The 253,081-nt window shown below is 39.5% G+C and overlaps 4 protein-coding genes and 6 long non-coding RNA genes across 14 annotated transcripts; 8 read left to right on the top strand and 2 right to left on the bottom strand.

The window, feature by feature from the left end:
• Positions 1-23,863: 23,863 nt before the first annotated feature.
• Positions 23,864-58,242, top strand: LOC124271362 (tumor necrosis factor receptor type 1-associated DEATH domain protein-like). 3 transcript variants are annotated; one of them, XR_006897020.1, is made up of 5 exons: positions 23,864-23,880; positions 33,729-33,923; positions 34,868-35,066; positions 49,735-49,809; positions 57,684-57,733. XR_006897020.1 is itself a non-coding variant. In XM_046706461.1 (5 exons), the coding sequence occupies exons 3-5, from the start codon at positions 35,054-35,056 to the stop codon at positions 57,893-57,895; spliced, it is 300 nt and encodes a 99-aa protein (XP_046562417.1). In that variant the 5' UTR covers positions 23,912-24,054; positions 33,729-33,923; positions 34,868-35,053; the 3' UTR covers positions 57,896-58,242. The 3 variants fall into 3 exon arrangements, 1 of the variants encoding a protein (XP_046562417.1); XM_046706461.1 differs by lacking the exon at positions 23,864-23,880 and adding an exon at positions 23,912-24,054 and having other exon boundaries at positions 57,684-58,242; XR_006897019.1 differs by lacking the exon at positions 23,864-23,880 and adding an exon at positions 24,067-24,308.
• Positions 29,315-30,423, top strand: LOC124271361. Its single transcript, XM_046706460.1, has 2 exons — positions 29,315-29,634; positions 30,174-30,423. Exons 1-2 carry the CDS (start codon positions 29,315-29,317, stop codon positions 30,421-30,423), a joined length of 570 nt encoding a protein of 189 aa, XP_046562416.1.
• On the top strand, positions 35,891-44,441 carry LOC124271368. Its single transcript, XR_006897025.1, has 2 exons — positions 35,891-36,045; positions 44,378-44,441. It is a non-coding gene; the product is annotated as an uncharacterized LOC124271368 (long non-coding RNA).
• Positions 58,243-59,811: 1,569 nt separating the features above from the next.
• LOC124271365 lies at positions 59,812-62,563 on the top strand. The gene is made up of 2 exons (XR_006897023.1): positions 59,812-61,505; positions 61,681-62,563. It is a non-coding gene; the product is annotated as an uncharacterized LOC124271365 (long non-coding RNA).
• A 5,426-nt stretch (positions 62,564-67,989) lies between these two features.
• LOC124271364 lies at positions 67,990-84,878 on the top strand. Its single transcript, XR_006897022.1, has 3 exons — positions 67,990-68,083; positions 84,645-84,698; positions 84,792-84,878. It is a non-coding gene; the product is annotated as an uncharacterized LOC124271364 (long non-coding RNA).
• Positions 77,407-79,760, top strand: LOC124271363. The gene is made up of 2 exons (XR_006897021.1): positions 77,407-78,476; positions 78,656-79,760. It is a non-coding gene; the product is annotated as an uncharacterized LOC124271363 (long non-coding RNA).
• A 3,565-nt stretch (positions 84,879-88,443) lies between the features above and the next one.
• Positions 88,444-177,156, bottom strand: LOC124271360 (pleckstrin homology domain-containing family G member 5-like). Of its 3 annotated transcripts, XM_046706457.1 has the most exons (20): positions 177,031-177,156; positions 175,059-175,191; positions 173,109-173,184; positions 170,540-170,722; positions 167,824-167,921; positions 166,219-166,367; positions 140,831-140,928; positions 137,690-137,848; positions 133,889-134,047; positions 101,792-101,950; positions 99,220-99,315; positions 97,423-97,473; positions 96,481-96,633; positions 94,450-94,560; positions 92,489-92,638; positions 91,575-91,712; positions 90,555-90,674; positions 90,050-90,182; positions 89,583-89,695; positions 88,444-89,131 (listed from the first exon to the last, which is right to left on the bottom strand). In XM_046706457.1, the coding sequence occupies exons 4-20, from the start codon at positions 170,675-170,677 to the stop codon at positions 88,544-88,546; spliced, it is 2,613 nt and encodes an 870-aa protein (XP_046562413.1). In that variant the 5' UTR covers positions 170,678-170,722; positions 173,109-173,184; positions 175,059-175,191; positions 177,031-177,156; the 3' UTR covers positions 88,444-88,543. The 3 variants fall into 3 exon arrangements, with proteins under 3 accessions (XP_046562413.1, XP_046562414.1, XP_046562415.1); XM_046706458.1 differs by lacking the exon at positions 137,690-137,848; XM_046706459.1 differs by lacking the exons at positions 166,219-166,367; positions 167,824-167,921; positions 170,540-170,722; ... (1 more) ...; positions 175,059-175,191; positions 177,031-177,156 and adding an exon at positions 157,412-157,478.
• On the top strand, positions 135,656-151,816 carry LOC124271367. The gene is made up of 3 exons (XR_006897024.1): positions 135,656-136,356; positions 140,025-140,027; positions 151,806-151,816. It is a non-coding gene; the product is annotated as an uncharacterized LOC124271367 (long non-coding RNA).
• Positions 170,692-201,758, bottom strand: LOC124271315. Its single transcript, XM_046706411.1, has 7 exons — positions 201,367-201,758; positions 191,339-194,159; positions 179,058-179,192; positions 177,031-177,160; positions 175,059-175,191; positions 173,109-173,184; positions 170,692-170,742 (listed from the first exon to the last, which is right to left on the bottom strand). Exons 2-7 carry the CDS (start codon positions 192,008-192,010, stop codon positions 170,692-170,694), a joined length of 1,197 nt encoding a protein of 398 aa, XP_046562367.1. The 5' UTR covers positions 192,011-194,159; positions 201,367-201,758.
• Positions 201,759-203,275: 1,517 nt separating this feature from the next.
• On the top strand, positions 203,276-222,574 carry LOC124271359. Its single transcript, XR_006897017.1, has 3 exons — positions 203,276-203,288; positions 204,648-204,650; positions 222,487-222,574. It is a non-coding gene; the product is annotated as an uncharacterized LOC124271359 (long non-coding RNA).
• The last annotated feature ends 30,507 nt before the right edge of the window (positions 222,575-253,081 follow it).

Below are 253,081 nucleotides of genomic sequence, written 5' to 3'. Positions count from 1 at the left end.
AGATCAGGAACACCTCAAACTGCCACTACGACAGAAAAGGCATCTCTCATGAAAAATGGGGATATTCTAATGAATGAACAGGGCATAAGAAAGATTTCTACACATTGTGTTCCACATCAGTGAGACTTAATCATCTTTGGCAGAGGTGCGTGGCCATTGGATAGGATAATGTTGAAGATAGTTAGCTACCAACTACATCATCGCATCCCATCATAGTTAGGCTCAGAACTTTTCAGTCACCCTTGCTCTTGGATTGAAGCTGCTGAATTTGTAACGTTTTAATGCATATCACAACTAGACACATCATCAGTAGAACATATTGTCTGTCAGTTACCTGCCTGGGCTGCATTTTGTATGGAAATAGAACAAAAGATGTCTAAAAATACAGCTTATTTGTATGTAAGTACCACGTCATCAGAGTTAGACCTTATGGTTTCAAGTATAAGGATATAAGTGAGGTGAAATTGGGTTTAACGTCGTGCGTGAGAATATTTCGCTCATATGACGACGTGCATGCCATGCCTGTGTGTGTGTGTGTGTGTGTGTGTGTGTGTGTGTGTGTGTGTGTGTGTGTGTGTGTGTGTGTCTGCTTGTACTAGCCCAGACTGAAGCTGGTTTTATAGTGCTAGCCCACTGAGATACCATGCCGCAGTGAAGCATGAATACCCCACTCACAGACATTATACTGACTCCGAGCTGACCAGTCCTTGTTCTACCCATTAATGCCGAGCGCAGGGAGGGACCAACAAGTACCATATTTTAACGTCCTTTTGGTATGACACGGTCGGGTATCCAACCCGCGACCTTCTGTTCTCCGGGCGGACGCTCTAACCACTACACCACGGAGGCTGTCCGATAGGGTAGAGATCATGCCTGTGTCCGGGTTCGATTCTATACATCTATAAGGCTATAAAAGGAATGTGTGATCAAATGAGTGAGTGAGTGTTGTTTTATGCCATTCAGCAGTGGTATGAGCAATGATCCATGCTGTAGTAATTAGTAATGTATACATTTGATTCAGATTTCATAATTAAAAGAACAGGTGGAGTTCTGTTCAAAGTGGATATGTTTGATCATTGCCTCAAGACCTGTTTCGTTTCACTTTGAAAGGAGAAGCTGAACAGTGTTATTTATGGGTAAAACTGGAGGCAAATAATTTCTATTAACATCTGGAACAGCTATTTTTTCATGAGAATCACTGGTGCTCTCTCCTCACCCCATATCTTGAGTGGATTCCCATGAAAAACTAAGTTTGTCAATTTATGTTAACTAATGTTGGTTTGAAAGTGATGATGTTGTCAAAACAAACAAACTATTCCCCCAACAGTAGATGTTGTCTTTTCTTAAAAACCAATGGCAAATACTCTGCATCAAATGAAGATCTTCATAGAAACAATACTGATATTTAAGACACAAGTATGACATTCAAGTTATTTTATAGGGTCAAAACCAGTCAGGCTTGTCTTTGTTTTATTCCCACCAACAGATGAATTACATCTCAAATCTCCTGAAGCAATTTAAGAATAAGATGAAAAGAATTTTATTCCAAGCTGTTATTACACTCCTATGCTTACAACAAGAATAATGGACAGATTGCAAGATACACTGGTCACAATGCAATATGACTATGACCTGGGCACTGTTACACTAAATAATAATGTAATTATTATTATTAATGTACTTAACAAGGGGTGGTAGGGTAACCTAGCGGTTAAAGCGTTCACTCGTCACGCTGATCACCCGGGTTTGATTCCCCACATCTGTACAATGTGTGAAACCCATTTCTGGTGTCCCCCAGCCATGATATTGCTGGAATATTGCTAAAAGCGGCATAAAACCAAACTCACTCACTCACTACTCCTGTACTTAACAAAGACCTACAACAACAATGATGTTACTTTCAGGCAAGTACTATGGGATAACAAATCTATCCGAGGAAAATATATAAACAGCCTGATTTATGATTTGTTTATTCACTATTTTAGCTTTTTATTTTTTTTAAAGTAAAGGATCTGTCTGAAATCTTATAATAAAAGAAACCGGTTTTATGTTTATCTATTTTCTTGTCTTCACAGTTTCATACTCATAAGTTTGAATCAAATCAATATGCTCTGTTAACTCACTCAGCAAGCTCTTGGCAAACACTATTGGTAAAGTAATATGCTGTTAAGAGTTTTTGTACATGTTAGAGGAACAGATAAGCTGCGTATCTGCGTAAATTACGCAAATGTTTATGTGAAAACTCAATTCCTATTAAGTCTGTTGCATACAAGTACGCTTGAAGGTTGGTAAATACTCAATAAATGTGATCTTACATGCGTACACACGAAAATGTCAAATCTTAGCTTGCGTACCGGTGGATAGATATAAAAATAACTGAGGTATACTGAGAGGTTCTATTTCCTTTTCAGGACATGAACTTGACAACTTGCAGTCTTTCTTATCGTTTCTTATCATTTTTCATATTACAGATCAAATGTAAATAACAAACACTAACATTTGAACTTTATTATATTTTTAAAATTAATGGAAAACGGCAAAATACCCAATTGAGTTGGAGTGAGGTGAGTACAATTTAATTAGTTACTCAAAGGAACATTAGGATACCCAACTGAGATGAACACAAGCGAGTACTTAACTCAATGACCCAAACAGTTATCTGTAGCTCTGACATGTGGTCGTTCCATGAGGAATAATTTGGACATTTAAGGATTATAAATCCCTCTAATAAGTTGCCCAGTTCTAATAGAGGCTTGGGCCCTATTACACAAAGTGATCTTAGCGAAGATCCTAAGTACAGGAGTTATGATCATCCGGATTCATAGCTCTAAGATTACTTCGAGTGGGCTCTGGTCTTTAGAGAAATGGTGCTTTAGCTACAATCACTAATGAATTGACATACAAATAAGTTCTAAGTTCTCAGTACCAATTTCATTAAAAAATGATAACCTTGGAATCTTGTAGAGCTCATAAGCTAAACTGGGATCCGTCTTTCTAAGGTTTTATTTACTCAGGAGAGTAGTAACACCAGTATTACATATCCGAGGCATATCAGAGACTGGGGCTGAGTGCTTTGTACACTGTTCATGTGTATTGGGGTGTGACGTTTGAGACTCTGGTGCTTATTAGATATACAAGGTACAGTATTTTTTCAGAAAACCTGTGTCCAAAATATTTTGTTTAATAAAGCATATTCTTGGCTCCCTCAGGAATATGGAATGGTCAGTTCCTGATACTCACTCCCACTCACTCACTCTCGATTTCAGTAAACGAGTCAAGGGGGGAATCTTACAATAGCAATTTTTCACATTTTTGAGTTGTAGAAATTTGTTGATAATTTCTGTGCAAAAAATTGAGGCTCTTATTAAAATCAGAAGTTAACAATTATTCAATTTGAGGTTGGTAGATCCATGAATCATTTGATATAATAGTAAGCACTCCTTTGTTTTTCCTAGTCATATGGTGTAAGTGAATTACGTACTACTGAAGTAGAGTTTTAGGGTTTTACAAGGCCACGACACTGCCACAGGGCCCACCTAGTGTATAACGTAACCATGGTAACCTTGCATGATATTACCTTCACTCTAAGTCTGTGTATAGAATTTAAAATACTGAGATGAATAAAAGGTATTTCTGCAGATATATTTATTTGTGTTGTTTGTGATGGATACAACTTGCCAGGGGAGCATTGTTGTCGTTACTGTGACCTCTACAATCCACGCTCAACAGCAGGCATTGGTAAAACAACTCCAGTTTAAAACAAAAAGTTTGACCTCACCTGAACAGTTCAGTACAGCATGACCTCCCCTGACAGTTCAGTACAACATGACCTCACCTGACAAGTTCAGTACAGCATGACCTTCCCTCACGAGTTCAGTACAGTATGACCTACCGGGTAACCTGACAAGTTCAGTACAGTATGACCTAACCTGGCAAGTTCAGTACAGCATGGCCTCCCCTGACAAGTTCAGTACAGCATGACCTCCCCTGACAAGTTCAGTACAGCATGGCCTCCCTGACCAGTTCAGTACAGCATGACCTCCCCTGACAAGTTCAGTACAGCATGACCTCCCCTGACCAGTTCAGTACAGCATGACCTCCCCTGACAAGTTCAGTACAGCATGACCTCACCTGACAAGTTCAGTACAGCATGACCTCACCTGACAAATTCAGTACAGCATGGCTTTCCCTGACCAGTTCAGTACATCATGACCTCCCCTGACAAGTTCAGTACAGCATGACCTCACCTGACGAGTTCAGTACAGCATGACCTTCCCTGACAAGTTCAGTACAGCATGGCTTCCCCTGACCAGTTCAGTACAGCATGACCTCACCTGACCAGTTCAGTACAGCATGACCTCACCTGACCAGTTCAGTACAGCGTGGCCTCCCCTGACAAATTCAGTACAGCATGACCTTTCCTGACCAGTTCAGTACAGCATGGCCTCCCTGACAAGTTCAGTACAGCATGGCCTCCCCTGACAAGTTCAGTACAGCATGACCTCCCCTGACAAGTTCAGTACAGCATGACCTCCCCTGACCAGTTCAGTACAGCATGACCTCCCCTGACCAGTTCAGTACAGCATGACCTCCCCTGACAAGTTCAGTACAGCATGACCTCACCTGACCAGTTCAGTACAGTATGACCTTTCCTGACGAGTTCAGTACAGCATGACCTCCCCTGACAAGTTCAGTACAGCATGACCTCCCCTGACAAGCTCAGTACAGCATGACCTCCCCTGACCAGTTCAGTACAGCATGACCTCCCCTGACCAGTTCAGTACAGTATGACCTTTCCTGATGAGTTCAGCACAGCATTGCCTCCCCTGACAAGTTCAGTACAGCATGACCTTACCTCACGAGTTCAGTACAGCATGACCTCACCTGACCAGTTCAGTACAGTATGACCTTACCTGACACGTTCAGTACAGCAGGACCTTACCTCATGAATTCAGTACAGTATGACCTCCCTGATGAGTTCAGTACAGCATGACCTAACTTGACCAGTTCAGTACAGCATGACCTAACCTGACCAGTTCAGTACAGCATGACCTCCCCCTGACAAGTTCAGTACAGCATGGGCTCCCCTGACAAGTTCAGTACAGCATGACCTCCCCTGACGAAGTTCTGTACAGCATGACCTCCCTGACAAGTTCAGTACAGCATGACCTCCCTGACGAGTTCAGTACAGCATTGCATCCCTCCCTGACAAGTTCAGTACAGCATGACCTCCTGACAAGTTCAGTACAGCATGACCTCCCTGACCAGTTCAGTACAGCATTGCCTCCCCTGACAAGTTCAGTACAGCATGACCTCCCCTGACCAGTTCAGTACAGCATGACCTTACCTCACGAGTTCAGTACAGCATGACCTCACGTGACCAGTTCAGTACAGCATGACCTCCCCTGACCAGTTCAGTACAGCATGACCTTACCTCACCAGTTCAGTACAGCATGATCTCCCCTGACCAGTTCAGTACAGCATGACCTTACCTCACGAGTTCAGTACAGCATGACCTCACCTGACAAGTTCAGTACAGCATGACCTCCCCTGACCAGTTCAGTACAGCATGACCTTACCTCACCAGTTCAGTACAGCATGACCTCCCCTGACCAGTTCAGTACAGCATGACCTTACCTGACCAGTTCAGTACAGCATGACCTAACCTGGCAATTTCAGTACAGCATGACCTCCCCTGACAAGTTCAGTACAGCATGACCTCCCCTGACCAGTTCAGTACAGCATGGCCTCCCCTGACAAGTTCAGTACAGCATGGCCTCCCCTGACAAGTTCAGTACAGCATGACCTCCCCTGACAAGTTCAGTACAGCATGACCTCCCCTGACCAGTTCAGTACAGCATGACCTCCCCTGACCAGTTCAGTACAGCATGACCTCCCCTGACTAGTTCAGTACAGCATGACCTCACCTGACCAGTTCAGTACAGTATGACCTTTCCTGACGAGTTCAGTACAGCATGACCTCCCCTGACAAGTTCAGTACAGCATGACCTCCCCTGACAAGCTCAGTACAGCATGACCTCCCCTGACCAGTTCAGTACAGCATGACCTCCCCTGACCAGTTCAGTACAGTATGACCTTTCCTGATGAGTTCAGCACAGCATTGCCTCCTGACAAGTTCAGTACAGCATGACCTTACCTCACGAGTTCAGTACAGCATGACCTCACCTGACCAGTTCAGTACAGTATGACCTTACCTGACACGTTCAGTACAGCAGGACCTTACCTCATGAATTCAGTACAGTATGACCTAACCTGATGAGTTCAGTACAGCATGACCTAACTTGACCAGTTCAGTACAGTATGACCTAACCTGACCAGTTCAGTACAGCATGACCTCCCCTGACCAGTTCAGTACAGCATGACCTAACTTGACCAGTTCAGTACAGTATGACCTAACCTGACCAGTTCAGTACAGCATGACCTCCCCTGACAAGTTCAGTACAGCATGGGCTCCCCTGACAAGTTCAGTACAGCATGACCTCCCCTGACAAGTTCAGTACAGCATGGCCTCCCCTGACAAGTTCAGTACAGCATGACCTTTCCTGACGAGTTCTGTACAGCATGACCTTCCCTGACAAGTTCAGTACAGTATGACCTTTCCTGACGAGTTCAGCACAGCATGACCTCCCCTGACTTGTTCAGTACAGCATGACCTCACCAGACCAGTTCAGTACAGTATGACCTTTCCTGACAAGTTCAGTACAGCATGACCTCCCCTGACAAGTTCAGTACAGCATGACCTCCCCTGACAAGTTCAGTACAGCATGGCCTCCCCTGACAAGTTCAGTACAGCATGACCTCCCCTGACCAGTTCAGTACAGCATGACCTCCCCTGACCAGTTCAGTACAGTATGACCTTTCCTGACGAGTTCAGCACAGCATGACCTCCCCTGACAAGTTCAGTACAGCATGACCTCACCTGACGAGTTCAGCATAGCATGACCTTCCCTGACCAGTTCAGTACAGCATTGCCTCCCCTCACAAGTTCAGTACAGCATGACCTACCTCATGAGTTCAGTACAGCATGACCTCACCTGACCAGTTCAGTACAGTATGACCTTACCTGACACGTTCAGTACAGCATGACCTCCCCTGACAAGTTCAGTACAGCATGACCTCCCCTGACAAGTTCAGTACAGCATGACCTCCCCTGACCAGTTCAGTACAGCATGAACTCCCCTGACAAGTTCAGTACAGCATGACCTCCCCTGACCAGTTCAGTACAGCATTGCATCCCCTGACAAGTTCAGTACAGCATGACCTCCCCTGACAAGTTCAGTACAGCATGACCTCCCCTGACAAGTTCAGTACAGCATGACCTCCCCTGACCAGTTCAGTACAGCATTGCCTCCCCTGACAAGTTCAGTACAGCATGACCTCCCCTGACCAGTTCAGTACAGCATGACCTTACCTCACGAGTTCAGTACAGCATGACCTCACGTGACCAGTTCAGTACAGCATGACCTCCCCTGACCAGTTCAGTACAGCATGACCTTACCTCACCAGTTCAGTACAGCATGACCTCCCCTGACCAGTTCAGTACAGCATGACCTTACCTCACGAGTTCAGTACAGCATGACCTCACCTGACAAGTTCAGTACAGCATGACCTCCCCTGACCAGTTCAGTACAGCATGACCTTACCTCACCAGTTCAGTACAGCATGACCTCCCCTGACCAGTTCAGTACAGCATGACCTTACCTGACCAGTTCAGTACAGCATGACCTAACCTGACAATTTCAGTACAGCATGACCTCCCCTGACAAGTTCAGTACAGCATGACCTCCCCTGACCAGTTCTGTACAGCATGGCCTCCTGACAAGTTCAGTACAGCATGGCCTCCCCTGACAAGTTCAGTACAGCATGACCTCCCCTGACAAGTTCAGTACAGCATGACCTCCCCTGACCAGTTCAGTACAGCATGACCTCCCCTGACCAGTTCAGTACAGCATGACCTCCCCTGACTAGTTCAGTACAGCATGACCTCACCTGACCAGTTCAGTACAGTATGACCTTTCCTGACGAGTTCAGTACAGCATGACCTCCCCTGACAAGTTCAGTACAGCATGACCTCCCCTGACAAGTTCAGTACAGCATGACCTCCCTGACCAGTTCAGTACAGCATGACCTCCCCTGACCAGTTCAGTACAGTATGACCTTTCCTGATGAGTTCAGCACAGCATTGCCTCCCCTGACAAGTTCAGTACAGCATGACCTTACCTCACGAGTTCAGTACAGCATGACCTCACCTGACCAGTTCAGTACAGTATGACCTTACCTGACACGTTCAGTACAGCAGGACCTTACCTCATGAATTCAGTACAGTATGACCTAACCTGATGAGTTCAGTACAGCATGACCTAACTTGACCAGTTCAGTACAGTATGACCTAACCTGACCAGTTCAGTACAGCATGACCTCCCCTGACAAGTTCAGTACAGCATGGGCTCCCCTGACAAGTTCAGTACAGCATGACCTTTTCTGACGAGTTCTGTACAGCATGACCTTCCCTGACAAGTTCAGTACAGTATGACCTTTCCTGAAGAGTTCTGTACAGCATGACCTCCCCTGACCAGTTCAGTACAGCATGACCTTACCTCACGAGTTCAGTACAGCATGACCTCACCTGACCAGTTCAGTACAGTATGACCTTTCCTGACGAGTTCAGCACAGCATGACCTCCCCTGACTAGTTCAGTACAGCATGACCTCACCTGACCAGTTCAGTACAGTATGACCTTTCCTGCCAAGTTCAGTACAGCATGACCTCCCCTGACAAGTTCAGTACAGCATGACCTCCCCTGACAAGTTCAGTACAGCATGGCCTCCCCTGACAAGTTCAGTACAGCATGACCTCCCCTGACCAGTTCAGTACAGCATGACCTCCCCTGACCAGTTCAGTACAGTATGACCTTTCCTGACGAGTTCAGCACAGCATGACCTCCCCTGACCAGTTCAGTACAGCATGACCTCCCCTGACCAGTTCAGTACAGCATGACCTCCCCTGACCAGTTCAGTACAGCATGACCTCCCCTGACTAGTTCAGTACAGCATGACCTCACCTGACCAGTTCAGTACAGTATGACCTTTCCTGACGAGTTCAGTACAGCATGACCTCCCCTGACAAGTTCAGTACAGCATGACCTCCCCTGACAAGCTCAGTACAGCATGACCTCCCCTGACCAGTTCAGGACAGCATGACCTCCCCTGACCAGTTCAGTACAGTATGACCTTTCATGATGAGTTCAGCACAGCATTGCCTCCCCTGACCAGTTCAGTACAGCATGACCTTACCTCACGAGTTCAGTACAGCATGACCTCACCTGACCAGTTCAGTACAGCATGACCTCCCCTGACAAGTTCAGTACAGCATGGCCTCCCCTGACAAGTTCAGTACAGCATGGGCTCCCCTGACAAGTTCAGTACAGCATGACCTTTCCTGACGAGTTCTGTACAGCATGACCTTCCCTGACAAGTTCAGTACAGTATGACCTTTCCTGAAGAGTTCAGCACAGCATGACCTCCCCTGACCAGTTCAGTACAGCATGACCTAACTTGACCAGTTCAGTACAGTATGACCTAACCTGACCAGTTCAGTACAGCATGACCTCCCCTGACAAGTTCAGTACAGCATGGGCTCCCCTGACAAGTTCAGTACAGCATGACCTCCCCTGACAAGTTCAGTACAGCATGGCCTCCCCTGACAAGTTCAGTACAGCATGACCTTTCCTGACGAGTTCTGTACAGCATGACCTTCCCTGACAAGTTCAGTACAGTATGACCTCCCCTGACTAGTTCAGTACAGCATGACCTCACCTGACCAGTTCAGTACAGTATGACCTTTCCTGACAAGTTCAGTACAGCATGACCTCCCTGACCAGTTCAGTACAGCATGACCTCCCTGACAAGTTCAGTACAGCATGGCCTCCCCTGACAAGTTCAGTACAGCATGACCTCCCCTGACCAGTTCAGTACAGCATGACCTCCTGACCAGTTCAGTACAGTATGACCTTTCCTGACGAGTTCAGCACAGCATGACCTCCCCTGACAAGTTCAGTACAGCATGACCTCACCTGACGAGTTCAGCACAGCATGACCTTCCTGACCAGTTCAGTACAGCATTGCCTCCCTGACAAGTTCAGTACAGCATGACCTTACCTCATGAGTTCAGTACAGCATGACCTCACCTGACCAGTTCAGTACAGTATGACCTTAGCTGACACGTTCAGTACAGCAGGACCTTACCTCACGAATTCAGTACAGTATGACCTAACCTGATGAGTTCAGTACAGCATGACCTAACTTGACCAGTTCAGTACAGTATGACCTAACCTGACTAGTTCAGTACAGCATGACCTCCCCTGAGAAGTTCAGTACAGCATGGGTCCCCTGACAAGTTCAGTACAGCATGACCTCCCCTGACAAGTTCAGTACAGCATGGCCTCCCCTGACAAGTTCAGTACAGCATGACCTCCCCTGACCAGTTCAGTACAGCATGACCTCCCCTGACCAGTTCAGTACAGTATGACCTTTCCTGATGAGTTCAGCACAGCATTGCCTCCCCTGACAAGTTCAGTACAGCATGACCTTACCTCACGAGTTCAGTACAGCATGACCTCACCTGACCAGTTCAGTACAGTATGACCTTACCTGACACGTTCAGTACAGCAGGACCTTACCTCACGAATTCAGTACAGTATGACCTAACCTGATGAGTTCAGTACAGCATGACCTCACCTGACCAGTTCAGTACAGCATGACCTCCCCTGACAAGTTCAGTACAGCATGGCCTCCCCTGACAAGTTCAGTACAGCATGGGCTCCCCTGACAAGTTCAGTACAGCATGACCTTTCCTGACGAAGTTCTGTACAGCATGACCTTCCCTGACAAGTTCAGTACAGTATGACCTTTCCTGAAGAGTTCAGCACAGCATGACCTCCCCTGACCAGTTCAGTACAGCATGACCTAACTTGACCAGTTCAGTACAGTATGACCTAACCTGACCAGTTCAGTACAGCATGACCTCCCCTGACAAGTTCAGTACAGCATGACCTCCCCTGACAAGTTCAGTACAGCATGGCCTCCCCTGACAAGTTCAGTACAGCATGACCTCCCCTGACCAGTTCAGTACAGCATGACCTCCCCTGACCAGTTCAGTACAGTATGACCTTTCCTGACGAGTTCAGCACAGCATGACCTCCCCTGACAAGTTCAGTACAGCATGACCTCACCTGACGAGTTCAGCACAGCATGACCTTCCCTGACCAGTTCAGTACAGCATTGCCTCCCCTGACAAGTTCAGTACAGCATGACCTTACCTCATGAGTTCAGTACAGCATGACCTCACCTGACCAGTTCAGTACAGTATGACCTTAGCTGACACGTTCAGTACAGCAGGACCTTACCTCACGAATTCAGTACAGTATGACCTAACCTGATGAGTTCAGTACAGCATGACCTAACTTGACCAGTTCAGTACAGTATGACCTAACCTGACTAGTTCAGTACAGCATGACCTCCCCTGAGAAGTTCAGTACAGCATGGGTCCCCTGACAAGTTCAGTACAGCATGACCTCCCCTGACAAGTTCAGTACAGCATGGCCTCCTGACAAGTTCAGTACAGCATGACCTTTCCTGACGAAGTTCTGTACAGCATGACCTTCCCTGACAAGTTCAGTACAGTATGACCTTTCCTGAAGAGTTCAGCACAGCATGACCTCCCCTGACCAGTTCAGTACAGCATGACCTCCCCTGACCAGTTCAGTACAGCATGACCTCCTGACTAGTTCAGTACAGCATGACCTCACCTGACCAGTTCAGTACAGTATGACCTTTCCTGACGAGTTCAGTACAGCATGACCTCCTGACAAGTTCAGTACAGCATGACCTCCCCTGACAAGCTCAGTACAGCATGACCTCCCCTGACCAGTTCAGTACAGCATGACCTCCCCTGACCAGTTCAGTACAGTATGACCTTTCCTGATGAGTTCAGCACAGCATTGCCTCCCCTGACAAGTTCAGTACAGCATGACCTTACCTCACGAGTTCAGTACAGCATGACCTCACCTGACCAGTTCAGTACAGTATGACCTTACCTGACACGTTCAGTACAGCAGGACCTTACCTCACGAATTCAGTACAGTATGACCTAACCTGATGAGTTCAGTACAGCATGACCTCACCTGACCAGTTCAGTACAGCATGACCTCCCCTGACAAGTTCAGTACAGCATGGCCTCCCCTGACAAGTTCAGTACAGCATGGGCTCCCCTGACAAGTTCAGTACAGCATGACCTTTCCTGACGAGTTCTGTACAGCATGACCTTCCCTGACATGTTCAGTACAGTATGACCTTTCCTGAAGAGTTCAGCACAGCATGACCTCCCCTGACCAGTTCAGTACAGCATGACCTAACTTGACCAGTTCAGTACAGTATGACCTAACCTGACCAGTTCAGTACAGCATGACCTCCCCTGACAAGTTCAGTACAGCATGGGCTCCCCTGACAAGTTCAGTACAGCATGACCTCCCCTGACAAGTTCAGTACAGCATGGCCTCCCCTGACAAGTTCAGTACAGCATGACCTTTCCTGACGAGTTCTGTACAGCATGACCTTCCCTGACAAGTTCAGTACAGTATGACCTCCCCTGACTAGTTCAGTACAGCATGACCTCCCCTGACCAGTTCAGTACAGCATGGCCTCCCCTGACAAGTTCAGTACAGCATGGCCTCCCCTGACAAGTTCAGTACAGCATGGCCTCCTGACAAGTTCAGTACAGCATGGCCTCCTGACAAGTTCAGTACAGCATGACCTCCCCTGACAAGTTCAGTACAGCATGACCTCCCCTGACCAGTTCAGTACAGCATGACCTCCCTGACCAGTTCAGTACAGCATGACCTCCCCTGACTAGTTCAGTACAGCATGACCTCACCTGACCAGTTCAGTACAGTATGACCTTTTCCTGACGAGTTCAGTACAGCATGACCTCCTGACAAGTTCAGTACAGCATGACCTCCCCTGACAAGCTCAGTACAGCATGACCTCCCCTGACCAGTTCAGTACAGCATGACCTCCCCTGACCAGTTCAGTACAGTATGACCTTTCCTGATGAGTTCAGCACAGCATTGCCTCCCCTGACAAGTTCAGTACAGCATGACCTTACCTCACGAGTTCAGTACAGCATGACCTCACCTGACCAGTTCAGTACAGTATGACCTTACCTGACACGTTCAGTACAGCAGGACCTTACCTCATGAATTCAGTACAGTATGACCTAACCTGATGAGTTCAGTACAGCATGACCTAACTTGACCAGTTCAGTACAGTATGACCTAACCTGACCAGTTCAGTACAGCATGACCTCCCCTGACCAGTTCAGTACAGCATGACCTAACTTGACCAGTTCAGTACAGTATGACCTAACCTGACCAGTTCAGTACAGCATGACCTCCCCTGACAAGTTCAGTACAGCATGGGCTCCCCTGACAAGTTCAGTACAGCATGACCTCCCCTGACAAGTTCAGTACAGCATGGCCTCCCCTGACAAGTTCAGTACAGCATGACCTTTCCTGACGAGTTCTGTACAGCATGACCTTCCCCTGACAAGTTCAGTACAGTATGACCTTTCCTGACGAAGTTCAGCACAGCATGACCTCCTGACTTGTTCAGTACAGCATGACCTCACCAGACCAGTTCAGTACAGTATGACCTTTCCTGACAAGTTCAGTACAGCATGACCTCCCTGACAAGTTCAGTACAGCATGACCTCCCCCTGACAAGTTCAGTACAGCATGGCCTCCCCTGACAAGTTCAGTACAGCATGACCTCCCCTGACCAGTTCAGTACAGCATGACCTCCCCTGACCAGTTCAGTACAGTATGACCTTTTCCTGACGAGTTTCAGCACAGCATGACCTCCCCTGACAAGTTCAGTACAGCATGACCTCACCTGACGAAGTTCAGCATAGCATGACCTTCCCCTGACCAGTTCAGTACAGCATTGCCTCCCTCACAAGTTCAGTACAGCATGACCTACCTCATGAGTTCAGTACAGCATGACCTCACCTGACCAGTTCAGTACAGTATGACCTTACCTGACACGTTCAGTACAGCAGGACCTTACCTCACGAATTCAGTACAGTATGACCTAACCTGATGAGTTCAGTACAGCATGACCTAACTTGACCAGTTCAGTACAGTATGACCTAACCTGACTAGTTCAGTACAGCATGACCTCCCCTGACGAGTTCTGTACAGCATGACCTCCCCTGACCAGTTCAGTACAGCATGAACTCCCCTGACAAGTTCAGTACAGCATGACCTCCCCTGACCAGTTCAGTACAGCATTGCATCCCCTGACAAGTTCAGTACAGCATGACCTCCCCTGACAAGTTCAGTACAGCATGACCTCCCCTGACAAGTTCAGTACAGCATGACCTCCCCTGACCAGTTCAGTACAGCATTGCCTCCCCTGACAAGTTCAGTACAGCATGACCTCTCCTGACCAGTTCAGTACAGCATGACCTTACCTCACGAGTTCAGTACAGCATGACCTCACGTGACCAGTTCAGTACAGCATGACCTCCCCTGACCAGTTCAGTACAGCATGACCTTACCTCACCAGTTCAGTACAGCATGACCTCCCCTGACCAGTTCAGTACAGCATGACCTTACCTCACGAGTTCAGTACAGCATGACCTCACCTGACAAGTTCAGTACAGCATGACCTCCCCTGACCAGTTCAGTACAGCATGACCTTACCTCACCAGTTCAGTACAGCATGACCTCCCCTGACCAGTTCAGTACAGCATGACCTTACCTGACCAGTTCAGTACAGCATGACCTAACCTGGCAATTTCAGTACAGCATGACCTCCCCTGACAAGTTCAGTACAGCATGACCTCCCCTGACCAGTTCTGTACAGCATGGCCTCCCCTGACAAGTTCAGTACAGCATGGCCTCCCCTGACAAGTTCAGTACAGCATGACCTCCCCTGACAAGTTCAGTACAGCATGACCTCCCCTGACCAGTTCAGTACAGCATGACCTCCCCTGACCAGTTCAGTACAGCATGACCTCCCCTGACTAGTTCAGTACAGCATGACCTCACCTGACCAGTTCAGTACAGTATGACCTTTCCTGACGAGTTCAGTACAGCATGACCTCCCTGACAAGTTCAGTACAGCATGACCTCCCTGACAAGCTCAGTACAGCATGACCTCCCCTGACCAGTTCAGTACAGCATGACCTCCCCTGACCAGTTCAGTACAGTATGACCTTTCCTGATGAGTTCAGCACAGCATTGCCTCCCCTGACAAGTTCAGTACAGCATGACCTTACCTCACGAGTTCAGTACAGCATGACCTCACCTGACCAGTTCAGTACAGTATGACCTTACCTGACACGTTCAGTACAGCAGGACCTTACCTCATGAATTCAGTACAGTATGACCTAACCTGATGAGTTCAGTACAGCATGACCTAACTTGACCAGTTCAGTACAGTATGACCTAACCTGACCAGTTCAGTACAGCATGACCTCCCCTGACAAGTTCAGTACAGCATGGGCTCCCCTGACAAGTTCAGTACAGCATGACCTTTTCTGACGAGTTCTGTACAGCATGACCTTCCCTGACAAGTTCAGTACAGTATGACCTTTCCTGAAGAGTTCTGTACAGCATGACCTCCCCTGACCAGTTCAGTACAGCATGACCTAACTTGACCAGTTCAGTACAGTATGACCTAACCTGACCAGTTCAGTACAGCATGACCTCCCCTGACCAGTTCAGTACAGTATGACCTTTCCTGACGAGTTCAGCACAGCATGACCTCCCCTGACTAGTTCAGTACAGCATGACCTCACCTGACCAGTTCAGTACAGTATGACCTTTCCTGCCAAGTTCAGTACAGCATGACCTCCCCTGACAAGTTCAGTACAGCATGACCTCCCCTGACAAGTTCAGTACAGCATGGCCTCCCCTGACAAGTTCAGTACAGCATGACCTCCCCTGACCAGTTCAGTACAGCATGACCTCCCTGACCAGTTCAGTACAGTATGACCTTTCCTGACGAGTTCAGCACAGCATGACCTCCCTGACCAGTTCAGTACAGCATGACCTCCCCTGACCAGTTCAGTACAGCATGACCTCCCCTGACCAGTTCAGTACAGCATGACCTCCCCTGACTAGTTCAGTACAGCATGACCTCACCTGACCAGTTCAGTACAGTATGACCTTTCCTGACGAGTTCAGTACAGCATGACCTCCCCTGACAAGTTCAGTACAGCATGACCTCCCCTGACAAGCTCAGTACAGCATGACCTCCCTGACCAGTTCAGGACAGCATGACCTCCCTGACCAGTTCAGTACAGTATGACCTTTTCATGATGAGTTCAGCACAGCATTGCCTCCCCTGACCAGTTCAGTACAGCATGACCTTACCTCACGAGTTCAGTACAGCATGACCTCACCTCACCAGTTCAGTACAGCATGACCTCCCCTGACAAGTTCAGTACAGCATGGCCTCCCCTGACAAGTTCAGTACAGCATGGGCTCCCCTGACAAGTTCAGTACAGCATGACCTTTCCTGACGAGTTCTGTACAGCATGACCTTCCCTGACAAGTTCAGTACAGTATGACCTTTCCTGAAGAGTTCAGCACAGCATGACCTCCCCTGACCAGTTCAGTACAGCATGACCTAACTTGACCAGTTCAGTACAGTATGACCTAACCTGACCAGTTCAGTACAGCATGACCTCCCTGACAAGTTCAGTACAGCATGGGCTCCCCTGACAAGTTCAGTACAGCATGACCTCCTGACAAGTTCAGTACAGCATGGCCTCCTGACAAGTTCAGTACAGCATGACCTTTCCTGACGAAGTTCTGTACAGCATGACCTTCCTGACAAGTTCAGTACAGTATGACCTCCCTGACTAGTTCAGTACAGCATGACCTCACCTGACCAGTTCAGTACAGTATGACCTTTCTGACAAGTTCAGTACAGCATGACCTCCCCTGACCAGTTCAGTACAGCATGACCTCCCCTGACAAGTTCAGTACAGCATGGCCTCCTGACAAGTTCAGTACAGCATGACCTCCCTGACCAGTTCAGTACAGCATGACCTCCCTGACCAGTTCAGTACAGTATGACCTTTCCTGACGAAGTTCAGCACAGCATGACCTCCCCTGACAAGTTCAGTACAGCATGACCTCACCTGACGAGGTTCAGCACAGCATGACCTTCCCTGACCAGTTCAGTACAGCATTGCCTCCCCTGACAAGTTCAGTACAGCATGACCTTACCTCATGAGTTCAGTACAGCATGACCTCACCTGACCAGTTCAGTACAGTATGACCTTAGCTGACACGTTCAGTACAGCAGGACCTTACCTCACGAATTCAGTACAGTATGACCTAACCTGATGAGTTCAGTACAGCATGACCTAACTTGACCAGTTCAGTACAGTATGACCTAACCTGACTAGTTCAGTACAGCATGACCTCCCCTGAGAAGTTCAGTACAGCATGGGTCCCCTGACAAGTTCAGTACAGCATGACCTCCCCTGACAAGTTCAGTACAGCATGGCCTCCCCTGACAAGTTCAGTACAGCATGACCTCCCCTGACCAGTTCAGTACAGCATGACCTCCCCTGACCAGTTCAGTACAGTATGACCTTTCCTGATGAGTTCAGCACAGCATTGCCTCCCCTGACAAGTTCAGTACAGCATGACCTTACCTCACGAGTTCAGTACAGCATGACCTCACCTGACCAGTTCAGTACAGTATGACCTTACCTGACACGTTCAGTACAGCAGGACCTTACCTCACGAATTCAGTACAGTATGACCTAACCTGATGAGTTCAGTACAGCATGACCTCACCTGACCAGTTCAGTACAGCATGACCTCCCCTGACAAGTTCAGTACAGCATGGCCTCCCCTGACAAGTTCAGTACAGCATGGGCTCCCCTGACAAGTTCAGTACAGCATGACCTTTCCTGACGAGTTCTGTACAGCATGACCTTCCCTGACAAGTTCAGTACAGTATGACCTTTCCTGAAGAGTTCAGCACAGCATGACCTCCCCTGACCAGTTCAGTACAGCATGACCTAACTTGACCAGTTCAGTACAGTATGACCTAACCTGACCAGTTCAGTACAGCATGACCTCCCCTGACAAGTTCAGTACAGCATGACCTCCCCTGACAAGTTCAGTACAGCATGGCCTCCCCTGACAAGTTCAGTACAGCATGACCTCCCCTGACCAGTTCAGTACAGCATGACCTCCCCTGACCAGTTCAGTACAGTATGACCTTTCCTGACGAGTTCAGCACAGCATGACCTCCCCTGACAAGTTCAGTACAGCATGACCTCACCTGACGAGTTCAGCACAGCATGACCTTCCCTGACCAGTTCAGTACAGCATTGCCTCCCCTGACAAGTTCAGTACAGCATGACCTTACCTCATGAGTTCAGTACAGCATGACCTCACCTGACCAGTTCAGTACAGTATGACCTTAGCTGACACGTTCAGTACAGCAGGACCTTACCTCACGAATTCAGTACAGTATGACCTAACCTGATGAGTTCAGTACAGCATGACCTAACTTGACCAGTTCAGTACAGTATGACCTAACCTGACTAGTTCAGTACAGCATGACCTCCCCTGAGAAGTTCAGTACAGCATGGGTCCCCTGACAAGTTCAGTACAGCATGACCTCCCCTGACAAGTTCAGTACAGCATGGCCTCCCCTGACAAGTTCAGTACAGCATGACCTTTCCTGACGAGTTCTGTACAGCATGACCTTCCCTGACAAGTTCAGTACAGTATGACCTTTCCTGAAGAGTTCAGCACAGCATGACCTCCCCTGACCAGTTCAGTACAGCATGACCTCCCCTGACCAGTTCAGTACAGCATGACCTCCCCTGACTAGTTCAGTACAGCATGACCTCACCTGACCAGTTCAGTACAGTATGACCTTTCCTGACGAGTTCAGTACAGCATGACCTCCCCTGACAAGTTCAGTACAGCATGACCTCCCCTGACAAGCTCAGTACAGCATGACCTCCCCTGACCAGTTCAGTACAGCATGACCTCCCCTGACCAGTTCAGTACAGTATGACCTTTCCTGATGAGTTCAGCACAGCATTGCCTCCCCTGACAAGTTCAGTACAGCATGACCTTACCTCACGAGTTCAGTACAGCATGACCTCACCTGACCAGTTCAGTACAGTATGACTTTACCTGACACGTTCAGTACAGCAGGACCTTACCTCACTTAATTCAGTACAGTATGACCTAACCTGATGAGTTCAGTACAGCATGACCTCACCTGACCAGTTCAGTACAGCATGACCTCCCCTGACAAGTTCAGTACAGCATGGCCTCCCCTGACAAGTTCAGTACAGCATGGGCTCCCCTGACAAGTTCAGTACAGCATGACCTTTCCTGACGAGTTCTGTACAGCATGACCTTCCCTGACATGTTCAGTACAGTATGACCTTTCCTGAAGAGTTCAGCACAGCATGACCTCCCCTGACCAGTTCAGTACAGCATGACCTAACTTGACCAGTTCAGTACAGTATGACCTAACCTGACCAGTTCAGTACAGCATGACCTCCCCTGACAAGTTCAGTACAGCATGGGCTCCCCTGACAAGTTCAGTACAGCATGACCTCCCCTGACAAGTTCAGTACAGCATGGCCTCCCCTGACAAGTTCAGTACAGCATGACCTTTCCTGACGAGTTCTGTACAGCATGACCTTCCCTGACAAGTTCAGTACAGTATGACCTCCCCTGACTAGTTCAGTACAGCATGACCTCACCTGACCAGTTCAGTACAGTATGACCTTTCCTGACAAGTTCAGTACAGCATGACCTCCCCTGACAAGTTCAGTACAGCATGACCTCCCCTGACAAGTTCAGTACAGCATGGCCTCCCCTGACAAGTTCAGTACAGCATGACCTCCCCTGACCAGTTCAGTACAGCATGACCTCCCCTGACCAGTTCAGTACAGCATGACCTTTCCTGACGAGTTCAGCACAGCATGACCTCCCCTGACAAGTTCAGTACAGCATGACCTCACCTGACGAGTTCAGCACAGCATGACCTTCCCTGACCAGTTCAGTACAGCATTGCCTCCCCTGACAAGTTCAGTACAGCATGACCTTACCTCATGAGGTCAGTACAGCATGACCTCACCTGACCAGTTCAGTACAGTATAACCTTAGCTGACACGTTCAGTACAGCAGGACCTTACCTCACGAATTCAGTACAGTATGACCTAACCTGATGAGTTCAGTACAGCATGACCTAACTTGACCAGTTCAGTACAGTATGACCTAACCTGACTAGTTCAGTACAGCATGACCTCCCCTGAGAAGTTCAGTACAGCATGGGTCCCCTGACAAGTTCAGTACAGCATGACCTCCCCTGACAAGTTCAGTACAGCATGGCCTCCCCTGACAAGTTCAGTACAGCATGACCTTTCCTGACGAGTTCTGTGTACAGCATGACCTTCCCTGACAAGTTCAGTACAGTATGACCTTTCCTGAAGAGTTCAGCACAGCATGACCTCCCCTGACCAGTTCAGTACAGCATGACCTCCCCTGACCAGTTCAGTACAGCATGACCTCCCCTGACTAGTTCAGTACAGCATGACCTCACCTGACAAGTTCAGTACAGTATGACCTTTCCTGACGAGTTCAGTACAGCATGACCTCCTGACAAGTTCAGTACAGCATGACCTCCCTGACAAGCTTCAGTACAGCATGACCTCCCCTGACCAGTTCAGTACAGCATGACCTCCCTGACCAGTTCAGTACAGTATGACCTTTCCTGATGAGTTCAGCACAGCATTGCCTCCTGACAAGTTCAGTACAGCATGACCTTACCTCACGAAGTTCAGTACAGCATGACCTCACCTGACCAGTTCAGTACAGTATGACCTTTACCTGACACTGCGTTCAGTACAGCAGGACCTTACCTCACGAATTCAGTACAGTATGACCTAACCTGATGAGTTCAGTACAGCATGACCTAACTTGACCAGTTCAGTACAGCATGACCTAACCTGACCAGTTCAGTACAGCATGACCTCCCCTGACAAGTTCAGTACAGCATGGGCTCCCCTGACAAGTTCAGTACAGCATGACCTTTCCTGACGAGTTCTGTACAGCATGACCTTCCCTGACAAGTTCAGTACAGTATGACCTTTCCTGAAGAGTTCAGCACAGCATGACCTCCCCTGACCAGTTCAGTACAGCATGACTTAACTTGACCAGTTCAGTACAGTATGACCTAACCTGACCAGTTCAGTACAGCATGACCTCCCCTGACAAGTTCAGTACAGCATGGGCTCCCCTGACAAGTTCAGTACAGCATGACCTCCCCTGACAAGTTCAGTACAGCATGGCCTCCCCTGACAAGTTCAGTACAGCATGACCTTTCCTGACGAGTTCTGTACAGCATGACCTTCCCTGACAAGTTTAGTACAGTATGACCTTTCCTGACGAGTTCAGCACAGCATGACCTCCCCTGACTAGTTCAGTACAGCATGACCTCACCTGACCAGTTCAGTACAGTATGACCTTTCCTGACAAGTTCAGTACAGCATGACCTCCCCTGACAAGTTCAGTACAGCATGACCTCCCCTGACAAGTTCAGTACAGCATGGCCTCCCCTGACAAGTTCAGTACAGCATGACCTCCCCTGACAAGTTCAGTACAGCATGACCTCCCCTGACCAGTTCAGTACAGTATGACCTTTCCTGACGAGTTCAGCACAGCATGACCTCCCCTGACCAGTTCAGTACAGCATGACCTCACCTGACGAGTTCAGCACAGCATGACCTTCCCTGACCAGTTCAGTACAGTATGACCTAACCTGACCAGTTCAGTACAGCATGACCTCCCCTGACAAGTTCAGTACAGCATGGGCTCCCCTGACAAGTTCAGTACAGCATGACCTTTCCTGACGAGTTCAGTACAGCATGACCTTCCCTGACAAGTTCAGTACAGTATGACCTTTCCTGAAGATTTCAGCACAGCATGACCTCCCCTGACCAGTTCAGTACAGCATGACCTAACTTGACCAGTTCAGTACAGTATGACCTAACCTGACCAGTTCAGTACAGCATGACCTCCCCTGACAAGTTCAGTACAGCATGGGCTCCCCTGACAAGTTCAGTACAGCATGACCTCCCCTGACAAGTTCAGTACAGCATGGCCTCCCCTGACAAGTTCAGTACAGCATGACCTCCCCTGACCAGTTCAGTACAGCATGACCTCACCTGACGAGTTCAGTACAGCATGACCCTTCCCTGATGAGTTCAGTACAGCATGACCTCCCCTGATGAGTTCAGTACAGCATGCCCTACCCTGACTAGTTCAGTACAGCATGACCTCCCCTCACCAGTTCAGTACAGCATGGCCTCCCCTGACAAGTTCAGTACAGCATGACCTCCCCTGACCAGTTCAGTACAGCATGACCTCACCTGGCAAGTTCAGTACAGCATGACCTCCCCTGACAAGTTCAGTACAGCATGGCCTTCCTGACGAGTTCAGTACAGCATGACCTCCCCTGACGAGTTCAGTACAGCATGACCTCCCCTGACCAGTTCAGTACAGCATGACCTCCCCTGACAAGTTCAGTATAGTATTGCCTAACCTGACGAGTTCAATACAGAATGGCCTCCCCTGACGAGTTCAGTACAGCATGGCCTCCCCTGACGAGTTCAGTACAGCATGACCTCCCCTGACAAGTTCAGTACAGCATGACCTCCCCTGACCAGTTCAGTACAGCATGACCTCCCCTGACAAGTTCAGTATAGTATTGGCTAACCTGGCGAGTTCAATACAGAATGGCCTTATCTGACAAATGTGAGATTGAAGGTTTCTATTTGATCATTAAAGAAACCAAAATGAAATGCTTTCCAGATAAGATAAATAAACAAAATAATTATTATTTGTTAAGCTCTTTAATTACTGATAAAATACTTGCCTCTCTGCTCCCTGTATTTACAAGGAATTTCACAGTGTGTGCACAGATTCTTACTTACCTTTGAAAATAAAAACAAAAATAAGTCAAATCTTACATGAAACTCCTTTCTCTTGAAACAAACTCATCTTGGTACCTTAATGGGAAATCTTGACTGTTACAATTTTGCATCAGTATGTCCATATCATTTTTGGTTATTTAAAACTGATTACAATTTGGATAATTTAATTATCAGGCACTCAAGTGATATATTCAACACATCAAAATTGAATGTATAAATATGAAATCTTGTGGACAATCATGATTAGATAAGTAAAAATGTTTACACAAAGCCACACAGTAATAACTGTTTGGTAAAATGTTGGTTTATTGTTGAAAATGGCTAATCGGGATACATTTTAGAAAGTCGGTTCATACCTTTGATTTATTCTGTGAATATAACTGCAATATTGTAGTGCACATGTTCTCGAAATCTTCAGTAACCTTAAATTAACGCTAAATTAATACATTGTGAAAAACCTCATCCCCACGTCAGTGAGTAATTCTGGGGATTCCCCCCGGATGTTTACTATTATTACCTCCCTTTATACAATAATGTTTTATTCAAAATACTGGGTTGCGATTAAGACGAGGCAGACTGACGAAGAACTGTTTTCTACGTGATGATAGGAGACTGACCTTGGTCTATAGATAATGTGCTCAATAAAACTCGTGAAAGAGACTTTGTTATCATTTGTCAGTATCCCAAACGCGAGTGGAGGTTTCAAATATTAAAACAGACTATAACAGTAACTCCCAAACGGTGGTTCCCCGCGGAAGTGAAGTTTTTCAGAAAACAAGCGTTTTCGGTAAAAATAATTCAGAAAAGGTGTTAATTTTATAACGTTTTTATACAGTGTCAATTTAGTTTATGAATATATTGTCATTTATTCATCTCACATGTTTGACCCCATTTGACCAGTTGGAAGTGCGGAAGTAGTTCTGGAGATTTCCGATAGGCGAGACGTGGGCGAGACTTGGCAACTTGGAAATTTTGAGGAAGGTATTTTCCCAATGTGTAATCAACTGATAATGTCACGTTTTGAAAACACACGGCTGCACACATAGCTGTTTTGGTCAAACACTTGGGGTCCTCCGTGATCAAGAAGTCAACAGTTTATTAACGTGGCTGTAATTTAGTTATTTTTGGCATTGAAAATCGTACTTTCGTTTTCAATCCCATCAAATGTGCCTGGTTAACAAATTTATTAATATTAAGTTAATATTTTAACATTGTTACGTCGTCGGTTGAAATAGGTAAGTATGTTTTACACTGTTCTACCACGTCTCATGTTATACTGAATTATACCATGGCATGTGATACAAACTAGGCGATAAATAAGAAAAATCTCTGTTTACATTTGTTGGTATTGTATTTGTAATGTGACATGTTACAACTTAAATGTATATTGCAAATATGTCCAATTTTAAAAAAAATAATTATCAGAGCACTCATCAATTTTTCAGCTATATGACTGTGTTTCTTTATTTTGTGTTGTTCGGTTCGTTCATGTTTATGTGGGTGATTCATCATTTGAGACAAATTGCCATATTTAAATGGGTTAGTTTTTCAGAAAACTAAAGGTTTTCAATATAAAAGTATGTGACCAGTTGATAACCATGATAACTGTACGATAAGTAGATAAAGTAGCCAAATATAGCACACATCTGACAAACCCAAAATTAGTAATAGTATCGCAACACTGTATATTTTCAGTGGTATTTGCTGTTTGTGCACACATGAAAACATCGTTTAGGGTAGTTTAAAACCAAAATTAAAATCAAGCGACATATAAAAAAATATGCAACATTATTTTGTGTTGTCCCATTGCAATGTTTCATTTTGTTTATTAAGCACATTACAATTATTTTAGATCCTTGAAGATCCGGATGAAAATTGGTCTTCAGCAACTCATGCTGTTGTAAGAGGGGATGGGATCGGTTGGTCAGACTCACAGACTCTGTTGTTGCATGTTTTTGTATCCCAATAATAATAATAGTGATATTAATAAATTAGATCTGTAAGGTCAATGACTGGGTTGTTCCAGACTCAAATATTTATAGACCACTGTCACCTTGGAAAGTCACCGACACAAATAGCCTACAAACAAGTACAGTGATAGTGAGGTTACTTCCTTTATTGGTCAGCAGCAGCGAGCTACATGCGGCGTTGGGGTAGCCTAGTGGTTAAAGTGTTCGCTCGTCATGCCGAAGACCCGGGTTCGATTCCCAACATTGGTACAATGTGTGAAGCCCATTTCTGGTGTGCCTCGCCATGATATTGCTGGTATATAGCTAAAAGCGGTGTGAAACCACAGAGATTGTTGTTTTGTAATTTAAAAAACACTTAGGTATTTTGAGGGTTAACAAGTCTGCTTATGGGAAAATGACATGACACTGGTATAAAAGTAGAAAGCAAAACTAACATTATTTTCATACATTGAACATAAGTAAATCTCACTTGAAAATCAGTTCAGCAGAGTTAGTTTTAAAGTTAAACTATTCTCAGTGGCAATTTTTTAAAACTGGTCCACTGCAGAGCATCTGATGTGATAAGAAAATATAAATGGAATATGAAGGTCCTGTAAGGAAAATAATTTTCAAATCTTACTGTACAGTACATCATTTCATTTTTTTACACGACCCTCATGTTTCTTATAAGAAACTTTAAAACTAATTATCAAGAATTTCCCTGTTCTAGAAGTCAGGGTAAATGTAAAACCTTGTTTTTGTCAGTTGAACGTGTTTATTTATAAAAGGTTTCATTACAAGAGTCATGTTGAGTTTGGAATTAAGGGACCGTTCAAAATTTATGGCTAGGGGAGTGATGAATTTTATGGAGAAGCATGTACTATGTGAATGACTGCCCCTAAAATTTGTTTACAAAGTAAATGACCCCTTGCATGTCATGTACAAAATCAATGTCGCGTCCCCTTGTACATGTGTACAAAATTGATTACCCCCCCTACCTCCCCAGAACAAGATGGGTGACCCCCACTCACTCACTCATAACATATAAACAGTCCCTTAGAGATAAGTAATATGTGTTTTCAGATTTGCTGGTGTTTTTTGAGAAACTTCTGCCTGAAACTTCATTTGAAAATGGCAGTTTTAAGTCAGGGATTTAAAATGTGGAAATGATTAATGTAAAATACAAAAGTTATCGGTTACAATATGTGGTATAGTCAGGTTAAGGGTGATCCATATAACAAGATGCTGTCACGGCTTGATCCGTCTTTTAGTGGAATAGACATGGATATCTGTGTCCTCGCTCTCCTCTCGTGGGCTCTACGCCCCCACATCTTGTAACATTATCTTTAATATTCAGTATTGTTTGCGGTGTGTGTGATCTCTCATTTCGTAAAATGGATGGTGTCACATACTTCTGTGATATATATATGTAATGACTCTGCGCTTGGTAGCGGCACGTCACTTGAGCTCTGAGCTATTTTGACAAACTACAGAAGTTTGAAGTTGGTTTGAAACATACAACTTTGCATGGACGTACATAAGGGATCAAAGATACACACTACCGAAGCAGATACTATTTTTCGATGAGGAAAATGTGGATTTTGTTGACTTTTCTATGTATTGTATGTACAAATATCGTAGATATTTCAACCCCTGTGTTATGTAACACCCAAGCCAGGAACCCAGCATTGCCAACACACAGGTCGAAGACAATGGAATCCAATCAGCAGTCAATCACCTACACAAGGGAACAGCTTATGTCATTCAGACCCAAGGGTAAAGTTGTCAGCATGCAATTCGATTACATAAATGATCTTCTCAACACTTTTCACATAAAGAGAAAATTTAAGAAAAGAGGCTGCAGGGCTGGGAGAAAAATTAAAAACCTTCACAAGGCAAGAGCTGTGAAACGTAAAAAGGTGCAAACTTAGACAATCTGTTGTCAATCAAACCGACCAACACAGACACTGTTTCCAAATGTAGCATCCCTCTAACATATTTCTGTGTCAACTGTCGCTCTGTCAAGAACAAAAGTCTGTCTATTGCTGATATGATAACATCCCATGACATTGATGTCTTGGCTGTAACTGAAACTTGGCTTGGTAGCACAGTTGATAGTCAGGTGATGTCCGAACTTGTTCCCAAAGGCTACTCTATACTGCATACCGGTATCCCCGCCATAGGCAAACGTGGTGGGGGTGTAGCTGTGGTGCACAGAAATCAACTGGTTGTAAATAAAACTACCTTTATACCTGATGATGAAACTTTCCCTCACTTTGAGCATATTGAATGCTCTATTAGGTACAATGTCATGCAGTTTATTCTGTGTGTGATATACCGCCCTCCACTTTCCAAGAAAACTGGCTTTAAGAACGACATATTCTTTGCAGAGTGGTCAACATATTTAGGTCATCTAGCATCGAACCCACAAGAAATTGTGATAAGCGGTGATCTTAACTTCCATCTCGATGATCCCTCAAACACGGATGCACGCAGTTTACTTGGAATACTTGATGCTCATGGCCTCATACAGCTTGTTCAAGGACCAACAATGCCGTGATGTTGCTGGAATATTGCTAAAAGCGGCGTAAAACCAAACTCAGTCAGTCAGTCAAGGACCAACACATGTTCATGGACATACGCTGGATGTGTTGATCACTAGAGAAGACAGTCGTGTGTTGAATGGTTCACCTTCAATAGTTCATCCATGTTTCACTGACAATAAAGGCAACACATCAGGAGATCACCAAGCTGTGCAGTGTTCTCTGAACTGTAGTAAACCAAAACCAACACAACATGAAGTTAGTTTCCGAAAATACAGTGCTATATCTGTGCCAGACTTCATAGATGACATTAAGGCATCATATGATCTGCAGCGCACTGACGGTACACTTGATGAGCTAGTCCGGGCCTACAACACTGGTTTTAAGTCTCTCATCAATAAACAAGCCCCTCTTCAGACAAAGCTAATTACACTCACACCACATGCACCGTGGTATACGGACGAACTCAGACAAGCCAAACATGCTCGTCAAAAAGCGGAGAGAAGATGGCGCAGGACCAAACTCTGCGTTCATCACCAGATCTTTAAATAACAATGTAGAATTGTGGGCAAACTTCTTATCAAGACTTAAAAAGACTTTTTAAGTGAGAAGATCAATGACAATTCCACAGATAACAGACAGCTGTTCAAACTTACCAAACAACTATTGGGGCAGAGCGGAGATATAACTCTACTCAGTAGTGTTTCTGAGGATTCATCAGCTAACAAGTTTAGTGACTTCTTTGCCACTAAGGTTGCTACAATCAGGAACGGCATCTCTTCCTCAAGTGAGGGTGCTACCATGAGATCAGTGATGGGAGCAGATGTGGAGTTCGATGGTGAACATCTGATAAATTTCACTCATACTTCTCAGGATGAAGTTCGAAAAATAATCATGAAAGCTCCAACAAAATCCTGCGAACTGGATCCACTCCCCATATCTTCTCAAGCAATGCATTGAATATGTTCTGCCTCTGTAACTGCAATCATCAACAAGTCATTGCTCACTTCACAGGTTCCTACCTGCTTCAAGAAAGCTTTAGTAAGACCACTGATCAAAAAGACAAAAATGGACAAGGAATCCATGAAGAACTATCGACCCGTATCGAACTTACCGCTCCTCTCCAAGATCCTGGAAAAAGTTGTTTCTTTCCGCCTGCAATGTCACCTAGAAGCTCAGCATCTCCAGGACAAGTTCCAATCAGCGTACCGTATTGGACATTCAACAGAAACAGCTTAGCTCCCCGTACACCATGATGCTGCTGAACCATTGGACAACAAATGTTCGGTGGCATTAGTAGTGCTCGACCAATCAGCAGCTTTTGATCTGATTGACCACAGCATATTGTTTGACCGACTACAGTTCAGCTATGGCATATCAGGAGGAGCTCTCTCATGGTTAAGATCATACATGTCAGTGCATCACAGTAGGTTCTGTGGTGTCAGAGGAAAAGCTTCTCAGCTTTGGAGTTCCTCAGGGATCTGTTTTAGGCCCGGTCCTATATTGTCTGTTCTCCAAACCACTCAGTGGATATGCAGATGACATGGAAGTCTACAAGGTCATACATCCTCAAGACAACAAGCTGCCAACACGCTGAAATTAAACCAGGACAAAACAGAATTGATTGTTTTCAAATCCAAAAACCAAATTCATGTTCACCGTGATCTGGAACTCCATGTTGGTGCCCACAACATCCACACCACTGATGAAGTGAAGAACCTTGGTGTTTATTTAGACAAATTCCTTAGTATGGAAAGACAAGTAAATGCTGTCTCTAGATCATGTTTCTACCAGATCAGAAACATCAGCAAGATTAGAAAATACATTGATGAAGAAACCTGTAAGAAGCTGGTCCATTCTCTGGTTACATCACGCCTGGACTATGGGAATGCACTATTTGCAGGAATACCCAAGTCTCTCATGCGCAGACTACAGAGAGTCCAGAATGCCTCTGTGAGACTCATCACCCGTTCCAGGAAATGGGAACACGTGACGGAAGCTCGCCAAGCCCTGCACTGGCTACCAGTACACCTCCGTTGTCAGTATAAAATATTAACTTACACCTTCACATTCTCTTCCCACAGAGGTTACTTGTCATATCTTCCTACGAACCTCTGTTCTAATACGGCCATATTTCCCGGTTCTCGTAAAATCCCCTAGCGGCAAAAGATCGCAAAACAAATTATCTCCCTTCTTTCTATCCAATCAGAACAGGTGTCACATCGACTTGGATTCAACTTGACTAACACAAGCAAATGTGGGGCCAAAAATATCCCCCATCTGCCGAGGATTTGTGTTGATGTTACAAACAAGACGTTTAATGGCTAGCTTGTCCGTTGTCAACGAGGGCGATGTCTGAGTTCTGTCTAGAAGAAACGTTTGTGCATCGCACAGGGGAAGAGGTTTAGTTTTCTCGAAGCATACGGAAATTACCGAGGCCTTGCGAATGATCACTTTTGAAACAATGTCGCTGATTGCACAACTAAATCTGATTGCCTCCAATCACCAGTCTTGAACCATTACACCATGAAAGGGCCATATTAGAACAGAGGTCACGTAGGAAGATATGACAGGAGTAATCTCTGTGGGAAGAGAATGACACTTTCAAGGCCCTGCATGGAACTGCTCCAGCATACCTACAGGTACTCATCACACCGTATAATCCGACTCGATCTCTACGGTCTGAGTCAGCCTCTCTTCTCACAGTACCTAGAAAACACACAGCTAGGTATGGAGAGAGGTGCTTCCACAAGACAGCAAGTACCCTATGGAATACTCTCCCAGTCGGTCTCAGAACAGAAACATCAATCACCAACTTCAAAAAGAACATTAAGACCTATCTGTTCAAGTGTGAATAGGCTCAATAGCCACCAATTTGACTGTTAAGCGCCTTAGAGTGATGTAGCTTCACGTCTAATAGGGCTCTATATAAATTTTATACATTATTATTATTATTATTATTATTATAACATACCTGTTGCATACACATGTTGCTTTTTAAACATTTAAAACACATAAGCGTTTCTCAAGTGTAAACAACATCACTAAGATACATATTGACCTCATGGCGAGGATATCTCTCTCAGTCCATAGACTGCCTAAGATCAAATATACCAGAACTTTTCCATGTAGTTGAACATATCTCTAACGTACCTGGATAGCATAATGTGCAAGAAGAACAAAATCAGTGGTGTTGAAGTACACTTAATATATCATTAAGCTGTATTGCAAAATATTTAACACTTTTTAAGTGTGTTAAAGAACAAATAAACTTTGTTTTTTTGTACTCTTTCAACTATTACATATGAATGATTTGTGGGTAGACTTATGCGGAACACCAAATTCATTCTTAAAAAACGTGTGGTTAATTAATACCGAGTGATTAAAAGTTGCCAAAAAGTCGCCTGCTTCACTGAACCACAGACAGGTTACGTAACTCTGTCGCCAGAGCACTTCAGTGACGTCATATCGGGAACGATTTTCAGTTAGTTGTATAGAAAGTGTGTAGCACACTCATCATTTTGATGATTTCTCGACATCAACGACGACATGCCGAATCGTTGCTTTGTCGTCAATTGCTCCTAGGGGTCGGGCGATGGTGTCACCATGCACAGATTTCCACAGGACCCCGCAGTTAGGTGCTAAATGGGTTATGTTTGTGAGTGCGGCTTGCGCGTTGGGAAGCCTGAAACGATATCTTACTTGTGTTCAGATCGCTTCATGGAAGTTAAAGAATCAAAACAACTTACTAGTTGCAGTAAAATATGTATATGATTGATGACCATAAAGATTTCCCATGACACAACTTGTAACATAACGATTTCTTCCTCGAAGCGAGGTTGTGGTCGTAACAATAATATTGTAAGTAGTATTATATTGACACCCACCGCTGCCATGAGAGAAATTGTTATGTTATAAGCTATGTCATGCAAAAATCGTATTGGCCATCAATCAAATACATATTTTACTACCAGTAGAAAGTAGTTTTGATTTTGTAACTCGGTGAAAACAAACCTAAATAGCATTTATCCTCAGACTTGCGGATGTTCGCGACAGGGCTGCCATTTTTGAAAATCGTAAAGTGACGGGCTAAAATCTGTTAGAATTAATGAGATTATGGTTTGTTTTCATCAAGTTAGAAAATCAAAACTACATTCTACTCGTAGTTAAATATGTATTGGAATCATAACCAAAAGGATTTTGCATGACACAACTTATAACATAACGATTTCTTCCACGGAAGCGAGGTGGGGGTCAAAGTCACAATACTGTGCGATAAATTTCTTGCTACATTCACATGGTTAATGTCCACTCACCAATATGTAGATACTAGTCAATGTGCGTCTTTATATTTGGTCTTATAATCCTAATTAGTTTATTATCATACTTGTATGCATTTTGAAACTAAGTAAAAAGCAGACGATCTGCTGATACTTATAGTGAATTTATAACAGAACTGTAATATCTAGACATTTTATAATTTGCCAATGTGAATCATAATTCGCACACACACCCTAGTGTATATTTGTCTGTCTCATTACACTTCTGTTGAATGCTACGACAAATGAATAAAAACAAAATGCAAATATTAAAATTAAAACAGATTAAAGTTATAGGAACACAGTCAGGCTATTACCTTGTTCGAGAAATGTATCCATCAATATCCACAAAAACGAGTGATATGCCATTCATCTGCAGCTGTTCCAACTGTTAACAGTTTAATATACGAAAAAGTGATAAATCTTTTCAGGTATTTCACATTGGTGTATAGTCTCATTGGTCACCCAAAATAGCACACCTGGCAACTAATTGCATAATGTCCGCCTTTCTTTAAAAACAGTAATTTAGTTAGCCAATAATGGGCAATCAATCAATGTATTGCCGGTTAATCCTTTGAAAGAAGGACGTTGTTTTTTCGCAAACACAGACACGACAGAGTGTATTCAGTATAGATTAGTAAATCTACATACACAAACACTACCTCTTGACAAATACGCTGTGTAAGATAAAAGTAATTAATCAAATCGGTTAATCCTTTGATCCTTTGATCGATGTTTATAATGTTGAGTATTTACTCCAGACACAAGAAATGTCAAATGGGAACCTTTGTCGGGTAATCTAAGTGTGTTACCACTAATTATACCTGTTATAAATTAAATAACTGACCATCAAGTGAATGATGACAAATAACGTGTAGGTTTATACCACCTAACACGGGTTACAGAATCGTCTATGAAAACAAGTTGTAACTCTGAAACTAGGCAAAGCAGGAGACAAAGTCGAATGACAGTAGATCGTGAGAACATATAGCTTTCATTTTTCACAACAGTTGTCACGATTTCAGGTTTATACAAACCTGTAAACAAGATAATTTACCCCCTGAAATGTAGATGAATTCTGCATCGGCTCTCATATCTATTCCTCATATGACATAACAGAGACGCACCGCTCTGATTGGTTGAAATTTCGTTAGCGGGTGAGAATTGTGCACTGTTGTCAAAAAGGTCGATTTAAGTTAATTAAAGATCGAAATGAGTAGTTTTAATGATGGGGTTTCATTTATAACGATGCCAATTAGTGATTTATGTATTTGTACCCCTAGAGTATATGTGATCTTTAAGCTAAGTATTCATGCATTGTGAAAAGTCTCCCAAATACCTCTTTTGCTCAAAGACACTTGGAAATAATGTGAAAATTTTATTTCCCCACTGTCAATCTATCTCTAATTGTGTAGATTGATGCTCATGCTGTTGATCACTGGATTGTCTGGTCCAGACTCAGTTATTTACAGACCGCTGCCATATCGCTGGAATATTGCTGAATGTGACATAAAACTACCTTACTAAGCTTACTCACTCTTTCACTCTGTCTCCCTCTCTCTCACTCCCACTGTCTAGGGGCGGTGGGGTAGCCTAGTGGTTGAAGCATTTGCTCGTCACGCCAAAGACCCAGGTTCGATTCCCCACATGGGTACATTATGTGAAGCCCATTTCTGGTGTCCCCCACCATGATATTGGTGGAATATTGCTAAAAGCGGCGTAAAACCATACTCAGTCACTCACTCTCACTTTCATTCTCCATTGGCCTAGCATTTTCTACTGGACATTTTCTTTTGGAACATTCCAATAAGCTGGTCTGTTATATTGACATCCTTTATTTGCAGCTGTTTTAAGACACAATGGCTGAAAAGCCGCCTCCTGAGCCAAATAAGTCTGTGGACCTGAGGGTAGCCAAGACCACCACTACCACCACCCCCACAGATACGACACCGAGACCGATGGCCTTATTATGACCGCGATGGCTAGCAACATTCAGCAAGGGATGCCACCCATAGCAGTTCAGCAGTTCAATCCATACAGTGAGTCAGGTTTCATTAATTTCACCACCCATGTATGGCAGATGGCACGGTTGCTTCACATCAGGACCTAATGATTGTGGGTTGGAATCCTGCTTTTGTCTTTGGTCTTTGGTTAGTCAGTGCTATACCTTAGTCTATGGTTCCTCGGGGGCAGTGTGGTAGCCCAGTGGTTAAAGCATTCGCTCATCACTACGAAGACCTGGGTTCGATTCCCTACATGGGTACAATGTGTGAAGCCCATTTCTGGTGTCCCCCGCCGTGATATTGCTGGAATATTGCTAAAAGCGGCAGAAAAGAAAATTCACTCACTCATTCTATGGTTCCTTCAAAATGGTATATGTCCATGACTTCTGTCTGCTTGAAACGATTACTTGTTGGTTGTTGTTTTTTTCCTTTAATGCCGCACTCACCAGCGAGCCTGACCATCCAATCCTGTTAGTCACCTCTTACGACAAGTAAGAATTGATCTTCAGCAACCCCTGCATATCGTAAGTGGCGACTAACTGGATCGGATGGTCAGGCTTGCTGACTTTGTGGACACATGTCATTGTATGACAACTGCATAGATCGATGCTCATAATGCTGATGACTGGATTGTCTGGTCGAGACTCGATTATTTACTGACTGCCGCCATATAGCTGGAATGTGGCGTTAAACAACAAACTAACCAAACAACTGTGCTGAGAAACTCTCAAAGCGTTTTTCACCAATCAGAGGATGCCAAATCGCTACTTGGTTTGCACTCATGCTTTTGGTTTGCGTTGGTAATGAGATACCTCTTTGGGTTTACCTCCTTCTCCAATATTCCAACAACTCCATATGTGCGACATCAGAAATAAACTTCAAATAGTGAATTTTTGTAAGGAAACAAACCTGAGACTGGCATCTGTTTTTAGGATAGATTTTCGTAAAGACATTGACCTTGAATATTTTACCTGTTCCAGTTCATCAATTTCGACAACAGCACTTTCACCATGGCAGTGCCAACATCTTCAACATCACGAACAGCCACAACGTCCAGATTGGTCGCACCAACATCATGAACTTCGGCCGGCAGCATATGCCAGGTTGCGACGATAATTTCCAGCAGTGAAGATGAAGAAGTGGACGCACTTGAAGATGAACGGATTATGGAATTGAGAAGTATGTAGGTTACAATGAAACTGAAATGTTCTGTGTTTCATATAAAATACACATGCATTAGACTGAATGATCCCTTATATACATAGAGATCAGTTGTCAGATCATAGTATCAGTGTGATTATAGCGTCTACAGAATGGGATGAAATGATAAGTTCTCAGATGATATAACATTGATACTGTCCTCTACATATAATATTGTCATCAACTACAAAATGAGAGATATTATTTCTAAGCTGATGGTATAAATGTGATATTTTCTTGCTCTACAGGATGGGTGAGACTGATCAGTAACATGATGCAGGGTTTTACGGGACACATGATTCTTGCGTATTGGATGCAAAAATCTGATGAATTACCCCCAAACAAAAATCCTGTGCGTCCTTGTGGACGCAATATAATTTTATTTTTTCTGGGAAAGAACTTTCTGAGTTTGTAATAATATCCCATATCAAAGTATAAACATTCTGTTTATAATAATCATTCTAATGACATTGAAAGTAACACTTGTTATAACATAATCATTATTAAATGTGCAATTTTATGCAAATTGATGCACTCCCAATTTTGGAAATGAACTTCCCCACAAATATGCCCTGAGTCCCCTGGACTGCCAGTTTTGAAGAGCTATGTAAAACCCTGATGATGATAGAAATGTGATATTTCTTGCTCTACAGGGTGTGAAAGATCAGTACTAAGATGATGGTATAATATGTGATATTTTCCTGCTCCACTAGGTGTGGGAGAACAGTACTAAGATGATGCTATATAAGTGATATTGTCCTACTCCACATGGTGTGGGAGAACAGTACTAAGATGATGGTATATACGTGATATTGTCCTACTCCACATGGTGTGAGACACCAGTACTAAGATGATGGTATATATGTGATATTGTCCTGCTTCACAGGGTGTGAGACACCAGTACTAAGATGATGCTATATAAGTGATATTGTCCTGCTTCACAGGGTGTGAGAGACCAGTACTAAGATGATGCTATATAAGTGATATTGTCCTACAGGGTCCAGTACTAAGATGGTGTGTCCCGCTTCACAGGGTAGAGACCAGTACTAAGATGATGGTATATAAGTGATATTGTCCTACTCCACAGGGTGTGAGACACCAGTACTAAGATGATGGTATATACGTGATATTGTCCTGCTTCACAGGGTGTGAGACACCAGTACTAAGATGATGCTATATAAGTGATATTGTCCTGCTTCACAGGGTATGAGAGACCAGTACTAAGATGATGCTATATACGTGATATTGTCCTGCTTCACAGGGTATGAGAGAACAGTACTAAGATGATGCTATATACGTGATATTGTCCTGCTCCACATGGTGTGGGAGAACAGTACTAAGAAGATGGTATATAAGTGATATTGTCCTGCTTTACTGGGTGTGAGAGATCAGTACTAAGATGATGGTATATATGTGATATTGTCCTGCTCCACAGGGTGTGAGACACCAGTACTAGGATGATGGTATATATGTGATATTGTCCTGCTCCACAGGGTGTGAGACACCAGTACTAAGATGATGGCATATATGTGATATTGTCCTGCTCCACAGGGTGTGAGAGACCAGTACTAAGATGATGGTATATACACCAGTACTAAGATGATGGGTATGTGATATTGTCCTGCTCCACAGGGTGTGAGACACCAGTACTAAGATGATGGTATATATGTGATATTGTCCTGCTCCACAGGGTGTGAGACACCAGTACTAAGATGATGGTATATATGTGATATTGTCCTGCTCCACAGGGTATGAGAGATCAGAACTAAGATGATGGTATATATGTGATATTGTCCTGCTTCACAGGGTGTGAGAGATCAGTACTAAGATGATGGTATATATGTGATATTGTCCTGCTCCACAGGGTGTGAGAGATCAGAACTAAGATGATGGCATATATGTGATATTGTCCTGCTTCACAGGGTGTGAGAGATCAGAACTAAGATGATGGCATATATGTGATATTGTCCTGCTCCACAGGGTATGAGAGACCAGTACTAAGATGATGGCATATATGTGATATTGTCCTGCTCCATGAGAGACCAGTACTAAGATGATGATATATGTGATATTGTCCTGCTTCACAGGGTATGAGAGTACTAAGATGATGGTATATATACACAGCGGGTATGATATTGTCCTGCTCCACAGGGTGTGAGAGATCAGTACTAAGATGATGGTATATATGTGATATTGTCCTGCTCCACAGGGTGTGAGAGATCAGTACTAAGATGATGGTATATATGTGATATTGTCCTGCTCCACAGGGTGTGAGAGATCAGTACTAAGATGATGGTATATATGTGATATTGTCCTGCTCCACAGGGTGAGACACCAGTACTAAGATGATGGTATATATGTGATATTGTCCTGCTCCACAGGGTGTGAGAGACCAGTACTAAGATGATGGTATATATGTGATATTGTCCTGCTCCACAGGGTGTGAGACACCAGTACTAAGATGATGGTATATATGATGATGGTATATATGATGGTATATATGTCCTGCTCCACAGGGTGTGAGAGACCAGTACTAAGATGATGGTATATATGTGATATTGTCCCTGCTCCACAGGGTGTGAAAGATCAGTACTGTAGATGATGGTATATTATGTGATATTGTCCTGCTCCACAGGGTATGAGAGACCAGTACTAAGATGATGGTATCAAGCAACATATATTACCTTCTCAGTAGAGCCGTCAAATTTTAAGGACCCAAAACAGCAATTATTTACCTGTAAGAAAGTTGTTTTGCTGGGCATCCATGGGTTACAGCCAAGATTAAACTGTTTATCCAGGGGTCAGAAAATCAACATGCACATGTTTCACGGCAATCAAGTTCAAACAAGCAACAGAAGACGGGACAAATTGTCAGTAGATCAGGCGCAAAATTTGCAATTAAACAACACTAGACAACATTATTTACCTTTTTAAGTTCAAAGTTGTTTTTGCTGGGCATTGTATTGTTTGCAGGGATTAAGATTACCGTGTGTATCTGAGCCAGAAATAGCAATCAGCTGTGCACATGTTTCCCGGCAATCAAGTTCAAACATGCACAATAATATAACGGGACAAATTCTGATGCAGTCATCAGTAAAATTTAATACAGAATACTATTATTTAACCCAAAGAAATATATCCTAGCATTGTGTAATTTTAATTACAGTTTTTATCTAAAAATTAATTATCAACACTAAGATTATAAGGACCCTCATGAATTTGAGCCGAAATAGCACATGGAATGCAGTAAAATACAAGCCATTTAAATTCACATTTTACCGATGTTACACAAGTCAATGGAAAACGGGAATCAGTTAATTGATTGATGTGATATTGTCCTGCTCACAGGTAAAAGACACCAGTACTAAGATGATGGCTATTTGATATTGTCCTGATCCACAGGGTGTGAGAGACCAGTACTAAGATGGTGGTATATATGTGATATTGCCCTGCTCCACAGGGTGTGAGAGACCAGTACTAAGATGATGGTATATATGTGATATTGCCCTGCTCCACAGGGTGTGAGAGACCTGGATCCGGTTGTATCATTGCTTCATTAACTAATGTCAACATTTAACCCTAATGATACATTAAATCCTTAATGCATCATTAGTTAATGGCAACATTAAAAACAGTTGTATCAAACACTTATTAGCGTATCATTATCTAATGATGTCCTGATTTAAATATTTTCATTAAATTAGGGGATTCCCCTAAGCGTTACTCTCGGTCGTCTGTCAAAATTGCATCTTTACAGCTAAACCTCGGAACCAAAACGAACATTTCAATTGCTGTGAAGAAACACATCTAAATAATTCTGAACGCCGAAGTGAGCTTTCCGCCATATTGAATAGGGTTTACAAAATCAAGTTTCGCTAAGGCCTGTCATATGACGCCTATTACATCACGTATATTTCATATTCAGTTGTGACAAATGCATCGCTGAATTCCTCATGCATTTTAGAATCAACTTACAAATGGTCTTTGTCACTAAAACTAAGTGTCCAGAAAAAAAACAAAAGCGTATTGGGTGTGGCTTAGACATTGTGCTCATAGCACAGCTTGCTAGAAAAAAAGTAAACAAAGCAAAATCAGATTTTTATACTGGGCAGCATTTTCTCAAGTTTTGGACATAAGTTTCTCTATTAAGTAGCATGCATTAGCTCAATAATTTTAGAATATACCACGGAAGAGTATAAGTAGCAAGAACTAGAAAATTAAAACAGATACAATACAAAAATTTGATATATTCATGTGCAGCGATACGCCATGCCAGACGCAAAATCATGGAGCACGACATAGGCAATTATCGGCATTTCTGACTTTTTCAATGAAAACAATAAAAATAAATAACCATACGCAGATAGTCAGAATGTTTCCGATTACTTACATCATACATTTATTGGCAAAGGTTCCCTCACAAAATCGTGGGCACATATATCCACAAAGCCGCCATTTTATGAGAAATCGGTCATCGGTAGTGATGTCATACGTCAACATTGTTGGCAATTTCTTTGAGGTGAAGGTCGGTTGAATAAGAATAAACACACTGTCCTGCGGATTACACTTTCACATGTTTCCGTTCACATATGGTTTCATGAAACTAATTTCACTATCAACATTTAGTATTTTAAACCTAATTAAAACTGACATAATAAATAAAAATGATTTATTTATTTCATGAAATGTATATATGCACACGTTTTTAAAGGATATGTCTTGTGCATTGAATTTGTTTATGCTGTGGTATAGACAAAACAATGGCGTATAATCATTGGCCAGGTGCGCGTTTGTCACAAATACTTTGAGTATTATTTTTTTTCGATAATTCCGTGAACAAAACATCACGAACATGTAGTGTCCTTATTCACAGAAATTCTCTCCAAGTGATCTGAGTTACAATGACTTAGTATTAAGCATAGCGGAGTGATGCCCCCTTATCTTTATAAGCGTATGACCTTTTTGTAGCCATTTGACGTCATAGGGGAAATTCCATTTTCAACACATATTGCGAGTCATTTTTAAGATTGAGTGTATAACGTTTAACATAGGCACACAAACTAATTTATAACATACCTATGTTGTTCAGGTATCAGGCAGAATTTTGTTCGCTCATACTTTCCTTAAAGGTCACATAAACCCTAGGGGGTACAAATACATAAATCACTAACTGGCATCGTTATAAATGAAACCCCGTCATTAAAACTACTCATTTCGACCTTTAATTGACTTAAATCGACCTTTTTGACAACAGTGCACAATTCTCACCCGCGAACGAAATTTCAACTAATCAGAGCGGCGCGCCTCTGTGACGTCATATGAGGAATAGCTTTGAGAGCCGATGCAGAATTCATCTACATTTTACGGGGTAAATTATCTTGTTTACAGGTTTGTATAAACCTGAAATCGTGACAATTGTTGTGGAAAATGAAAGCTATATGTTCTCACAATCTACTGTCATTTAAATTTGTCTCCTGCTTTGCCTAGTTTCCGAGTTACAACTTGTTTTCATAGACGATTCTGTCAAAATCAATTGGTGTCGTTAGGCCCTATTTGTATAATGACTGATCCAAATTGATCCCATTTCTGTGTTGTTTTACCTCGATATTTAATCATGTCATGTAAATATCTGTTTGTATTCTCAAAACAGTGTCGGCCCATAAGTTTTCACATGCAATACAGCAATTAATACTCCTTGTTGTAACCCGTGTTAGGTGGTATAAACCTACACATGTTATTTGTCATCATTCACTTGATGGTCAGTTAATGAATTTATAACAGGTATAATTAGTGGTAACACACTTAGATTACCGACAAAGGTTCCCATTTGGCATTTCTTGTATCTGGAGTAAATATTCAACATTATAAACATCGATCAAAGGATTAACCGATAACACGCTGATTGATTAATTACTTATATCTTACACAGCGGAATTGTCAAAAGGTAGTGTTTATGTATGTAGATTTACTAATCTACACTGAATACACTCTGTCGTGTGTCGGTGTCTGCGTAAAAACAACGTCCTTCTTTCAAAGGATTAACCGGCAATACATTGATTGATTGCCCATTATTGACTAACTAAATTACTGTTTTTAAAGAAAGGCGGACATTATGCAATTAGTTCCAGGTGTGCTATCTTGGGTGACCAATGAGACTATACACCAATACCTGAAAAGATTTATCACTTTTATTATATTAAACTGTTAAAAGACATCATTTGGAACAGTTTTGTGGATATTGATGGATACATTCCTCGAACAAGGTAATGGCCTGATATTGTTCCTATAACTTTAATCTGTTTTAATTTTAATATTTGCATTTTGTTTTTATTCATTTGTCGTAGCATTCAACAGAATCATTGTTTTCGCCGTGAAGTGTAATGAGAGACAGACAACATGCACTAGGGTGTGTGTGCGAATTATGATTCACATTGGCAAACTATAAAATGTCTAGATATTACAGTTCTGTTATAAATTCACTATAAGTATCAGCAGATCGTCTGCTTTTTATTTAGTTTCAAAATGCATACAAGTGTGATAATAAACTAATTAGGATTATAAGACCAAATATAAAGGCGCACATTGACTAGTATCTACATACTGGTGAGTGGACATTAACCATGGGAATGTAGCAAGAAATTTATCGCGCAGTATTGTGACTTGACCCCCACCTGCGGCTTCCGTGGAAGAAATCGTTATGTTATAAGTTGTGTCATGCAAAATCCTTTTGGTTATGATTCCAATACATATTTAACAAGCAGTAGAAAGTAGTCTTGATTTTCTAACTTGATGAAAACAAACTATAATCTCATTAATTCTAACAGATTTTTATTTTGAAAATGGCAGCGCCCTGTCGGAACATCCGCCAGTCTGAGGATAAATGCTATTTAGGTTTGTTTTCACCGAGTTACAAAATCAAAACTACTTTCTACTTGTAGTAAAATATGTATTTTATTGATAGCCAATAGGATTTTGCATGACATAAGCATATATCATAACAATTTCTCTCATGGCAGCGAGGTGGGTGTCAATATAATACTACTTACAATATTATTGTTACTTGACGACCACAACCCACTTCGAGGAAGAAATCGTTATGTTACAAGTTGTGTCATAGAAAATCTTTATGGTCATCAATCATATGCATATTTTACTACAACTAGTAAGTAGTTTTGATTCTTTAACTTCCGTGAAGGATCTGAACACAAGTAAGATATCGTTTCAGGCTTCCACAACGCTCGCCAGCACTCACAAACATAACCCATTTAGCACCTAACTTTCGCGGGGTCCTGTGGAAATCTGTGCATGGGGACACCATCGCCCGACCCTAGAGAGCAATTGACGACAAAGCAACGATTAGTCATGTAAAATTAAGTTCATGTCGAAAATCATCAAAATGATGGCGTGCTACACATTTTCTATACAACTAACTGAAAATGGTTCCTCATATGACGTCACTGCAGTGCTCTGGCGACAGAGTTCGTAACCTGTCTGTGGTTTCGTTGGCGGGCGAGAGTGAAGCGAAGGCTGACTTTTTGGCCACTTTTAATGCTCGGTATTAATTAACCACAAGTTTTTATAGAATAAATTTGGTGTTCCGCATAAGACTAACCACAAATCTTTCATATGTAATGGTTAAAAGAGTAACAAAAAACAAAGTTTAGTGGTTCTTTAAAGATTCCAAATTGAAAATATAGTAGCACAGTACTTTTATTGGTGCCTGATAAAAAGCAGATAAATTTACTGTTTTTAACGCACAACAAACTTAGGGGTAACATTTAGCAGTGTCTAGCTTTCAAACTGAGTTTATGCCATGAGATAGGACATTTAATACTCTACATTTCTGTGTAATTTTATAGCTGTAGGTAGATCCAGTGCTGCCCAAACGAAATTCTGGCGCAGTGTTCACTTTTCCAGGAAGTTTAATGACGCTCTAATGATACCCCAGGACCTTCATTAAGTTAATGACGCGCTAATGACAACACGACGTCATTAAAACCTAAGTACAACAGAATTTAATGATACATTAGTTAATGAACGTTTAATGGCATGTTAATGGTTCATTAAAGTTTGATACAACTGGTTCCAGTACTAAGATGATGGTATATATGTGATATTGTCCTGCTCCACAGGGTGTGAGACACCAGTACTAAGATGATGGTATATATGTGATATTGTCCTGCTCCACAGGGTATGAGACACCAGTACTAAGATGATGGCATATATGTGATATTGTCCTGCTCAACAGGGTGTGAGACATCAGTACTAAGATGATGGTATATATGTGATATTGTCCTGTTCCACAGGGTATGAGAGATCAGTACTAAGATGATGGTATTTATGTGATATTGTCCTGCTCCACAGGGTGTGAGACATCAGTACTAAGATGATGGTATATATGTGATATTGTCCTGTTCCACAGGGTATGAGAGATCAGTACTAAGATGATGGTATATATGTGATATTGTCCTGCTCCACAGGGTATGAGAGATCAGTACTAAGATGATGGTATATATGTGATATTGTCCTGCTCCACAGGGTGTGAGACACCAGTACTAAGATGATGGTATATATGTGATATTGTCCTGCTCCACAGGGTATGAGACATCAGTACTAAGATGATGGTATATATGTGATATTGTCCTACTCCACAGGGTGTGGGAGAACAGTACTAAGATGGTGGTATATATGTGATGTTGTCCTACTCCACTAGGTGACTAAGATGATGGTATATATGTGATATTGTCCTGCTCCACAGGGTATGAGAGATCAGTACTAAGATGATGGTATATGTGTGATATTGTCCTGCTCCACAGGGTATGAGAGATCAGTACTAAGATGATGGTATATATGTGATATTGTCCTGCTCCACAGGGTATGAGAGATCAGTACTAAGATGATGGTATATATGTGATATTGTCCTGCTCCACAGGGTATGAGAGATCAGTACTAAGATGATGGTATATATGTGATATTGTCCTGCTTCACAGGGTATGAGAGATCAGTACTAAGATGATGGTATATATGTGATATTGTCTTGCTCCACAGGGTATGAGAGTTCAGTACTAAGATGATGGTATATATGTGATATTGTCCTGCTCCACAGGGTGTGAGAGAACAGTACTATGATGGTGGTATATATGTGATGTTGCCCTACTTCACAGGGCATGAGAGATCAGTACTAAGATGATGGTATATATGATATTGTCCTGCTTCACAGGGTGTGAGAGAACAGTACTAAGATGGTGGTATATATGTGATGTTGTCCTACTCCACAGGGTATGAGAGAGCAGTACTAAGATGATGGTATATATGTGATATTGTCCTGCTCCACAGGGTATGGGAGAACAGTACTAAGATGATGGTATAAATGTATTATTGTCCTGTTCCACAGGGTATGAGAGACCAGTACTAAGTCGATGGTATATATGTGATATTGTCCTGCTCCACAGGGTATGAGACACCAGTACTAAGATGATGGTATATATGTGATATTGTCCTGCTCCACAGGGTATGAGACACCAGTACCACGATGATGGTATATATGTGATGTTGTCCTACTCCACTAGGTGACTAAGATGATGGTATATATGTGATATTGTCCTGCTCCACAGGGTATGAGACACCAGTACTAAGATGATGGTATATGTGTGATATTGTCCTGCTCCACAGTGTGTGAGAGAACAGTACTAAGATGGTGGTATATATGTGATGTTGTCCTATTCCACAGGGCTTGAGAGATCAGTACTAAGATGATGGTATATATGTGATATTGTCCTGCTCCACAGGGTATGAGAGATCAGTACTAAGATGATGGTATATGTGTGATTGTCCTGCTCCACAGGGTGTGAGAGAACAGTACTAAGATGGTGGTATATATGTGATGTTGTCCTACTCCACTAGGTAACTAAGATGATGGTATATATGTGATATTGTCCTGCTCCACAGGGTATGAGACACCAGTACTAAGATGATGGTATATATGTGATATTGTCCTGCTCCACAGGGTATGAGACACCAGTACTAAGATGATGGTATGTATGTGATGTTGTCCTGCTCCACAGGGTGTGAGAGAACAGTACTATGATGGTGGTATATATGTGATGTTGCCCTACTTCACAGGGCATGAGAGATCAGTACTAAGATGATGGTATATACGTGATATTGTCCTGCTTCACAGGGTGTGAGAGAACAGTACTAAGATGGTGGTATATATGTGATGTTGTCCTACTCCACAGGGTATGAGAGAGCAGTACTAAGATGATGGTATATATGTGATATTGTCCTGCTCCACAGGGTATGGGAGAAAAGTACTAAGATGATGGTATAAATGTATTATTGTCCTGTTCCACAGGGTATGAGAGACCAGTACTAAGTGGATGGTATATATGTGATATTGTCCTGCTCCACAGGGTATGAGACACCAGTACTAAGATGATGGTATATATGTGATATTGTCCTGCTCCACAGGGTATGAGACACCAGTACTAAGATGATGGTATATATGTGATGTTGTCCTACTCCACAGGGTATGAGAGATCAGTACTAAGATGATGGTATATGTGTGATATTGTCCTGCTCCACAGGGTGTGAAAGAACAGTACTAAGATGGTGGTATATTTGTGATGTTGTCCTACTCCACAGGGCATGAGAGATCAGTACTAAGATGATGGTATATATTTGATATTGTCCTGCTCCACAGGGTATGAGACACCAGTACTAAGATGATGGTATATATGTGATGTTGTCCTACTCCACTAGGTGACTAAGATGATGGTATATATGTGATATTGTCCTGCTCCACAGGGCATGAGAGATCAGTACTAAGATGATGGTATATATGTGATATTGTCCTGCTTCACAGGGTGTGAGAGAACAGTACTAAGATGGTGGTATATATGTGATATTGTCCTGCTCCACAGGGTATGAGACACCAGTACTAAGATGATGGTATATATGTGATGTTGTCCTACTCCACTAGGTGACTAAGATGATGGTATATATGTGATATTGTCCTGCTCCACAGGGCATGAGAGATCAGTACTAAGATGATGGTATATATGTGATATTGTCCTGCTTCACAGGGTGTGAGAGAACAGTACTAAGATGGTGGTATATATGTGATATTGTCCTGTGCCACAGGGTATGGGAGAACAGTACTAAGATGATGGTATAAATGTATTATTGTCCTGTTCCACAGGGTATGAGACACCAGTACTAAGATGATGGTATATATGTGATATTGTCCTGCTCCACAGGGTATGAGACACCAGTACTAAGATGGTGGTATATGTGTGATATTGTCCTGCTCCACAGGGTGTGAGAGAACAGTACTAAGATGGTGGTATATATGTGATGTTGTCCTACTCCACAGGGCATGAGAGATCAGAACTAAGATGATGGTATATATGTGATATTGTCCTGCTCCACAGGGTGTGAGAGAACAGTACTAAGATGATGGTATATATTTGATAATGTCCTGCTCCACAGGGTATGAGACACCAGTACTAAGATGATGGTATATATATGTGATGTTGTCCTACTCCACAGGGTATGAGAGAGCAGTACTAAGATGATGGTATATATGTGATATTGTCCTGCTCCACAGGGTATGGGAGAACAGTACTAAGATGATGGTATAAATGTATTATTGTCCTGTTGCACAGGGTATGAGAAGACCAGTACTAAGTTAGATGGTATATATGTGATATTGTCCTGCTCCACAGGGTTATGAGACACCAGTACTAAGATGATGGTATATATGTGATATTGTTCTGCTCCACAGGGTATGAGACACCAGTACTAAGATGATGGTATATATGTGATGTTGTCCTACTCCACAGGGTATGAGAGATCAGTACTAAGATGATGGTATATGTGTGATATTGTCCTGCTCCACAGGGTGTGAAAGAACAGTACTAAGATGGTGGTATATTTGTGATGTTGTCCTACTCCACTAGGTGACTTAGATGATGGTATATATGTGATATTGTCCTGCTCCACAGGGTATGAGAGATCAGTACTAAGATGATGGTATATGTGTGATATTGTCCTGCTCCACAGGGTGTGAGAGAACAGTACTAAGATGGTGGTATATATGTGATGTTGTCCTACTCCACAGGGCATGAGAGATCAGAACTAAGATGATGGTATATATGTGATATTGTCCTGCTCCACAGGGTGTGAGAGAACAGTACTAAGATGATGGTATATATTTGATATTGTCCTGCTCCACAGGGTATGAGACACCAGTACTAAGATGATGGTATATATGTGATGTTGTCCTACTCCACTAGGTGACTAAGATGATGGTATATATGTGATATTGTCCTGCTCCACAGGGCATGAGAGATCAGTACTAAGATGATGGTATATATGTGATATTGTCCTGCTTCACAGGGTGTGAGAGAACAGTACTAAGATGGTGGTATATATGTGATATTGTCCTGCTCCACAGGGTATGGGAGAACAGTACTAAGATGATGGTATAAATGTATTATTGTCCTGTTCCACAGGGTATGAGACACCAGTACTAAGATGATGGTATATATGTGATATTGTCCTGCTCCACAGGGTATGAGACACCAGTACTAAGATGGTGGTATATTTGTGATGTTGTCCTACTCCACTAGGTGACTTAGATGATGGTATAAATGTATTATTGTCCTGTTCCACAGGGTATGAGACACCAGTACTAAGATGATGGTATATGTGTGATATTGTCCTGCTCCACAGGGTGTGAGAGAACAGTACTAAGATGGTGGTATATATGTGATGTTGTCCTACTCCACAGGGCATGAGAGATCAGAACTAAGATGATGGTATATATGTGATATTGTCCTACTCCACAGGGCATGAGAGATCAGAACTAAGATGATGGTATATATGTGATGTTGTCCTACTCCACTAGGTGACTAAGATGATGGTATATATGTGATATTGTCCTGCTCCACAGGGCATGAGAGATCAGTACTAAGATGATGGTATATATGTGATATTGTCCTGCTTCACAGGGTGTGAGAAAACAGTACTAAGATGGTGGTATATATGTGATTTTGTCCTGCTCCACAGGGTATGGGAGAACAGTACTAAGATGATGGTATAAATGTATTATTGTCCTGTTCCACAGGGTATGAGACACCAGTACTAAGATGATGGTATATATGTGATATTGTCCTGCTCCACAGGGTATGAGACTCCAGTACTAAGATGATGGTATATATGTGATGTTGTCCTACTCCACTAGGTGACTAAGATGATGGTATATATGTGATATTGTCCTGCTCCACAGGGTATGAGACACCAGTACTAAGATGATGGTATATGTGTGATATTGTCCTGCTCCACATGGTGTGAGAGAACAGTACTAAGATGGTGGTATATATGTGATGTTGTCCTATTCCACAGGACTTGAGAGATCAGTACTAAGATGATGGTATATATGTGATATTGTCCTGCTCCACAGGGTATGAGAGATCAGTACTAAGATGATGGTATATGTGTGATATTGTCCTGCTCCACAGGGTGTGAGAGAACAGTACTAAGATGGTGGTATATATGTGATGTTGTCCTACTCCACTAGGTAACTAAGATGATGGTATATATGTGATATTGTCCTGCTCCACAGGGTATGAGACACCAGTACTAAGATGATGGTATATATGTGATATTGTCCTGCTCCACAGGGTATGAGACACCAGTACTAAGATGATGGTATGTATGTGATGTTGTCCTACTCCACTAGGTAACTAAGATGATGGTATATATGTGATATTGTACTGCTCCACAGGGTATGAGAGATCAGTACTAAGATGATGGTATATATGTGATATTGTCCTGCTCCACAGGGTGTGAGAGAACAGTACTATGATGGTGGTATATATGTGATGTTGCCCTACTTCACAGGGCATGAGAGATCAGTACTAAGATGATGGTATATATGTGATATTGTCCTGCTTCACAGGGTGTGAGAGAACAGTACTAAGATGGTGGTATATATGTGATGTTGTCCTACTCCACAGGGTATGAGAGAGCAGTACTAAGATGATGGTATATATGTGATATTGTCCTGCTCCACAGGGTATGGGAGAACAGTACTAAGATGATGGTATAAATGTATTATTGTCCTGTTCCACAGGGTATGAGAGACCAGTACTAAGTCGATGGTATATATGTGATATTGTCCTGCTCCACAGGGTATGAGACACCAGTACTAAGATGATGGTATATATGTGATATTGTCCTGCTCCACAGGGTATGAGACACCAGTACTAAGATGATGGTATATATGTGATGTTGTCCTACTCCACAGGGTATGAGAGATCAGTACTAAGATGATGGTATATGTGTGATATTGTCCTGCTCCACAGGGTGTGAAAGAACAGTACTAAGATGGTGGTATATATGTGATGTTATCCTACTCCACTAGGTGACTAAGATGATGGTATATATGTGATGTTGTCCTACTCCACAGGGCATGAGAGATCAGTACTAAGATGATGGTATATATGTGATATTGTCCTGCTCCACAGGGTATGGGAGAACAGTACTAAGATGATGGTATAAATGTATTATTGTCCTGTTCCACAGGGTATGAGAGACCAGTACTAAGTCGATGGTATAAATGTGATATTGTCCTACTCCACAGGGTGTGAGAGAGAGATCAGCAATGAGGAACTGCTAAATATTGCTCGTCACGTTGGCCTGGGATGGAGACGGCTTGGTAAGTCACAGATTATCGAGATGTAACTACACTCAGTCAAAGTCTGTTGTATCAAACACTGAACACGAGTTAAAAGCTTGGTCCAAAGTATTCCTTCTTGTGTCTTAATTTTACATTTGTGTGAAACCTCAGATAACTCAAACCAGTTACATAGATCCCTGTAGCTGTGACACAACAGTGTTTAACTGAAAATGCAATGATGTGTTCTTTTTAATACGATACCCAGGAAGAGCCGGGTTAAAACTTTCTTCAGCAGCCCATGCTTGTCATAAGAGGCGAGACCTGTGAAAGATCTTGGTTAGAATTGGTCTTCAGCAACTGATGCTTGTTGTGGGAGATCGACTAATGGGACCAGGTGATCAGGCTCATTGACTTGGTTGACACATGTCATCGTATCCCAGTTGCACCGATCGATGCTCATGATGTTGATCACTGGATTGTCTGGTCCATGTTCCGATGATCGAAAAAATTGAAAATCGATCGAAAGAAGGATTTAAAATGATTATCGATTGTAAAAACATAATTTTTCCTTATCCTGACTCATGCTTATTGCTTGTCTCCCTTTCCTTCCGAATGCTAGTGGAACACTTGAATCCCCTTTTGAAGCTCCCTTCAAAAAAGCGGACATAAAATCACTTACCAGGAGTCACCTCCCTTGCTAGGTTTTGGCGGGAAACGGCGCCACCCGTCTCCAATGCTCTTCACTCTCTCCTGATTCGCCCGAGTGGGTGGTTGTAAGAGCACCTGGTCCCCTATACGGCTTTATATCCTTTTATTATTTAGGCATTTCTTCTAAATTAGCTGTATAAGGCTTTAGTTAACATTTACCTACAATATTTTACGGAATTAATTCTCAAATTTCTCCGTTTTTGTCACGTTTTTACGTGATTATTCACATTGTTTACAATTGATGAAATCTTGTTCTGGTTGTAGGTATCGTTTGTCTGCTGTTGATCCGCATAACCTATGTCCTAATTGCAAGCCTATATGTTTATCTGACACTTGTTGTCAGTTGTGTCTTCATCTGTCTGATATTGCATTTTATAAATATTCATGTTATCTGTCTAGACGTGCCAAGGACAAGTCCAGACGAGAATTACACGACATGTCTAAGCCGGCTAAGCTTGCAGAGGACCGGCAGTTGGTGTCTGCGCAGATACACCATTCCAGTGGTCTACCGGGGTCGTCTACGGAGGAGGTTGCCGCCATAGACAACGCTGGCTCGAGGAAGAGGTCATCTACATCTGAGACACCTTCTTCACAGTCTAAGAAGACTAGGGCATCATCTTCCTAGAGGAAGAAGGCAGCTACAACGAAGACTTCGGCGAAGTCTCCACACGGGGCAAAGCAGAAGGCGAGGTCCTCTTCAGCTGAGATCGTCCCTCTGGAAGAAGTAGATGTCTACGATGAGCCGCCCATCTTCATCCCTGAGATCACATCTAAGAAGAAGACGAAGATGTCTTCTACAGTGACCACGCAGGACAACCTATCAACGGAGACGTTTGGCACGAAGGATCAACGCCCTTCGGAAGAAGCCTCATCCGTCTCAGATGCGTCGTCAGTACAACACACAACGCAGACTTTCAACCCAGGCATCTTTATGCAGCAGATGTTGGACCTGATGGAACAACGGTTTTCACGCGAGAGAGCTGCGATGAAGACGACGTCTGCGACGAACCAGAGTGAAGGTCAACTGAGCAGCACACCACGTCCGTTGGGAACCAACGTCCTGCAGAGCATACAGGAAGATTCCAGCTCGACTACAGCGTCCGCACGAATATCTGGCCGCCATACCAACGTGGAACCTGCACCAACTATGTTCGGCGGAAGGACTAGACGTTCGCCTAACCCACGTAGATCACCATCGACGTCAGATACGGACGTTCGTCACGAACCTGCACGCAAGCATGACTACAACGTCCGCAAGGTCTGGCAGTCCTACCAACGTAGAGCCTACACCAGTTACGTTCAGCGAACACTCAAGGACAAGACGTTCGCCGAACCCACGCAGATTGTCATCTACCTCAGATGCGGACATTCGTCACGAACCCGCACACAAGGGTTCGTTACCAAGGAGAAGAGAATCTACATCCGCGTGAAGGCACAGAGATTCGTCACAAGACTCCAACCCTCAACAGAGCTGTTCACCTACAACGCAGGTTCGCGCGAACGTATGGTTCGCCACGAAGCTCACCACGCAGGCCTCCATACAGATCACCACGCAGATCACCACATAGATCTTCATACAGATGGCCTTACAGATCTCCAGACACTAGGAAACATCAATCCTCAGAGCATGATACTGCTAAATCGGAAGATGACGGCATAATTATTTTTTCTTTTTTCCCACTCTGAAATCAAGTCATGGATGGCCAACGGTTTGGAATTTGCATCACCCTCTAAGGAGGCCAATGAAGCACTCTCGTACTTGATGTTGAATGATGATATAGACACACTCACGATTCCACCTATCGACCCTGTCTCACAGTTAGACACAGTAACCAGATGAACCTTCTTCGGCCTAGCCAGGTCAAGAGCTATCAACGAGACCCTCATCTAGATCATGCAGATATTCAGGCAGGTCTTCAGGCCGATCCTCAGGCAGATCTTCAGACTGATCTCCAGAAAGGATTCAGGGTCGTCAAAAAAGATATATCTACATCAGAAGAGGGTAGCGGGATTAACTGCACAAAAACTCTCCTCGACGCTGAGAACCTACACATTCATGAAGGTTAAAGATGCTTCTTAAAGGTCACATAAACCCTAGGGGGTACAAATACATAAATCACTAACTGGCATCGTTATAAATGAAACCCCGTCATTAAAACTACTCATTTCGACCTTTAATTGACTTAAATCGACCTTTTTGACAACAGTGCACAATTCTCACCCGCGAACGAAATTTCAACCAATCAGAGCGGCGCGCCTCTGTGACGTCATATGAGGAATAGCTTTGAGAGCCGATGCAGAATTCATCTACATTTTAGGGGTTAAATTATCTTGTTTTACAGGCTTGTATGAACCTGAAATCGCGATGACAACTGTTGTGGAAAATGAAAGCTATATGTTCTCACAATCTACTGTCATTTAATTTTGTCTCCTGCTTTGCCTAGTTTCCGAGTTACAACTTGTTTTCATAAACGATTCTGTCAAAATCGATTGGTGTCGTTAGGCCCTATTTGTATAATGACTGATCCAAATTGATCCCATTTCTGTGTTGTTTTACCTCGATATTTAATCATGTCATGTAAAATCTGTTTGTATTCTCAAAACAGTGTCGGCCCATAAGTTTTCACATGCAATACAGCAATTAATACTCCCTCGTTGTAACCCGTGTTAGGTGGTATAAACCTACACATGTTATTTGTCATCATTCACTTGATGGTCAGTTAATGAATTTATAACAGGTATAATTAGTGGTAACACACTTAGATTACCCGACAAAGGTTCCCATTTGGCATTTCTTGTGTCTGGAGTAAATATTCAACATTATAAACATCGATCAAAGGATTAACCGATAACACGCTGATTGATTAATTACTTTTATCTTACACAGCGGAATTGTCAAAAGGTAGTGTTTATGTATGTAGATTTACTAATTTATACTGAATACACTCTGTCGTGGTCGGTGTCTGGCGTAAAACAACGTCCTTCTTTCAAAGGATTAACCGGCAATACATTGATTGATTGCCCATTATTGGCTAACTAAATTACTGTTTTTAAAGAAAGGCGGACATTATGCAATTAGTTGCCAGGTGTGCTATCTTGGGTGACCAATTAGACTATACACCAATACCTGAAAAGATTTATCACTTTTTCAGATATTAAACTGTTAAAAGATACATCATTTGGAACAGTTTGTGGATATTGATGGATACATTCCTCGAACAAGGTAATGGCCTGATATTGTTCCTATAATTTTAATCTGTTTTAATTTTAATATTTGCATTTTGTTTTTATTCATTTGTCGTAGCATTCAACAGAATCATTGTTTTCGCCGTGAAGTGTAATGAGACAGACAACATGCACTAGGATGTGTGTGCTTAATTATGATTCACATTGGCAAACTATAAAATGTCTAGATATTACAGTTCTGTTATAAATTCACTATAAGTATCAGCAGATCGTCTGCTTTTTATTTAGTTTCAAAATGCATACAAGTATGATAATAAACTAATTAGGATTATAAGACCAAATATATAAAGACGCACACTGACTAGTATCTACATACTGGTGAGTGGACATTAACCATGGGAATGTAGCAAAGAAATTTATCAGCAGTATTGTGACTTCGACCCCACCTGCGCTTCCGTGGAAGAAATCGTTATGTTATAAGTTGTGTCATGCAAAATCCGTTTGGTTATGATTCCAATACATATTTAACTCTTCAGTAGAAAGTAGTCTTGATTTTCTAACTTGATGAAAACAAACTATAATCTCATTAATTCTAACAGATTTTTATTTTTAAAAATGGCGGCGCTCTGTCGGAACATCCGCCAGTCTGAGGATAAATGGTATTTAGGTTTGTTTTTCACGGAAAGTACAAAATCAAAACTACTTTTCTACTGGTAGTAAAATATGTATTTTATTGATGGCCAATAGGATTTTGCATGACATAAGCATATATCATAACAATTTCTCTCGTGGCAGCCAGGTGGGTGTCAATATAATACTACTTACAATATTATTGTTACTTCGACCACAACCTCACTTCGAGGAAGAAATCGTTATGTTACAAGTTGTGTCATAGAAAATCTTTATGGTCATCAATCGTATGCATATTTTACTACAACTAGTAAGTAGTTTTGATTCTTTAACTTCCCGTGAAGCGATCTGAACACAAGTAAGATATCGTTTCAGGCTTCCACAACGCTCAACCGCTCACAAACATAACCCATTTGCTTACACCTAACTGTGGGGTCCTGTGGAAATCTGTGCATGGGGACACCATCGCCGACCCTAGAACAATTGGCGACAAAGCAACGATTCGGCATGTAGTCGTTGATGTCGAGAAATCATCAAAATGATGAGCGTGCTACACATTTTCTATACAACTAACTGAAAATCGTTCCTCATATGACGTCACTGCAGTGCTCTGGCGACAGAGTTACGTAACCTGTCTGTGGTTTCGTTGTCGGGCGAGAGGGAAGCAGGCGACTTTTTGGCCACTTTTAATCGCTCGGTATTAATTAACCACAAGTTTTTAAAGAATACATTTGGTGTTCCGCATAAGACTAACCACAAATCTTTCATATGTAATGGTTAAAAGAGTAACAAAAAACAAAGTTTAGTGGTTCTTTAAGAATCCAGGAGGGACTCATGTCCATATACAGATCATTCACCTGCGTGCAGATCTTCAGGCAGTCACGTCGTCGCGGTTCAGAGCTAACAACTTGATAGATACTACCGGAGAATTTCAGCGCAGCCTTGGTAAGGCTATGAAGTTCCACAGTCAACATATCCTCGACGTCCAAGCCAGGGATTTCCCACTACTTCACACAGAACCCTTCATGAAGGCTCCAGAGATTGATGTGAACTGCAAGATCATCAACGGCTCCCGTTGTAGATCTTACACTGAAGTTGCAAGTATCAACTCTACAAACACCTTTGGGTATTCAACACAAAGGGGGTATTTTACGACGCTTCATTGAGACCGATGAATACAGTCTACAAGTAACAACGTTAAGCAAGTATGGAATTTCAGCTGATCATCTGTATAAGATGACGACTGCATTATCTTCAGGAATGAAGGAACAGTCACAGCAGCCAGGGAGTCAGTCTACCTACATCGGTATTACGCGGCGAAAGATTTCGCGCGTTTACCATTCAGCCCTCTATACACGTGGTCACTCGTGTAACTTCGGGAGGTTACGGACAAGGCCGAGTGTTGATGAAGAAATCAACGACTGCACAAGATTCTACAAGGATCTTTTTTCGGCGACACCAGTGACGTCACATTGCGGGAATCTGAAAGGAATCAAAATACTGCATTTTGATTGGTCCATGAGAGACAACGCCCTGCGCAGAAGTCTACATACCTAGTGGCTCTCAGCTTAGTTATCACTATGAAGACAGGCGTGAAACTGACGAAAGTGCCAGAGTTACTGGCCTTGCTACACTCTTTTAAACTGGAAGACAAACAAATGAAATTTAAAGCGCCGGCTTGGGATCTCAACGTGGTATTACGACATCTCACCAGTGATGTGTACGAACCACTAGAAAGAACTTCTTACGAATTTCTTACACAGAAAACGCTATTTCTGATCGCCTTGGCAACAGCGGCATGAATGTCAGAAATACATGCGCTGGACTTCGAACGGATACGTTTTGACACACGTCACAGGTGGGGTTGATTTCATAGCTAAGAATCAACTGCCAGGTCAACCGGACAGACAATTCCACATCCCAGCATTACCTACAATCCTTGGTCCACAGGATATACAAGATTTATCCTTATGTCCAGTCAGAGCGCTGAAAATATATCTACAAAAGTCTAAAACCAGGAGACGAAAATTCAAACGCCTTTTCATCCCCATATCGTCGGAGACACCCACAGAGATCTCACGTACTACGATATCAGTTTGGATGAGAGCAATCATACTACGAGCCTACAAGGCAGCAGGACTTGAGCCTCCTCGAGCCTCCAATCCATACACGGTTAGAGCACTGGCATCTACACTCGCTCTACATGGAAACTGCTCAATATCCACGATCATGGAAGGGTGTTTTTGGAAATCGGAGACAGTATTTGCTAACCACTTCCTCAGAGACATTGCTACCGAGGACGTCTCCGGTATCCACCAGTTTGGACCTCTGGTTGTAGCTCAACAACTGACGGTCCTCAAAGGCGCTGGAGGTTATCTCACCCTTTTATCGCATGTCATGCAAAGCTCGTACTCCAAGGAATAGAGCTTATAGTCCATGTACACATCTAGAACAGACTAGCATGAATATTGGACCCTGTACTTGTAAGGAATTACTGGTACACGGATAGGGTCACTACTCCACTTGATATGACCATCAAGAGTTGGAGTTATTTAAATCCACATGTACGGTTACAGAAGAGTTTTGATATATTGTGGTCCCCCCAAATTACCAAATTATTTCGACATATGGATCAACAGCAGCAGTGCCACTGAAAGTTCCCATGGGGGTATATAGGACGTAAATTCATCACTAAGGAATCCAGAGGTGGCTTGGCCCACCACCTATACCGTCGGATTCTACAAGCAATAAGCATGAGTCAGGATAAGGAAAAATATGTAATTTTCTGAATAAAATTGATATTTTATACTTATCCTGACTCATGAGGTAAGCCCTCCCAACCTCCCCTCAAGGCACTCTGGATTTCCCAGTAAATCAGTGTGTCGGGCTATAAAATATGGAGAGAGTGAAGAGCATGGGAGACGGGTGGCGCCATTTCCCGCCAAAACCTAGCAAGGGAGGTGACTCCTGGTAAGTGATTTTACGTCCGCTTTTTCGAAGGGAGCTTCAAAAGGGGATTCAAGTGTTCTAGCATTCGGAAGGAAAGGGAGACAAGCAATAAGCATGAGTCAGGATAAGTATAAAATATCAATTTTACTCAGAAAATTACATTTTTCAATTAATCGGAATTTTGTTGTTTTTGTATAACACCCAATGAACTAAACAACCATCAAATTTGCACATATTAAAATTGTAAACATGCACTTTAATTACGTAATTCCAGTGCACATTGTTGCATTGTAACCACTTTCATTGTTTAATTACAATTCCAGTGTCTTTCTTGTCTTCTCTGTCTGTCTGTCTGTCTGTCTGTCTGTTTATCTATCAAACAATCCGAGTTTGCTGTCATGACCTAGAGTCAGCCATGTAACCCTGTGTTTGTGTTCCAGTTCGGTTCATCGGCTTGCAGGACTACGATGTTGATGAGCTGTATGAGGAATACAGCTCGCGGGGGCTGGAGGAAGTCATATATCAGCTGTTGAGGCGCTGGCGGAGCGAGAATACCAACCCCACTGTAGCTGAGATGTTGTACCAAGTACAGCGCTCAGACATGTATCATCTGGCAGAGTATCTGAAGACTGATTCTGAGCTGGAAAAATAATGACCTTAGTGCCTGCAGGGAGGAATGTCTGACATCTTGTGTGGAGGAATGTCTGACGTCTTGTGTGTGGGAATGTGTGATGTCTTGTGTGAAGGAATGTCTGATGTCTTGTGTGAAGGTAAAAGTGTCTGATGTCTTGCGTGAACCGGTAAAAGTGTTCCTGTGAAGTACTGTGTACTGTTAGGATTGGTGGGGGTTAGGGGTTGATCCAAGATCAGTTTACATGGTGAAAGTGTGACCACGAACCCTGTATGACAGGGTCAGAGGATGGGTGTATCCATGTCCATGTACCCAGTTATAGGGCCTGAGGAAGGGGGGTGGGAGTGTATCCATGTGCCCTGTTACAGGGGACGGAGGAGGTGTATCCATGTGCCCTGGTGGGAGTGTATCCATGTATCCTGTTACAGGGCGGGAGGAAGGGTATCCTGTGGGAGGAGGAAGGGGTGGGAGTGTATCCATGTGCCCTGTTACAGGGCCAGAGGAAGGGGTGGGAGTGTATCCATGTATCCTGTTACAGGGACGGAGGAAGGGGTGGGAGTGTATCCATGTGCCCTGTTACAGGGCCAGAGGAAGGGGTGGGAGTGTATCCATGTATCCTGTTACAGGGACGGAGGAAGGGGTGGGAGTGTATCAATGTGCCCCATTACAAGGCCAGAGGAAGGGGTGGGAGTGTATCCATGTGCCCTGTTACAGGGCCGGAAGGAGAGGTGGGAGTGTATCCATGTATCCTGTTACAGATTTGGAGGGTGGGTTGGTTTGTATCCATTTTCAAACAAAACCAAATTTGTTTGATTACGTCGCTATTTTGCAACAATTTGGTGTATATGGTAAAGTATAATAAGTATAATTAATGATTTTTTCAGTGATTATGTATATTTACTGATTCTGTCTAACTTAAACTCGCTCTGTTCGAGGGGAATATGATAGATATCGTGAATGTTGGGTAGCAAATACAGTAACAAGTCAGCAACTAAGGCTGTAACGATTCACTCGCATATTCGATGAATCGAACCGTAACCCTTCATGAATTCAATTCGTTATTTGTGACCAGAACCAAATAATAACGAATATTTACGTTTTTTTTAAGGGAGCATGTTTTACTTGAACCCGTATGTCCTTTTCCAAAGTGAGATATGCAAGAATGGAACATGTACTAGCATTGCAGTAGCGCAAGTCATGTCAGTTTGCCAACTATTACATACCAAATTTGAGTGTCATGAGAATACTGGTTATTGCTGTGACAAATTAACACTGTCAACATGGGCGTTCCATATTGTACATCAATCACTTAACTACAATATTGTATTCGTGAATAATTATTCGTATTCGTTACCCAATATTCATGATACGTATCATATTGGCCACATAGTGTATTCGTTGCAGCCCTGTCAGCAACTGAAGTATTATTTATTACATTCAGTGAAACGGGAACAAAATATAGTTAGGACATGTTTTGATCATGTTGACAGTATTTATATATAACAGTGACCACATTTCTGTCAAATGTGTTGACTATCATCCTGTCTGGTTTGGATACCTGCTATTTTGTATATCTCGCTTTCATAATTAGGGAACTACTGTAAACATACTTATTTTCGTGTGGTGCAATTTTCGCGGAATTGACAGTTTAGACTACATCGCGCGGTCAATTAATCTCGCAATCAGTAATTGACGGAACTGCCAGCTGTCTCTTTGGCCGCCACTAATAGCAGTGAAAACAAACAGAGTGGCTTAACCTGTCAGGCGGCGTTTATTGCTTACTCACAGGAAATCCCTATCTGTGCGATATACTAGTACACAGTAATCCGTTTACTCACGGAAGGGTGTTACTCGCGGCGTATAAATTTTCTCTCTAAAATGTTTTGCGCGAAAAGTGCAAAAATAAAACCTGCACAAAATATAATACGTAATACAGTAATTCTAGTAAAAATACTCCTTTTAAAAAAATTAATGAAGATTCTCTTCCGGTGATCATAAATATTGAATTGAATTCATGAGTGGTGTGTTTTTGTGACATGGCTTTATTATTTACAAAGTTTGAGTTAGGCATTCAAAAGTATGTATACAGAACAGGGGAGATTATTCTATGGACGTACAGCTTTCTTATAATGCGTTAACACTGTTATCAGGCAACCGTATGAAAAAATAAGTTGTATATCCATGGAGATAACTTCAACTTTTGCACCATGGGTGAAATAGAGGAGTTTTATAATGAGTTCATTGTTTTGTTGCTCAATTGCCCATTGACTCCAGGGAACAAAACACGAGTAAAACCTGTTCCCTTGCTCTATCAATGTGCTACTTGACATGACCTGAAGTAATCTGATTTGATCTGACCTGATACCTGACCTGACATTTGACCCATAAGTATCAATAGCTTTTCCCGAGTATGCCTGGAGCAAATGTGAAGTATGTGCATTCATTACTTAAGTTGTTATGGGTGGTGGGGTAGCCTAGTGGTTAAAGTGCTTGCTCTTCATGCCGAAGACCCAGGTTCGATTCCCCGCATAGGTACAATGTGTGAAGCCCATTTATTGCGTCCACTGCTGTGATATTGCTGGAATATTTCTAAAAGAGGCGTAAAACTAAACTCACTCACTAAGTCGTAATGTTTTTATCAGGAGACAATATTGAGGCTGGATGTTTGGTACTGAAATGGGATGGAATGAAAGTAAAACAAGTTTATTACATATTTGTATGTAAACAACTAAAATTAATTGTTATGGTTAATTATTATGCATATTTTATGCAAAAAGCTTACCTGGAGCAGCTTTTGTTGGGTGTATTTTATTTTTTTAATGTAATGAAAACCATCTTAGTTTGAGGCCAGTGATATTAAATGTTATGTTTTGGTGCATTGTATTTTGGATGATGCTTCAGTATCAAATCTAGATGTTGTCTTGTGTTCATGTTTTATCTAATTTAATTCAGTTTTAAATATACCTTTGGCCTAATGTTTTATAGCTTTGTTTGTGATGGTTTATGGACCCAAGACCACTTACATGGATAGGCTCTGGCAAAAGGGGCAGTGGGGTAGCCTAGTGGTTGAAGCATTTTCTCTTCGCGCTGAAGACCCGGGTTTGATTCCCAACATGGGTACAAATGTGTGAAGCCCATTTCTGGTGTCCGCTGGCATGATATTTCTGGAATATTGCTAAAAGCAGCATTAAACCATACTCACTTAGCACTATACAAAAGTATCTTTTGTATGGTACTAAGACATAGGGTACAGTGATAGTATATATTGCTAAAAGCGGCGTAAAACTAACTAACTAACTCACTCAACTTCTCTTGCAACACTTGGCATTGGTATCTAGTTGTCGAATGAATGGTCAGAATGACTGTGTGACTACAGATGGTTTTGGGGCATCCAGTGGTCTGAGAGCTTGCAGTATCTATATCCACAATTGCAGCTGTTACATATGTCAATGTTTGAATGTGAAATTCACCCTGCTTGTAACCCTTGCTCTCACAATGAAGTGCATATATGACTGACATTGCTCACTTGGCTCAGGCGCTGCAGGTCTCTTTACAGAGTTATGTCCCTTTGGTACGCAAAAAAACTTTCAACATAGATTCCAATCCCAGTTAGACCCAGTCATGCTTCTAGGTATGTCGGGGCTGTGGGGTAGCCTAGTGGTTAAAGCGTTGGCTCGTCACGCTGAAGCCCCGGTTTGAATCCCCACATGGGTACATTGTGTGAAGCCAATTTCTGGTGTCCCCGGCCGCGTGATGTTGCTGGAATATTGCTAAAAGCTTTTCCCAAACTCAGTCAGTCAGTCTAGGTATGTCAGCATCATTCCTGTTTGTGGGTTTCACAAAATCTGCCACCGTGATATGTCTAAGACCTAACTGGATCAGGCTTTTCTTGTCAAGCCAAGACCCGGCTTGATTCCCCACATGGATGCAATGTGCCAAGTCCATTTCTGGTGTCCCGTCACGATATTGCTGTAATATTGCTAAAAGTGAGGCAAATTCTTACTCACTGTATGCAATCTCTTCAGAGCCCTTTACAAAGTTCAAACGTAAATCTTAGTCCATTTTAGTTTGTGTACATTACATCTCCGAAGACACTGTGATAGGAGTATATAACTTCCTTCTATCTCTTAAATCTTTGAAGGGCATCTAGAAGTGGAATGCAGAAGAAAAGAAGATTTATGGATGTCAATTTCTTTATTGTAGAATAGACGCGTTTCTGAGTGTATGCTTTATCCGGCCATCAGGTGAATGGTGACGAGCAGCATACACTCAAACGCCGTGGTTATTCATAATAAAGAAGTTGACATCCATAAATCTTTCTTTTCTTATACTGTCTCTTACTATTGGGTTTTAGCAACATCTAAACCAAATCTACTGCTTGGTCTCCAGCAATAATTCAACTTGCTCATAGTGTTCATACAATTTTAAGTGCCCCTCTACTTTCTCTTTATCTAATGTGGCGAATACAGTATGTGTATACCTCATTGTTTGAACTGATATGTGTTATTTCTTCAGGTGCATAAGTGTTAATGTACATAAAACAGTCAATATGTTTGTTTTGATCGAAAACTCCTTCATGCCCACAAGATCTTTTGCATTTTAAGGCACTTCAGGGTGTAATTATAGGCTTTGCATAACTTCAGTATTTGTGTATATGTATTCACAAAATATAATAATGCACATGTTGTTGATCACTGGATTGTCTGGTCCACACTCAGTTATTTACAGACAGCTGCCATATAGCTGGGTCCCATTCCTCAAAGCGATCGTAGAGCTACGATGATCGTAACTCCCATACTTTAACATAGACTTACGACTGTCGTAGCGCTACGATCGCTGTGAGGAACGGGGCCCTGGTGTATTGTTGAGTGTGGCGTTATACAACAAACCAACCAACCAAAACAAAATATATCTTTAAATAAACATAAGACCAGAGATGCCAACCTCTACGATTTATTCGTAGTCGCTACGAATTTTAGCCTCAGACTACGCCAATACGACTGCACTAGAAATTCTACAAAATTTGAAGAAAACTCATTAAAATTCGGATATATAGACAAAAACATACATTTTCGCCAAAAAGAGACAAGAAGAAATGTAATGCTGATAATTTGGAAACCTGCTGTTGGAGGCATGTGAAATTAAAGCTTCACTCTTGATAAGTGTCATATCATCTTTCTCAGAATCCATCATGATTTTAAGTATTTAGATGACTACTAATTTTATGGTCAAACTACTAATTTTGATCTTGGAAACTACTATTTGCAACACTTTGGGGTTGGCATCTCTGTAAGACCAAAGAAAAATATAAAGCAGAAGGAAGACTTTACCTGAAGATTGATCTGAAAATTTGTAGGAACACCTCGTTCGATTATGTTGTGAATATCTAGATAGATGTGCTGCTGTACAGAAGTGAACATCACCTCTTTACTTACCTATATCTACATATAATTTAACATTGTGTGAATTTTTTAACTGTATATGAATTACAATTTAGTTGTTGTCATAATTACCATTGTGAAGAAAACTGCTGTGTTTATGAAGTATAAAAGTGCTATCTTTGTACAGTTCTACTTCCAAGTGCTATTGATTCCTGGTAAAAATTCTGTGATGGAGTGATCACAAAGTGATTGTTTCAATTGTCTGAAGAAGTGATTTTGATGTCATAGCATTATTATGTCATCTATCATGAGTGAATTAGACACATTTATTATATTCTTAAGGGTGAAATACTGTAAATATTGGTAAAAATGGTATTTTCACTGAGTAGAATATATCCATTTTATGTAATGGATATAAAAAATGTCTGAAGCGGAAGACATTTCGTTAAAAAGGATAGTGCATATAAAAATATATGCACTTCTTGATTGATCTAGGGCAGTCAAATGCAGACAAACCTGATTTAGAAATACCTATCATAGAAAATGTCCATTATTCCAAATCAGACCAGAGGACATCATTGGAAAATATATGTGTCTAATTCTCTCATGACACATGCGATAATACGCAGTATTTGACAACATTAATAAAATATTCCATTTATTATATTTTGATCCTTGTTTATAAATGATCGAGACATCGAGTAAGTCTGCATTTTATTACGCAACCAAACTACAGTCCAGCCCTTGAGCAGAAAGTAGTTCCAGGCAAAAGTAATATTCTACTCGGTGAAATAACATGTTATCATATAGACACTTGTGTTTGGTGATCTTACGATGTCAGTGGGAGGTCTTTGTGAATTACTTTCAATGAATAGCATATACTGTTTTTTGCTTCTAACACTGACCAAGACCAAGGGACATCATAGTATAGGTTTTGTGCATTTGGAATACTTGCAAGTGATATTGAAGGTCAGATTCATTTCCAAGGTGATAACCCCAAGGGAATTCAGAATATAATAAGTAACATGTTATATTTGGGATTATGCTTTCTTAGTGAAGTAGATTCTAGAACTTCTGTTGGTTGATGCCTGTCCGGATTCAAACCCACATCCTTAGAGTCAGGCACCAAACCCAAGCCAGCCACCACCTTCTGCTCATCAGGTTAGGCCGGACTTGCGAGGTTGAATATCTCGACAACATTTAACCTTTTAATGTACCTTGTAATCAGATTGAATATGGAATATTTATGAATATTTTTGGTTACAGTGCGTCCAGAACAACAGTTAGCTTACCAAGACTTCTTAAATCGGTACAGTATACAGACTGCATTATCACAAGTTTATCAACTTTTGATACAGTTTTGTTGTAATTACTGGGTCTGTTATAATATAATAATTTTTATATACACACTTCTGTTTGTATTTGTTGTGTTGTTTGTTCTTTAAGGCTGCACTCCAGTTCTAATACTCACCCATAAGATCACCCGATGATAATACATCTTTACTAAACATTGTTAAATGGACATTTCTAACACACACATTCAAGCCCCAGATATGCATGTCAAGCTTTGGAGGGCTTCAGTATTGTATTCTCCTGAAGATTATTGCACCATTTCAGTTCAGTGTTTCTTGTTGGGAAATGATCCTTGTTTTAGCCCCCAGTGCCAAGATCTGAGTTGGCATCCTATGCTATGGCAAGATGTGGCATCAGACGGTCAGGCTCGCCGACTTGGTGGACACATGTCATCATATCCCCATTACACGATGATCATGCTGTTGATCACTGGGTTGTCTGGTCCAGACTCGATTATTTACAGACAGCTAGAATACTGCTGAGTGCCAGGCAGGGTAACACAAGTGGCAATGTCAGTTATCTCCCTTGTCTGAAGATATGTTGTATACATTTTGGGTCTGCTGAATCCTTTTGGTGTCCTCAATGCTCAAAACTATTCCTTGCATCCTCATGCTAAGAGTTACATCCCTTCCATCATTATGGTAAGAGTTATGCCCCTTGCATCCTGGTGTTAAAGCTTCAGCAACGACAAAGAAACTTTTGAGATTTCATATTTTATTTACTAACATTTTTTCTTGGGATACTAGTATATGTATATATATTTATATATATATAAATACAGAGGTTTGAATATCACATGGTTCATGGTAGGGACAGCGGACAATACAGTAATGTTTCAGTCTCAACACGCAACATCCCCAAGACCATGAACACCATCTACCACATCTCGGACCACACAATACCAGATTGACGAGTTACTTCTAACACCAGTTCTTACAACACAGAATAACCCCTGACAATGTTTCACTAAACATTATCATTTTAATAGCTCGGAGATGATTCTATGGATCATTTTACTTTCACATGCTAATGTAAGTGTTATTTTATCTTAATTAAGCATATACCAATGAATATATTGCAAATACTGATTTATGTTCTAGATCAACAGGCAATATTTTTGGTTCAGTTTTCTTCAAGTTACCATGCTCCATAAATTAATGGCAGTAAAAATGGTACAATTTTTTTGGGAAGTGGCCTATAAAAATATTATCACATGTATACTATATAAATATAAAACTTAGTTTTGTGTTGTTATTGCAATAATTGGTTGCTCGGCATATCCTTGGCTTCCAGGCACAGTTTCAAAAAATCTCTCCGCTATTACTCTTTCAACCCTATTGTAAGGAGTTATGATATCATAGCACAATCTTTTTGAAACAGGCTGAGATGCTCACACTATCCTACTCGCAAAACCCCAATAATGACAAAACATTTCTTCATGTCACAGAATATGTAGCCAATGAAATATAAAAAAATATTGCTTTCACCTTGTATATTTCTTAAAATGCTTTTTCGGTTTGACAATGATGAAAATAATGACCATGCAATGATCCATTCAAAAAACGAAGATTTGTAGTATATACTGCAGACTTAGAACTCAAGCTCAGAATTTCTAAGTTAGAATTTGAATACAAATCAGTATTGGCAAGACTGGGTATATATCTAAAACAGATGCTGTGGAAACTTGTAGTCATGTTACTTCTTCAGACAGATTTTACATGTAAAGTAAAGCCATTATTTTAACAGTAATGTTTTAACAAATCCGATACTCAGACTTTGGTGCTTTTCACACTGGCTCTAAGAGTAAACCAACAATGTATACTACTGAAGTTGTTCATATACTACCCATCAAAAGTTTAGACACTAGTGTAAATGTAGCCACTTACTTCAGTCAACTGTTCTAAACTAGATTTTGCAAAAATATTACATACGGTTTACATATGAACTGATGTATTTTAGAACATATTCGAAACGTTGCAAAGATTGTCATGATTTCAATAAATGATGAAACTCTGTGAAAATTGGTGACTTGTTAACAAAAGATTACACCAATTACGCAGCTGTTAACATGCACCATATTTGCACATGCTTTTCAGCAATTTGATGCCTAATTCATCTGCATAAGGTTTGGGGTTGGTTTCCCCCAAGTTAGAGGTGAAATTCATCTTTGGTGTAACTATATACATTGTATATATATACGTAACATATAGTGAGTGCTTTCAGTGAGTCTGAACTTTTGATGGGTAGTATATTACCAAAGTTAGAATTGCAGGTTAACTATCGTTATATCCAAGAATCTTGTATTCTGTAACTTCTTGTGTGTAGTATACATTAGCTAGTACTTCTACCAACACAAATTCCTTCTCGCTAAACATACAAACAAATATCGTATGTCACAGAAGAAAGGACCTATGTAAATCATTCGAGTTATCCAAAGTTCAACAGTCTCAAAATGACTAAAAACGGAATATGCAGTGCCACAGTTTCAATTTTCGACTGTATTCAACACATCAAAGTACGACATAATGGCGTTAAACTGTATTAGTACTGTGAACCAAGGAAGATCATCTTGAAAGTCAAAATGCCTTAGTAACAGTGAGAATGGTTTTATGCTCCTTTTACACGGACACATTCACAACACAGTATCGAAAGTAAAACTAAATTGTTATCAAATATTTTCAGCAGTATAAGAATGGATGTTATCTAGTATTAACACATCAGATGCTACACATGAACCTACATCGTAGAAGAGAAGTCGGTTTATTTAACAAATATCATTCTATTGTACAGTTTTGTACATTATTTCCCAATATGACATCCTCTGAAAAAGGATACCACAATGTAGACCCCCCTAAAATATATGTTTAAACATCAACTTAAGACTTGTATTGGTTGGTCCAAAGTAATGTCCTAGTCCTATGTATCTGCTGGTCTAATACGTCCCTATATGTCCTAGTCCAAAGTAATGTCCTAGTCATATGTATCAGCTGGTCTAATACGTCCCTATATGTCCTAGTCCAAAGTAATGTCCTAATCCTATTAATCGGCTGGTCTGATACGTCCCTATATGTCCTAGTCCTATGTACCGGCTGGTCTAATACGTCCCTATATGTCCTAGTCCTATGTACCGGCTGGTCTGATACGTCCTTATATGTCCTAGTCCTATGTACCGGCTGGTCTGATACATCCCTATATGTCCTAGTCCTATGTACCGGCTGGTCTAATACGTCCCTATATGTCCTAGTCCTATGTATCGGCTGGTCTGATACGTCCCTATATGTCCTAGTCCTATGTACCGGCTGGTCTGATAATGTCCCTATATGTCCTAGTCCTATGTATCGGCTGGTCTGATACGTCCCTATATGTCCTAGTCCTATGTACCGGCTGGTCTAATATCGCCCCTATATGTCCTAGTCCAAAGTAATGTCCTAGTCCTATGTATCGGGTTGGTCTAATACATCCCTATATGTCCTATGTAATGTGGTCCTAATGTTAGAATGTTGATGTCCTATTCCACATGTACAACCAACAGATGTTACAACATGAACAGCTACTTAAAACTCCTTGTGTCGTTTGTTTTGATCAGGGCTTCATTGCATTGTAGTGGCTGGGTTGTGTATTGAGGACATTGGATCCAAGAAATGGGAGCAATTTATTCTTAAGAAAGTTCGTACAAGTTAATGCTTGTTCAAAGACAAAAGCTAAATATTTCAAAACTGATAAAAAATCTGATGATCAAAATGACAAGAGTTTTCTCCCTTGTCTATTCATTCAAAATATTAGGTGATCATTAGTTTTGTTCTAACCTTGTGATTACTATTAACGGAAAGGTGAAAAATGATTCTGTGAATTTCCAGCACATTTCTATTGCAGAAAATATATTCTGTACAAAGTGTTTTTATTTCAGTTAATATGAAGTAAGGGAAATGAACAAAAAGTGTCAATACTGATCATGTTTTTGATGTTTTATGGCAAACATATGTATTGTCAGAGATATTATCAGAAAAAAAGATGACATTCACATATTTATAAGAAGTATTGCATCATGACCACAGTGCCATCTAATGTAAAATTGGACCACCAGATTTTTGGAAAATTCAGTTCTTTTTATCTCTGAAACAAGAATTAACATGTATGGACTCTTGGGTGAACAAAAAATTGTTCCCATATCTTGGACTATAGTATTTGCCACATCTTCATAGAGGCGAGGCAACACTGGTAGGGCAATCGTTGCAGCATCCTCCATCAAAGAACAGCAGGAGGCGGTGATCCAAAGGGCATTTGTATCGTGGAGTACAATGGAATACAATTCATACAACAGCTGCATGTACCTTGAGATGTACACAGATGCCTGGGCAGTGGGTGGTTTGCACAAACTGTTCACTATACAAAGATGTGTTCTTATGGAAATGTTAGGCTGTGCTTTAACCCAGGCAAAGGTGTTCTGACAGTACTCTATAGGGATAAATGGGAGGCCAATGGCAATCAGCTTTATTTCAGACTGACCTCACATTGCTGTGTTGCAGCATTAGACAACTGAGTGAGTTTAGTTTTTAAGCCGCTTTTTGCAATATTCCATCAATATCACAGCGTAGAACACCAGAAATAGGCTTCACACATTGTACCAATGTGGGGAATCAAACCTGGTCTTTTGTGTGACGAGACACTCCTTAACCACTAGGGTACCCAAGACCTAGTTAAGCTATTTGTGAGAGTGATGCTTGCTCCAGCAAGAGCAAGACCCAGTTTCCAAACATCTGGTGTCGTCACTGATTTTCACAGCCATTTTGCCTTTCAGACCCAATGGAATCTTTCAGTTGATAATATATCTGATTATTCTCATTTGTTAAATATATTTGTTAAAGCAACTGGACCTTCATATCCTAATAAAGTACTGCCTCTCATTATCTGTCTATTACATAAGGCAACACACCAATTATCCTTCTTATCAGGTGCTTATTCAAACAATATTAATCTTTTTGTATGGCTTGTCCTCTCATTCCAGGTATCATCTGAAAAACAGTCACGGCACATCCAACAATGGAGCCCAAACTATACACGCTGTCGAAATAAAGTAATCACACTCCATAATTTGATGTCCATTCTGGCAATCTATTTTAATCTGTCAATCCGCTTCACTTTACAATCACTGTCACTTCTCTGTTAGCTAAGCATCCATCTTGAATTCTGATTCACAGCTATGAGTTCTAACTGCTCCTAATGTGGCACTTTAGCGACCCAGTACACTGTACAGAGCACCCAATTAATCAGGATTGTAATGTCTCCCTGAAAACACATTTCTGGATTAACAATCCTTTGCACCAGAGTAATGCCCTTCAGATCTGGCCCCTCTCTGTTCATTTTGGTGTAGATGTCTTGAGATCATATTCCCAAGGATTCTGGAATCACAACATTCCTGCCACTGCCAGTCCCATATAGCTTTCTATTCTAGCCAGTACAGGTGTAATCCAGTATTCATTCCAGCTCATACCGGCTTTAATCCAGTAACCACTCTAGCTATTATCAGCATAATCCAGAATTCATTCCAGCTCATACCGGTTTAATCCAGTAATCACTAGCCATTTTCAGCATTATCCAGAATTCATTCCAGTTGTCATGGTTTCTCCCAGGTATTTCATAAATTCCGGATTATTAATACAACAGGAGATATAACCACTGTGGAGAAGTGAATAGCTCGTTACTCTCACTTACTGGGCTTTCCAGTATCATTCATCAGTACTGATACTGGTGGTGTGCAGTATTCGTCAGCTGTTTGTACCACTGTTTTACTTCACTGCTGTGTCCTTGACCTTAGCGATCACCTTCTCGGCCATTGTGATAACCATGTCCCTCATCGTATGACATGCTATGTTATACACTGAGCACTTTCTCTAGTTCTGTATACAGGATATATATACATATGTACAATGTTTCTGGCTATGTATATGTCTATGTACAAGGTCTACCTCGGACTGCTATACCTCCCTGAAAACAAACAGGGTGACAATGAGAGCATGATCATATAACAATATACGTAACTGTACTGTGATTAACACTGGATGTAAAAGGATGAGTTTCTAACACAGTCTCAACTTTGGAGGCCTTAGAACTCGACTTGAGTCATCTCAAATGCAGAATGAATACCATGATTGGACTTACAATATACAGCATAAATATATGGCAGTTAAGAATATATAATATATAAATAATACACAAATACATTGGAGGCAAGAAACTGATTGGAGTTGAAAAGACTTGATTGAAAATTACAAAATGGTCTTACGAGTAAAGATTATGACTGGAAAAAGAGCAAAGGGACCAAAAGGAGGTAAGAATCTGTACATATTGAACATTGATACCAGAACTAATAATATATAATCATACTAAAAAGATTTATGATGCATCGACATGGGAGTAAGACAAAATCACACTTACGATGCCTCAATGTTGGAGTTAGAAGATGAGACATCGTATGTGTAATCATATCGTGAGTTAAGATATAATTATACTTACGATGCCTCAACGTTGGAATAAAGACATGATTATACTTACGATGCCTCAACATTAGAGTTAAGAAGTAGGTGCATTTTCTTCATCCTGAGTATCTGAGCATGTGACAGCTTCTTCTTTGCTGCTGTCCACCATAGGTAGTTCCCACAGATGTAATCCCTCCTTCCTGGTCACTTTGTCTTCAGATCCTGCATTAGCCATAATGTCAGACGCCGACTTTTGACTTGAAGTTTTTGGTCTCTGGTGTAAGTTCCGCAGGCATGTCATCCCCGCTCTATACTCAACACATGGACACGCCATGATCACTTTCGTATGAATATATGTCTCCCTCACTGGATCTCACTTCTCTCCGGGTTCAAGCGTAACGAATCTCGGATGAACTAAAACCACTGGAGCTGGGAATGCTCCGTAGAATCTGACGGTGGAGCTGATCGCGAAGGATCCGCTTCTTCCAGACGCAAGTCTTTACACCCTAGTTCCTTCCTCAATTCTAAGTTCCAGGGAAAGTCTTTTATGTATACTATTATCCATCTTTGTTCTTCTGAAGCTCCTGAACAGAATCTACCGGTGGTAATGCGTTTCGCTTCACAAGAGCCTTCGCCCAGGCATTCCGCTTCTCTTTGCTGTCTTCTTCCTTAAGATCAAGCCGAGATTTGAATAGGCCCCGCCGCGAGAGAGAGTTAAGTGAGGAGAAGTGTAGGTCTTGGTGCCCATCCATGATGTTGGGCACGGAGAGACAAGACGACACCGCCTGTGCTTCTTCTTTGTGACTGGCGCATGTGTGTCTGGGGGGAGGAGGACGTAAGCTAACCTCGCTTGACTTTGGACTAGTGTGTGTTAACAATCGTACTCCAGAGACTCCTGCCCTTCCGACGCCCTGTAAGCTGACGCGGTGGTGAGATACCGCTTTAGCTTCTTTGGCGATGATGGTGATGCATAGTTTTTGTGTGGTGAGGGTTAGACAAATTTGCCCTCCCGCAGACTTCTATACTGCAGCAAAGGCCTGTGAGATGAGATCAGGTTTTGGGAGAGGGCTGAGAGGTGTGTAACTGACCTCCTCTTTGACCTGGCCCGACCTTTGGATACAGCAGACCTGCTGATCCTTTCATAAGTGTCTCAAGAATACTTTTCCTGAAAAACACAATTATCAGCATCAGTTTCAGATATTGAACAAAAATAATACTTTGCCTTCCTAATTTACACAAATGAATAAGGTTGAACCTGCAAATTTTGTTATCCAATGTGCAGTAGTTAAACTTTTGCAATAATCGATGGGATAAAAGGGTCGGTTGGTTTGTTGTTTAATGCCTAACTATTCCAGCTATATTACAGTGGTCTGTCTGGACCAGACAATCCAGTGATCTTAATCATGAGCATCATTCTACGAAATTGGGATACAACGACATGTGTCAACCAAGTCAGCGAGTCTGAACACAGGATCAAAAGGAGTAACGCTAGCAGGTTTTTCGCGCTGACATTTTTGCTTGGCCTTACTCAATGACCACCTCTCCATATCCAGGATTGTTGGAAGTCTCGCCTATTATCCCCATGGAGTAATCTGTCTGTACTGACCTGAGCTCGTTTGATGTGGTCCAACCAGACCTTGACCCCTGTCTGATCTCCATGGAAGGTGAAGGCTGAGATGGGCGTGTGGTACTCATTCAGATAGATAAGCAGGAAACTGCCTGTAACAATGACCTTGACCCTTAGAAACATGAACGCACTGATTTATGCCCTCCCTTACAGTTTCCTTTATACCTTCCTTTATGTTAGCAAGAACAATTTGTATATTTTAGCAGAATCCTTGATAGTCAGGTTGTAAATTATCATGAGGAATGATTGAAATCTTAAAAAAATCTGCATTATTTCCTGAAACTGAACTATAGAACCCTTATGTACAAATTTACAGGTTTAAAACCTTTTGAATTCAGAGGTTACAAAAGATTGAACCCTGTTACTCATAAAAAACTCAATATTTGATCCATTTAAAGTTTCAAGAAAGTAGATTTATTCTCATAATTTCTGTTTTCAAACCTTTTGTCCTTCAGATCCTGTACAATAATGCGATCTAGTCTCATGGGCTGCTTGGTGATCTTGAACTTGTCCATCCGCTTGTTAGCTCTTATACACTAACAGTAGATCGGGTGAACAGAAAACAGTCCACGATCCATCTGAAGGGCACAGGTCATATGTTGATTACATCAGTCTTAATCACAGTCATGGCAAACATTAAGCTGTCCAACTACCCTTTTTATAGTTTCAATGATTTTCTTCTCTTCATCAATGCCATGATGCAGGGAAAATGTCATAATAATAGTACTTTTGAGCAAATATTCCAGCAAAACTAGGCAGGGGACACCAAAAATGGGCTTCACACACATTGTACCCATGAGACAATCGAACCCGGCCTTCAGAATAACAAGTGAGCGCTTTAACCACTGGACTACCATACAGTGACAATAACTCCTTGACCTACAGGTAGTAGTGTAAGGAATATATTACACATGAAACATTACAGTATGAGCTAAGTCCATGTGTACTGACCCTAGCCTGAGCCTCCTTCATCTTGAGGGCTGGAGTGCATCAACAATGCTCGACTGTGCTATGCGCTTAAAGCCTGGCATTGGAGATGCAGGTCAAACGTTGGAGTTATAGCTCTGCACCAACTGGAAACATACATATTCATTGTTTACAAATATCTCAATAAATATCTTACCCATTTCTTTTTTGAGAATATTTATTTGAGTATGATTTTTAAGCCACTCTTTTAGTAATATGCCAGCAATATCACGGCAGGGGACAACGCCTGGGGTTCACACCATTGTACCCCATGTGGGGAATCAAACCTCGGTAAAGATTTTACAGCTGAGGCTACTAAAAGCCCTAAATTACATACAGATTCTATATCAAACAATGTTGGGAATCAAACATAGGCAGTTGCTGTGTCAACTGAACACATTGACCACAAATCCATTTCAAATGCCCTGAAATCTTTTTTCAGATAAATGTATACCATCATGTATTTTGTTTCTTTTACACAAGAAACCAAACAAGATACCACTAGAACCAAAATAGATGCTCAAAAGGATTAATTTTATATTTGTTTCTAAAATCTTTGTTGAAACATCATTTTAACAACTCAGGTAGTGAAACAAAACTGGGCAATCCTAAGCAGTCTTTAATCCATTGTTGATGTCCATTCAAGTTGCAAGACTTCTAAACGCTTCCCATAAACCAATCGGGTGTTGGAAAGAACTGCTTTTGGCTACCAGTTAGGGCCAGAATTGACTTTAAGATCCTCTGTCTGACATACAAGTTGCCTCCATGGTTTGGCTCCCTCCCTACTGTCTAGAACTCCTACATCCGTATGTCCCCTCGCGATGCAACTTGTGCTCAAACACACTAAATCGACTGGTCATCCCCATCCTGCAAGCTGAAATCCTTTGGACACCGGATCATTCCTTCTTTTACTCTAACTTGCATGCTTTGAGACTCTCTCCCAGAGTCCAGACTTAAAACCCACCTTTTCTCAGTATATTATGTATAACTTCATCTGTAAATACTCCAGTGCAAATATTCTGTAGCGCTTTGAGCATGCCTCAGGGTGTGGAAGGAGCGCATTATAAATCTGCATTTATTATTATTATTATTATTGAAGCCTACTGAAGCTCACCTTCACACATTCATCATTAGGAGCTTCCACTGCATCGTAAGGTTCAATCTCTTGGTCACAATGGCTTCCATCCTCTCTTTGTCCACCTGGTCCCTACATGCTTGTGTTGTGAGTCACAAACTAGATCCAATCTTACCCAATCTAGGGGTCACAACATACTGACGATGGGCTTCGCTGCATTTCTCCAATTGCATAACTTTCCTCATCCATAGAAACTGCTACAAAATAGGATAAATGTGCTGTATGTCAAAATGTCTTTAAGCGCTTCATTATAGTTTACACATAATAATAATTTCAAGTATGTTTTGGCACACCACATCACAAATACGTCAGTCAACAAGCCCTGGAAGTGATGTTTCGTAACTTGAACGAGGAAGGGGTGGGGAGTGTATCCATGTGCCCTGTTACAGGGACGGAGGAAGGAAGTGGGAGTGTATCCATGTATCCTGTTACATGGACGGAGGAAGGGGTGGGAGTGTATCCATGTATCCTGTTACAGGGACGGAGGAAGGAGGTGGGAGTGTATCCATGTATCCTGTTACAGGGACAGAGGAAGGGGGTGGGAGTGTATCCATGTGCCCTGTTACAGGGAGGTATCCATGTATCCTGAGGGAGGAAAGGGGGTGGGAGTGTATCCAATGTGCCCCATTACAGGGAGGAAGGAAAGGGTATCCATGTGCCCCTGGAGGACGTATCCATATGTGCCCCACATGTACCAGAGGAAGGGGTGGAGTGTATCCATGTGCCCTGTAACAGGGACGGAAGGAGAGGTGGGAGTGTATCCATGTATCCTGTTACAGATTTGGAGGGTGGGTTGGTTTGTATCCATTTTTCAAACAAAACCAAATTTGTTTGATTACGCCGCTTTTTTACATTAACAATTTGGTGTATATGTTAAAGCATAATAAGTATAGTTAATGATTTTTCAGTGATTATGTATATTTACTGATTCTGTCTAACTTAAACTCGCTCTGTTCGAGGGGAATATGATAGATATCGTGAATGTTGGGTAGCAAATACAGTAACAAGTCAGCAACTAAGGCTGTAACGATTCACTCGCATATTCGATGAATCGAACCGTAGCCCTTCATGAATTCAATTCATTATTTGTGGTCACCAAAACCGAATATTAACGAATATTTACGATTTTTTTAAGGGAGCATGTTTTACTTGAACCCGTATGTCCTTTTCCAAAGTGAGATATGCAAGAATGGAACATGTACTAGCATTGCAGTAGCGCAAGTCATGTTAGTTTGCCAACTATTACATACCAAATTTGAGTGTCATGAGATCACTGGTTATTGCTGTGACAAATTAACACTGTCAACATGGGCGTTCCATATTGTACATCAATCACTTAACTACAATATTGAATTCGTGAATAATTATTCGTATTCGTTGCCCAATATTCATGATACGTATCATATTGGCCACATAGTGTCTTCCTTGTAGCCCTATCAGCAACTGAAGAATTATTTATTACATTCAGTGAAACAGGAACAAAATATACTTTGGACATGTTTTAATCATGTTGACAGTATTTATATTTAACAGTGACCACATTTCTGTCAAATGTGTTGACTATCATCCTGTCTGGCTTGGATACCTGCTATTTTGTATATCTCGCTTTCATAATTAGGGAACTACTGTAAACGTACTTATTTTCGTGTGGTGCAATTTTCGCAGAATTGACAGTTTAGACTATATCGCGCGGTCAATTATTCGCGCAATCAGTAATTGCCGGAACTGCCAGCTGTCTCTTTGGCCGCCACTAATAGCAGTGAAAACAAACAGAGTGGCTTAACCTGTCAGGCGGCGTTTATTGCTTACTCACAGGAAATCCCTATCTGTGCGATATACTAGTACACAGTAATCCGTTTACTCACGGAAGAGTGTTACTCGCGGTGTATAAATTTTCGCGCTAAAATGTTTTGCGCGAAAAGCGCGAAAATAAAACCTGCACGAAATATAATACGTTTACAGTAATTCTAGTAAAAATACTCCTTTTAAAAAAATTAATGAAGATTCTCTTCCGGTGATCATAAATATTGAATTGAATTCATGAGTGGTGTGTTTTTGTGACATGGCTTTATTATTTACAAAGTTTGAGTTAGGCATTCAAAAGTATGTATACAGAACAGGGGAGATTATTCTATGGACGTACAGCTTTCTTATAATGCGTTAACACTGTTATCAGGCAACCGTATGAAAAAATAAGTTGTATATCCATGGAGATAACTTCAACTTTTGCACCATGGGTGAAATAGAGGAGTTTTATAATGAGTTCATTGTTTTGTTGCTCAATTGCCCATTGAGGCTGCTTTAATTAACTCCAGGAAACAAAACACGAGTAAAACCTGTTTCCCTTGCTCTATCAATGTGCTACTTGACATGACCTGAAGTAATCTGATTTGATCTGACCTGATACCTGACCTGACATTTGACCCATAAGTATCAATAGCTTTTCCCGAGTATGCCTGGAGCAAATGTGAAGTATGTGCATTCATTACTTAAGTTGTTATGGGTGGTGGGGTAGCCTAGTGGTTAAAGCGCTTGCTCTTCATGAAGACCCAGGTTCGATTCCCGCATAGGTACAATGTGAAGCCCATTTCTTGTGTCCACTGCTGTGATATTGCTGGAATATTGCTAAAAGAGGCGTAAAACTAAACTCACTCACTAAGTCGTAATGTTTTATCAGGAGACAATATTGAGGCTGGATGTTTGGTACTGAAATGGGATGGAATGAAAAGTAAAACAAGTTTATTACATATTTGTATGTAAACAACTAAAATTAATTGTTATGGTTAATTATTATGCATATTTTATGCAAAAAGCTTATCTGGAGCAGCTTTTGTTGGTGTATTTTTATTTTTTTAATGTAATGAAACCATCTTAGTTTGAGGCCAGTGATATTAAATGTTATGTTTTGGTGCATTGTATTTTGGATGATGCTTCAGTATCAAATCTAGATGTTGTCTTGTGTTCATGTTTTATCTAATTTAATTCAGTTTTAAATATACCTTTGGCCTAATGTTTTATAGCTTTGTTTGTGATGGTTTATGGACCCAAGACCACTTACATGGATAGGCTCTGGCAAAAGGGGCAGTGGGGTAGCCTAGTGGTTGAAGCATTTTCTCTTCGCGCTGAAGACCCGGGTTTGATTCCCAACATGGGTACAAATGTGTGAAGCCCATTTCTGGTGTCCGCTGGCATGATATTTCTGGAATATTGCTAAAAGCAGCATTAAACCATACTCACTTAGCACTATACAAAAGTATCTTTTGTATGGTACTAAGACATAGGGTACAGTGATAGTATATATTGCTAAAAGCGTAAAAACTAACTAACTAACTCACTCAACTTCTCTTGCAACACTTGGCATTGGTATCTAGTTGTCGAATGAATGGTCAGAATGACTGTGTGACTACAGATGGTTTTGGGGCATCCAGTGGTCTGAGAGCTTGCAGTATCTATATCCACAATTGCAGCTGTTACATATGTCAATGTTTGAATGTGAAATTCACCCTGCTTGTAACCCTTGCTCTCACAATGAAGTGCATATATGACTGACATTGCTCACTTGGCTCAGGCGCTGCAGGTCTCTTTACAGAGTTATGTCCCTTTGGTACGCAAAAAAACTTTCAACATAGATTCCAATCCCAGTTAGACCCAGTCATGCTTCTAGGTATGTCGGGGCTGTGGGGTAGCCTAGTGGTTAAAGCGTTGGCTCGTCACGCTGAAGCCCCGGTTTGAATCCCCACATGGGTACATTGTGTGAAGCCAATTTCTGGTGTCCCCCGGCCGTGATGTTGCTGGAATATTGCTAAAAGCGGCGTAAAACCCAAACTCAGTCAGTCAGTCTAGGTATGTCAGCATCATTCCTGTTTGTGGGTTTCACAAAATCTGCTACCGTATATGTCTAAGACCTAACTGGATCAGGCTTTTCTTGTCAAGCCGAAGACCCGGGCTTGATTCCCCACATGGATGCAATGTGCCAAGTCCATTTCTGGTGTCCCGTCACGATATTGCTGTAATATTGCTAAAAGTGAGGCAAATTCTTACTCACTGTATGCAATCTCTTCAGAGCCCTTTTACAAAGTTCAAACGTGTAAATCTTAGTCCATTTTAGTTTGTGTACATTACATCTCCGAAGACACTGGGATAGGAGTATATAACTTCCTTCTATCTCTTAAATCTTTGAAGGGCATCTAGAAGTGGAATGCAGAAGAAAAGAAAGATTTATGGATGTCAATTTCTTTATTATGAATAACACGACGTTTCTGAGTGTATGCTTTATCCGTCATCAGGTGAATGGTGACGGAGCAAGCATACACTCCGAAACGTCGTGTTATTCATAATAAAGAAGTTGACATCCATAAATCTTTCTTTTCTTATACTGTCTCTTACTATTGGGTTTTAGCAACATCTAAACCAAATCTACTGCTTGGTCTCCAGCAATAATTCAACTTGCTCATAGTGTTCATACAATTTTAAGTGCCCCTCTACTTTCTCTTTATCTAATGTGGCGAATACAGTATGTGTATACCTCATTGTTTGAACTGATATGTGTTATTTCTTCAGGTGCATAAGTGTTAATGTACATAAAACAGTCAATATGTTTGTTTTGATCGAAAACTCCTTCATGCCCACAAGATCTTTTGTATTTTAAGGCACTTCAGGGTGTAATTATAGGCTATGCATAACTTCAGAATTTGTGTATATGTATTCACAAATATAATAATGCACATGTTGTTGATCACTGGATTGTCTGGTCCACACTCAGTTATTTACAGACAGCTGCCATATAGCTGGGTCCCATTCCTCAAAGCGTCATCGAGAGCTACGATGATCGTGAACTCCCATACTTTAACATAGACTTACGACTGTCGTGAAGCCTACGATTGCTGTGAGGAACGGGCCCTGGTGTATTGTTGAGTGTGGCGTTATACAACAAACCAACCAACCAAAACAAAATATATTTTAAATAAACATAAGACCAGAGATGCCAAATCTCTACGATTTATTCAGTAGTCGCTCACTTAATTTTAGCCTCAGACTACTAATAACGACTGCACTAGAAATTCTACAAAATTTGAAGAAAACTCATTAAAATTCGGATATATAGACAAAAACATACATTTTCGCCAAAAAGAGACAAGAAGAAATGTAATGCTGATAATTTGGAAATCTGCTGTTGGAGGCATGTGAAATTAAAGCTTCACTCTTGATAAGTGTCATATCATCTTTCTCAGAATCCATCATGATTTTAAGTATTTAGATGACTACTAATTTTATGGTCAAACTACTAATTTTGATCTTGGAAACTACTATTTGCAACACTTTGGGGTTGGCATCTCTGTAAGACCAAAGAAAAATATAAAGCAGAAGGAAGACTTTTACCTGAAGATTGATCTGAAAATTTGTAGGAACACCTCGTTCGATTATGTTGTGAATATCTAGATAGATGTGCTGCTGTACAGAAGTGAACATCACCTCTTTACTTACCTATATCTACATATAATTTAACATTGTGTGAATTTTTTAACTGTATATGAATTACAATTTAGTTGTTGTCATAATTACCATTGTGAAGAAAACTGCTGTGTTTATGAAGTATAAAAGTGCTATCTTTGTACAGTTCTACTTCCAAGTGCTATTGATTCCTGGTAAAAATTCTGTGATGGAGTGATCACAAAGTGATTGTTTCAATTGTCTGAAGAAGTGATTTTGATGTCATAGCATTATTATGTCATCTATCATGAGTGAATTAGACACATTTATTATATTCTTAAGGGTGAAATACTGTAAATATTGGTAAAAATGGTATTTTCACTGAGTAGAATATATCCATTTTATGTAATGGATATAAAAATGTCTGAAGCGAAAAGACATTTCGGTAAAAGGATAGTGCATATAAAAATATATGCACTTCTTGATTGATCTAGGGCAGTCAAATGCAGACAAACCTGATTTAGAAATACCTATCATAGAAAATGACCAGAGGGACATCATTGGAAAATATATGTGTCTAATTCTCTCATGACACATGCGATAATACGCAGTATTTGACAACATTAATAAAATATTCCATTTATTATATTTTGATCCTTGTTTATAAATGATCGAGACATCGAGTAAGTCTGCATTTTATTACACAACCAAACTACAGTCCAGCCCTTGAGCAGAAAGTAGTTCCAGGCAAAAGTAATATTCTACTCGGTGAAATAACATGTTATCATATAGACACTTGTGTTTGGTGATCTTACGATGTCAGTGGGAGGTCTTTGTGAATTACTTTCAATGAATAGCATATACTGTTTTTTGCTTCTAACACTGACCAAGACCAAGGGACATCATAGTATAGGTTTTGTGCATTTGGAATACTTGCAAGTGATATTGAAGGTCAGATTCATTTCCAAGGTGATAACCCCAAGGGAATTCAGAATATAATAAGTAACATGTTATATTTGGGATTACGCTTTCTTAGTGAAGTAGATTCTAGAACTTCTGTTGGTTGATGCCTGTCCGGGATTCAAACCCACATCCTTAGAGTCAGGCACCAAACCCGCTCAGCCACCGCTCATCAGGTTAGGCGTCGGACTTGCGAGGAATATCTCGACAGCATTTAACCTTTAATGTACCTTGTAATCAGATTGAATATGGAATATTTATGAATATTTTTGGTTACAGTGTGTCCAGAACAACAGTTAGCTTACCAAGACTTCTTAAATCGGTACAGTATACAGACTGCATTATCACAAGTTTATCAACTTTTGATACAGTTTTGTTGTAATTACTGGGTCTGTTATAATATAATAATTTTTATATACACACTTCTGTTTGTATTTGTTGTGTTGTTTGTTCTTTAAGGCTGCACTCCAGTTCTAATACTCACCCATAAGATCACCCGATGATAATACATGTTTACTAAACAGTGTTAAATGGACATTTCTAACACACACATTCAAGCCCCAGATATGCATGTCAAGCTTTTGGAGGGCTTCAGTATTGTATTCAAGATTATTGCACCATTTCAGTTCAGTGTTTCTTGTTGGGAAATGATCCTTGTTTTAGCCCCCCAGTGCCGAAGATCTCAGTTGGCATCCTATGCTTGTGGCAAGATGTGGCACGATCAGACGGTCAGGCTCGCCGACTTGGTTGACACATGTCATCATATCCCCATTACATAGATCGTTGATCATGCTGTTGATCACTGGATTGTCTGGTCCAGACTCGATTATTTACAGACAGCTGAGTGTGGAGTTTAACAAGCAAACAAGCCCTCAGTGCTGAGTGCCAGGCAGGGTAACACAAGTGGCAATGTCAGTTATCTCCCTTGTCTGAAGATATGTTGTATACATTTTGGGTCTGCTGAATCCTTTTGGTGTCCTCAATGCTCAAAACTATTCCTTGCATCCTCATGCTAAGAGTTACATCCCTTCCATCATTATGGTAAGAGTTATGCCCCTTGCATCCTGGTGTTAAAGCTTCAGCAACGACAAAGAAACTTTTGAGATTTCATATTTTATTTACTAACATTTTTTCTTGGGATACTAGTATATGTATATATATTTATATATATATAAATACAGAGGTTTGAATATCACATGGTTCATGGTAGGGACAGCGGACAATACAGTAATGTTTCAGTCTCAACACGCCAACAACTTGCAACATCCCCAAGACCATGAACACCATCTACCACATCTCGGACCACACAATACCAGATTGACGAGTTACTTCTAACACCAGTGCTTACAACACAGAATAACCCCTGACAATGTTTCACTAAACATTATCATTTTAATAGCTCGGAGATGATTCTATGGATCATTTTACTTTCACATGCTAATGTAAGTGTTATTTTTATCTTAATTAAGCATATACCAATGAATATATTGCAAATACTGATTTATGTTCTAGATCAACAGGCAATATTTTTGGTTCAGTTTTCTTCAAGTTACCATGCTCCATAAATTAATGGCAGTAAAAATGGTACAATTTTTTTGGGAAGTGGCCTATAAAAATATTATCACATGTATACTATATAAACTTAGTTATTAATGTTGATATTGCAATAATTGGTTGCTCGGCATATCCTTGGCTTCCAGGCACAGTTTCAAAAAATCTCTCCGCTATTACTCTTTCAACCCTATTGTAAGGAGTTATGATATCATAGCACAATCTTTTTGAAACAGGCTGAGATGCTCACACTATCCTACTCGCAAAACCCCAATAATGACAAAACATTTCTTCATGTCACAGAATATGCCAATGAAATATAAAAAAATATTGCTTTCACCTTGTATATTTCTAAAAATGCTTTTTCGGTTTGACAATGATGAAAATAATGACCATGCAATGATCCATTCAAAAAACGAAGATTTGTAGTATATACTGCAGACTTAGAACTCAAGCTCAGAATTTCTAAGTTAGAATTTGAATACAAATCAGTATTGGCAAGACTGGGTATATATCTAAAACAGATGCTGTGGAAACTTGTAGTCATGTTACTTCTTCAGACAGATTTTACATGTAAAGTAAAGCCATTATTTTAACAGTTATGTTTTAACAAATCCGATACTCAGACTTTGGTGCTTTTCACACTGGCTCTAAGTGTAAACCAACAATGTATACTACTGAAGTTGTTCATATACTACCCATCAAAAGTTTAGACATACTAGTGTAAATGCAGCCACTTACTTCAGGCAACTGTTCTAAACTAGATTTTGCAAAAATATTACATACGGTTTACATATGAACATATTCAAAACGTTGAAAAGATTATTGTCATGATTTCAATAAATGATGAAACTCGGTGAAAATTGGTGACTTGTTAACAAAAGATTACACCAATTATGCAGCTGTTAACATGCACGATATTTGCACATGCTTTTCAGCAATTTGATACATAATTCATCTGGTTTGGAGTTGGTTTCCCCCAAGTTCGTGGAGAAATTCATCTTTGGTGTAACTATATACATTGTATATATATATACATAACATATAGTGAGTCTAAACTTTTGATGGGTAGTATATTACCAAAGTTAGAATTGCAGGTTAACTATCGTAATATCCAAGAATCTTGTATTCTGTAACTTCTTGTGTGTAGTATACATTAGCTAGTACTTCTACCAACACAAATTCCTTCTCGCTAAACATACAAACAAATATCGTATGTCACAGAAGAAAGGACCTATGTAAATCATTCGAGTTATCCAAAGTTCAACAGTCTCAAAATGACTAAAAACGGAATATGCAGTGCCAGTTTCAATTTTCGACTGTATTGAACACATCAAAGTACAACATAATGGCATTAAACTGTATTAGTACTGTGAACCAAGGAAGATCATCTTGAAAGTCACAATGCCTTGGTAACAGAGTGAGAATGGTTTTATGCTCCTTTTACACGGACACATTCACAACATAGTATCGAAAGTAAAACTAAATTGTTATCAAATATTTTCAGCAGTATAAGAATGGATGTTATCTAGTATTAGCACATCAGATGCTACACATGAACCTACATCGTAGAAGAGAAGTCGGTTTATTTAACAAATATCATTCTAACAGTTTACCACAATTTAGACCCCTGAAAATATATACCACAATGTAGACCACCCCCAAAAATATATGTTTAAACATCAACTGCTTCTAACATGTATTGGTTGGTCCAAAGTAATGTCCTAGTCCTATGTATCTGCTGGTCTAATATGTCCTATATGTCCTAGTCCAAAGTAATGTCCTAATCGGCTGGTCCTAATCCTATGTCCTAATCCTATGTATCGGCTGGTCTGATAATCCCTATATGTCCTAGTCCTATTGGTCTATATGTCCTAGTCTAATGTCCTAGTCCTATGTATCGGCTGGTCTAATACGTCCCTATATGTCCTAGTCCTATGTATCGGTGGTCTGATATGTCCTAGTCCTGATGTATGTCCCTATCGTCCCTATATGTCCTAGTCCTATGTATGGTCTAATACGTCCCTATATGTCCTAGTCCTATGTACCGGCTGGTCTGATACGTCCCTATATGTCCTAGTCCTATGTATCGGCTGGTCTGATACGTCCCTATATGTCCTAGTCCTATGTACCGGCTGGTCTAATACGTCCCTATATGTCCTAGTCCAAAGTAATGTCCTAGTCCTATGTATCAGTTGGTCTAATACATCCCTATATGTCCTATGTAATGTGGTCCTAATGTTAGAATGTTGATGTCCTATTCCACATGTACAACCAACAGATGTTACAACATGAACAGCTACGAAAATCCTTGTGTCGTTGTTTTGATCAGGGCTTCATTGCATTGTAGTGGCTGGGTTGTGTATTGAGGACATTGGAACCAAGAAATGGGAGCAATTTATTCTTAAGAAAAGTTCATACAAGTTAATGCTTGTTCAAAGACAAAAGCTAAATATTTCAAAACTGTTTGATAAAAAATCTGATGATCAAAATGACAAGAGTTTTCTCCCTTGTCTATTCATTTAAAATATGAGGTGATCTTTAGTTTTGTTCTAACCTTGTGATTACTTTTAACGGAACGGTGAAAAATGATTCTGTGAATTTCCAGCACATTTCTATTGCAGAAAATATATTCTGTACAAAGTGTTTTTATTTCAGTTAATATGAAGTAAGGGAAATGAACAAAAAGTGTCAATACTGATCATGTTTTTGATGTTTTATGGCAAACGTCTGTAATGAGATATTATCAGAAAGAAAGATGACACTGACATATTGATAAGAAGTATTGCATCATGACCACAGTGCCATCTAGTGTAAAATTGGACCATCAGATTTTTGGAACATTCAGTTCTTTTTATCTCTGAAACAAGAATTAACATGTATGGACTCTTGGGTGAACAAAAAATTGTTCCCATATCTTGGACTATAGTATTTGCCACATCTTCATAGAGGCGAGGCAACACTGGTAGGGCAATCGTTGCAGCATCCTCCATCAAAGAACAGCGGGAGGCGGTGATCCAAAGGGCATTTGTATCGTGGAGTACAACAATGGAATACAATTCATACAACAGCTGCATGTACCCAGATGCCTGGGCCGTGGGTGGTTTGCTCGAACTGTTCACTATACACAGATGTGTTCTGATGGAAATGTTTGGCTGTGCTTTAACCCAGGCAGAGGAGTCCTGACAGTACTCTATAGGGATAAATGGGAGACCAATAGCAATCAGCTTTATTTCAGACTGACCTCACAATGCAGTTTTCCGCTGTGTTGCAGCATTAGACAACTGAGTGAGTTTAATATCACAGCGTAGAACACCAGAAATAGGCTTCACACATTGTACCAATGTGGGGAATCAAACCCGGTCTTTTGTGTGACGAGCCACTCCTTAACCACTAGGGTACGCAAGACCTAGTTAAGCTATTTGTGAGAGTGACACTTGTTCCAGCAAGAGCAAGACCCAGTTTCCAAACATCTGGGGTCGTCACTGATTTTCACAGCCATTTTGCCTTTCAGACCCAATGGAATCTTTCAGCAGATAATATATCTGATTATTCTCATTTGTTAAATATATTTGTTAAAGCAACTGGACCTTCATATCCTAATAAAGTACTGCCTCTCATCATCTGTCTATTACATAAGGCAACACACCAATTATCCTACTGATCAGGTGCTTATTCAAACAATATTAATCTTTTTGTATGGCTTGTCCTCTCATTCCAGGTATCATCTGAAAAACAGTCACGGCACATCCAACAATGGAGCCCAAACTATACAGGCTGTCGAAATAAAGTAATCACACTCCATAATTTGAAGTCCATTCTGGCAATCTTCTGGCAAGGAACAAAAGCAATCTATTTTAATCTGTCAATCCGCTTCACTTTACAATCACTGTCACTTCTCTGTTAGCTAAGCATCCATCTTGAATTCTGATTCACAGTTCTAACTGCTCCTAATGTGGCACTTTAGCGACCCAGTACACTGTACAGAGCACCCAATTAATCAGGATTGTAATGTCTCCCTGAAAACACATTTCTGGATTAACAATCCTTTGCACCAGAGTAATGCCCTTCAGATCTGCCCTCTCTGTTCATTTTGGTGTAGATGTCTTGAGATCATATTCTCAAGGATTCTGGAATCACAACATTCCTGCCACTGCCAGTACAATATAGCTTTCATTCTAGCCAGTACAGGTGTAATCCAGTATTCATTCCAGCTCATACCGGTTTAATCCAGTAACCACTCTAGCTATTATCAGCATAATCCAGAATTCATTCCAGCTCATACCGGTTTAATCCAGTAATCACTAGCCATTTTCAGCATTATCCAGAATTCATTCCAGCTGTCACTGGTTTCTCCCAGGTATTTCATAAATTCCGGATTATTAATACAACAGGAGATATAGCGACTGTGGAGAAGTGAATTGCTTGTTACTCTCACTTAATACTGGGCTTTCCAGTATCATTCATCAGTACTGATACTGGTGGTGTGCAGTATTCATCAGCTGTTTGTACCACTGTTTGTACCACTGCTGTGTCCTTGACCTTAAGCGTATCACCTTCTCGTATAACCATGTCCCACGTGCGACATGCTATGTTATACACTGAGCACTTTCTCTAGTTCTGTATACAGGATATATATACATATGTACAATGTTTCTGGCTATGTATATGTCTATGTACAGGGTCTACCTCGGACTGCTATACCTCCCTGAAAACAAACAGGGTGACGATGAGAGCATGATCATATAACAATATACTTAACTGTAATGTGATTAACACTGCATGTAACAGCATGAGTTTCTAACAATGTCTCAACTTTGGAGGCCTTAGGACTCGACTTAAGTCATCTCAAATGCAGAATGAATACCATGATGGGACTTACAATATACAAAATAAATATATGGCAGTTAAGAATATATAATATATAAATAATACACAAATACACTGGAGGCAAGAAGCTGATTGGAGTTGAAAAGACTTGATTGAAAATTACAAATGGTCTTACGAGTAAAGATTATGACTGGAAAAAGAGCAAAGGGGCCAAAAGGAGGTAAGAATCTGTACATATTGAACATCGATGTATGAGGAAGTACATTACTTGTGACATTACTTATGACTCAAGATCTCTATACCAGAACTAATAATATATAATCATACTAATAAGATTTATGATGCATCGACATGGGAGTAAGACAAGATCACACTTACGATGCCTCAATGTTGGAGTTAGAAGATGAGACATCGTATGTGTAATCATATCGTGAGTTAAGATATAATTATACTTACATTGCCTCAACGTTGGAATAAAGACATGATTATACTTACGATGCCTCAACATTAGAGTTAAGAAGTAGGTGCATTTTCTTCATCCTGAGTATCTGAGCATGTGACAGCTTCTTCTTGCTGCTGTCCACCATAGGTAGTTCCACAGATGTAATCCCTCCTTCCTGGTCACTTGTCTTCAGATCCTGCATTAGCGCCATAATGTCAGACGTCGACTTTGACTTGAAGTTTTTGGTCTCTGGTGTAAGTTCCGCAGGCATGTCATCCCGCTCTATACTCAACATGGACACGTCATGATCACTCGTATGAATATATGTCTCCTCACTAATCTCACTTTCTGGGTTCAAATGTAACGACCCGGATGAACTAAAACCACTGGAGCTGGGAATGCTCCGTAGAGAATCTGACGTGTGGAGCTGATCGTGAAGGATCCGCTCTTCCAGACGCAAGTCTTTACACCCTAGTTCCTTCGACCCTAAGTTCCAGGAAAGTCTTTTATGTATACTATTATCCCGATCTTTGTTCTTCTGAAGCTCCTGAACAGAATCTACTGTGTAGTAACGTTTCTCTCGTTTCTCGAAACCCTTCGAGCATTCCGTTTCTCTTTGCTGTCTTCTTCCTTAAGATCGTCGAGATTTGAATCGTCCCGCGTAAGAGAGTTAAGTGAGGGAGAAGTCTGTAGGTCTTGGTGCCCATCCATGATGTTGGGCACGGAGAGACAAGACGACACCGGCCTGTGCTTCTTCTTTGTGACTGGCGATGTGTCGGGGAGGAGGACGTGGCTAACTCGCTTGACTTTGGACTAGTGTGGTTAACAATCGTACCCAGAGACCCTGCCCTTCCGACGTCCTGTAAGCTGACGTGTGGTGAGATACCATTTGGCTTCTTTGGCGATGATGGTGATGCATAGTTTTGTGTGGTGAGGTTGGGGACAAATTTGCCCTCGGCAGACTCTATACTGCCGCTGCGCTCCATTGAGATGAGATCGGGTTTTGGGAGAGGGCTGAGAGGTGTGTAACTGACCTCCTCTTTGACCTGGCCGACCTTGGATACGGCAGACTGCTGATCCTTCATAAGTGTCTCAGAATACTTTTCCTGAAAAACACAATTATCAGCATCAGTTTCAGATATTGAACAAAATAATACTTTGCCTTACTAATTTACACAAATGAAGAAGGTTGAACCTGCAAATTTTGTCATCCAATGTGCAGTAGTTAAAAACTTTTGCAATAATCGATGGGATAAAAGGGTCGGTTGGTTTGTTGTTTAATGCCTCACTATTCCAGCTATATGACGGTCTGTCTGGACCAGACAATCCAGTGATCTACATCATGAGCATCATTCTACGAAATTGGGATACAACGACATGTGTCAAGCAAGTCAGCAAGTCTGAAAACACGATCCCATTTGTCACAGGATCAAAAGGAGTAACGCTAGCATGCTTTTCGCGCTGACATTTTTGCTTGGCCTTACTCAATGACCACCTCTCCATATCCAGGATTGGTGGAAGTCTCGCCTATTATCCCCATAGAGTGTCTGTACTGACCTGAGCTCGTTTGATGTGGTCCAACCAGACCTTGACCCCTGTCTGATCTCCATGGAAGGTGAAGGCTGAGATGGGGGTGTGGTACTCATTCAGATAGATGAGCAGGAAACTCCCTGTAACAATGACCTTGACCTTAGAAACATGGAAGCACCGATTTATGCCCTCCCTTACAGTTTCCTTTATACCTTCCTTTATGTTAGCAAAAACAATTTTTATGTGTATTTTCATATTTTAGCAGAATCCTTGATAATCAGGTTGTAAATTATCATGAGGAATGATTGAAATCTTTAAAACATCAGCATTATTCCCTGAAACTGAAATATAGAACCCTCATGTACAAATTTACAGGTTTAAAACCTTTCTTGAATTCAGAGGTTACAAAGATTGAAACCTGTTACTTATAAAAACTCAATATTTGATCCATTTCAAGAAAGTAGATTTATTCTCATAATTTTCTGTTTTCAAACCTTTGTCCTTCAGATCCTGTACAATAATGCGATCTAGTCTCATGGGCGGCTTGGTGATCTTGAACTTGTCCATCCGTTTGTTAGCCTTACACACTAACAGTAGATCGGTGAACAGAAAACAGTCCACGTCCATCTGAAGGGCACAGGTCATGTTGATTTAATACATCAGTGGAATCACAGTCATGGCAAACGTTAAGCTGGCCAACTACCCCTTATTGTTTCAATGATTTTCTTTTCTTGATCAGCATGACATGATGCAGGGGAAAATGTAATAATAATTGTACTTTTAGCAATATTCCAGCAAAACCAGGCCGGGGACACCAAAAATGGGCTTCACACATTGTACCCATGAGGACACTCGAACCCAGGCCTTCAGAATAACAAGAGAACGCCTTAACCACTGGACTACCATACAGTGACAATAACTCCTTGACCTACAGGTAGTACTAAGGAATATATTACACATCGAAACATTACAGTATGAGCTAAGTCCATGTGTACTGACCCTAGCCTGAGCCTCCTTCATCTTGAGGGCGGAGTGCATCAACAATGCTCGACTGTGCTGTGCGCTAAAGCCTGGCATTGGAGATCGCAGGTCAAAGTTGGAGTTATAGCTCTGCACCAACTGAAACATACATATTCATTGTTTACAACATCTCAATAAACATCTTACCCATTTCTTTCTGAGAATATTTATTTGAGTATGATTTTAGGCCACTTTTAGTAATATGCCAGCAATATCACGGCAGGGCACAACGCCAGAAGTGGGGTTCACACATTGTACCCATGTGGGGAATCAAACCCGGTAAAAGATTTAACCTTGAGGCTACTAAAAAGCCCCAAATTACATACAGATTCTAGTATCAAACAATGTTGGGAATTAAACATAGGCAGTTGCTGTGTCAACTGAACACATTAACCACAAATCCATTCAAGTGCCCTGAAATCTTTTCAGATAAATGTATACCATCATATATTTTGTTTCTTTACACAAGAAAACCAAACTAGATACCACTAGAACCAAAATAGATGCTTCAAAAAGATTAATTTTATATTTGTTTCTTAAAATTGTTGTTGAAACATCATTTTAACAACTCAGGTAGTGAAACAAAACTGGGCAATCCTAAGCAGTCTTTAATCCATTGTTGATGTCCATTCAAGTTGCAAGACTTCTAAACGTTCCCATAAACCACCGGTGTTGAAAGAACTGCTTTGGCTACCAGTTAGGGCCAGAATTGACTTTAAGATCCTCTGTCTGACATACAAGTGCCTCCATGGTTTGGCTCCCTCCTACTTGTCTGAACTCCTACATCCGTATGTCCCCGCATGCAACTTGTGCTCAAACACACTAAATCGACTGGTCATCCCATCCTACAAACTGAAATCCTTTGGACACCGATCATTCTCTTACTCTGCACCTGTACTTTGGAACTCTCTCCCAGAGTCCAGACTTAAAACCCACCTTTTCTCAGTATATTATGTATAACTTCATCTGTAAATATTATTGAAGCCTACTGAAGCTCACCTTCACACATTCATCATTAGGAGCTTCCACTGCATCATAGGGTTCAATCTTGGTCACAATGGCTTCCATCCTCTCTTTGTCCACCTGGTCCCTCATACTTGTGTTGACGTGAGTCACAAACTCGTCCACCTTGCCAATCTAGTCACAACATACTGACATTAGACTTGCTGCATTTCTCAGTGCATAACTTTCTATCCATAGAAACTGCTACAAAATAGGGTAAATATGCTGCATGTCAAAATGTCTTTAAACTTTTCATTATAGTTTTACACATAATAATAATTACACATAATTCGCCAGTCTTTAACATGCCCTGTGTATGTTCAACTGATGTTCACACCATTTTCAATTTCCATAAATTTGTATGTAAGTGTATGTATTTACTCTATGAAGTAGAAAAAAGCATATATTTTATATAAATATATAACTACAAAGCATCAATCTCAATAAGTCGTTTGCTCTGGGATTTCTAATCCAATGGTAACTGACACACCAAACCACAGTATGCATTGTACCAGCTTTCTGTGTGAGAGCAACTGAAACCCAGTCTAAGAGTTTAACAGCAACATTCCCCAACAACATTCTTCTTGATAACAGTGGGTCTGGATCAACAGGTTTTCCGTCTCAACAGAATCCAATGTTTGACTGAGTTGTCAAACAAGAAATGATGCTGATAACATTGGAATGTGCAAGTGACAAAGGGCAAAAAGGCTACTTTCAAAGTTATTGAAAAGCCTACCATGGTGAAATTTCAATAAATACACAAGTACATCCCTGCACATTGGTGTAGCACAGTATGGCAGCCATTTTGTAAGGACAGTATATTTTTGAGTGATACATAAGAGTTGGTGATGGCACTGGTGGAGATCTTCCAGAGCAGAATATGGACTATACACAGATGTATTCAGACATACCATCTCAAGCAGATCCCTCCTCTGTCGCTCGTTTTCGGTCTTCCGAAGGATGGCCTGGAGTAGCAAGGAGTACTTGGTCAGCCTCTGCATGGGCTTGACCAGCAGGTCGGTCAGCTTCAGTCGGTTACATTTCTTCTGTGCCTCCGCCCACTACACAGACAAATGATGACTCAAGACAAGGAAGACAGACAATAACTCAGGGGTGGAAATAACTTTAAAATTGCTAGTGTACTCCGGTACAGTGGCACATGTACAATCATTTGCGCTGATACTTTTTCCACTATGCCGGCCATTTTTTCTTGTTGATTTTATAAATAAACAACATAATTAACATTGGAATATCAACTGGACATGGGTACAGTGTGATATACAAATTTGCTTGCCACAGAAAAACACTGGACTTTGGGTTATTTCCACCCCTGTAACTAAAACGTCTCTCCACAGATTTGCCAATTTCACAAATGAAAAACAAATCAAAATACTTGTTTTCTTTGTTGTCAAAGAAATAACTGACATGCCATATCTTGGTATGCATTTTAATCAGTTCTTTACAGAACAGCAATTTATGATTACCAACAACCCCAGAATACTTTTTTAACAAGTTACTAAAACAACAAATAGCAGTTGGAGTAACTGATTTCTTTTTTGTATGAAATGGATATTTTGCTTAACAAACAAAGCACTGATGCAAAATATTGAACATAACACAAACCACTAACATTAAAACGAAGCTCTCGTAAAATCTCAAATGTATGAAGTAATTTAATGACTTTAAAGAATTTTAGTTTTCATGTTATGATGTTCCATCAGATGTTTTGTCTTAGATCACAAAAAGATTTTTATAGATGAAAAAACAAAAATAACACTAAATGCTGCTCTTTGATTAACTGAGTTAAACAATCAACACATGACGCAGTTTAACCAACAGACACAGGTATTTCACATACCATCTATCAATCAAACCTTATGTAATAGATTGTGACATGTGTCACCATGAACGCATATATTCATGAGGCTCCACATGGGGTGTGACATTCAAGGTAAATTCATTGTACTATTTTAATTACCTACAAACAGAAATAAAGATCTATAGTGAAACGTGAAGCATGTATTTTAAAATTAGTACACCACACATTTTCCTTTCCCTATAGACACTCATACAAGACACATGAGTGAAGTTCATTACATATTTACTTGTCAGTTTGGGTGTACACAGAAACTGAGTAAAAGTGAGTTATTTGACAGACTGAAATCTATTTTATCAAGCCATAGAAACCTTCCATATTTTTAAGTATTTTATTTTCATCATTAATACAAACTATCTGTGGTGCTATTATTCACCTGCTGTTAGCACCTGGTTTTACAACTACACACTGTTTCATTATGTATCCTGAGATTATAATTTGATTACACTGACACAAGATAAAATTAGCAGTCCAATTAGCATACAAATTACACTCAAGTGCGGAGGATTTCTGTGCGACTGACATGAAAGATGGAGATCTGGCCACGGTCCTTAGCAGAACTCACCATAATAAAAATATACCCTGGATAATCGAAGATGGAACACAAGGAATATGACATGGCAACTACGATTTACATTTAGTCTTCAAATAAACACTATTCCATATTTTTTAAATGTAATTTATAATGTAATAAAAAAAGAGCCCTTTTTCTCGAAACGTTCGTAGCCCTAAGAATTCTTAACTTTGATTGTAGCCAATGTGTTAAGAACGGGCTAAAGAAGTTCATATGGCTACGAACGTAGAATAGCTAGCCGGGTATGCTAAATTTGAAATCTAAAGTAAGGAGTCCAAAGGTAACGAGGATATCTTGGCTTGCCAAGGCACTGAAGGCTTTTCCCTGATATTTCTTTTTCAGGGTTTGTATGAGAAACCTTAATCAACAGTTTGGGCAATCATCATCATCATCATCATCATCATCATCATCACAATACTTACCATGACAAAAACTTTAAAGAGGTCATTTTCGTTGTGCTTGGCCTTCATGTAGTCGACACAGGCCTTCTGCTCCATACAGTACTGGGTGTACGGCTGTAGCAACTTGCTGAACTGAAACCAGAGCCATGCTGAGTTAGTGAGTGAGTTGGGGGTTAACATCAACTTTCAAAACTCATGGACATTTACCACCTTGGTGGAACTGATGTTCATGTACTTGGTGCTGACAAACCAAAACCACAAGAGATTTGAACCCATGATCACTGGTTTCTCTGATGTCTTAGGTTGGTTGGTTGGTTGTTTAATGCAGCACTCAGCAATATTTCAGCTACAGTCTGTTAATACTTGTGTCTGGACCAGACAATCCAGTGATCAACAGCATGAGCATCAATGATGTCTAAGGGATGCAACTCTGCACAGTGCATTGTGATCAATGTTTTCTGCAAGTGAGGAACCTAGCTTAGACAAATCTGAGATTCAGCCAATGAATGCATGGAATTAGCATACAGCTAAGGGAGGCAACTCTGTACAGTGGCTGGACCAACTTTGACCACTAAAGGTTTTAAAGTGTTCATGTCTTACTGGGGGCGGTGGGGTAGTCTAGTGGTTAAAGCGTTGGCTTGTCACGCCGAAGACCCGGGTTCAAATCCCCACATGGGTACAATGAGTGAAGCCCATTTCTGGTGTCCCCAGCCGTGATATTGCTGAAATATTGCTAAAAGCGGCGTAAAACCAAACTCAGTCACACAGTCATGTCTTACTGAGCGACTGAGCAAAATTTTCACAGCTTTTAGCAATATCTCAAATTATCACAGCTTCACACATTGTACCCACAAGGCTATTCCAAGCACCTTACAAGAACCATATGAGGACATACGCCCCACATAAGACATACTGTTTTTCATCAGTAGTGACTTTTGTGTCTATTCCATGACGCCCAAAATGTTTTTCATGACCTTTACCTAATTGTGCATTCAAATCACAATCCAGTTCCTCAAAAACATGCCACTTTTTACAGCAACCCTCCCTGGAATATTCCAGCCCCACCCAACCCAGTCATAAATTACAGGTCGTATTTAAAGAGGCGTTGATGAATTAGACCTGAGAGAGCTGACAACTCGACACCTCAAGCCATCCAAGTGCTTGTCACATAGATGGAAAAATGTTTTTGCTTACGATCAAAGAAAATTATTTAATGACAAAATGCGCATTAAATTTACACTGAAGTTGAAGGTAATATATCATGAATGCTATCATACAACACTGCTATCCTCAAAACTCTTTGATAAAATCTGTGGTTGCACTCTGTTTACATTGGAACGTTCACAGAAATGTCGTCATTAATCTTCTGTAAACCTTTAGAAACTTTGATAATTGATTTTATTGTCACGTAAATGGAAAGTAATACAATGATTTGTGAGGGATTAGAATACGCTTCAAAACGAGTAGCTGACATACAAGGTTTGTGTCAGAGTAACATGATGAATATAGGACCATATATCTGTCTGTGATCACATGTATCAGTCTGTGATTGGGTATATCAATCAGTGTTTGGGTATATCAGTCTGTGAGTTGGTGCATCTGTTCACAGTTTAGTATATCTCTTCACAGTTGAGTATGTCTGCTCATGATTGGGTATGTCTGTTCACAGTTGAGTATATCTGTTCCTGATTGGGTATATCTGTTCCTGATTGGGTATATCTGTTCACAGTTGAGTGTGTCTGTTCATGAATGCGTATATATGTTCACAGTTGAGTATATCTGTTCACAGTTGGGTATATCTGTTCACAGTTGGGTATATCTGTTCATCATTGGGTATATCTGTTGGCCTCACTATGACCTCACTTATAATGATACATATCGAACCATGACCTCACTATTATGTTACAAAATGCACCATGACCTCACTATGATACAGAACATACCACGACTTCACTGATACAGAACATACCACAACGTCACTATCAACATACATATCATACTGAGACCATGATAAGTACTGTGACTTTGAGTGTACTCCAGGCTACTACTCACCTCCTTGGTGAAGCCAGGTTTGAGAAGGGCTGGGTTCAAGGGCTGTCGGGTCCGCCGTGACTCCTCCAGGACCTTCAGGAGATGCTGTTCCCACAGCTGCCGGTTGGCGGCCAGGAGGGCGTCGATGTTGTTGAACATTTTCTCTGTCTCGATCTGCAGAGAGTCAGTCATTGACTTTCATATGTCAACAGTTATGGTAACAGCTGCTATGAAAAGCAGCCATTTGCATTTTCGGTTGACAGATTTTCCTGAATAGTCCCATGGGCAATTGTCAGGAAGACATAGTATTATAAATGGACAATATTGATAAACTTACAAATTTATCTATTTGCCTGGTCGCCATCTTTGATGAATTACATAATAAAAGTAACGTATGTATACAAGTCATAACTAACGTTTACAATTACATTTCATCACATCCTTTGGCCACAAAGAGTGAGTGAGCTCAGTTTTACGCCGCTTTTAGCAATATTCCAGCAATATCACGGCAGGGGACATTAGAAATGGGCTTCACACATTATCCCCATATGGGGAATCAAACCCGGGTCTTTGGCGTGATGAGCGAACACTTTAACCACCAGGCTACCCCACAAACCCTGGCCACAAAGAAGAGTGAGCATTGTTTTATGCCTCTTTTGGCAGTATTATTGGAATATCTGGGTGACGAACACCAGAAACAGCTTCAAACACTGTACCCATGTAGGGAATCAAACCCAGGCCTTTGGCATGATGAATGAACGCTTTAACCTTTAGGCTATCACATATTAAGTCTTCTCTGATGTAAATAGCTTTGGACACAAAGTTACACACAGCAAACATTTATTTCTTTCTGTCGGTACGTAACCTGAAACTATAATAGCTGTATCACGGGAAAATATTCAGAAACAAATATTTTCAGTAAATTCTAAAAAATACAGATGTTTGTACAGGTGTGTTTCTTACCTCATTAAGAAGAGAGTCACTCTGGACATTGAGAAGGCAAGCTTGGAAGACCTGAAATCAACACAGAGGAGACTTACAATCAAATTCCACATAAACAACACATTGAGAAAAGCTCTCCAAATATTTTGGTGCCTTTTTGCAGCATTAGCTTAAAAGGTTATGATAGAAGAATAAACAATACAGTGCTAACATATCACACACATTCTGATACAATGAATCACACTCAAGAGAATGAGGTTTTGCAGCTTGATGCATGTGTAAGAGATGTGGACAGAAAGATGATATTACTTACACAACTTATTATGGACTATTAACAAATCCTTGGTTGAAAATTGAAGATTTTATAGTGAGAATTGTCAGACAAAATACAGGCTATGATGTTATGGAGGTTTAATATTTATAACAATGAGAATTATTTCAGTGTGAAATAGTTACAATTCTACATAAACATTCATATGTGAATAAATGAAAATTCTCATCAGGGTAGAAAATGAAATTTGATAATAAACAAAACAAATACGCAATCTTATTTTTGTATGCTACATTTATTACATTTGATAATGATACATTAACTGGGTGATGACAAATTCAACATGGCCACAAAGGTGGCCATTTTTCAGTCTTGATTTGAACTTTTATAACAGTTTCCAAAAACATCACAGACTTGAAACAGAACACGTTTCAAACTATCACAACAGATCATAACAACTTTAAATGAATGAGTGAGCTTGACCCAAATTTAAGTAATGTTCCAGCAGTATCACAGCTCAAGACACTAGAAAATAAACTTCAGACACTAAGCCCATACCAGGAATCAAACCAATGCTTTTGGCACAATCAACAAACACTTTATCCAAAAGGCCACCCTACTGGCCCAGGTCTGCTGATGAGATATCTCCATAACACAACATCACTAAATCTGCTTTAACACACAGCCATACAAAGGTTGGCAAGTGTAGGGAGTGTTAAGTGTATCGGATATAGATTCACTTTGATGGAAGCAGCAGCTCTGAAGCTGTAAACCTGATTTTGTGATGGAAGTTGTTGACAAAAGGTATATATAACCTTCACAAGTAGGTCTCCTACATTCCACTCTCTGTGAGGCGATATATTTACTATGGTTTATCATACGTGCTCTCATGCATAGGCACTGGGCCGTGTCACTACGACCTGAGGGTATGTACCTAACTGTAATGTCAGTTTCAAGGCAGCATGTAGCATATGGAACCATTGTATACTTTAAAATAGAATAATAACTTGGGACAGACATGCCAATATTTACATACATAGGTCAAATTGCTAAAAAATATGTGATAATATGTACACACATTTTTCAAGATTGACTTTTGGGTGTATTTATCAAAGAAAATCCACAAATTGCATAAGATCAATTATCACATATAATTATCTGAGAAATACGGACACCAGACCAATTTCATGGTGTTGGGAGGAGATTTTAGAAGGCTTTTTACAGCACTGATGGTTGCCAACTTATGTTACATTCATGAAACATAATTTGTCAGTGTTATAGTATATGTATATTTCCTTCTGCTAACGTTATAACATATTTCATCTGTTATGTTACATATGTTACACCAAAATTGTTCTTCTTACCATTATTTATTATTATAGGATATTTATATAGCACACATATCCATGCAACTAGGCGCTGTTTTAGTTTTTCCTGTCTTAATATTTCATCTTTTTACAATCATTATATTGTCCAAACACATCATATTCATAGCTCCCTGACACCATATCTTCATCTGTCTGTGTTATAACAACTATATATCTTACCTCTGTTATAACCCGGATCTGTGAGATGTAAGACAGCTCCGTCTGTAGGAGCTCCCAGATAGCTTCCTGCTGGTCATGTTGTCTTTTAGACAACTGCTGCAAATAGAAAATACAAAATATTAAATCAAACTACAAGAAACATTAACACTTTATGAAATTATTACAATTACATCCTGACACAAACAAAAGCTTCACAACTCATGCCACATCTTTGGTGGGGATTCTGGGTAAAACAGATACCCAGGAATATATGCAGGTCGGATGAGGAAACTAATGAACTGGGTTATCAGACATGCTGACTTGGTTAAATGCATGTCATCTCATCTAATTTTTCATAAATCAAATGTCTGGTCCTGCTTAGATTATGTATCTATGGCTAGAATATTGCGGCATAAAATAACTGACAAAACACACCAAAATTACTCTCTGAAAGTTTTTCCATACCTAAGTATCTGTCCTTGATTATTTCACAATCTGGTACCACCTGCATATGAAATGCTTCACACATTTGTTACAAATATCATTTTCCGACAATATACTGACATATTGGTAAGTCTGCTGAAGGGTGAGCCAAATAAAAGATAGAGATGTAGATACATATGCATATACATTTACTGTTTCTTCTTAAAATACTACCGCCTCCGTGGTGTAGTGGTTAGAGCGTCCGCCCGGAGAGCGGAAGGTCGCGGGTTCGATTCCCGACCGCGTCATACCAAAAGGGTACAACAAGGACTGGTCAGCTCGAGTCAGTATAATGTGTCTGAGTGGGGTATTCATGCTTCACTGCGGCATGGTATCTCAGTGGGCTAGCACTATAAAACCAGCTTCAGCCTGTGCTAGTACAAGCAGCCGCACATACACATACACATGCATGCACGTCGTCATATGAGCGAAATATTCTCAAGCACGACGTTAAACCCAATTTCACCTCACCTCTTAAAATATACTTGACTGTTTTTCAAGAACTTCTTTAAGTGGCATTTAGAAGCTGATATGATGAAGAGGAACATTTTTCATGGATAGACAACTTCCTTATTGCATTAGATGCGACGCTTCTGTGTAGTTCCTAACATCATCTGCTTGATAACGGTGTTAAGATCTACACCAAAACGTCGCAGCTATTGCAAAAAGAAGTTGTCTATCCATAAAAAGTGTTCCTCTCCTGTTTTCCAAGAATTCAATGTTTAATTTATTTCAATAAACCAACCTACCAACCAAAACTCAATTCAGCGTACTGAACCTTTGACTCCAAACTCCATGAAAAGACAAATTTTTCCAGAAAGCCCCTGCTTATATTTGTGAAAAGATGATAGCATCATAAACTAAACATTTCAGTCAGAGTTAATGTTCCGTCCAGTATGATCTGGTTATATGACCTCTACAAGCTGTTCAAGATGACCTGTGTGTCTGGATGACTGACTCTCTCAGCAGGAAAACTCACACCCCACCAACAAATAGTAACGCACATCATGTTCACAAAGACAGACAATTTCCAGAGGCTAACTATAAATCATAAGGTGATAGGAGCCCTTTTAGGTATGGAAAGCTGAGGTTTAGCTTCGTGAGGTTTTTATGTGTTTGGGACGGTTCTGGGAGAGAAGTTTGCATGGGTGACAACTGTCTGGTCAGTGGCTTGTAACTTTAATAGTTAGGGAAACATTTGTTAGCAGAACATGGAGGTCACTACCAGAGGTCAACAACACGATATTCTACCTTGTTAATGGAATCTATACCTATAATTTCCCATTGTTGCCATGACGATATTCTACCTTGGTTTCCATACCTATAATTTCCCATATGAATGTCACAATTAATTATTAGACTTTCATCCATTTCTATTACATGAGCAACAGGAATCTTTACTAGATAATCTTTTCAAAAGAAACTGTTCAAGTCATCTGTATGCATTGCAAAGTGTTGGAAAATTTCACTTGCTCTCACATGGCTTGTATTTGCAGTACATTTTTTAACCCTTCACAGAAAGTGAGTGAGTATGGTTTTACTCCACTTTTAGCAATATTCCAGCAATACCACGGTGGGGGACAGCAAAATGGGCTTCACACATGTGGAGAATCGAACCTGAGTCTTCGGTGTGACAAGTGAACACTTTAACCACTAGGCTTCACCGTTCACTTAAAGAACATTCTGGGTATATCACAGGAGTCCTTTCAGAGTCAACTGTCAATTGTTCAAGGTGGCACTTTTACTAATCCGAAAAAAATCCACAACTCCAATTAACAAGTAAAAGACTCTTTCACCATCAATATCATGGAATAAATAAACAGGGATGAGAATGAACTTTTGAGAAAAACTCTGAAGACTAGCCGAAGCTCCTGATATTTAGGCATTTTAGACCTTTAAAACTGGCTCAGAAATGACAACCTCATGAACACAGCAACCATTAAAAAACTTTAAATCTGCTAAAGCACATTCATACAATTGTCAACGGATTTGGACGATTCACAAAAATGACCCTTGGCCTAATGAAATTCCTGGAATTCTGCGGATCCGCGGAAAATTCTCATCCCTGAATAAATACAAACTACAATGTTGTTAGGGAAACATGACGTACCGATGCATGGTCCACGATGGCGCTCCAGTGGCTCTCAAGGACATAGGTCTCCTCTTTGATTGGCTCCTTGCCCAGTTCCAGAAGAGGAGGTGGAGGCGGTAGGCCATTTTGGCTGTAGTTGCTGAGAATCTCATTTAGTTGCTCAAGTTTTTCTCGATCCTGAAATAAACGATAGATATTAGACATGAGTCACTTGATGACATCATAAACTGGATGACTAATTTTCAAAAAGAAAGAATTTGATAGCATTTTGATATCCGTTACCTAACAGAAAATACATCAACTCATTTACCTCACTTTCATGTGAAAGTCATTACTGTAACGTTGTGTGAGGCTCCCGTGAATATTCCCATTTTGAAGAAAACAATCTTAATTTGCATCTTAAAAGGACTTCAAATGATGGGTATCAAGAAAATATGATGGTGAAAATGTCTCTTATCTTATTTGCAAGTGGTGGTCATCTGTACATCAATCCAACCAATCACATCATTTGTTTCAAATTATGAAACATAATGGACACTATGATTGGCAGATTGATTTATCACACAGTCACAGTACATTCACCACTGACATTACATACCAGCATGAAACAACACTTAAATGTCAATAAAACAACATATAAAAGAGATAAACCATGAAAATTAGGAATATCCCATCTCAATGTCACCACACAACCATCCGTACATACATAAGTATTCTGTCTCTTGAAACCTCGGATATCACCAAGCATGATCGTCTGCCACCATTAAATATGTCACCCATGATATAAAACCCTGACAACCGATCCCACCCGATGTATATCACAGATCATGTGACCTTCCCATCATACCCCAGCATCATGTATTTGCATCATTTCTATACCTGCTCGCCTCATCACGTGCACCGAGTCTCAAACACCATGAAGTAACTTTTTGTTTGAGATGCTACCTGTTTTCTCCATATTCCCACGGTGGCACAAAGAATTGGAGATAGGGGTGACCCAGGCACATGCTCTGCTATTGAAATCCTTAATACAACATGTCTTACATGTCAAGTATAGGGACTTAATGCATTTTCAAGTTAGTGCAAATGAAAGCTTAAGAAATTAAATATAGAAACGTGGAATAAAAACTTGTTTTGTAATATTCAAAATACATGTAATGGGTTTGTAAAGAGATATGTGACTGCCTCGCAAATATTTGATAGCATGGAGAGGTCTTTATAAAACTGAGAACCCTCGAACAGACTCGCAGCAAAGTAGCAACATAAACCATGAAGGACTGCTTGAACCCTACGACGTGCATGTACAATCCCTCTACACCTAAATACATATATGTTTGCTGTTACATAGATCTGCTTTAGATAACTGACATGAAATGGACAATGCATATGGCGTATTTCATCAAGTAGAATTGTGTGAAGCCCATTTCTGGTGTCACCCGCCGTGATGTTGCTGGAATATTGCTAAAAGCGGCGTAAAACTAAACTCAGTCAGTTAGTCAGTCATCAAGTAGAAGAAATCCATTCTATATTGATAAGAAAACCGAGCTATAAAAGAATCCTCTCTATGATTCTGAACGTTTCATAAGAATGTGTTTATGAATTGCTCTGAAGTAGCGATAGCACCAGGTGTTCACATAAGGGACGAAAGAAGAGATCAGCTTCTTTGTCAGTAAGATTTGTTTGCTCATTATTAAGTTTAACATTTCGCTCAGCAATACGATGGCGGCATGTATACCATCATGCCGGACCAGACAATCCAGAGATGGACATAGTGAGCAACAACTATGGCGTTGATGTACAAGACACCATCAACCAAGTCACAGAACCTTATCAAGATCCATCAGGTCACCTCTGTGAACAGCATAGGCTGATTACTACCGGTACCTATTCTAACCCACATTCGAACTGCGAAGATCCGGGTTAGAATTGATCTTCAGTAACCCATGCTTGTTGTAAGAGGTGTCTAATGGGATCGGGTGGTCAGACTCGATGACTTGGTTGACACATGTCATTGTATCCCAATTGCGAAGATCGATGCTCCTGCTGTTGATCACTGGATTGTCTGGTCCAGACTCGATTATTTACAGACCGCCATATAGCTGGAATATTGCTGAGAGCAGCGTAATACTAAACTCACTCACTCGCTCCAGCCCACATTCCCACTGGGTTCCTTTGTAGCTACTCAAGGACAAATTATGTAGGGAGGGATGTAGTAGAAAATCTACCAGTTAATCCATGGTGGCCTATATCCATTACCCTTAATGCAGAAGATTTCACTGAGCAGACAACCACCTGGATTTTCTGAGTTTCACATGCGTTTGCTATCTGTACAACTCAAAAAAAGTTAAAGGATGCCTGATTTTCTTGGCTACAGTTAATCTGTCGTTGGCGTGATGAGCAAAAACTGTAAGCAGTTGGTGCCCTACAATCTCTATTTAAGAGAAGCGCTTGACATTGTAACCACTGAGAATATTGTTAGAGGTGTGACGATACAGAAATTTCATGATGCAATACGTATCGCTATATCTTGGAACGATACGATTCGATTCGATGCATATCACAATATGCTATATTTAGTTATTTCCTTTAAAAAAATATATTTTCATAGCAAGTAACAGTGTAAATTTTGACATTACCATAAATTTCTAGTGAAAATTAACAATTTTAAGGTCAAAATACATATCATGATACGAGTAGTGAGTAAGTTTGGTTTTACGCCACTTTTAGCAATATTCCAGTAATATCATGGCGGGGGACACCAGAAATGGGCTTCACACATTGTACCCATCACGATACAAAAAAAAGTATCTGTATATGTATTGTCAGATAAAGTATCACGATTATCGATACTACGATATATGGTCACAGCTCTAAATATTGCTGTAGTTCAACAGCACAAGTGCCAGTATGAATAATATATAATGGAGAAACCAGGACAATCTGTTGATTATGGAAGTAGAATCTGTATAATAATGACAGCTGTGTCAGTATTTAAATGCAGTTCAGAATTCCTGACTCACGATCAACTGCAGCAATGCTGCCATTATGATGGTTAAATAACTGACTGCAATAAATGTAAACTAGTTACTGAAATACAGGGCTGGTTAATTCTACATCCACAATGATCGAAGTCCCTGATGTAAAGCATGTAATGGTGAATATGTAATTTCTCTATAATTTTCCATTAGGAGTGAGTGAGGGAGTATGGTTTTATGCCACTTTTAGCAATATTCCAGCAATATCATGGCGGGAGACACACATTGTACCCATGTGGGGAATCGAACCCGGGCCTTCGGCGTGACGATCCAACGCTTTAACCACTAGGCTACCCTACTGCCCCTTCCATTAGGACCGATAATTGTTCTTTTAAGTGTTTTCCATGAAGGTCTGGATTAAAATTGGTCTTAAGGAACCCATGCTTGTCGTAAAAGGTGACTAAAGGGAACGGATGATCAAATTCACTGATTTGGTTGACACATGTCATCGGTTCCCAATTGCATAGATGCTCATGCTGTTGATCACTGGATTGTCTGGTCCATATTCCTTTATTTACAGACCGGCGCCATACAGCTGGGATATTGCTGAGTGTGTGTGAAACAACAAACAAATGTTTTAAGTGTTAAAATGAACTCTCAGATAGCATTGAAATCCTGGCTCGGAATCACCTGCAACTACAATAGCATGGCGTCATCAAAATGGTTCAACAACAGAAACATGTCTGTAAAACACTGGATACAATAACTGGCATTTATTGCCCGAGTTTAGTGACCAGTGCAAGGCTGTCTCCATGTCAATGTTTGTATGTACAGCACTGTATGTATATACATCAGGGAGACTGACAACGCCTTCAGAGCGGAACACTCTCTGATGGAGGCTGTATGTCAAACAGGAGAATCAAAACACTATTTATCAGTCATGTTATTGCAGGGTGGGGCGGTGAGAAAGGCTTTTGTCTGCACTGGCCAGATCTTGTCTACAACAGTTAAACATAAGTATCAGTGTTTGGTAACAAACTGATAACTTGGTTAAAAAGAGAAGGATTGAAAGCAAACATTTGTGTGAGGCCTTGGGGTTTCTTCTTTTGTCGGTCATACAAATCTGTTTCATATGGTAAAATAAATATGCATGCATAAAAGATTGATCCACAATGTGAATGTGACCTGTCTTCCATCATATTTTACAGCAATTAAGAATATGTGGCTATCCATGTAAAATTGTGGCATGGTATTTCATTGGGCTGGCACCATTTAAGGACTAGTACAAACGGCTACACACGCACACACATGCATGGACATTTATCTATATAAGTGCAATAAACCTGAATATGACGATAAAACCTTCACCACATCAAAGGAACCACCCAGCTTGACCCTAAGATGCACCCTCTCAACTAGAGAATTTAACCTCACCCCTCCCAGAACGTGTCTGCCCTATACACTACGTACAGATATCATCCCCCCTCCCCCTGTAGTAGACCCCCTGCACTACAGACACATGTACATGACTGTCTGTCAATGTGATTACAAAGTATCTGCGTTGCCAGGTTTCTGATTACTGCACCGACAGACAACTGCCAGCTCATCTGTACAAATACAGATCGCTGCAAACGAGAGCTGGTGAAAAGATCGTCTAAAAACATGTCTACCTGTCTACAACCATGCCAAGGATACCTTGTCAGCCCTTTCAGAGTGGTTCGAAAAAATACAAAAATAAATATATATATATACTAATATATACCGTGTGTACGTGTGTGTGTGTGTGTGTGTGTGTGCATATGTGCACTCATGTGTAAAACAAAATTTAACATATATATTTTACATTATGTTAAAAAACCCGCAAATAATAACATTCTTTTAGTGCTAAAACTGAAATTCTTCACCAAGGTTTTATTTTCAGTGTCACCACCTTGTTGGTAGATTAACAAACACATTTTTAGTCCATTTCTATTCTCATCAAGCAAATACCTTCGCATGTGACACCGAGGTTTAGCAGACTGTCTGTATGGAGTTATTCTAATGATCCTACCCCCTACAATTTTCCACCAATAATCTTTTGTCCCTATGATTGTCCACCCAAGACTGAGCTACTGTGTGAGCCAGTAATGACCATTATTCCCACACAATTCACTTGGACCCCACCCGGACAAGGGCACACCGTTCTATTTTAGGGTTTACAGGTTTCTGACAACTAATTCCCTTCAGTTGGTTGATAAAACAAACCTGACAAATTTATGGCAGCAACTTCATATATTTTCATTTGTTATTCTTGTACTGTTGCCTAGTTATCTATAAATTTTTCATTAATGTACTTTACCAACTTCTAAATTGCCACTCAAAAAAGTGGTAAAAAGAAATACGTACATGAAATCAACATTTTTTAATTGCACTGTGCAAGAAATTTAGTTCATATTCAACACAATTAAATTACTTGAGCCATTGAGAATGGTTTTACTCCATTTTGAGCACTATTCCAGAAATATTACAGCGGGTGACACCAAAGGTTGGTATCAGGAATCAGACAGGCTTTTGGCATGGTGAGTGACAAATGAACCGCACGGCCACCATACCTCCCCTTTAATGACTTGGCATCGTGTATGAAGTGCAGGCAGATAAATTCTCAAGTTGTTCAGTCACAGGACTCTTCCGTGCTATTCAAGATGCCTCCCATTGTTAGTGAGCTGCTATAAAAAACTGTTTCAACAAATACAAAATACAATGACAACAGGGTTGACTTGTGGATTTCGATTTCCTCTTTTATCCTATGTTCACTGACTCCATAGCTTCAGAGTGCCCCTTAAAGAGGGTCCTGAGGGGGTAGGTCACATGGCGATTACAAGAAGTCAGCACAACTTTCAGCATTTAGTTATGTGAAATTGGGGCTATCGCGGTTGGAGCGAAAAGCGTACCCTCGCGAACATGGTACGCGTAAGCTGTAGGTGCATGGAATGAGGTGAAATAAGAATGCCAGTCTGTTGATACATACATACGTATCCATTTTCTGTCAACTACACTTCATTTCGTGGTGCGATTTATGTGAATAATGTGGACCAAAGTTATAATTATCGGTAACTGCCAGTTGTCTGTGGTCTGAGTTGGCCACGATTAGGACCCCATTGCGGGGGGTCAGCTTATGTACGAAACATACCATTTTCATACTGATTTTAAGGGTCAACTTATGTACGGTAACATACGGTAATAATCATTATTTTTCCAGCTTAGTGAATATTACTTACATGCAGATAGTAATCAGTTGAAGTTGAATCTCCATGTGAATGTCTGTTAGTGAACAAGGCAAGTGAGTGATCTGGATTTAAGTAGCTTTTAGTTATTTATTTAGTTTTATGATAAACAGTATATCCCATCAGGACCCTCCTGATAAATGTATTTCAGTATTTCAATAATAAAACTATTTCCCTTACATTCAAACCTCAGCAATGGCATTCTACAAATCAGAATCCATTTTCAAAATGGTTATAATATTTCTCACACATAAACCTTTCACAAAGATCTAACGCATTCCTCAATACACCAAAACAAATTCTGTTTCATTCATAGCCGATGATCTTTAATCGCATGCCAGCATGTTACTAAGTGTGTTGTTATGGAAACTATACAACAACATCTCGCTCAACCAAACCCATAAAATACAGTGTGTTCCATGTCTGAGTACAGATAAGTAAACAACCACAATCCCACACACCAACCCGCCACGAAAAGATCAGACTTTTTTAATAATCCGACTATCCTTTTCAGCGTCACAGCTCATAGCGAAACGAATAACACCCCCACACCTTTTCTGTGAAGCACTATGTCGGGTTAACATACTCAGTTCAAATTAATGTTGTATCCATGCTTAAAAAGCTGAAGCGGACCATGATATATGCTACATGTTGTTTATCAAGACATGCTTCTCTCATTACTTGTTGTCAGGAGGGCTGGCATTCATGAGTCAGATTGGCCGCTGATCATGACTAACTGTCGAAGGAAATATAATTTTGAGTGGAAAGACGCTAAGACTCAATGTGTATTTACGTAATTTCGTTTCGGAAAACTGTCACATATTCTGCCAAATTTTTGTTAGTTGAATACTGCATTCCATCAATATGACGGCAATCTAAAAATTAAATCTGGACCTGATAATCCAGTGATTGACATCATGAGCATCAAAATCTACACATGTATCAATCAAATCAGTCGACCTGATCATATGAGAATGATGTGATGCTGAAGACCAATTCCAAGCCAGATGTTCACTGACAGTATTAATGAACGTACATTTGTGCATCAGGGCCCTTATTCTCGAAACGTTCGTAGCCCTAAGAATTCTTAACTTTGATCGTAGCCAATGTGTTGAGAATGGGCTTAAGAAGTTCGTAGGGCTTTCCGAGAATAGCTAGCCAGGTTCCTTAATTGTTTTCTTAAAGAAAGGTCATTTTTCATAGATACATGTCCTCATATACTCTCTTGACCCCAGCTGCTCCAGATTTGTCAATGAATGAGTGAATGTAAATTTACGCCACTTTTAGCAATATTCCAGCAATATCATGGCAGGATCACCAAACATGGGCTTCACACATTGTACCCACAATGGGAATCAAACCCAGGTCTTTAGTGTGATGAGCAAACAGTTTAACCACTAGGCTACCCCACCGCACCCTCTCTGATTTGTAATATGACCTGTAGAAAGGTCACAGGTATCCCACGATGCACCATGTTTTCTCAATGATTACGGAGTGACGTGAGCTGGAAGTATTTATTGACCAGTATGTCAGTTACATCACCGTATCAGCCTGACGTGAGACGGAAGCCACACAGGCGTTGGTTTGAACACACATTTCGTGTCAGAAAGTGGTCAAATGTAACAAATGTTATGTTTGGGATTACCCTTTCTTAGTACAAGGTGCCATGGGAGCCGTGCCAATTTACACAAGACAGAAAGGTATACAACTTACATGATCAAGATTACCAGTTGTCAGAATTCAATTTCCCTGGAAGCCAGGTTGGCTGAGTGGGTTAGATCACCCACTTTGTATGCTGGCGATTTGGTGCTGCATTTTGAAATTGAGGGACGGAGAAACTACAGTCCAAAATACTGTGAGTGAGTGATTGAGTTTAGTTTTACGCCGCTTTTAGCAATATTCCAGCAATATCACGGAACGGGACAACAGAAATGGGTTTCACACATTGTACCCATGTGGGGAATCAACCCGGGTTCTTGGCGTGACGAGCGAACGCTTAACCACTAGGCTACCCCACCGCCCCTCCAAACTATAGCATTAGTGATGTAGGTGGATGTTTACCTACATGACAAACCCATGAACTCAGCAAGTGTTGACAGAAAGGAATGTTATTCATCATTGTGAGAGTTGTTACACAGAAAGAGATACCCCCACAAGTTTATTGAAAGGATCTGTCTGTTGTTTAACACCCCAGTTAGCTACGCTCCAGCTATATGACAAACAGTTAAGGATGTTTTCTTCTGTATTATGAGGAACACAACATTTCGGAGTATGTTCTTATTCCTTCATCAGGTGAATGAAAACGTTACCTCCTTTCTAGTTCCTCCTTCCTCCAAAACGTTGTGTTCCTCATAATAAAAAAAGTCGACATCCATTTATGTGTATCACTTTTCGACGCTATTCAAAGACTTAAACCTGTAAATACTTAACTCTGGACCTAAAAATCCAATCAGCAACAATAGATAAAATCAGTGTGCTGGCCCAGTAAGAACAGTCACCAAGCCTGACCAGCCTGACTGTCCCTTATCAATCATACCATTCTGAGAACAAAATTGCAGCACTTGGGTAACAAGATTTGATTATATTATGCTTGATTTCTTAATTAAAGAATAGGAGGGTGCATAACCTAGGTAAATCTGCAATAAGAAGTCACAATCACCATATCCTGGCATGGCAAGGGGAGGCAACAATGTACAATGAGATGTGACACCTTCACCAGCCCCTGGGTCACAAATTAACTGTCTATAGCCTTGTAATTTATCCAGCAGTGATCTATGGTAGAATCTTATAGTGTTGTATATGTGCAGGGCATCTCTGCAGTATGGGGGATATCGTACCAGCTGGGAGATATTGCAGATAATGCCTAGAGCCAAACAGCTGATGCTCTTATTCCCCTGCAGACACATTCCTAAATTCTTACACAGATACAGTCCAAAACACTGGCTGGATGTGTAGATTCATTTACCCATCTTCCACTTTATGTAAGTCTGACTGACTGAGTTTGGTCTTAGGCCGCTTTTAGCAATATTCCAGCAATATCACGGCGAGGGACACCAGAAATGGGCTTCACTCATTGTACCCATGTGGGGATTCGAACCAGGGTCTTCGGCGTGACGAGCCAACGCTTTAACCACTAGGCTAACCCACAGACCCACTTTATGTAAGTAACCATTAATAATAAAAACAAACAATCCTTTACCTCATTTCAAACATAAGAGTGAGCGAGTATAGTTTTACGCCACACTCAGCAATATTCCAGCTATATGGCTATATGGCTATATGGCATGTGTCAACCAGGTCAGCGAGCCTGACCACCTGATTCAAACATAAGGAGGCGGTGGGGTAGCCTAGTGGTTAAAGCATTCGCTTGTCACTTCAAAGACCCGAATCTGATTCCCCACATGGGTACAATGTGTGAAGATAATTCTGGTGTCCCCCTGCCGTGAATTTGCTGGAATATTGCTAGAAGCGGCATTAAACCATACCCACTCACTCAAACATAAGACCACCATCCCATTCCACCCCACCCAACATCATCCACAAAACAATATTAAATCAAAAACAGTTTCAAAATATACTAGCTTGGCATATACTTTTTCTTAACCCAAACAATGTACAGGAAGTGCTTAAAGTTACATCAGATTGCTGTACAAATTCATAATATAACATAAACAGTTTAAAATGAGAATGGGGACACACCAACCGCTGTTGACTGAGCCGTACCTGGTTATTACACGCAGTATAATGCACCCATCGTTACGGGAGATTTCAACTTTGTGAGTACATATACATAACAACTTTTTCAGGTGAAGAGGCCAAGGGGCTTGCCACAGACGATGAATATATCTCCCACTATTTATATTTTAGCTGGGAGTGACTGAATTACACTTTAATTACTCAATCTTTCCTCAGGCTTGCCCTAATGGGAGTTTTATCTTATTACGTTACTGGATCAAATAATGGGAAGAATCGAAAACTGGTTAACCAGGTTTTTAAGAATAACTAAATATATGCAGTGATGTAGAGATACAAGTGCTGCCATTTTCTAAGGTTCAGTTATATACTGATGAGATGAAATGGTCACTTAAAACACAGTGACACAGGTGGCCCGAGTGAGTGAGTATGGTTTTACACCGCTTTTAGCAATATTCCAGCAATATCATGGTGTGGGTCACCAGAAATGGGGTTCACACGTTGTACCCATGTGGGGAATCAAACCAGGTCTTTAGCGTTACGAGTGAACGCTTAAACCACTTTGCTACCCAACTGCCCCTGGGCCAACTGAGATGAAATGCATTTAGTGTTGGGTTTGAATCCCAAGATTCAACCTAAGAACGACACTTTGTTGTCCACTACCATGTCAGACCTAAATGTTTCTGACATAGTTTGTTTGAACGTCACACTCAGCAATATTCCGGAATATATCATAGCGGTCTGTAACAAAATTTGGACCAAACAATTCAGTGATCAACAGTATGAGCATCGATCTACGCAACTGGGACACGACAACATGTGTCAACCAAGTCAGCAAGCCTGGTTTCTGACATTGATTCTCTTTTGTCTGAAAACATGCTCAAGCTTGAGAGTTATCTGGATGTGGCATGAAGTGTTTGCTGAAGACTTGGGTTCAATGTGAAACATGAATACCATGTGTAAAGTCAATTTCTGGTGTCTCACGAATTGTAGACATATTGCTAAAAACAGCATAAAACAATATCTGATCACAGAAATTGACAATGTCTTCCTTAATTACAAATCAAACAATCTGAAATAACTGAAAACCTGTTGAAAACAGCATCAAACCGATCTTCACTTTGTGCATAAATGTCTCAAGATCATTACCAAGAACACAAGCTTCAGCCAAACCATCAAAAAGTTCCATCTTTATAAAATGTTTGTCAGACTGGAAAATCTGGCTTTAAAAATCAAGGATAAAAGTGTATTTATTTCCCAATGCGCCACCAGACACATTTGTCCTGTGGAATGTAACAGTGCAAAGCAGAATACTTCTGAAAGTCAACGGCTAGATAATAACAAGCTGTAACTTAGAAAGTCTGACCCTCCCTTCCCTTTGGGAATGACATCACCAGATTCAATTTCTGATTCACCTGTTTGTTTTGTGAATCAACCCACAGCTAATGCAGGAAAAGGAACAACATTGTATTGATCATTTATCAAACTTCACCCCCAACCCAAACAGGGCCTCACAAGAACCCAAACAGAGCCCCAACCCCCTCATAGGGTTTTTGTGTCTATTGAGCAGGATGTTGAGAAGATAGGTGCTAATTGTTCCCATCTCCCCCAGGGCAATATAGGTTGATATTACATGTATTACCTCATTCAGCACAATGCCTACAGGTTAGAATACCTGTCTGCCGTATGCATTGCTAGTTACCAATTAGGATTCTGTTTTCACACAAATGAAAGCAATAACTGGCATTTCCTGGGACTTTTGACAGCTGAACAAGAGATAATGGTTTGTTTTCAATGTCTGTCATTGAGAACCCTGTATCCATCAAGCATCTTTATGAACATAAATCAAATCTATTACTGTTGTAGAAGACAAAGATTAATCAATAAGAGTTATAACACTGTTCTCGGACAAATATCATGACGATTATGAAATTTATTTGTTTTAATCATAAGACTGGCTGATATATACATGTTGCTCTACAGCTTTAACAGGTCATAAGCTAAGTTAAAAATAGTACAGTTAATTTGGTCAATTTCTGCCAAAAACCATGGAACAAAAGATTTAACAGAAATATTAACCAAAAGGTTGCTAAAATATACTGTATTAAAAAAATAATCAAATTTTAGATTCTAATTTGTTAACTATTTCAAAATTTATGAAATGTCACCGAAACAAATTATCAAATTCTAGATTCTAATTTGTTAACTATTTTCAAAATTTATGAAATGTCACCGAAATATAAGAAAGTAACTGAACAGCATCAACTTAGCACCTGTAAATATGAAGCAATGCCTCACGCCAATGTGGTGACCTCTGACCTTGTTTACATTGTTTACCTGGCCTGATATCATCAATATAACCCATCAGCCATAAACAGATGGCCATTGCTATCAACTATCCATAAACAGCCAGGGATGGACCCTCACTGACCAGGCACAGGCATGTTCTGGGTTAACCGAGATGAAGATAATCGAGGACAGGTACAACACTTTAACCCCTGCACTGCCAGGGTTCATATGAATGTGTTGTGGACAACTCTGTGATAAAATCAATCTGCCAAACAGAAAGAATTTGTGGCAATGTTAAGAAAAATGTTCCGAAAACCAGAGTGTTCTAAAATAAATTAGAGTTCAATGCTCAGGGTAGGTTTTAAGCATAATCTATTACTTCAGCAACTTTTACAGTGGGCTACCTCCCATTTTGAAAGTGGTTTTTCAAACAGAAACTTTGTTCTATCTCCATGAAATATCACATGCAATATGGTAGCAGTCTGTAAATTCTAAGTTGAGTCTTGACCAATGGGCAATCCACAGTGATCAACAGCATGAGCATCGAGTCTTGAAGTGATTGTCATCATGGAAATGGAACATTTTAACTCTGTTCTTATTTCTGCTTTATCTAATTAAATATAGTCCTTATGAAAGAAAAACAGGTTTAAAGACAAAAATATACAACCTGGTAAAAAGGCAATAACAATCAAATATCGATATAATAATAATAAAGCTGAGTTTTAGCTGTGTTTTTTGACACTTAGAACACTTTGGTTTTGAGAAAAATCATGATTTTCTTTGGTCAAGTGTTTTATCTCCAATCATTTTTCGTGAATTTCTTATTTATTTCAATAGATTGAGCATATAATTTGATATTTTCTGATCCTGTTTAACATGTCACATGCATGTGCAAAATTTGAAAGAATTCGATTGAAAAGTGAAGATGATATTGTTGTCCTAAACTTCATGAATTTCTTGAAAATAGTTTTTTGTGACTTAGTACACTCTGGTTTTCGGGCGACGAAATGTACCCAAACTAACTGTTGGAAATCAAAGCTTAAGTGACTTGATTTATCATTAGTCACTGGGCTACCTCTCCATTCTGAGTGAGCGAGTTTAGTTTTACGCAGCACTCAGAAATATTACAGCAATATGGTAGCAGTCTGTAAATAATTGAGTCTTGACCAGACAATCCAGTGATCAACAGCATGAGCATCGATCTACACAATTGGGACGCGATGAACAACAAGATGTAAAAAATACCAGTTGCTCTTACACAAAATCACCAGACAAGTCAACTTGAGGACTGAACACCTTGCATTACAAACATAACATCAGTTGCTCTTATAAAACACCAATTGCTCTTTCACAAAATCTCCAGTATCTGACAACAAGAGGATTGAACACCTTCCATTTCATCAACAAAACACAAATTGTTCTTCCACCAAATCACCAGTATCTGTCAACACGAGGATTGAACACCTTCCAAGATGAACAAAACACCCATAAACCACACAAAACATTTCCTCACATCCACATAAAAAGTTGCTGTGTCCATCCAACAACCACATTGTTCCGAGCATGCCTCTGTCAGTATAATTGATACATCACTATGTTTAGTCACCGAAGTACTGACTGGACACAGTTACATCCTTTGGCTATCAGCCCTGGGGAGTATCATAGGGTTGTGATGGGCCTGTAATTGCTAGCTTGTACACACTGACACACATACCCATCAAGAATGCGCCCACTTACGTCTCAAGCACAATGTAAGGGTACACAGGTGGCCAAACAATGTCGTCCGGTGGCCGAAAACACCCAGAAACGTGACCCTTCACAATGTGTCACCTTAACTTGGGACATTTTGTATGTACAGCAAGGTTGTTCTCTGGGGACAGTCTCATTTATGTTGAATGACTAATAAATTCTTTCACCAAACCTACAGATATCAACCTCAGAAAGGAAGATTAATACACTTTTTGATGACAGAAGCCTGGAGTTTTGCAAACCTTTTAGCAATATAATGTCCAAATCATGAAGGTCTTCACACATTATTCCCATACAACATCTATTCAGAGAGTTCGAGGTCGGTGGTTTGATTATGGGCAGTATATACCATAAGACACTAAAAGAAGGTACTTGTTGTTTTCCTGTCTCGCACTGTGTATTCAAGGGATAAATGAAGGATGAATACAGGGGTGGAAATAACCCATTGCCCGATGACCGAGTCCAGTGTTTTTTTCTGTCGGGCAAATAACCCTGTTAAACCGTGACTTGATATTTCATTGGGCCAACCATCAGTCAAGACTAGCGCATGCACATGCACACACACAAGCATGCATATCACAAGCAGTCCTGTAATCTTGAATGTGGGGTTAAACACCGTTTTAACCAAAATCATAAAAATATTTTGCTTCTATTGTTGCACTATGATAATCAAGATCCTTAAATGAAACAAGTAAAAAACATTGGAAAAACATGTGTCTAAAATGTGTAGTCAAACGTAGTTTGATTAATAATTAGTCAAGACACTAATTAAACATAAACCAACAAATCCATAGAAATCTGCACTTGAGAATCTATCTGTGAGACACCAGGTGTCCCTGAAACAGCTAAGCACGCTCTGCTCTACCAAAGTATCGATGTGTTCACACTTTTCTGACACTGCTGGGAACAATGTGACTGAGATTGACAGATGCATGACAAGAGCATCACTGCAGACTCCGGACCACAACAAATCAGTTTTATGAGGTGTTGGGTAGCTAGGTGTATATACCAGGATTATAACCCTGTCCGGAGTTCCCAGGGGATTCCTTACTTGCAATTCAGGCCTTTCAAATACTAATCCCCCAAAACTTATATTAATCACAAATTGATTAACCCAGCCAACTATTACGATTGGATTGTCTTTGAAATTACACCAAATTAAATAATAAATGTATCGATGTATTGTTTCACTAAAATGTAAGCAAAATATTGCTTAAAAAAAAAAGTACCTAATTTCCGATCAAACATACCATTTCAATTTCTTTTGCAACATTCCTTAAAGAAAGCAAGAGTGAGTGAGTGAGTTTAGAATTACGCTGCACTCAGCAATATTCCAGCTATAAGGCCGCGGTCTGTAAATAGTCGAGTCTGGACCAGACAATCCAGTGATCAACAGCATGAGCATCGATCTGCGCAATTTGGAACCGATGACATGTGTCAACCAAGTGAGCGAGCCTGACCACCCAATCCTGTTAGGCGCCTCTTACGACAAGCATAGTCGCATTTTGTGGCAAGCAGGAGTTGCTGAAGACCTATTCTACCAAAGAAAGCAAGAAACCAGTAATTGTGGGTCTGAATCTCAGAAAACACTGATTATGTTTCTTGGTTTGACAACTCATGGAATTCAAAAATATCACCTGTCTTACTTAAGGCATTTCTCCCAAATTAAGCTGACACAGCGATTTGAAAACTGTACCCCAAATCACCAAACAAAATGGAATCCTTCTCATCTTTTAGTAATCTTACAACCAAATTGATGAGTACTCATCAAAGACAGTTAGGGTAGCATAAACTTGAATTAGTCTCAATTTAGCACAGTGTACAATCCCCTGTCAAAAACTGTTGACACACATAACCTATACAAACACAGCAATAGGTATTTTATAGTAGGTGTCTAACCTGCCTGAATTAAGCAGTAACAGATACCACACACTGTTTACCAATTTGCAACACATGATGAATCATTACTGACACAATAGTATGTCAGATAAATCAAATATGAAACCAGGGCATAAATCTTATATTGTATGTCAGAGTGTCCAGACAGCACATTTAATCTCAAAGGTATGCAACCAGGTGACACATGGTCGTAAACCTATCTCAGACCCATGCATACATCAATATACAGTTGTTCAACATATGGTGACTCCATCTGTGTACGAATATCCATTGAAAAATCAGGTGACTACAAAACTGCGACTGTTGCATCTATTTCCACAGCTATATTTATCACACAAACTATATGCAATATATACTCAAAAACAAAATAAGGACCACCCCAATTTTCAATATTAAATTATTTAATAGTTTATATTATGATCTATATAATACTTAAATATTGAATATTGGGGTGGTCCTTAATGTTTTTGTTGAGTATATATATTATAAAAGCTTACGGGATACTTGAACACTATGATATCTTTAATTTATCAAATTTGTTATACATTCATTGTGTTCATATATGAAATGCAAATCATTTTGAGACATGTAAATATAAATTATATAAAAGATATAAATTACATCCTGGTATATAAATTAGAAATAGAGTATACTTATACATGTGACTGGTTATTTTAAATCCTCATAGTTCTCAACTAAATTAAAGGTGTATTGTACATATTTCATTACAAGAAACCCTCCTAATGTGGCATAAATCAATAAACAAAAGAACTTTCAGTTTTCAATCAATATAGTTTTTCTACATTTCCCCTCAACTACACTGACATATCGAAAACATCCAACAAAGCAGCTGATTATAAAAACCTGTACAGTCTGTCACTGGATTATATCATGGTATGTACAGGAAAGTTTCAAGAACACCTATGTAATATGAGAAGAGGAATAACAGAAAACAAGGATCTCAATGAGGAAAGAAATATCAAATATCTTGTCACTGAGGACCCAAACTGAATGCATGTAATGATAACAGATCCTTTTGGCTCTACCCATTCTCTAACTATTGTAGCATTTACAATAACTATTTTACTGTGGACACTGTGTTCCATAAAATATACCTGCACATGCTACTGTAAATACTGATAAGGGAGTGTGACAGGGTTATGGTCTTGGTCCTTGATTGTTACTGGGATTACGCAACAAATATAGTTTTACCTGTACGTAAGACACAAAGCGGTGGGGATTGCTCATCTGAAGATTGTGGTAATAAAATCTTTCAAGTTATGGTGGTATGGGGTCCTTTTTGGTTATCTGAGACAGGTATTCATTCCCCTGTTCAAGCACACCTGGACCAGAGTGCAGCACAGCTGTTCTAACTTCAAATTGTGGCTGGGCCCCAGCTTACCTGTTGATTGTCTAGTGATTACATATTGTTCAAATCCTTCATTGTCCAGCTTGACTATGTGGCTGAACTGGTTATTAACTGAGTTCAGTCTCACTTTGTCAGCTGTATTAGCTGCTCCTGTGAAGGTACACCTCTATCCATGAAAAACCTTTACCTTATGTACTTTGTTATTATGTTAATCTTTGTTTTCTTCATAGTATTGCAAAAATGACAACTAACTAACATTAGTAGGTATGTTATAATATTTTGATCCAAAAGTGTTATTAATTTTGTCCTTTTTGTGCTTGTATGTATATATTATAAATTGATTTTGACCACCCTGCAATCTACACATCATGCAATATGGGTAGTTTTCTTCAATCAAGAATTGTTTTTTCTTACCTTGTGATGAGATCGGGAAAACCCTGGGCTCAACGGCCATGAACGGCGATACGCCGAATTGACACTTGTGCGGACCGACCTCCGCTTAACCACTTCAGATGTACCAGGTATCATTTAGAAACATAAATCCAGATAGTTGGTAAAATCCACAGTGTTCATGTCTAGAACACCGCCTGTCTCCCTAGAGATCCTGCTCTGTATAAATCCGATCCTAGTTCTCCGGCCTGGCCCACCTCTCTGATCCAGTCGACTGACTGACTGAGACCCAAACTAACACCCAGTCAGCATTGCAATGCCTCAGTGAGTTCCGAACACAAAATACTCTACTCCCCTTTATAATGCTAATCTTGGGACACAGGCCAGGTTACCCGTATAGTGAATCTCCCTCGGGCTACGGCATAACACCCTTTACCTTTGCATGTAGAGTCAATGTCTAGTTTACAAAAATTATCATTAATCACTTTTGTTTTAAGTATCATGTACATCCCATTTAATTATTTGACATATACTGTTATCAAAGTGATTCACCCTAATCGGAAAATGTAGAAAAGAGTCTCTCCTTTAATTTTTATCTTTATTTTTTGTGTGTAAATTTTATCAGTTCATCTTTATTCATGAGGGAATGTTTATAATTTGATTTAACGTTCCCCATGCTTTCCATATCTCTGCTGAAATTCTTCTGTGTACATGTTTCATCAACCAGGTGATTTCTCTTTATCAAGATATTTCAAATTCCTATCAGCATCTTAATACATTACTGATATGAGTTGCGTTTGCTAGCAATTAGCCTCTTTTACTGTCTCACCAACCATTACCGCTCTGTAGGTGGGACAATAGGCCTAAACAACACCCTCCCCATGCAAATTCCCCCAAACACCTCTGCTGCATACATTAACACTTCAGACATTCTTCTAGGGTCTAACAAAACATTGGACTGACAGCAAAGCACAGGGGCCAAGTCAAAAATATCATCATGATTTCCATAGTCTTGTTTCAAAACTTGTTAAAGTCAACATTTTCTGACTGGAATTAAGGGCACCAAATAAAATTATGCAAATATTTGAAAATATATTAATTAATTTATAAAGCTTTCGTTAATATCTCCAATGTAATTTATCATATAAATCCTTTAAAAACTATACCTGACAGTTTCTTGCAAAAATACACCTGCAAATTAATATTAAAAAATTAAAAAAGAATTAACAAGTAAATTCAATCTATAAAATATCATTTTTTAAATTTATTTTGCAGAATATAAAAACTTCACAATATGATTATGATATGCCCCCTGTGAGGTGAAAGTGGAAAGATCTGAGGTAATTAATTGACCTTGACATTGTGAGGTAAGTATAGAGGTAAGTACAAGCAACCATTGTCCTGTATACAATGGATGGAGTGCTGCATCTTCAACAAGTATCCATTTTGCAACAGCAGTCACTTCAATTGCAAGAAAGGGAATGCGTTTGCTTAATCTTTGGCATTTAGTCAATGAAACCTTTCATTACATTTCACATCTCTTTATGTCCCTGACTGGTTTTAGATTCATAAAATAAACTCAGTCAGTCAGTTATGTCCCTGACTGGTTTTAGATTCATGAAATACATACATTCCACAGTCATGGCTGACGACATTCTTCCATACTGAACAAAAGAACTAAGGAACATGAACATTTTGGGTATATTTTTGGTTATGATAAGTGAAAACACAATTTCATGAAATAACCCCCAAAATATTAAGGATTACTAAATTTTCATGTTCAGTATATTGAGAGGTAACGGTTGTAGAACTAAAACTATATGCTATATATAGGAAATATAGGATTGGAGGCCTTAGACTTTCTGGGATATCCCTAACTTACTATGTCCAGTGTGGGCAGAGATAATGGCGGCAGAACTAAAAAGATAGGTTATAGTTTCTAGGATTGAAAGTTTGAAGTTTATTGTAAACAAAGGAGTCAGTAATACTGGTAGTCTGTCTCACAGTCCCTGAACCATATTATTTTTCCTACAGCCTAGCCCACCCTGCAATGCTAAAGCCCCACATGAAGTAAGTCTAGATTTTTTCTCTGAAGCTCTGGTATCCCTGGGGCTCCTTTTCAATTTAAATGGGTTTATTTTGTTACAGTCAAAATTATATTTTAAGACTATAGACTAAGTGTTAGTCTATAGTACGTGTAACAGGATATGATCAAGTTTGATCAACTGTTAACAGAACACAATTAATGAAATTAACCTTTAGTATATACACCAACCCTCTAAGGCAATGAAAGCATTAACTGTTGGTATTGAGAGTAATGAGTATTTGAAACAGCTATACAAGAAAAGAGTTCTTCTAAAAGTTGAATCTTGAACACAAATCAACTTGAAGCGTAAAAAGCTTCCCGATTTTTCTGGACAAACATGAAGCAACACTCGAACAAGGTTTCCATGTCAATCCTCCCTGTGGAGGGAGAAAGGCCAAAGAAACCGAAAACAACAATTACAGACAGGAAGTTATTGTTTGCAGACCTCTTGAAGGCAGTCTCCCGTTTCACGACAAGATATCGCTCTCCTTGAAATATATTAACGGCAATGAAATTTCACTCCTACAAGACTGCACTTGCAGAAAATGTTTATATCAATTTCAAAGCAGAATCTAAAACGACAGTTTTTTTCAAAATAGTTTCCCCAGTATATTAGCTATATTGCATTGTAACTTAATGTCTAGGCAATGATAATTTCATTGCACAATAAACCCGCAACATCCTGGCCACGCAAAGGCAAGGTAATGTCCCATAACAATTTACATTTCAATCTTCACATGCTTCTACCATTCAAAACAAAGCGTTTATTCATTACATGACCCCTTCATTTCAAATGGAACGGTCCTACATCAATGAACAGATCTGTCTATACTGATTCAAAGGTAGTAAATGTAGATACTGTCTGTCTGTTTAGCAGTCCCGAGGTATTATGTGCATAGTTCTATAATTATCTTTAAATATACATATTTCTAAAATTATATATTTTAGGTTTCTAGTGATATTTCTTTGATTTTTAATTCCACAAAAGTGTTTTATATTGTTGAAGCTGACAGCACCAAGATATTGGTCTGAAGTAACATAAACATGCCCGATAGTTAAACAAAAAGAACCAATAATTACCCTAATTTCACTTTATTGTGGACCCATGAAGATCCGGGTTAGAAAGAATATTGATCTTCAGTAACCCATGCTTGTCGTAAGAGGCGACTAATGGGATCGGGTGGTAAAGCTAAACTCACTCACTCACTTTATTGTGGATGGTTAATTGGTAAACCAAAATATTCAGTCAGTATCAGTTAAGTCCTCAGGTATCAAAGAGGGTGATTTCTTTTGTTGTGAGTGCTTGTTGTTTCTTTCATTTAGCAGTATTAAAGCTATAATGATGGTGGTCTGTAAATGAATCTGGGCCAGACAATCAGGAGATTGATATCATGAGCATCTATCTACACGTAGGAGACACGATGACATGCATCAACTCAGTGGGCAAACCTCACCCGATCATGTTGGTTGGTTGTTTGTTTAATGCCGCACTCCGCAAATATTCCAGCTATATGGCGGCAGCCTGTAAATAATCGAGTGTGGACCAGACAATCCAGTGATCAACATCATGAGCATCGATCTACGCAATTGGGATACAATGACATGTGTCAACCAAGTCAGCGAGCCTGACCACCCGATCCCATTCCACATTTTACGACAAGCATGGGTTGCTGGAGACCAATTCTAACCCGGATCTTCATGGGTCCTGATCATGTTAGTAATGTCATACGAAATGTGTAGGTTGCAAGACATCTCTTCAAACATGCTTCTCCCCTCATGCTGGGCAAATATATCACATAACCTGCCTCCTTAAAACCGGGGAGTGGGTTACAACATAATATACACATAGTCATGTGTGCAGGGAACCGGTTTCATACATCAACATTGCGACACAGATAACACTCTGCACATAAAAGTGACGACCAAAAAACAAGACACTTACTCCTTGTTGCATTGTAACATACATAAACTGGATTTGGCCTTAAAGTACATTATCAACAGACAGGTTTCTAGATTATTGGAACATCTGTGAACTTGTGTAAGTTTCTATACACACCTGGCAACAAGATCTGAGGTAAGGTAAGGTAAGGTTACTAATTTACTACTGACAATTTCTGATTGGAACCTGGGGTGCAAAGAATATTTCGGCTCATATGACGACGTGTGTGTGTGTGTGTGTGTGTGTGTGTGTGTGTGTGTGTGTGTGTGTGTGTGATGTGTGTGAAGCATGTGAGATGCACAGATACTCAGAAAATAATGACCACAATTTGATTACACAATAATCATTTTTGAAAGTGGTCAGATGTTACATCTGTTTTATTTAGAATTACACTTTCTAAGTAAAGTACAGCTTCTAGTACTGTTGTTGGGTTGAGTCCCATGCAGGATTCGAACCCACACCCTCAGAGTCAGGTACCTAATCGCCAGCACACAAAGTCAGCTGCCTAACCCGCTGAGCCACTACGACTTCCACCATCCATTGCTTGGCATAAATATTTCACTAACCAAAGAGGAATTTACAATTGATAATTTCTGTGACAAGACAAGGGGGCAAAAGAGTGGTTGAAGGGTCTGGGGTGGGAGTGGTTTGTCATCATGCACAATTATACAGAAAATAATGACCATCCTCTGTTTATGGAAGGCACTACTCCAATATTCTCTGACTCACCCACTTCTATAATAAATGAATAGTCCCTTGGCGCTGTCTTTTGGGGTTTATTTTTAAAAACCCCAACATAATATATTTATGGATAGATTTTACAATAACAAGAATTCTCATGAGGGGAGAATTTTTTTAAAATCTAACAAAGAAATAATTTCAAACCAGCCTTGACAAAAACATTTTGTTCAAGCACACTGAATAAGAACATCTGTGAATTAGGAAAAACAAATTCTGCCTGCATTATTGGAAAAATGTTAAAATTAATTTAAATGTATAAATTCAGAGGAAAAATATTTTTTCTTCACATTCACACCTGATAATTCTTGTTGGTGTAATGCAGCCAAATCTCCACACTGAATATGTGGGTACAAGGATTGTCATACCACCCCTAGGTTTTCTAACAGCTGTATCACATATAACTGTGTATTAAATTCCAGAAATAGAAGATTGTGAACAGAAAGCATGGGTCCCCATGCCAAGAATAAATGATAGGCCCTGCAGGGGAGCTGACAGATGAGAACCCTGTGGGGAGCTGACACCTTCTCTGCCTGGTAATACACATTAGCCTTGCTGAAGTCTCTACAGAATGATAAGTATATGGATATATAATAATCTTATTCTTATAATAAGCAAGTCTAGATAAGCAGACAGTATACAAGCATGCCAGCTTGTCAGGGATAGCCTATTTCTTGGTATTTATACGATCTAGGAATTGTAGGGACAAAATTTCACATATAGGAACGGAATAGCACTTAAAGGTGAAAAAAGGGTGGCACATTATTGAATGTAAAGACAAGAGTTTAATGGATGACAACTTCTTTATTGGGAAGGGTCACGATGTTTCGAAGTATGTTCTTACACCTTCATCAGGTGAATGAAACAATTAGGAACAAACAGCTATATATGTACATGTTGAAACAACAACAGTATAACAAAGGAAACCAGTAGTTAATTGGTGGATGGACAAGTGGAAGCCAGGGATTGTTAATCCAGGCATGATTGATAAGAAAGACAAATAAAACTCTTGTGTATCACTTCTAAATGCCCTTCAAAGACATTATTGAATGTGGTGGCCAATTTGAAATCCAAGATGGCCACCAATGGGATGATGGGAAAAACTGGAAACATTGCTTTTTTACATTAAGTGTAGTGAGTGGTTTCAGATATGTATACTGTTGTTAATCTCCAATTTCTTTGAATGAAAATAGATAATACAATGGACTAATATGAACAAAATCAAATAGGAACAAAATGTCATTGCCTAAGAGACTTGAGCAAGTCCAGGTACACATGTAGTTCTGCCAGAAAGTATAAAGATTCCAGTAAAGCATGAAGTGTGTAGATTTCTATCTCTCGGCTCTAATACCTGCTAGGTCTGCCTCAATGGCTGTCAGTGGGTACAACACCACAACACTACATACACTGAGATTAGGCAACAGCAGTTTAGTCAAAGTTCGTCAAACATCAAAACAAACTTAATACCCTACTAAGATTCTGTTTTGATTATTTCATTGCAAATCTTAATTAAATTCAAAATGAATTACCTCAAAGATAATTTTGACTTCAGATGCATATTTTTGGTTACAGAATATCATGAAAATGGACGAAAAAAATCACCATAAAATACTTTTACCTGGAAAAAATGAATCTGTACCATACCGTGTTACATATAAAAACAATGTTGAACGCAATCTAATTTTTTTATTATTCTCCATATACACCGACAACATTAGAATACAAGAATAGTGCTTGTTTCAGCATCTGCCCTCGTTAAGTTGTAGTTAAAATACTGTCCGTTACACTCAGGTTAAGAAAAACAATAAAGCAAACAAACAAAAATTGTACAGTGCAAACGACAGCATTTCTGAGTCCATTAGGCTTTACTGCCACATTAAGGGCACAGTTAAATCCCTGCCTGCCTGGTTGAGTGAGTGAGTGACTGCTCACAAAGCCCTGATAATGTTGTTGGGTAACCTTATATTAATAGTCTTGCACTCACACGTACTCACATACGCTCACTAATATGGCCGCTTTATGTTGCTGGGGATCTGTAATCTTGGCCTGGCTTTCCAACATAAGGGGTGATGGTCGAGGATTTGGGGTTGGGGGTTGAAGATATGGGGATTGAGAAGTCATGTATGTAACTGCGGTGTGGATCAACTATATATATAGCTATACAGCTTCAGTTATAGGATCTGGTCTATAAGCAATAACCAGAATCCCATGGGTCATTAGTTTGTCCTTTATAGTGTGAACAATTATGTAATATTCTTTATAGTTTGTATCAACTTTTAAAATGGTTATTGCATGCAGGAGAAGACAGGTGAGGATAAAGCAGTTTGACTAATCCATTCCCACTTCCTCTTTGCATTCTGACCATGATTACTTTCAGCAACAGCATTCGTATTGTGCAATGTTAGCCAATATACACCAATATACCAATTTATGAATAGAGTCCCCTTCCTCTCAAATATAATTGTATAACTATATATCCTTTAAACAATGATATATTCCCCCAAAACAATGATATACATGTATCCCTTCCAACAATCAACTATCATTGCATAACTAATAATACTAATAATATTTGGCTTGTATAGCGCCTAGTTTCCATCACAGATGCTCAACGGCGCTGCATACATCGTTAAAAACACAATAAGTGTGAAAAGAGTTCTATTCAGAAGCCATCTTGAAGAAGTAGGTTTTGAGCAAGTTCTTGAAAAGTGACTGGGACTCAGTTCGTCTGAGGGTGACTGGAAGATTGTTCCATAGAGCTGGTGCTGCTACAGAAAAGGCTCTATTGTATATCTTCCCAGAACAATGATATATCACTTCCAACAATCAAAAATACTGGACAAAAATAGTTAGGGATATATGTAAATTTTGAATTAGTGAATAATGATCAATTTATTCATTGACACACTGATAAAATATCAATCATAAATATACCAATATCCCTAACTTATTTTGTCCAGTATATTATCCTTCAACCACTGAATAGCCTTCCAGATAAGTTATGGAGTGAGGATATACTCTGCAATCTCATGTTCCTCATATACAGAAGTTGACATCCGTAAATTTTCACCTTTTCACCCTTTAGTCATTTTAGAACTATCACCTCTCCTTCAAGAACAACCTTTCATAAACAATATGAGCAAACAAAGTCCAAGAACAAGTGTACATACTTTTGAAACCATAATACATTTGGACCAATATCCAAGGAATATTAATCTATCATTGATGTGAAGCAAAAACATACTGATAACCATGAATGAGAAGATTTCATAATACTAAATGCTCTCCAAAGATGATGATTAGGAGCTACAAGGAAATGGCAATTACTTCCCCCTTAATGAATAGTGAGTGAGTTTAGTTTTATGCCACACTCAGCAATATTCCAGCTATATGGCGGCGGTCTGTAAATAATCGAGTTTGGACCAGACAATCCAGTGATCAACAGCATGAGCATCCATCTACACAACTGTGATACAATGACATGTGTCAACCAAGTCAGCGAGCCTGACCACCCAATCCCATTAGTCTCCTCTTACAACTAGCATGGGTTACTGAAGATCAATTCTAACCCGGACCTTCACGGGTCCCCTTAATGAATAATGTTGATGATATATAACACAAGAAAAAAGGAGTACTGTATGATTGTTTATGAATTGCTGACAACGAAGTGGCCATCTGTTGAAACAGGTTTTATACTGTGATGACTGACTGACTGAGTTTTGGTTTTACGCCGCTTTTAGCAATATTCCAGCAACATCACGTCGGGGGACACCAGAAATGGGCTTCAGACATTGTACCCATGTGGGGATTCGAACCCGGGTCCTCGGCGTGCCGAGCCAACACTTTAACCACTAGGCTACCCCACCGCCCTATACTGTGATGAAGGCTAAATACAGGACTTAGAGCAGATATGTAATGAAGGTAGAGTAGTTGCAGGTATTACTAGATTTATTCCAGTCAGTAAGCATGGCTCCAGCTCTGAACCCTGTTGCCCTTGTTTGACACTATATTTGGCCGACTATGACATAAAGTGACATAACAAAGACCTAAAATAAGAACAGCAGGGAGTATGAAAAACAACAGCTGCCAATTACTTCTTCAGACTCTTTTAACCAATCAGTTGCCTTGTTTCTGCAACAGCCAACCAAATATAACCATAAGCTGCATAATGACCACTTGGTACAGAGAGTTGAACCATTACATCTCCGGTCCCACCTATGTAATAAATGTCACTAGTTACATTGTCCACTTGAACAATTACCTACCCCTCTTGAACAATCACATACTCTTCTTGGACAATGACAGAGCCCGAATGTCTCCCTAGATTTATCAAGAGTACAAACCTCCCGTTCCGCCAACGGTGTTCAGCAACGTCAGCGACAACCTCCCCTCCATGTACACAGTGCAGTCCACAGTGTCTATTATATAGCAACAATACCCACGATGTTGCAAACGTCATGCTTCACGAATAATGATGTCCCAACAAGCTTTGTATTGTATTTCCTAAGTCTGTTTTTATGAAAACATACATCATGGTGAAAGGCTGTGTGACAGCTCCCCATGCTGTCAGTAAATCATACTATGTAATAACTAGATTAACGTACCATGACTTCAAGTCATTTATGACATCTTTTTTCGGTATCACATGATATCTCAGTGCACAACAGTGAGTATTCAACAGAAAGTCAAGCCTCCATAACTGTATATTTCAGAGTTTCGCTTCGACATGCCTTTCTTTCCAGAGGGAAGAAATAAGATCTGATCATAATGAGACTCCCTTGTCTATTTTAGCCAGATTTGATAGTTCAAGATCCTACATAAATAAAAAAACTGTTTCAAAATCAGAAATGTCATTAGCAGATTCCATCATGATTCAAACAGACTCACAATCATATGTTTATGAATCACTATCAAATAGTCACTACACCTCGTATGAACATGGGATTCACCCCAATATATCCCTGGACTATTCTATAAACCACCCTACAAGAACCAGGTAAGATTCCCAATCTAAACAATCATCCTAAGATGAAGGTACATTATTACCTGGCAAGTCCACACAAACATTCCAATAACCATCTCATATCATCACAGGATAAAACCAATATATCCCTGGACTATTCTATAAACCACCCTACAAGAACCAGGTGAGATTCCAGATCTAAACATCCATCCCAAAATGCAGGTATTACCTGGTGAGTCAACAGTCCAATAACCATCTCAACATTCCAATAACCATCTGTGGTTCTTGAACCTCCCATAGGTATGTCCATTTAAACATTCCAAGCCAGTCTTGGGTTATGTGGAGCTCTTGGTTGTGTGGAGCTCGTCCCAGGTGCAGTAAACTACCTACACTACCAACACCTGTAATTACCTGTAATCAGTTCGATCATGTGAAGCGAGCACAACAGCAGCATCACGAGCAACACCACCAACTACCCCTTTGTGTCAGGACAACTGCACCACAAAGACACATTCAACCTGTCGTCTGCGACAAATTTAGATTTAACAAAACAATTTTTCAAAGCAGAATGTCTCACCTTACAAATATCTGATATTTACAAACACAAATCTATGTCAATGAACATCACATCTTAAATATATATAAAACTGTTTTTATCAATTTCGATCACTCACAAGGTTATACCATATTCATAAAATTCATAACTATGTTTTAAAACTCTGCTATGTTATGAGGATATTACGGTACAGAATACATAATTATAAGAGCAATCTGTTGCAGAAGAATCAATAATCTGACTGGTTGTCAATATCAACTCGTCAATCATAACTTCACTCACTGATTTTTTCCATAAATGCAGCATGTCAGGAGATGCTAAATTACCATGGGTAAATTTAGAACAAGTCAGTTTCATATATATTTATATAGCTGACAATTGATCATCCACTGTTGTCAGCTGATTGTATTGAATCTGTGGCTATTCAGTGCTATGAAGGAATAATTCATTAGCTGCAACTTGACCTCTTGTTACAACGATGTATATGTAAACAACATACCATGGCCCCACCAAAGTTAGTTTTCTGTTTAAAATATATAAATATAATTTGTTTTTATTTAGTTTTTGGATTATGTGAAATGACCATTGAATCTCTCAAGATTTCTTGCACAAATTGATCTCCATTAAATTTTACACAAGTTAAGATTTTTACCTTGCTGAAAAAACACAAAACAATTAAACTTTGATTCAGAAGACATCTAAAAAACCCTACTATATTTTGTGACTAATATTTGAGGTAATTGTGCAACGATGACTATTTAACCCTGTTTTCTTAAACAATTAGTGTACAGACAGTCAAGGAAATACCATTATCAACTCAATGGGAAGTATACAACACAAACAGTCTGTGAGCTACTACAAGGATAATTGTCACTTTACCATCTCATCCTTATGGGTGCCCATTTACTGCTGGGTGAACTGAGGCGGATTTTTCCCAAAAGAACAAAGTGGCTAGAAATCCAGCTGCCTAACATGTCACCAGTCCCAAGACAGATGTTTGCTTAACTTCAGATGTTTTGTGACATGTGACCTTTCCACAGAATCATGTGCCACAAGAAATAAAGTGAATCTTTATTCCTAATATAGGAATAAAGTGCAAATGTATTAGTTGATTCAGATTATAATCATTCAAATCGTCTATCCAATCCAAAAATTATTTCCACTTGTACGTATCAGTTGACAATTTCAAAAGGTGCATATTTTCATATTGTTATCATTATTAAAGTCTGTGAGTGAGTGAGTGAGTGTAGCAATATTCCAGCAATATCCTGTCATGATGATACCAGAAATGGACTTCACACATTGTACCCATGTAGGGAATCAAACCCGGGTCTTCAGCATGATGAGCAAATGCTTTAACCACTTGGCTACCCCACCACCCCTCTAGAGAGGTAAAGATGAATACCATCACCACAGCTGTTCTTTGCTGGCTCAACAAAAGTTTTTCTACACAGGTTCTCACTAACACACACTCTATGTTGATGCAGTCTGCAGATGATATTGAGTAAAATGTATTGTATATTAACCAAACACATCCATGTTGGTTTTGTATGGCCAAAGTGCAGAAACACCATGATGAAAATATCACATCTAAACCTGGAACTGGATTCTGTAGTTTGGGAATGAACCAAGCAAATACTATGATGCAATAACATATCTCAGGGTAATATTAGCAGGAAGTGATGGTTTAATATGAAATTCTACTTATTTCTTGTATCCTTTGATTTTTTATCAAGCTCAGATGAACACTTGCTCGATTTACTTTCTGCAATATGTACATCTGATTCAGCATATATTTGAAGTGGAAGCAGATAGACATAAAAGTCGTTCATAGGAATGTAGTTTCTCATGTACATTAATTCTTTCCCTTGGAAGCTGTTGATGAGGGCAACTAGCTGAATATAAACTGGGCCATTAACTGCAGAGAGCACTCACTTTGCACTTTAATATTCAGGATTTAAACTCCTACTATCATTTTATTGGGCATCTACAAAGAGAACTTGGAGTGAGATACCTTTCAACTTCATCTCAAGAACATCACCCACTATTTCTTGTATTTCTCGAGCCAAAAAATATTTACATCCAATCTTTAAGGGACATCTTTCTTATCTTTGGGAGTGTGTTGAGTTTAATGCCATGTTAAAGTTATATCAGGGCAGGTCATCTTCATGTGCGAGGATGAGCGTAGGTGAGTTTTACGCCGCTTTTAGCAATATTCCAGCAATATCACGGTGGGGACACCAGATATGGGCTTCACACATTTTACCCATGTGGGGATTCGAATCCAGGTCTTTGGTGTGATGAGTGAACACTTTAACCACTAGGCTACCCCGACGCTCCTCATGTGGGATGAAAACCCACAGCGATGTTTCAAGCTATGGCAAAACCTATGAGGATAGATATGGTGTTGACAAACCTAAAACATCGTTGCAAACCAGGATCTTGGGTTTCACCAATGTGGTAAACGTCTCAAGCACCTGCAAAATGTCTGCTTCTCTCCCTCATGCTGTGTTATAATCGAAATACTGTTTGTTCCCTCACTCATTCAGCCTGAAGTGTGAGGGTTCAAGTATATAGCATGTACCCATGTGAGGAAGTGCAGCCATGATGCCGTTGTACAAAGCAACCTTAGGGTTACGACTGTCGTAAGTCTTTTTTGAGGTATGGGTGTTACGTTCAAATAATGCTACGACTGTCATAAGTCATTGAGGTATGGGAGTTACGATCACCTTAGAGCTACGACTGTCCTAAGTCTGTGTTGAGGTATGGGAGTTACGATCACCTTAGAGCTACGACTGTCCTAAGTCTTTGTTGAGGTATGGGAGTTACAATCACCTTAGAGCTACGACTGTCGTAAGTCTGTGTTGAGGTATGGGGGTAACGATCATCTTAGCGCTAAGGTTGTCTTATACCACGGCACCTTGGTCTTTGGCATGTTTATCGATATATTGAACGTCACAGCAATGGTCTAGCTATATGACAATGCTTGTAAATAATTATCTAGACCAGACAATCCAGTGACTGAAATTATCACAACACACAACACACACACAGTATACGTTTCCCATATAAACACATACTGTCGATCATATGCATCCTAAAACAAAATTTTATATGAAGCTTAAATAGGTTTTAAATGCAAATTCATCCTCGATGTATGAAACACAAAACTGGACAAAATTTGTCACCTATGTGACACAATCAGTATAAACCAATTTGCAAGGCCCATAAATCAGTCTGAGCCTCTGCATAGAATAGCTCTGTCCCGCTGTGTGTGTTCCACCATGACACGCTATGAAATCGTACACCAAAGGGAATGACAAGTATATTTTCTACTGTGACCAGAATTTGCATTACAAAACCATGAATCTGTCACCGAACACACGTTCATAGAAGGAATACAGCTGCCATCATTACGTCAATGGATAGTATCATAAGTTAATTTAATCCTCAGTGACAGCCTTTTTATCGCATTTAGGTCGGGTTTGTAGTTACAAATAATGGTGTTATTTCTTTTCTTACTAAAGCCAGCTGTCTATCTAAAGTAATACTATTCTGGCTTTGTCAGGTGATAAATAACATCTACCAATGCTGTCACCACACATTAACAAAGATGAGACAGTTGTGAGGATGACATTCTCAGGTGAGTGAGTGAGTGGTGTTTAATGATGAGCAAAAAAGTATTCGCAGATCCAGGATAGGGGTAAATCTCGAATGTTTCATTTTATCTAGTATTTTCTTCCATTCATGACTAATCATCAATATAGAAAGCCTGTGATGTGATCAAAAATGGTGAAATCATCTGTCTGTAAGAGTCAATTGTCTTTCTCACATATTTGAAACCTTTGTTATTTCATGCACCTGGGAGAAAGTGAGAAAACTGTGAGGTTTCAAATACATAGCATTTATGCATGTGGGGAAGTAAACCAGGTGTTTGGTTTGAAATTTGTTTATTGTTTAACATCACAGCAAAGGTTGCTATTCGACAATGCCTGTAAATAATCCAGACCAGACAATCCAGTGACTGAAATTATTAGAAACAATCGACTCCATCGAGGTCACTAATCTTGACCAACAATCCTATTTCCCTTGAATCCTCATAGGTTTCAGGATGACGAGCAGTCTTTACACACGTTTTCCTTTATATACTAGCTGTTGACTATGGAATCCAATGTAATACAAGCTTAGCAGAGTTGTGTCCCTTACCTTATTGAGTGGAGCGAAGAGGTTGGCAAGCTTGTTTGGCGTTTTGCTGAGTTTTCTTCCCTCACTGAATGTAAGAGTTCCTTGTGGGCTGGTAGAGGGGACGGAGAATGTCTCATCAATGGACAGGTTGATGTTTCCTCGACGAGATCGTAAGCTTCCCTGCAAGATCACTGGCTGTTAAAGGACATGATGATAACAGACCAATATCTAATAAAGAATATTATTAATAAATATCTCATTCAAATCAATGCAAACATATTTGATGAATGTTTTTTAACACATACTGAAATTATTTTTTTCCATTTTCATTGCTTATTTTTTTTGTCTTTACCACTTTATTCTTAATATCTATATCAATATTTGTGATTTCTGCATTATTAACCATATATGAAACAAGATTGTGAAACACATTTTCACTTCTTAAATGAGACAACAAACCTGAAGCTCAAGAGTTTATTTAACAAAAGCCCTGTTTCCAGAAAGGCTAATATTATGAAATATGAAATTCATCAAGTGCAATAAATTAAAACTATATAGAAAATATATACCCTGCACTTGTACAAACCAATCAAAACACAGCACTCATAGACACCTTATACATGACACCATGACACAACATGCTTAAATTTTGAAAAAAATGACAATGAAAATAATTAGGCATTCATGACACATCTATCCCCTAATAATATTAAAGCTTGGTGAGAAAACTATCAAAACATACACAACATCACCTACTTGTTTTTGCATACATCTTATTGAACATTTTCACTACAGCACAATGATGAATAGTATACTAGGTGTTCAATAATATCAAGCAGGTTCGAGTTTGAGTCTGGCTCACACAAACCAGTGGTTGAGAGAGTGACAACCCGGTATGACACAATCCTGATGGCACTATCAAGGATGCTTCTTCCATCAAAGTACAATTTATACCAATGGGAAGATCTGAGTCTAGCAACCATACTCATTCTTAGAGTGAGTGAGTGAGTGAGTGAGTTTAGTTTTATGCCATCTTTGCAATATTTCAGCAATATCATGGCGGGACACCACATTGTACCCATGTGGGTATTCGAACCTAGGATTTGGGCGTGACAAGCGAATGCTTTAACCACTAGGCTACCCCACCACCCCACTTGTTCTTAGAGGTTGGATCAAGTGGTGACTCGGCTGATGCATGCTGAGCTCATGATGTCAATTGCTCAACTGGCTTTTTAATTTACAGAATGCTGTCTTATAGGTGGAATATTGCTCTGTGTGATGGTAAGCAACAAGCACACTGTACATACTCTTCAGCCATTGTGGCCACACAATCACCATTCTAATCCCCTTAGCGCGCCAACATGGTGTATTACAGCAGTTTATTTGTTGTTATGATACAGCTATATGGTGGTGGTCTGGACCAGACAATCCAGTGATTCACATTATGATCAGCCATCTTCATAATTAGTGAGTGAGTGAGTGTAGTTTTACGCCGCACTCAGCAATATTCCAGCTATATGGCGGCGGTCTGTAAATAATTAGGTCTGGACCAGACAATCCAGTGATCAACAGTATGAGCATCGATCTGAGCAATTGGGAACCGATGACATGTGTCAACCAAGTCAGCGAGCCTGACCACCCAATCCTGTTAGTCGCCTCTTACGACATCATCTTCATAATTAAGATACATTGACATGCATCAGGCACCTTTGTTACTCAATCCTGGTTGTCAACAAGCATGGGCTGCTGAAGATCAATTCTAACCTTGATCTTCATTAGCATTGATGTTGTAGATTATGTGTATCACCATGACAGCCAATTCTGGGGATGAAGTTATTGATATCAAGTCACAATATGGCCAAAACAAAGCCGATGTGACAATACATTTAAATACAATCAAGCTTAATTGTTCAATGTGATTTTACTCATTTTACAGAAAATACAATTTTATAACATTTCACATGATATGTTCATCTTTTGATGCAAGTACACATCAAAGTGCATCTATATTTCTTCACCACCATCTGTGTGTTCTGCAAACTGTATACACTTGGAATCCATAAAAAATTCATACAATAAGTAACAAAATGTATTTTCCCAATAACACATTTTGCCACCTAAAAAATGAAACACTAAAAACATCCATAAATCAGAATAATCTGAAAATAATGGTTCATTTGGACTGAAAAGAAATGGTTCTCAAACTATAGATTTTCAAAACTTTATGCAGGCAAAAAGCGTGCTACTATTTACATGGACTAACATAAGAATGATGGAGTGTCTTTACTGATGAAAACAGTGAAACCTCAAATTCAATCAAATCAGTATTTTGTGTGAAAAGTTTGAAGAATTGACCATGGTCCTTTATTTAAGGCTAATGGTCTGTTCTATGTCTACAGTCCCAAATGTAAAATCTATACCCCAATTACATTACAACTGTGTCCACTATATAATGTGGCTGAAAACAGAATAATAAAATATCAAAATATGTCCAAATTTACCTGCAAAGTAAGAAGTTATAAAATCTGAAATGTCTAGTTTGAACACAATATAAAAATATCACCAACAAAAACAAATTCTAAGTTTTGGACAAATATGCATATTTCCATATACGCTGCCAAGATAACAGGAAAAACAAATTCAAAATGTCTAATTTGAATGCAACCGTAAACTATCTACAACAACAATACAAATGCCAAAATGTGGACAAATAATCATTTCAGATTGTGTCAGCCATAATATTTAGTTTAAATTCCCAACATGTTTGATATTCTTCAAGGTTTCACTGTTTTTGTTTTCAACAATATCAAATGAATGTATTGTTTAATACAAGGAACCAGGTATACACATTTGCAAACACATTGATGGTATGTGGCACTGAGCTAGTCTCTGTGATCTAACAAAGTGATGTGCAGTGCAAGAAGAAAAGACTACCTGTGCAGATTTCATCAACAACTTCCATATTGATTATTACCTGAGTACACACAGCTGACATACACCTGTAATCAGGCTGTGCACAATGGTAAACTGGGGACAAGTCCACAGTGGAAACAACACTGATTGAAACACACATAAAATCCCCACCCCAGCACAAGACATGGGCTCACTGACAGTCCCAGATAACACAGGTGGACATGTGTCCAACACAGGACACAGGTGGACATGTGTCCAACACAGGACACAGATAATGGCAGAGTTTGACACAGAAACACAGCACACACCTACAGAGCTATAACTTGAGGGAAAAGAGTCTACATTTTGAGCAATACCATAAAAAATGTAAAACACAGATATTTTAGTGAAGAAGGATGGTTAATTTCTACAGTTCTAAAACACATTCTTCTTTTGGTTTAATCAAAGGATTTTATTCAATACTTCCAATTCAAAGAATAGAAGATTGTATAAATTGTTAACTTCTACATTTCAAACATATTTGTTAACAAAAAACTTTGAATATTTGTAGCTCAGGAAAATATTTCAAATGTTTTACCAAAGTGAACCTTAAAATTTCCTTTGCCAAATTTTGGAATTAAAATACATAAAAAATTAAGAAGACAGGAAATATTTTGTTGTTTGCTGTAATGACAAATGTTGAAAATATTTTCTCTATTCTTACAATTTAAATTTCTAATTTTGATGCGATGATACTACAAACTGCCAGCCATTCAAAACATGCCACAGCATGAACACAACACAGAACACATACTATGGTAAACAAGCCGTATACACCATCCATGCAGGGGGGATTGTGGGATACTACAAGAGACGAGAGAGTTGACAAGGAGTATATGTATATATGTATGTAAGTTCATGCAAACTTACAAAGGAGTCATCATAGACTTTCAAACCATCCCCAGATTTGCCCGATGAGTTTTCATTCTTTGATATACTGAAGAACTGTAGCGAGCCCCGACGTTGTTTTACCGGTGGGGGCTCAAGCAGAACGGGGACTTGTGTGACCGATTCTCGTCGTGCGTTCTTCTACATAAATGACAAATGGTGTTCAAGGTGGTAGAACATCGCCAAGATGCTGTTGTTCGCTTGTGTCAGTAGACTACAGTGGACTAGTTTGAGGGTTTAGTAGTGTTTTCCATGTTAACTTGGAGGAGCTGTTTAGTAATTGTTGTTTGTAAATGTAGGGGGGGATAGAAGGGTGTTATAGGTTACAGAACAAACCTGGTACCATGTTACACAGCCAGCTGGCTTGTGGGTTTCATCAACATTATCAGTATTCAACATTTTCATGCGAGTCTTCACCGGACCCACTTGAGTGAGTATGATTTTACGCCGCTTTTATCAATATTGCAGGAATATCAAGACTTGGATCACCCAAAATGTTCTACATACATTGTACCCATGTGGGAATCGAACCCAGATCATAGGCATGAGAGCTAACGCTTTCACCACTTGGCTATCCTAATGCCACTAATCAATATGAAATTTAAATATTACCAATTAGATTTCATCTCCTAAAATTAGTGGTTATTATTAATGTCAGGTTTCCATAGCAACACATCATGAAGGATGCAGAGCTATGAGCTTCATATTAGGTCATTAATATTTAAAAATTCTTTACAAACTTTCTACGTCAATATGCAGAGTAGAGGAAATTGATGCAAAAAAAAATACTCAAGGATGATTTGAGGCTAATAATTTTTATAAAATGTTGATTTTTAGGTATAACTGCCATCAAACCATACATTTCACTTTCTTTGTACAACCTGGAGCAGGTTCATCCATAAGCAAGAAAACAATCTTCTACAACTGACATAAAAAACAACAACAATGTTCCTTAAAATAGTTTTAAATTTTTATAATTTTCAATTTAATTTTAGAAAAATTAGTAGCTATGGAATTTCCATTAACATTTCTAGTCTCTGTTTACAGTGATACAAAAACTCTTGTTGCAACACTTCATAAAATTTCCTCTGCCAAACATTTCTAACATTTCCGATTCAGATGAAATACATCCCAAATCATGAACTGAGCAAAACACAAGAAATATTTTCTTGCTTGTTCTGATCAGTACCTTCTGATCACCCAATCAAACCACTCTACCTCAAAAGCTGCGGGAGTGTTGGGGAGATGGGGGAGACTAGGAGGCTGTGTGAGATTGTGAAATATGTGGCTCCCGAACACAGACTCTGAATAATGCTTGTGAGGGTGCTGTGAAAGTAATCCAGCATTGCAATGTCAAGCTGAAGGATTTGGTGAATAATTTATGTGCCCTTAACCTTCCACTGTCATAAATCCCACCAATATAAGCGCTCCTGGCTTATAATATAATATTATAATCCATTATTTCCCCCTTTATTGTTTTCTGAATGTAAATCTATCATTATGCATACAAACAATAAATACATATTTATACTGACATTCAAACAAGTCCTGTTTACTACTCAGTCTATTTTCCAGGAATAATTTTTTACAAATTTCCTCATCTGAATTGATGGATTATTTTCAATAAAACAATTAAATTATTGTAGGATACTTATATTGCGCACATATCCAAGCAACTAGTGCTTGCTCAAGGCGCAATATTTTTTCCCTCGTTCATTGGATGTCATTCTCAATGGCATATCGTATTATCAATCTCAACTCCCTTGGGAGTATACAACTCTTGCAGCCACTAGGTGCACCGAGTTATTGCGGCTTTCTCATCCTAATGACTTTGGCTAAGACCTTGTATCCCAAATTATCATTTCTTTGCATTTTTGTGCACACTATAAGCAGATAATACCAGATTTTTCAGCAGGTTTTTTTTCTTTTCAGGAAGAATTCTGCTTGTCATTTCAGGGGTTTACTTTTAAATAATAATTTTAAATTTAAAAAACAGTATTCAAACTTTCAACACTACATGAAAGCTTACCAGTATTAGGGCCATTTGCTCTTTTTTAAATTACAAATCAGCATCTTGAAATTTTAACATGAAAGTTTAATCAAAATGAAAACAGATGGCCCTAATATTCCATAAAATTGTCCAAAGAAACCAATCACCAGGCTTGCAATCAAACACCAACTGTCTAACATCACACTTTTAATTCCAGGTTTTCAAAATTCCTGTACCGCCTTCATTTCAAGCACCCATTCCTCCAGTCTCAAGAGACTGTGATTGGTTAGTACTGGTGGGTTATATACTGGGTTAGTATGTTATAAGTTAGTACTGGTGAGTAGGGTGTAACAATGCTGAAGTATAATTGGCATCAAACATTTCACAAACAAATGTCATGTTATTGGCATGTTAATAAGCATTTTATTTAACAATCAAACATGAAGCACACAAAACAAATATCTTTATAGTACTGGGGTATATTATTCACACTGAGGATGAGCTTGGAAACAAAATATTCAACAAAAACAAAATTATTTTCAAAATTATTATTTGTATTATTTGTAATCCGTAAACATGACAGAAAGATTTCTTTAACTGAAAATATCCCACGATTTTAAAGACCCTAATATGCCCTAAAATATTTTTTACAAAACAAATAACATTACTTTTCTCAAAACAAAATCAAAATCTTTTGCAGCATAAGCATATATGATCCAGTTTGATATTTTTTCAAATCCACTTTCATAGGTTAAGATATTAACAATTTCCAAAGAAAACAAAAAATTCCAATTGAATCATAAATCAATGGTCCCCCAAACAAAATCATTTAAATCTGTAAATTCATTGTAACAAAACCTTTATATGTAAATGTGTTTTGTGTACTAAACAAGTATTAATTTTTCAAACAAATGTTTTCATGATCCCTAACTTTTTGTGTTCAGTATAAACACTTTCGCTTAAATCACATTGTTATCTCTGCTGGATGTGGCTCCGTTATCTTCCATCTCAGCTGTTTCTCTCCAAACTGACATGTTTAGTTTAACTTTAACACTCTAACACTTAACAGTGTTAAGCTGATTTCACAGCACTGCATCACACAGACAGTCAAATGACATCACAAGAGAACTTACCCCGGCGGACTTAGTTCCTTTTGTTGAGGTGGATTTGGAAGCACTTGACGGACGACTACTTGATGCACTCCGACTTACAGCAGAATCTCCTTCTTTTTCTGAAAACACAGAATATCATGTACATATAATATCTTAAGAGCATGTTAACTGTGATAAAATGTTGGTTTTGATATAAGTAAGTAATAATCATAATGAGCTCTTATAAAATTTAACACAAAAAACCAAAAAACCCAACTATTTTAAAGTTTCAAATTACAACACAGAAATCCAAATATGTCTCCAAATATGAAAGTAGTGAGTGAGTGAGTGAGTTTAACACAGCTTTTAGCAATATTCCATCAATATCACTGTGGGGACACCAGAAATGGGCTTCGCACATTGTACCCATGTGGGGAATCGAACCCAGGTTTTTAGCATGACAACAAACACTTTAACCACTAGGCTACCCCACCGTCCCATATATATATGAAAATAATAACAACAATGTTTTTTTAATAAATAGCCTTATATGAAATTCCTAGACTGAAATGTTCCATGGCTGCACAATCATGTTTACCTCAACACAGTATAGCTACACATTATTCTGTATCAGTATGTGAAATGTACCCAAATCACTTAAAGCATTAGTAAACTCTGGTCATGAATGTCATCTAATTTTTAACACAACACAAGCCAATGTCAGCTCATGCATTTGACACACAAAATATTTATTTCGAAAAAGTTATCTATTGGAGATTGGTATTCATATCTATACTGAAACATTACTATTGGAGAGATTAAACTATAATAACACATTAAAGAAGTTGTTATCCATAAATTGTGTCCATCAACTTCTAAGAAACGTTGCCACATGATACATAAGGAAATTTTATGAAACCACCTCTAACGCACGTTATGAGCAGAATATTGTCAACTCTTCCCATCACCACCAGTTTCAATGCAAAGGCAGCCTCCCCTCAAGTAATCAACAATTGTCGATTGTTCATACTGTCATTGCCATCAAACAGTCAAACGTCATTTTACATTCTGAGCTCTCACACGGAGGCTCTAATCCACAAGGCATCGTCAACTCCTGGCATCATCTTAAGCAAACTCCTCCGCAGCTTATGATTCTACCAAGGTTGACACAATAAAAATAACATTTTGATTGCCTTTGATTGCTGTGCCCAGTGAATGGGATCATTGTGTTTGGGGTAATTTTTGACGGAGGGACCGACCTCTTCTTTGTTTCCTCAAGGTCTGGAACCAACTGGCAGCAAATTTCCTATTTTAAGCATTTCTATTTTTTACTTTCACAGATAATTACGAACAGATAAGGAGGCAGCCGAATGACCTTTCGGTTGAAGATCAAGGTAAAGGATGAATGTTGCCGAGCTCCGCACCCACCACAAGAATGAAAGAAGGTCAAGTCTAATGAAGGACAATGCGCTATTTCAATAGCCTTTATTTTCAGTCATCTTTGGATGAAAAAATATAAATATTGTCAGATGAGATAAAGGTTTCTGCTGGTACAAGAAATGTTCCAGTTGACAGAAAACCCAAAGGAACAAACTGAATAATCTGAGCCCTGAAGATCAAATAAGCCGCCTTAAACATGCAAGTTTCTTTCATTATCTTAAATGTTATAATGCAACTCTTGTTCTTGTATCCTAATCTTTTAAAGTCCAAATTTTACCAACCAACATGTTTTATATTTGGGATTACACTTTTCAGTAAAGTACAGATTCTAGTACTTTTGTTGGGATTCGAACCCACACCCTCAGGTACCCAATCACCATCACACAAAGTCCTAAAAATAAACATGTTACATTGGAGAACTTTATACATGATACTCTGAATTCAGGACTTTACCAAGCAACACTTAAAATTTGATGCCACAAAAAGAAAAAATAAATAGTTATCACATGGTTTGATAAAAAAGTAATCTTGTGGTAATCTGGAGGTGTAGAGCTCCCCCTGCTGTTGTGAGACTCAGTTTAAAAGATTACAATAATTGAGCTAACTCCTTGTGTGTCTCAACCTAACAGCAGTGACAGCTGACGAGGCTATCAATCATCGGTTTGCCTGGCCAAGATCATCACTTATCTGGAATAATGCTGGCATAAAACAACATTCCTTCACAACTAAAACGGGACATGTAGGCTCTGGTGAAATAAGTCCTCATTGGCCTCAGTAGGATCTGCCTATCATACCATTCCCACAAAAACAACATGATAAAACTAATTGAAAAGGTATAGAAAGTTAAGTCTTGGAATAGCTTGTGAATGAAACATGCAGTTCACAAACCCAAGCTGCAGTGGGAAGTCAAGTGAGTGAGTGTAGTTTTTGGCCGCTTTTAGCAATATTCCAGCATAGTCCTGGCGGGGGACATCAGAAATGGGCTTCACACTTTGTGCTCATGTGCGGATTCGAACATGGGTCTTCGTCGTGATGAGCAAACATTTTAAGTACTAGGCTACCCCACCGCCCCTGTACATTTTGACCATACGTGTTGATGTCAGTGTGAAGTAAGTTACAAAACCAAACTACAGTGGTAAGTCGATAAGAGTTAGTGAGTATTGCTCAATGCTGAAGAAGCAGCCTGGCAGCTATTCACACAGACAGCCATTCAGCTCTTGACCAGCCAGGAAGGTTCCAAACACGAGCAGCCCAAGATTACCATGATTCTGACAAACAACTCTCAAATTCTCCACACTGGGAAAAAGTCATATCCAAATATGCACACATTTAGGCGGGATCATTTTAAGACACAAAATATGTAACGCTGCCAAAACGTCAACCTCTGGCTGAAATTCTTCCATGTTGACAACTCCAGGTATACATCTGGTTGGGCGCCAAGTTCACCATAGCTGGAGGAATTCCTCTATTGACACAATAGGGTGGGATCGCTGACCTTGTGCCACCATAATACAGTGTCAAATTCTGAACACTTATTCCAAATTTCATGTTTGCATACAAGGTTTCAATAATGAATCTACAACTCGTGTCGGAATGTCATTAGACAGATTATAGATCTTTGTAAACACATCCAACGAAAGTATTTCCAATTCTACAAAAGAGCAATCAGGATACAGACATTCAACTTTGGGAACCATCGTTAAAAGTACTCATTGAAAAATCAATGGTGTTTGATCATGAAATTTGTGTTTTGAAAGTACATAAAAATCATTCATACTGCATCTTTTCCAGCATTTCAGCAACAAGAGCAGGATCTGGTTATGGCTGACTGACTGACTGAGTTTAGTTTGACGCCGCTTTTAGCAATATTCCAGCAATATCACGGCGGGGGACACCAGAAATGGGCTTAACACATTGTGCCCATGTGGGGAATCGAACCCGGGTCTTCGGCGTGACGAGCCAACGCTTTAACCACTAGGCTACCCCACCGCCCCATCTGGTTATGGCGGTGATGGGACAGGACAACTTTGGAATTCTAGTTCCTGTTCTTTTGCCTGTTCCTGATGACTCTTCTACCAATGTTTCTGCTAAGACTTTTGACTTTGATGGTCAAGGCAGTAAGATTACTTTGCGTCTTTCCTCTGACAAGTGCCCCTCATCCTGGATAAATGCTTCCATGAACACCTGGTGTCATCACTCAATTGTTTTGTCCATTCACAGTGTTTCTGCTGGGGTTTTCTAACAGCTGTTACTGTGTCCGACAACCTCCTAATTTACCGGTCCTGCACGAAAATCTGCCGGTCACAGTCTGGATCATTTCCAAATGACTGTCAAACTGACCAATCACATTGCACGTAGTATAATGAATTTAGAAGGAAACCTCAAGTCACATGAAAATCGTTTTTGCCGATGTTATTATTAGAGGATTATTTGAGCGATTTTATTTCAATTTTGGTAACATTTTAAGCAGGACCAAAAATAGTTTTGGATATTTTACCGGACATGGTGACCGATAGCCTCCCGATTTATTTCCTGGGCAATTTTTACCAGCCAAAATCTGGTAAACGGAAACACTGATTCAGACATTTTTGCCGTTTACACCTAGCAGAATCTTTATTGGCAGATAATCGAGACTGATTACATAAAATTCATGTTCTGTCAAATATCTGATAACGATTGCATGAATTGCATCTGAATTATCAGTTCTGAATAAAAAAAATATACTTATCTAAATGCTTTAATTGATATTGTTGTTCCCTTTCTAATGTGACATTGTTTTATGGCAGTCAGATACATAAAACTATCCTATCCAACACATCTCATTTTCTCAGATGTTGAACAGGCGATTAAATTAAAATTAAAATTTATACTTCTGATTTTTATATTTAGAAAACAAAATAATATGAAATGATATTTTTAAACACTGTATTCTACATCTGATTCAGCAAGGAACTGCCTATCTTGCCCCACAAGTGGCATTCCCCTAAGGGCCATATGACAATAGACTGAAAACTGAATCAATAGAATCGTTGAATAATTAACTCTAATGTCGAAGTTTGACGTCAAAACCCCTCATCTTCAGGAATAACTGTTAGATGGAAAAACTGATTAAAAAATACTGGAAACATTTGCGGGGAACTAAAAGAATGACCAGCAATTCCTATCCTTCAACAGTGTATCAGGGGCTGTGAAAGACTTGGAATAAATGCACAACCAAACAAAAGAACATATTTATAGTTTTCCAATGAGAAAACAAGCTAAAATTCACAGAAAAACTCCATGTTAATGATCATGAATATTGTATTTGTATAAACTGGTTCTTCAAACTGAAATCCTTTTTAATGTCTTTGCCGCCTGAAATGCTATCAATGAAATATTTAATGAAGTCTCACACGGCAATGCTAAGATTATACCATGTGTATGGATGCATTTGTCGGCATGTAACATTATGCATGGGCATATACACACTATAATGCTGCAAATATTACACAGCTTTCCATACAGGACAATCTTGTTTTCAAAGGATTATATTGAGGTGTGAGAACATAAGCAGTAAAGAAGTTTAAATAAACAAAAAACAGAATTTGTATTGAAGTACACTTGACTTAGTATGTGCATCAGTGAAACATGAAATATGTACATTCGACTTCAATTTTTAAATTCTTCAAATGGTATGTAGCAGAATATATACATTCTGACTCTTGCTTTTGTCAAGAACAATGGTTCTAATCTTACATAAGTTGGAGGCATTAAATATTTTAACACAATAGTTCAGGCATAAAAAAATGCTTTCCAAATACATTGTTCATTTTTAAAGCATTGTTATTATGGTAAAAGCTTTGAGATCATAAAATAACATAATAATAACGGAAGAATGAGAGTGAAAATGCCTCAGTGCTTCAAATCTCGAACCATTCCTGAAGAAACTCTCTTGTAACTAGAAAGTTATTGATTATACGTAATAAAGTAGTTTATTAAAATATCATTGGAAAGAAATTCCCAGCACAAATCTCAACTGCATTCTCTTCAACAGGAACAGTCTACTCAGCTAGCCCCTCTGTCTGTCACTGCCAAGAGGTTAAGTAAAAAAATATATTTCCAACACGGAATACAAGATCCTTTTACAACATGACATGTCTGAGTTAGGCAACATACAAACTTCAAACTTGAAGACTTAAGCTTTTAAAGCAATATTGCCAAGTACTTAAAATTCATTTGAATTTATGTAAAAATTGACTATGCTTTGTGCATTATCAAGAACAACATTCTGGAAACCATAATACACTATAACCACTGCTTTGTGATTCCAACCAGTAAAAGCTGGAACCTTTAGAAATAAATTTATTTCAAAGTAAATAAAACTGACAAAAACCTTTTCCATATTCATAATAGCACAGTCTATTGTACGATTCCAGCTATAGGTTATCCACAACCACCATATCTCTGTCATATCCAGAGATGATTTTGCTGCGAACATATACGGGTTAGCAAGTAATTTATTATATCTGAAATAACTGCTAGTCTGCCAATTGTCCTGGTATGAATCATATTTCAATAAAGCAATGAACATTATGGAATCTGAAATTCAAACTTATATACAGGCCGGCACGTTTTGAAGAATCAACTGTACAGAAAATATTGTTCAGATGAAGAAACTATGAGAAGTAAAAACATCTGATGATGAACCTAAGACGTATTTTGATACACAAATACACATACAAGATTTGAAACTATCTGCAATTGTTGAAATTAAAACTGCAAATATTTCAGAAATATAAAACGTCAGTACCAAGAATGACATTCTATTGCCACAGAATCCATTCGGCATAAAAGACAAAATAAAGGTATAGGTCACTGAAAATCAGTAATGTAAAGTGGTGCTTTAACAAATATCATGTTAACAAATATGATGTCCTGCCCTATCCATAACATCAAGCACAGTCACAAAATTTGACAATAAGACAGTGGTTTTAACCCAATAGAGACTCAAGATACATTAACATACATAGTCATTAATTAATGATCATCCATTGACCTTAACATCACCTGGAGCAGTCTTCAAAGAACTCATGCCGCTGCCAATAATTACTGCCCTTGGATATACTAGGTAGGCAAAACTCTCAGCATGTCCACTGTCACGTTGCACCTTCTAAATGCCAAGCTAAATTTTTGATGAGGAAGTATCTAGTTAACTTACCATGGTGGACGTGGAGGTAACCTGAGAGGAAAGTAATCATAGTTGTTTGGTAAGTAGCACATAAGTTCATGAAAGTTGCCATCACCAGAGAAGAGCAATCATCTGATTAGTTGAAGGTCCCACAGAATCATGTCTTCCAGACAACTATCAATCTCAGCTCTTCTAAATGAGACTTGACAAATTCCTGGCAAGGAATTCTCTAAAATGTTTTTTTTCAAAAACAACATCCACTTGGAAAGTATAATCAACTAATTACTGTTAATCACATCATGCTAATGACTGGCCTTCACAGCATAGCAAGAACGTGTCAATTTGGGAAATGAAATTATCACATCGTCGCTAATTGCTTGTCTCCTTGCATTCACCTGGCCTCTTCGAAACTGAACCACTACATCTGATTATTGTCACAGAATGCCAAACGAAGACTTGGGCTAGTTAAAAAAGCCGTCAGATTTCAAGGTCACTGTCATGGTGTAGCAGCCCAGTAAACAATGCGGATAAATCTACGTTGTCTTGAAACATCTGTGTGGACATTTAAGAAACAATAGCAACTCTGAACTAGCAAATATTGACATGAAACAGCCTGTGGAAGGCCAGAGTGAGGCTTGTCGCGATCAACGGTTTACAGGGGATTAGATTAGGAGGTAGTGCTTCGACAAAACAGTAAACGTGTTTGGCACTGTTGAACAAACAGCCAATGCATACACTGGTCTGTGGCCACAAGTTTGAAAAACTTTGACATTTCATGAGAAACTTTTGTTTTGGCCCACAGCAAACTTTGGGGACAATGGCTGGAACACCAAAGTCACTTTATATCATGTTTGTTTGACAGACCCAAAGCATTAGTACGTTTTAATTACATCCCAAATGAGAGTTACACATTCATGCGTTAAATGAAGTCGTGCAAATATGATTGAATGAATATCAAAATATCAAAGATTTGACATAAAAGAAAAGATGGCGAAAAGACCATATAACAGAAAAACTAAATACCACATGTTACTATGTTGTCTGTTAATGGTAGACATGTTGCATGAGATCCAGGCAGTGTATGATATTAACATACAATTATCTATGTTGACTTTTCTGCAAATATTTTAATCCATTATCAGTTTGTTACATATAGAAAATTACGGGACTACAGGTGGAAATATGAAAATTGTTAGTGTACTCGACAGTACAATCATTATCCCTGATTATTTTCCCACTATACTTTTCTTGCTTTTTTATAAACAACATAATAAAAATTGGAATCCATGGATCAGTTTGTGATACATATGAAAATTACGGTGACTATTAACATTTTATTGTAGGTTTATTTATTTGAGGCAGTTAAATACTACTGATCCTACTTGTATAGGCATCATTGCCAAACCATACCTATACTATATACACTATATATGTCCAAAAAGATAATGCTATATCTATACCAGGTGATTGGGGTAGCCTGGTGGTTAAAGTGTTCGCTCGTCACGCCGAAGACCTGGGTTCGATTCCCCACATGGGTACACTATGTGAAGCCCATTTCGGGGGTCCCCCGCCGTGATATTGCAGAAATATTGCTAAAAGCAGCGTAAAAGCATTCTCACTCACTCACAATACCATATTGTGTCATATCCATATCATGCCATACCAGACCAATATCATACCCATACCATAGACATATTATACCATACCACGCACACATCATGATATCATTCAGCATACCCATATCAAACACTTTCCTTATTCTACCCACGTCCTTGTCATACTGATTTATATCATACCCATACCATAGACATATTATACCATACCATGCCCACATCATGATACCATTCAGCATACCCATATCAAACACTATCCTTATTCTACCCACATCCTTGTCATACTGATTTATATCATATCCATACCATACAATATCAGACCGCCTCCGTGGTGTAGTGGTTAGAGCGTCCGCCTGGAGTGCGGAAGGTCGCGGGTTAGATCACTGGCCACGTCATACCAAAAGACCTTAAAATATGGTACTTGTTGGTCCCTGCCTGGCGCTCGGCATTAATGGGTACAACAAGGACTGGTCGGCTCGGAGTCAGTATTTTGTGTCTGAGTGGGGTATTCATGCTTCACTGCGGCATGGTATCTCAGTGAGCTTGCACTATAAAACCAGCTTAAGTCTGGGCTAGTACAAGCAGCCGCACATACACATACACACGCATGCATGTCGGCAGTCATATGAGCGAAATATTCTCAAGCATGATGTTAAACCCAATTTCACCTCCCCTCACCTCACCATACTATATCATACCCATATGATGTAGGCAGAAGTCTTGTGGTTAAAGCACTCATTTGTCATGCATGAGAACTGGGTTCGATTCCCCACATGGGTAAAATGTGTGAAACCCATTTCTGGTGTCCCCTGCTGTGATATTGCTAAATACAGCATAAAACTATACTGACTGACTCCCTCTCTCTCACTCACTCATGCATCATTTTTAGAATTCCTTTCAGATTTTCCAAGTAAGTAAGGATAGTTTGTTAGAAATGTTATGACAGTCAGAATCAAAAGTTTAGTTCACACACAGATTTCACACCCCTCACTGTGACTGTCAAAACAAAGCAGCACAAAACCATACCTTTCTAGAATTGGGTACAAGCTTTTTATACACAGCTGTAAACTGACTTAAACGGATTCCAAGAACCAAGTAGGGAGCACTGATCTCCCAACTCTGATCCCTAAATAAGGACAACGAGAACCACAGTGCCAGAACCCGGCCCTTCAGAGCCAGGCAAACATGCTTCCTCTGTGTCAAACACCCCACCATAAACATCTCGGGCCATCACCTTACAAATAGTTTAAACTTCGCCTTACAATAGCTTCAATAAGTCAGAAGCATACCGAGAGATATTAGCATACTTCTGGCCCCCTCCATGTGGTAGGGAGTGTGTAGATGCTGGCGTCCATGTTTGTCCCTCCACCTCCGTGTTTAAAGTATCGCGAGGCAGGTTTGCTCCGCTGACATCTTGCCATTCTGTATGCTACATATGTTGTTATGACTTTGTGGTAGTGCAAATGTTACACGTTGTTACTGATGCAGCTTCAAAAACTGTGACTGAACTTGAATGGAATTAATTCTTTCACAGTGAAAGTTTACTGGGAGATTTTCTTGCATATTTCGAGTGTTTTATAGTCTGATTCTTATTTTCTTGTACTAGCAATTCAGTGGCATTGATTTTATGAACATACTGAGTTGGTTTTACAAATATGGAGGTGCTGAACTTTCAAAGACAACTCACCAACCAAAGTGTAACATCAATGATTGAAACTTTGATAAAACAAAAGAGTAATCTCCCACGTTGAACACAGTGTGTCTTAGCAGGAAGTCTTGCCTGCTAGGAACACCAAATCTGTCCTATTGGGAATCCAAACTGAGTCTTTTATGAATGTAAGATCTAAGACTGACTGACTGACTGACTGAGTTTGGTTTTATGCCGCTTTTAGCAATATTCCAGGGTTAGGTATAATGGGCTTCACACTTTGTGTTCAGAGTGAGGAGTGAGTGAGTTTGGTTTTATGCCGCTTTTAGCAATATTCCAGCAACATCACCGCATGGGACACCAGAAATGACTTAGTTCAGAAGTGAGTGAGTAGAGTTTGTTTCAATGCTGATTGAGCCACTGTTTCAATTATATCATCACTTGATTGTCAGCTTTAGAAGGAAGGACAGTTTGAAGTAATGAGGATCCTGGGATCACCTCTTTGGTGAAATCTGCATCTAACCTAGGGGCAAACTGGGATTCAAGTCATGGTTTCTGTTGAGCCAAGGCTTGCATCTCTGCACAGTGAATTACAGCAGCTGATATAACGGGGCCACCCCTGTTCCTGGCCTATTGGGAACACCACATTAAGCCTACTGAGAACAAGAATTAGAGGAATCAGGGACAGTCTAGCCTAGTAGTAACAGAGCTACCGATAACTTTTTGGGTCATTGACTTATGTACTCGTTTGTGTTCATCTCAATTGGGTATCCTAATTTTCCTATGAGGAACCAAATAAATTATATCCTCCTCACTCAAACTCAATTGGGTATTTTGTCATTTTCCATTATTTGTGAAAATAGAATAAAGTTTAAATGCTATTTTACGTGTGTGTTATCTATATTTGATCTGTTATATGAGAAAATATAAGAAAGACTGCATGTTGCCAAGTTCATATGCTGAAATAGAACCTCACAATATATCTCAGTTATTTTATCTATCCTCAATAACCTCCATCTGTGATGCATGGGTCTGCTTACTTCTAATTCTAGTAGGTTTTCTGAGTGCTACAGTACGCAAGCTAAGATTTGACATTTTTATGTGTATGCATGTAAGATCAAATTTATTGAGTATTTACAAAAATTCAAGCATACTTTTACGCAATAGACGTAATAGGCATTGAGTTTTCACATAAATATTTGCATAATTTACGCAGATACGCAGCTTATCTGTGCCTCTGCTTGACAATGGTATAAGAATCCATACCGAAACGTCGCATCATATATAATAAAAGAAATTGTTATCCATAAACAATCTTACTTTCTTACGTGCCTCTGTAGTAACATGCACCTACCAAGCTCCCTCCCCTCCACCAGCCATACCTAATAAGATCACCTCCAACAGCTACAACATACATGCCCATCTCCACCGGCTTCCTCAATCAGCCATACACAATAAGACCAACCCTTGACAAAGTTTGCCAGCTACAGCCACACCCGACACTCCCCCATCTAAAAGATCAGTACCCTCTTCCTCAACAAACAGCCCTGCCCCTACACCTTCAAGCCACACCCCAGAAGCCCATATCGCAACTTTTAAGAATCAAATGAGTAAAATTGGAATGTAGAGTTATGAAAAACCAACAGTAACACTACCCCCATTCCCCGATTCACAAAACGCCAGTAAGCCAGTGTATCAGTTTCGTTCTTCTATTCCTAGCAAGCTTATCAAACATACATCACAGAGGTGGGCTCCATCAAAACCATCCTTGACAAGCAATCCGACTCAAACCGCCAACACAAACTGTATTATCTGTCAAATTGTGAATATTTATTTTACCATGAAGCAGGCTTAGGGATATTAACTTTTCTCACTTGCATCAAATCAGAAAATTTGCAATTTCTCGGCAATTCTATGAATTTCGTTCCCCGTGCCCTTGACTACTCTTCAATGGTAATAGAATCCATTCCCGCAAACATTTCCTTAATCTGGCGCTCTTTCCTGTTCTTCGATCAATAATTCGCTATTGCTGAAAGGGAGCTAGTCTCGAGCAAATATTTTGACCCACAAAGTTATCAGTTCATGTGAATCTACAACAAACTTGACACATTATGTCCAAAATTGATGATAGCATTCTAGGAGAATCTATCTGATTTCTAACTCCAGACTTGGCTGTTCCACAATAAAAACAAGCCCGAAATATGATACCATGAAATATGATAATATTATACTCGGAGGCTGACAGAGTCAGGGTATTTTTTCAGTGGGAGACTTTAATTCAATAATTGCTTTATAATGCATCTAGACCAATCATAAAATTATATTAATTCATTCTTCAAACATATTCAAAAATGGCAATCACATAAAAATTAATAATTCAACCTTACTGAACTATTTTGAATACTTCTTCAGCCATGTTTGAAAATGAAAACTTCAGCCCCCATACAGACATTAGGGTACATGTATTAGTCTTTGCAGTGAATGAGTGAGTGAGTGAGTTTAGTTTTGTGACCCTTTTAGCAATATAGTACCCATGTGGGGAATCAAACCATGTCTTCGGTGTGATGAGCGAACGCTTTAACCACTCAGCTACCCCATCGTCCCTCAATGAATGAATTACCAAAGTCTACCCTGAGGGACTGGTGATTGATTATAGGGGTGGGGTAGGGGGGTGGCCATGAAAAATGACATATTGTAAGAAGATGGCTCAGCAAATTTTTAAAAACCCAGAATTAATATTCTCGGCATTTCTATCATAGCTATATTTACATTTACATGTATTGTCTGAATGAAAAAAATTCACAACAATAATTTTTGAGGATGAAAAAATGTTCAATATAATTTGGGGGATGAAAAAAAAAATAACACTTCCCACCCCACTAAGAAAGGTGCAGTTCCTAACTCGGGAATAATACTGATTTTAATTGGAAAATTAAGACATCATCACAAAATTTTACAGCCTATTGACAAAATATCCCAGTTAAACCTTTTCACACACAATAACTTTTTTTCCATTTCCAAATCATTCCCTTTTAAAACAGATTGCTGCTCTGCAATGTTTCTATGGCAACAAAACAAATGATTCATGTGATTTTCAATGTTAACTCAAGTCTGTTCAATCAAAAATCAAAATTGAAATTAAAAAGTTATTATTTAACAATCACTGCTGACAAACTCGTCTCCATCAGGAAGAGCTTCAAGAGTGCTCACTTTGTACCACAATCAATAGTTTTGCTTGTTGGGTGCTATAGCGTCTCGGCAAGTGGCGCCATCTGGCAAGGCCGTGCCTTGTATAGTGCCATCTAATTGATTGTACAGACACGTGACAGAATTAGACCTTGGAGACGATGGACAAAAAATATCTAATACCAAGCTCTTTCCGATTGTCAAAGCTGTAAATATTTCAAATTCTAACTTAAGGCAAATAAACAGAATTTAAGGGATTTCTTAATAAATCTAAAAAATATTTAACAGTTCCTTTTTCCTCTTCTTTGGTTTAAAATCTGCTTTTAGCATGCTATAAATATTTTGTATTTAGTTTCGACTTTCATTAATGTGTCAAATGTCAAGGTCAGAGTCAACTTGACAATACTTTTATTTAACATTGAATAACATTTATTCAGTGTTATTGTAATATTGAATATTTTTCTGGTCTGTATGGACATTGTTTCATCAATCCAGATACTTCTATTGTACAGAAGGTACATTGTTTCATCAATCCAGATACTTCTATTGTACAGAAGGTACATTGTTTCATCAATCCAGATACTTCTATTGTACAGAGGGTGGGGTAGGCTGTGGTTAAAGCATTTGTTTATCATACCAAAATTAGGGGTGGGCGATTATACTGGTTTACGCAATATTGCAATTCAAAATTCACAATATGATGTATTGCAGTACATTTTTTGCGAAACTGTTCTCGTAAGCCTAAGATCCCGTAACTTGTAGCATTCACACCTCCTATACTGTAACATTGACCTACGATAGTCGTAGCCTACAAGAGCTTTGTGAAACGGCCCTGGTGTCAACAACTCTATTGCTGGAATATTGCTAAAATCGACATAACCTCACTCACATGAAACATCCAATCACTCACGCTCTCTACCTATCAGATCAATGAAAACTGATAAATATTTTACAAGTATCTGACCAATATAAGTTAATAAATAATTTACCTGTCCACAATATGGAATATTGCTAAAATTGACATAACCTTACTCACATGAAACATCCAATCACTCAGGCTCTCTACCTATCAGATCAATAAAACTGATAAATATTTCACAAATATCTGACCAAAATAAGATAAAAAATTATTTGACTGAAATTCGAAAGTGGAAGAATTCCTGCAGGAGTGGGCACACTAGCCGTGGCCACAACTTCATTGAAAACACACAAGGCCAATAAATAAACAGTGGTCACTTAAAACATTTACCAACGCTGGCGCCAGAGTCCCATCAAGGTCACCTCATGGTCAACACCCCAACACACCTGCTTGTGAAAACATTAACACCTGTCTAAATCGAAGACAAATTCGGCAGCGATATTTTTGTCCCACTGTACACTGTGTTCGTGAAGCTGTATTGTATTTCTAGATTCTGAGTACCCCTTCACTGGTACAAATTGCTGACTCAGACATTTAAAGCATTTCCCAATTAGAAAAAAAGACATTCTTGCTATCTTCAAAACTTCTTTTCATGAGCAAAAATGTATCGATCAGTAGACTGAAACTGAAGGCAGAGATAAAAACAGGGTTGATTGTAAATAATAATTCCAGGGCTTTTGACTCGCTACCCAAATTCCTTTTGCATTTATGTTGCCATGATCGCCCAATTTAGCCCACGCCCACTAATGCACTACTGTTTCCTGATTGGCTGCTAATGAGATGGGCGTTACCCAGGGTGCATTCTTTAACTGAATGAGTGAGTGTGTGAGTTTAGTTTTATGTCTCCTTTACAATATTCCAGCAATATCACAGCGAGGGACACCAGAAATGGGCTTCACACATTGTGCCCATGTGGGGAATCGAACCCAGGTCTTTGGCATGACGAGCCAACGCTTTAACCACTAGGCCACCCCACCGCCCCTTTAACTGAATGATTTCACTGACTTCCACATATTTACATATAGTGTGTACACTGATATTTACATTTATACCTCTACATAAGAACATGGTTCTAATAACTGTAACATATTTTCAAGACACAGCATTTTTTCAATCAATTTCAAAATAATACATTACAAGAAAATCAAATACTATAACCTGAAATCTTTTGAATGTGAGCAAGCATTAATAAGAGGTTTAATATAAACCTGCACAAATATTATAATATGGGTTCAGTCATTGATGGGTCCAGTCTGTCGCATATCTCTATTGACTTGATTCTGTTGAAAAGAATGTTCCAGGTGACGAATAATTTTGCATCTGTTTAGGTTCTGCCTGAAGTGTCACGTCTCATGTTGCATAAGCTAACAACAGCTTACAATACGTGAGAACGAAATGAATTCCTCTTGCATTTAATTTGGGTGAGTGTGCAAGTATGGTTTAATACCACTTTTAGCAATATTCCAGCAGTATCATGGCAGGGAACAACAGAAATGGGCTTCACATTTTGTACCGATCTGGTGAATCGAACCCTGGTCTTCAGTCTGACAAGCACATGCTTTCACCATTAGGCTACTCCACCATCCCCATGTAATTTGGATCGACTGGTAGTCATCACACCACTATACCAGCTTTTCAATAAGACTAAAATATATGTTATAAGTATTAGTTAAAATATAGGATTATTGTTAACGAATAAGTGTTAAATTACATAAATATTAAGATAATTACTTTTTTACCATCTATCTGGCAACCAATGAATATTTAACCCCAAAGGATCGGTTGAACTATGCTTCATATTGACCTGAACATTTAGTGATAGGTCAAGTGACCACTAAGAATTTGAGGATAGGTCAAGCAGTGTAATGGTGGGTCACTTTTTCAGTTGTTAATACTGACTGACTGAGTATGGTTTTACGCCGCTTTTAGCAATATTCCAGCAACATCACGGTGGGGGACACCAGAAATGGGCTTCACATATTGTACCCATGTGGGGATTCAAACCCGGGTCTTCAGTGTGACGAGCCAACGCTTTAACCACTAGGCTACCCCACCGCCCCCAGTTGTTAATAACCCAGTCCTACTAACAGCAGTGTGTTGATGATGGAAGGTTATAAATGTGAATAATTCTGAATATTTAATTAAATCATAACATAACAATTCAGTTTTCATTTTTTTACCAAACACATGTCATTTTGTCATATGACCATTGACACTGTTAACATTCAGGAAATTAATTTCTGTGGGTATCAAATTTAAGCCATTCTTTAAATTGGTTATTCACTTAAAAGTGATGAACATTAGCACAAATATTTTGGATATCAGATTTGTTTAATAGGATGTTTTGGAGTTAGATCCTTCAACTGGTTATCTGTTTATAAAATTACAAGGAATTACTACAGAAAATTATTCATCCCTTTCACCTACCCTCATAGAGAGTAAGGGGTGGTGGGGTAGCCTAGTGGGTAAAGCGTTCGCTCATCACGCCAAAAGGCCAGGTTCAATTCCCCACATGGGTAAAATGTGTGAAGCCCATTTCTGGTGTTCCCCTGACGTGATATTGCTGGAATATTGCTAAAAGCGGTGTAAAATCAAACTCACTCACTCACTCATAGAGTACAGCATTAAACAACAAACAAACAAAACCTACCTTCATCAATCTCTGGTAACAGAAGCAACTTCACACTGGGTATAACTCTCATACTGAATTCGTCATGTCAATGTGTTCAAAACAAGTCTCTCAAATCCTTAATTATTCAAACCATTTCAAAATTTCTAGCTGCACACAATTTAAGATATATTGGAAATCTCAAAACTTATTACACTTATTTATATACCTCTCTTCAATAAATGTGAATGATTAACTATGAAGTTGATGCCACCATTTTTAATGTGTAACACATCTAAGGAGAAATATAGTTAACCAAATTCTCATCTTTTACAAGACTCGACCTGAATTGACCTGATCTAGGGTATTATTCTCTCCTCAGCTGTTGTACGATCCTGCCAATTCACAACCGATGAAGACAGACCAACTCTAGTGCTCACAAGCTGGAAACATTTGTCAAATTCTAATTAACTTCGTGTAGTCATCTTTACCGAAATGGATTGACCGGAATCAAGGATTTGTAATTATGGGAAAGCTTAAAGCTGTGTAACTGGCAACCATTGACACATTTCTGCCCTTCTGTTGCAGTAAATCCATCACATGATCACAACGAACACTGCATGACTATTTTGAACACGGCATGGGCATCTCGAACACTGTATGACTATCTTGAACTCTGTATGACTATCTTGAACACTACATGAGCATCTTGAACACTGTACGACTATCTTGAACACTGTACGACTATCTTGAACACTGCAGGGGCATCTCGAACACTGTATGACTATCTTGAACACTGCATAAGAATCTTGAACACTGCATGATCAAACAGTAGCTTAAGTGAACACAAGATGGACACACTGTAACATAATTACATCTTGTTCTGAAAAACTTCCATTTCATAATTACACAGAAAAATCCATCAATCAAAACAATCCATAATTTCAAAAACAACACTTGTCCACGTCCTCAAAACCAGTCCACAAAATCCACAATTCCTCTGAATGAAATCTGCATGTGTACATCCACAAAGACACCTGTAATCAGCCGTGTGAAGCATGCATGTTATACAGAGCTACTACACAGGACTACATCCAGGTATGCACAGGTAAATTCCAGTCAATCAACAGGTCCGGCAACACCTGGTCGGGAATCAATGTTTAACAAAGAAGCAGGTAGTGATTGTTTACGTCATATATTTGTGTTAGCTCGCTGGCCAGTGTGCCCGGTCAGTGTTATTAACAAGGGGTGTAGCTACTGGACTGTATTACATCAAATAAACGTGCACTCTTGTTTCAGTCCACTGGCCTCATTTAACATGGCTGAGAATCCCTCACAAGGTGAACCATGAAGATCCGGGTTAGAATTGGTTTTCAGCAACCCATGCTTGTCGTAAGAGGCGACTAACGGGATCAGGTGGTCAGGATCGCTGACTTGGTTGACACATGTCATCGTATCCCAATTGCGCAGATCGATGCTCATGATGTTAATCACTGGACTGTCTGGTCCAGACCCAATTATTTACAGACCGCTGGCATATAGCTGGAATATTGCTGAGTGCAGCATCAAATAACAAAGAAACAAACCCACACAGGGTGAGTGAGTGACTGAGAGGAGTGACTGATTTCACCTGACGAAAATGATTCCGTTTTCATGGATAACAACTTCTTTTTATTCTTTATATGATCAGAGGCCCAGATAAGCTTCGTATCCGGGTAAAATACTCATAGAAAATTTCCAATTACGCATTGAAAAATAATTGTTGCGTACCAATTACGCATTTAAAATGTTAGATACGCAAAAAGTTTAAAACAAATGCGTACGGAATATATTTATAAAAATCGCTTGCTTAATGAAAAATTTCTGACATCGATTGCTATCAAGTTGTACTGTTAGTATATGACTAGTGCTGTGCTGTCAGTATAGGATGAGCAATTTTTATGAAATCATTTCCATTATATTTAAGTTGGTTTTGATTAGGTATGACATAAGGCAGAACATACCTGCTGAGTAAACTTACTCAGTGACATAATACTTAGGTGAGTAAAATGACTGAAATACGCACATATTTGAAAGCAGTGGATAACGGAAAATGAAATACCCACTCAACATTCATAATACCCACTCCAACAAAATACAGTGGGTACAGTACCCACATGAGCTAAATCTTGTCTGGAGCTCTGATGATGTTTCAGAGATAATTCCTGCTCCATCATCAGGTGAAATATTTTAAAAATCTGTGTCACATATTCATGGTAGTCCAACTTCTAAATACCTTTCAAGAAATTTACCGGCAGCAGGAGCAAGAATTAGCTCTTCAATTTCATGATAAAGAATAAAAAGAAGTTGTTATCCATAAAACATGTCATGTATTCCTGATCGTCCAACTTCTAAATGCCTTTCAAGAACTTGAGAAGATATTATACATTTTGGGGTAGATATGGATGATTTTATAAAAACACAATGGTCAACAGCAAGAGCACCAATCCATGTTGTCATGGTAACCCATTTCATCAAGATAAGCTGCCAGCTGTTATGATTGACTTTACTTAACTGATGTCACAGTAACACATTTAATAGATCCTATACCAGGACAGCCATTTTGTGAGGATTTTTAGAAAATACCAGAGTTTCTTGTATGAGCACTAATCAACATTGCCATGGCAACACATCTTAGATAATACATACAGATTTATAACTGTGATCAATGTAGTGAGCAGCAATGCCATGGTGATATTTCAGCCAGGATACAGTTCTCAGTCTTCCATGTTAGTCAGTGATCTAAAGATATATATGCATACTCAGATGCCTTTTTGACATTTATTCCTTTTGGTCATGTCACAGAAAACATGGGTTTTCTGTCCTGGAATTGTGATTATTTAATCACAGAACAAGTAAGTTGGGCAAGTCTGTGTCAATCCTTTTATGAGTAAATACGGTAATATTTTCCACGCTCATAAATGTAAGCCAGTTTACCTGAGCAGAAAAGCAAATATGTTTGCGGAATTGTCTTTGAACATTCCCATGCTAGGTCAATCTAGGTCAACTCATTGCCTTTCTTGACGACCTTCCTCGTTTAGAATATACATTTTATTGCTTAATATGGTCCCGAAAGGCCTCCCTTGGCTTCACCTTGATTGATTGTTTTACAGGTGACAGGTGTCACACACCTGTAAATTACCTGGCCCACCTGTGATGAAAGTAGGCTGATGACCTACACTCCTCCCACTCTAATGTTCTGAGTTTATATACCAACAAGACTTCCGATAGATCTAAGGTACAGGCAGGCAATCACTCATGATTCAAACTTGTTTGGAGACAAAAAGATTTATTGAATTTCATGTACATAGGAAAGCATACTTATGACTTTGCTGATGTTTGATTTTAGATTGTGAACTGATATGAAATACACCCCATGATTTGTCGGTTTATTGTCTCACCCATGCACTCTTCAATATTCGAAATCTTTGACAGAGGTCTGCAAATAACTGAGTTTGGACCTGATACGATTTGTGATTGATATAATGAGCATTATCTATGCACTGACAAGTCAAAGCAAGTCGGTGAGCCTGACCATCCAATCCTGTAAGCAATATTGTGTAAGAAACCTGTGTTGATGGAAAGAATTTCAACCTTGGTCTCCATGGGATACTTTGTTCTTGAGTGAGTGAGTTTAGTTTTATGCCACACTCAGCAATATTCCAGCTATATGGCGGCAGTCTGTAAATAATTGAGTCTGGACCAGACAATCCAGTGAACAACAGCATGAGCATCGATCTATGTAACTGGGATAACATGTCATGTGTCAACAATGTCAGCGAGCCTGTCCACCCGATCCCGTTAGTCGCCTCTTACAACAAGCTGTGTTCATGTGACTTTGTTCTTAACACAACTGGGGTTGCCATGAGGTTGTGTTCTTACGGTGGTGGGGTTGCCATATGGTTGTGTTCTTACACTGGTGGTTGCCATGAGGATGTGTTCTTACACTGGTAGGGTTGCCATATGGTTGTGTTCTTACACTGGTACGGTTGCCATATGGTTGTGTTTTTACACTGGTGGGGTTGCCATATGGTTGTGTTCTTACACTGGTGGGGTTGCCATATGGTTGTGTTCTTACACTGGTGGGGTTGCCATATGGTTGTGTTCTTACACTGGTGGGGTTGCCATATGGTTGTGTTCTTACACTGGTGGGGTTGCCATATGGTTGTGTTCTTACACTGGTGGGGTTGCCATGTGGTTGTGTTCTTACACTGGTGGGGTTGCCATGTGGTTGTGTTCATACACTGGTGGGGTTGCCATATGGTTGTGTTCTTACACTGGTGGGGTTGCCATATGGTTGTATTCTTACACTGGTGGGGTTGCCATGTGGTTGTGTTCTTACACTGGTGGGGTTGCCATATGGTTGTGTTCTTACACTGGTGGGGTTGCCATATGGTTGTGTTCTTGGAGTTTGCCCCACGTGGGTACAATGTGTGAAGCCCATTTCTGGTGTCCTCCGCCGTAATATTGCTGGAATATTGCTAAAAGCGGCGTAAAACTAAACTCACTCACCCACTCACTTGGAGTTTGGGTTGCACATTTCCTAAAGGCTACCTTATTGAGCAACAACACATAAGTTTTTGTATAAATCTTTTTTTAAATTCATGCCTATCACTAACTTCACCCAAGCCTACACATTCCTTGGAAAATTGAAACATGATTATTCATAATCTTAAATGAATAACCCTAAAATCTATTTACTTGCAGTCTTGACAAGATGTATGTCAGCATAATTCTTTTTATCGGTGTGTCCAAATCACACAGTTAAGCATACAACCCATTGATAATCTTTCCAAGTGCCCTGGGCTTCTGCATGTTCCACAAATTTTGAAGATATTGAACCTGCATGGAGTGATGACGCAGATGAGCAGACACTTACGTCAATGCTTGCACACACTTTATGCTTCATTCCAGTTCTACTCAGTTATTCCAAAATAATTTTTGCTACTTGAATGTCAAACGAAGATAGTTGTGGCAAAGTCCTCTTAGTGTGGCACATCGTTAAGAGCACTGTACATTTCCACAACCATATATAATGTCATCAAAGACTAAAAATACAATTGGAGCCTCGTCCCTGATTAATTATTTACAGTGAAGTTGGAATAGTTCCCATCCGTTGATGCAGAGATGGAGACAGACCTGGGGCTCTCTAACCTGTCACAGATTCTCACCTTGTTATAGGGACATTTCAACAAAAGCACATTGGGATAAATGCTAAAACAAGCTAACACCCGGTTCTTCCTGGACAAAATAGATATACAAACAATCTGAATATTTCTTTGAAAATTAAGAGTTACAGCTTAGTCAAGATACTGATGGGAATAATGCTTTAAAAAAACAAATAAACAGTACACAGAATACACCCCTAAATATTCATTAATACCAAAGACACAGCAGAAAAAACATGGCCGTCACAGTGGCCATGTTTAAAATTTAGATTGCATGAAATTATTGGTACTGACTGTTTGATTTAAAGAAAACAGCTGCAATAAAAGGATATAAAATGGAAATAAATGCCTGTCTGAAGGGTTACACAATGTAAACAAGTACAAGATGTGCCACTATCAATGGAATTAAGAGCATACAGATAGAAGAAACCTGATACAATTACCATATTCTATCTGAACTAAATGAATATTTTATACAGTCACCGCCAACCTGTGACCTTATTGTTCGCCATTAGCGATCTTAAAAGCAGTGAATTTTTAATGGACACTGCCTTTTTTCATAAATCAACAGCATGGACTCCTCAGAAAAATATTCAAGCGAAATATGACTTTCAACCAAAAGTTATTTCCAGCTCCGACCTCCAATAATCTTTCCCATAATCCATCAGGATTTCATCCATATCCCAGATTTCGAATTTGGTTTTGGTAAGGGAGTCACACCATCTGCATTTGTACTTGGTCTTGTATTTGGTAGGGAAGATATCCAATGCTTATGGAGGTATTGCTCATGTACTTTGAAAAGTCGAAATCAAGATGTTAAATCCATCCTACTCCCCTACTCACTCCAATTCTTACATACTTCAATCGAAGTATTAGCTTCCATCAGCAAAAAAGTTTTGCCCAGTTTGTGTGTACGCTTTCCATATTTCTACTGGGATATGGGTTAGTAATGTCTACATGATCAGGGCGAACACCAGTATCTCGACCATTATAGAAAATATGATTCTACAACTAACACAATATTAACTGACGAAATGAGAAACAACAACAAACCAGTATACAATACAACATTCCAGTTTACCTTCCTGTTGAAATTCATCCGCAAATATATCCACAATAAATGGAGCGTATTTACTCCATTCTTCCATCGTCGAAACTCCAACCTTCTACATTATATCATTCTTGGCTCCGGGCCAAAAACTTGAATGGAAATTACTTATTTCTTCCATAAATTTTATGACTACCCAAAGATCAAACTATCAATTCTATTTTTATATATCAGCAAGTGCCTTTGTATCTAGACAAACTGAGAAAAATCTTCATTGAGAAGACGGCAAGAATCGACCAATCTGGTCGTTGAGGACATCTCGCAACAACCTCACTCTTGTGCCCCCATACTGTATCTTAATCCAATCACTCCGGCCGTCTTCCTTTACACATTCGGTCGTTCCAGGCTCATAGTTCTCGCACACAATTTCCCAAATCTGTACCATTAGGTCTCTGGACCATTCCATCCCAACTGGGACAATCATCTTCGGATGTAGCCCATTAAAACTGGATTGCTTAGTTTCGATCTAAAGGTCCCATTTATGAAAGCAACCATTTAGCTGGGCTACACGCAAGTGATATCGGTCCCTCCCTCCGTTCCATTAAGTTGAGGAATTCTTAGCTTGCCGTTCGCGATCTCCGGCAGAGAATTTACGACAGAAAGTCAATACGAGAGTTGGTATTGATCGGGTCCGAACAGACTAGAACAGTTTCCTCTGCTCTATCTGCCACAGTCACTGCAAAGGGTGGCGTAAAATCCTAGTATCTGCATGGGTGGTTCACAATACAAACTTGATCACAGAGGCGGGATTACACGATGTATTTCAATCACAGACTGTAATGTACGAGTTCGGCTGTCAATCTCACTGTGGTCTTCCTTCCATGATGTGAGTGTCTCTCCGGCCCTAATTAACAGGAGTCAAGTGATGGCAATATGGTTTTAATTACCATCCACGCTAAGCCAGTCAGGCTCTTCCTTGTAGCAGGCAACAAGATTGCAGGGGCCTATTAGGCTTATTGAATAGGCTCAGCCTAAAACATCATCTTTGACATTCATGGGTGTTTGATTAGAGAAGATTTGGGCCATGATTCCACGCGTATTGATCTCCAGGGAGACGTTGGTCCACCAAGGGACCAAGCTCATACCTCAGCTGCTTCTAATGCCATATTTCCTTACTCAGGAGCTGAAGCTGAGCTGGTGACAGCTTTGTTGATTAAATGCTGGCAATTAGAGTTAAATAAACATAGCACTAGGACAAATGGGTTTACACACTTGGGAATGGATGGCGATGCAGGGAAATGTGGTTCTTTTGGTATTCAAGCTGATATCTTGATGACAGAAATAACATTCTTTAGGCCTTTTATCGCTGACATGGTATAAATTGTCATATAATACTACATTAATCATTTTTTGGACATTGTGTATATTATTAATGGAGTGTTTGTTCTTTAGTTCTTTCAGCATTTTCTTGTGATTCATTAATTAAATGTTGCATACTTGAGTAGTATTTTTTCATTTATTCAATACATTCTTCATAGAACCTGGAATTATTTGACTTAGAATTGTGGTAGGGTATAAATTATTATTACATCTTTTATGCTTTGCGAATACTCTTTTTACCCATTTCATATATTCTTTATAAACATTGTCTTTATTGACCTGGTATACATTGACAGGGTATAAATTGTTAATTAAGTCCATTTGAAAGAATGAAGCTCATTAATATTGCACCTATAGGCAACTTAGTATAAAAATTCTGTTCACGTGCTTCATGAGGAATTACATCAGAATACAAAGTCGGAAAAAGAAATTTAGTTGTTTTGATATTCATGCATACTTAGTGGTCTGTTAATGAGTTGACACAAATTGTCATACGATGTTACATTATTACTGGGAGGTGGGGTAGCCCAGTTGTTGAAGCATTCGTTCGTCATGTCGAAAAACGGGTTCAATTTCCCATATGGGCACAATCCCATTTCTGGTGTTCCGCCATGCTGGAATATTGCTAAAAGAGGCGTAAAATTAAACTCACACTCTACATTATTTTTGATAATGGATCACAATTTCTTTCATAAAATGAGGGTAAAAATGAATTAAACTGATCTATTCATCATATTTACAAATATTGTAACAAAAAGGAGTCTGTGGAACTGTGCTGCAGTTTCCAACACTGAGAACCATCTTTTGTTATATAACCGGATGACAGCTGTCTATATCAACACAAATGACACAGAGACTCTTTTACAACAATCAAAATTGTAAAACCTATTCCAAAACCAACATCAAAGCATCTCCAATGCAAAAGACTAGAAGAAATCCTTATGTAACCGACTCAAAATCCAAGCGATAACATTGTGCAAAAAACACCACTTCAGTAAAAAATAATTCCTTTTAACACTTCAAGACAAATGGCGCTCTCCTTGTCTAAAACCATGAAACACATTCCAGGGAATAAAACTCTATATTTGACCATTCCCGTTCACACAACATCATTTCATCAACATTTTTCTAAAAGAACTTTCTCATCCATTCGTAATTTCAAAAGTAGTTGAAAAAGGTCAACTATCTTTGTTCAATGATGTCCAACTACTCACTGCGATCGGAAGATTTAATGTGCAAAGTGCTTCCAGCCAGGTTGAATGTATCGCAGTTGATGGGGAGCGGCGTCTTGGAGTCGGCTACGAATACGTCCACTTTGGAACAATCCAGGTTCCGACGCTCTAGGATGGGATGGAGAGTATCTCTGGAAGAAGACCCAACGCCAGATAAGTGTCAACACAGTGTCAAACAAATGTCAATACTACAAGTCACTCATGTGGAAAGAATATTTTACATTTTTGTGTTTTACACGGGTTTGAATGTGTGTTTTAAGCCTATTCATTATCTGCTGGAGTATGTTTTGAAACGGCATTTTTTGTGGCTCATTGAATACTGATTGCATCTCTCTGAAATGAGCAGCAAAATCTAGAATGAGTGATCATTTAAGCAGATATTCCCACCAGAAGTAATCGGATATATTTCAAAAATCATTTGTATGACTTAATGATATCCAGTAAAAAAAAGGTCAAAATAGTTTGATGTTAAAAAAGACTGTTTGCATGTTAATAACTTCGGATAGCATTGTTAATTCTTAAAGGTCACATGCAACCAAAAAATCAAACATAATTAAAACACAATTATCACTTATTCATGACATATAATATACATTGTTGGTTATGAAAAAACATATAAACAAAATTATATACCAGTGCCTTGAGCATGCACTAGTGCGTGGATATGTTCGCTATATAAATATCCTATATTAATAATAATAATAATAATAATATATTGGAAACAAACTGCCTGTTTAATGCAATATATAACTATACTGAGAGACCATAGCACCTATCCCCATTGTGCAAAAGTGTTAGCATTTCAGGAGATGGGGCATACAATATGGAACAAACTTTGTTGATAACAACTCCATTTATTTCGCGAGTGCGATGTTTCGATACAGATTCTTGTATAGAAACTTTGCACTTGTCATCATCATCATTCGATATTTATATAGCGCACATATCCATGCACTAGTGCATGCTCAAGGCGCTGGTGTTTTTTCCCTCGATCATTGGATGTCAATCTCAACAGCACATCTTATCATAAATCTCAACTCCCTGGGGATCATACAACTCTTGCTGCCACTAGGCGCACCAAGTTATAGCGGCTTTCCCATCCTTACGAGGTACCCATTCACAGCTGGGTGGACTGCAAGTTTACTGCACGTTGCTCTACCCACAACTAGGTGTTTGCACGTATTCATGTGGCCACCATCTGGTCACATACCAACGGATTTGTGGGTTCTGTACTGTACACTAGGGGTTCTGACAACACTGATAGAGTCTGCACACAAAGTTGACTCCAAGGTTTGTACACCCGGTCACAGGTGGGCTCGATCCCGGCACCTCATGCCCGCTGGATCACTAGCCTGGCACCTGAGCCAGCTCGCCCACCACGCCCCCGTACTCACGAACTAAAAGAAGCTGTTATCCATAAAGTTGGTTCAATATTGTTGTTTTGGTCATGTGACCAGGTGCCAGATATACTTCTTCCGTTTAGTGCAGACTATGCACTGAATCATCAAAACACATGTATACTAAGGGTTCAACTATATTGTTATTGTCTTTGAAAGTATGCCTAAGTTTATATAAATATCAACTTACTGCAGAGTGACGTTCTTGACAGCGGCCACCACCTCTACATCCTCACCATCAATGTTGTCTGCAAACCTTAACGTGAAGTGGTCGTCTACGGAGGGCAACTGCAATTCAGTGATATACAATGTGATGTAGAATGCTGATCAAATTTCACACATTCGCACACACATGCATGGATGTAGACACACAGAATTTAAGTTATATTACAGCCATAAGCAGAACATTGGAAGATAGCACCTTCCAGAACATCAATTGTACCTTCCCTAGACTGTTGCTGGAACATCATTTGACCCAAGACTGTTGCCAGAACATCATTTGACCCTAGACTGTTGACAGAACATCATTTGACCCTAGACTGTTGCTGGAACATCATTTGACCCAAGACTGTTGCCAGAACATCATTTGACCCTAGACTGTTGACAGAACATCATTTGACCCTAGACTGTTGACAGAACATCATTTGACCCTAGACTGTTGCTGGAACATCATTTGACCCAAGACTGTTGCTGGAACATCATTTGACCCTAGACTGTTGCCAGAACATCATTTGACCCTAGACTGTTGACAGAACATCATTTGACCCTAGACTGTTGCTGGAACATCATTTGACCCTAGACTGTTGCCAGAACATCATTTGACCCTAGACTGTTGCTGGAACATCATTTGACCCAAGACTGTTGCTGAAACATCTTTTGACCCAAGACTGTTGACAGAACATCATTTGACCCTAGACTGTTGCTGGAACATCATTTGACCCTAGACTGTTGCTGGAACATCATTTGACCCTAGACTGTTGCTGGAACATCATTTGACCTTAGACTGTTGCTGGAACATTATTTGACCTTAGACTGTTGCTGGAACATTATTTGATCCTAGACTTTTGCCAGAACATCACTTAACCCTAGACTGTTGCCAGAACATCACTTAAGCCTAGACTGTTGCCAGAACATCATTTGACCCTAGACTGTAGCTCGTACATCATTTGACCCAAGACTGTTGCCAGAACATCATTTGACCCAAGACTGTTGCCAGAACATCATTTGACCCTAGACTGTTGCTGGAACATCATTTGACCCTAGACTGTTGCTGGAACATCATTTGACCCAAGACTGTTGCCAGAACATCATTTGACCCAAGACTGTTGCCAGAACATCATTTGACCCAAGACTGTTGCTGGAACATCATTTGACCCTAGACTGTTGCCAGAACATCATTTGACCCTAGACTGTTGCTGGAACATCATTTGACCCAAGACTGTTGCTGAAACATCTTTTGACCCAAGACTGTTGACAGAACATCATTTGACCCTAGACTGTTGCTGGAACATCATTTGACCCTAGACTGTTGCTGGAACATCATTTGACCCTAGACTGTTGCTGGAACATCATTTGACCCTAGACTGTTGCTGGAACATCATTTGACCCTAGACTGCTGGAACATCATGACCCTAGACTGTTGCCAGACATCATTTGACCCCTAGACTGTTGCCAGAACATCATTTGACCCTAGACTGTTGCTGGAACATCATTTGACCCTAGACTGTTGCTGGAACATCATTTGACCCTAGACTGTTGCTGGAACATCATTTGACCCTAGACTGTTGCCAGAACATCATTTGACCCTAGACTGTTGCCAGAACATCATTTGACCCTAGACTGTTGCTGGAACATCATTTGACCCTAGACTGTTGCTGGAACATCATTTGACCCTAGACTGTTGCTGGAACATCATTTGACCCAAGACTGTTGCTGAAACATCATTTGACCCTACACTGTTGCTGGAACATCATTTGACCCTAGACTGTTGACAGAACATCATTTGACCCTAGACTGTTGCTGGAACATCATTTGACCCTAGACTGTTGCTGAAACATCATTTGACCCAAGACTGTTGACAGAACATCATTTGACCCTAGACTGTTGCTGGAACATCATTTGACCCAAGACTGTTGCTGGAACATCATTTGACCCTAGACTGTTGCTGGAACATCATTTGACCCTAGACTGTTGACAGAACATCATTTGACCCTAGACTGTTGCTCGAACATCACTTAGACCCTAACTGTTGCCAGAACAACATTTGACCCTAGACTGTTGCTGGAACATCATTTGATCCTAGACTTTTTCTGAAACATCATTTTGACCTTAGACTGTTGCCAGAACATCACTTGACCCTAGACTGTTGCTGGAACATCATTTGAGCCTAGACTGTTGACAGAACATCATTTGACCCTAGACTGTTGCTCGTACATCACTTAACCCTAGACTGTTGACAGAACATTACCTGTAACTACCCTAGACTTTTGCCAGAACATCACTTAAGCCTAGACTGTAGCCAGAACATCATTTGACCCTAGACTGTTGCTCGTACATCACTTAACCCTAGACTGTTGACAGAACATTACCTGTAACTACCCTAGACATTTGCCAGAACATCACTTGAGCCTAGACTGTTGCCAGAACATCATTTGACCCTAGACTGTCGCTCGTACATCACTTAACCCTAGACTGTTGACAGAACATTACCTGTAACTACCCTAGACTTTTGCCAGAACATCACTTGAGCCTAGACTGTTGCCAGAACATCATTTGACCCTAGACTGTTGCCAGACCATCGCTTGACCATAGGCTGTTGCCAGAACATCACTTGTACCTACCCTAGACTGTTGCCAGAACATCACTTGTACCTACCCTAGACTTGCCAGAACATCACTTGTACCTACCCTAGACTGTTGCCTGAGCGGAACTCTCCCTGAAGGGGGGAGGCCGGGGTCGCCAGTGACGTCCTCTAGTACCCCGTCCTCTTTCAGTCCTTCACTTGCATCCCGACTATCAGAATCATGGTCTGGGGAATTGGCCATGTTCAGCCCCGAGTCTAGACTCTGGCTGTGTCGGATGAAGCCCTCCTGTAGACAATGACAAATACCTGATAGTTGCACCAAATAGCATAGTATGAGGTTTTGAGAGTAGTGAGGTAGTGGTTAGAAGCACAGGTTGTTCAACTGTGACAGAAATCGCTTCATGCGATCACAGTTATCTTTATAATATTGCTGTTGTACTGTCATATGTGCCGCCATTCATGTCTAATGCGATGCCAGGTGTCTAGTTTAAAGTCTGGTGTCTTCTTTTGTGTTCTCATTCATGGTATCATGCATGGTGTCTAGATTTATGCATGGTGTCTAGATTTATGCATGGTGTCTAGATTTATGCATGGTGTCTAGATTCATGCATGGTGTCTAGATTCATGCACAGTGTCCTATTTCATGCAAAATGTCAAATCTTATGCAGTATCCATTCCAATATCCAGTGTCCAATATCATGAATCTTGTCTTTTTTCATACATGATGTCCTTTTTCATGCATGGTGTTTCACACACAGTGTCCACTGTCCAGTACTATAAACTATGTCATGCATGTCTCATGTCAATGCATGGTGTCATTCACAGTATATCGTGTGTGGTTTTCATGCAGTGTCCCATATGGTTTATATGTGTGTGAGGTTCTAATTGAACCACCCAACATATATACAACACTTGTCTTCATTGACAACCTCTTCATTACAAGTATGCTATATTTGGAATGACACTTCCTCAGCATTGTGTCTTCATCCATCATTAAAATATATAAAATAAATATACCACAAATTAATTAACTAAACCACATGAATTAATATCGGTTGCTCAGAAAGAGATAAGAAATGATTTCGCAGACAGATGTGCCGAAGTCCACATTTTAGACGTCGACCCATCAGCCTGACACAGACTTACCACACACCAACATATGTTCAATATCCTTCAGTAAACTAAAAATATCCCATCTCCGTCATTGCAATAATCAATGATATCCGTAAAACACATATTACCTTACATGACCACGCCTTCATGAGATGGTGGCTAGTTCGTCAATATCATCTGAACACAGACACACATGACCAAGCATGTGATATGTACATGAGATACAACCGCCAGGATATAGGCAATGCTTAGACAACAGCTGTTCTACAGGTGATATGAACATTTATAACATGGAAATTGACATCCAGTAATGACCTACATTTACCGATCATTTTATCAGTTATATGGTGGTTCTAATAACATTTGTCTTTTTTTAATGAAATACCTAGCATAATGAATTTACTGGGAATGGTTTCATTACCCGTTTGTTTAACTTGGTCTGGGATGAGATCACATTTATTACCTGGGTAATCTGCCCTTATTACCCGACCCCACCCAAGTACTGAGAATAGGTTTAAAATTAGATGGAAAAGGTCATGACTAGGAATTGTTTTACCCAAGTCATGGCAAAAACTATTTTGTATTAGCAATATTTCAGAAATATGACAGTGGAGGGGACCAGAAATGAGCTTCGCACATTGTACCTATGTGGGGAATCAAAACCTGTGTCTTAGTGTGATGCACAAAAACTTTAACCACTGGACCACACCACACCCTCAAAACTATTTAGGTGCATGTTATGAATATATTTCATCTGATGTTACACCAAATCTGACTGTTATATCTTTACTGAAACATGTAAACTTCAGAAGGAAATACGGACATGTAGTGAGTGAGTATGTTTTTACACCACCTTTAGCAATATTCCAGCAATATCACGGCAGGGGACACCAGAAATGGGCTTCACACATTGTACCAATGGGGGGAATCAAACCCAGGTCTTCAGCGTGTCGATCGAGCGCTTTAACAACTAGGCTACCCCACCGCCCCATTAGGGACTTGTGGCGTAAGTATTGTATATAGTTATTGTTGCTATCAAACAATACTTCACATGACGAAATAGCAAGTCTGGTTAGTCTTATGGGTACCCCAGTCCTACCCAGGCCCCACCCTACCCAAAATACCCACCCCAGCCTATTTCAAACTCTGTTCCTATCATTCACGTTATAAATGATGTTTTCCCTGCTTCAAATCTACATCAATATGAGTGAGTTTAGGTTTATGTCGCTTTTAGCAATATTCCAGCAATATCATGGCGGGGGACACCAGAAATGGGCTTCATACATTGTACCCATGTGGAGGACTCGAACCCGGGTCTACAGCGTGAGGAGCAAATGTTTCAACCACTAGGCTACCCCACCGCTCCTACATCATGGACAACAGAACCCTGCTTACATTGTAACCCCAGTCTTATCTCTGAGAAAGGACACAAAGATTAGACTAATTCACATATTGTTCTCATGCCAAGAATGTCATCATAAAACTTAAACGATAGCATCACCAAAGATATTCTTCAATTTGAAATTAACAGATAAAATAAAAAACTTTATTAAGCTTACATTTTTCACTATACTCTTTTTCTTCACTGCCTTTTTCCTTTTTAACCTCCTTTCAATATCACCGGGGGATCTTGATCTGAAATTAAATTGCAACACATAATCTTGGGTAAGACACTGACAAGGTAAATATAGCCAGAATCTATCAGTAAGTATATACACGCTGTCCTCAGATGGCATGGATTCAGGAAAAGGTTTACATCCACACCTTGTATAAAGAAACATTTGTGTATCAACTCCAAACAACAAAGTGTAAAACAAGAGGCACGAAAATAGATATATAACAAAAATGTCATTTGACCCAGACAATTTCCTTCATAAAAATCTTGATAACTCTTTTGGGGGCCATTAAACATGTCAAGATACACTGGACTGAAACCACACAAGTTCGAATTTTTAATTAAGGTAAGAATTTTACAGAAAACATTCAATCCATTTAAGAACGAATTGAATCAAATGACATTTGAGCCGATATTAGCATCAACAAATATACCTTTATTACAGAGAGAGTAATTGTTCTCACTGTAATAAAATTGTTCATCCATATATGGTTATCCTTCCTCCAACTTCTAAATGTCTCTTGAAAAAGTTAAAAATATACCTGTTCTTAATATACATATTCAACTGCAGCCCCAACCATGTATAACAAGTCAATATTGATTGCAGACAGTTTCTGATCTGTCAGTGGTAAATTTTTAACTAAGTGATACATGATCCAACATCACAGTTTTGTACACCAGTCTTACTGTCTCAAATCTCAACTTTACAATAGGCCTTTGAACACTACAGCTTTAATCACAGCTTGGGATAATCCTTTTCCTCCTTAAGAGGATGCCCAAGCCTTGAGCAGGATGTTATACAAGCATGGGGGTGTTATCTACAGTACTGAGCATCCCTCCAGCAGGAACTTGCTATTGTAGTGATACATGAGATGTTGACATAACTGTACCACAGTGTACACTCCTTGATGGGGAGGCTGGGCCATTAATGGATGCTTACTGATCCTAATTAGGGAGGTGACAGAGATAATCTACCTCAAGGATTAATCTGTAATGAGGGGAAAAATACCCAAACATTCCATAAAACTTGAAATTGTCCTGTAAACAGTTGTATAAGTAAACAAAGAGAAATCATCCTACATTCAATTGGAAACAGTTTTCATTGCTGTGATCAACACACCTCAATAATCAGTAGTTTGGACTCATACCAGATGAAGCAGTCATATAATATTACATTTTTCCTTGTCAGAGGGCTGTGCAAGCATTTGACACAGAGGCTGGTTGGCTGTTTAACTCCGCACTCAGCAATATTTCAGCTACATAGCATGGGTAATAATTGAGTCTGGACCAGACAATCCAGAGATCAACAGCATGAGCATTGAATCTATGTAATTGGGATACGATGACATGTGTCAAGTAAATCACTGACCCTGACCACCCGATTGATCTTCAGTAACCCATTCTTTCGTAAGAGGCAACTAACAGGATCGGGTGGTCAGGCTCGCTGACTTGGTTGACACATGTCATCGGTTCCCAACTGCTCAGATAGATGCTCATGCTGTTGATCACTGGATTGTCTGGTCCAGACTCAATTATCTACAGACCGCTGCCATATAGCTGGAATATTGCTGAGTGCGGCATAAAACTAAACTCACTCACTACTCACTGAGTTAGGAAATTGACACTGTTAGCAATGTTTCAGCGATATCATAACAGGGGATGCCATATATGGACATCACACATTGTACCCATGACTGGATTTGAACCTTCAGTGATGAGTTAACAGTTTAACCAGTAGGCTACCCTACCGTCCCTACATACACAATAATGTCATCATAATCAAATCTCATTTCGTAATACATTGCTGAAATTGTTCTCTTGTCATTCATTTCAAGTTAAAGATGATCATTTATTTTTAGAGTGTTTCAATATGTTTGTGTGTCAGTAGAAATACCTTTTCCCCTTCTCACTGTTCTTGATGTAGATACCATCTACAGTATCCTCCTCCCCCTCAGACTCCTCCCCAGCCTCACTGTTGCTATGGTTACCAGACTCGGGGGATGAGATGTGGGATAAAATGGGTTTACCTGAAAAAAATAAACAGACATCTTTAATGAACACAGTTTGACACAGTTTATTGCAATATCCAACCAACATCATAGGAAATACGTGGGATGCATAACATCATCTTACACATCTAACCCACTAACCCAATGGGAACCGAACCCAAGACTACGGCGTGATAAGCAAACACTATAATATCTAACCACTTGGCTAACAAACCTCTTTCCCAAATACAGGAAATACGTTTCTCAGTGTGGTTCAGAATAAATATCCAACCAACATCATCAAGCAGAACACATAACATGAGTCTGACCCATCTAGCCCACTTGGAAACCAAACTCAAGACTACGGCGTGATAAGCAAACACTATGATATCTAACCACTCAACTAACAAACCTTCTCAAATACAGGAAATACGTTTCTCAGTGTGGTTCAGAATAAATATCCAACCAACATCATCAAGCAGAACACATAACATGAGTCTGACCCATCTAGCCCACTTGGAAACCAAACTCAAGACTACGGCGTGATAAGCAAACACTATAATATCTAACCACTCAACTAACAAACCTCTTTCCCAAATACAGGAAGTACCTTTCTGAGTGTGGTTCAGAATAAAAGTGAACTGTTATTGATTAAAAGTACATATGTATCATGTAAATTCACAGAGAAATATTTTCATAATGACATTATGAAAACAGACACACCCAAGAGATGTGATTCAACAATACTCTATTTAAGTCCTTGTAATGGACAGCAATCACACCTTGCAACAGGTGCTGACAACATTATGTATTACTGACAACTGAATGAACCTAATAAACCACTCAGGTATGCAAACAGTAGCAAAAGCATTGGTGGATGCCATTGGCTAATGATATTGTCACTACACACTCATCAACCTGAAAACCATGAAAATTTATGGATGCCAATGTCTGTAATATTCTATGAATGCCATCCAAAGACTTTCAGGAAATATGATGGTTCTGTAGACCAGTGGTGCTTTGGAATCACAGACTGTGATGTAACAGTGAGTCACGATGATGTATCACCATAACAATGTTATGTCATAACATCAACAATGACTTATGGATATAGCTGATTGAGTGAGTGAGTAAGAGCAATATTCCAGCAATATCACGGCGGGAAACACCAGAAATGGGCTTCATGCATTGAACCCATGTGGGGAATCAAACCCAGGTCTTCAGTGGAAAGTAGCGCAATATTCCAGCAACACTTTATCCACTTCAGTAGGTTTATCCACTGCAGCCCTTACAGCAATTAAATTCCGCAATTTACTATATCACACCTAAATTAGAAGACAAATTTGGATTTGACAAGAATTATTGCCACGATTCTACCAAGTAATACACAAATGCATTTGAATATATTCTAGCGACTGAAATCTGTACAAAGTTGATTGATGTATTCTAAATGATACATCCAACTTTGTGGCACTACTTGTGAAGATAGAATTCATTATGTATGTCCAAATTAGGTACATTATCAGAAATAATGGTTTATCATTCAGATAGATACTGTTTTAGGGCAGTAATAATTTATATGGAAATGTTGAAAATCAGTATATGAAAACTAGGAAGTGATTCAATCAGAGCACCATTACTTCTGGCGGTATGGCATATCAAATGAAATAGTTATGGTATACATGTATAACAATATATATCTTACAATGTTTAATATTGCACTGTTAGTGATCATTATCAAATGGCAGCTTACAAGTTATCACATATGTAAAATCTGTTCCAGAGTATTATATTTTTAAGATAAGCCATTGGCTAGTTTGTCCATTTATTCTGAAATTTAAAAAATAATAATTGATATATAAAAAAAAAACCACTTACGTCTTTTGGGAGCATCAAGAACAAGATGACCTGCAAACTCTGGCTTTTTATGAATGTCAAGGTCACACTGTCGACACAGCAACAGCGGCCGGTCTCGGTTTTCTTCCGTACACTGGGGATGATGACACACCTACAATAGACAAACACTCAGATAAGTCCTGTAGCTAAATCTAAAGTAGATCTATACTGGATCATCCCATGTTGGACAGCTCACATGCCTGTATTAAGAAAAAAAGAAATATCACTGAAATTAAAATGTGTGTAACAAAAGAGTCATAATTAAAAGAAATAAATGGCAGATTTATAATTAGTTAAAAAATGAGGTGGTATGTTTATTACACTAAATCATTATTTAGAAATTATTATGTTTTATTTTTGGTACAAGTGGTAGTGATTTAAACAGTACTACCCTTATGTGTATCACTTCTTAATTCCATTTAAAGATTCCATGAACTTGTTCAGTGAAATGGCAGACAGACAGACAGACAGGTTTTATTCAGTAATGTAGGCACAGTGGCCCATAGTACAGTTGAATTTTCATTTTAACAAATATTGGTCACGTGACACGAAATTATGGTTTTACATGTGATTTAAGGATGGACATCAAATGTTTTATGAAAATGGCAGCTGATTTAATAGTGTCATCGTTATTAGAATTAAGTATTTTATATATCGTTTGTGGGGCATCATTAAAGCATTTTAGATACTTCTTTCTGCCAGCAGAGAATGCCTCACAGTCTAATAATAAGTGGCGTTAGGTCTTCAGTTTACCAGAAGAACAATGAGAACATGATAAATCTTCAATGTATTTTTATCTTTTTTCTATAGCTGTATTTTTTAAGGCATGTAGAGATTCTAAATTTACAAAATTTCTTAAAAGGGACTTATCATTAAGGACCCTAATATATTTTTCACCATAACAATGTTATGTTAGAAAACTTCGATAACATCAACAATGATATATCTTTTATGGAAAGTAGCAAAAACATGAGTGACCAACATCTTACTTAAACCAAACATAAAGAAAACCGGCAGTGAATAACACATTTCGGACACCAGAAGCAATATTCCAGCAGGGATAATAATAATTGATAGCTTTGATAGGGAATTAGCGACAGGCCATAAGTTTAAATGGATAGCTTCATGCAATATGAACCCTGTATGCCAGAATGGAATCAAACCTACAGTAAGTCTTTTAGTGGGGCACATTTTCTATAGCTTGAAATAGTTTATCAACAGATCCAGGTTTTTTAGTGTCAAAAAGTAAGCAAGCTGCAGCCCTTAAACAGCAAAAATAAATTCCTTCTTAGCTTTGCTATTTAGATCCATGGACCAATTTAATCCTGGAAAATAGAAGACCAAATATTTGGAAACAACATTTGATACTTTGCCCAAATTTTTCATTGCCACTATTCTACAACTATGTTAGATATATTCAACTCTAATGTGTCACAAATTTGAATATATTCTAGCAACTGAAATCTGTATCATCTGCAAAGTTGATTTGGGGGATGTATTCCATAAATGATAGAATTAGTTCATGTGGCAACTTTGTGCATTAATAAAAGAAGATGAAAGAGTAATGGGCTTATTACACAGCTATTTGTGAAGAACCAGATAGAATTCATTATATGTCCAAATTAGGTATGTTATCAGAAATAATGGTTTATCATTCAGATAGATACTGTTTTAGGGCAGTAAAGCACAATTTATATGGAAATGTTGAAAAATCAGTATATGAAAAATTATCAGGAAATGGATCTAATTCAATCAGAGCACCATTACTTCTGGCGGCATATGCGCATATCAAATGAAATAGTTACGGTATACATGTATAACAATATATATCTTACCAATGTTTAATATTGCACTGTTAGTGATCATTATCAAATGGCAGCTTACACTATTATCACATATTTAAAAATCTGTTCCAGAGCATTATATTTTTAAGATAAGCCATTGGCTAGTTTTTCCATTTATTCTGAATTTTTTAAAATCTTCGGTTGATATATAAAAACAACACTTACGTCTTTTGGGACAGCATCAAGAACAAGATGACCCTGATTTAACTCTGGCTTTTTATGAATGTCAAGGTCACACTGTTGACACAGCAACAGTGGCCGGTCTCGGTTTTCTTCCGTACACTGGGGATGATGACACACCTACAATAAACCAACACTCAGATAAGTCATACAGCTAAATCTAAAGTAGATCTATACCGGATCATCCCATGTTGGACAGCTCACATGCCTGTATTAAGAAAAAAAGAAATATCACTGAAATTAAAATGTGTGTAACAAAAGAGTCATAATTAATAGAAATAAATGGCAGATTTATAATGAGGTGGTATGTTTTTTACACTATAGCTAAATCATTTTTCAGAAATTATTATGTTTTATTTTGGGTACAAGTGGTAGTGATTTAAACAGTACTACCCTTATGTGTATCACTTCTAAATTCCATTTAAAGATTCCATGAACTTGTTCAGTGAAATGGTGGTCACTACTGAGGCAGGGATGGAACTCCTTAATCAATTCATTATTACTTTAAGAAATTTATTCATATGCAATGGGTCCCATAGATAACTTAAGTTGGTTGTTTTGTTGCTTACCGCTGCACTTAGCAATATTCTATATGCTGGTAGTCTGTAAATAATTGAGACTGGACCAGACAATCCAGTGGTCAACAGCATGAGCATCGATCTACACAACTGGGATACAATGACATGTATCAACCAGGTCAGCAAGCCTGACCACCCGATCCCATTAGTCGCCTCTTACGACAAGCATGGGTTGCTACGGACCCGTTAAATTCTAGCACCGCACCGTGTGATACTCGAGAAATTCTAGCACGACACTGTATGATACTCGATTCTGATTGGCTGAGAGCTCGTTTTTTAAATAACATTTAGCTGTCTTAAATCAATGATAAAGGGCCTCAAAATTGAAAACAGAGTATCTTTATCTTCTAATTCTTACCCGGACCCATAGATACAGACAGTTATTAAGCTACTGAGGAAGACTGTGGTATAATGTTGTACACAGGTTAGAAATATTTATCATCATGGGACGTACTTTCATTTGAGGTAAAATACAAACACTGTATAAAATATAATAATAATCACATCAGTATCAATACAACTGGATTATTTTTATTAGTATTATTGTTATGTAAATATTACCGATATGAATAGTGAGTGAGTGAGTGAGTTTAGTTTTACGCCGCTTTTAGCAATATTCCAGCAATATCACGGCGGGGGACACCAGAAATGGGCTTAACACATTGTGCCCATGTGGGGAATCGAACCCGGGTCTTCGGCGTGACGAGCCAACGCTTTAACCACTAGGCTACCCCACCGCCCCCCGATATGAATCAGTGATGATATCTGATCGTATCCCATGCCACAGATAAACGAGGAATGATAACATTTGACATAAACAACGAATATAATGTACAACTACAGCCATTGAAGGGCAGTACTGGGGTACTAGTATATGATACAGAACTTCACCATATATGTTAACAAAAAAGTTACAAAACCTTGGCATCAACGTAAAATCTTGACTGTACGGCATTTTGTCTCTTCAGCTGTCTTATACTAGGCATAGTGAGGTATCCACAGCAGGAAGTGACAGCTATCAAGGGCAGTGATCATTGTTTATCTTAATCTACTGTGAGATTCTGGTCAAGCTGAACAAAGGGAGACAACTCATACTGACAAAGTCCGCGGCTTGGACTTATCCAGTTATGTCACTGTGCTCGTTTATCTCTGTCACAGATATGTGTGAGATGGTATGTGTGATCATACATCTCTCTTGCATAAATCAAGGGCATTTACTGTGGCTCGCTCTATCCCATTACTTGTCAGTCCATGGCTCATACAAAAAATATGATCCTACAAATTTAAGGCCTATAGAAGGGATTGATCTCCTTTTTCATACTTTCAAGTGTCCCCCATCATTATATTACTGGAATATTTGCTCAGAGAGCCATAAAACTCACTCATCCTCATCCGATCGACCCACTCACCCATCGACCCACTCACTCACCCACCAACGCACTCACTCACCAACCCTCTCATTCACAGACCCAAATTTCACTCTCACTCACTCACCCACCCACCCACCTATCTGCCTACCAACCCACTCACTCACCTACTCACTCACCCACTCATTCATAGACCCAAAATCTCACTCACTAACTCACTCACCCATCCACCCACCACCAGTACCTCTTTCAGTACTCAGTTAAAACTGCACTCTCAACAACTTTTAAACTAATCAATTTCACCATCTAAGCATCTGCCAACTCAAGCCTTATCCCTGGAATCAATTTCACAATAACCATACCCACTACCCCCTGATACCGAGACCTGGAGCTAATGACACGGTCTGGACCCCTCCCTGTCCCCGACTGACAGACAAATGATGGGGGAGCCTTCATCTCTATAACACACTTCTGTATCCAGATACTGAGTGTTGTAACAGGATATATCTACACCTAACAACTACATTGTTTATTAACAGATATATTTCTTTTTGATGGCATATATTTCCCACAATGCCTCAGTAAGCTGGCCAGGTTAACGCCACAGAAATCGGATAGCCTTATAAACGCGACCTATTATACTAGTGAATTACCCATTGAATGGAGGGGGGAACACAAGCACCTGTAGACTAACGTATTCAAGTCTGTGAAATCTTATATTTTATGACACATTTATCGCCTCTGAAAAAATATATTCTTGAAACTATTGAACAGAGCTGGCGAGATTTGTATTTTTTGGTAATGTGTATTTGTTTTGTTGTGGATTCATTTAAAAATACAAACGTACATGTATTCCTAGTAATATGACCATGTAATGAGAGTATATTGTTCAGTTCAGGGATTATAGGTACACAAGATTTCATGTATTAATGTCACACTGAAAGTGTGAGGGCTTTTTCAAATATTTTTTTTGAACAGCATATTGAGGCCACAGTACATTTTTATAATCCCAAAGTACCTTCAGGCAACAATTTCTTTCTTTCTGAGTAAATTACATGGAGATTTACTGTCTTTACAATTCCTACTCAAACTTAATTGGCAGAAATACTGCTGATGTGACCTACTCTAAACTTGCTACAAAAGCTGCTATGCTTACTAAACTTGCCGTGGAAAGGCTTACTATGCTTGTCGTGAAGAGGCTTAAGCTTGTCGTGAAGATGCTTGTCGAAAGAGGCGACTAACGGGATCGGGTGGTCAGGCTCGCTGACTTGGTTGACACATGTCATTGGTTCCCAATTGCGCAGATCGATGCTCATGCTGTTGATCACTGGATTATCTGGTCCAGACTCGATTATTTACAGACCGCCGCCATATAGCTGGAATATTGTTGAGTGCGGCGTAAAACTAAACTCACTCACTTCAACAGATCCGCACAGAGACCGACAGCAACAGCTACAAAAAAGGGAATCAACCACATCTGTGTGTGATACATCTGACACTTCAACCACTAGGCTACCACAGCACATTCAGTCACAGAAACATGTTACACCTAAACACCTCTTCTCAGAAGCCTATCCCTCCAAGACTTTGAGATGCGCCACTGAACACCTTTGAGTTGGATACCAAGCACCATAGAAACCATTATTATTTCTATTGTTATATTATTATTACTATACCAAATCCTCTGTAGTGATACCCCTTTTTGAAACACACATGGATCTTAACACTTGTACAAGAAGAACATGTTTTCCTGCCCAACTGTATGTACATGCACCTACTATCATTTCAAACAGGTCACTTTCAACATGATCCTTAAAAATAACAGCAAAAAACAAACTTCCAATTTCAATTTCCAATATGACTCTAAACAGAAAAAAGCCTTCTGATATTCAATAACTTCTGTTTACAATATTAAATTTATTAATTAAACATAAAAATTCAATTTCCTTAGTCGACACAACTGAATTCTGTCAATATTGGCTCAGTCACTGTATAGATGTAACAAGCTGCAGTTCACTTCCAAACGATGAAAAGATGATGGAGGGGCCTCACAATGTCCGAGGGTTGGATGTCAACAATGGTCTGTAAGCAAGATCTTGTGGCCTATTCAGACCCATAATCCCTGTGATGCTGCGGGGATTTGCCTACAAACTGTCAGCGCCAAGGGCCGTTACTGGAACACCTTGTGTTGACACTATCAACCAACTTCACAAACAATTGTGAACTGCCGGCTTGTGTTAGTCTACGTGAAGCTCCTAGAGGAATATGAGTGCAGACATTGAATATACTTTCTTCAAGACGAAGAATGCAAACAACTTCAGATGAAAAGCAAAGAGACCTTTAAAGTGTTTCATATTAGAAAGTTAAAATGCTGCATTCAACTGCGTGGTCAGTGAAGGTTTCTAATCAGGGCTCATCGTGTATGATTCTACTTCAGGAATCAACACGTCCTCATGGTATCAGTGAGTGAGTGAGTGAGTGAGTGAGTGAGTGAGTGAGTGAGTGAGTGAGTGAGTGAGTGAGTGAGTGAGTGAGTGAGTGAGTGAGTGAGTGAGTGAGTGAGTGAGTGAGTGAGTGAGTGAGTGAGTGAGTGAGTGAGTGAGTGAGTGAGTGAGTGAGTGAGCTAGCGAGTGCCCCTTTAAGCAATATTCCAGCAATATCACGACGGGAACACCAGAAATGGGCTTCACATATTTAAAATAAACATTTCAATGAGGCCTTTTCATGAACTAGGTCAATTTTTAAACAGCTAACTGACAATAAACATTTCAATGAACACTTTCCATGAAGTAGGTCATTTCTTAAATAGTTGATAGAAACTAAACATTTGAATGAAACTGTTTCATGAACTAGGCAATGTCTTAAATAGTTAATTGAAAACAGACATTTCAATGAAGCTGTTTCATGAACTAGGTAATTTTTTAAATAGTTAATTGAAAATAAACATTTCAATGAAGCTGTTACCATAGTGTCATGCAATACAAACAACCATGTTTAGATCTTACATTTAAAAACCCATAAAACGCACCAGAGCTGAATGAATTCAAATGTGAGCACAATCCATTATCATCTGAGCACAATATGAATGCTTCTAAGCTGAGGTGTAAGAGGAGGACACGATAATGACACAATTATTCCACCCTATTTCTGAACACTGAGAATAAAAAATTTTGTAACAATATAAATGCTAAAATTAGTTTGGTTTAATGCTGCTGTTTCAGATATATTACATCATGTTAGCTTGACATGGAAGGCAAGCCAGGCTTAATGTGATGCAAGTGTTAGATGTTTTTCACCCCGGTGAAACCATGTGAACATTTAGAGTGAGATTGGGTTTACACCAGTTTTAGCAATATTCCAGCAATATCATGTCTAGGGGGCACCAGAAATGGGCTTCACACATTGTACCCATGTGGGGAATCGAACCCGGGTCTTCGGCGTGATGAGCAAACACTTCAACCACTAGGCTACCCCACCACCCCTGAACTGTAATGAGATATTATACAAATAATTATTCACACATAGTTTCGATATTGATAGTACAGCTATGAACATAAATCTGTCGAGGGTGGGGTGTTAGGCTGGGTGGGATCAGGTCAGATTGGGCTGCCCACAGAGCTGGTCACGACTAACACCATTTTAATATCCTTAATATCAGGTCAATTACAATAATCATGACAGTTTGGTATTTTCAGACACATATAACACAAAACAAACAGTGATTTTATGGTCATGTCACAACAACGGCACTTCTTATGATTCATAGATCATGACCAGTAGCTGTGGAGGAAATAAGATTATTTTCAGATACATACCACCACAAAAAATGTTGACTTTATTGCTCATGCCAAACAGGACACCCTTTATGATTTATAGATCACGAGTGGTAGATGGGGAGGAGAACAGAATGGCCATTACATCAGCAGGGGAGCGTGGGGATCCCTGTACAGAATTGTCTCCAGCATCCCATGCCTGTTGTTATTGTATTGTTATCACCACACCCAATGTTCCAGCAATAGTTTAAATATAATACACCAGTCTGCAAAAAAGTCAACTTGACCAGCAAGTGGTCGACATTTCTTCCTTAAGTGGCATTTAGAAGCTGGTATGATGAAGTGGAACACGTTTTCTGGATAGACAACTTCTTTGTTGCAGTAGCAGTTGCGACATTTCAGGGTAGATCCTAATTTGCTTGATAACGGTGTTAGGATCTACACCGAAACGTCGCAACTACTACTGCAACAAAGAATTTGTCTATCCAGAAAAAGTGTTCCACTTCAAGTGGTCGACATAATGAGCTTATATCTACGCAAATGAGATATGATCAAAAGGTCCAAACAAGTCAGAAAGGTCTGAAACATTCATCTTCGACCTGTGGACAATTGTCTAAATCGCAGCAATTCCTTTAAGGAGCATTTAGAAGCTAGTATGATGAAGAGGAACAATGTTTTATGGACAGACAACTTCTATATTGCAATAAATGCAACGTTTCGGTGTAGATGTTAAAACCATCACTTGTTTGATAACAGTGTTGGCAGGGCTCCAGATAATTTTTCAACATCAGGAGTACGTACTCCTTATTTTTTCAATACAGGAGTACCTGAAAACCTTAAGAGTACATTTAGAGTACTGAATGGAATTTAATGGCGTATCAGTAATCTTGTGTTTCGTTTCATATATGCACCACAACATTGCTACTCTTGTGTAAACAGGTCAATAAACAATAAAACAATAATTTTTCAGATAAATACGTCTGTAAATGATTCTAAGACCGAACACCATTGCTGTGGTGCGTATCTGCTACGTTTTCTAAATGATTTCCTACCGTATCGTGCATATTTTTTATCCGTACATACGCCGATACGGCCCTTATCTGGAGCCCTGGTGTTATCATCTACACCAAACATCACAGCTATTGCAATAAAGAAGCTGTCTATCCATAAAAGTGTTCCTCTAAATCACAGCTAGTTTCAACCATACAGTGACCAGTCCACCTGTGCCCCAGCTCTAGTAGTTGAAGTGCTCCTCTTGTCCAGTTAATAAATGCCCAGTTCAATATGTGTCGTCCATGGGAATGATAAAGAACATAAAGGTGTGACCTACTGACCATGTACTAGCACAGTGATGTTGACACTTGATGTCTATGTCAACAACGTTCTCCTAACAACTTCTAACATATGTGACTTAAGACAGGACCTTGTCTGGCACCTCCTAGTCTGTCAATACAATAGTTTCCATATGGACAGCAGTCTCGTAGTAGCCGAAGATGTTACTCAGGTTACTGTGGTATTTCCTACTGGTTACTGGGGGTTGTCACAATTCTTCATTTTAACCACACTTCATGAACTTTAACCTGACTTGCTCCTGATCATAGGCCAAGCCATATACTGTTTCATGTCAAATATTGGGCTCGATATCTATTTCAATCAGTAATATTTCTGTGAAAAGACTTGTGTAATAACCCAGCACAATATGATTTTGTCTGTCCTGTCCTGAGTGTGTGAGTTAGTACAGATACTAAAAAATGTTTCTGTAATATTACAATTTGTCAGCTTGAGTAAGTGAGTGAGTGAGTTTAGTTTTACACTGCACTCAGCAATATTCCAGCTATATGGCGGAGGTCTGTAAATAATCAAGTGTGGACCAGACAATCCAGTGATCAACAGCATGAGCATCTATCTGCGCAATTGGGAAGCGATGACATGTGTCAACCAAGTCAGCAAGCCTGACCACCCGATCCCGTTAGTCGCCTCTTACGATAAGCATCATAGGGTTACTGAAGATCAATTCTAACACGGATCTTCACGGGTATTGTCAGCTTGATGTGTGAGGAGAGCTCAAAGTGAAACTTGACCTTACTATTTGTTGCTATGTACCATGACACCAATATCATGATATTATTTCACCATCGCAGGCTCTATCATTACCATACAAGACTACATATGTTGAATGCAACACACCAAGTTACATCTAAACATGGAGATCAAACCTTAACAATTGTCCTGTCACCCAAAGGAAACATGGACCCATGTATTCCAGTCCAACACAAGCAGCTCACCTGGTAAAATCCACTTTTGTGGAATATGTTGATTTGGCCCATGTTGCCTTTAGAGACCATTGACCCAACACACATTATTCTTCATATATAGCAAGTTCACAACCACAAATATATAGTGTATTTCAATATTCTGATATGCTTTAAACGTTCTTTAAACTGAAACATATTCTTACTTGGAAATTTCACCTGAATTTACGTATTTTTGCAATGTTTAAAATTACACAGAAAATTTATATAATGTTGTCCCAAATACAACAAATCATTGAAATACCAATTTTCAAGTTACTTTTGGAAACAAACCATGATTTTGCACTATATCCTAATGCAATGCTTGTCATGCTCCATGTGTTGGCCTTCAAGCATAAATAATATTTCCCACAATGCACCTCATACCTGAAACTAATGTACAGAGAGAAACGTATCAGCACAAATGTTCCTACATTCTTTTCCAGGTTTCAAATTATGCTTTGTACTGCGCTGTGGGTGATAATCAAGGAAATGGATAAAGAACACTTGTCCTTTCATGTTCCCTTATTTGTTTTCATCAGTATATACATACAATGTCATCATGATGTCAACTCTGAATTGATTCAGTATGTGTTCGTTTTATTACAATATGACCTAATTACAGCATGGCTTATATGAATATGAAACACAATTTATTGGCAGCAGCATTGGAGTGGAACAAATTATCCTTTTCATGGTTCCATGGTTTTCATTACAATATTCACCGTGAATATTACAAACAGAATATGTATTTATTTTCCAACATTTTCCAAATCCATCTTTAGTTCTTGGAGGCAAATGATGTTTGTCAGAACATATGCTTTGTTTAAATCAGCAAATGATGATAATTTTTGTTATCTTTGGATACACAAGGGTTTTCAGTTGTTGAAATGGAATTTGAAGAAAAAAACGACCAGAAAATAATCCTAAAACACAAGAGTGAGCAGTATTTTCTTTGTTTATTGACCTGTCAAGATCTGGCTTAGAATTGGTCTTGAGTAACCCATGCTTGTCATAGAGGCGACTATACAAGACTCACTAACATGGTTCATGGTTCATTCATGTCGCTGTATCCCAACTGTGAGGATCAATGCATAAATAATGTTGATCACTGGATTATCTGGTCCAGGTTCAATTATTTTCAGGCCGCTGTTATACAGTTGGAACATTGCTAAGTGTGACATTAAACAACAAACAAACATGCTTGCTTAAAAAGTGAGTACATACTAATACTTCACTGATTGGAATTTATTGTTATGAAAACCTGGTGAAATAAGAATTTCAGAAAATTTTTTAAAAAAAAGCTACACTGATATCTGTGCAAATGTGATGGATGTTGGGTAGCCTAGTGGTTAAAGTGTTCGCTCATCACGCTGTAGACCAGGTTCGATTCCCCACATGGGTACAATGTGTGAAGCCCATTTCTGATATCCCCACCATGATATTGCTGGAATATAAACAGTGAAAAACCAAACTCACTTATTCACTCACACTCCTGTTACATATCCCTGCCCCCATTTGGTGGCAGCGAGGGGATGAATAACTTAATTCAATTATGAGCAACAAACCTCCCACTGGTTCAATACTTTCCTACGTACAACACTGTACAGGGACATGGTATAATAATCCCAGCCCTGGGGACAAGAATCTACCTGTACATACACCCCAGCAGTCCAGGTGGACAGGCTACAACAAAATCTTCCTTCATGATCTCTTCCATCACTTAACAACCCATGTTTCATACATGCAATAAATTTGGACCCTATGAAAACAAGCAGATACACATACAATATTATGTAAACAAAAGGTTATTTAATTTTTTAGAGATGATTTATCATGGTGTGAATCTTGTACATGTAACATATTCCATTTTGATAACATCACAGCTCCCGGCAATCATAAACACCGGCAATCATAAACACCTGCAAGATAAGTCTTAAATGCAATCTCTCCAGGTAAGAGTGTGAAGGCAATATCATAGAAGTTACACTGTGAAGTTTCTGAGACCAGAAACATTGAGCATCCATTTCATATTGCTAATTTGTGACAAGTTACTTCTGTAGTGAGTGAGTGAGTGAGTGAGTGAGTGAGTGAGTGAGTGAGTGAGTGAGTGAGTGAGTGAGTGAGTGAGTGAGTGAGTGAGTGAGTGAGTGAGTGAGTGAGTGTTGAAGTTAAATTACATGAATAACACCATGTCCTGTTAATGAAGATTTGAGACACACACACTTTTTATACATTGCATGTTCTCAATTGTTTTTCAAACTCACAAACCACTTCCATGTGTCCATCCAATGGTTTCACAAAAGTGACGAAAATCAAGTTCACTTTCATCATCAACTGGGAGAATATCATACTGTTACAAATTCAAGAAGCTGATCATCCTGAACCAAAATCATTCTGGCACTGGTATCCACAGCTAGTAGTCTTGGTGTCGTTTACTACTACCATGAAATGGTAATGGGGGAAAGTTACAAAGTTTTTGTCAATAATGGACTGCAACATGTGTTATATTTGGAATTACACTTTCTCAGAAAAGTACAGATTCTGGTACCTTTTTGTGTTGAGTCCCATCTGGGATTTGAACCCACACTCTCAGTCAGGCACCTAATTGCCAGCTCACAAAGTCAGATGCCTAGCCCACACACTACTGAGGCTTCCACAATAATGTACTGTGTGATAAGTGGTATATTGTACCAGACAAACATCGTGAAACACAAGAGCAATGGTATATTGCTACAGCATCAAGTTTACCTCCATCAGCTATTCTAGTGGGACATTGTTGTCAACAATGTTTTTGTCTATAATGGACTATGTGATGAGAGGCATATTGTACCCCTTAAACATCATGAATTATAAACATACTGGCTTAATGCTACTACATCAAGTTTACTCCTATCCTGAACTATGGCAGTGGGATATTGTCACCAACAAAGTTTCCATCCATCTTGGACTACTGTAAACGTACTTATTTTCGCGTGGTGCAATTTTCGCGGAATTGACAGTTTAGACTACTTCGCGCGGTCAATTATTCGCGCAATCAGTAATTGCCCGAACCTGCCAGCTGTCTCTTTGGCCGCCACTAATAGCAGTGAAAACAAACAGAGTGGCTGAACCTGTCAGGCGGCGTTTATTGCCTACTCACAGGAAATCCCTATCTGTGCGATATACTAGTTTACACAGCAATCTGTTTACTCACGGAAGTATTAAGTGCTTAGGGAGTGAGATACCGTGATGCAAGTACTAGTATATAAAGAGATGAAAACCACATCAGTCTTATGTTCCGAATTCTGACGAACTGACTATGGCATTGCGAATGTGGTTGAAGAAAGCACCTACCCCCAAGACACCTGGACTTCCAGACCCAAATGAGTGTAAAGATGAGGCCTTTGATACCATGTCAAAGAGGAAGGACCTCATTCAGAGCGGATTTAAACAAGCCGGGTTGATTGAGTGTTAAATTGACAATCATTAACTTCTACTGTATATGAAGCTGTTTGTAATTTCAAACAAGCCGGGTTGTTGTGAGATGATTGGGTGCTAAGTGACTACCAGTATTCGCTTCATGATGTACTGGTAAAATCTTCATGAATAAATAAAATACTGCCTTATTATTTCTTTCCGAGTCGTTACATGGTAATCTGTTTTGTATCAAACCATCTGTCACTACGATTGGTCGAAATAGACCATGTGACCAATTTCAATGGCGGACACAACACACATTGCTGTTTTCGCTAATTCAGCGATGGGATTTGGCTCATTATTTACTAGTAATTATGGTTTGGGAAATCCATTACAGCGACAGTTAAGTATGATTCTTTATGCTACTATCAGTCGTCATTTTAAGATTCCCGTAGATTTCTGTCTTCAAACTTGATGTGTTATGGCAACAACTCAGGGGCGAGCGTGGCTAGACTGAATGAATGACAGGTTTATTCACGGTGTATAAATTTTCGCGCTAAAATGTTTTGCGCGAAAAGCGCGAAATATAATACGTTTACAGTATGTGATACCACATATACATCGTGAAATATAAACATACTGGTATATCAATACTACAGCAAGTTTATCCCATCCTGAACTATGGCAGTGGGATATTGTCACCAACAAAGTTTCCATCTATCATGGCCTATGTGATAAGTGGCATATTGTACCATCTGAATCATAAATAACAAACACAATGAACTATGAGAGTGGGATATTTTGTATGCGTATATCCATATAGTTAGATTGCAGGTGTATATCCCGATTATGTCTTACCTGTATTGTTGAGGTAGAAATAACAAAACATGTTTCCGGACTCCCGTTATATCCTGCCTTGATCTCCACATGTTTCACTTCAACTGTGGACAAACACTCTCTATCACATCCACAAGGAAGAGTATTCTCCCCTTTCTTCAAGGCCGGTGCGTTATCACTATTATCATCCTTGGTATTAATCTTCTCATTGAAGGACTCTCCCAGCCTCCCTGGACAAAGCTCAAACAGACTCTCAAGATCCGGATCTGGAGTCACCGATCTGGATGAGATTGTGTCCAATGACATACGATCAAATTCAAACTTAGATGAGGTATTATTTTCTTCAACCTGCTTCAAAATTTCAGCAAAGAGTTGAGTGATATCCTGGTCGCTGTCATCCGTCCCAGGGGTGTTGGTGGGGGAGGCACATATTGGGGAGGAGGGGGACAGGGGGGATACAGATGCTGCTGAGTCAAAGTTCTCGGCATCACGTGACAACGGCTGATCAAAGAACCCCGAGTCAGCTGTGGGAGAGGCTATAGCTGGGCTGAACACAGGCGGAGTGGTTGGTGTCAGGGGGGTCATTGGCAAAGTCGGGGATGTCGGGCTGGCTGGGTTATCGGGATCTTCGATCTTTTTGTTCTTCTTCTTTTGGAATGATCGGGGAAACTTCTTCTTTCTCAACTTCATCATGATTTGTTGAAATGAAACACAGTTTTCACAATGAAGGTCACACGAAGCAGACACTGTCCTTCAAGGACACAAGCATTTCAGGACATAGGTACTCCAATCTGAAGGAATGACAAGATCATCCCAAAACTGTTAAGTCAGGTATTCCAGTGTTGAATGAACAAGACTCTTCTTCACAGCTGTTGTCCGTTATTAAAAATCCTGTTGAGTCAGATATTCCTGTCGATGATGTACAAGACTCTCCAACAAAACTGTTCAGATATTCTATTGTAAATAAACTTTCATAACAGATATTTCAATGTGAAGAAACTGATATTCTCTTCAGCTGCTGAGTCACATACTCTCCTGAGAATGAACCAGAAGGCTTTCCTTGAAAACCCCAAACTCCCAAAACCAAGTGAGCAGGACATAAGACTCCACTTGCAAGTCTTAAGGTTTTAGTTGCATCACAATAATAGCCAATTAAGCTTCTTTACCCAGTGATTGCAATAAACACAGTTCAACAGGTCATAACAGGATTAGCAGCTTGCCACAATTGGCTGTAATGTCCCCATTCAAGTCTGGATTATAATCTTCCTTCCTGGGGTACCAGACAGATATCCACAGCAAGCTCCAACAGTGAACAACCTTACACTCAGCAAAAATGTCAATGTCTTCACAAAAAAGCCACAATTGGCTGTAATGTCCCCATTCAAGTCTGGATTATAATCTTCCTTCCTTCCACACAGATATCCTCAGCAAGCTCCAACAGTGAACAACCTAACACTCAGCAAAAAAGTCAATGTCTTTACAAAAATGGAAACAAGAACCCAACAAATCGGTCAATTTCTAGGGTAGTACTCCAGCTGGTTGATTCTGAATGAACATTTGTCCAAGCTGTTTATGAATAAATGATCCACAAAAAACCTGTTCCGCAGTCAGACGCCGAATACATTAAATGGGTCGCTGTCAGGGATCATTAAGGAAGATATCAAAACATAAACATAATCTCAGGCATCAAATTTCCTGTCTCTCAAATCGTCTGTACTGTCTGATATAAAGTGTAACACTTGTAAATGGGTCTGTTGAAAATAGCCACAGTATTCATCGGGATATTTCTAGTAGGTATAATTACACACAAATTACAGGCTCTCCCACTTCAGGCTCCATTAAACACAAGGCTGTTGAGCTTCATTAACCATGCAAATCTAGCCTCACCTCTATGGAATATCTCTCCCTATACCTTCAATGAATGCATGGACAAAAATCTAGCTCAAAATTGGAAACTGTACACCGATTTCACAGACAATCTTTGTCCAGAGATGCAAAAATCTAACTTAAAATTTGAAACTGTACACCTCTTTCACAGACAATTTTTTTTCCAGAGATGCAAAAATCTAGCTCAAAATTGGAAATTGTACACCAATATCACAGACACTTTTTGTCCAGAGATGCAAAAATCAAGCTTAAAATTGGAAACTGTAATCAATTTCACAGAGGATTTTTGTCCAGAGATGCAAAATGTTATGTAGAATATATAAAGCCTTTGAAACTTGATGCATAAGATGAAGTTTGCAATGTCATATCATAAACCATTTGTTGATCGTGTCAGAGGTCCAGGTAAAGATCAGTTCCAACAACACTTGTGGATCAACAAAATGATTTGTCAGGAATAATAGTCCACTGATGAATAGACAATGGAGATGCAGTATCCAATATCAACCCAGGAACTCTCATAACACCACAGAGACTAATCCTGTAGGGAGACAGCGTTAAACTGTTTACATCTCATCCAAACAGTCAACTACACTCAGTCTTCACAACAGACAAGTCATTCATGAGACCTACAAGATATTTCCATTACAATGTTTTCATGAGGAAATTCAGTCGCTATTACACTCTGGCAGGTAACCTGATCCTTGTCAAGTCGCGATGAAGATTATCCGAGCTCACAAAGATGATCTTCATACCCATGGAACTGATATGATGAACTCCGCGGTGTGTGACTATAAGGTGGTTACTGGGTCAACTCCAGTTGTTTGAAGAAGATTAAATTCATTGGACGTACAGTCACAGGTCCTGGCCGCATCTACACGTATAAGCCAATATCAACAGTTCCAGCAGGACAACCCCTGGTCAGTCTTCTTGCTCAGGGACACGATGACAGTCACTGCTATGTAAAGAAACAAAATAGTTCCTAGTAGTTACAGCAACAAGACAAAGACGGAAATTCATGCAACAATGATTTGAGGAATTATTTCCTGTTAACACAAAGAGAATTACGTTTGAAAATCAAAAAGTGTAATCTACTATTAAAGAACTGAATGCAATAACTTCCTTCTGACGTTAGAGTACAAGTAAAAGACAACAGAAAATGATTTCCATATTTACTGTACAAGAAAAAGATTATATATAATTAGAATGCATTATATCCAGAATAAATGGAACACACATGACAAAGGTTCAAATAATTCTGGCAGTGAAACTGTTTTTAACTTACGCAGACAAACATGTACTTGCAGAATATATACACTCATACCAACTTATCATAAAAGTGGTCAGCTGATAGTTTCTGATAACTATAGGCATCAGTGATTGGTTATTACCTACTGTTGTGGACCTTTACTAAGGTACACATTTAACTTAATTCACTTATAAGCAATAAGTAAACTTCACTTCAAGAAAATTCAATAAAGAACACTAGAAAATGAATTACAAATTTAAACATTTTTTGTCAATATATAACTACCGGTAACATACAATAAACTGGGTCATTCAGGATGTCCAAAAATTGTTTCAAAAACTATGTTCACAAAAGTATGTAATAATTTTGTCAGACGCTTGAATAAACTTATGAAAAATAATCATAATAAATTTGTAATCGTATATAATATGATGATTTCCTTACCTAAAAACAAGAAAGAAAACAACAGATATCCCTCTTACTTGCTCGGCAACATTGATTCAAACGTTATTCACACTTGCAGCTGTAAACAGACAGCTATCATCAGCATTATGTTTAGCTTGGAAAACCCAGCTTTCTGAACAAGGAAATTCTGTTCTAGTTGTTATTTCCTATATTTCAATACTGCAGTTCAAATCATTGTAACTGTACCTGCCAATATCATTCAGTCCATTCAGGATATAGCCTCATTCAATACAGTAACACCACGCTTTGAATTTCCTCTGTAGGCCTGCCGTAAATCATGTTCAAAGTCGAGTCAGTTATGTCGCATATTCTTGGCCAATTCCTGTCGTAAATGCTTGTATAACATGATCGGCCCTACCCAATACTACTCCATTATAAGTAGATCATTGACTTCTGTCCCTGCCTTCAGGGCAGATCATTCAGGGCAGAGACCATTCAGGGCATACCAGTGAATGTCTGAATACTTCTCAGTCAATAATAGTCAACCACAGCCAATTAGAAATCATTAAAATCCAATCAAAACATTTTGTTGTGGTAATTAGAGCCTTATCACCCAGACCTCTGTTGCAGTGGACATGAATGTGAGTGAGTGAGTGAGTTGGGTTTAGTTCTGCTGAATATTATTTTCGTTGATCTCATGTCTTCTTGATGTGGGTGGAAAGCCTGAACAGCAGTTGTTGGTTTTATTTGAACATTTCTTTCTGCAAGGTAAATAACCTGGATTTTTTCCAAACCTGTATATGAGGATCCTGGAATGGATAAGGGAAGTAACTTTCACACTGAAGTGCCTTGGATCTACCTGCCAGAAATGCCTCAGATCTTGCAAAAGATGAAGCTGAAGATGTCACTAAGCATCAGGAATTGATAAATATAAAATCCTTGAGAGGTAAGGAAGAGTTCACGTCTCTCAGCTGGTGAATCCAATGTGATGCATAAGCGTGTGAAATCGACACCAAGTTCATGCTGATTATTCAACATCAACATCCTTCAACAATGTCACAATCAGTACTTGATACAGGTCCATATCACTCACATTTATGATGGAATAGAAAGTCATTTCATCAGAGATTGTCCGCTGTAAGAGGGCCCAGTCAAGTAGCAGATATCTCTACATCAGAAAGTAGAGCAAGCACTTCATTTCAGCATATCACTCATGTCCAATTCATTACACATAATAAAACCCTGCACACCCCTGAACTGAGATATGATAGACTACAGATGACTTCAACGTAATAAAACTTTTATGACATTCACAACACTGGAAGTTTGAACAAGCCAACATCTGACAAGACATCAAGATTTCTAAAAGGTTGTTGACGCATGAGAAAATCTCATCATCATTTCTACTAAAGAGTTAAAAACTATTTATATACATTTACTGTGTTTCAATTGAAATATCTTTATGTTAGATTTACACATCCAAAAACTCTTATAAGGACACAGCTGTTACACTCAAGGTTGATACATCATCATTCATTCAAGACGTAAATTCAGCCATTTTTTCAGATACGTAGAATTTCTTAATGACCCAGAATCAATACAGTGTATGAAATACCACGTTAATAATGACATATCCATCCATCACCAAGTGTTTTTATTGTCCCTTCTGTCAGAAGAAAGATTTTTTCCACGTAATCCCAGTAGACCAATCTCATTCATCTGTGTGGAGTCTGTCAAGGCTGAGACAGTAGCCCAGTCTATCAATCATCATAAGGTGTCAGCATGCTGTCAAATAGCTCTACCTTGCTGTTTCAAACACTGGTCCGACATTGTCATGTGACGCCATGTCCGTTACATCTCATCAATTTCTTGTCACCAGTCGTACCGACATTCTTGTAGCCTTCCTTGTAGAGAGTCAAACATTCAATGACTGAATCAAAGGCTTAGTAAAGTATTCATGGTTTTAAGGTAGACTTGTGAAGGAGATTTCCAAATTTGACAAAAATAATATTCCATGCAATTTCCTACTTTGACTTGTACAATAATTCTTCAGTGAACAGTTGATGTCTTTGTCATGGGTGGCAATGGTGGAGCAGGATAAGCTCAAATTTCAATGAACACCTGGTGTCATCACTATTTGACAGTGTCTGAGAACATGCTTCCGATATGGCAAAGTCATGCATTGCTTTTTGCTCTTCACAGAAATTTGACCCGTGAAGGTCCAGGTTAGAATGAATCTTCACTAACCCATGCTTGTTGTAAGAGGCAACTAACAGGATCAGGTGGTCAGGTTGACATGTCATTGGTTCCCAATTGCACAGATCGATCCTCATGCTGTTGATCACCGGATTGTCTGGTTCAGACTCAATTATTTACAGACTGCCGCCATATAGCTGGAATATTGTTGAGTGCGGCTTAAAACTAAACTCACTCACTCACTCAAAAAGATTTCATTCCTTATGGAAATATGTTTTGTTACTCATAAATACTTTATCGGATTGAGTTCTTTTCTGGATCCTTGCATTCATGTTTAGTAGATCAATAAGCAATATTCCAGCTATATCTGTACATTGTGAAAACACCAGTCTTGACTAGAAAGGCGGCAAGTGGTTAATATTACAGTTTCTGTTATAGTAAAGTTTCTATATAAGATGCATAATGTTTGTCAGATTTATCCTGTTCTTGCCAAAAAATATTTGCAGAAATTCTGTACATGTATTCTAATAGAGTTTGTAGTATAAACTTTTACATCAACTAACATACCAGTCTGTACCGGATACACCAGATTTTACAATAGTGTTCATGGCACACTACATCAAACTGTCAATTTTGTTTCACACGTATATAGTTTAGAATGCTTTATGTAAATCACTGCTGTGTTGAGAAAGGGGTGTGTGCATAATACACATACCAAACAAATTTAGATTCCTCTTCCCAGTGTCAAGACATTCTGACAGAACATAACACTTAAATAAATTGTAAACAAATCAGAATAGATTAATTCTGTGTGCTGCAATAATATGCTATTACTCTTTCTGAGACAATTTTATTTTATGAGACAATTGCACACGATCAATTTAATCTCTGGAAAACTACAGTAAATGTAAATCATCATTTCTAGTTTTTTTCTTCATATTTCCCATTTTCATTCACCAAATTTGTTATTTTGTTTGTTTCCCTGAAGCAGTACCATGTAGTATTTGAAATTGCAAATTTCTCTAAACATTTCATGATTTGGGTTATACATAAACCTCTAATGTGCCCTATGCTGAAGAAAGTATGGTAATCAAAATATCAATTTCCTTTTAAAGGCTGTAAAATAGCTTAATTTAAGTTGAAAAACAATTTTGACAGTGGTATAAGTATTACTTATATACAGAAGCATCATTCCCCATTTGTCCAAATAGCCCAGGCACATTCATGTTCTGTAGCAACTGCCATTAACATCAACAATGATTAAGGCATCGGTTTCCTCAAATTGAAGATGACATCTATTTTGGGTATTTACAAGGTATCCCACCCTCTGAACCCTATCATCAACTTCATAAAACACCCTCCAACAATATCATCAACTTTTATTATATGTCTGATGATCACAGGTTTCGAAAGTCAGAAGTAATCACATCTCGTGTGCCCCGACCTCCAGGCCAGTCAACCGTTCAGTCCAAGCACTCAACACAATTATTTTCGTCAGCTCTCCGCCTGACATCCATCGTGTAATCCTAACCAGTCTATCCAGATTCGTCTCCTCCCAGTCCTTGTTTCAGTACAAAGCCTGCACCTCCATGCTTTTGATTATCTGTACAAATTGGTCTGTCATCCATGTTGCTCCATGATTTTGTGGACGGAGACTAGCGGTCTGAGAGATCTAGGTTGTTCAGTCTTGGCTGTCTCATACCAAAAGCAATAGCAGATGGTACTTGTTGTCACCCTGCCTTATGCCTGGGGTAAGACAGAGGATAAAACAAGGAATTTGTTGCCACTGTGGTATCAGTATGGCCTCATCCATATACTTTCAGGGTCTCTTTTGTTTGTTTGTTGTTGGTTTACACCACATTCAGCAATATTCCAGCTATATGGCGGCGGTCTGTAAATAATCAAGTGTGGACCAGGCAATCCAGTGATCAACAGTATGAGCATCGAACTGCGCAATTGGGAACCGATGACATGTGTCAACCAAGTCAGCGAGCCTGACCACCGATCCCGTTAGTTGCCTCTTACGACAAGCATAGTCGCCATTTGTGGCAAGCATGGGTTGCTGAAGACCTATTCTACCCGGATCTTCACGGGTCACACCACTGTCAGCAATATTCCAGTTATATGGTGCCGGTCTGTACATAATTGAACCTGGACCAGATAATCCAGTGATCTCAGGTTTTTTTGGAGTACTACAGCAGATATAGCTCTTGTGACTAAATCTGGACTGAAGTTATTACACTGATAATTATCAGTGACCTTCAACAAAATGAGGATTGAGAGCTGTGGGACTATGAGATCTCTGTCAAGATTTATGTATTGTTGTATATATGTGAAGTAGGACACTGAGATCTGAAACAAGATTTTAGTATTGTTGTATTTTGTAATGTTGAACACTGAGATCTCCAGCAAGATTTCTGTATTCCTGCTTGTAAGTACACTGGCCTCAGGAGATGTTAGTCAAAGTGTGACTTCCTCAAAGACGTACATTTTCTTACAAGAGGTGATGTGGAACACTGTCACCTCAGGAAGACATATAGGTGAAGCTGCACCTCCCAACCAGGTGCCAGGTGATTACAGGTAGACAAACACCATCACATGTAACCTCAGCTCCCAAACCTCGTCTCAACACAATGAGGTGGACATCTGAGCCGTGAGTGGTCAAGACAGTCTGTTTGTAGGTTCATCCATGTCCATTGTCCAGTCAATTGGGAGTGAAAGTGCTGTTCCTTTACTTGTTGCCTCACTTGACAAACACTTCATATTGAGAGCTGGCAAACAAACTGAAAGCTTTAAGCCATCCATTCATAGTCTGAGGTGACATATCAAACAGCCACGACAAATAATGCATGAATAGTTAATGATTTCAATGATGAGAATTCTTCAGGTGTCTTTGATGTTAATGCAAGCTTCAAAATGTGTTTCATTCCTGATAGATGGATGTGCTCCTTGACGGTTATTTTCATAGTGGAGTCATCAAATAGTTCATGAAGAGTGAAATTCAGCATTTCTTTTACTGATAAAATTACACAGAGACACACCTCACTAACTCTCACATTATTATTCACATCTTCTGGTGCTTCACTGTGATATATCTTGTTATTCCTCGACACATCTTGATAATCCATGTCACATCGTGTTGCAACACATCTTGTCATTCGATGACACATCTTGTTATTCCTTGATACATTGTGTTGTTATTCGACACATCTTGATATTCTGTGTCACACTGTGTTCTGATACATCTTGTTATTCCCTGACACATCTTGTTATTCCTTGATACATAGTGTTATTCCATGTCACATCATGTTATTCTCTGTCACACCTTGTTATTCCTCGGCACATCTTGACATTCTGTGTCACATTGTTGTGACACATCTTGATATTCCCTGACACATCTTGTTATTCATTGATACATCGTGTTATTCCTCGACACATCTTAATATTCTGTGTCGCATTGTGTTGTGATACATTTTGCTATTCCCTGACACATCTTGTTATTCCTTGATACATCGTGTTATTCTATGTCACATCATGTTATTCTGTCACATCTTGTTCTTCCCCAACACATCTTATTAATCCCTGATACACCTTGTTATACCTTGATACATCTGATAAATACCTCACATATCTTCTTCCCATGAAAATAATATTATTCCTTGACATTTTAGCTATTCCCTGACATATCTGTGCATTTGTATTTATACTGTAAACAGACCCTCATAAGTAGATGTGCTATTATCAACTCGGATATCCATGCTATGCTATGCTATCAATCCTGCGTTGCCCAGGGTTGGTCACACACAGACACTGCCCACATTCCATCAGTCAAATATCCATCCCATTAGCAATACCCATCAGCTTGTGTCTCTCACATTGGTATTTGAGTGAAATCATGCAGAAATGATACCCACAAGATAATTGGAAGACTGAACAAATAGTACGGTCACCTTGTCACACTGACCACGACTTTCAAAGGAAATAGTTTGTATTTAAAATATACATACTTAAGACAATGAATTGCATTTGCATTCTGTGTCACGCTGACCAACACAGAACAGAAACTAACTCAAATCACCAATGGGAAAGATCTAAAATAATTGTATTTCACTGCAAATTTCAATTTTCCAACATCATTTGTACCTGATTTTAATTGGGACATACACACTCTGGTTCTGATAAAAAAAATTTCTCATTTGTCTAAAATATCAATATTAGCTTTTTACAACATATTTGAACCTTGTCATGCAGTTTTAGACAAACATATTTGATAACCTGCATGTAATTACAAAAACAGAATTCATAGCTAACTTACCTATTTTGTATATCCATTTCTTCAAACCAAGCTGAAAACAGAGGTATCCAGGCTCTCGAAAATGAAATCTGTAGATGCACGCTGTCAAACTTATATCTGTCAAACTGAAAAGGCGAGACCTCTGTCCAAACCGGTAACACTTCAGACCAAAGGTGATCTCTACAGGAACATACCAATGTGGAAAACCCCTTTAAAGACGGACACTAATGTCTACCGACTGCATCATTAGCAGTGACCATCAAGAGTTCCCAGCTTGATGATCGAAAGTGTCTCCCATCACACCACACTGAACTGACGCCCACAAGTACACCGCCACCCGTGCTACTCAGCCCCGTGAAGCTCGTCTGCGGCGGGTGTCGAGAAACAGGTGCTTGTATTCACCCACTGATACTGTCAACATTGGTTCAGCGTGCTTAATACGCCAGCCACTCGTGCGAGACTGAAGGCTTGGTGGGTCACTATGTATGAACTGACAGAGGCTGTATAGGAATATCTTTCTATCACTGAACTTGATCAGTACTAAACACTAAAAAGAAAATATCTCGGAGCGGCTTAGTTTTTCAGTATGGGCAACTTACACACTTTGGAAATGCATTATCAACATTAATACAAATCTGAAAAGATGTGTTTTTTGCTCACATTCATCTTCAAAGACAACGAATGAGATCTAAATTTAACAGATACATCATTGATTTAGATCATCACATGCTTATAGTCCCAGATCAACATAACTTGGTTTGGGTTGCCATTTTGTCAAATATTTCTGTCATATTTGGCAAAAAAAATATATGTCTTTTCACAGTGTTTCAGTAGATTTTTGGATTTTATGTTTTCAGGCTTCATACGTTTTTCTGACAGTCACGTTTATTTTGCAACTGCTTCACTTCAATAAGAGATGCTCTACACACCCACAAATCATAAAGTCTTGGATGATGGTCTGTTTATAATAAGATAAAGTTGTCTTATATATGTGATTCAGATGTTTTACAGTAAACTGTTGTTCGTATCATTTGAGTAAAGAAACTATGAATGTCCCTCCCAAAACCCATCATATGAGAATACATCTGTGTATCACCATAATATGAAGATGTATTTGAATCACCTTCACAATATCAGTAATGAAATACACCTTAAGTTGCCAAACCAGGTAGAAATACTCACTAATAAAATGACCCTATTAAACAAACATGTAAATTACAAAAGACTTATTTTATTAACCCCTGCTGTGATTGTCATAAACAGACTATTTAGGTTTACTGGTCACATGACCCTCTTGCAAATGAAACAAAATGGTATGCATGTTATGCAGACATTGAATATATTCTAAAACCCTTTTAGCATTGTTCTGCTCTAACTGACAAAATTAATTGACAAATACAAGATTAACATTAGATAGTAACATGAAAACTGCATTGACACAGTGAGTGAGTATCTGTGCCAATGAATGACCTCACAGATGACATCTAACCAACAGCTTCTGCGAAGGGAAGTAAATGACATATCAGTGGAAAAACAGAAAGGACTGAAACTCCAATACACACCAAGGATGAGAATGGAAGCCAGTATCCTAAAACACTGCCAGGAAGATCCACTGCCGCTGTTGATGATGATGACAACAATGACGATGACGATAATGTTGATGATGATGATGAATTACGTTAGAAACATCTGCACCAATACAGTTTGTTTTGGACCATTAACCCTTACTATTACAAAACAATATCGCCATCTGTTGTAAAACCATTTTTCAATTCAAATGCCATCATTACATTTATGTTTACATGGAAACAGCATCCAGAGTGGAAAACAAAGTGGCTATTGATCGATGGTAACTGAAATGTAAAATAGACGGGTCCTTTTTTATTCCTTATGAATGTTTTTAGACTTTCAGTAGTGTAGTTAATTGCTAGTCAGGCCTGAGGGTAATTGGTCACAAAACATGTCATATGGTGAGATCAGATACATAAAAGATGGGCTGAATTGCTGACATTATTCATATGGAGGTGTGGAGGGCAAGGATCTGGGATCTGTCAGAGAGTAGCCACTTCAAACACTCCATTGTGCTGGCTGATGAACAAGTACTAAAAGTCCATCTCCTGACTTCAATAGTAGCATTGTAGGGGGAATGCAGTCAACCAGTCCACTCAGTGTCACAGGGTATACATGGGATATAACATAGCTGGGCTGGTGTAGGTTGGGTGGACAGGTTGGTGGGTTGGTGGATGGACGGGTGGATGTGTTGGGTGGATGCATGGTTTGTTGGGTTTGTGGGATGGATGGGTGGATGTGTTGGGTGGATGCATGGTTTGTTGGGTTGTTGGGTTTGTGGGATGGATGGGTGGATGTGTTGGGTGGGTTGGTAGGTTGTTGGGTTGGTGGATGGATGGGTGGATGTGTGTTGGGTGGGTTGGTAGGTTTTTGGGTTGATGGATGGATGGGTGGATGTGTTGGGTGGGTTGGTAGGTTTTTGGGTTGATGGATGGATGGGTGGATGTGTTGGGTGGGTTGGTAGGTTTTTGGGTTGTGAATGGACGGGTCGATGTATTGGGTGGGTTGGTAGGTTTTTGGGTTGGCGAATGGATGGGTTGATGTTTTTGGTGGGTTTGTAGGTTTTTGGGTTGGTGTATGGATGGGTTGATGTGTTGAGTGGGTGTAATGGTTTGTTGGATTGGTGGGTTGGTGGATGTGTTGAATGTTGAATGTGTGGGTGCATGGCTTGTGGCGTTGTTGGGTTAGAGAACTGGTGGATGTGTTGAATGGATGAATGGTTTGTGTGGTTGGTAGGATGGTGAGTCTGTGGGTTGGTGGGTAGCTGGATGGATGAGTAAATGGATGTGTTGGGTGGGTGCTTGGATTGTTGGGTTGGTGGGTTGGGCTAGTGGGTTGGAGAATGGATGAGTTGATTGGTGGATGTGTTGGGTGGTTGATGGTTTGTGAGGTTGGTGAGTGGGTGGGTTGGGTTATTGGTTTGGCGGGTTTTCGGATGAGTTGATGGATGAGTGGGCTGAGTGGATGGTTTGTTGGTTGGTGGGTTGGCGAGTCAGTGGGTTGGTTAGTGGGTTCGCAGGTTGATGGACTAATGTATGGATGAATGTGTGGGCTGGGTAGATGTTTGTTGGTTGGTGTGTTTGTGGATGGATGGATGGTTTGTTGGGTTGGTGGGTTGGTGAATTGGTTTGTTTGTGAGCTAGTGGCTTGATGGATTAAAAATAAGGTGAATTGGTGGGTTGATGGGCTGTGTGTTGGTGGGTTGAAGGTGGATGAGTGGACGGAGGTGTGAGTAGGTTGAGGGGATGGGTTGGTGAGTCAGTTGGTCTGTTGGTCTAATAAGGAAGTGTGAACAGATAGTCACCTTGTCACACTGACCACGACATTCGGAGGAAGTGTGGGGTGATTGAACATTGTTGGAATGAACCAGTCGCTGAAAGGATGGGTGGGTGGATGGTTTGGATAGATGAGTGGATGGAGGTAGATGGACGAGGCAAGTGAGAGAGTGGGTGGGTACATAGGTCGGTGGGAGAATACAGATGATATCAAGTATGGAAGAGTCACTGAAGTGTTAGTGATAAATATCTGGTTAATAGTTACAGCTTTCAGATAAAACCATTGAATAACTTGTCAAACCCAAGAAGTTAAAATGATTGCTACTTTAATGCCTTCACCTGATTTGGACAATGACAACATGTTTTTGTGTATTTTTCATGCTGACGACAGCATCTTCATGGCGCTGTGATGTCTTCAAGCAAGATCCCACCAGATAACCCGGTCATAATGTGATTTCTGGATGATAAATCATCACTGAACGTCTCCCCTTGATGACCTCCTACAGGGAGGGTCTACACATCACACCCTCACCATATCCATTTTGAAATAAATTTCACACAAAATAAAAAAATAATCATTATCTTAACCTGATCATACAAAACAATATAATTACAACACTATGCAAACATTTTCCAAAAATGTTAAATTTGTATAAACCTTTTTTGGTTGTGTAATTAATGTTTGTGTGAGGAACAGCACCCCTTCCATATCCTCATATAGGACAGTCGTATGTCAAAACAGGTGCATCTTCATCAAGATCCGTTGAATCCTGGTACAGGCAGGTAGTGAGGGTTTATAGAGGACTACATGCTCTACTGGAAACACAGGCATCAACAACTGAGATACTAATCTATCTTGTACATTGCCACAAAGGTTTTTCATCATACTCAAAATTCACCTTTTGTCGATTCTGTTTTTGAGAACTATTCTTCAAGTTAAACATCCATAAGGATGGGGATCATAGGGGATGGTTTTATGCCCTTTAAGAGACATATTCCAGTGATATCACAGCAGAGGACACCAAGCTTTAGACATAAAGTGCAGCGATATCGGGAATCAAATTTGTTAGGGTAAGACAAGCCGATGCTTTAACCACTAAGCTACCTTGCCGCATGGTTGTTGAAGTTGTAGGAATTGTAGCACGTGAAGCTGTTGTCAGGTGAGGTAGCATGAAGATATTTTCTTTACGTATAAACAAGGCACCTGTAATTAACCTGATGGCCTTGTATTAACAAGGTAACCAAATCATGATAAAAAATGTTATTAAACCGACCACCTGAAAGTGAGTGAGTGAGTGAGTTGGGTTTTATGCCGCTTTTAGCAATATTCCAGCAATATCATGGCAAGGGACACCAGAAATGGGCTTCACACATTGTACCCATATGGGGAATCGAACCCGGGTCTTCAGAGTGACCCACCTGAAAGTATACAGATAAACAGTTATGCAACAGCTGAGCTCTATTTTGACACATTAGTAGTTAATAAACAGATCACCTGTAGTTTGGCAGATCACCTAAAACTGAACTTATCACTGTTGTCAAACAAATCACTGTTATTAAACCTTGTTATCAAAGTTATCACCTGTTATCAAACAGATCATCTGTAATTAAACAAATCACTGTTATTAAACCGATCACTTGTTATCAAACAGATCACTGTTATTAAACCGATCACTTGTTATCAAACAAATCACTGTTATTAAAGTGATCAGCTGTAACTTAACAGATCCAACAGATCACAGTTATTAAATAGACCAGTGTTTCTAAACCAATCACCACAGATGGCTGATATAAATCAGATCACTTTTATTAAACCTAACACATGTTACCCAACAGATCACTGTTATTAAATAGATCAGTGTTATTAAACCAATCACCTGCAATCAAACAGATGACCCGTTATTAAACAGGTCACGTTTAAGTTAAACAGATCACCTTTAATGTGAACCTAACGTACAAGCAAACATACCTTCAGCCAACACTAGAACATGGCTACCCTGTTCGACAGTTACAGTATATTTCCCTGTACCCAACTTGAGACATATATATTACATTCTCCACACACTGAACACATGTACCTGAGGTCACAAGGGGTCACCACAGCAGGAACAGAAGAACTATCAATGCAACCACCACTTAAATTACACTCATGTACATTACAATGACAAACACCATTTGTCTGAAATCTTGCACATTGATGAAAGGAGAGACATCTGAGCCCAGGACAAGCCAAGAGTAAATATCTCCATTTCATTCTTAACTGCCAGTTGTCATGAAAAGTGGAAATTCAACTAGGTGAAAAGATGAATTTCAAACTGCACGATGAAAAGACGAATGTTGTATTTTCAAATGGTGAAATATTCAATATGTGGTGTAACTGCATTAATCTTCTTGACAAACAGACAATTTTATACAACATGGATGGAAAGGTCTCTCCTTTAGAAGTGTGCCTTCGGCTACGGATGTTGCCCTTTGAAATTTAAGTGCAGCAACAAGCCGAGTTCTTTTGATTAATAACAAATAAGTTATTTGAAATGTTTGTCTTTTATTCATGCAGTCTATACTGTTAGACTTTGTGTCAGTGAAAGTTTTAACCTTTGAAGTTTCCATTGGGCATTATGAATGTACTGCCCAGGGCCCCGTTTCTCAAAGCTCTCGTAAGCCTAAGATCTCGTAACCTTTCTCGTAGCCTTCGTACATCATATGTTACAGTATAGGAGATTCGAATGCTACGAGAAAAGTTACGAGATCTTAGGCTTACGAGAGCTTTGTGAAACGAGGCCCTGGACTCAAAAGGCTGGGCTCTAGCCTCAAAGTTTTTTAGTTTAATAGTCCACTCTGCAATATTCCTGTTGACAGAAGTCATTCAAAACAGTTGTGTTTGGACCTGACTATGGAGTGTTTGAGTGAGTATGTGAGTGTGTTTAATTTTACGCTGCACTCAGCAATATTCCAGCTATATGGCTATATATCTGTAAATAATCGAGTCATGTTGTCAACCAAGTCAGCAAGCCTGACCACCCCACCCTGTTAACTCCAATGCTTATCCCAACTCCAAAACTAATCCCAACCATAACCATAAACCCGAAACCTCATCCCAACCCCAGTCTTAATCTAATCCCAATTCTGAATCTTATTCCAACCTCAACTCCAAATGTCATCCCATCGCCAACCCCAACCATAACCCCATCCCTAAACCGAATCCTAACCCAACCTTGAATCTTATCCCAACCTTAACTCCAAACCTTATCCTAATCCAAACCCCAACATTTATCCCACCCCAACCCCTTATCCAACTCCAACCCCTTATCCCACCCAAACTCCTTACACCCCAACCCATTATCCCAACCCCAACCCCTATCCCACCCCAACCCCTTATCCCACCCCAACCCCTTATCCCACCCCAACCCCTTATCCCATAAAGTTTTCCTGAATACCATCATGATTTCTGATTTACAGCCCATGACACACATGCTCCATACACAAATAATTCAATGGGGAGACCCGCAAGAGACGTATAAGCCTTCCTACACATTTGGAAAAAAAATAATCAAATAAGAGCACCATCCAAAGTCTGAATACCCACAACACACCAATCAGTCAGGGTATTAAAACGAATGAATGACATGCTATGAATGAAATTGACGCTCAATAAACATGTGTCAGTCACACTCTTTCATCTGACACACGAGCCCTACCTTGCAGTTTCACTTAGTTGTCAATAGCATGTGTACCTGAAACCTGTATGTAATTTTAAATGAAGGAGTCAACTAACCTTGAGAAATAGTCATCATTTTCTGATCTTCACGCCAGGCTTATAAAATATGAAAACAATTTCACAATGACATTATCAACACATGTTAAAGCCTGCATTGCAATACATTGGTTATTCATGGATGTGTGCTTCATGAAAAAAGTGAAATAAATGGTGCAAATCTATATTATATGTATATTTACATACTGAACGAGTTACACTGTAACTAACACATTCTATCCATGCATATACAAGATCCAAGGTAGATACTTTAAAAAATGAGTTGTTGTGATGTAGCGTTGCAGCAAAAGTACATATTTTCCTATTTTGATGAAAGGTATATTTGTATATTACGATTTTTGATAAAGCACATTTGTGTATTCTGATCTTGAGTACACTTGTGTATTCAGGTCTTGGTTAAGGTTCATGTGAGTACTCTGTTTAAGTTAAGGTATATCTCTGCATTCTGACTGGTTCAGCTACATTTCAGTATTCCAGTTTCGGTTAAACCACATTTCAGTATTCCAGTTTCGGTTGAACAACATTTCTGTATTCCAGTTTCGGTTAAACAACATTTCTGTAGTCCAGTTTCGGTTAAACCACATTTCAGTATTCCAGTTTCGGTTGAACAACATTTCTGTATTCCAGTTTCGGTTAAACCACATTTCAGTATTCCAGTTTCGGTTAAACCACATTTCAGTATTCCAGTTTCGGTTGAACAACATTTCTGTATTCCAGTTTCAGTTTAACCACAAATTTTGTTTATGCTACATTTGTGCATTCTGATTTTGGAAGGGTATACTTCACATACAGAAAAGTACAAGTCATCAGACTGACTTGGTTGGTGCACATCAAATCCCATCTGATGGATACTTATAATGTCAATCACTGGATTGACCTGTCCAGAGTTGATTATTCATAGACAGCCATCAGAAAGCTGGAATACTGATTGGGTTAGTGTTTGACTGACTGACTGACTGAATTTGATTTTACGCCGCTTTTAGCAATATTCCAGCAACATCACGGTGGGAGGACACCAGAAATGGGCTTCCCACATTGTGCCCATGTGGGGATTCGAACCCGGGTCTTCGGCGTGACGAGCCAACGCTTTAACCATTAGGCTACCCCACAGCCCCCGTTAGTGTTTGACAACAAAGAAAGAACCAAAATTACTATGTCAGTCTACCAACTAAAAATGATGGAAGAATGATTTTGGATGATAAACAGAATTTCCACGTCTTCTGTTATGATATCAAATATAACCTTGAGTTCACAACTGGTATTTACTCATGTAGATACATTTGACACTTAAAGACACACAGATAAGATTCTCACAAAACCATAGTACATTGTTGTCAAACCAAAAACTATAATAATGTAATTCTGCAATTTTGACGGGTGGTTGGGTAGCCTAGTGGTTAAAGTGTTTGCTTGTCACGCTGAAGACCCGGGTTTGATTCCCCACAATGTGGGAAGCCCCTTTCTGGTGTCCCTCGCCGTGATATTGCTGGAATATTGCTAAAAGCGGCATAAAACTGAACTCATTCAGTCAGTCGCTGCAATTTTGAACCCATAGGATCCTGATTTTACTTAGGCAGACAACTCTGTACAGTGGGTTGTAGGTCCTTTTACTACTGAGCCTGCTCTGAGTGTGTGAAGCACTGTATAACGCCATGTGGCCAGTGTATATGCACAACATCCCATGTAGCTATGACTGTACTCGTATAGACATCTACTCAGCTGCAGCTGTTGTCTGTCCATGCACTGACACAGAAAACAGATTTCAATAGTCGCAATCTCAATAGTGAGATGAAGAAAATTACTTTGTGAATTTCTAAGACTTTGAAGAGGTCAAAGAGTACACTTTCCCTACCCTTGCATATATCCAACACCCGACTGACAGCTCATGTAATACAAACATCTCATCTAATGTTGTTATTGTCAGTGAGGTGCGATACGACACATATTACAATCCTTGGAGTATAACAGAATATACATGATGTATTTCAAGTGCACGAGATGTAGGCTAGATAAACATTATCTCTATACAAATAATTTCATACTGAAAAATACTTTATGTATGGCAGTATTATGGTACTATTCAAAGCATATTTTTAAACACCCTGGGAAGGTCCGGGTTAGACTATTGATCTTCAGTAACCCATGCTTGTTGTAAGAGGCGACTAACGGGATCGGGTGGTCAGGCTCGCTGACTTGGTTGACACATGTCATCAGTTCCCAATTGCATAGATCGATGCTCATGCTGTCGATCACTGGATTGTATGGTCCAGATTCGATTATTTACAGACCGCCGCCATATAGCTGGAATATTGTTGAGTGCAGCATAAAACTAAACTCACTCACTCACTCTAAAATATGATATTTCTACTTGAATGAAGGAAGGATTTAACGTCAAGAACATGAATTGACTTAAGAGGGTGGGTATTTAAGAAATTTGCTACACTGATTAATAAATATGTATCATCTCCTACAATGAATAAACCAATGCATTAAACCACTATTATCTAATGATGACTACCATGACCTATTTGCCAAAATATGTTCATTTTGGTGCACTGAGTCCATCTTTTCTATCAATAACTGAGCAAAACATTTCTCTTGCTACTGAAAGTAATTTCATTTGGAGGCTGTTCTTAATGTCTTGTCATACGAAAATGCCTCAAAACATTGCTTTTGCAGAAAACAATTAAGCATATTTATCACTGAATGGGAGCGATGTGGTAGCCTAGTGGTTAAAGCATTCGCTCGTCCCGACAAAAACCTGGGTTCGATTCCCTACATGGGTACAATGTGTGAAGCCCATTTCTAGTGTTACCCGCGCAATATTGCTAGAATATTGCTAAAAGCAGCATAAAACTAAACTCACTCACTCACTATCACTGAATAGAGACAAAACACCCTGGAAAACCATTTTTAAAATAAAAACACTGAACGAACAAGTAGCTTCAGAGGAGGAAAAGAAACCACAATAATTTGCTTTTGCACTTCACTAAAACAGACAACTCTGCAGCTTGACTGCAGATCAAGAGAATGGAACTAATTCATGATCTAACATTACACAGAGTACAAAGCGTTCAGTGCGAAGATGATATATTCCCATGTAACAATATTCCTGTCAATCCAGTACAGAATTGTCCTACCCTATATCTACAAACCTGTCTGTGTGGAGGGGATCTCTGATCAAAGGACCGATAACTAGAACAGAGGGTTTGCCTTATCACATCAAGTCATGTGTTTCTGACCTACGTATATAAGTACAACATCCGCTGCCAGCAAGGACAAAGGGGTGGAGACTCGGCAAAATCACAGGTCTGAGTTCAAGTCTCGCTTGTGAACAACGACAATGCTGGTGACTTCATTCGGGGACAAAACTCAATGCTTAATGGGTCACTGTCTGGGTCCTCCCTTGGTCTGTTCTTTAAATCTTCTGGGATGTTTTGACAGCTAGTTAGGAGAGGACTTAGAACATTTATTAAATGTCTGGTTGTGGTTTGTGTGGCTTTTGACAGCTGCTGGATGGAGTTACATAGTTATGTGGGTAGGACCCGAAACTAGGTGACTGACCTCACAGAATTAAGCCATCACCTCTAATACAACATGGCTCAGGTTCCATGAGAGAAATATTATTGATATATTACCCATTTAACATCACATTTTGAGCCTATTTTAGGCAGTTGATTTGGCACACTATAGGTAAGCACATTTTTCTTCTTCTTCTCATCATCATCATCATCATCATCATCATCATCATCATCATCATATTCACCAACAGAGCATATATAGCAGTGCAATCTTTTTCAGAAATATTCGCCTCAGGCATGATGTTTTTGCTTCAAGCTGATTGGCTAGTTCTCACTAACTGTTTCATTGTTTTCACAGTTGGTTGGCAAACTCAGATTTTCAATATTAATCAGAAAAAAAAAAAAAACTGCTCACAACTTGGACTTAAATATTATTTAAGATTTTAAAGCCTACGACCTATGAATATTTACACATTATCTGTTCAGCTGTTTGTTAATAGCAACTAATGGATTAGTTAAGATCAATTGATGCATGCATGTCCTTATATCCCAATTACATAGATGGATGCTCATGGTGACAATCACTGGGATGTCTGGTCCAGACTGATAATTTACAGACTGTCATGAAACAGCTGGAATATTTCTGAGATCTTAAACTATAAACTAAGCTGAACATAGAGATTTTTCTGGGTTACATAATCTTTTTATTCTTGAGTAACGTTTCAGGGCTTGTTCTGGCCCCATCATCAGGTAAAACTGATCAGAAAAATCTCTATGTTCATCAAATAGCATCTTCTAAAATGGCAATCAAGCATATAAAATAAACGTTGGATTTTTCTCTAAATAGATGAACTGTGACACAAGGTTGTGTTTTTAAAATGTAAAAGTTGACTTAACTGTTTCTCAGCATATGAACTGCACACTCAGCTAAATATATCTCATTGTGTATGACTGACACACAGGTTCATTACAACAGTGGCCCAGTGTTCTATGAGAAATATCTAAAACCAAGCAGGTGACTGGACCTGTATTTATAATGTCGGAAGTGTTGACTGAAAAACAACAACAGTTCCCAACATATAATGAGGTACATTTTCATCTGACCTCAGACATACACACTTACATAAAACCCAAGTGGGCAGAAGAAAACAATTAATAATTTAGCAGGTGGTTGTGTTAATGATAAAATGCACTTGCTTTTGTTTTTAAGCCAAGAGTGACAGTTTCCAGTGCTTTGGATGCTTCAGTGATTGACAAGATGTCTGATGCAATTCTGCAATTTCACCTGTATTGCATTTTCTAGTGTGTTTGTTTTTTCAGGTGAATAATTAACTTGCCTTTGCATGTGTTTGTGATAGATCCTTCTTAGGGGCAGGATAAGCTCATGTATATGTGAACACCTGGTGTCATCACAGTTTTGATAGTGATTCATAAACATTTACTTAGCATACAGTCAACTCTGCTTTTAACAGAGGTTTGTCTGTGAGTATGTATAGGTTGCCTTTATTTATTTACACTTTCATTTAATTAAACAATTAATTAGTTCAAAGTTACTTTTCTGTAAAACTTTTACAGCTGTATTTTTTCTCCCTGTTTTATCTATCCATCAGAGGAACATATAAAAATAAATATATACTGTCATTGTTATATTTTATGAGTGTGGCTCAGGTGAATATTTAAACTGAAAATAGAACAGAACTGCCATATTCTTTACTCTTTATATGTCAACCAATTCACATCCCAACTTACAAAAAAATTCTGACACCATTTCATTGCCTAATTATGTCATGAAACAGACATTTATTATGTAGACACAGAGAAGTCTGTATAGCACCTGTCAGTTGCATTACCCTACCCATAATCAGGGCCTGTGATGTAGAAGATATGCCCCAAAGGAGGATACATATCATGACATGTTGGTCAATAACCTCTTACCACCACACACACATATCCATATTTAGGGCTGATGAACATGAAAGAATTGTCCTAATAGAGAATGTATATAATGAAAATGCATTTTTTACACCAAGTATAACCATCCATTTTCAGCGCTGGCATTTGTCGAATAAGTGTTCTGGTTGATGATATGAGCTGATGCTGTTTTCCCATCCACCACTCCCAAGTCCTCTGATTATATCTGTTCCACCAAGTCCCAAAGTAAGAGGTTGCTGACGTAGAATGTTCCGTGTACTGATCAAAGCCAACCATATCACCCGGCCTCATTGTAGGGGCAATTTTCTTCCCCAACATCATAAAATATCTATCAACAGTGTACCAGACAATGACACAACTTACGAATCTTACTTTGAAGCATGTCATTTACCTTGACGCAAAGGTCAATCCTCGAACAAGATCGTATCTGCTGTCTTTATGAAATTTCTCTCCAAAAACACTTAGTGTTTGTGTGGCCCTACTTTGTTGATGCTTTGTTAAGTGAGTTAACTCGTAAAATACAAATATTTCACCCCACTGAAAAACAAAAGCAGGCTTTCAAAGAGATTGCAAAGAATTACATTGCTGACAAATGTTTTTGATTTAGAAGATATATAGTTTAGTTTGTTCAATTTCCGGGATTCATTGGAATTCAACATAGGCAAATTTAGTTTAAAACCGACGGCATAGTTTGAAATGTCCAAATTATCATGCTTTATAAGATTCAACTCAACTTGTCCCAAAGAAATCATGCCCACCTCTCAGATTCTCCTTCCTAAACTGCTGATGACTTTCAACAACTGAATACGATTGGGCCTTTCTAGACCCATTAGAATTTGATACCTCACACAGGAATTCGAAACTTCCCATCGAAGAATACCTGCCAATTTCTCCTTGTTCTGGTAATCTAAGGATCAGGTAATGACATTGCTTTGACAAAAACATGAATACTTCCTAATTTGATCTTATCTTATCAGTGGTGACTGGATTCTTTAATACTTTAATGCTTTCTCATTCATATCTGCCTTCAGAGATAATTTTCTGACAATCAAACATCTGACAGTTCCAACTATAACAAGGAATAGGTTTGGCTCTGTTGATACTCTAACTTACATAAACAATCAAAGAGAAATCTTGGCTAAGATTCTACAGTTTTACAATATTACATTTGATTTCACTTCATCTTACCAAACAGAACTGACTGTGAAGCCTAAAATTGCCCAGATGCAAGTATAGAAACAACAAGTGAGTGAGTGAGTATGGTTTTAGGCCGCTTTTAACAATATTCCAGAAATATCATGCTGGGGGACACCAGAGTGAATGAGTGAGTGAGTGAATGAGTATGGTTTTACACCGCTTTTAGCAATATTCCAGCAGGGGACACCAGAAATGGGCTTCACACATTGTACACATGTAGGGAATCGAACCTGGGCTTTCGGCATGACGAGCGAACGCTTTAACCACTAGGCTACCACACTGCCCCGGGGGACACCAGAAATGGGCTTCACACATTGTACACATGTAGGGAATCGAACCTGGGCCTTCGGCATGACGAGCTGTAGGGCTACTGCACCGCACTCGGGGACACCAGAAATGGGCTTCACACATTTTACCCATGTGGGGAATCAAACCTGGGACTTCGGCATGACGAGCGAACGCTTTAACCACTAGGCTACCGCACCGCCCCAGGGGACACCAGAAATGGGCTTCACACATTGTACCATTGTGGGGAATCAAACCCAACCCTTTGGCATGACGAGTGAATGCTTTAACCACTATGCTACCCTCACCGCTCATGAAGCAACAAGTTAATACATCCAAAGGGTGATGTCAATGTATCTTCCCACTGAGCCTCTAACAGTCATCTGGACCCAAGATGACAGCAAGAACATACCTGAAACCATCTCCCATGGTTAGATTATAGGGTGAACATGACAGTTGTCGTGTAACATGACACACTGGACATGTTTCCTGTCAGAAGCATGACGGTCATGCTGTGACCTCTTCACCACAGTTAGGTGGGAGTATAACATGGTATGCTGCCAGTGTTGTGCAAAGAATCTACCTGTCACAATTGGTGTTGATTACCCCTTTCTGGTATGTGATGTTTCGCAGACTACGCTTCCTCTGAAGTTGGTGGGGCTGGTGGCGGGCGGTGAGGGTGATGTGACGGGGTGACATTGAGCACTCAGATGGTTTTGAAAAACATTCATTGCTTACCTGAGTGAGTGAGTGAGTCTTAGTTTTACACAGCTTTTAGCAATATTCCAGTGATATCACAGAAGGGGACACCAGAAATGGACTTCACACATTGTACCCATGTGGGGAATCGAACTAGGGTCTTCGACATGATGAGCGAACGCTTTGACTGCTTTTAACATAATTCATTCAGTTGGATGGACAACATTATTTTGTTCATCCTCAAGATGATTTGGCTTCTTTTTCAGACTGAAATAACATTCTCTTGAGTAAAATTGTTTTCAAATATATAAAAAAAACTTCCTTGAAATGGAAACAATCGCCCTTTTAGGCTCATTTTATTCTCCCGTTACATTTTGTGCAGTTTACATTCTTGAAAGTTTTTGAAAGTAGATACGATGGGTCAAAACAGTTGCTTACATTGCACCCTTTGACTTTAAGAGTAAATAAAGCAACACCTTTATCAAAATCCCGGACCTTTCAAGCTTACATCTGTAACAACACAAATCTTCTTCAACCTTTTTAATTTTTAAACCATTTCTAACACCCTCCCATTTAGACAACAATTCCTCGTGTGGCAACAGTGGAATATACCACTTACTGAAAATACTTTTCATTCATAAAGGGAGGAATTGTTCCGTTCACGTGGTCTATACAAAATTCAAAAATTGGGACACGTCCTGATCTGTATTCAAAGTGTGGACGGTGTTTATTCACACTACCAGGCCTCTTCTCATTCACAGTTCGTGTTTTCTTTGAAAATACAGCCCGAATATTGACACTAATGTATGATTATCTTGCTACAATGAGGTTGTGTCAGAGAGGATCCTGTAATGAACACAATATCAACACATGACACAAGAGTCTCACTTCTCCAGTTTCGCCATGAACCACACCATTGTCCATAGTCTTGCACCTTTCATTGTCGGCTTCTGGTTGAAGAGCCTTAATATGTCACGTCACAATAAAGTTTTGATTCTGTTTATTCAAGAAGCATAACAAGGCAGTGATGACAGAGGGTTGTCTCATATTTTAAGTTTTGTAATTATTTTCATAATATGAAGATTTTTATGAAGTGAGGGCGTACAGTCTTTCAACAGGAGCCGAGATCTCTTGTAACACAATGTTTGAGTGTTCTGTGGGTAATCCTTGTACTGATGACCCAACGGAGCGATAACCTTTTTCATAAAGTTGAAAAAATAGTTCATGAAGTGGTTTGTTTAAGTATGTTCACTACTTGCAAAAGTGAACCTTGATAAATGGGAAGGTCAGATTACATTCAATGAAACTAGCACAACTCCCAGTTCAAAACTCTTGACTGTCGAGCAAAACCCTATACTCAACGAGAATGTCTGCTGGGGATTTACACCACTTTTGTAAACATCTTACTTATGTCTATGGCCAGTTAAGAAAACCTTTACTATGAGGTGAGGTGAAATTGGGTTTATCATTGTGCTTGAGAATATTTCGCTCATATGACGATCCTTTACTATGACCTTGACCTTCAAACATTATGGGGGCGGTGGGGTAGCCTAGTGGTTAAGGCATTTGCTTGTCATGCCAAAGACCCGGGTTTGATTCCCCACATGGTACAATGTGTGAAGCCCATTTCTGGTGTCCCCTGCTGTCATGTTGCTGGAATATTGCTAAAAGAGGCGTAAAACCAATCTCACTCACCTCTCAAACATTATGGGTGAAACAAGTTGTGCAAACAACAGTCCCTTATGATTTCAAAGAAACTGAATTTCTTATTGTCTCAAAGTAAATACATTTCCAAAGTATTTCCATTAATAAGCTTGAGAAAAGGGAACTTTACGAAACATGGTCTTAGATTAATGGCAAAAGTTGATGACTACACTTGTCTGATATACAACAGTATTTTTATTGAACAGACAGCAATATAATTTGAAGAAGTTTCCTTTTGAGAAAAACACTTCAACACATTCCACTCACTAAGAATATCACAAATACTCTCATTAACTGAAATACTACCAAAACAACAACACAAACTCAAACAATGCAACCTGAAACACGGTAAGGTTTCAAAGTATCACAACAGCCCAAATTAGAAGCCGTGTGTCATTAAATCTAAGTCTACGATCGATAACAGAAGCGCTCGCTCAATACATATGCAGATCCCTGGTGCACCCGTAAATGACTCTGTTGTATGTTGTTACCTGTCTCAGCTGAGTGACTCTACCTGACAGGTAACCCTACCGACTGGTCTACCCTCACTTTCTACCCCCCATGTCGTTACAGGTAACTCAATCTAGTTAATCCTCCACTGATACCTGTGGTAAGACAATCTCGGATTGTTTGGAAGGTTCCATACACCTGGTCTGTTTGCGGAGAATAATTCGCTGTCTAATTTCACAGACAGATTAACATCAACACTATTCTTTGTGTGTATGTTTCAGACAGTTAGACTCTAGAGTTCTGATTATTGATACCACGAGCTGAGATTTGCTAAAGGTCATCTGTGAGTTTATGCATGTCAAACTGTCAAACTGCAAAATCAGGATCACATACATTTTCTTGTACATATACTTTTATAATGAATAGATAATATGTTTGTCGAACATACCTCATATTTACATGATCATGTTCATAAAAAGAGTTCTTTCCATTCCATGACAGTAGACTGACTGACTGAGTTTGGATTTACGCCGCTTTTAGCAATATTCCAGCAAAATCACGGCAGGGGACACCAGAAATGGGCTTAACACATTGTACCCATGTGGGGATTCGAACCCGGGTCTTCGGCGTGACGAGCCAACGCTTTGACCAATAGACTACCCCACCGCCCCTCCATGACAGTAGAAAAGTTTATAACTACAACGCAGACTAATTGTCCCTTTTGACTATTTAAAAAGTGACAAAACCTTTTCAATATCCATAAGAAATCTCGATTGTACAATTGTGACTATATCATTAGTAGATATTTGTTCCAGCAGTACCACAGCTGTACGATGTTGTTTGTAAACAAATGGAATCTGGACCAAGTTAAAAATTATGAGACGTATAATTCCGGGGAGTTATAGCCATGTTCAAATTTATGAGACCAATAGTTCTGTAGAATTCATAATGTAGCCATGTTAACAATTACAAAACAACTAGTCCCTAGGATATTGTTAGTAGGCCAGACCAATTTCATGTCTTGTTTTATGGATCCGCCGGTCATATTTTTTCAAGAATCAGACAAAAATTAAATTAATTTTCCCCACACAAAAAATGAAATCCTAATGTAATTTATTGGCCAAAAATGTAAACTTACACGCAAAAGTTTTAAGATTGTTTTTTGCCTCATACACTCTTCATAAATTGCCAAAAGTAAAATACTTTTAGCATTAAAAAGGAATATTACTTTGACTGGTGATTATTTAAATGATTTTTTTCCCTCCTGCCTATAGGTTTTCTGAGGACAAAATCCGTAAAACATGAAATAAAACTGGTTTGGATGAAAATTCCTTGATAAACACTCAGCTGTAATAACTACACATTATTCATCATGATGCTCTCTCAACCCCTTCATAACACATTTTTCTTTGATGTACTTTTTCCTGATCCTCATAATTCTACAACACTCCTCCCCTAAGTGATATTCTCCTAAACGATACTACACTCCTAACAAATACCTACATACAGATATCAATGGTCACCTTGTCCCACAATACATTAGCACTATCTCTACCATCAGCAGACATCTGATACGGCCATTAGCATGACCTGCTACTTAAAGGGACATTGTGGGAAGGAAAGTGACCTCAACAGCCCTGTGTACTGGTTACCTGGGCTATCTCTCACTGTCATCTGGCTGAAGGGGCTACAGAGTGATGTGGAGAGGTACAGTTCTCACATACACAGTTATTGGGTATTTCAACATGTTTTGTGTTTTGTAACTGGTTACCTGGGCTATCTCTCTCACCATCATCTGGCTGAAGGGGCTAACAGAGTGATGTGGAGAGGTACAGTTCTCACATACACAGTTATTGGGCATTTCAATGTTTTGTGCCTGGGCTAACATTTTTGTACCTGGGCTATCTCTCACTGTCATCTGGCTGAAGGGGCTACGGAGTGATGTGGAGAGGTACAGTTCTCACATACACAGTTATTGGGTATTTCAACATGTTTTTGTACCTGGGTACCTGGGCTATCTCTCACTGTCATCTGAGTGAAGGGGCTACGGAGTGATGTGGAGAGGTACAGTTCTCACATACACAGTTATTGGGTATTTCAACATGTTTTTGTACCTGGGCTATCTCTCACTGTCATCTGGGTGAAGGGGCTACGGAGTGATGTGGAGAGGTACAGTTCTCACATACACAGTTATTGGGTATTTCAACATGTTTTTGTACCTGGGCTATCTCTCACTGTCATCTGGGTGAAGGGGCTACGGAGTGATGTGGAGAGGTACAGTTCTCACATACACAGTTATTGGGTATTTCAACATGTTTTTGTACCTGGGCTATCTCTCACCATCATCTGGGTGAAGGGGCTACAGAGTGATGTGGAGAGGTACAGTTCTCACATACACAGTTATTGGGTATTTCAACATGTTTTTGTACCTGGGCTATCTCTCACTGTCATCTGGCTGAAGGGGCTACGGAGTGATGTGGAGAGGTACAGTTCTCACATACACAGTTATTGGGTATTTCAACATGTTTTTGTACCTGGGTACCTGGGCTATCTCTCACTGTCATCTGAGTGAAGGGGCTACGGAGTGATGTGGAGAGGTACAGTTCTCACATACACAGTTATTGGGTATTTCAACATGTTTTTGTACCTGGGCTATCTCTCACTGTCATCTGGGTGAAGGGGCTACGGAGTGATGTGGAGAGGTACAGTTTCACATACTGGTTACCCCCAATGTCAATGAGAGGTTGGCGCTTACCAACGTCTTAGTTAGCATCATTAGCCATGAACAAGAGCATGTACATTATTACATGTAGATAGACTATGTGTAGACTATGTGTAGACTATGAGCAGATGGCTCTTCGGGGGCTAAATTGGTCAGTTATAACCACCTCAACCTTGCTGCATCCCCCAATAATGAATGTCAGTATAGGACTGACTGACTGACTGAGATTGGTTTTATGCCGCTTTTAGCAATATTCCAGCAACATCACGGCGTGGGACACCAGAAATGGGCTTCACACATTGTACCCATGTGTGGATTCGAACCCGGGTCTTTGGCGTGACGAGCCAGCGCTTTAACCATTAGGCTACCCCACCGCCCTGTCAGTATAGGACATCAATGTTGCATTCATTAAAATTTCAGTCCCATGATGGGATTCAAACACGTACCTTCTGATCCAAGGTCAGATACCTTTCCACATGACCAAAGAGTTTAACCCTATCGACAAGCTGACAAGGTAAGGATGTCATCTAGGACTCCACATCATGCTCCACCATCATGAACCCTGTTGACCTTAGACAGAACAGCAGGGGAGGGATTAAAGGGGATATCATTAGAGATAAATACACTTCCATTATATCAGCTAAACGATTAACAAGGTCAAGGACAACTTCTTTTAGTGTCATTTCAGAAGCTGGGAAGTACAAGATAGACAAATTTCTTTATTTCATGAGTGCAATGTTTTGATACAGACCGTTGACACCGGTACAAGAATCTGTATCGAAACGTCACACTCACGAAATAAAGAAGTTCTCCATAAAGTTTGTCTTCCAAGGTCAAGGATGATTGGCATTACTAGCAAGGTAGTTTAGGGAGCCTCACAATTTGCCCAAATTGAACAAAATGTCTGTTTCATAGGAGGCACTCATGTGCCGGTGTGAGGCTGACTGTAGAACATAGAAGCCATTGGTGGTTATTTGTTCTATGTAAATTACAGTACACTAAGATGATCATAATAAACACAAGCCCTTTACTAGAGGTTGCGAAAGTTAAAGATATCAATGATGCCTCTGTACAAATGTTCCATATACATATATGGTAAAACATTAAATGGACGTATTACACGGATCCACCAGCTTCCAGATCTGTTCATTCACTTGCATGTTCTCTGGCACATTTCGGCTATCATTCATATTACACATTTAAAAAAAAAACAGTAGAAAAGTTGTCTTCATTCATTCAGTTCTGTTTGTCTATAAGTTAGTTCACTACTTGAATTCTATAAAAGTTAGAAAGTCTTTTTCATTCATTCATTCATTTATTCATTAGTTTATATTTATCATTTTTGTTTAATTTAATACAAGAGAAGGTTAGTGTGTTTGTTCATTCTTTTCAGTTATTAGCTATATAAGAAAAATTAATTTCACAAATGTAATAAAGGGTCATTTATTCGTTTATACACTGATTTCTCCTACAATTTCTATAGATTATTATTAAGCAGAAGCATCGACACAGAGGCAAAGGCAGCCGGAACGACGTGGGCCGAGCTGAAGAGGATCTCCCAGAACCGTCCGTTGGAGGGGTGTTGTTGTGGCCCTTTGTTCCCCGAGGAATCAAGAGGCATAAGTCAAGTAAGTCAATTTATTAAGTAACAAAAGTATAAAAGACTGTTCGCTTTACCTCAATTTGCTCCTTCATTTCTTTTACCATTTATGCCATTTCTTTTATTCCATGATGCAATGCTGACTTTATAACAAAGTCACATACTGTTTTATGTGACATTCGACATTTGATCTTAATGTGTAGATAGTTGTGTATGCTAAAGATATCAACATTCTAACAGCGGCGTCTCGAGGTCCAAGAGTTTTAAACACCGAGCCACTGAGACAACACATGAGTGATATAGCTCATAACTCCCCAGTAAAACACAAAGCTCTTTGTGTTAGGAGATAGCCTATTGAAAGATTTGTCAAACAGAGCCAATGTTAAGAGTGTGCTGTCAAAAGACACGTGTTTAAGAGATAAAAGATGTTTGTTTGAATAGTAAAGATGTCACACGCAAATCTGTGGGATTCTGAAATAGCTGACACACCACTAATACACAGCTTCATATCTGGGTTTTCTGATAAAACACTTCACTTATAGCATAGCAAAGGCCTTAAACCAGCACACTGCTTAAGAGTGAATGAGTATAGTTTTACGCCACTTTCAGCAATATTCCAGCAATATCACGGTGGGGGACACCAGAAATGGGCTTCACACATTGTACCTATGTGGGGAATCAAACCCGGGTCTTCAGCATGACAAGTGAACGCTTTAACCACTAGGCTACCCCGCTGCCCACACTGCTTAAGAGAACTTGCTGTGCAGATTTGTGTCCCCCTATTGGTCCAGGAAGCTGTGATCATTGGTTCTAATCTCAGTTTGCCCTGATTATGTTAATGTTAGTCAAAAAGATACACATGACTGTGGGAATCACTAAAATTGGTAATTGTCTGACTACATCCTCCCAAAGCAAGCTGCTATGCTGTGATATACATGTTACTGAAACTCTGTTCAAAGCACTGAGGGCCTGTGAAGATCCGGGTTAGAATAAATTGGCCTTCAGTAACCCATGCTTATCGTAAGAGGCAACTAACAGGATCGGGTGGTCAGGCTTGCTGGCTTTGTTGACACATCTCATCGAATTCAATATGCGTAGATGGAAGCTCATTATGTTGATCACTGGATTCTCTGGTCCAGACTTGACCAACTCTGTGGTGTAGTGGTTAGAGCGGAAGGTCGCGGGTTCGATCCCCAGCTGCATCATACCAAAAGACGTTAAAATATGGTACTTGTTGCTCCCTGCCTGGCGATCGGCATTAATGGGTATGTTACAAGGACTGGTCGGCTCGGAGTCAGTATAATGTGTCTGAGTGGGGTATTCATGCTTCACTGTGGCATGGTATCTCAGTAGGCTAGCACTATAAAAACAGCTTAAGTCCAGGCTAGTATAAGCAGCCGCACATACACATACACACGCATGCAGTCGTCATATGAGCGAAATATCCTCAGGCACGAAGTTAAACCCAATTTCACCTCACCTCACCTCTGGTCCAGACTCAATTCCTTACAGACTGCCACCATATAGCTGGAATATTGCTGACTGTGGCGTAAAACAACAAACCAAATCAAAACATTGAGCTTATCTCCAATTACAACCCGAATTCTGAAAACAAGAATATCTTAAATAACGGAGATACCACCCACAAAACAAAAATTGTCACAGATCATTTGCCAAAGCCAGACCCGTGTTGTTGAACAATCTTCCAAACAACAGCTCAGACTTCTTTGAGTGGCATTTTAGAATTTCTGAAGTACAATATTGACAAATTTTATGGAAAACTTCTTTTATTTCGAAAGTTCAATGTTTAGAACAGATTCTTGTACCATTGCCTAAGACATCTGTGAGCTCAACTAGTTCAAGCTAAAGCTAAAAACGCACCTTTCATACAGTGCCTTTGCCTGAGTGACTCTCAGCAATTGCTTGGAACAGGCTCTATATAAATATTACTTTATTTACTAAATTATTAAACCCAACATACTCATTTCCTCATGAAAACAAATTTACAATATGTTGTCAAAAGAGGTTCTTATGTTAATTCATCCGTACAAGATCACTTAAGGCCATATAAAGTGATGTATCTCAAATATATAAATCATAGCATTTTATACACCGAGAAAAAAAATCTGCATAATTATCATTTCATGGCATATGCTAATATTCCTGTTGAATTTATGATGAGGCTGTTACCATGACAACTAAATGAGTTATGACTCTGTACACAGTGTGAGGCTGTTGTTGGTACAATCGCACCAAATAAGACTCAGAGTTTGAAACAAGTCTCGACCTGTCTTGATTTTCTTGACTTTAAAAAGACAATGATGTAAGGTTCTCTATTCTCAAATTGTTTCTTCTAACCTTTTAGTCTTTGGTGAGTGAGTGAGTGAGTGAGTGAGGTTTTACACTGTTAGCAATATTCCACCGATATCCCAGTGTGACACCAGAAATGGGGTTCACACATTTTACCCATGTCGGGAATCAAACCCGGGTCTTCAGGCATTCTGAGTGTACTGCTTTAACCATTAGGCTACTCCACCACTGCCTTCTTCAAATAAACAATGCAGGTTCAGTTACCAAAATGCCTCTTCAAGCCTGTGCCATATTTCAGTAGGTTAGTACTCTTGTGTTTTTCTATATAAAACAAGTCACTTCAACATCAACAGACTTCATAAAACAGAACTTGCAAATAACCGGTTATGTCAATATCACTTTATGAAACCCTTCAAGCCAAGGGCAAGGAAGCTATGAGCTTGCAACTGTTTTTACAAGTGTAAACATGCTATCATGACAAGGATTCAGTTCAGCAGATCAACTGGCAAAGGTTATCAGAAATATGATTTAAACACATGCATTACTCAAGGGCATTAGGCTGAGGACAACTCTGGCTCACTCCCAACTCTCCACATGTTCCTTGAAGCATGTCAGCCAGACCTGTAGCAACCCGGGACCCCAGATATCCTGACATGATATATCTGTCATGGGTATATTGGGTATATATCGCAGGTGCCATCTTTTTGATGTTTATGAACAAAATATTCATATTGGGATAATACAGTCAGGACGACCTTTGGCGGCTTTAGAAAAGCCATTATCACAGCTCCAATGGTTTTCAATAATCACGGTATCTTTGTATCTGTTCATGATTTCTCCACTATCTGCTGTGACAAAAGACTCAAACAAGAAAGGAGCCTGTCAGTTCAGTTATTGTTGATGGAAGGGTGGAAAAGTTAAGAGCTGCCACAAAATTTAATGTTTCCTGAACACTTTGTGTTGTAAGATCTTCATGTATATTATTGAGACATGTTTAATGATATAGAGCTCAGAATGTAAAGAAGAACGAGTTGGTTTTAGGGAGAGAAGGTAGAGTACACCTTTGTTGAAGTCTCATGAAACTTACAAACGAAGGTCTCATTCAACAAAGCAATTGTAGCACTAAAGTACTGTCGGAAATAGAAAAAAACTGTATTTTCTCATTTATCTCTACAATTTATGTAGTTGATATGTGCAAGTGTGAAATATATGTTAAACTAAGTTCGGCCTAACTACAGTCCCAGTGGTAGGGACATAGGAAACGTACAAAAAGGGCTTTACTAAGGAGAGATTAGTGCAGAAATGAGCAATGCGTTTTATTTGGAACAGACCATGGCTTTATGCAAATTAGTGTGCGACGATATTGTATTACAAAGGACACTTTTTAAATGCATATTTTGAAATTAGATGTAGCTTCATTATAAACGATAGCTGGCATAAAAAATAATAACATTCATGCTGAAACTATTAAGGATGTAGCTATCATGGAGTCTCATTGTCACTATGAAAAGAAACAGATAGGAGGGTTCGTCTCAAAAGCAAAACCTGGAGGGGTGTCGCAGACGATCGTTGGGGTCGGGCTGGGGGATAGAGATATCAGCTAAGATAAGATAATCCTTTAGGGCAATTATACTGGGGAAGTACACGGCATGTCATAACAATTTACAAATAATATCCAGTCCTGTCGATCATGCCACCTATATATTTTGAGACATGTAATACGATGCGTTTCTATGGTTATTAGGTATCTACTCTTTTACATATCTCAACATAAACTTTATGAAAGAAAGACACGTAAGATGTTAATCAATAGATGAGACATAGTCAGCACACATGAAAAAGCACAAAATATCTTTGATATGACCCCTTGTGCCTGTAAGGCAGCACATGCATTTCATGCTAGGTGTGTCGACGGTCCGTCATCATACCTGGCTGAGCGACCTAATTGCCATCTATAGTCTGATCTAATGTTTTCAGCAACTATTCATATTTTTTCTAAGTTTTGCCCGATTTTACGAGTAAACATGCTTTTCCGGATATCCTATTACGCATCCCACTGAATGCCAAGTTAGGCCGAAGTGGGTTATTTCGACATATGCTATTTGCAGTTGTGTAAATTTTAGGGATACAGAGTAACAGCCTAAAAACAGTTTTTTTCTATTTCCGACAGTACTTTAAGACAGTTGTATGTCTTTGTTAAAATATGGGAGTTTAAATCACCTTTGTGCTTTGCAGAACATGGGCCCAGCTCGGTTTAACTTTCAACAAATGAGTAATTGAGTTCGGGTGAGTGAGTATTCCAGCTTCCCATTATATCAAGGCATGAAGGCTTAATGTCGGCGGAAAACCCAAATCATCCACAGTGGGTGAGTGAGGGAGTTGGGTTTAATGCCACTTTAATCAATATTTCAGTTCTATCACAGCATGATGGGTAAGAATAGCCCAAAGTGAAATGAGTTTCAGACAAACTTAGGAACATATTCTGGGCAAACATGGATTCGAACCCACAATCAGAGGCTTCTGACATACCCAAGGGACACAACTCTACACAGTGAAATGCAACAGCAGTAATTTCTTAACAGTAGGGTTGATTTGGCATTGAAATGAACTGAAAAAACCTGAGAAGATAAAGGAAAATGGTTTTGTCAAGCCAAGGAATATAATTTAACCTGATTTGGCATCCAAACTGATCTCCAGCAGAAGTTGGCGAATCAACTCATCATTGCAAGTTACAACATCTTGTATTCCACTGCAGAAAAATGACTATTACACCCAAACTCTGATAAAGTGAGTGAGTGAGTTGGGTTTTACTCTGTTTTTTGCAATAATCCAGCAATATCACAGCAGGGGACACCAGAAATGGGCTTTACACCTTGTACCTATGTGGGACATCTAACCTGGGTCTTTGGCGTGACGAGTGGACGCTTTAACCACTAGGCTAATATGATCATTTTGAGGAAGTAGACACTGGTTCTACAAAGCAATCCTTTATACTACTGCAACATCTAAGCAGGGAATTACGATCACTTAGTGCTAAAACTGCTTCTGGAACAGGCCATGGGCTACAATCCCAGCTGGGACGCAACCCAACAAAACTGCTAGAATCTGTACTTTACGGAGAGAGTTAGTCTGTCATACAGACCCTCAAGCAAATATATCCAAGAATGCCCACGCAAGTCTAGAAAATGTGGCAAGTCTAGATTTCCTCAGCTTCTGAAAATGAAGAAAGTCTCAGGGCTCATTTTCATTATATTATATTTTTTTTACTATGACCTTTTTTCAGTAAAGTATGTTCATTTCAGAGACTAGTTGTTAGTCTCGGAGAAAGTGTCATCCCAAATATAACGTGTTACATTTGACCTCTCTCTGAATGGCATTGTATATTCATGGGCCACCAGTTGCTCCAGTATTTATAAACGGTAATCTTTCAGGGACTGACAACTATATGGGAATATTTTGTAACGATCTTATAACGTCACAATTGTAACTCAGATTCACGAGATGAGAACTGTCAAACATACACTCTACAACACGAAGAACACATAACCCTTCAAGAGTTATCTCCCTTTGACAGACACACCTACAGGATCAATCAATTACCCAATACAAACAAACCACAAGCCAAATATTTTTGAGCTTACCAACCTCTCTCACCTTTCCTCTAGATAGTGTTTGCAGTGGTTAATGACCAAGATCTCTCGAACATTCTGACAATGTCGCGACAGTGAACCGCAATGCCCCAGCAGGGCCTGATTACCACCCTCAGTGGCCAACTCACACACCTCACTGGTTCCCCATACACATGGGTGACTGAATAGAATGACAACCAGTCCACAACATGTATTAAAGATGTTTACAAACTTTTTCTCTAAAGAGGTTCACACAGGTGTAATCTAAGGTGGATATCTAGCATGAAATTGACCAACACTATCAAGGCCACAGGACTTGGATTTGTTTTCTATTGTCTATACCTAACATATTTTAATGGAAATATATTGTTTTCACAATATATCTGGTGGTGGTGGACTTGGGTTTAATGTCGTACTTGAGAATATTTCGCTCATATGACGACGTGCATGCATGTGTATGTGTATGTGCGGCTGCTTGTACTAGCCCAGACTGAAGCTGGTTTTATAGTGCTAGCCCACTGAGATACCATGCCGCAGTGAAGCATGAACACGCCACTCAGACACATTAAACTGACTCCGAGCCGACCAGTCCTTGTACCCATTAATGCCGAAGACCAGGCAGGGACCAACAAGAACCATATTTTAACGTCTTTTGGTATGACGCGGTCGGGGATCGAACCCGCGACTTTCTGCACTCCGGGCGGACGCTCTAACCACTACACCACGGAGGCGGTCTTCACAATATATCTAATATAAAAACTACCCTAACAACAGATCACGAAAACTGCTATTTCTTGTTTCCTAATTAGTTGGTTGTTCAACACATTGATTTTTAATGATTTGAGTTGGTGAGTATGGTTAGTTTAATGGCGCTCCTGACAGCATTTTAGTTATATGAATAACTGAATAACATGAAAGAGAAGCAAAATGCAAAATTGATGCAACTGGTAAATATTTTCACTCAGGTGAAACCCATAACCACTCTCTGATCAATATACGGTCTCATAAGTTTGAGGCCGGAATGAAGGGAGGTAACTCTGCGGTGAATTGCAATTCCTTAGATACCATGCCTGTCTTATGAATTGATTAAAATATTCTGAAATTGTAGTTTTCCTCATAACAGACCTTCAGCCAAAAATGGGCTCCACACACTGGAATCGAACCCAGGTCTTCAGCACAACGAGCGAATGCCTTAACCACTAGGCTACCCCATCAAAACCTTCATAAAAGATACCGACACATGGGAGAATAGAAACCTCTTAATCATAAACATCAAAGTATAGGAGTATCTTAATGTAAAATGAATGTAAAGAGATGGCATGTGCATACAATGACAGGCATCATAGTAATTGTAAAATATGCCACTTTTCCTAACTGAATATACTGAAAGTGACTTCATCTGACTGAATTAACAAATAACCTTGTATTCATGTTTCACTAAACCTGATAATATTAGGCCGCTAGGGCACTACTGTTTCCCAATCTGCTGATGAGGGAGTGGATTCTCTGTCATGACGACATCATCATGCAGAAAAAGTACTTGATTTTGTATAATATTCTACTGTAGTTTGGTGTTGAGAGACCTGTGGATTTATCATTATTGAAATATATATTTGTTTGCGATTATTGGGTAAATACTTAAAAGTCAGAGCGCACACCTTGGGAAATCCATGTAAATCATTCAGACTTGTTACATTTGCTTGAAACATAGATAACACCATATAATATCACTATAGGATAACAAGTATTATCAACCAAATTATGGATTCAAATCTTTGTTTGTAGATCCATCAACTAAAAGTCGCCTGAAATATAAATATGTCAAAATTCAAATAACACAATGTCCATCAAAAACAGCATTAAGTTAACACTGAAAACAGGCACAGTTATTATATTGGACAATCGCCTCATCAAACAAGGTCTGAAAAGCAAGAAGGAACACAAACATGTCCCAGTATCAACAAACAATGATTGTGTGCGTGTGTTTGATTGACAAGGAACTGTATCCAATAGGTTTTTCCCTGCCAAACACAATAGCTAATATGCACAACAACAGTGTTGTTTTGTTGTGTAGATGTACATGTTTATATCAACAGCAATATATGTGCAACAGTGTAAAACAACATGTGCAAAGCAATATGGGTAAAATAACATGTAAATGACAATATGCATATATCAATATATATACAACAATGTACATATATACAACAGTAGGCATACAACAATATACAACCAGCGTATAGAATAGGATAAGTACAGAATATTGACCTTGCAACACCTCATAGGCAGCTTGGTGTGTATGCTCCCCAGGAAGTTGAGAATGAAACCTGAGATCACACTGACCCACTGACAAGGGTAATAGTGCATGCTTTAGGGTGTAATCAGCCACATTATACATAAGCACATTATTCGGACCAGGTTATGATCTTATTTATTTGCAAAGACTTAATCATTTAATTTCAAGGGACATTGATTTACAGGTAATGGTTTGTTGTTTAACACTGCACTCAGCAACACCCCAGCTATATCCCCATGAGAGACAAGTAGAAGGTGTTGTGGATAGGGTGCAACAATTCGGTTCGACACCTTATCACTATTATCACTATTTCGATTCGATATATTTTAATACCTATTTAAATTATATCCACACAGCCAGAACGTACTTTTGACTCCAACTCGAGCAGTTTCAAGCACTGAAATAAGGTGAAACATGATTGGTTGACGCCGGGCAAATTATCCAATGAGAATTGTTGTTAGGAGACATCGCCAAGTTCAAATCTGATGTTTTACATGTATGAAGAATCGAATCGAAAATGATCAAATATCGAAATATCGAAAATGGAATCGAATCAAGGTCTTGTTGAATCTTTGCAGCCCTAGTCATGGACTTAAGTCAGCCCCGGAAGAAACAAATAGAAGGTGTTGGGACCTTGTCGACACCAGAATCCCTACTTCAATAAGGATGTAAGGTACTTACCCGGATTGCCCTCAGACTGTCCAGGCATGTTGGACTCTGGCATAGCATGTCTTCCTCATCTGTGAAGAAACAACACACAATAAATATACGGAATGTGACTCGTAATAGTATCCAACGTCTGACCAACCTCTAGTCAAAGTGAGTAGGATATTGATTGTATAGAGATGTCACACAAAATGTTGTAAACATGAGATGCATCTGTGTGTGAAATGTGATACAACAATGTGAGACTGATCTCTCTTAATCTGCATCAGTATCAAGTCTTTATACCCACATTCCTCAGCAGGTTGACTGAAGCACCAGTAAAATATCTTGAATTGAAAAAAAGGCTTGTATAATCTCAGTAAATATCTCTACTTAATATCCATGTTCAGTAATATTGGCTAAGTATAATTGTTTTCATGTCCTTGATGTTTTACGCATGCATGCATTCATCCATCCATATAAAAGAAAAAAGAGAGAGCAAGAAAGAAAGAACGACTGACTGACTGACTGAGTTTAGTTTTACGCTGCTTTTAGCAATAATCCAGCAATATCATGGCGGGGGACACCAGAAATGGGCTTCACAACAAGAGAGAGAGAGAAAGAGAGAAAGAGAGAGAAGAGAGAGAGAGAGAGAAAAAAGAGACAGAAAGAGAGACAAAGAAAAAGAGAGAACTAGAGAGAGAAAAAGAAAAAGAGAAAGAGAGAGAAAGAAGGAAGAGACAGAGAAAGAGATACAAAGAGAGACAGAGAGAGAGAGAGAGAAAGAGAGAGGGAGAGAAATAATTCAACAAAAGAACTTTAAGTATTCTTTGAGTAAGCATCATTCTATGAATCCCATACAAGAAACAGAAATCAGTTACTTAGTTTTGTTTGTTGTTTAATGTTGCTCTCAATAGAATTCCAGCAACATAACTGCAGTGTGTAAATAATCAAACCTGGGCCAGATCATCCAGTGATTGACTTCATGAGCATCAACCTATGCAAATGGGAAACAATGACATGAATTAACCATGTCAGCGTCATTAACCTCCCATTACCTGCATCTTTCAACAAACATCTTTAAAGAGCAATTCTAATCGGGATCTTCAAAATATCAGTTATGAAGACAATGAGAATTGAAGTAAAGTGGGGTTTAACATTGTGTACAAGATTAAAGTGAGTGGTTAACATTGTGTACAATATTAAAGTGAGTGAGTGAGTTCAGTTTTCCAGCTATTTGGCAGCGGTCTGCAAATAATCGAGTCTGGACAAGATAATCCAGTGATCAACAGCATGAGTATCGACATAAACAATTGGTATACGATGACATGTGTCAACCAAGTCAGCATGTCTGACCACCCAATCCCGTAAATCGCCTCTTACGACAAACATGGGTTACTGAAGATCAATTCTAGCCCGGATCTTCACGGGCTACAAGATCAAAGAACTTCAATATTAACATGCATGTATCTACACTGTCATTACATGGCACAACTTGTACCAGTACAGACTAATGCAGGTGTTATAGCACTAGCCCACTGAGATACCGTGCCACAGTTTAACATAGAAACTGCCTCCAAGATATTCCTCCCAACATGTCTGGTCACTTTATCCAATTATGCCAAGCACAAAGCAGGGGAACAAGAACAACTTCTGTCGAGTATCACCAGGTGCTGGTTTTAAAGTTGAGATACTTTGCCATAGTTTAACATGGATACATAGACAGGCCTACCATACAAACGGTGAACAAATCATCAAAATTGAACTCATATACACCAAAGCAGAACAAAAATCACCAAAACTGCAACAATAACCTCTAAAACCGAAACAATACATCTGTAATGGAAGACAAATCGTTTGAAATGGAAACAAAACTTGCGTATCAGCTACAAGAGCGCGCGAGAACGGTCGCCGAGCATACAAAACAGCATTCATAGCATCCCAACACGGCAGTCATAGCATCCCGAAACGGCATACAAATCGTCAAAGATGGCGGCGAGGGGAGACGAATAGGCTTTGGTACATAATTGTTTTTAGTCACTATGAGTCTAATCTTGAAAATTTGATATCGGGATGTAGTGCATAAACCCCCTATTGTAGTAAGCTTCAAACCTATGTCCATACTTCTCAGTGTCAGGCTTGCAATTCTGCACAATGTGGTCCCTCGTTCGACCGAATAGGATTTCTTGTCAACATGCCGTGCTAAAGTTTCTCTTCAGTTTTGTAAATAAAGTATTCATAGCATCACATTCAACATTATTATATTTTAGTGATTTAAAATGTTTACAAAACTTTGTTCATTCTCCGTGAATTGCAAATCTAAGTGATAATATACTTTGACTTCCCAAACATACTCTTATTATTATCAGGGATGGCAACAGGAAAATCTTTTTTCAGCTGAAAACTTAATATTGTGTCATCGAGTTGAGGGTTTCTCAATGGATTTAGACGATTCACAATTGAACAATTTGAAATGAAATCCGCGGATCAGCGGAAAATTGCCATCACTGTATTATTGTTATTATTAATAACATGTCAAGTCCACATATTTCCCGAGACACGATGTGATAACTTATAATATACCTTAAACACCAAGCACAAGGCAGGGCTTAAACAATTTCTTAACGCAGAGAGGGAAATTCCCAGGCAGGTCCTTATCCTTAACCCCAAAGGGGATCCACATATTTTGTTATTTTTTACAAGAATGTGTAAACCACTAAAATACCACTACTGAAAATATTTAGTGTTTTGTCAAATAAATTCACGTCCTAAATATGTGTAAAACATACCCTCCATCTTGTCTCTCAAGATATGCTATAATTAGTAGGTAGGAAGTTAGTGTACGACATGTCATGTGGTTCATGCGTCAGACTAAGCATGAAACAGCATTTTTAAAAACTCCTCACCAACAACCAGTCTCAATTTCAGTTCCATGTTTAGAAATAAGGTCAGAAATGACACTGGGCTTGAAGCTGAGATTTATTACTCATCAGAAAATGTAAACACTTCTGAAGTAGATCAAGTTTGAAAATTCAGATTCAAGAGGTCAGTATTGAGCAATATTTGCCAGGTGCTTATCGTGACCAACGTCCTGTACGTTACTGAAACCGACGACTACATGGTACGAACAGGGATGTAGTTGTCACTGAACTGCACTTAATGACCTCCACACCCTTCTTCCCTTCTGTCTCTCACCGAAAAGCTTTATCAACATGCTCATCTTTAATTAGGATGGTGGTACAAATTGCTACACTGGATTTATGTAACGTTCATCTGCACTGAGGTCACGACTGATTAAATCTACGAGTTATGATTATGTCAAATATTTAGGTGTGTACATAGAAAAGTGGAAGGAGAGTATTGAAACGTTTTTAGAGTTCAGCTCCGGAAAAGAGCACAACCACCAATTTCAGGCTAAGTCGAACTTGTTGCCATGGAAACGACAAAAATGTTTTATTCAGAATTCCAAAACTACCAAAAGGCACCAGTACACCACCAAACCAATCTTTTGTGAAGAAATATTAAACAGTTTTAGAGTTCTGCTCGGAAAAAGACAAATGTTATGCAGACGGACGGACGGACGCGCTACATGCATACGACTTGCGCGACGCACATCGGACGGAGTCCATTTAATACCCATAAAGCGCGTGCGGGGATAATAAGTGTTGTTTTACAGCGTGGTCTTAAGTGTTGAAGCATCCTGTAAATGGCGTATCTTTGTCATAGTCCGTGAATCCAACCATATTCCCTCCCATCCAACCATGCCTGCCTTCCTCATGGGACTCCTGACTGACTGACTGGTACAAACAGTTATACGCCAGTTGTGTAGAAGCGATGTTCATGCTGTTGATCACTGGATTGTCTGGTACAGACAGAATATGGAGAACACCGCACATATAGTACCCATGTGCGGTGGCTTCAAACAACAAACCAAGATACACAGTGACAGATGGAATAGATACTCTGACCAAGGTATAGATACATGTTCGCAGATCTACACAGAACTCTGCAGATTTACACAGATCTCTGCAGATCTACACAGATCTACTCCAGAACTCCACAGATCTATTCCATACTCTGCAGTTCTACACAGAACTCCGCAGATCTACACAGATCTCCGCAGATCTACACAGATCTCTGCAGATCTACACAGAGCTCCTCAGATCTACTCTGAACTCTGCAGTTCTACACAGAACTCCACAGGTGTACACAGAACTCCACAGATCTACACAGATCTCTGCAGATCTACACAGAATTCTGCAGATCTACACAGAGTTCCGCAGATCTACACAGATCTCTGCAGATCTACACAGAATTCTGCAGATGTACACAGAGCTCCGCAGATCTACACAGATCTCTGCATATCTACACAGAACTCCTCAGATCTACTCCGAACTCTGCAGTTCTACACAGAACTCCACAGAACTCCGCAGATCTACTCGGATATCTGCAGATCTACACAGAGCTCCGTGCAGACCTACACAGAACTCTGCAGATCTACACAGATCTCTGCAAATCTACACAGATCTACTCTGATCTCCGCAGATCTATTCCGAAACTCGGCAGTTCTACACAGATCTCTGCAGATCTACACAGATCTCTGCAGATCTACACAGAACTCCGCAATTCTACACAGAACTCCGCAGATCTACACAGCACTACAAGTAGAGGTACTATCTATGTATATTCTGTGACAGAAGGCCAGTGTGTTCCCACCACCAGCTGGCCACTTCCTTCCTGCCTCTAGCCCAGCAGTGTATCGCCACACAGTCCACATTGATCTCTCCTGGTCACAGGGGAGCTCTCACTGTCACCTCACTTAACATAGTAACAGTTTTCTCAACATCTGACACAGTAAGGAAGGATAACAATATATGGATGAACAACTTCTTAATTACAGTGACAGCAACGTTTCGGTTCTAACACCGTTATCAAGCAAGTGATGGTGTTAGAACCTATATCGAAATGTCGCTGTCTCTGTAATAAAGGTGTTCTATACATTGTTGTCCTTCCTTACTGCTCTAACTTCTAAATGCCTTTCAAAGAAGAGATCTGATCAGAGGTACAGATAAGCTGCGTATCTGCGTAAATGACGCAAATGTTTAAGTGAAAACTCAATTCCTATTAAGTCTGTTGCATACAAGTACGCTTGAATTTTGGTAAATACTCAATAAATGTGATCTTACATGCGTACACACGAAAATGTCAAATATTAGCTTGCTTACCGGTGGATAGATATAAAAATAACTGAGTTATACTGAGAGGTTCTATTTCAGGACATGAACCCGACAACTTGCAGTCTTTCTTATCGTTTCTCATATTACAGATCAAATATAAATAACAAACACTAACACTTAAACTTTATTATATTTTAAAAATTAATGGAAAATGGCAAAATCCCCAATTGAGTTTGAGTAAGGTGAGTACAATTTATTTGTTTACTCAAAGGAAAATTAGGATACCCAATTGAGATGAACACAAGTGAGTACATAACTCAATGACCCAAAAAATTATCCGTAGCTCTGTCTGATAGTGAAGATCCCATTTGATTTTTGTATCATAATCAACATGCAAAACCAAACATTTCTTTCACACGAGAAGGAAGTGATACATAAAATAGTATAAATAAACAAATATAGAATACACTTCCCCTTTCCCCTAACTCTGATTTTCCTTTTGAAAGTTTTGTTTGCTCTAAACCTTTAATTGTATCTCTGTTATCTCCAAAAGTAAAAGCAGATGAATTAACATTTACTAATGATTTGAAGATAAATAATGAAGTAATGTTTAAACAAAATTTACAAAGAAAACGAAATGAACAAAAAGTCAGTGCACAGGGATCTGAGGATCAACAAAATGATCTGAAAGTTCTCCAGAATTTCAAATAAACAAATCGAGACAAGATGAAACTGAGACAAGCGAAGACTGAAATGACAATATGAAGAAAGTGTCTGTTTCTCTAGTCGAGTGTCAGCAAGTATGGTTTTACGCCGCTTTTAGCAATATTCCAGCAATATCACAGTTGGGGACAGCAGAAATGGGTTTCACACATTGTACGTACCATGTGGGGAATCAAACTCGGGTCTATGGCGTGACAAGCGAACACTCTAACCACTAACCACCACCCCCTCTAGTCGAGTGGCAACTACTTAAGAACAACAATGAAAGTATTCACCATTTGCCAGAATCAATAATCATTCTTTTCAGATATAGTTCCCATTTTAATTTTGTTCGGGCCAGAGGAACCTAAATGATAATACACAGATCTCCTTATTCACCATACTGACCTTGAGGTGAAGATTTGAGCCACGTGAATTAGCCCAACACTGCAATCTTCACTGTGGACAGATTGTTTTACATCCAAGTCAGTTCATGTCCTCCCACTTCCTTTAACAATGCACAGCAAAGTTCCCATGCATTCCACAGGTACTCCAGTTACAGCATAAGTGTCTACACACACGGCACCCGATGTAAGAAGGGTATACCACTGTATTCAACACTTACATGATCTCATTAGCGAGAAACGGGCAATACAGGGCTTATACAATGCTTATGACCTTATTCACCTTGTAGACATGTACTAAACGTAAAGGTTGGTGATACTTTCACTGATGTTTTCGTCACATTTACTCCTTGTCAGGTGGACTAGAGCCATTCAAGTACAGATAACACTTGTATTGTACTTGTGTAAAACGGCATTTTGGATCTAATGAAATGTAAAGGATCGCAAGATATTCTGTGGCACAGCAACAACAAAAATCTACAGTGTAAAGAGTTAGATACATCATTTAACTCAGCACTTTAGCTTTGGTTAAAAATGTATCACATTTCAATGCATTAAACTTTAGGGAATGTCAACCAATTAGACTGCTGAGACGGATTGTTAAAAAACGTCAAATAATCCCAGTCGTCAGTGACAATGGGGCAGTTTTCAGGCACAGGTGAGTTCAGTTCACCATCACTGGATCACAAAGGTACAGAGTCTCTGCTTGAGTGAGTGAGTTGGGTTTTATGCTTCTTTCAGTATAAGTTAAGCAAATTCAACAGGGGACACCACAAATGGGATTCAGATATTTATTCCATCTGGGAATCAAACCCAGATTCACGCAAAAAGGAGCCCTACCTTTAACCACCAGGCTTCCAAAATCTTTTTAAACACTGCTGAAACTTATTCTAAATAACTAGGTGAGTGGGGTGGGTTTAAACAGCTCACTATCATTTCAATTTTCAAAAAAGCAATAAAATATATTTTTATATTCATAAGAAATATCTACAAAATACATCATCCATTGTAAGAACCTGACCACCATGTAAGAATGTGTTTTGGAATTTTTATCATGTGATTGCAAAATGGTGAGCAATCTAACAGGATCGGGTGGTCAGGCTCGCTGACTTAGTTGACACACGTGATCATATCCCAATTGCGCAGATCGATGCTCATACTGTTGATCACTGGCATGATTGTCTGATCCAGACTTGATTATTTACGAACCACCACTATATAGCTGGAATATTGCTGAGTGCGCCGTAAAACTCACTCACTGATGATTCTGAAGACATGTAGGTATGTGTTTCCATCTTTCTTCACAGAATGGAACATATTGTACACATGGTGCAACCATACATTCAACCTTCACGTCGCATCCACAACAGTTAATCTACACAGATATCTCGAACACTTGATTTACAAACAATAAGGAAAATATCAACAAATAATACTCTCCCACCTCAAACATTTCCGATTGTGCATAAAAATCACACAACTATTACAGTCCTTAGGTTGAAGCAATGGTAAAACTGAAAACCAGTTCAAAGCACCATTAAAAACCAATCTCACCAATAAAATATCAAGGTTTATATACTGGGGCATTCGAGCGTGCATTATGCGTGGAGAAATGCGCATTACAAATGGACTATTATTATTATTATTATTTTTATATCCACTATACTGCAATACGTCTTTTTACAAAGATATTCTAATGTTATGACAAAGTGTTTTGTTACTGCCCTTTTCATCCTTCAGATTATGTTCAACACTTATGCACAGAAAGTAAGTAGGCAATGTGGATACTTCCCAGAGAATCAATGATGAATGAGCTAAGTGAGATGGACACAATCAGAGAGGAATCAACATGTGTTGCACACCTGCAATAGGGCATTCAAACCTCTCAAACTACGCATAGTTATATTATATAGTGAATATTGATATTCCAGTCTATGTGCTTATGTGATAGTATCCAGGGTTCTGTGATTAATGGAGGCATTTTGCCCTTGCAACAGTTTTGCGATAGTTCACAACATGATAGAGTTACTGTTGCAAAATGTGTCCATTCACTGCAACAGTTTTGCAATAGTTCAGAGCATGACAGAGTAACTGTTGCAAATAGTGTCCACACCCTGCAATAGTTCCCAACACGATAGAGTTACTGTTGCAATATATTTCCATTCACTGCAAGAGTTTTGCAATAGTTCACAACACGATAGAGTTACGGTTGCAAAATATTTCCATTCACTGCAACAGTTCTGCAATAGTTCTGAAACTCTTTGCAACACTACTGCAATACATCAACTCCTACTGTAATAGAGTACTTCAGAACACTATTGAGATACTATTGTAAACTTTCCCCAGTTATTGTAATAGTATTATGAAAACCAGAAAATGACCTAGTCTATAATCTGATTGCTAGTCTGTCATTATGACAGAGCATGAACCAGATTGTATGAAGACATGTAAATTGTCTGATCCATGTTCTACAACTGATGTGGACCTGTGACTTGAAGCAAGGAGCATTCCGGATCATACTAATTGTATTACAGAAGTTTCATCCTGCTACTATCAGAAGCATGACATCGATATGAGTACTGCCATCTCATCTTGTCACCAATGTACTAATGGACAACAGTGACACAAAGGCAGTGTAAGCATTACAACCCAAAAGTAACATCATGTTCAGACAGTGTTTTGTTTGACACCACATTGAATGTAATTTCAATGATATACTTCTCAAAAGAGTGAGTGAGTGAGTGAGTTTAGTTTTACACCGCACTCAGCAATATTCCAGCTATATGGCGGCGGTCTGTAAATAATCGAGTCTGGACCAGACAATCCAGTGATCAACAGCATGAGCATCGATCTGCGCAATTGGGAACCGATGACGTGTGTCAACCAAGTCAGTGAAACTGACCACCCGATCCCGTTAGTCACCTCTTACGACAAGATAGTCGCCTTTTTATGGCAAGCACATGGGTTGCTGAAGACCTCTTCTACCATGGATCTTCACGGGTCACTTCTCAAAAGAAGTTAGGAACACCTGATTCTCTCGTATAACTGATACTTTAAGTTCTTTTGAGCAGTATATACCACCATGTGTCTGCTCACTGAACCCATTTTGTGTAGCTATAGTGCTGATTTACCAAGGGTGATAATTAGTTTTATCTTTGAATCACAATCATTGCACCAATCCTGGCACAGCCAAGGGAAGCAACTCACCCAATATTGTTATTACAGGCCATTTGATAATGTGTGGATTGGAGTAGGTGTGGTAGGTGTTGAGCTTGCACTAAATTTTAAATAAGACAAGAAATCTTTAAGTAAAAAATATTGCAATTAAAACTGACAATTTTTTCAGCCTGTATGGGGAAAATGAATCCAATATAAGAAATGTCGTGAACAAAACTACATGAATAAATATCCTGATGTTTGCCTGTGATTGACCTTGACCTTGTTTCATTTCCTGCATTGCTAAATAAAGGCTGTCACAACACTAAGTTAACATAACGGATGCTACTAACAATTCTAAACAAATAGTCATGACCTTATTATTATTTTGCACAGTTTGATTGTGAGTGAGTGAGTGAGTGAGTTTAGTTTTACGCCGCACTCAGCAATATTCCAGCTATATGGCAGCGGTCTGTAAATAATCGAGTCTGGACCAGACAATCCAGTGATCAACAGCATGAGCATCGATCTGCGCAATTGGGAACCGATGACATGTGTCAACCAAGTCAGCAAGCCTGACCACCCGATCCCGTTTGTCGCCTCTTACGACAAGCATAGTCGCCTTTTGTGGCAAGCATGGGTTGCTGAAGACCTATTCTACCCCGGATCTTCACGGGTCACAGTTTCATTGTGATGTAGTGAGTGAGTTAGTGAGTAATTGAAATAAGCCAAATGTATAGAATAGGGTTAGAATGAAAAACTTTCAAAATGTATGTATTTTTATATTCACATCATAACAAAAGACAATTTCTTTTGTTCCAATGAAACAATCAATCATTATGCATAAATGTAAAGAAACATGCACTGACTTCACAGAATTTCAGATTATCAAGTATGTTATGACATATGGCATAGCAATATAACCATGGCAACCAGGTATTGATGTATCAACACTACAATGCCCTAGAACCTGGAGACATCATAGCCTTGGTCATAGGTCATTTATGCAATATATGTCACATGGGTATACTGAAGGTATTAATTTAAAGTCACATAATAGCCAATGTAGGACATTAGTGGGAGAAGGCGTCTTAGCAGTTCTTGGCGATATAAGGGAAGATAATTCAACAAAAGAACTTTAAGTATTCTTTGAGTGAAGCATCATTCTATGAATCCCATACAAGAAACAGAAATCAGTTATTTGAAGCATCATTCTATGAATCCCATACAAGAAACAGAAATCAGTTATTTGTTTCTTGTTGCTCTCAACAGAATTCCAGCAACATAACTGCAGTGTGTAAATAATCAAAACTGGGCCAGATCATCCAGTGATTGACTTCATGACCATCAACCAATGCAAATGGGAAACAATGACATGTTTTTTTCTAATAAATGTTTTTATAACTAATACTGTCTTGCAATGAACTGCATGCATGCAGGAAAAATGCTGGAATTGTAATTAAACAATAAAAGTTTTTACAAAGCTGACTATGATGTTTTCATTACTTGATTATTTTATTTTATATCATTAAATATGTATATACCATCATTCATGAATATCCTGAATATTCCTGAATATTCATGAAATTTAATGGTTAGTTTACTTCATTCAAGTGTATTATACTATAACAACAAAATTCCCCATTAATCGAAAATATGTTTTTTACAATTGATAATTATTTTTAACCCTTCTGTCGATTGATTTTTAAATATTTTCGATCATCGAACACCACTAATGACACCTGTAAAATAATTGAGTCTGGTACAGAAAAACCAGTGATTGATATAGTGAACAGCAATCCATGTTGTCAGTATATAATGACCTACATCAACCAACTCAGACTGAGCTTCACCAATCCATCCATTAACTTGCCTCTTACCACCAGTATATGTTCGGATGTATCAAGGATTCAAACCCACACTCATAGGATTCTGGTGCTGTCAAGGGACACAACTCTGTACAGCGAACCACAGCGTCTTACACTGGGTTCTACAGCATTAGGCCTCAGTGTCAAGGTATATTACTGTGCCGACTCCTCGAGAATACTTTACATAATAAACAGCTATTAATTCAGGTCACAGAGGCCGGTAACTTTGTATGCTGACCTAACTGGTGTCATATCCAGAAAACACCCCCCAAAAACACAAACACATCCAGATGAAAAGATATACTGGGGACTATGGATAGCTAGCTAAAAGAATCCTGACTTAACCCTCGTTAATGAAATACCATACAGCTTGTAGGGTCAAGTGTACACTTCTTACTGATCGAATATGTACACTGTTAAACAATGAACAAGAAGGGGTTTGACACTTTTAGCAATAATTATGATATTAAGCATGGAGATGTATAAATTGGTATATTACACCATGTAGGGAATAGAACCCAGTCTTTGGAAATAACAAACACCTTATCCACAAGGCTACCTTATAAATCAAACAATTTAATACGAGACACATCGATCATGATTCTATATTATTAAATTAAATCTGTAATGTCTGTCCAGTGTTTATTAGCTTCTTTTGAGACACAGATAACCCAAACAGAATTATTTTTCAATCACCAAAGCTTATCTACACGCTTAAAAAAAAGAGAAAATGATAAAACCTGATTTCAAATCACAATCAAACAGCAGTATTATTTAAATATTCATAAGGAATTTTCTATTTCTTTGAGTGGCATGTTAGAAGATGGGGAATACAATATGGAACAAACTTTATGGATAGTAACTTCTTTTATTTCATGAGTGTGACGTTTCGATACAGATTTTGTTAACCAAAAGTTTGTTCAATAAAGTATATTCTATCAGGTTACTCACACAGATACATGGGCAACATGGTGTCCCAGTTGGTACTCCGATGGGAGAATGTGGACTGACCTGAGCACTAGCCTCCAACTGTCATCCCACATCACATACAACATTCAACATTGTGACAAGTCAACAAGACAAACAATTTACCTGACACCTCTGTGGAATCCATTCTCCACGGTTAATGTGCTGTACACCTACTCCAGCCTAAACACATGCACATACATGATGGCCAGATATTGCTGGGACAGCGGAATGACGTTGAGATCCGATGTATGAGTTGGTCCCGTGATTCACAACGGAACACCAGACCGATGAGGGGCAAGTTCCTTCTGACGATGAATTACTATATGTATTGTACTCTATGACGTCGTCAGGGTCGTTAAAATAGCCATCACCATGACGATCAGTGTTGCAACCACAGGCAGGAAATAACTTTTAGGATAATTTCATATGCCCGATGACATGTAACTACAGTCGGACTGAATGGGAAATTATTTTTCAAATGTACAAGGTTAAAATGTAGGATTTCGACATAAAGATCAAGAATTTTAATGAGGCAGCTCGGTTGATGAGGAGTGGCAGTTTAAACAGTCAGGGGTTTGTGCTAGAGTTTCAAACTAAGCATTCATGGCCGGTAAAATGTTTTGAAAAAAGTTTTGATTTCATCACAAATGTCACCTTTGCAAAATTAACTACCGTAAAATAAATGAATCTTAATATGAAGCAGGTTCATTCTAAATCAAAGGATTAAGAAGGTAGAATATTATCACAGAGTGAATGAATGTTGTTTTATGATACAGCTACTTTATATTTGTGTGTTGTTTAATGCATGACAAGTAGGTTACAACATCAGGGATTTACCTTGAGATCTCTATTTGAGGGTCCCTGGGACTCATTATACTCTTAATTTTCAGGGGTCCTGGACTACAAAATGGGGGTCCCAGACACTTAAACATTATTATTAATACTATGTTGTAATAATGTTGTAATTCAGTTACTGTTATTGTATTGTGTATCATGATCATCACATTGTTACAGTAATTACATTGCAAATGATACCATAGCCCGGCTTGTAGTAGACTCAGTGATAACTTATTGTTACATGATCAAAATTTTTAAAAAAAGTATTTGGATTTTATTTGCGTCCCTGTGGACGCGCTAATAAATTTAGTTGCGTCCATTGTCAATTTTTAGGTGTATGGAACACAGGAATTTGCATCCTGTAAATCCCTGCAACATGTAACAATGGGTGAAACAAAATGTCTCGTCGAACTAACTCAACATTCAAGGAAACATGTTTGGGATCTACAGACTTACAAACCTTAAAAATATACTGAGAGAAACAAATAAAGCAGCATAGGAAAACTCAAGTGTTCCTTTAATATTTTCCAGTTTTCATCACTAGCTTTGAATAGCGCTGTGGGAAGAAATCTGAGAATAAATAAAGGAACACTGCCATGAATGGTGTTCCCTTATTTGTTTTCCTCAGTATATTTAATACTGTAATTCTCCCCTTTTCTAATGTGTTTGCAAAAGTATAATCAGAAAACGAAGTCTTAAAGCTACTGATACTTCTCAGATAAAACAAAAGAAGATTAAGGTATGCAGGTATGATGCGAAGAAAGCATACTGAACTTCCTTGTATATATGTACATACATAACAAGTACCTTATTTGTCATATAAAACATCCTGCTTGAATAAGCACAATCAGAGCAACTTATAGACCAGATTATGATCTTTTTAAGTATCTCCTTTGAGAACTGGAAACATATTGGAAAATTGACATCTTCTTGTGTATATAACTAATTTTGTTCAGAAACCACCTGCGCAGAAGGTGTATATAATTACTTTGCATATATGTATTAATGAAAACCTTTTAGTCTTTTCAACATTGGAACTATATTGGTTTGTAGTGCTCGTTTTCTGAAGGGAAAAAAAGAGTCCAATTCACTGTAAAGTTCTAATTATCACTCCATTCACCAATTTTCTAAGTGCTCAAGCTGAATATTCTGGCAAAGATATCAGATACTTTGGGCAGAATATGGAATCTTGATATTCAGTATATAATACTGATATGCCTACCCAACCACCTGTATTAACTGAGCAAAGCTTATAAAAGCAGCCATGGACTGACTGACTGACTGAGTTTAGCTTTATGCCGCTTTTAGCAATATTCCAGCAATATCACGGCGAGGGACACCAGAAATGGGCTTCACACATTGTACCCATGTGGGGGAATCGAACCCGGGTCTTCGGCGTGACGAGCCAACGCTTTAACCACTAGGCTTCCCCACTGCCCCAGCAGCCATGGAAATATCAGCATCTTCACCATAACAGACAATCAGAGGGGTGAAATGAGGCCTCCCTGGTGCATCTCCCTGGGATTGGGCATGGTGCACTATATCCTGACCTGGCACAAGGTGCTTCTTGTATAGATCTAGTTGTAAAAAGAACACTGTTATATACCACATATCTTCTACTTGAAGGTGCCATTTCTGACTGCGAACTGTACAATCACCTCTGCAAAAAATCAAAATCAGTGTTTGCAACAAACGGCACCTGCAACCTAATACACTCACCAGGGGCACCAGCAGCTGCGGACACCATGATGGCCTGCAAGTTGGAATAACTTGAAGACTTGGGGGACTTAAACCACAGAATAAGTGGATCCGAGAAGAACATCTTGTCAACTGTTTGCAATAAGCTCCTTATTCAGATGAAAGTCAATACATCAGCTGTACCATCTTTGTCTGGATTCAAACTTCTGAAGACCCTTCTATGTAGCAATATACAGTACAAATATTAAGATCCTTGTGCAAATGAAAGTCAGTATATCAGCTGTATACACTTTTTCTGGAATCAAACTTCTGGAGACCTTTCTATGTAGCAATTTGCAGATTCATATTTAGAGAAACTCCAGCCACAGTGAACCTTCAAGTCAAGTCAGTCAGTGCAATCCAAGGTAAGGTTGTCAATACACATACCAACGAACACTGGCAACACTTTGTGCATCATTAAATTGGTGATGAAACTCCATGAGAAGAGGGTCTTACAGTCCATGAAGTTCTTCATCCACATCACTGCTGATAGTGTCCGAGCTACTGATCCTTCCTCACTTGGAACCAATCCACAGAATTATTTTGCTGTCTACTTTCAGCTCACATCACTGACACCTCAAAAAATCCTGTCATTCCTTGAAATACATCCTGTCTTAAAACATGTCCCTCAAATCATGTCCTTTTTAAAAAAGTGTCCTTCTACAGACTATGTTCTCCTTCAAAGCGAGTCCTTCAAAAATTGTCTAAATTCAAACCATGTTCAATTACAAACTATTGCCTCCATTAAAACACACACTATGTCCTCCAGAAGTGATTATTTAAAGTGCTATCATACTACATCTCCAAGATAATGGTTATGAAAAGTATATGGTAAACCATACAGTGCATCAAGAAGCATCATGAAGCTGATCTGGAGTCAAATTAACACATCGTCCACACTGCACATTCTCCCATAATCCCAACCGAGACTTCAACTGTTTCACAACATGACTATTAAATTACTGGACTGTCAGTGATGTATTGAATGTCTTTGTTGCAGTGGATCTTAAAACATGTATCATGCCTTCCAGGAGTTTAAAACTTGTGTCATCTGTCAAATCACAATTTTTTCAATGATGCATATATTATGCCTGGATAAGTTCTGTTTCAACACATGTAATGATAATGGTCTCTCAAGCTGAAGTCAAGTTCCTTGACCAAATTAGTTTTTCTCTGTATATTCAGGCCAACTTCAGTCCATTCCTCACAAGAATGTTGCAACTTTTCTGGTCTAAATCAGTTTCCTTGTAGAATCATTCCAAGTTCTATCAACACCATAATTACCAGGAAATTCTGCCAAATAGAATCTGTCCAACTTCTTACCAAGAATCAGTACCCAAGTCTTTATCTAAATCAGTTTCTCGCTGTACAATCAGTCCCAATGATATTACCTCCCTAGAAGACAATACTACCAAATTCATGGTCTAAATCAGTTTCTAAAAATAAAATCTGTCCAAACGCTATTACCTCCCTAGCAGAAAGTATGATCCAATTCCTGGTCTGAATCAGTTTCTTGCTCTAAAATAAGTCCCAATGCTATTACCTGCTAACAAGTCAGTACTACCCAATTCCTGGACTAAATCAGTTTCTAAAAATAAAATCTGTCCAAACGCTATTACCTCCCTAGCAGAAAGTATGACCCAATTTCCTGCTCTAAATCAGTTTCTTGCTGTAGAATCAGTCCCAGTGAAATCACCCATTACCAGTAAATTCTGCCCTATTCCTGGTTTTAATCAGATTTCCCCTGAAATTCAAAAGCCAACAGATGAAGAACCTGCTTTACCACAGAGATCCTGTCTTCACTTCACCCTGCCAATCAGTGTCCTGACCACCTGTGATGGACCAATGATGAGCATTACATAACACAGACAACAGGTCATCACTCACCACCAGCTAGATACAGCAGGACCTGGCTCAGGAGTAGCTGACATAATAATCTTTCATTAACACTACCAGTCTTAGTCAATACTGTCCGCGTCACTGGTCTTACTGTTTATTGAGTCCATCCACAAAAAACAATTCTTTTCACATCACTGAAACTTCAAATCCTGCATCACTTGGAAAAGTGTCGACATTGAAGTCTGCATCACTTGGAAAAGTATCTACATTGAAGTCTGCATCACTTGGAAATGCGTCTCATTAGAGTCTGCATCACCTGGAAATGTGTCTACATCATAGCCATAAAAATTATGTTCTATAAAAATGTCCTCCCTCCATTGATGCCGTACAAACTATGTCCACCTTCAAATCAAGTCTCACATTCCATCAATTGTCCTGAAACAATAACATAATAACATACAGCAGACTTACATCTGCAGTTACCACCAAGCTACTCTACACTAATAACTTAATAACATGAACAAGCACCAGACTATCCAAAGCTCTTTCGACTCTATCCTTCTAGAACCTCAATAAGGTAATAATGTACCAGCACCTTAAGCGAGAACAGCCCAAAATTATCAAGTCGTCAACTCTATTGTCCGAGGATATCAATAACAGGACAAGAAAATGTCTGATTGTACAACGATGCTTTCACTGCTTATACAAAATTATCATGTAAATATTTTAGTTTCGAACCTATTTACTTTAATGTTAATTTTGACACTAAAGGGATAGGATGGTTGTTAAGTATTATGCAACTTCAAGCAATTGATACTGAGTTCCTCCTGTTATTATCAAACAAAATCAGAAGGCATATTGTCAACATAAGGTAGGTACACTAAGTAGAATCTGTTACAGATGGCAAAATTCTGTTACAATTGGCACAACACCTACGAGTGAGTTAGGTTTTCACTACTTTGAACAAAGGTTGCAGAAAGCGTAAGTCATGTTACACAAGCAGTAAGTATGGTAGGCAATACAGCAATACAGCTACACACAACTTGCCAAAGAAAAACAGTTCAAATTCTTCCAATTTACGAACAGACTTCAGAAAGATCAAGCACACAAACCCAAAGTGGTGCGAAACTTAAAGTCAATTGAAACATGCCTGCTAATCTGATGTTCGACAAAAACAGCGTCACAATCTCTCCTGTCTCTGAATCTATTTGTCTACTCGGGGTGGGACTCCTTCCACAGATGTTACACCATCTTGGCTTTCATCGCAAGACACAAACCCTTCTTCTCGACTGTGCAGCTAAATCAGCTTGTTAAACCAACAGACAAGAAATGTTACAACTTGAGTGTATTTGTCCTGAGATTTCAGTTGACATTTATAACAATGGCATTATAAGGGTCTCATTGCACAAGAAACCACAGGTGTACAAAACTAATACAACCGTAGAACATAATCGAATCAAATTAGACTCAATTACTCTTCAACTGAGGTGTCTACTGAGTGAGTGAATGAGTGAGTTTAGTTTTATGCCACTTTTAGAAACATTCCAGCAATATCATAGCTAGGGGACACCAGAAATGGGCTCACACATTGCCACCATGTGTGGAATCAAACCCGGTCTTTGGCGTGACAAGCGAACACTTTAACCACTAGGCTACCCCACTGGCCTATTGAGAGAATCTCTTCATGTCTAGATATCTATGAACAATAACTATGAATGTTTTTTAATAAATCTTTAGAATATTTCTTACCATCCCACTCACATGTCTGTTAACAGAATTTCTTAACATCAGATACACATAATATGATAAATATTCTTAAACTATTTTCTCAAAGACAACAGATTCCAATAGGTACGTAGCTCGTTAGTAAAATAATCCTTTGAAGGAAATGCTGGCAGGTCAAATTATTTGTCAAGATCAATTCAATCATCTACATCACATGTGCATGTTTGTCTATACAGAAATAGATTCCATAGTGCACTGTAAGACATATCCAAGTGCTGGCACAGAAACCTTGGTAAAATGTAAGTCAAGAACCAATTATTTATATTCAGCTACAGGCATCCAAATATAATATGCTTCATGTGGCCATGACAACAGATTACCTACATGACACCTATGGCATACATGACACTGAACCTGACGTTACAATCCAATAGTCCAATACATATCCAGTAGCATCTTCTGGTGCTACAGTGACTGGATTAGTGAGTTCGGTTAAATGACTCTTTAAACACTATTCCACTACGCGGCATGTGAGATTAATGTGGAGGAAAGCTCAAAGTGATGCAGGTCTCCGATGTGAACCGCTACTGTATAGACACAGCTGGCTACACATATCAATGTCACAGTACTGTTACTTGTTAATGATCCAATATGTCTGCCGTCATCCTCCTCGTAATGATCCACACATCAGGAACAACAATTGGATGAAATCTCCTTCTTTTCAGACACAAAAACAATACACAGTATAAAACTTCTTATTCCGCTGAGCTATTCCTTGTAACAGCTGCTGTTTGTAAGGCGTCTGCAGTGTCAAATTTTCCAATAGTTGACTCACAAATTCAACAAATGAGTCGATTGCTGTCAAAGTTTAAACTTTTGATTGAACCTACAATGCCACAAGTTTTTCAAGCCATGAGGCAGGTCTCAGGTAAATACTTCTTACGATGTTGTGGACGACGGCAAACACGGCAGCGCAGGTAGAAATCCCGGTGCAATCACAAATGTCTGTCGCCAAATCCACGCTATTTCTTACAGCATACAATACAAGGTGACAAAATTAGCAGGCTGTCTGTGGTGTTACACAATTAGGGACAGGTCCATCGGTAATGAGGCAATCAAACAGACCGTCACACTGTTTGATCTGTCAGCCTGACTGCCATTGCTCAGACTATTGTCAAAGTATAGCCTGAAGATATCGACAAGCCAAGCATGAAATACAACTTTCATTGTACAGAGGGCTTCCTCTACACAAACACGTACCGCCTGGGTCGAAGATATGGGGTCTTATACTATAGTCTATAGCATATGGGATACACTGAAAAACACATTCCAGGGGCTTGGTGGGAAGATTAGGCCTTGAAGATATGTAAAACGAACCTCGGTACTACTGTGCTGATTGACGCATGTTTCACAAAAACAGAACTGTCCGCACATCTTTTCTTCTACTTCTCTAAGCAACATGCTTCTGATTCAGGGTTTCTTCTTTAAAAACTTTTTGATTTAATGTATAAGGGTGTCAATAATCCTCGACCAATGAATTAAGGCAATGTTTTCTACAAATATATATACCAGTAACATTAAGCACACCATATGTTTACCTAAAGGCATGTCATAAAGCACTCACATACGCTTCAGGAAACCTTTTGAAAATGTTGTACAATCAGAATCTAATTAATGCCTTACACCAAGCACCAGAAGGAATAGACTAACGTCTAGTCTCTGAAATGAACATATATTACAAAAAAAGGTTCCTGAAGCATATTCATAAAAAATAATGAAAAGGAGCCCAGAAACTTTCATTGTTTTCATTCTGGAAACTGTGTAATCTAGTTTTGCTACATATTCTGGACTAGCCTAGGGTGTATTTGGTGTATTTGTTTCAAGGTCTGCAAGACAGACAACAGAAGGAAGTGTGTTATTTTGTGCAGTGACACCTACTTTCTTGACCCGTGAAGATCCGGGGTAGAAAAGGTCTTCAGCAACCCATTCTTGTCATAAAAGGCGACTATGCTTGTCGTAAAAGGCGACTAACGGATCAGGTGGTCAGGCTTGCTGACTTGGTTGACACATGTCATCGGTTCCCAATTGCGCAGATCGATGCTCATGCTGTTGATCACTGGATTGTCTGGTCCAGACTCGATTATTTACAGACCGCCGCCATATAGCTGGAATATTGCTGAGTGCGGCGTAAAACTAAACTCACTCACTCACTCACTCACCTACTTTCTTCAACATTATACATGTTTCTCCTTCAAAAATATTTCTCACCACTTGATAATGCTTGTACTAGTAAGTTCTGTAATCCACTGATGTACCAAGCCACAGTTTAGCATGAATACCCCGCTCGGACACAGTATAGTGGAGTGAGTGAGTGAGTTTAGTTTTACGCCGCTTTTAGCAATATTTCGGCAACATCACGGCTGGGGACTCCAGAAATCGGCTTCACACTTTGTGTCCATGTGGGAAATCGAACCAGGGTCTTCAGCGTGACGCGCGAATGCTTTAACCACTAGGCTACCCAACCACCCCTAGTGACATGGAGTTAACAGTCTTTTATTATTGTTTTATCTCTTAATGCCAAGCAACAGTACAGTAACCACAATTACCATTTTTTATCATTGTTTGGTATGACATGGTTTCAACTAACAAATTTTCCTTCTCTCGGGGTAGGTGCTCTGTCTAGAAGATCAAGGAACTGGTCCTTTATAGAAGGAATAATAACCAGTATATAACTGTAATATTTCTCATTATCTTACCTCACACATAAATGTCGCTTTCTGATTGGCTGAGCGCTCACTCTTCTATTATTTTCAATGTACCACGCTTACAAGCGAGTAACATTCCAATGTACCCCGCTGTCAATGGCAACTAATTCTGTACTTCGTGGTAGTAATTCTTTATCTCGAATAACATTGAATCACGTATGATGTACGGAAATTACCGATGTTTTGCGAATGCAAATCAATGGAAGGGAGATAACTCTAAATCTGTTTTTCTTGTCAGCAAAATCTAGCGATGGCTGAAAAAAGATTTGTACCCGTGCTTCAAACAATTCAAAATTAACATTAAGATGTTCGGTAAGATAAATACGTTGTTCACTGGTTCCTCGGGGCCCATGGGTTGATGTACTCTCGATGTTTGTTTATGTTCCCTGAGCCCTACGGGGTACATCAACCCATGCCCCCCTCGTGACCAGTGAACAACTTAAAATAT

The sequence above is a fragment of the Haliotis rubra genome, unplaced genomic scaffold (assembly GCF_003918875.1).
Source record: "Haliotis rubra isolate DU_JTF1 unplaced genomic scaffold, ASM391887v1 Scf16, whole genome shotgun sequence".
In the NCBI taxonomy this organism is placed as follows: domain Eukaryota; kingdom Metazoa; phylum Mollusca; class Gastropoda; order Lepetellida; family Haliotidae; genus Haliotis; species Haliotis rubra.
The sequence above is the reverse complement of the archived record's forward strand: the minus strand, read 5'-3'. Positions and strand labels throughout refer to the sequence as shown.

Bases quoted from the DNA above. Each gene is read 5' to 3' on its own strand.
- LOC124271360 (XM_046706457.1), bottom strand. From the start codon at position 170,677: ATGGCCAATTCCCCAGACCATGATTCTGATAGTCGGGATGCAAGTGAA. The intron at 96,634-97,422 runs GTAAGAAACACA...GACTCTCTGCAG, and splicing joins GTGACTCTCTTCTTAATGAG to ATCGAGACAGAGAAAATGTT. The intron at 94,561-96,480 runs GTGAGTAGTAGC...CTCTGGTTTCAG, and splicing joins AACCTGGCTTCACCAAGGAG to TTCAGCAAGTTGCTACAGCC.
- LOC124271362 (XM_046706461.1), top strand. The intron at 49,810-57,683 runs GTAAGTCACAGA...TTTGTGTTCCAG, and splicing joins CCTGGGATGGAGACGGCTTG to TTCGGTTCATCGGCTTGCAG.
- LOC124271361 (XM_046706460.1), top strand. From the start codon at position 29,315: ATGGAAAGACAAGTAAATGCTGTCTCTAGATCATGTTTCTACCAGATC. The intron at 29,635-30,173 runs ATTCTCTTCCCA...TGACACTTTCAA, and splicing joins ATATTAACTTACACCTTCAC to GGCCCTGCATGGAACTGCTC.
- LOC124271315 (XM_046706411.1), bottom strand. From the start codon at position 192,010: ATGATGAAGTTGAGAAAGAAGAAGTTTCCCCGATCATTCCAAAAGAAG. The intron at 173,185-175,058 runs GTATTTCTACTG...ATTTAATTTCAG, and splicing joins AACAGTGAGAAGGGGAAAAG to ATCAAGATCCCCCGGTGATA. The intron at 170,743-173,108 runs GTAAGCTTAATA...TGCAACTATCAG, and splicing joins AAAAGAGTATAGTGAAAAAT to GTATTTGTCATTGTCTACAG.